Genomic DNA, 288,358 nt, shown 5'->3' on the forward strand with positions numbered 1-288,358 from the left:
GACGTTATGTTTTTAAACATAACTGCTCTGCCATCGACACACACGCCCAGGTAAGAACACACACACACACACCACAGAGACACACTCGCCCAGGTAAAACATTATGTTTTTAAACATAACGGCTCTGCTGTCGATAAACTCGTAGGTAATACGTTCTGAATATAGACTGTGGAAATTGCGATAAATGAAGTGAAGAGACAATTTCTCACCTCGACAAGCAACGGCGGGTCGTTTTGTCGCATAAAAAACTTTAAATTCAAACATCGCACGGACCGGCATATCAACACATAAGTCATGTGATCTTAAAGAGACAGTGTCCCTATAACACAGAAAGAAAACATGTCAATAACACAGTATGGTGAATTATGTCTATAGAGTCCACCTCAAGACTACACTTTGTTGCTCAAATGTAATATTACACTCCTCCTTGAGCCTCCCGAAAGAGAGGTTGAGTGTGCGCAACGCTTGCGCGAAAAATCTAGTATTGCTAATAACAGGAGCGTTTTTAGGAGATTTAAATGACTTTGCCAGTTTGTTGGCAAAGATTCCAGGTAAATAATGACATGGTTTACGTCAAGATGTAAATCAGCCAAGATTTTTGTTCAACTCACCTCCTTTGACATTGGGCAGCTGATCATCAATGACATCCATCATATCCAAAACGAGTGTTTAGCAGCTACCATAGGTAGACACCAAACCAGGTAAGGGCATAGGAACTGCCACGGCTAGGTAGCTTCTTCAAATATTTCCCAAAACAAACAAAGCAACAAGTTTTGGTCCTGTGTGTACACGCCACTGTGCATGCTCACAGACTTAGAGACTGAAGCAAGCAGTTTGAATTATGGGTGAAGATAGTGCCTACGTTATAGGCAGAGATAATACCAGTAGGGTCCCGTGGGGTTTAGGTCAGGGCCTTCAGTAACGAACTCCACCAACGGCCAACCCCCAAACACTCAGACATGCACACAAATTTCATATTAGGTGCCAATACAGCCAGCACAACCACAATATGCGCTACTGCATAACATCCACAACAAGACAGTTGATCTTCAGCAACAACAACAGCGCACACGCACACCACTTTGCATTTCCGCAGAGCTAGAGTAATGCAGCATCACCATCAGATCTTTCCTTATGTCACTCCGCAACCAGATTGCACATCACACACATGACGCAAAAACAAGTGTTCACAGTAATTGTTATTTTCACCGGATGCTTTCGCAACTTCACCTGATTCAATAAAGTAGCCTACAGCGACAATATTACAAGTGCAACGCCAGTTCATTAACAAAAATGAAACATACAAGTAGGCCTTTATGCCACATATTTTACAACAGCAATTCCAGCCAAAATATTAAGCCCACAGGAGTAGTAGGGAATGGGTTAATTAAATATGCTTATTAAGCGGCATCCACACAAAGCATTACCATTAAGCCTACTGCCCAAATTCAAGCAATATACCGGTATTTGTTTTTCAAACCATTAAAAAAAATGCGTTATGAACTAAAGTACCACAACAACATTATCGCTCCTACACAGTGCAACGTAAAACTCACCCATCACCCATTGCCTGATGTTGTAAAGCTGCCTTGGTGAAGCTGTTAAGTCTGCTAAATCCGGCGCTGTTCCATGTCCCCTCACTGATGTTGAACAGCAAGTAGAATAGGTTGTTCTGAACGGTGCTAGCCGTAAGCCAGTCATAGCGGCTGTACAAAACCCTTACCGGCCTGGGTCAGCCCATCAGGCTTCGGTGTAGGTCTTCCTCTTGAAATTAAATCTGTCTTCTCTCCAAACGATCGCCTTGAAAAAGGCAAACGAAGGAGATCAGAAACGGGAACGCTAGGTGCTGTGAAGGCAGTGGCCATAGTAGTTAACTATCAACTCTGTACCGCCAACAATTCAAAATTCGCTGATGACATCACCGGGGGCCAGTTCTGTTACTACACATCAACATTTGATTGGCTGATTACACACGTCAGTCAAATTAATTATCCAATGGGAGGTGGCATCTTCAGCGAAAGGGTAGCAATACTTTTAGTGCTGGCCCCGCCGGTCCATGTAACCTAGCTGTGATGCGTTATTCAGCTGAGCTCAGTCTTACAAAAAACGGTTTTCCTTCTGGAATTATGTTCTAAGTACTTAAAAAAATATGGAATTAAGATGCGATCAGACCCAAATTAATGTCATTTTTAAAAAAATAATATGTATGTATTATTTAGATTTTGAAAGGGCCAGCAGGGGCTTCTCTGCTGGCCCTGTCAAAATCGAAATAATATATATATATTTTTGAGCACATCGTGGAAACAACCCTGAGACCAGACATAGTTCTGTTCTCAGATTCAACCAAACAGGTGGTCCTACTGGAGCTGACAGTTCCCTGGGAGGAGCGCATGGAAGAGGCCAATGAGAGGAAGCGTGCCAAGTATGCCAACTTAGTGGAGGAGTGCCGCAGACGGGGGTGCCCGGTGTGTGCCAATAGAGGTGGGCTGTAGAGGCTTTGCAGCGCGATCTCTCTGCAAAGCATGCAGCATGCTTGTTGGAGTCACAGGTGCACGTCAGAGAAAGGCCATCAAGACCACCACAGAGGCAGCTGAGAAGGCCTCTAGATGGCTGTGGATCAAGAGGGGCGATCCGTGGGTACATGCTACTTGGGACTTGATCAATCCCGGCTGGGTCGCCTGGTTGAGGGTGTATGATGTTGCGAGACCCGAAACACCCAATGACCCCAGGTTCCATCACTGATGATGTGTCTAAGTGCATCAATAGATGTATTTCAAACTATATATATATTTTTTCAAAATTACATAAATTTGTGTCTGAACGCATCTTAATTCCATATTTTTTTAAGTACTTAGAACATAATTCCAGAAGGTAAACCGTTTTTTGTAAGACTGAGCTCAGCTGAATAACGCATCACAGATAGGTTACATGGACCGGCCCACCAATGGATAATTCTGAATACAAACCAAAACAATAAGATGCAAGGGTAAGTGTAGGGTTTGTTTGCTGTAATGATTTGAAAGCTCGGGATTCAGAGTTCAGAATAACCACACTGACTATAACACAGCACTACCGTTGCACAGAATTCTTCATGCCCGATTCAGTCTCTTAGTTCCTGCGCATGGGCAGTGACGTGTAAACACAGAATCTGATCTTTTGGGTCGTTTATGGGCACTATTGGAGGAACCTGGCCAGGGCAGTTCTTATGTGTCTACCTAGGATGAAATAAACAAAGATACAGATATAGGAGCTGCTAAACCTTTGTTTGGAATAATGGCTTCTGCACCGCGAGAGGAGGTGAGTTCAACAAAATCACGGCTGATTAACATTTCACAGGGACATTGTCATGAATCAAACTGCAGATTAAACAAACCGGCCTAATCTTTTACAGTCGTGACACCACATTTTTTTAAATCAACAAACTATCTTGCTTTGATATAAACTCCACATTAAACTCCACAAGCACCACATTACATAGAAAGCCATAATTTTGTCAATCGATTCTCAATCGTTTTTTTGAAGTACACATTTACCCTGCAGATTAATTCGGTTAATGTGATGTCATATCATTTTGTGGTTGTGTGTTATATGTATAAGTATTTAGTAGAAGCAGTCAACTTCACAACTGCTATCGCATGTATTGACGTTCTACAAACTGGACTAGAGGAAAACATTTGCATTAACTTATTTGAATATAAAATTCACTCACTGACACACACACAAAAACAGAATCTACCGATACAGTTCATGCAATCTAGCTCTCTCTCTCTCTCTCTCTCTCTCTCTCTCTCTCTCTCTCTCTCTCTCTCTCTCTCTCTCTCTCACAAATAAGGCGCACATGGCGAGTTGTGTTAAGTAGATCTCATTAGTGGCTGTAGTCTCGGACAGCCAGGCCTAATGACGCCAGTGACTAATATCATTCAGTAGGAGCATCATATAATAGTATCAAAACAAATATGACCATAAAATAATACAATCATTAAACTACAAATTTGATCTACTGACATACAAATGTGTATTTTGTATTATTTCCAATGGTTGCCAACATTTTCAGGCCTTAGAGGAAACCTTTAGAGGGTGGACTTGTGTACATGGCCAAGTATAGCATTGCTATCGTTCAAGTATTTATGACCTGTGCAGTGAAGCAATGACTGAAGTCACTTCTGTGATTTCCGTAAATTATTATCATGTTTTGTAGCTCTTTTGATAGTGGAGAGACAACACAGATACCATATTTGTCCCTATATCTCTCTTTCTAAAGTTTCATTTATAAACACACATACATGTTGGTTTGATGCCCATTTTAACAGATAAACTTTTGAAATGTTTTGAGATGAAATATCTCAGTCTAAACACAATGATCACTGCAGTTAATTTTTCTTCTTTACAGTGAATTGTAAATATTTAAATTATATTATACGAATAGGTGGACAGCCCAACACAGGAATGATATTGACTACACCAGGAAACCTGATGTGTAAAAAGATACTCCACTTGCTTGGACGCAGCAACCCCCAGGATATCAAAGATATGATGAAAGCTGCTCTTGTATTGGTTGAACGAAACCAATACACTTCTATCTCTTTTCCTGCTCTGGGTACAGGTGAGATGGAATGTGTCATTTGATGCTTAGAGGCCAAATTGTAGGTAATAAATAAATATATTGTTGAGGATGTTGAGTCTGATTACTATGTAATAGTATGTTCCACTATTGTAACTAGTCTACTAATAATAATTATTACTCTTACTACTTATGTTATATTTCATTCAAGGATATGTTCCATCATCATTGAATTTTGCCTATTTTTTATGGTTTTGATTTTAAATAACCATGCCAACACCAATCAATTTTAAATGCTTGGGTTATTTCTGATGGCAAAATAACTAATATTCTGTCTCATTTTTAAGGTCAGGGTAAGACCCAGGCAGGGAAGGTAGCCGATGCCATGTTAGATGCAGTGGTGGACATGGTGTCACAGAGTGCTTCGGGTTGCCTGAAGGAGGTCCGCATCGTGATATTCCAACAGGTCATGATGAAGGATTTCCACAGTAGAATGGAGAAGAAAGCAAGCTCAGACAAGCACAATATTACGCTACTTGGAAAATTGAAAGGTAAGCAACTTAATAAGTATGCTTTAAAGCAGGGGTCTGCAACCTATGGCACACGTGTCAAGGCTGGTTTCAAGTATTTTGTGTGAGCAAAATTTCTGATAATCCTTTCGTGCAGTTGCCCATATAAACCCTTTTGGGCAATTTTTCGTGGAGGCCACGAGGGGCAGTTATTTCCTTGAATAGGGGTTCACCATGCCAAAGCAGGGGCACATGGTCATTATTATTACCGTAATGACTCAATTATAATTGATCTTTTCCTGGAAATGCGTTTGAAATAGTGGTTCTATGCTGCTTCCCTTTCATGTGAGAGCCAGTCCTGAACAGTTAAGGTCTTTAGAGTGTTTTTGTTTCCTCTCTACTCTGTTGTTGCGGTACGCGAGCAAGGTTTCAGGAGAATTACACAACTTGTTGTTCTCCCGAGACCTTGCTCGCACACCGCAACAGTAGCATACTTTAGTAGACAGCTAATTGCCCTCACTGTGTATGGCCTAAGTTCCACGTACATCCTATCCTACTAACCCGTAGGATAGGAAGTGCGTGTTTTTGTCTGGTGTATGTGTGCACCCCTCCGCATCTCCCTCCTATTTATGGACAGTAGAGCGTCCTGGATGTTCTTATCATATCATTATTTTCAAATAAAATGATTTTCTTTTTTTAGATCTTTATTTTTAATCTTTTTTTAATGAGTCATGCAAAATGGGGGTTTGTCTTCTAGTCAAGGTTGTCTTTCATTCGGGTCAATACGACATTATGCAGTGCAGAGGTTTGTTGAAATGCCACAGAAACTTGAAAAAAACAATTAACGAAGTGTATCTTTGTGCTCAAACTGAACCCTAACTGTCCATGATGAGCCCAATAAGAGCTCAGATTCAGCGGTGTCATTCATACCGTTTGGAAGGAGTGTTGGAGCTCAACCTAGTGTTGCCACTGCCAACACTAAAAATACTGCCACTATTTACCCAATTCACCCTCGCACAAATTACAATATTTAAAACTTTGACGGTTCTCCTTGGTACCAATTATTCCCATTTCAGTCTTATTTGTGGCCTGAGATAATGTTTAATTCCTCATGTTTAGATAGGTTGTTTATGAATAATTAATTAATAAATTATACAAGCACTGAACTGAAAGAGGGGGAAAGATACAGTTAAATTAGCATAGCCTATATTCAAATGTGTAAAATATGCGATAACAATCAGCGATAACAGTCAGCATTGGAAAACCATGCATTTTTATTTATTATTGGCATAGGACATTAAAATAACTGCTGACCCTTGTTCTAAAGTATATGAAGATGGAGTTTTTCTAGGTGGATTTGTGTTATTTTAGAGTAAGATATTTATAGTGTATCTTACTTTCAATAGAGAATGTTTGAATATTTGCAAGATCATTGTCAACAGCTAAATTTTGTCATAAATCTGCATGAGAATTATTTTCTGGTAAAGTACATTTGCATATACAAAGAAGTGAAATGATGAGGTTGGTGCATGAACAGTTTTCAAGTTAAAGCATTTTGACAGTTTTGTTTTTATTTCATGGTTTAGGCGGCATCTCAGCCTTTTTAGGTGGAGGAAGGGAAGCCAAGCCACAAAAACATTATGACTTTTCCTCTCAAGATCGCAAAATTGAGCCGGCCCACTTCCACATATGTGGTAGTTCACAGGCTGAAGTAAACAAAGCGAAAACATGGATCAAGGATCTGATATCCAAGGAGCATACCAAAAACTCCATTAATGACAGAGCGATTCTCAGTTTATCCCATTCAGATATCAAGCGCATTATGGACATTCAGAATACCATGAACGTTATTGTGCAAATTGAACGTAATGATGCCTGTATCAACATAGAGGGGCTCACAAAATACATGTTTAAGGCCAACACTGAAATACAGGAGATTTTGAAGAAAGTCAGGGATGAAGAAGAGATCAAGAAGATTCTAGAAACCGTTGACTGGCGGTACCAGCTTCCGGATCTTCAATTCCAGAGCTTTGACGACCCCTCCAAATTCCTGCTTGAGCAAGCTCACCACAACCATCAGCCTCATGTAGATGTAGACATCCAGGGCCGAGTGCACAAGGTTGATGTGCCAAATAGAACTGCCACCGACAACCAAGGCAACAGCATTGATATCAGACGCCATGACTTGCTGAAAGGTACGTTTTTCTAACTATTCAATGACCTGTGAGTAATTAATCGTTGGTCAAATGGAGGCTAGAGCAATGATATGAATTAAAAATATATAATTTGGATTCTGAGATTGAATACATATCCAAAGTAATGAATGATTGTATCATTACAGATCAAGATGTTGTAAACTTGCCACAGAACTGGGAAACAATGCCAAGCGGCACTTCATGTCAAAGTTTCACCGTCCTGCCCAAAACCCCGGAATACGATGAAGTACTACAACTCTTCACGGCCACAGTCCAACGAAATGTTATTAAGGTACATTGAATTGGTGAAGGATAGACTTTACCTGAAGGGTCGTGACTTTTCCAAGTTATTAATGTTTAACTCCTTCCTACCGTCAATGAATTAATTTCCACAGAGAGAACAATAAATGAAGCTATTAAATACAATTCAACACAATACATTATATAATGTGTTTTCAACCTTCAGATTGAAAGGATTCAGAATCCCTGTTTGTGGAAGAGCCTTCAGCTAAAAAAGGCTGACATGGAAGCAAGAAACGGTCACCAGAAAAACGAGAGGCGCCTCTTCCATGGAGCCTGCTCAACCTCTATCCAAGCTATCAACCGAGACGGTTTCAACAGGAGTTACGCAGGAAAGAACGGTGAGATAAGGCTTAAGACCATCTTGCAAGCACCCCCCTAGCTTCTTGTTCCTGAGACAATAGTTATGGCATCATGCTATATATGAGGTTATGCTAACACTCCCCACTGTCAAAGGAAAAGCACAGTCTTAAAAAACGTATTTTGGATAAAAAGTGATTTAAGCCGTATAGCCTTGCCCCTACATGTCAAAATGTGTCCACCTTAAGTGTGGCAGAGGATTTTTAATACATTTTGATAATGGGTAGGATTGAACTAAAACAGGGTGTTTTGTTAACCCTTCAATTCAGCTTCATCCAAGCTCATCCAAATAACTCATCCTTATTTCTCACAATTTCAGCTGCCTCCTTTGGCAATGGCACATATTTTGCTGTCAAAGCAAATTATTCTGCCAAGGATACTTATTCTAAGCCGGATGCTCAAGGGCAGAAGTATGTGTATCTGTGTCGTGTTCTGACGGGAGATTACACCACAGGAACTCAGGGCATGGTCGTGCCTCCAACAAAACCCTTCTCCGCTTTGCAGTATGACAGTGTTGTCAATAATATCAAAATAATTGAAATGTTTGTCATTTTCCATGACACTCACGCTTGTCCGGAATATTTAATAACATTCAAGTAGGAGAACACATGAGAGAGGTCGCCAAATTACGCTTCTTTAAACACATTGACTGTTAGTTTTCTTTTTTTCCCACTGTGATACTCTTTAGCACTATGATGTGTGTACAATCAGCCATGTCAATAATTAAATATAATGTTAGTGTTGCCTGAATTTTAAAAAGGTGAAGGTAATACAAAATCATGTCTGGTGATTTATCTGATATTGTAAGCAGGAGGATATAAACTCATGCACGGCTTTATCAATGTGCATGGACCATTCGCAAAAAAGTTATGATTGCAGCAGTGAATTTCATTCTTCTTACCATAAATCACAATGAAAAATATAACATGATTGCTCATTTTCTGTCAACAAAATAATACAAGAGAATAGCCTATGTTCATGGATACGCTGCACAGCAGTATTTACAACTATTTATAAAGAACCTTTTCAAAAGGGGGGGGATAAACAGAATAATTTCATTAAAAGCTCATCTAAAAATGTGGATATTCAGAAAGGATTTGAAATAACTGTGGGGGAATAACCATCTAGAAAGGGCAGCTGCCCTTTCTAGATGGTTCCAGAGAGGCCCGGTTTAGTTTTGGAGCTTTCTTCGAGAGACCAGGAATTGCGGAGTGACCATGAAGTACTTTAAACGTAACAACAACCACCTTTCCACACAAAGCTGCATTGACAGCCAGTGCAAGGCGCATGTCAAAGGTGACGACTTTCTGGCTGAGGGACCTCGCCTGGGTGTATGGAGCCAAGAGAGTGAAGGACCACTACCCTAAGTCTGACATTACATGGATTGGTACCTGCTACGTTGGTGAGAGTGGGGGAGAATTGTGCATCGTGTCAAACTGGCTCCCAGAGGTCACTCAATGGTACTGCACCAGGATGGGATGGCGCCATTCCAGTGGGATCAGAAGCCAACCTTCTCAATGACACCTACCAGAGCGCAGGTAAGGTCACTAAAGAAGCCCGCCAATGCAGCACCCGGATGTTCCTTAAGGAGAAGTGGTGAAACTGCTTGGTGCTATACTGCCAACTAAGGAATGATGAATTGATCATTGATCATTGCTAGGTAGCCAGTGAAATGACACTAGTGAAATTAACATTATAAATAATCATGGTGGGCCGCAATGGCCAAAAATGCCAGGGCCATTTTTTGGTCCCAGGCCAGCCCTGGTGTGGTGCAGCAGCACGCAAAACCTCAGCCCCTCCGCGGTCAACCAGATGCTGATGTTTATGATGTACGCCGGACAGGCGTTGGTGGTCTTCTACCCGGTGTACCTGATGGGGTACCTCGGACTCAGCATCAGCTGGGTGCTACTGGGCATGATGATGGTCACCTGGTGGAAGAAGAATCTCCAGTAGAAAGACGTCCAGATCGGAACTGCAATAGACTTTGGGGATAATGAAGCACTTGAGATCAATAGGGAGTTGAGCATGGCCCCATGGGAACGCAGAGTGTTGTGTTGTTTTATGTTTGGGTGAGAAGAGGAAAGATTGCAGACTGGTGACTTCCCACACTCCTAACCATTGGAAGAGCCCACCAACTCGGGGCCATAATGAATTCATGGTTTGATCCCGAACAACCACAGAAGAACTGTGGGCATCCTTGTGCAAGGTGCTCGTACTTGCTCCTTAATCCTTAAGGCACAACGGCATGTATCTGAAGTCACCGTAGGCACTTCATGTATGTTTGGGGCTTAAGGCGCTTCAGAAAGAAGGGTCTGCTTAATAAATAGCAGTTAATAGCAGTAATAAGCATCTGCATACTGCTGGCATGCATGTACATTTTCTGATTCAGGGGTGGTGCTCCTTAATGAGTTATCTTTGTCACAGCAAATTATTTATCAATTGATTATAACTGGCAGCTCTCGTGTCTCTTTCTCAGTGTTTCACATATCTCCTCCCCCAGAAAAAGACACCATGGATATTTGGTGTAATGGACAGAAGATGGAGACCGCGGTAGGCATGTTCAGTGGCGGACTCAGGGGGGCGACCGCCCCCCCTTGTGCCTCCATGGTTGAAAAAGTGCCCTCAAGAGTGGCAAATATGAGAGAAAGTGCCTTATTGGCTGCCCTTAACATGTGAAAAAAATTATTGGATGCCCTCTGGTGCCTCTTCATACAAAAAATTATGATGATGTGCCCTCTATAGATAAGAAAATTCGATAACGTGCCTCAATGTGTGCCCTCTTACAGTGCCGCCCTCCATGGTTGAAAAAGTGCCCTCTAGAGTGGTGAATACGAGAGAAAGTATCTTATTGGCTGACCTTTAAATGTGAAAATTTTGAACGGGTGACCTCTAGTGCCCCTTCATACAATAAATTATGAGGATGTGCCCTCTAGAGCAAGAATGTGTCCTTTTTTATTTTTTCGCCCCTGCCCTTCAGTCTTGAGTCCGCCAATGGGCATGTTTACATTTCATAGCCATAGATGGCTAGAAAAATACTAGCCACTTTCTTAATGCTATTAATTTGCCTCCAACCTGTTTATATATGATTGCTTTTGATGACAATGAAATAATGATGAAAATAAATAATCAGTAGCGACAAAATATTTGTACCAGCCAAGAAATTTTTAATCGTTGGACCCATAGTATTGATCCAAGAAACTGATATATTGTGTATATAATCAAGTACTGGGTACATATGAAACTGGTGAGCAGGTCTACATTCAAATGTTCATAGCACCTGGCATGCTCAGCATTTGCCTAAAGAATTCTGAACGCAGGCCCATAAAGAGATACCATATATTCCCAAGAGACAGGGATACGATTTGTGGTTTAAGAAATCCTGCGTCTGAACACCACGGAGATCCCAGCGTGCATGGAGTAGCTCCTCCAACCTGTGTGTGCACGCACAGGTTGTGCGTGCACACACAGGTGCGTGCGTGCGTGTGTAACGGGTCCCAGGTGGGATCGCCGTGGACAGATTATAGATAACTGAAACAAAGAGAAAAGAATGCTGACACGGGAGACGTGGCTTGTCTTTTCAGATCCTCATTAGTTATATTTATTCATTTAACTTCTCAATTTACTGAAGGTTACTGTTTATCTTCACATTGTCCATACATTTTAAACTCAGCATCATATTACTGCATATGTTGTCTAATTAGACATATTTTCCATGTTCTCAAAATACACAAAAAATACTCTTAATTCAAAACACACCTTTTCTCACAGTGTTGTTCTCTCATCTCTCTTGTCTCTGATACAATAAACAGTTTGTACAAAGTGCATCTTTAATGCTCTTACAACCCATAAGGTTTTACTGGACTAGTATTTTTAACAGTACCTACCTTGTAAACTATATCAAACATTTTCTTATTACTGAACTTCAAATAACTTTTCTTAACCCGTTTTTAACAGTACCTTTAAAGTACTTTACAACAATCAATAAACGTTTTAACATTTTACAAAACGTCAAGAAGTGAGCCACGTGTGGTGTTATTACAATAAAACAAAAAGGTAGAGACGAGCGTGGTCTGTACTAGCTTAAAGCTACTAGCTTAAAGGTCAGACTTCAAACGGCGCCGCCATTACAAATCTCTCGGCGAGCGTCGGACCTTACTAGCTACACATGTACTAATTTTCACACTCATACTTTACTAAAACATTACACTACACATTCTCCAATCACTCACATCTACTTGTTTTACATTTTAAACACATAACCCACCTGAAACAAAGAGAAAAGAATGCTGACACGGGAGACGTGGCTTTTCTTTTCAGATCCTCATTAGTTATGAGGATCTCACAGGGATTCAGGCAAACCACAATATTACTGTGCCTCCTACTAGAATAGTGCACTTGCATTGTAAAAATGTAAAACTATAAAAGATATTGCTCATACAAAATACACAAATGTGGGCACACATTAGTGGGCATCACACGTGCGTGCGCAAGACATCCAAACGTGGATTCATGTAACTCAATGTATAGGGTGTGAGGGTGAACATTTCTAAGAGACATTGGGAATCAGCCTTTAAGAGATCAAAATAGTCTTTGTCTGTGGTAGCTTACTGGGTATTCTCGCGAAGTGAATACCAAGCATATCATTGATACGGTTGGACACCTTATTTATAAGTCCGCACTCTGGGAAATTAAGGGGGGGGCAGACCGTTTTGCATGAGTTAGGTCTAATCATATTGTTCTCAGTCCATATGAAAATACGGCATACGTACATAACCTATTTCTTTCTGGTCATGCAAGGAGAACTGCTTTATTATCCGGCCAGACGGTCACATTGTACTGTTGTGGTTTTCAAGATGGATGCAGCTGGCTTGTACTGCAATAATGTACCAGTCCATGATTTTGTCTATCCTGCTGTATCTTTGTCACTGCAACTTTGTCAAACATTACAGCATACGCTCTTGAAAAATGTATTTTCAAAGTATCAACCCTCAGATAGATTGAATGTTGACATGAGGACGACAGGATCGTCCTCGTGTTTTTATTAGGAGTCGGTAGACATAGGGGAAATATAATGTCAATAGAGAATACATGTATCCTTCAATTTAAGTCTTATTTATTGAAAAAAAATTCTCATGTTTATATACAATCTGTAAATATTTATCTTTTTGTGTGATGTGGCTACTTATTTGTAAAGCCTATATTGAGTACAATCTTTCAGATGATTTTCTAATAAAATTGACCATCACTTGAGGAGGATTCTCTTGCTTCATTTAGCTAAACCATCGCATGGTCATAGGAAGCCATCTTTAATTTGACGGGGAACTTGGAACTTTAACTCTGCCCAAAATCCTATATTGAACTCTTCTAAGTCTTAGAAGTCTTAGGGGAACTTGGAACTTTAACTTGGCCCAAAATCCTATATTGAACACTTCTAAGTCTTAAAGCAATTTAAGACTAGATAAGATGTGTTTGTGTGGTTGATGGCTGGTATAAGCAGCCTCACCTGGCCAGAGTCAGGTGGTTTGGACTTGGACTGGGCGAGGCTGCACACCTGCAGTCATCTATCAGGGCACAAAGGTTAAACCAGCCATCACCATACACTCAAGGGAGAGCTCTGGCATAGCAGTATTCAACCCCTGATCTGCATGCAACAAACCCTCCAACTATACAATAACCGGTTTTCTACAACCTCTAACTGTGTCAGGGTTTTGGAGGAACCCAGTAAAGCCACCTAGGTTGGGTGTGGCTGCAATAATGAGTAGTCGTACCCCCACCACACATACACACACATACTTGCATTGTAAAGCGCTTTGGGTTCCTTAAAAAGTCCTATATAAATGCAGTCAATCTATATTGTTTTTGCTACAAGTGCATTTATACTGAATATCAAGCACAACCTAGTTGTACAAGCTCCATTTATTGGTTAACATTAATAAGCAATAGATTGAGATTTGTTTGTTTAATCATTTATTTGTTTCCCCCAACACAAATATCTCCACAACTGGGAATGGCCTGGTTATCGAGCGACACATAAACATTAACAGATTACAAATCAAATCATTCTAGATATTTCAAATACTAGGTGATTGAGTTAACAGCTTAGGGTTTTGATTGTAATAATAATAATAATAATTGATCAGTTATTTGTAGCGCTTTTCTAAATACTGAACTCTGTCTTTTCTGTCAACAATACCTATTCATTGTTTCCTGCTATTAAGTTATTGTAAAAGTTAATGAAAACCTACAGGCCTTAAAATATTTTTTATATTAAGACCATTGCCTGTTTAAAGTATATCTAAGACCAATAAAATAAAATTCTTTAAAAGCTCATCCAACGGAAGTCAGCTGGCATTTTTCAAACATTTTTCATGAAGCTTCTGCATGAAAGCAGAGGTTTGGGCGGGACGTAGCTTTTCAAAAAGTGGGAGCATTACATGCTTGTTATATCATAAAGAAATAACAAATATGAAATGGAGAATGTGACATTTATACATAATTCTGTACATAATTAATTGAACATTGGTGTAGCACCTATAGTGTGGTTGCTCCTGACTGTCGAGACAAAAACACAGACTCAAACGACGTCATAACTTTTGCAGATGATGATGCACTCTGGCAGGGCTTGGTGACCGTTAAAAATCACAGAGATATCGGTTCCCCCCGATAAACTGTCGAAGCGAACGAGTGGATCGTCACCAACAGGAGGAGGCATGATAAGGTCACGTTTACCCGGGGTGGACTTTCCTGTCAGCACCTTGGCTTCAACGTAGTACTGATACACATCCTGATGGCTCTGCTCTCTCCACAGGTCCACTGCACCCCTCACGCTGCCGGAAAAATAGATGCCCTCTCCATACTTGGGAGCTATGAGTGAAGGGGGCATTGCAGTCAATCACCACAACCCATACAGATGTTCTTTCAATATTAAAACATTATTGTTATTGTTATTTTAGCACACTTTTATCAAAAGTGTCGAGTGAAGATGAAAGTGAATTCACGATACATGCCATTGAGGAGCAGGGTACATTGTGTTCAAACCCCAGACCTTTCGACTGGGAATCGAACGCACCACACTACACCCCCCCCTGCCCCCACCCCAACTCGTTTATGAACTTCACATTTATTGACTGACATACCAGAAGGTGGTGCGTATTCCCTCTGAAATCCGATGTCCTTGAGCCTGGAACAAAACTGTGCAGGTATGCGTTGGTACATTCTCCGAGGGGGAGACGATGAGCCCAGCTGTTTTTTCTTAAGCTCAAATACCTCCATGAGAGCAGCGTTATCAACTGGCAAGATCTACATTGGAAATATGCCAAAAAAACAAGTTTAAACAAGCTACACGGGGAGTAACAGCATACTCTGCTTCTATATAAATGTCTTAACTTGGAGTATTAATAGTCTTTTCTGGGTATTTTTGTATGTAGATTGTTAGTTCATATTTTGTGAAACCATATGCAAGTTTTCATGTTTTCTGTCACTTCTTTACTTTGTAGTAAAAAGTTTCGTACCCTCTGAATGGATAGCCCCTGTTCTTCGAATTGATCCTCTCTGTCCCCTGGGTCAATTGACGCTGCATCAGACATACTTCCTCTAGTTGGCAGCATGGGCATGTGGGCCTTGACCCCTCTCGCAAACTCCTTCTGGACGTCACAGAGCATGGTCTCTGCCTTCAACACATGGACAATGACATCTTTCGGCGACTCCGCCTGGACTTTTATTTTGGCACAGCCCATCTCGAAGAACTCCTCAATCCAAGTGGCCGGTGCAGCGCCGCTGTTCAGCTGGTGGAGCTCCTCCACGCCGAGGTACTGGATGAAGTTATTGTTGACCGTTGCTGTGCCAGAGCAACGGAGGAGTTCCTCTAGCCAACTCTTGGCCTCCTCGTTTGCTTCCATCGAAGCACTGCTCATCCTGACTTCTGGTGCTGCAGATGTATTCTGCTTATCAAATCCTAATAAGCACAAAAAAACAACCAAAGAGTACAGCAAGCTTTAAGTAACATAACTAAAATATTTGCAATGATGTGAAGGATTTTGGCTTTCGCTCACCCCGTGATAGCCCAGTATCAGAGCCAGGAGAGCTCTGTCCCTGAAGCCCTCTTATTTTAGCTTCAAAGGCCTAATGGGAAGAGATATTTATAGCATACTTTTTTCATAAAGTTATGATGTAAACTATATCATACTAAGTGGTAAGGGTAGAACCCTAAAACAGCCCGGATGTCTTGTTGTTCAACAGTGATACATTCTCATTGTATTTAATCGATCAAAGATTTGACACGATCTATGTGAGTTGGATGGAAGGACGGCACGTCTTTGAAAGAACTAAACTCTTGCACTAGAATACGTTACCATGAATGTGTCATTTTCAGGAGGATATATGACAAAGTAAACCTCCATCTTTGTTTGCATCTTCTTGGCACTGTCTTCCACCGCCATTGTCATAATCTGGGCCACCTCTTGTTTAGTGAAGCCCAGATGGCCAGTGCCGATAGCCGGAAAGGCAATTGACTTGTGTCTCTCAGTGTTTGCCATTTTTAAGCATTCTTGTATAGCATTGTAAAGGATCTGGGAATCGGAATAATTAGACAAATGGTTATGAGAGGACATATTATACTTTTACACACACAGACACACATGCACACATCTACCCCACTGCATATACAAACACAAACAATCACACACATACATACACAGACACACATGCACGCAATGTACGCAACAAGGCACTCTCCCTCACACACACACACACATACAACAAAACATGTAAGAAAATACACACAAAAAAACGTACACATATACACAAAGAAAGACATGCACACACAAATGCACACAGTATAGATTTCCCAAGCATGAGCACTCTCAGGATAGATTTAAATGTATTATCCAACTAGGTGTAAGTGAGTCTTTAAATTACATTGTTTGATTTTTTGGCTTTAACAGAGTAACGGAAATTGTTAAGATACAAATATATTGTTATTATAATTTGCTGTAGTTACCTCTCCGGCCCTGTCCACACCTTTTACAGGAACCAAAGTGTGATAGACCTCTTTACATCCAAGACTGTAGGAGTCTGTCTTCAACACAAGGGGAAGGGATTTCTTTGCTTTTTTATACTTTTTGTCAATTTCTTCTTGCATTTTGCTCCCAGCCTTCTTCAGGATGGCTTTGGAAACTTCTCCATTTGATAGACAAAGATTATCTCCTGTTGTGTTCACAATGACGTCGGTCTGAGAGGGCAGGACAATAAAGGATAGGGAAAGTGATGCATTATGAAAATGATCTTACGTTTCCCTCACAGACCGTAGTGGATGATGAGGTATATCATTAGTGTTCCTTTAGCATTCGTTTTTAAGGAAATTCATTAATTACACTGTAAAAATATAAAATATATAAAAATATATCGTAAGATAAATAAAGATGTACGCTCACCCCCTGTTCCTGAATGTTACCCTGCCTGAGGGTCAGATGGACATTCCCGAAATGAACAGTCAGGGAGGTTTGGGACGTTTTGGCTCCGCTCTTATTGGTTTTACTCCTGACCGCTTGGCTGACTGGTGCATTTGTGCGGCCAAATGCTTGACGGCATGCTCTTTCCATTTCTTTAACAGTAGGCTCGTCATTATTCACCAGTTCAATATTGAGTGGATAAACTCTGTTTCTGTTTTCAATGTTTTTTCTCACCGTGTCCACGATTATGTCGGCACATTTATCAACGGGGAAGTTAAAGAGTCCAGAACTCAAAGCAGGAATGGCCACAGACTTGAACTTGTTCTCTTCGGCCCTAGCGAGGATGGTATTCACTGTTTTCCTCAAATCCGGTTCAGCCTGTTGAACTTCATAGCTATTAGGACGAGGTGATAGACGTGGGCCGACAGCATGAATTATCTTCTGGCATGATGGGAGACACCCTGGATTACCGATAACTGCATCTCCTGTTTTCAAAGCACCATTCGTCTTTATATATTTGTCACTGTCACTCTGTATGTCAGGGCCGCCCGCCACACTGAGTGCCAGCGCAAGACCACCATAATGTTGCAGATTCTCATTTGCAGCATTGACGACAGCCTCTGTGTCGAAACTGGTGAGGTCAGCCTTCCACACAGACACCTCTCTCCCATTGAGCAGGATGGAAAACCTTTTCTCTGTAGCCACAGGTTGATTTCTGGACTGTGCAAAGTATTGGCCCATAGCAGAGTCCATACCAAGGACATCTATGCTGCAGTCATATTTGTATTTTAGGACTTCTTTTATGGCAGGACCGCATTTTCTCAGAATGTTGATCCCATTCCCATCAAGAGGCATTTTCAGTTGGTTTGTCATATTAAAGAAAATACTTGAATGAGGTGTGCGCTAGATAAAAGGAATATTAAAACATTATTTGTGTCAGTAATGGGTTAAGTTTCAAACAAAATCCCTCCATTCTAACTACAGCTGAAAACAAATACACCAGTTGCAAACGTAATACCTCACCCTGCCAATTCTAGAAAATACCCCAAATGAACTTTCATCTTCTGATTGTAGTTTTCTAAATGCAGTTAACAATGCCTCCTGGTGTCTAAATAAAATAATGCAATGTGGTAGATGTGACCAATGGTAGGCCTGGTTGGTTCTTATCGCGATACTGAACCATACCAGAGCATAATACCAGAGCATAATATCCCACTGACTGTATCATTTAGTTATAAAGCATATTAATCCTCACCCAGATAATATGGCGTGTTCAATACATACGCGCAGTTTTTTGAACTTATATCACATCAGCACCCAGGTTTCATATTACAAGCCCAGAAGCCACTGTTGACGATAGAAAGTGAATTCGCAAAACTATGTGCGTTGTTTGTGCACTGAATCGGCGAGTAGCCCTAAAACACAGCTGGTTAAAAGTTGCATTTGACTAAACGTTGAATACATACGTGGTCTACCGCCTGATTAAAGTTATTTTCTAATCGTTTGCATTCATTATAAACACATTTCTGAGAATCATACGTCATGGTACTCACCAGCAACAGTGGTTTCAAGCGCATTGAAAGTGAAACTAAGTGAGGGACTCCACGCCCAGAAAAGGAGACGTTTAAAAAACACTCAGTGAGTTGGCGTTAACGATGGACGACGACGCGTACTCGTACGCTCTGGTCGTGGAGCTCGAAGAAAACGTTCCCAGACTTAAAAACAAACTGGTTAAGTATTTCCAGAGTAAAAAACGGTCCGGCGGTGGTGAATGTAAAATTCAGTATGAGGAAAGAAGCAGGACCGCGGTGCTGCGTTTCAGAAGGGAGGAAGGTAATGATGCGTAATAACACATGCTTTACTTGTAGTCCAATGTTTCGCTGAGGGCCCCCGGTGCTTCACCAGGGAGAGCGCTGACCATTAAGGCAGGCCTGACTGCAGCGACCCGGGTTCGATTCCTGGCCGCGGTCTTTTGCTGCATGTCTTCCCCTCTCCCCCATACCTTCCTGTCTTACTCTACAATAAGAAGGATGAAACCTTCCAAAAAATAAAATAAGAATGTGTGGCTAGCGGAGATCGTTTTCTCATCCAGACAGGGCGAGGGTTGTGGCTCAAGAAACCCATGAGATCGTCCTGGACGAAGGGAGGTTAAATGTGACCGTGCACTTGCCTGAGGAGAGTCCCGGGAGGCCTGTGAGTAGACGACACCACCACAGACCGACTATGGATCAGTTATTACATCAGTCTCTTATCGGTTTACTTTGTAACACTAATGTTTATTGTCGTTTGAGTAAACGAAGCATTTGTGTAATTTGTGTGAACAATGTGAATGGGTAGCCTATCTCGTAAAAAGAAGGAATAGGGGGTGGGGCGTAAAAGAAACCGAAACTTTGATGGTATTTTTATAACATAGACGTCACTTGTTGACTACCCCAAAGAAGTTGACATGCTAACTTTGAATGTTTTTTTTATGTATCGCTGGCTTTAGTGGCCAAACACACGAAAAATAATGGATAAACACAAAACATAACATACAGCCGTTGGCTAAAATCGTAGGCAGGTAGGGACTCCTGGATCATATCGATATTATCTCATTTAAATGTAAAATCCAATTTAATTCACATTTCCTTTGACTGTTGATATTTCCTGGATTGTAGGTTGTTATTATACTGAATAACAAAAATAAGTGTTACGTTGAAGGACCACTAGGGGGTATCCTATTCTAAGTAAATAGGTGATATTTAAGCAACCCCTTTTTCTTTTTCTTGTCTACGAGTATAGTGAGTTAATGATACTGTATAGCATATATATATATATATATATATATATATATATATATATATATATATATATATATATATATATATATATATATATATATATATAGTATATGTAGGGTTCCCTTTGGGAAAATCAACCTTGCATTTTAGGAACCTGGTATGACATTACAACATTTAATTAAATAAACTGAAGTGTAAACAAGCCTTTAGTTTATTGGGTGACATAATTAATACAAAATATTTAATCTTTGAAATGAGGACCATTCAACCCTTAATTTTAAGTTTTGAACTGTTATGGTCATTTTCTTTGAGCTCATGCAATCTCATCTGAAAAGAGAGATGTTTTGATGCAAATGTCACCAAATAAATATTGTTTAGCACATTAGCAGTTCCAAAGCAAAAACATGATACAAAGCACCAATACCTTTGGACAGAAAACATTATTTGTGTTTAAATACGAAGTCTTTTAAGTCTTACTATACTCCATAGCAGTTGACAACCATTTCCAACAAAGAACAAAGCAACCCGGATGGACGTGCAGCGGAGGAGGAGACCCAGGTTGAGGCGGTGAGCAGGGAAGAAAAGACAGAAGAGCCAGCATTGGGTTCCACCTCCGCTGTCTTAGAAAACGTTCCCCAGGACAAGGGCAAGGAGTTCATGGAGATGTTGGTGCTCAACATCTGCAAGAACTTTAAGTCACCGCTGACCACCCAACCTGAATTCAGTTTGGAGATGCTCTCCGACACATGCTCCATTGTGGTTACTTTCTCAAGTGCAAAAGGTTTGCTTTACTCTGTATGATCTAAAAAGGTTTTAGATATTTGCTTACATTTTCTCTGCGCTAATGTGGAGGTCTACTCTCTGGTCTCTATTATTCTCCAACAGAAAATAATGAGTTCATTACAAGCTGCCAGACAAACAGGACCTTCTTGAACAATAAATTAGCTGTCAGAGCTCTGGAAGTCACATCCCAAGTCAAAGTTGAGGATGTGTCAAACATCAAGGAAGATGTCCTCCTGCTGTACTTTGAGAATGGAGGTTGGGAAGTTGAACAGGTCACCCCCGATGAAGAGGAACAGTCTGCTGTCATCTTATTCAAAATGGCTACAGGTATTTATTTTATTACCAAAAGGTAGTTGATGGTATTTAATTCAATTAATTAATTGAATAAACGTCAATGGGTTATGGCATAAAATGTATGCATACATACACACATACATACAGTACATTCGTAGATGCATGTATACCAGGGGTGTAACGATTCCCGTCCAAAAACAATACCGTTCACAATAACGTAGGTTCAGAGAGCAAATATGCACTATTCAGGACGGATTGAAGTGATAGGTCATAGTCATAGTTTAAAGGTGCTGGACTTTGCCATGCTAAACAGCAAGTAACAATGAAGAATATCCAACACATGGGTTAATGTTGATTTCTGGTCAGTAGAGAGCAAAAAGCTAGAGATTTGCGAACAGAGTAAGCGATGAGTCGTTAGATTCCCAAGCACCATTACAGTCTGGGAACATAAGGCAAAGCCAAAAGAGTGGTTGACAAATCAGTGATGTCCTGTTATTATACTAGTGCAAGGACATCCAACATGTTGAGCTGTATTGCGACACGATGCAAATGTTACCTAATCTTTTGGTCCCATCAAAAGATTAGCTTACACCCTAAAGATTAATATGCCGCTGGCATATAAAAGCAGCGCTGCAGACAACACATTCGCTTGTGCACAATATCACGTTTGTTGGAGAGATCTTGGCAACCCAGAAAGCATGATCAAATGTTTAATTTTTATTTTAAATTATGAAAAAGCTTTATTACTTAGCTAGCTAATTGTATTTCCAAAACAGTGACTTGTGTCTAGATTCTGTACATGGCAAAATGAACGGAATCAGAGTTTAAACTTATTTCGTAATTGGATTAGTAGCTCCCAAACACAAAACAATTTGACCTGGTTCTTCTCTCACCATACCCAATACAACAAACTAAAACAAAGATCACGTTGTGTTTGCGTTTTAGACCTGGTAGAAAAGCAGCCTGATTATAGCTCTAGGAAAATGGAGACGTGAACAGATAGCTTCTCCTCCATGTTCGATAGAAACCAGCACTGCAGAAATTAAAATCCAGTTTGTAAGGTCCAAGAATTGGTTGCCACGGCATCAAGTCATTTGCATAGAGTTGAAATGATTCTCCTAGTCACTCCGGAAGTTGGATGTTTGCGCTCCTGAACAGCCACTCAGATACTAGTGGGAGATAAGCGTAGCTTCAGGGCATCCATGGGAGGTCAGAGGCCACTATAATATATCCTATACACTGCACCTTTAATTGGTGTGAATGCGAAAGCATTCACATCTTAGAAATGCTTCGTATTTAATGTTATTATTCCGCCACTTTTTCCGTTTGAGACTCCTTCAACCTACTTCAACGTAGAAACATCATTCAAACATTAAAACGTTCAGCTCCGTTAGTACCAATTATGCAATTATTTTCTGTATTCATATTATTTATAATTCCCGAGATATTCAAGGTTTTTCACCCAAAATTCCCCCAATCATTCCCATTAGAAAATTAAAAAAACGCAGATTCATGCTTACAACAACTTAAGACATCATAACTTGTGCAAATTGCAACCGTTTACCATCGTTCAAGCAATTAAACACATTTGTATCTTCAATAATATTTCAACGGAATTTCGATATCATTCATACTTTTTTCAGATTCACAGTTTTAGCTTCATTCCGGATTAGTTTTTAGTTGGTCTCACTCTAGCCGTTTGCCTCAGCTGTTGCTCGTTGAGCAATCAGTGAACAACACCACTCTGGAGTATGGTTAAAGTCACCTTGGTGGAGGGTAGTGTAGTTTTTGTTACAGTCTCTCCCTCATGGACTACAACAATGGAATACAACAGTGGACTACAACAATGGACTACAATAATGGACGTTAGAGGTGACGTTAGCGTTAACGGTGACGTTAGCGGTGACGTTAGCGTTGACGTCAGCGCTGACGTTAGAGTTAGCGCTGAAGTTAGCATTGACGTTAGCATTATCGCTTACATTATTGTTAGCGCTGACGTTAGCATTAGCACTAACGTTAGCGCTGACGTTAGAGTTAGCGCTGATATTAGCATTAGCGCTGAACTTAGCATTGATGTTAGCATTAGCGCTGACGTTTGCGTCGACGTTAGCTCTCACGTTAGCGTTAGGGCTGACGTTAGCATTAGGGCTGACGCTGAAGTTAGCATTGACGTTACCTTTAGCGCTGACGTTAGCGTTAGCGCTGAAAGTAGCATTAGCGCTCGTTAGCATCTGCGCTGACGTTTGCGTTGACGTTAGCAAACGTCATCGCTGAAGTTAGCATTGACGTTACAATTAGCCCTGACGTTAGCGTTAGCGCTGAAGTTAGCATTAGCGCTGAAGTTAGCATTGACTTTAGCATTTGCGCTGACGTTTGCGTTGACGTTAGCGTTTACGTTAGCGCTGAAATTAGCATTGACGTTAGCGCTGAAGTTAGCGTTAGCGCTGAAATTAGCATTGACGTTACAATTAGCGCTGGCGTTTGCGTTGACGTAAGCCTCAGCGCTGTCATTTGAGTTGACCTTAGCGCAAGCGCTGTCGTTAGCATTAGCGTTGACGTTAGCAGCGACGTTAGCAGCGACGTTAGCTCTGACGTTAGCGCTGACCTTAAGGGTGAGACTTCAAAACCCTTCAAGTCATCCATACTTCATCCTACAGACTTCATTCTACATTCAAAATGTTCAGCGGATTTCCTAGATTCAGTGTAATGATTCTTCAACCTTCAGCAGTATAGCGGAGCATTTCAGCGTCAGCATTCACTCCGCAATACCTACGGGGATTGCAATTCTCATTGTCAAATTTAAATGTAAAATTTGAAAACTTAAAAACAGATTCAAACAAAGGTTCAGATAAAAAGCGTTTCAGTAATTTTATCACTAGTGGATGGGATAAATTTTTTGTTTAAATTATTGTTTCATTTTAAACTGACATCTAAGTGCACAAATCAAACGTATTGAAATTTGTATCTAAAATCCTGTAAATTAAATGGTATTGTATCTAAGTTAAGTATACTTATATCGTTACATCCCTAATACATATATGTATATATATATATATATATATATTAGAGCTGTCAAGCGATTAAAATATTTAATCGTGATTAATCGCATTAATGTCATAGTTAACTCACGATTAATCGCGATTAATCGCAAATTCTTTTTCAATGCTAAATATCCCTTGATTTTTTTGTCCCATAATTCTTCTCATTTTAATTCTCTTATCAACATGGTGAAGTGCATCGGCTTGTCTTGTGCAAATGATTTTTTATTGATAACAACATTGGCATATACTGATCAAAACAGGACGATACAAAAAAAGAGCCTATAGTGCAATTAAACGACTGCTTTGAACAAATGTCATTTGAACATAGCAGTCAGGCTACTGCTATGTTTATTTTTTTGCAAATAAAATATTTGCGTTAATCGCGCGATAAATTTTTTAACGCCGTTAAAATTGGTTTGCGTTAACGCCGTTAATAACGCGTTTAACTGACAGCTCTAATATATATGTATATATTTATATATAAATATAAATATCTATTTATAGATAAATATATTTACATATATAGCGGCAGATACTATACTCATATTTTATAATGGTATTCTATTTAATTATATAATTTGTTGAATCAGTTGAATCTTTATTTCATGTTCGTGTATGTGAAGTTAAAATAATGTCTTTACCTCACTAGCTGTCCAAGGGATAATCAAGAAGGAACATTGCATCGGGAAGAAATGGGTCAAAGTTTTTCCATTTTACGACTCCTTGGGAACGGCTCTTTATGGCAAAGACCGACCCACACCAAAACTACCCGCTGCCTTCTCTCAAAGCATATATTCCCCGCTCTTGAAGTACCTACACCAGAATCAGGAAGCAGCAGAGATGGCTTGCAGTCACTTGTCAGCACTCTTCTGCAAGGTAGACCTCCTACCTTCATCTGTGAGTTTCAGCCCTCTTCCAGCACTGCTCGAGCAGAAAGATGTTAAAGCCAAAGACATCAAACAGTGGAAACAATCAGTGGAGCAGGCCTTCACACAGGTCTTGTCCAGGTTCAAAACTCTGAAGCTTCAGCCTCCATTATCAGCATGGGAAGAGTGTGAAGCGCAGATCAGAGAGATTGTTTTAGACAAGACTGTGGAAATCATCGCTGAGAAAGCTGAAGGTACATTGTCAGTGGTCGGCCTTGTGGACGATGTGACCAGACTGGAGCCCACGTTGAATGACCTCTTGACCAGGATTGAGAAAAGGTTACTGAGGGAGAATTCAAGTATTACACAGAAATTTGAGATATCCAAAGTAATGTTTCACTTACTCTGTCAAGATGGCCTAGCTGACCAATTGAAAGGTTTTTACCCAGAACTGGAAATATCATTTCAAGATAAAATTATCTTAAATGGTTTTCAACAGGAGGTTAACAGTGCAGTTAATCTGGTTTTTAACAGAGTGATTGCGGTAAAACGGCAGAAGCTCGAATTGGACAAAGCCCTTTTCCAGTTTTTGAAGGATAAGGATGAGGAAGAGCTGACAAAAATTGTCTTCACATCTAATGGAATTCATGCAGCAGTTGAGAAAGATGCTACAAGCCTGAGCATCATTGCTGTTTCAGACAACGTTCTGAGAAAGGCTGAAGATCAACTGAAACAAGTGCTGACCTCTAAGTACATTGATACTAGTGATAGTTATGCATTGAAGAAGCCGGAGTGGCAAAACCTCGTCAAATGTTTGGAAGAAGGCAACAATACAACCTCGAAGAAGATTGTTATTACAACATCTAGTGATCATCAATTAGAGAGAGTAACAGTAGTTGGCTACAAGGATAGTGTAATACCAGCTTTCAAAGAAATTAAGGAGCACCTCCACAAGTATTCCCAAGTTTTTGAAACTCATAGGGTCAAGTCTGACACTATTGTCAGTTATATTACAACTCAAAGCAATACCTGGTATGAAAAAGTGAAGGACAAAGTGGAAATTTCTTTTGAGAAGGAGGCTGTTAACTTCAGAGGTCCTAGAGAAGATGTCATGAATTGTAAAAGCATCCTAGTTTCCATGATCTCTAAAGTTTGCTTTGAGGAATATCAACTCCCCCAGCCTGGGGCAAAGGAATTTTTTCAAGAAGAAAAAGATATGTATGTTTCTACCTTAAAGAAGGAAACCGGTTGCTTAGTCCAGTTGGTGGAGGCTAGTGGACAAAATGACCTGCTACGCTCCAGGCCCATACACAATCTTCAAACATCGGACGGCATTGATATAGTTGTTAGTAAAGCTGATCTATGTAGCTACCCAGTAGATGCCGTGGTAATCAATTCGAATAAGAGCTTGAAACTTCATGGAGGTATTGGAGGAGCATTTGTGGCGGCTGCTGGCTCTTGCTTGCAGGAGGAATGTGATAAAATCCAAATCCAGGGAGGGGAGCTGAAGCCAGGAGACAGTGTAATTACTGGTGCAGGGGGTCGGCTCCAATGCAAAAAAGTGATCCACGTGGTGGGGCCCCAGTATGATCCATCTAACCACTTGAAGACAGTGGGGCAGCTGAGAAGAGCTGTTAAAGGAAGTCTAGAACTTGCTGAGATGAGTGGCTGTCAATCTCTGGCCATCTCTGCCATCAGTGCCAACATGGAGTTCCCAATAGACCTGTGTGCCGACACCATCATCAAAGTGTTGAAGGAACATTGTGAGGACCAGTTTGGTCAAAACCCCCTGAAGAAGATCCATTTTGTGAGCTTGGATGACCATGCAGTTCAAGCTTTTGAGAAAGCTGTGAGAGACAAGTTTGGAAACCAAGGAAGAATTGGTTCTCGACAGAGTGTTCCTGACAAACAAAATAACAACTCTTCCAAACCACTGGGGATCGATGTAGGAATGAGGATACAATTAGGGAATATTGAAGATGCTAAGGTAATTATTTATTTCATATATTAATCGAAAAAGCAAATTCATACAAGTATTTATCTATAAGTACAATTGAGACAATGAAGTAAACATACTAGGAAACCTTGAATAGATAACATTCTGTTTTCATATTTTCAGACCCAGGTGGTTGTGAATGTTGTGGGAGAAGAGCTTGATCTGGAAAATGGAGCCGTTTCCAAAGCTATTCTCAGTGCAGCTGGACCAAAACTTCAGTATTTGGTCAATGAACAGAAGAAAACAGGAGACATTGGTGATGTTATCGTTACGGACGGTTGCAAATTGAAAAGCAACTGTGTTTTTCATGCTGTAGTCCCTGCTTGGGACAAGCAGGGCAACGCTCTCAAGGTAACTCATTGAACAGTGGTGATTCATATTTATTTACAGATTTTATAGCGTGAACCCCACTTTCTTTTGGATAATTGATTGAGAAGTGAAAAGTCATATATGGTATATCCTACAGATAATGAGAGGGATTGTTGCAGACTGCTTGAACAAGGCAGAGAAACATGGTCTTACCTCCATATCCTTCCCTGCCATTGGAACTGGAAACCTGGGCTTCCCCAAAGACCGTGCAGCATCTGTAATGATGGAGGAAGTCTCAAAGTTTTACAAACAGCCACGGTGCTTGAAGACGGTGGTCATTGTCCTCTATCCGAAAGACCAAGAGACCATCCAGGTACAAAAATATTTACATTAACACATGTGAATCAGGATTTAAAAAATAGTGGTAAGCCTATGCTACGCAATATATTTGAGTTGATTTGCTTTTGGAATGTCATGATGAGTCATTGATGGCAGAACCTTTTGTGTTAACCTGCAGGTTTTCACAGATGCATTCAACAAACAGCTCCAGACAACAACAAATGTTCCAGCGCCTACCAAGTCTAAGTCAAGTAATGTCATTTTGTATTGTCATCATAATACCAAGACTCAATTCACGTCTCTCGTTTAGTTAATTATTTTACATTATTATTACATCTTCTCATTTCAAGTCTCACTGTGTCTTATTTGTTAGATCGAGGTGTTTTCTCTGCATGTGCATTTTAACCTGCTCAAGATTGTTTATCTCGTTCATAGTGATTGTTTTGTGTCACAAGGTCTCTTCTCCAAAGTCACCTCAGCTTCGGGGCTGCATGAGATTACAATCGGACATGTTAGAGTACAGGTTGTGTTGGGGGACATCACCAAGGAGAAAACTGATGTCATCGTCAACTCTTCCAACGAATCATTCACCCTCAAGTCAGGTAAATAATACGCAGTGTCAGGAGGAATGCTTGAGTAAAATAATATACTTAATCTTAGTACAATGATTAACTATTCCTCATGTATAACATGTAGTTATACAGACATAAAAATGGATGGAGATTGGTATCTTTTAATATCTTGTGTCTTTCTCATCACCCAGGAGTGTCCAAGGCAATTCTGGACGCAGCTGGTCCAACTGTAGAAAATGAATGCAATAAACTAGGTAAGGACCATTCAAATTCACAGGCCAAGCCTTTGAATATATTTTTTTATATGTTTTAGGTTTCACCTTAAAATCGGAGAAGTGGGGCGTGATGATTCACTCAGCTCACGATTCAATACGATACACAATATTGGGTGCACGATTCAATATTATAACGATATTTTGAACAAAACTTGATTGAAGCAAATGTATGACTGAAAAGATATTGCTGTTTATTTTAAAGACGCAAAATATGCAGAACAATGCCATTTGCCCTATATTTCAATTTATTATGAAATTGTAAACAAGATTTGTTATAGTAATATGGTATAGGCAAATCATCTGGCCACAAGTGTCAATAAACAAAAAGTTTTTCTTATGCCGCTTTTCCATCGACAGTTACCATGTCAACCCGCCTCGACTCGCCTCGACCGGGCCACCCTTTTTTTGTGTTTCAATTGCCAAAATCTGATACCTGGTAGTTTTTTAGTCTCACCTCCGTCAAGGTTCCATGAGGGCTGAACCGGTAGTTTTGTGGGACGTAAACAGGCTGCTGCTTGCCTATATCATATCCCCCCAAGATGAGACAGTTGTCACAGAAAGCGATATGTACGATTTCTTCTGACGAAAAGAGGGTTTATCGTTTATAGCAGTGTTTATTATCATATCATCACAAGATGAGCAACTTGTCACGGCAAGCGATGTTACAATTTATAGGCAACCCACAACGTAAGATATCCCATTCATGACAATGAACTACGAAGGGCACTAAAATACGTAATAGTTTACAAGTCATACATGTATGCATGATGTTACCCCAGGGCTCCAGACTGCGACCAAATGGTCGCATTTTGCGACCAAAATGTGAGACTTTGCAACTGAATTTTACGTCTGTTCGCAAATGTGCGACCAGTAAATTTGCCCTTTTTTATTTCTTCATTTGTACACGTTAAACAGGGAAGGGGAGCTTCAACGAATCCTGAATCTGTAGCAGGCCAGTGTGAGAAGGATAGGGAATGGCCACTGTTATTGGGTAATATGTGGAGGGAGAGGATCCTAGAGATTATATATCGAGCGAGCGTTAACGTCCTGAGTCTGAGAAGGAGAAAGATTTCACAACCTGCTACGTGTGTTTGAACAATTTGCAAATTATTGATTCGTTCTTCCGACCTGCGGCTATTGCGCCAGAGTCCTGCACAGGTCTAATTTTGAAAACCCGCACCCGCCCGTACCCGCAATACCGCATCCAACCCGTGTTCTGACAGTATAGCGAATTACATTCCGCACCCGACCCGCTATAAATTGTCTCTCCACTATTAAAAGAGCTACAACACATGATAACAATTTACGGAAATCACCGAAGTGACTTCATTCATTGCTTCACTGCACAGGTCATAAATACTTGAACGATAGCAATGCTATACTTGGCCATGTTCACAAGTCCACCCTCACAAGGTTTTATCTAAGGCCTTAAAATGTTGGCAACCATTGAAAATAATATAAATACACATTTGTATGTCAGTAGATCAAATTGGTAGTTTAATTATTGTATTATTTTATTATCATATTTGTTTGATACTATAATATGCTCCCACTGAATGATATAAGCCACAGGCTTCATTAGGCCTGGCTGTCCGCCTTATTTGTGATTGAGAGAGAGAGAGAGAGAGAGAGAGAGAGAGAGAGAGAGAGAGAGAGAGAGAGAGAGAGAGAGAGCACTTAAACCTACCCTGTCCTTGCGCTAGATTGCATTGAACTGTATCGGTAGATTCTGTTTTTGTGTGTGTGTCAGTGAAAGAACATTTCATATTCAAATAAAGTAATGTCAATGTTTTTCTCTGGTCCAGTATTGTAGAATGTCAATACATGTGATAGCAGTTGTGAAATTGACTGCTTCTACTCAATATTAATACTTTTAACACCCAACCACTAAATTATATGACATTAACCTAATTAATCTGCAGGGTAAATTTGTACTTCAAAAAACAATTGAGAATCGATTGACAAAATTATAACTTTCAATGTAATGTCGTGCCAGAGTTTATATCAAAGCAAGATAGTTTGTAGATTTAAAAAATGGTGGTGTCACGACTGTAAAAGATTAGGCTGGGTTGTTTAATCTGCAGTTTGATTCTTGACAATGTCCCTGTGAGATGTTAATCAGCCGTGATTATTGTTCAACTCACCTCCTCTCGCGGTGCAGAAGCCATTATTCCAAACAAATGTTTAGAAGCTCCCATAGCTGTATCTTTGTTTTATTCATCCTAGGTAAACACATAAGAACTGCCCTGGCCAGGTTCCTCCAATAGTGCCCATAAACGACCCAAAAGATCAGATTCTGTGTTTACACGTCACTGCCCATGCGCAGGAACTAAGAGACTGAAGCGGGCAAGAAGAATTCTGTGCAACTGTAGTGAGTTATAGTCAGTGCGGTTATTCTGAACGCTGAATCCCGAGCTTTCAAATCATTACAGCAAACAAACCCTCCAACACTTATCCTTGCATCTTATTGAAGTTTTGCTTTGCATTCAGAATTATCACTGCCTATAACGTAGGCAATATCTTCACGCATAATTCAAACTGCTCGCTTCGGTCTCTAAGTCTGTGAGCATGCACAGTGGCGTGTACACACAGGACCAAAGCTTGTGTATGTTTGTTTTGGGAAATATTGGCAGAAGCTACCTATGGTTCATATGCACTTACCTGGTTTGGTGAGTAATGACTACCTATGGTAGCTGCTAAACACTCGTTTTGGATATTATGGATGTCATTGATGGTCAGCTGCCCAATGTCAGAGGAGGTGAGTTGAACAAAAATCTTGGCTTATTTACATCTTCACATAAACCTGTCATAATTCACCTTCGGTATTAACAAACTGGCAAAGTCCTTTAAATCTCCTAGAAACGCCCCTGTTATTAGCAATACTAGATTTTTCGCGCATGCGTTGCGCACACTCAACCTCTATTTCGGGAGGCTCAAGGAGGAGTGTAATATTACATTTGCGCAACAAAGTGTAGTCTTGTGGTGGACTCTACAGACATAATTCACCAAACTGTGTTATTGACATGTTTTAGTTCTGTGTTATAGGGTCACTGTCTCTTTAAGATCACGTGACTTATGTGTTGATATGCGTCGGTGCGATGTTTGAATTTAACGTTTTTTTAGATGACAAAATGAACGACCCGCCGTTGCTTGTCGAGGTTAGAATTTGTCTCTTTACTTCTTTTACCGCTATTTCTACAATCTATAGACAGAACATATTACCTGGGAGAGTTTGTCGACGGCGGAGCCGTTATGTTTAAAAACAAAACGTCTTACCTGGGCAAGTGTGTCGCTGCGGTGTGTGCGTATGTGTTCTTACCTGGGCGTGTGTGTCGATGGCGGAGCAGTTTTGTTTAAAAACATAATGTCTTACCTGTGCGAGTGTCGCTGCGGTGTGTGCGCATGCGTGTGTGTTCTAACCTTCGCTTGTGTCGATAGCGAAGCTGTTATGTTTAAAACCTAACATCTTAGCTCGGAGAGTGTGTCGAGTGTGCCTTTGTCACACGTACGGTGTGTGAGCTTGCGTGTGTGTCTGTGTGTGTGCGCTTCTCTGTATCTTTATGCGTGTGTGTGCAGTTTTTGTATGCGGTGTGTGTGCATGCTTGCGGTGCATGTATGCGTTTGCGTGTGCTGTGTCTGTGTGTGAGCTGCAGGCTGCTTGGCACATGCAAACATGATTAACTTGAATAACAGGTGCGACAGTCCTGCTATAATAGCAGTAAGATATATGTCAAAACTTTATTTCAGTAGTATAAAGTTATGGAACTATTGGAAAATGTAGTTGAAACACATTGATCCTGTATTTGATCTGCGTAAGCGACATAACTGCTAACTAGGGTTGTGACGATATTTCGTGCCACGAAATATCGCAATATTAAAACGTGAAGAAATGTGTTGTTGAGACGAAAAAATGGTTTGCGATATTATTATTATTCTTTTCATACTTTATTTATGGACATAAGTTTGCACTTTAATAAATTAATAGACTAATGCCGCTTTTCCGCCGACAGTACCAGGTCAACTCGGCACGCCTTGGTTTGGTTCCAGGCACGTCGTTTTTCCATCGCAAAAAGTACCTCTTAAACATGGGCGGGTCGCATGGGTCGCATATCACGCATGTGCGAAACTGTGCATGCTTATCCACGAGAAACATAGCAGATAGGGCTACACAAAGGAACGCTCTACCTCTGTCACGGTCCACTGCGTATTCTTATGCGCTGATCCTGCAGTGTTCAATAATCAATCACTATTGTTGACTGAACGCTGATGTTAGCATTTAAAGTTGTCGGTGTCACGCCGAAAATGGAATCCCCATCTGAAATCGCACCCCCTCTCTGCATGAACGCGCTTTCCCTCATTTCGTCTGTGCTTTCTAGGGTATAGGGCTCCAGACTAACTTTTTTCACAAGGAGCACTGTGGCCCCTAACTGAAAAATCTAGCGGGACAACCAGAAACTCTAGGGCCACACACCGTAAATCAACATGCCAATGTGATTTTCTCATTTTATCCCTGTATTACTAACAAATATTTTGATAATAGATGCAGAAATTACAATGTGCGGTTTCAAATTCAGTGTCACATTTTATTGTGAGTCTCATCTATACCAACTGTTTCCACGTGTGCGCGCATGCGTTCGATAAGCACAACCCGTGACAGTTTCACGGGTTGTGCCGCTTGACAGGACGCTGCGCCTCATCTCTGTCTGCTCGCCTCTCCATTGAGAATGCAGCATGCACGTCAAACGCCTCCTGTGTGAAAACCCCTTTATGGCACATGAAGTCCTGACCGGGTTCTGGTACCCGACGGGTGACCCGCACAATTTGGATGAAACGGTTGAAGAATAATGTACTGTGTCGGACGCAGATGCGGGTCGGACGCAGGTTTTGTGATTGCGAGCGAGTCTTTGTGGATGTTGTGTTTTTTTTGCACAGCAATCTAAAACACCACGCCAAACACCACATAGTGTAATTCCCCGGCGTCCATCTAATGTGTCTAATTTTCCTTCGGGTGCGGGTCGGGCGTCAATCTTTGTCCCTATATCTTTCTTTCTAAAGTTTCATTAATAAACACACAAATTTTGTTTTCATACCCATTTTAACAGATAAACTTTTGAAATGTTTTGAGGTGAAGTTAAAACACAGTCAAAACACAATGATCACTGCAGATCATTTTTCTTCTGTACATTAATGCTAAATATTTAAATTATATTATATGAATAGGTGGACAGCCCAACACAGGAATGATATTGACTACGCCAGGAAACCTGATGTGTAAAAAGATACTCCACTTGGCCGGACGCAGCAACCCCCAGGATATCAAAGATACAATGAAAGATGCTCTTGTATTGGTCGAACAAAACCAATACACTTCTATCTCTTTTCCTGCTCTGGGTACAGGTGAGATGGAACTTGTCATTTGGTGCTTAGAGACCAGTTGTAGGTAATAAATAAAAATATTGTTGAGGTTGTTGAGTCTGATTACTATGTAATAGTATGTTCCACTCTAAGTAGTCTATTACTAATAATTATTACTACTACTACTTATATCATATCTCATTCCAGGATTTATTCCATGACCATGCCAACACCAATCAATTTTAAATGCTTGGGTTATTTCTGATGGCAAAATAACTAATATTGTGTCTCATTTTTAAGGTAAAGGTAATGCCCAGGCAGGGAAGGTGGCTGATGCCATGTTAGATGCAGTGGTGGACATGGTGTCACAGAGTGCTCCGGGTAGCCTGAAGGAGGTTCGCATCATCATATTCCAACAGGCCATGATGAAGGACTTCATCAGTAGAATGGAGAAGAAAGCAGGCTCGGACAAGCACAACATTTCGCTATTTGGAAAATTGAAAGGTAAGCAACTTAATAAGTATGCTTTGAAGCAGGGGTCTGCAACCTATGGCACACGTGTCAAGGCTGGTACGTACACCAAATACAGGAATATGAATAAGTATTTTGTGTGAGCATAATGTCTGATAATCCTTTAGTGCAGTTGCCCATTTAAACCCTTTTGGGCAATTTTTCGTGGAGGCCAGGGGGGGCAGTTATTTCCTTGAAGAGGGGTTCACCATGCCAAAGCAGTGGAACATGGTCATTATTATTACTGAATTGACTCAATTATAATTAATCTCTTCCTGGAAATGCGTCTGAAATAGTGGGGTCTTCACTTTACCAACTCTCAACTTTAGTAGACAGCTAATTGGCGTCACTGTGTATGGCCTAAATTCCACACACTTCCTATCGTACGAACACGTGGATTCTGTGATCATAGCAGAGGTTATTTTCCTGCAGTGCCGGTCTGGTGTATGTTTGCACCCCTCCACTTCTCCCTCCTATTTATGGACAGTAGAGCGTTCTGGATGTTCTTATCATAACATCATTATTTTCAAATGAAATGATTTTTTATCTTTTTTTAATGAGTCATGAAAAAGGGGGGTTTCTCTTCTAGTCAAGGTTGTCTTTTATGGGGTCAATACGGTATATGCAGTGCAGAGGTTTGTTGAAATGCCAAAGAGACTTAAAAACACAATCTTAAACAGAATTAACAAAGTGTATATTTGTGCTCAAACTGAACCCTAACTGTCCATGATGAGCCCAATAAGAGCTCAGCGTCTGCGGTGTCATTCATTCCCTTTGGAAGGAGTGTTGAGCTCAACCTAGTGTTGCCTAGCCTGGTTCTACCAGACTCTCGTACTTCACTTCATTTAATTTCATTTGTACAGAGAGTCTGGACCTAATCAATTGACAAACGTTAACTCACTTGAAGGCGGGTGTCAGTTGAAGTTTAAAATGATTGGATCTGCCCAGTGCCACTCTGGATCTGCCATAACCAATCGCTAACGTTTGGTTGTGACGTATGTCATGCACCGGGAATCACGCGCAGGTTGTACACAAACCAAACACCTTGCGCGTCTGCACGAAAATGTCCGTCAATGACAGCTGCAGGTTTTATTCGTCAAATTTAATTTATCAGGGAAAAATTGCACATTGTAAATCAATATTTTATAGTATGACCAGAGATGATGTATGCAGTCAACTTTCGAAGCTGGGTCTAATCGTCATTGTTCTCAGACACGCCCTCTGTTCGCTGATTGGGCGCCGCTATGGCGGCCCCAGAAAACCAAATTACATACAGCAGGTCCAGACCTAGTACTGAAGGGAAATTCAAATTGAGCGGAAGTACTTAGGCGGGCGGAGCCAGGCTAAGTGTTGCCGCTGCCAACACTAAAATTACCGCCACTATTTACCCAATTCACCCTCGCACAAAGTACAATATTTAAAACTTTGACGGTTCTTCTTGGTACCAAATACTCCCATTTCAGTCTCATTTGTGGCCTGAGATAATGTGTAATTCCTCATGTTTAGATAGTTTGTTTATGAATAATTCATTAATAAAATATACAACCACTGAACTGAAAGAGGGGGAAAGATACAGTTAAATTAGCATATCCTATATTCAAATGTGTAAAATATGCGATAACAATCAGCATTGGAAACCATACATTTTTATTTATTATTGGCATAGGACATTAAAAGAACTGCTGACCCTTGTTCTAAAGTATTTGAAGATTGGTCCAGGAGGAGTTTTCTAGGTGGATTTGTGTTATTTTAGAGTAAGATATTTATGGTGTATCTTACTTTCAATAGAGAATGTTTGAATATTTGCAAGATCATTGTCAACAGCTACATTTTGTCATAAATCTGCATGAGAATTGTTTCTGGTAAAGTACATTTGCATATACAAAGAAGTGAAATGGTGAGGTTGGTGCATGAACAGTTTTCAAGTTAAAGCATTTTGACAGTTTTGTTTTTATTTCATGGTTTAGGCGGCATCTCAGCATTTTTAGGTGGAGGAAGGGAAGCCAAGCCACAAAAAGATTATGACTTTTCCTCTCAAGATCGCAAAATTGAGCCGGCCCACTTCCACATATGTGGTAGTTCACAGGCTGAAGTAAACAAAGCGAAAACATGGATCAAGGATCTGATATCCAAGGAGCATATCAATAGCTCCATTAAAGACAGAGCGATTCTCAGTTTATCCGATTCAGATATCCGGCGCATTATGGACATTCAGAATACCATGAACGTTAGCGTGCAGATTGAACCTAACAATGCCTGTATCAACATAGAGGGGCTCACAAAATACATGTTTAAGGCCAACAATGAAATACAGGAGATTTTGAAGAAAGTCAGAGATGAAGAAGAGATCAAGAAGATTCTAGAAACCGTTGACTGGCAGTACCAGCTTCAGGGGGTTCAATTCCAGAACTTTGACGACCCCTCCAAATTCCTGCTTGAGCAAGCTCACCACAATAAGCAGCCTTATGTAGATGTTGACATCCAGGGCCGAGTGCACACGGTTGATGTGCAAAATGGAACGGCCACAGACAACCAAGGCAACAGCATTGATATCAGACGCCATGACTTGCTGAAAGGTATGTTTTTCTAACTATTCAATGACCTGTGAGTAATTAATGGTTGGTAAAATGGAGGCTAGAGCAATGATATGAATTAAAAATGTATGATTTTGATTCTGAGATTGAATGCATATCCAAAATAATGAACGATTGTAACATTACAGATCAAGATGTTGTAAACTTGCCAAAGCACTGGGAAACAATGCCAAGCGGCACTTCATGTCAAAGTTACACCGTCCTGCCCAAAACTCCGGAATATGATGAAGTACTACAACTCTTCAAGGCCACAGTCCAACGAAATGTTATTAAGGTACATTGAATTGGTGAAGGATAGACTTTACCTGAAGGGTCGCGATTTTTCCAAGTTAATAATGTTTAACTCCTACCTAGTACCTACCGTCAATTAATTAATTTCCAGAGTGAGAACAATAAAGCTATTAAATACAATACAACACAATACATTATATAATGTGTTTTCAACCATCAGATTGAAAGGATTCAGAATCGCTTTTTGTGGAAGAGTCTTCAACTTAAAAAGGCTGATATGGAAGCAAGAAACGGTCACAAGAACAACGAGAGGCAACTCTTCCATGGAGCCTGCTCAACCTCTATCCAAGATATCAACCGATACGGTTTCAACAGGAGTTACGCAGGAAAGAACGGTGAGATAAGACTTGACCATTTTATTGCAAGCACCACACTAGCTTCTTGTTTCTGAGACAATAGTTATGGCAACATGCTATGTATAAAGTTATGCTAACACTCCCCAATGTCAAAGGAAAAGCACACTCTTAAAAAGATATTTTAGATGAAAAGTGATTTTAGTAGATTACATAGAAGTGACACGGATAGATGGATTGATTTCTATCAATAGTCTAGCATAAGCTTGAACAGCATATATCCTCGCCCCTACACTCTCTCTTGTACATTTTGATAGCGGGCAGGGTCTAACTAAAACAGGGTGTTTCGTTTGCGACCCAAATCACCCAAATCAACAACTCACTTTTTCTCCCATTTTCAGCTGCCCACTTTGGCAATGGCACATATTTTGCTGTCAATGCAAATTATTCTGCCCAGGATACTTATTCTAAGCCGGATGCTCAAGGGCAGAAGTGTGTGTACCTGTGTCGTGTTCTGACGGGAGATTTTACCACGGGAACTCGGGGCATGGTCGTGCCGCCAACAAAACCCTCCTCCTCTTTGCAGTATGACAGTGTTGTCGATCATCTCAACCACATTCAAATGTTTGTCATTTTCCATGACACTCACGCTTGTCCGGAATATTTGATAACATTCAATTAGGAGAAGACATGAGATCGCCAAATTACGATTCTTTACACACAGTCTTTTTTTCTTTCACCGTGAAACTCTTTACCTCTATGATGTGTGTACAGCCATGTCAACACTTAAATATAATGTTAGTGTCGCCTGAATGTTAAAAAGGTGAAGGTTGTTTTACATACTACAAAATCATGTCGGGTGATTAATCAGATATTGTAAGCAGGAGGATATAAACTCATGCAAGGCTTTATCAATGTGCATGAGCCATGCATGCCATTCATTAAAATTTGATTTGATCATTTGGGTCCATTCCTATCTGTTAACATGAGAAACTAGAGAAAAATCCCCAATCCCTACCTTCTCCTTAGCCTGACTAAACCTTGTTGACGATGTCTAACTCTGAAACCTAATTAAAGCTCTCTTGGACTGCCTGGGCTGTACTTTTTGGTGTTCTAGTTTCCGACTAGAAGGTAAATCTTGAGAAAAAGCTATTGAAAGCAGTCTGATCTGGTAGCTATGGTACTGCTGAAAGCCTCACATTGAAGCTTAGAAAGGTTATGATTGCAGCATTGAATTTCATTCTTCTTACCATAATTATTACTTTCACATTGAAAGATATAACATACAATAACTCATGTCTGTCCACAAGTACAAAAGAGTAACCTAAGCGCATGGATACACTGCACAGCAAGTGATGTTAAGTATTTACAACTATTTCTAAAGAACCTTTTCAAAAGGCAATGTTCCAAAGGGCTTGAACAAAATAAATACAGAAAGAAAAATGTAAGGACATTTGGACAGATACACACATATGTCACATACATTATACAATTACTGCATGAAAACAGATACATTTTATTTCTATTTTGGGGAAAAACTGAATAATTTCATTAAAACCCCATCTAAAAATGTGGATATTCCGAAAGATTTTAAAACAACTGTTGATCGGATTGTACAGGGCAGGCGTTTCCAGAGAGGCCCGGTCTAGTTTGTACATTCTTCAAGGGACCGGGAATGGGGGCCTGACCATGAAATACTTTAAACGCAACATTAACCACCTTTCTACACAAAGTTGCATTGACAGGCAGTGCAAGGCGCATGTCAAAGGTGACTACTTTCTGGCTGAGGGACCTTGCCTGAGTGTATGGAGCCAAGACAGTGAAGCACCGCTGCCGTAAGTCTGACAGTACATGGATTGGTACCTGCTACGTTGGTGAGAGTGGGGGAGGTTGTGCATCGCGTCAAACTGGCTCCCAGAGGTCACTCAGTGGTACTGCACCAGGATGGGATGGCGCCGTTCCAGTGGGATCAGAAGCCAACCTTACCAATGACACCTACCAGAGCTGGAATCATGGAATAAGGAGGTCGCAGAGGGAAATGGCGGCCGCCTGGTGGCTTTCAATACTTTTCACTTTCTCAGGGATGAGGAATATATATATGAAGCCACATAGCGACCCTGCAGGACTATATTAATGAGAGAGACTTATGGGGAGTTCCTGGGTGGAAGGAGTGCCCTGATTCAGCTGGATAGGCCAGGTTCAGAATAGGGGAGGGGAAAAGGGAAAAGACACGATAGGGAGTAAGCCAGTTAGTTTGGCTAAATGCTGGTATTCTAGGATAATAACATCTGGTTCCCTGGTTAATTTTCAGCCATCTTGTCCTCATTGTTCAGCGAGCTAGCCAGTCGTGCAGCAGAGCCGTGTAACACCACACTATTATAAAACCCAGATGGTGGGATGGCCACCGTCTGGCTGACCGTCTGGCTGACCTATACAAACTGTATTTGCGCTAAGATGAAGCATGCCTAAATGTGCTGCTCGAGTTATTGCTATTATGGGGTGTGCTTTTTGTTGTTAATGTTGGTTATACAATTCATCCCGGAATGCTTGCACCACATCCCTACTGGAATCACTGATTACAATAAATCCTCTCCACGCCTACGCACATCCCAACATACACCTGAGGATCAGCAGCACTATGTGCAGCTATTTAATTCCACATGTGGCTTGCTCTGCTCTTCACTAAAGGTGCTCTTGCTCACTTTTCATTCTGAGAAAAACTGTGTCATTGTTTATTTTAATTTTTTACACCTTTGAATAACGTTATTCTGTTTTTTATTTAATTTTATATGTAACAGTTTGGTTTGCTCTGTAGATTGCTACTTTCCTTTGTTGTCAGCTTTGTTTTAAATGTAAAATAGTGATGATGCAAGTTGACTGTTCTGAATACAATGCAAACAAAAAGTGTGCTGCTGCTGTGTTATTTAAAGTATCTCACTGAGTAGTTCCTTATTCCCTAGTTATTTTTATCTATCCACAGAGTATTAAATCAATCAAACTTTATTCATAAAACAAGAAACAATAAAATGGCGATACATGAGGGAGATCAACAATATTAAACGCAAGATTTAAAAATAGCTTTAATACGATTTTATAGTATTTTTAAAAAAATATGAAAAGATTTTGAAATGGCAAAGGTTATAGTTTGCTCATGAATATGAATGGATAGATAGTTGGTAATTACCAATGTTTCCATCTGAATGAAGCAACCTTGCTTTATATGGGTCTACCTATGGACTTTATAATATAGGCATTACTGATCGTAAACAATAGGCTATTCAAAGTTACAATATAGACAAATCCCTTTTCAATTAGGTTGTTGGCTTGTTAACCAAAGCTTAAAACACATCATACAGGGCCAACCTTTTAGTACAGTACTAGATTTATCAGAAATCTGTTCACATAATAAGAAAGAGACGGACAACCTGATAACATAATATAACAAGGTTCCACTAAATACTTTCAAATTACTTGAATCAGGAAATGGCTAAAGTGTATTTGTACACATCTCAAAATCGAATGATTAAATAATTGTACTTACAGCTATGTTTCAATAATTGAAATAATAATAATAATTCTACTTTGCCATGCGAGTCCACAATGATGAAATGAAGGAGTACCCAGGGGTGCAGACTGGTGATGGCCAAAAAAAAGAAAATAGGCATGGCGCCAAGACCCCTTCCTATGATTCATGCTACGTTTTTCTATACAAACTCTGTTTAAGTAGGCATTTTTCTGCTGCCAAGCAGAAAATTACGTGGAGAAGAAATCCATTATGTGGAGAAGAAACCATTCAAAAATGTTGTTAGCTTGAAACATGTCATCAGAAGAAGCATTAGACTAAAATAATTTTCATCAAAATGAAGCGGCTTTAACAAATAAGCAAAACAAAGTCTTATCTATTAGAATTTTTTAAGCAAAATAAATGACGTACATTACCCCGCCCCCCCCCCCTCCTAAACTCCAGTCAACCCCACCAAACCACATTACTTGTGCATTTTTACAGATTACTTGTGCATATAAATATATATATATTAGAAATTGTTCATATTTTAAGAGCAGCAAGAGCAATGTTTACGATAGAAAATTAAGTTAACTATATAAACGCCATAATATCTAACAATCTAAGATTGTTAGATCTTAGATTGTTAAAAACAGGGTTCAATTCAGGATTTGATTAAACAGACCAAATTGTACGTTTGTGAAGGTGCCCTTACTTGTATTGGTTAATGAGTAAAAAAAGAGTTAAATGTCCGGTTTCCTCTTTCAGAATAGGCATCACTACATGTTCCTTTCCTTATTGTCTCTGTTAGCAAATCATCTGCAGAAGGGTGGATGGCTTACTTAACTTCCTGTCGAGAGACGTTTCTCTAATTCTTGATTAAAAACCTGCAGGTGAACACATCAACATCCACTGTCAATAACACAAGCCACATTTGGTTTATGTATGTGTGTACTTCTATATGAAATATGCCAGTCTCTACCTGGATTGTCTGTCTGTCTTTTGGATGGAGAACGATGGCAACCTTCTTCAAGCGCATCGACTGCTTCTTAAACGCCAAGACTTCTTCTATCATTACAGATGCTGCAAGGTCTTTGGGAAAGCCCAGTTTTCCAGTGCCGATTGCAGGGAAGGATATGGAGGCAAGACCACGGTTCTCTGCCTTGTTCAAGCAGTCTTCAACAATCTCTCTCATTATCTGTGGAATATAGCACAGATGCCTTTTCATTTCTAGGTAAATAAACATCTGCTGAAAATAAAAATGCACACATAACGAGCGCTGGATCTGGAAATATAATAATAATAAATGTGTTACCTTGCAAGCGTTGCCCTTGTTGTCCCAAGGAGGAACCACTGCATGGAAAAGCATGTTGCTTCTCAGTTGACATGCACTTGTAACAATGACATCACCAAAGTTCCCTGTTTGGCAATGTTCACTGACCAACAGCTGAAGGTTGGGTCCTGCTGCTTCAAGGATAGCCTTGGAAACGGCTCCCCTTCTCAGATCAAGCTCTCTACCGACAACATTCACAATCCCCTCGGTCTGAATATATGAATAACAAATGTTTTTTTATTTTATTCCCAGTATTATTTCTAATTATTATAGTTTATTTCTGACAGGATATTGAACTTTTGATTGAAGATTAAAGAATTCAAGTGTAAATTAGGATAGAAAATAAATTATTACCGTAGCATCTTGAATATTCCCTTCCACCAATTCAATGCTCAATTCCTCATTGGTGTCCAGTAGCTGGAGAGTGTTTTCGTCCTTTTCCAGAATTGGAGATTGCTTGGGAACACGCTGTTGGAAATAAATTATTCCTTGGTTTCCAAATGAATAAACTCTTGTATAAATAGGCTTTTGGGATATATACATAGAAAATAAACAATTACCCTAGCAGCTTGAATAAACCCTCCCATTGATTTTAAGCTCTGTCTGTCAGTAACACTCTGCTGAGAATAAATAATTCCTTGGTTTCCAAACTTGTGTCTCACTGATGTCTCCAAAGCATGAATGGCATGGTCATCTGTGCTAACAAAATGGATCTGCTTCAGGTTGTTTTGACCAAACTGGTCTTCACAATGTTCCTTCATCACTTTGATGATGGTGTCGGCACACAGGTCTATTGGGAACCCCATGTTGGCACTGATGGCAGAGATGGCCAGAGATTGACAGCCATTCATCTCAGCAAGTTCTAGACTTCCTTTAACAGCTCTTCTCAGCTGCCCCACTGTCTTCAAGTGGTTAGATGGATCATACTGGGGTGTGACCGCATGGATCACTTTTTTGCATTGAAGCCGACCCCCTGCACCAGTAATTACACTGTCTCCTGGCTTCAGCTGCCCTCTCCGGAGATGGATTTTATCACATTCTTCCTGCAAGGAAGAACCAGCAGCCGCCACAATTGCTTCTCCAGTACCTCCATCAAGTTTCAAGTCCTTATTCGAATTGATAACCACTGCATCTACTGCGTAGCTACATAGATCAGCTTTAGAAACAGCTAAATCAATGCCATCAGATGTTTGAATCTGATAGATGGGCCTTGGAAGGGGCTGGTCATTTTTTCTGGTATTTCTCATACATTTAGAAACGTTAAGTATTGGTCTTTCTTTGCCATAAAGAGCCGTTCCCAAGGAGTTGTAAAATGGGAAAACTTTGAGATATGTCTTCCCAATTTGATGTTTTCTCTTGATTATCCCTTCAACATCTATTGAGAAAAAAGATAAAATTGGATTAAATAAACAAATTAAATAAGAATTTAGGGTAACTGTATTAGATGTGGCCAGTCTTATTGATACCGCCATTTTGGGCTGTTGCATATATTGTATTATGTGAAAAAAATTATAGAAATACAACATGCTGGTGAGTGTTGTTTTAAATATACGTAAAATATAACTATAAAAACATCCAATGAAGTTATTAGGTCTATGCCTTTATTTCTATTTACTTGATAAATATCCATCATGAACGTTCTCTTTCCACAACGTGGGCACAGCAGTGCATTGCAATCCTCCTGAGTACCTACATAAATAAGGCAACTGCAGTGAGTGTGTGACCTAATAAAGTAGGTAGGCTTTTCATATTCTAATTATTTATCACAACCCTGTGATTTCTTTATATCACCTGCTACAAAAACGATGAAAAACACCCGCCACATCACATTCTGGAAGTCCACAGTAGCTGTAATTTCTTAACTTAAAGATCCTAAGTAGGGAACAACTTTAAATGACCCCAAGAGAAACAAACACCATGCTACCAAACAAGATAATAGGGTAACACTCAATAAGCCCATTAGCATCTCCATGGCGTGTTAAGCAAAACAGATGGTGTACTTCCGAAAGGACGCCAGACCCAATCCATCCGCCAGTCTCTCAAAATGATTATCCACTATCGCCACCTTAAAAAGAACGTTCTCACAAATAAAATACCTGTATCCATTTTGAAGGAGATGACAGCAGACTGTTCCTCTTCATTTGGTGTGAACTGTTCAACCTTCCAACCTTCATTCTCAAAGTACAGCAGGAGGACATCTTCACTGATGTTGGACACATCCTCAACTTTAAGCTGGGATGTGACTTCCAGAGGTCTGACAGTTAATTTCTTGTTCAGGAACATCTTGTTTTTCTCGCAGCTTGTAATGAACTCATTATTTTCTGTTAGAGAAGTATAGAGAATACATTTAAATTCTAGTTTAAACTTGCAGTACAAAGGCAGATCATTAACTGAGTCATAAAGAATATTTAGTAATTTTAAAAACACAAAAACACCTTTTGCACTTGAGAAAGTAACCACAGCGGAGCATGTGTCAGAGATTATCTCCAAACTGAATTCAGGTTGGCTGGTCATCGGTGACTTGTAGTTTTTGTGGATGTTTTCCACCAACATCTCCATGAACTCCTTGCTCATGTCCTGGGGAACGTTCTCTAAGACAGCTGAGGTGGAACCCAAAGCCGGCTGTTCTGTCTGCTCTTCCCTGCTAGCCGCCTCAATCTGGTTATCCTCCTCAGCTGTAGGTCCATCTAAGAGGTTTTTTTGTACTGCAAGCACTTGTGCCATTACCACAATAGCTGCATCTGAAACCACATGACTTAAACCTTTTAAGATCAATTTGTCTTCATATGTCATTTCTAGGTCTGGGTAATTATCTTTGAACCGGTCAGCAAGACCGTCCTGACAAAGCAGGTGAAACATTTCTTCGGATATCTCAAATCCTTGTGTAATACTTGAATTCTCCCTCTGCACCCTTTTCTCAATCCTGGTCATGAGCTCATTCAACGTGGGCTCTAGTCTGGTCACCTCGTCCACAAGGCCGACCACTGACAATGCACCTTCAGCTTTCTCAGGGATGACTTCCATGGTCTTGTCTAAAACAATCTCTTTGATCTGCGCTTCAGACTCTTCCCATGTTGATGGTGGAGGCTGAAGCCTCAGAGTTTTGAACCTGGACAAGACCTGTGTGAAGGCCTGCTCCACTGATTGTTTCCACTGTTTGATGTCTTTGGGTGTAACATCTTTCTGCTCGAGCAGTGCTGGAAGAGGGCTGAAACTCACAGATGAGGGTAGGAGGTCTACCTTGCAGAAGAGTGCTGACAAGTGCCCACAAACCATCTCTGCTGCTTCCTGCTGCTGATGGAGGTACGTCAAGAGTGGGGAATGTATGCTTTTAGAGAAGGTAGCAGGTAGTTTTGGTTTGGGTCGGACTTTGCCATAAAGAACCGTTCCCAAGGAGTCGTAAAATGGAAAAGCCTTGATCGGTGTTATCCCGATCACATGTTCCTTCTTGATTATCCCTTGAACAGCTAATGAGATAAAATCATTATTCACATTTAAATGTACTTGATAAAAAAATAAAGAAGATTAACAATACTAACGATTTATAATACTACAATCGAACAGTGGCGAGCGGTCCATATACGCTTTGAATGTGGCGCATTCTCAGGCCTCTTAAATGACACATTTGTATCGAAAATCATTTCCATGTTTTTTCCTTTACAAACATTGTTTGTGTTAAAACATTATTATTACCACATTTGTTTCTATTCCAATAATTTCATTTTCAAACAACAATGAGTACAGTTGTGGAGCTGGGTTTCAATATAATAGATCGAAATTTTAATTTGTAAAGAAAACTCCCACAGCAGCATAAGAGTTGTTTTTGTGGGTTGCTTAAGTGTGTTGCTTGAGTGCGTTGCATATTTTCAATATTATAAAGCATCTCCCCATGTTTAGCCGATATCGGACACGGCTGATAGCTAGTTTGTGTGTGTTAGAGGGTGTGGGCTAGACACTGCTTGCCACTGCAACCTCCATGCACACATGCAGCACCGCTTTAAAATAACTATGCTCTACTAATGAAGACTTTACCTGTGTCCATTTTGAAGGAGATGACAGCAGACTGTTCCTCTTCATCGGGGGTGACCTGTTCAACCTCCCAACCTTCATTCTCAAAGTACAGCAGGAGGACATCTTCACTGATGTTTGACAAATTCTCAACTCTGACTTGGGATGTGACTTCCAGAGCTCTGACAGTTAATTTCTTGTTCAAGAAGGTCCTGTTTGTCTGGCAGCTTGTAATGAACTCATTGTTTTCTGTTAGAGAAGAGAATGCATCGAATATCAAGTGAGTGATGATAACCGTTAATATATAACATGAATATTTAGTAATTATAAGATCACAAAACAACCTTTTGTACTTGAGAAAGTAATCACAGCGGAGCATATGTCGGAGAGCATCTCCAAACTGAAATCAGGTTGGGTGGTTATCTGTGACTTGAAGTAGATGTTTTCCACCAACATCTCCATGATGTCCTTGCTCATGTCCTGGGGAACGTTCTCTAAGACAGCGGAGGTGGAACCCAAAGCCGACTCTTCTGTCTGCTCTACCCTGCTCACCGCCTCCACCTGGGTCTCCTCCTCAGATGCACGACTATCCGAGTTGCTTTGTTGGTTGTTGGTAGCGGTTGTCAACTGCTGACAGAATATAGTTCACAACAACATAATACCAAAAAATACAAACAAATGTTTATTTTACACATGATTCTACCCATCCCTGTTGCTGTTGAATAACTTCAAAAATAATGTCCGTTCAAATAACCGTCAAGCAAAGTATTTATTTAGACTTTTTGCTAGTTTTCTCCTGCTCCATCACCTTGTTCATCCCACAGACACACTGGTCCCAGTATTGCTAAAGGCAATATCACACACATTTGTTGATGGAATACTTGTTGTTGAAAAATATTTGTGCAGTGCACAAATAACATCAATGTGGTCATGGCTAAGCTTCCAAAATACATTAACGATAGGGAAAGTAACTTTTTTGGGGTATAAGTGTTACAACGGCATATCGGTATTGCTATGTGACGATGTAAAAAAAAAATGGCCTGTAGTGCTGCGTTGGATGAGTCTTTCGTCTACTTACCTCTCTCTCAGAGCTTCTGTCAGCCAAATGAACGGAGACCTTTATCACCCCTTCTTCCAAGACGATCACATGAGTCTCTTGAGCCAGAACCCTCGCCCTATCTGAATGAGAAAACAAACCCCAGGTGACGTCATGTTATGAATGGTTTATTCTCTACTTTGTTGAAGAAACCATTCTTATTATCTTGAAACGTCGTCAAAATTAAGCATAGCCTACGCTAAAATAATTTCAATAATCACTACAGAATAAAAGCTTGAGTTAAGCATGATCACCTTCCTCCCTTCTGAAACGCAGCACCGCGGTCCTGCTTCTGTCTTCATATTGAATTTGACATTCACCACCGCCGGCCCGTCTTTTACTCTGGAAATATTTCACCAGTTTGTTTTTCAGTCTGGGAACGTTGTTTTCTTCGAGCTCTACGATCAGTGTATAAGGATATGCGTCGTCCATCGCTGTCTACAATCCGTCAACTGTACTTCCGACCTTTAAGGCGTAGGCTTATTCTGAATTCACTTTCGCTTTTAGATCGGAAAACAATGTGAACACAAAGCTGAGGCAGTGCTACCAGAAACGAAAGTGATGGAAATTATTTTAGTCAATGCTCCATTCATTTTGACCATATGTTCAAGCTAACACCAGTTATGAATGTTTTCTTCTCCACATTGTGGACAACACCAGTGCCGTGTTCCAATATCCATAGCCTACTATCCTATCCTGTTATGTTGGGTGTGTATTAAAGGTCCCATGACATGAAAATCTCAATTTATGAGGTTTTCTAACATAAATATGAGTTCCCCTAGCCTGCCTATGGTCCCCCAGTGGCTAAAACTTGCGTTTGGTGTAAAACGAGCACTAGCTGTTCTGCTCGCCTTTGAAAAAACGGAGGCTCAAGCGCGCTGATTTGGAAATCTGTGCTCATGACGTCATGAGGAATCTCAGCTCCTCCCCTTACTCTGCCTGGCCCGCCCAGAGACGTTGGCCCGCCAATGAGACTCGACCGTGCGAGCGCCACGTGCGTGTGTGTGTGTGTGTGTGTGTGTGTGTGTGTGTGTGTGTGTGTGTGTGTGTGTGTGTGTGTGTGTGTGTGTGTGTGTGTGTGTGTGTGTGTGTGTGTGAATACACACACTGTAACGCAAGTGTTTCTTGTCGGTTCTTTGACGTGTCTTGTATTTCCACAACGAGACTGTCGTGGGGGTTATCTAAGCCATGGTTGAGAAGGAATTGGGGGAAAGGAACTTTGGTTTGACTCGCTGAAGTAGGCCTACATGAACTGCGACATGCCGCCGGTTGCCGCGAGGCACCATCGCCCGGCAGCGGGCAGCCGGCCGCAGGCAGCGCGCGGTTCAGTCGACTTCAGGTTGATGTGGAAGAACCAGAGACGTCGCAGAACCCGACAAAGTCGTTTGTGATTCATAATATCGTCTGGAGGCGCACACAATATGTTATATGATATAGATATCTATGTATTATATGATATTATTTAGTTATAGAGCTCCAGGACTGTAACGCAAGTGTTGTACACTTCCTTGTTGTTTGGATAACCGTTCTGCTGTTGGTGTGATGGCGCATAACAGACTCTCGTATCTGGTATTTCTACAACGAGACTCGTATTGGGGGTTATCTCAGCCAAGGTTGAGAATGAATTGGGGGGGAAGGAACTTTGGCTTTGACTCCCTCAAGAACATGAACCACGACATGGAGGAGAAAGGGATTGTTGGCGGCGAATGTCTCCTGCTTGAGCCCCGCTGAGGGACCACCGCCGGAGGCGGAGGTGCATAAGCGCTGCCCGGCAAAGATCCCTTTCTCCTCCTTGTCGTGGTTCATGTTCTTGAGGGAGTCAAAGCCAAAGTTCCTTCCCCCAATTCATTCTCAACCTTGGCTGAGATAACCCCCAATACGAGTCTCGTTGTAGAAATACCAGATACGAGAGTCCGACGTCACACCAACAGCAGAACGGTTATCCAAAGAACAAGGAAGTGTACAACACTTGCGTTACAGTCCTGGAGCTCTATATCTAAATAATATCATATACATAGATATCTATATCATATAACATATTGTGTGCGCCTCCAGACGATATTATGAATCACAAACGACTTTGTCGGGTTCTGCGACGTCTCTGGTTCTTCCACTTTCACATCAACCTGAAGTCGACTGAACCGCGCGCTGCCTGCTGCCGGCTGCCCGCTGCCGGGCGATGGTGCCTCGCGGCAACCGGCGGCATGTCGCAGTTCATGTACTTCAGCGAGTCAAATCAAAGTTCCTTTCCCCCAATTCCTTCTCAACCATGGCTCAGATAACCCCCACGACAGTCTCGTTGTGGAAATACAAGACACGTCAAAGAACCGACAAGAAACACTTGCGTTACAGTGTGTGTATTCACATTGATGTGGACGTTGAAGAACCAGGAACGTCGGAGAACCCAACGCGGTCGTTTGAGATTCATAATATCGGCTCACACAGCTTTTGGCCGTGATAATATATATTATATGATATAGATATCTGTGTAGGCTATATGATAATATTTAGATATAGAGCTCCAGGACTCCCGTGTGTTCTAGAATATTTACAGAACACGGCTAAAGGCTGTGTGCGGCTCGCCATTGCGATACATCCACTGTAAACAGAGCGCATGGTGGCTGCAAGCTGCTCAGGGCCACACCCCCACCCTCCTCCTTGACACGCCCACCGAAACAGCGCATTTGGGGGAAGCTCAATGTGCGACTGGCTCGGAGTGGCTGTAACTCTGCACCACGGCTGAATTTAGGGAACGTCTTTGAATACTGTGTTAGTTGCCCACTAATACCAATATTAAAGAATACATAAAATAGCATGTCATGGGACCTTTAATAACCAACAAGAACGCGTTACTTTCCAGCCAACTCTCTCCGTTCCTGTATCAACATACATTATTCTTCTTCCCCTCCTCTAGCCTCTATCCGTCTGCATTACTACGCCACCTAGAGGCTGTACGATTCAACTGACATAACTGTATGAGTAACTCAATGCAGTAGTCAACACAACATCTCCCCCTTTCAATAAAGGCAAATTCCTTCATAACAAAACTTAAAATTACTTTTGCAATGGAATTCAAGTAACACCACGCCTATAACATTTCAAAATAATAAAATAACAACCATTAACCATTACAACAGCATTTAACAGTATGCATACCAAACATTTTCATGCATCATCTCATCTCATTTCATCTTCGTCCGCTTATCCGGGGTTGGGTCGCGGGGGGAGCAGCTCAAGCAGGGGGCCCCAGACTTCCCTTCCCGGGCCACATTGACCAGCTCTGACGGGGGGATCCCGAGGTGTTCCCAGACCAGTGTTGAGATATAATCTCTCCACCTAGTCCTGGGTCTTCCCCAAGGTCTCCTCCCCATTGGACGTGCCTGAAACACCTCCCAAGGGAGGCGCCCAGTGGGCATCCTTACCAGATGCCCAAACCACCTCAGCTGACTCCTTTCTAAGTAAAGGAGCAGCGGCTCTAATCCGAGTTCCTCACGGATGGCTGAGCTTCTCACCCTATCCCTAAGGGAGACGCCAGCCACCCTTCTGAGAAAACTCATCTCGGCCGCTCGCACTCATCTCGTCCTTTCGGTCATCACCCAACCCTCATGACCATAGGTGAGGATAGGAACGAAGATCGACCGGTAGATCGAGAGCTTTTCCTTGCGGCTCAGCTCTCTTTTCGTAAAACAACGGTGCGGTATAGCGAACGCAATACCGCCCCCGCTGCTCCGATTATCCGGCCAATCTCACGCTCTATAGTACCCTCACTCGCGAACAAAACCCCTTTTTTTCCTTCCTACCAGGAGTAAGGAATCCAACGGTTTCCTGCTAAGAGTCATGGCCTCAGATTTAGCGGTGCTGATCATCATCCCAGCCGCTTCACACTCGGCCGCCAGCCGATCCAGTGAGTGCTGAAGGTCACAAGCCGATGATCCAAGGAGGACCACATCATCTGCAAAAAGCAGTGACGAGATCCTCAGACCACCGAACTGCAACCCCTCCCCACCACGACTACGCCTCGATATCCTGTCCATGTATATCACGAACAAGATTGGTGACAAGGCGCAGCCCTGGCGGAGACCAGCACCCACTGAGAACGAACCTGCCGAGGACGCTAACACAGCTCTCGCTTTGGGAGCACAGAGATTGGATGGCCCTGAGGAGAGACCCCCTTACCCCATACTCCCGCAGCACCTCCCACAGTTTCTCCCGGAGCCTTGTCCAGATCCACAAAACACATTTAGACCGGATGGGCATACTCCCAGGCCCCCTCCAGGATCCTTGCGAGAGTGAAGAGCTGGTCCGTAGTTCCACGTCCGGGGCGAAAACCGCATTGTTCCTCTTCAATCTGAGGTTCGACGATCGGCCAAACCCTACTTTCCAGCACCTTGGAATAGACTTTACCAGGGAGGCTGAGAAGTGTGATACCCCGGTAATTGGCACACACTCACTGGTCCCCCTTTTTGAACAGGGGAACCACCACCCCGGTTTGCCACTCCTTTGGCACTGTACCCGACTCCCACGTGATGTTGAATAGGCGTGTCAACCATGACAGCCCCTCAACACCCAGAGCCTTTAGCATGTCTGGCTGGATCTCATCAATCCCTGGGGCTTTGCCACTGCGGAGATGTTTGACTACCTCAGTGACCTCCACCAGGGAAATTGACGACAAAACACCATCAACCTCGAGCTCTGCCTCCAACATAGAGGGCGTGTTATTCGGATTCAGGAGTTCCTCAAAGTGTTCCTAACAAACGTCCGACGACCTCCTCAGTTGAGGTTAACAGAGTCCCATCCTTACTGTACACAGCTTGGAAGGTTCCCTGTTTCCCCCTCCTGAGGTACCGGATAGTCTTCGGGAAACACTTTTGTGCCGACCGAAAGTCCTTCTCCATGGCCTCTCCGAACTTCTCCCACACCCGCTGCTTAGCCTCAGACACAGCAGCAGCTGCAGCCTGCGAGCCTGTCGGTACCCTGCAACCGAGTCAGGAGTCCTCCAGGATATCATATCCCGGAAGGCCTCCTTCTTCAATCGGATGGCTTCCCTGACCACCGGTGTCCACCACGGTGTCTGAGGGTCACCGCCCCTTGAGAAGCCTAAGACCCTGAGGCCACAGCTAGCCACCGCAGCTTCAGCAATGGAGGCTTTGAACACCGCCCACTCCGGCTCAATGCCCCCAACCTCCACAGGAATGCCAGAAAAACTCCGCCGGAGGTGTGAGTTGAAGATACCTAGGACGGGGGTCTCCTCCAGACGTTCCCAATCCACCCGCACTACTCGTTTGGGCTTATCAGGTCTATCCGGAAATTTCCCCCATTCCCTGATCCAACTCACCACAAGATGTTGGTCGGTTGACAGTTCCGCCCCTCTTTTAACCCGAGTGTCCAAAACATGCGGCCTCAGATCAGATGACACGATCACGAAATCGATCATCGATCTTCGGCCTAGGGTACTCTGGTACCAGGTACACTTATGAGCACCCTTATGTTCGAACATGGTGTTCGTTATGGATAATCCATGACTAGCACAGAAGTCCAATAACAAACGACCACTCGGGATTAGTTCAGGGAGGCCGTTCCTCCCCACCACGCCTCTCCAGGTGTCTCCATCGTTGCCCACGTGGGCGTTGAAGTCTCCCAGCAGAACTACGGAGTCCCCTACTGGAGCCCCATACAGGACTCCATTCAGGGTCTCCAAGAAGGCAGAGTACTCGGAACTGCTGTTTGGTGCATGCGCACAAACAACAGTCAGAGTTTTCCCCCCTACAACCCTTAGGCGCAGGGAGGTGACCCTCTCGTCTACCGGGGTAAACTCCAACACCGCGGCGCTCAGCCGGGGATTTATGAGTATCCCCACACCCGCCCGGCGCCTCACGCCCTCGGCAACTCCGGAGAAGAATAGAGTCCAACCCCTATCCAGGAGTACGGTACCAGAGCTGAGACTGTGCGTGGAGGTAAGCCCCACCAGATCTAACTGATAGCGCTCCACCTCCCTCACAAGCTCTGGTTCCTTTCCCCACAGCGAGGTGACGTTCCACGTCCCCAGAGCCAGCTTCTGCCGCCCGGGTCTGGTCCGTCGAGACCCCTGACCTTCGCTGCCACCCATGTGGCTGCGCACCCGACCCCAATGGGTCTTCCCACAGGTGGTGGACCCATGGGATGAAGAGAGGGGGGGTGCCACGTAGTTTGTTCGGGCTGTGCCCGACCGGGCTCCGTGGCAAACCCGGCCACCAGGCGCTCGCCATCGAGCCCTCTGTCTGGGCCCGGCTCCAGGCGGGGGCCCCGGGCTTCCTCCGGGCCGGGTCAAATCTCCTCTTCTTATGTTATTCATAGAGGTTTTTGAACCATTCTTAGTCTGGCCCCTCACCTGAGACCACTCTGCCATGAGAGACCCTACCAGGAGCACAAGGCTCCAGACAACACAGCCCTCAGGTTCACAGGGACACGCAAACCTCTCCACCACGATAAGGTGACGGTTCCAGGAGAGCTTGACATTTTCATGCATGCATTCTTTTATTTTCTTTAACAACCAACCACAGGCATATTTATGCAGCTTCTTTAGTACATGACATAGTCTTTAGCCCAGGTAGGCGGTTGCCTATACCTCTCAGGTCTACTGTCCACATTTGTCTCTCGTTGAGGTTTGGTTTGTTCTGTGTCATTGTCCATGGTGTTCATTTCTGGTAGGACAGAAATATGTGATGTGTTCCAGATTCTACCATCATCCAACAGGTAGGTGTATGGGTTTTTCTTCCGCCCTACAGTTCTTGGCTTTGTGAACTTTTGTTCCCCTTTCTTTACCTTCCATGGCTTCCGAATCCTAACCTGATCAAAGGCTTAAAGGATGTCTTCCTTGCAGTCCTCTTCCTGTCTGTGTACTGTTTTGAGTTTTCCTGTATCTTTCTAACTCTTTCACACACCAGATTCTCGTGTACGTGGACAGGAGTCTTATCCATGATTTGGAGTTTTGTTCTAATTTGTCTTCCATGAAGCAGCTGTGAGGGGCTCACTCCAGTGGTTGAGTGTGGAGTAGCTCTGTAATCCATAAGGAAGGACCTTTTGAATGGCTTCCAGGGTGTCCCTTGGATTGAAGTAGTCTCGAGGCAGTCTTTAAGCACTCTGTTGAACCTTTCAACTATTTGCACAGGGATAATATAGAGATTTCAGGTGCACGATTCCTCTTTGTTTTAGGAAATTTCCGAATTCAGTTGATGTGAACTGAGTACCATTGTCACTAACTAACTATTTTGGATTACCTTCACGTAAAAAGGTTGCTATGAGGAACTGAATGATTGTCCGGCCATTTGCTGAAGTACTCCACAAGCGTTATGGCATATCTGCAGTCTCTTGGTGCAGATTCAAAAGGACCAACTATGTCGATTGACACTTTTTCCCACGCGGCGCCAGGCAAAGGCACAGGTTGGAGTGGGGCATAGTAGGTAGTAACTGACTTGTCATTTTGTCTTCATGTAGTATAGTCTTTGATGAGTGATTCAACTTGTGCGTCCATTTTAGGCCACCAGTAAAGTTCTCTGAGGCGTTGTTTTGTTCTGACGATGACCTGATGAGTCTCATGTGCAATGTCTATGAGCCTTTTCTGCAGTGGCCCTGGAACCCCGAGACGGTGAGTGCCTCTGATCACACAGTCATCCAAAATTGCCAGTTCATCACGTATCAGGTAATATAGCTGTAAGTCATGGTCAAGCACTTTTTTTTGTTTTGGCCAAGGCTTTTGTAGCTTTGCGCGAAGTTTGGTCAGCACAGGGCAGGAGTTACTCTCCGCTTTGAAATGCGCCTGAGTGACTGCTTGAATGTCGTCCAGTATTGTTGCGACTGACTCCACGGTCTAAGTATAATCCATGTCTGTCGCAGGAAGTGGTAGTCTGGATAAACAGTCGGCAATGTTGTGCAGTGCTCCAGCTCTGTACTGGACCTCATAATCAAACTCCATTAGGCGAGCAGACCACCGGGCTACCCGAAGTCCAGCGCCATTATCTCCCTTGTTAGTCAGGAGTGTAGTTAGAGCTTGATGATCGGTGCGTAACAGGAACTTCCCTCCCCAGAGCCACACACACACCACTGTTCAGCAGCCCAGACGCATGCGAGAGCCTCTTTTTCAACTATCGAGTACTTTCTTTCAGCATCTGATAAACTGCGAGAGGCGAAAGTGATTGTGTCTTCCACTCCGGCCTCATTCACCTGTGTCAAAACAGCTCCAAGTCCGTAATCAGAAGCGTCAGTTGAGACCACTGTTGGTTTGTTTGGGTCAAACAGTTTTAGTGCTGGGCTATTGACCACCATGTTTTTGACTTGATCAAAGCTCTCTTGTGCTACATCATTCCACTTGAATGTTGTATTCTTCCGCAACAGAGCTCTCATTGATTCGATCAGGCTGGCGTAGTTAGGTATGAATTTGCTATACCATGCACTTAAGCCCAGGAATGAATGCAGGTTGGCTGCATCAGTAGGAGCAGGCGCACTCAGGGTTGCGGTCACATGGCCATCGCTCGGCTGTAAGCCTTCAGGTGAGAGTCTGTGGCCCAGGAATGTCAGTGTAGTTTGACTGAAGAGGCATTTTTCTTTGTTGAGCTGCAGACCTGCTTCCTGGATACGCTTCATTACAGCTTTCAGGTTAGTGTCATGTTCTTCCTGTGAGGGCCCATAGATTATGACATCATCTAGGTAAGACACCCCCTTTAACCCACTGAGTATTTTTGTCATCATTTTCTGGAATGCTGCAGGGGCTGAACTTAGTCCATAAGGAACTCTGCGGTATCTGTACATCCTTCATGTGTAATGAAAGCAGTCAGACTCTGCTCTCCTCATGCAGTTCCAGTTGATGGTAGGCGCTTTCAGATCCAAGGTAGAGTACATCTTTGACCCACGCAGCTCAGCTAGTACGTCCTCAATCAGTGGTAATGGGTGGCTGTCGGGGACCACTGCCTTGTTAGGTTCTCTCATATCCACATCCATGCAGATTTTTCCGTTCTTCCTCCTAGTGACTTTAAGACGTCCAACTAACATGTCACTTGTATGTGTACTTGTAGGTGATGTAGCCAGAGTGAAGGTTCCAATTAGTTTTCCTTGCACATCAGTTTTCTTGCCAACATTGAGGACTTCAGGCAAACTCACTTCATTGACTGACTTAGCAGAGGATTTGCACACTCTGGAATAGTGGCCTATCTTCCCACATGTTTTGCATTTACCTGCTTTAGCTGGGATTGACTGGTCGTTAGCAAGGTGATCAGCAGAGCCACATGTGTAGTATTGTTGACTGGCATCATTCCGTAGACCCCCTTTTTGCTTATACTTCACTTTTGGGTTTTCTGCCTTCTTATTTCCCTGTCTCTAGACTGCAGAGACTAGTTTTGTTCCACTCTTAGTGAAAAAAAACACTTGGTTCAAATCCTATTTCTTACACATGCAGCCATTTGGACACCATTCTATGATAGCTGATAACCAAGGTACACACTGCAATACTATAATCAAGAGGACATATAGGCAGTTCAAATAAAAAGAGATAGAACTTTATTGATCTGGAAACTTCATAAATATGTAAGATTGCTCCATATAAAACCATAGTAACATAGTAAACGTATGTAGGCCTAGAAAAATACAGTTCAATGTTATTGCTTAAGAAACAGATTCCTTCCAACTAACTATTTACGAAAAATGCAATCAATAATTTATATAAGAGTTAATGTTTACATATCGACCAGCAACGAAGTTGGAGTAGCCTACCCAAATAATGAATTAAATTAGATTCGGAAGTTAATGGAGCCGTGCACTTCGAAATAGGTCCATAGCAAGGAGCCGTTTGTTTCAGTACGACTCCTTTCAGCTGCCCACCCAGCAAAAAATAAATACATAAAACTGCTAATAAAACGCTTGAGGAGGCGTTTTGAAAAGAAAAAACGTACGCCTCCTCAAGCGTTTTACTAGCTGTGTTCGAAATCGTTCCCTATCATGGATGTAGTGCACTAAATAGGGTGCACGCCATTTTGTAGGGTGTTCGAATTCTCAGTGGTCCACTATATAGGGCACTATATAGTGGACTTAAAATAGGGTACATACGATGTTCCCTACATGTTACTCCCGTATACCACAATGCAATGCGGTCGTGTTTTTCCGGAGGAGAAGAAGAAGCTGAATAACCGCGAAAACGAATACATTTAATGATGGAGTCTCCGGCTTTCGTTTAGAAATGTCAACAATTTATTTGGGATTTAACATAGAATATTTAACATTCAAAATTAATAAAAAAAATATTTGAACAAGGAAATGTAACATTCAACATCAATACAACTTCCAGCTTTCCTCGTGAGTGCCTGGTATGTTTACATGATGTGGGCGCATCTGTCTGCGTCACACAAATACCCGGCGCATTTACTGACGCAAATGACGTTTAGAAATGTTCAGCGTAGTGTCCGAATTCTCGTTCCCCATTCCCTATATAGTGCACTAAATCATGTACACTATATAGGGAATAGGGAACGAGTGTATAGGGAACGATTTCGAACACAGCTATTAGCAGTTTATGTTGGGTGGGCAGCTGAAAGGAGTCGTACTGAAACAAACGGCTCCTTGCTATGGACCTATTTTGAAGTGCACGGCTCCATTAACTTCCGAATTAAATTAAATTCCGAATTAACTTCCATTAACTCCATTAACTTCCAAAGTCTGAGATATCCTTTTACTTAACATGAATGGCGTTGAACACGGATATATAACACACATATCATTGAAATAGCTGTAACAGGCACGGACGTATTGATTACCTGAATGATTATGGGAGACCTACGTCATTTTCATAATATTGTTAATTGTCTAATATTAACATTTCAGTTGCGTTGGTAGGTATTTCATTTTCATTTGCTTGTTTAGCTAGGTATGACAGGGTTATGGTTAGCTATGTATGACAGTTGAGAATGTTGGTGTATTACAATTCATTATTTGGACCAGCAACTTCGTTGCTGGTCGATATGTAAACATTTACTTTTATAAAAATGATTGATTTTATTTTTCGTAAATAGTTAGTTGGAAGGAATCTGTTTCTTAAGCAATAACATTTAACTGAATTTTTTAGGCCTACATACGTTTACTATGTTACTATGGTATTATATGGAGCAATCTTACGTTGGTGGTGACAATGTGGTATTGGCATATATATTCCAGAATTTGAAAAAGGATATGGATATAGAGTGGGTGACTTTATCAGTATACTCTATCGAGATGGCCACAATAATACCCGCTCTTAAATGGGTTGTAGATACTAGAGCCCGACCGATATATCGGCAGGCCGATATTATCGGCCGATATTAGTCATTTTTCAAACTATAACGTCTAACTATAGCTCTAACGTCCCAAACCCGCTGAATCAGGCAGAGTGAATGACGGAGATCGACGGAGATCATCGGTGTTGTTCATAGCTGTGTTCGAAATCATTCCCTATCACGGATATAGTGCACTATATAGGGTGCTCGCCATTTTGCATTGGTGTTCGAATTCTCAGTGGTTAATTTCATGCACTAAAATTTGAGTGTACATACGTTGTTCCCTACTTGTTACTCCGTATACCACAATGCAATGCGGTAGTGTTCTTCCGGAGGAGAAGAAGAAGCTGAATAACCGCGAAAACTAATACATTTAATGATGGAGTCTCCGGCTTTCGTTTAGAGATGTCAACAATTTAATTGGGAGTTAACATAGAAAATGTAATATTCAAAATTAATAAAAAAAACTTGATCAAGGAAATGTTGCATACAACATCAATACAAGCTCCAGCTTTCCTCGGGATTGGCCGGTTTGTTTACATGATGTGGGAGCATCTGTCTGCGTCACACAAATACCCGGCGCATTTACTGACGCAAATGACGCTTAGAAATGTTCAGCGTAGTGTCCGAATTCTCGTTTGTTCGTTCCCTATATAGTGCACTATATCATAAACACTATATAGGGAATAGTGAGGGAGTGAATAGGGAATGATTTCCAACACAGCTCATGTGTGCAAGTGTGTTCATGGTAAGTTGGCAACTGTCACAAGACATATATTGCTTGAATAACAATTAAAAGAACATCCCCATAAATTCTCTAAAGTCGATAAGCATGACTTAATTCATGACTACCATGTCCTGTTTTGCTGTTGTTACGTGTTAGTTGAGAGTGAAAAGGATTCAAAGGATAACTACAAATAACCAATGTTAGGGAAATCTGTTTGTTTTGTTGCGCGTTTCTGGATTTTTTTTATTTTTATATATCGGCCGATATATCGGCATATCAGATTTTTTTATCACAAAATATTCGTATCGGTATCGGCCTTAAAAATCCTATATCGGTCGGGCTCTAGTAGATACCAAGTTTTATAACAGATAATTAAATACGTGAAGATTTGGTGATGGAGGTAAAGCATCTTCTTTTAAATATTATAAGCCTTGGTTTAGTTATTCAGTTCTGTTGGATTCCAGCCCACCATGGAATATATGGCAATGAAATTGCTGATAAATTAGCTAAGATACTAACCTAATTAGAAGAATTTAACCTTAAGTATATATTATATATATTTTTTATTATTTATTCATCACTTTTGTTAGTTTGTTTGATTTTGTTTATTTTGTTTTCAAATTTATTTTTATGATTTAAAGTATCATTTGCCAACGTCCTTGTCACAAACTCCTGTGTAGTAGTCCAGTAGGTGGCGGTATATGGGGAAAAACTATGATCCTCCACTAAACTAGAAGAAGAAGAAGATCTCTGCATCCGGTACGTCACGGACTAGGTCACGTGTCTTGGCCCCATAACGCGGAAGCAAATCGCTCCTGTACGTTACCCTGCGCCACTGAGCAGTTTGTATAGGAATGAATGGGCGGCCATTTTCCAGTCTGTGGTCCATCCTTTATTATGTCCATGGCTAGGACGCGTCCTATGGAGAGTGCTAGCTCGAGTGCTTTCTTGCGTTTTGTTAAGGAGCTGCGGGTGCAGGCAGGCAGGTAGGACCCAGACGGTTTCAGGAAAACGGCACTTTATTCACGCCTAAAGGCTAAGGCACAGGAATCTCGGGAGACAACAGGGAACACCGAACACGCAGGACTAACAACCACAATGACAGCACAAGGAACAAAGGAAAGACAAGGGCTTAAATAACAAACACAACGAGGAACAGCTGAGACACATTAGGGGAGGGAGCAGTAATCAACACAGGAGGGAAACACACACACCATGACAGTACCCCCCCCTTAAGGGTCGACTCCCAGGCGACCCACGACAAGCAAAACAACGAAGAAAGTCAAAACGGGTGGGTGGAGGGGCACCAGGAGGGGGGAATCAAAAAAAAAAAAAATGGACTGGGGCAGAGCGGAGGGACGTCAGGCGGGCGGCCAGAAAACTGCCCCAGGGCATGGCAGGGAGCCTCAGGCGGACGGCCTGGGGGGCAAGCAGAGGCAGAGGGAAGGCGGAACCCTTCAGGAGGCCTGCGGCAAGGACGATGAGGGCTCAGTCCCTCAGGAGGAAGGCGAGCTGGAGGGCGGGTCCCCTCTGGAGGAAGGAGAGGTAGAGGGTGGATCCCCTCTAGTAGAGGGCGGGTCCCCTCTGGTGGAAGGCCAGGTAGGGGGCGGGTCCCCTCTGGTGGAAGGCCAGGTAGGGGGCGGGTCCCCTCTGGTGGAAGGCCAGGTAGGGGGCGGGTCCCCTCTGGTGGAAGGCCAGGTAGGGGGCGGGTCCCCTCTGGTGGAAGGCCAGGTAGGGGGCGGGTCCCCTCTGGTGGAAGCCCAGGTAGGGGGCGGGTCCCCTCTGGTGGAAGCCCAGGTAGAGGGCGGGTCCCCTCTGGTGGAAGCCCAGGCGGAGGGCGGGTCCCCTCTGGTGGAAGGCCAGGCGGAGGGCGGGTCCCCTCTGGTGGAAGGCCTTGAAGGGGAACCCCCCTCGGGAAGGAGTGGAGGAGGACCCCCACAGGCAGGAGCGGGGGGCGTGCCTCCCCTGGACGGTCTGGAGGGCGGACCCCCTCCGGCAGGAGCAGAGGCCGGTCCCCCTCTGGAAGGAGCAGGGGGCGGGCCCCCTCAGGCAGGAGCGGAGGGCGGACCACCTCAAGCAGGCGAAGAGGCCGGTCCCCCTCTGGAAGGCTAGGAGTGGGCTCAGGAACCGGACAGGGCTCGGGGACCGGAGTCAGTGCGGGAGCTGGAGTGCCAGGAGGAACCGGGTGGTACCCCAAACCCTCCCAAAAATCCATTGCCTTAATAATAAATAAATCCTCCCACTCACGACTAACTTGATCGTCCGCTGGGTCCATTGTTGGTGCTGTCATTCTGTTAGGTGCTGTCATTCTGTTAAGGAGCTGCGGGTGCAGGCAGGCAGGTAGGACCCAGACGCAGACGGTTTCAGGAAAACGGCACTTTATTCACGCCTAAAGGCTAAGGCACAGGAATCAGGGAACTCGGGAGACAACAGGGAACTCGGGAGACAACAGGGAACTCGGGAGACAACAGGGAACTCCGAACACACAGGACTAACAACCACAATGACAGCACAAGGAACAAAGGAAAGACAAGGCTTAAATAACAAACACAACGAGGACCAGCTGAGACACATTAGGGGAGGGAGCAGTAATCAACACAGGAGGGAAACACAGGGAAACACACACACCATGACAGTTTGTAACGTTCAGACTTTGGAACGAGTTGGTAGTGTGGAAGCGCTTCCGCGTTTTAATACTGCGTGTCCGCTTGTAAACACATGTGCGCTTATGAATAAAACATGGCAGCAATCAAGCTGATCGATATTTATTTGACTTTTGTCTGTTATGAATGCGGCCATGTCTCCTTCGCATGGAGCCTCTTCGGGGAAGTCACAAAAGCTTTGCTGCGGTTGATCGAATCGTCTTTATTAAATGGAAAATCCAGCCAATTTTTATAAAACTGAGTGAAATTGTCTGAGAACTTAATTCATGCATCACATTTACAGTACGGTTGATTACCATTATACAGGGGGAAAAAGACAAAGAAAGATGATAAACATGTATTTATTTGGATATATTATTTAACTGATCTGATTCATTCATTCATATATGCCTACAATCTACCAGTGCTTTGAACACATAGGTATATCATATAACAATTATATACGTTCATTCAAAATTACAAACATTGCAAATAATCGGTTGTGCATTAATTTTTACAACATTGGATAGTGGCACTATCCCGATTCCCTTCCACCGGTAAACAAATGTTTGTGCGCCACCCTAAGGCGCACAAAAGCCTCCGTTTGCTGGGCTGACCCTAAAAAAAAAACGATTCAACACAAACATAAATAGGTATACATAAATAATGTAATCTTGTGAGCGAGTGAATTGACATTGGTGACATGGTGTTTAACACCAGATACGTCCAAGCAAAATTTAGCAACGTATCATTAAGTAGCAAAAACGTTTGAAAAGTGGCACAGGTCGTTAGGCTAGATTATTGGCATTAACATGATGAATCTATAAAAAGCAATACGGCACAAAATATTTCTGAAAACTAATACAACTTCACTTCATTTGAACGTGTGTAGTGCTCTGCCATTTTCAAGAACCCGCCCAGTGAACGCAGAGGATTGTGGGTAGTTTTGGCTCGTCTAGGATGCAGCGATGCATCCTTGAAAAATCTCGGAATTCTCAAAAACAAAGGACGCAAAAATGGCGCGGCTTTCGAGTGTCCTCAACATTGGAACAGTGCTTGTCGGCGTTCTATGACGTAGCGTCCTTAAAAGGGCGGCCATTGAGCATGCTTCCTTGACATTGGGAAACACCCCATATAGCAATTTCTGCCTTTCTGCACCAGAGGGCACACCCATTAATTTTTTGGACACGTAAAGGCAATAAGGCACTGTCTCGTATTCACCACTCTAGAAGGCAGTTCATCAACCATGGAGGCACTGTAAGGGCTCATTAAGAGGGCACTCATTGAGGCACGTTATCGAATTGTCTTATCTAGAGGGCTCATCGTCATAATTTATTGCATGAAGGGGCCCCAGAGGGCATCCGATCATTTTTTTCCACATGTAAAGGGCAGCCAATAAGGCATATTCTCTCGTATTCGCCACTCTTGAGGGCACTTTTTCAACCTTGGAGGCACCCCCCCCTGAGTCCGCCACTGGTAACATGTGCTCTCTTGAAGTTCTGTCCGAATCCCATACCTATCTGAGCCCATGTGGCCTCACGCACTCACTCAACTAGCACCTGAGATCAATTAAGTCCGTGAGTCCTTAGTCCTCAGGGCTCACTTTGGGATTGGGCATATGAGTAGGCCTGCCATGATGGGACCTGTCTTCCTTCTCCCAGTCCACACCCATCATGACGTCACGCTCAGGTGTGGCTGTTTCGGGAGCGTTTATTGTGTCGACACTCAAACACGGAAGTCATTGAATGGCAGAATAAACAAACCATCACAAATCCCGGTGGATCGCGACCCGTCAGCCTATACACCGACAAGCTACGACAACAATATCGACGAGTGGCAAAAAGGTAAAGCCCTCACCTGCAGAATAAAAACCGAAAGAAACAATCTGGAGGACGCAGGGATTATAGTCGATAAGTCTGGAATGCGAGGGCGAGTCAAGGCAACCTAACCGAAAGGCACTTGGACAGAAGAAGCGCTTAGGAGGATATACTGCAAGTGGGGCATGGCCATGAACCCAGGGCGACCCGTGGACGCGCCGGGGGGCAGCAGCACGCGCAACCTGAGCCCCCCCGTGGACGGGCTGGGGGGCAGCATCACGCGCAACCTGAGCCCCTCCGCGGTCAACCAGATGCTGATGGAGTTCATGATGTACGCCGGACGGGCGTTCGTGGTCTTCTATCCGGTGTATCTGACGGGGTACCTCGGATTCAGCATCAGCTGGGTGCTGCTGTGCATGATGATGGTCACCTGGTGGAAGAAGAATCGCCAGTGGAAAGACGTCCGGATCGGAACTGCAATAGACTTCGCGGATAATGAAGCACATGAGATCAATAGGGAGTTGACTAAATCTTTGAGCATGGCCACATGGGTACGTAGAGTGTTGTGTTGTTTTATGTTTGGGTGAGTACAAAGATTGCCGACTGATTACTTCATACACTGCATTACTGCATACCATTAGAAGAGACCCCCGACTTGGGGCAATAATGAATACAACGCTAACACATTGCAATGTTTTTCCAGACTTGACTTATCCATTTGAAAAGCATACATCCAGGCTCTACTCTTTAGGTTTGACCCATGCACATCTGCAGTGACCTCACCGTGACTGTGTTAAACGTGTCTGAACGGGAGGTTACCAGGCCAACCTACTAACTAATAAGGCACATGCACTCTTGGTGACTCACAAGTCGACTCTTTGGAAGGTGTGTGTGTGTGTGTGTGTGTGTGTGTGTGTGTGTGTGTGTGTGTGTGTGTGTGTGTGTGTGTGAAATAAATATACAATTAATTTAATAACCTTAACCTCCACAATAAACCATGCCTCTGTATCCAATAAGCCATGTGTTCAATTAGTAGTATTAGTGTTAACACCCAGACCCCTGTTACAGTTGGCAGACTTCATGAGGCCCCATGGTAAGACTGGAGATTACTATTACTCTCTGAATGAACTCATGATGATTTCATTCATTCATGTCACTTCACCTTAATTTGTGATATGGAGACAAAGCCGTTTTTACAATGTTGGGAACAATGCTATTACTGTGTCAATGTAACATTGCATGATTCCCCTCATGGCATGATTCATTTTGTTTTACGTTTCTGAGGTTACAATTGAAAGTATCAAATTGATAATTCAAATAAACAATATTGAATGTCTGACACTATTGTGCATGTCCAACTAAAACCTGAATGATGATGATTGATTTGCAATAAAGATAGTGTCATGCGTGTGAGTGCATCTAATATAACTCCTAACTTTTTGTCTTCCCCCCAAAGGTAAAATTTCCTGATGTCGAAAAAGTAGACTGGATTAACAAGGTACATTGATAGACTGTTTGTAATGTCTAAAACCTCTTAAACATATGTTAAGGTTTAAAAGATAGAATATACAATAAGAACCAGTTTGAATGTTGCTGTGAAGTTCTCATTTCTCTTCAATGGCCTATTATTTGCTTTTCTTTTTGTCAATAATCTATCGTTACGATATGATGTATATTAGGTTCATCTATTTCTCTGTGTGACCAGGTACTGGAGCAGGCCTGGCCATTCTTCAGCATGTTTATGGAGAAGCTCCTCAAAGAGAAGATCCAGCCTGCTGTCAGGTTGTCTAACTCCGCCCTGAAAGCCTTCACCTTCACCAAGGTCCACTTTGGACACAAGGTGAGTCTGCTCTCATCTCTCACTACTCTTGGAAACTCTCATCATGACATTTTTAAAGGGTACATATTATACCACCATCAGTCTACCGGCCTACCCGATGGACTGAAGTAAACACTTTTCATCTATCAAGCACAGATCTAGGTGGACACGCCCACTAGTGATGTCATATGGGGCAAATTTTCGAAACGGCTTGTAAGGCTAATCACACTCACACCTGGTGGTATAATGTGTCCTCTTTTTTTAATATGTCCCACTATTTTTATTTCCCGGTATTTTGGATCTACTGTCATAATAAGGTACTTGACATGTGTACATCTAAATCTAAGATGAAGGCTGGATAGATAGTATTGAGGTGGCGAACTGAGAACTATCAAAACAACAACTTCTGCGTCAGCTCGTTAAAATAAATTAAAGAAACAGTGCAGAAGTATCGTTTTTGATATTAATTTTGTATTTTTGGTAGTGCAAACACTTACAGCAGAGTAGATGTATCACATTTCAAAATCCTTTGTCAATAGTGAGGAGAAACAATAGTACAGCACACCAAAGTGCATTCTAGACTAAAAAAGCTAAATAACACAGGTAGCAACATTACACAAGTCAGCTTGTGGGATGTTCCAGGAAGAGATGAGTTTTAACGTGTTTCTTGAAGAAGGTGGACGGCTGAATATTGGTCCAGACGGGGGATTTACCTCAGTTCCTTGAATGCTGGACAAAGACGCCACTAGGGCAGAACTTCTCAGCAGCATATGTCGCTTTCTCATCACCTGGTTCTTCTAAATTATTCCAGCCTCTCAAGATCACTGGCATGAGGGCATACACTCACGAAGTTGACCAGAGAGAAGTGGTTCTTGACATGAATATATGGTGAGTCAAAGTCTATGCATCGGTTTCTTCTGGTGAAAAATGCTATACGCTTGTTGGATACGATTTATTTTTTTTTGTTTTGATTTTAGATTTAAACAAATTAATATGTGACCGTTTTGTTTAGTTTCATTGCATTTTAAGTTGTATAATTGCATTAATTTTTTAGCCCCATATTGATTGGCCGTTATTTGTGCTACTTTCTATTTAATTATTGTACATTTAATTCGCAGTTACGATGGTGATGCTGACATTGATGCAGAAATAAAGCCTCCCATAGTAGCTGGTGTCAAAGGACTTCAGGTTCTGTCCTTCGCAAAACTTGAACCACACTATATACATCTGAACACTTTGAATAATATGTCTCATTGTTTTAACAATTCAAAACAATACATACATTCCCTCACAATATACATGTGGAAAATTGTAACGGATATGAAACATTTTTATAAAGCAATAAGTTTGAATTTGTTATTTGTAAAGATGCATTCATTTTATTTGCAAAAGGTACTGGTCTATCAAAATATTTCCGATGAGTAGTCAGTTAAGGTGATGCAATACATTGTTTTTAACATGTCCAGTTCAAAGGAATGATGAGGGTTATTCTGGAGCCTCTGATTGGTCAAGCCCCGTTGGTCGGAGGAGTAACGTTCTTCTTCATCCGCCGGCCTGTAAGTGTTTCTGTACTGGAGTAGCTCTCTCTCCATGATTTCCCTGTACAGGTGATCTCGTTTTAAGCCATCCAACCTGATTTCAGACGCTGCAAATCAACTGGACCGGCATGACCAACCTCCTAGACAGTCCCGCTTTCAGGTGTGTTGCTCATTCCCTCAGAGTTAGAGTGAATGCTTGATTACACAAGGCCATAACATCTAGTGACTAGAGCATTTCATTCCCAGCCATAAGGTTCTTGGTTTGATCCCTAGTGTCCACAGTCTATCTGTAGGATTCGTAGGCACCTGTATTTGGATTGAATGACCCTTCCCTCTCTCTCTCCTGTTCTCTTTCACCAGTTCGCTATCTGAAGAGACCATCATGGACATAATTTCCTCTATGATGGTGCTGCCCAACCGGATGTGCATCCCCCTCATAGATCAAGTCAAGGTGGACACGATGAGGTTCCCCCTACCTCGGGTACGGCACTCAAACACATTCGTTATGGCTGTGTTGCCCTAAGATGGAATGTTGATTGTGTTGATTAACCTTGGAATGGCTGGTTAGTAATTGCTATCAACATCGTACTTTTGTGGTTAGATAGGGGCCCTATAGTATTGTGTTGACTTACTTGTCAACCTACCAGCCTACCTGTAGACTATGCTCACTGCTTGGCTGATGATGGACACACCCACGATTGATCGCTATATTGGAAATAATGTTGTCTTTGCATATCAACATCACCCATCATGGCGCTTTTATAACTTTACTTAATTACTTGCTCTTCCAGAATGGTTGTCACATGTAGAGTTAAACAAAATAAGATAATGGTACAGGAATGCAATGGGGAAAACACCACTATTGTCCGTACAAGCTAATTGGAATGTGGTCCATGCACATTATCATGTTACAGACAGGCCAGATATGTAGCATAACAAATAAGGCTTCAATTGCCATTTGAAAATGATTGACAATCATTGTAATTGGTTGATCATATAAGGTTACCTTTGGTAAACCTCAACATCAGCATGTTCTACATTTTGTGTAAGTAAAGCTACTGTTAAGTCAGTACTTGTTGCCATGACTTCATCCTAATTGCCATCAAACAATATGTTTGAGTTTCTGCTTTTGAACTGAACTTATTATACAGTGCAATATTTGTCAACTCTTTTATGCAAGGAGTTTTTCAAGTTTTATAATGTTATTTTCAGTGGCCCCAGTGGGAATAAACCCATAACCCAGGCAGTGGTGGCATTCCCAGTTGAGCTACAAAGGACGGCATGTACTTGTACTTGTAGTTTATGTGCACTGGCCCATCTAGCAATCAATTAAACTGTATTTGTTAAGCCCTTTCACAACAAGAACATCACAACAAGAGCATAAAATAAAGTGAGTTTAAAATAAGAGTGACTCAAATAACAGTCACAGAGCTAGCTTCGTACAGGAAGCAAGTCTATTTTGGAAATTCCAAAGCATTATCATTATTTTCTGTCCCTGTAATGGCTGTTTGCCTTGGGCTCACCGTGCTAAAGTTCCAGGGAAAAATACCCCAAACTTTGAAAAGGAACAAAGTCGAGGGATCTCTCCTTCCAGGGATGAATAGGAATGAAGGTGATCCCAGTTTCCAAATTGAGTGTGTTTGCTCTTGCAGGGGGTGGTCCGGGTGCACCTAGTGGAGGCCAGGAACCTGGTGCCAAAAGACACCTACATGATGGGTATGGTGAAGGGCAAGTCGGACCCCTACGCAGTGCTCCGGGTGGGCAACTCGCAGTTCAAGACCAAGACCATCAAGGAGAACCTCAACCCACGCTGGACCAACGAGGTGTATGAGGTATGGGGCAGACGGATATACTCTATAATGATAGGTTGTTTTATATGACCTACTTAGGATAACAATATGTTTTGATATACTTATTGCCATTATAATGATCATACATATGTTTATACTGTATTCTTTAGTATGAAAGTCTTGCTCTCCCTGTGTGTTGATGTTGGCATGTGACAGATGTCTGAATTGTCCTTGTTATGACTAGGGTATTTATCATGTGGTTTACACCAAGACAATTTGTAGCAGTATAATAACATTCTCCATGTAAGATAAGCAGAAAAGATGTCTTGTATGATTTGGTATAATTTCATTTTGATCCCGATATGTTTTAGTAAAATTACTCTCTCACCTAATGGTACTCATAGTATGTGGCACTCACATATCCCCGTTGTATGCCGTTTATATGTTTTCGAGTACAAGAAAACCTGGTGTAGGATTGGAAATTGTTCAGTCTTTCTCTCCCGCCTACCTGTAACTTGGTATCATGTATCTGGATATGCTAGTGGCTTTATGTAAACTCTATAAAACAATATGTCATCAAGAAAATATAGTTATCAGAGGGTATGCATACATTTTTCATAGAAATAAAATCTGCTTGGCCAATGCAAACAATGGGTCCCTATACATTCAACATTTATCGGCAACTTTAAATCCCATTGCTGTTTGAAAAAGCCTCCTCTGTGCATGGTCACTGAGGCCCCACCACCAGCAAGACAGTGTTTGTCTGTCCTTCCTCAGTTTGTAGTCCACGAGGCCCCAGGACAGGAGCTTGACCTGGAGCTGTTCGACGAGGACACGGACAAGGACGACTTCCTCGGAAGGTTAACATGACCGTCTATCGATAGATCTGTCTGTCTGTCTCTCTATTGGTCGGTGGGTCAGTCTTTATGTACCCGACTGCCGATCTATCAGTTGGTTGGATGTTCTGTTGGTTAACTGCACCTGCCTGGATGCATAGCTATCTGTCTGTCTATCAGTCAGCCTGTCTGTCCGTTTATCGGTCCACCTGCCTGCCGGGCCTGTTTGGCTGTCTTGTATAGATGTGTATGTGTAAACTTAGAAAATGATAGTCAGCTGAAGTCGTTATGAACATCCTCCGTAGGCATATCCTGGATCTTGGAGACGTGAAGAAGGAGAAAGAGCTGGATAAGGTGAGGGTGCGGGTGACGGTGTGGTTCTGGTTACTAAGGAAATCAACGTCTTTATTGTAAATGAGTGTTAACTTTCAGAATGTTTTCATGTCCGCGGGAATAAAGTGATTGAATAAAGTATTCTGTACCATACCAAATGTTAAATAGTTAATTTCCAATAACTTTCTTATATCCAGAAATGAGTGTAGATCTAAACACTTTTAAGGAAAGAAAGTAATTGTAGAAACTGGACATATATCAGGAACACTGTTATATAATTTTCAACCTTATTTCAGTGTTGGCCACTCAGGAGTCAATGTGTTAAGACCAGGATGTGCTGTTTATTATATATGTACTGTATTGTGTTGGATATAATGAATATTGTTCCCTGTGACAGTGGTTTCCTCTGACTGATACTCAGAGCGGTGAGGTGCAAATGAGACTCCAGTGGCTCTCTCTCCACACCGACCAGAGCCTCTTGAATGAGGTACAGTGCGTTAAACACCTAATGACCTCTCACATACACATAGATACTGCATTATAAACACACACACAGACACACACACACCCCTCTATAAAGACAGTGTTTTTCGACTTGTTTTAGAATTCAAAATAAAAATGTAAAACTTAAAGTTGTATGTCCTTTGGCCTCTGTACAAAATTGTCCCCCTTCAGGACTTGTCTTGTATAGATATGAGTTAATCCATAAACCCTTTACTTACAGACTACTGATGGTTGTGCCTGTGCCATGCTTGCGGTTTATTTAGACAATGCCTCAGACCTTCCAGTAAGTCTAATCAGACATTGCTAGCAACCATTTATTGTGATCTGCAAGGGCTTGGATCCGTTCATATTGCTGTTTCATTTTATATTTTAGAAAGACAACAGTGAGTTCTCTCACAATCAGAAACAGGGTAAACATTCAAAGGAAGCCAAGGTAAGAAAATATATTAAGTGTACATGTATATAACATTGTTGGGAACATACTTTATTGTGATAATAAATGTAATCTTCAAGCCACTAATAAGTTATGATTGGTTGATTAAAAATAGCATTCAATGGTTATATATCAACATATGAATTTCCTTGTAAGTACAGCAACCCACATATGTTCCCTGATCCGCGACACATTGGTACGCAGGAATGTATATCTGGTTTTATATTGAACATTGCATGGTAGTTGGCTCGGGCGTCTGTTGGTATCTGCCCTTCTGTTTGTGTGTGACTGGGTTTTCCTGTTTGTCTGGTCACTGTGCATGTCACTTTATATGGGTGTGGCAGTAACCAAATTGGGTTTCTAAATTTGCTTTTCAACTTGAAGCTTTGTTGTTTTTTCTCAATACCAGAATTGCAATGAGAGTTGTAGGTGTGGCAGAAACTTCACCAGATGGTTCACTAAAATGTGTTTTAATTTACAAAATCGCAAACCACCCTTATCAACAAAAGTTCAATGAATACATAGTTACAAATGTTACTCCTGTTATTACAAACCTATCTCAATTATTATGAAGTCTTCAGAGATAAAATAGCTCTGCTAACCTAGTACACAGTGTGTCCTGATTTGAGTTGCCGGTACTATTAACATTCATCGCCCTCTGTTGGTTTTAATGGAACTGCAATAGGAATCCTCTGTCTTCTGATGAAAGGTCTAGCTTATACCACCAATATTCTCTTGTTGTCTAGTGTTTGGTGCTCAATATCAAACGCATGTCAAAGCTATATTAATTGCCTATACCTCATTGCATTCCTTTCTTACACACACACACACACACACACACACACACACACACACACACACACACACACACACACACACACACACACACACACACACACACACACACACACACACACACACACACACACACACACACACACACACACACACACACACTGGATCCAGTACTGTAACATAAATATTTGTGATTGTGTTTCATTAGCTCACAAAGAGAGTTGCAGAGCCAAACACATTGGTGGAGATGTCTATCCGTGACCACGTTCAAAAGAGCAAGGTACCAGTGTTATTTAAATTTACCACAATTGACAAAACAACAAACATTTACTTCTTAGACAGAATTGTCTTGTAATTGCTATTTTGAAACTAAATTAATTGTGTGTGTGTGTGTGTGTGTGTGTGTGTGTGTGTGTGTGTGTGTGTGTGTGTGTGTGTGTGTGTGTGTGTGTGTGTGTGTGTGTGTGTGTGTGTGTGTGTGTGTGTGTGTGTGTGTTCATAATTCTCTTCACATTGTGCAGGTTGCCTACGCGTCTAACAATCCAGTGTGGGAGGAAGGGTTCACCTTCTTTGTCCACAGCATCAAGAATGAGCAGCTCACCGTGGAGGTCTGCTATGAAACATGTTGCATACGTTGCTATTTAACACAATCTGTTCTACATGGTTGATTTGAAAAGCGTCATCGCTTGGTAGTCGTGATGGGTGTTCAACTAAATTGTATTCGTATAGCCCTAAATCCCGATTAGTCTCAAAGGGCTTAACAGGCCAGTTATTTATGACACCCCCTGACCAAATAATGATTATAATACAGTGAAACAAGGGTTTTCTAATGATTAATGGTCGTAAATTTGTACATGATATTTTTTTTATGCATTACAATGCCATGCTACTTACTATATACTATTCACTATTTGTTACATCATTTTGAATAAAAGACACACACGGTCACGCACAAACTCTTACAAACATGGTCCAAACACGACAAATGTCTTCTGTAAATCACTTGTATCCATCATCCTAAGGCTGGGCTGTGGTTTGTACTCTGTTCCCTGGAGGCAGGTGAAGGAACATGAGAAGAAGAATGTGCTGGGTGTGCTCACCATCCCCCTCAGCCGCCTCTTCAACGTGTCCAACATGACCCTGGAACAGCCCTTCCTGCTGGAGCGCTCAGGGGCCACCAGCCAGATCAAGCTGAAGGCCACCCTCCGGGTAGGGCTGATTCCCACAGACATCACATTGAGTCCCACTGAAGGGGAAATAGTTGCTCACCATGTCATTGAACTTGTACTCGTATGCTTATGAATCAATTGTTTGTATTACCTGTGCTTCTGAAATGAATACATGTAAACTACTTATCTTAAGTTTTCAAGTTTTCAAATCTCCCTCCTGTGTGTTTTTAGGATTTTTTTAATGGGACTCAATGTTCTCAAAGTTAATATTTTTAAGTCGGACACATCTCAAAGTGATATAGGATTATTTAAAGCATCACATTCAAACGATTCCTTCATGCTGCTCATTTCAGTCCCAGAAGTAAAATATAGATAAAATATATGCACGAAATTGTTGTGCACTACAAAATAAATCAAAGTAGCATTCATTTGAATAGTATCTATTCAGAGGATATTTGTGGAGAAGATCAGAAACTGACCGTGGCTAGAAATGGGGCTTCACGGTTGATTTTTTTTGTATTTCTTTGCAGTACACTTTCCACACATCTTCCGCCCCGTGCCCTCACCCATGCTCTCATCCATCCAACCAGGTCCTGACCATTGAAAAACCGGAACCAGAACCCATCCTCAATCCTCCCCCACAGCCCAAACCGGCCCAGTCCGCCCCGGGAGGTAAACCCCCAGCCCCTCCCTCCGGCTCGGGTACACCCTCTGCGGCTGCTGCCACCCCGTCCCGGGCCGCCCTTCCAGTCAGCCCCCTCAACGGCGAGTATGACGGCCAGCGCCGGGGCTCCTTCCTGGGCACCAGCGGCCGGCGGACGGCCCCTGACACGCCGATGATGCGCCGCTACGACTCCCACAGCCTGCTGTCGGACAACTCCATCGCCTCCTCTCGCTTCGACCTCTCCGAGGGAGCGTCTTACCCAAAGTAAGTGCCCGCTTTGTATCTGGAACGTCTCGTCACGGGGGCAGAGTGTGTGACTCTCAGCCCAAAGGTTATGGGTTTGAGCCCCAATGTCAAGAGACCTGAATGTAGGAACGATGTTCATTTCACCCTTGTTTGGCATTTATCTTCTATAATACACTTTGATTAACAGTGTCTGCTAAATTGCTAAATGGTAGTATTGGAGTGAAGGAGTCCGTGCTTAGTCACTTTAGGCAAACACTATTTGCTCTCATTGGTGTTATGTGTGCTTTCTAGCTGTCGTCTGATCCGGCTGAGTTCTGTGGTTCAGGGTGATCTCTGTAGGCAAAGCAGCAAGCTCGGGAATCAATTAGACACAAGGCATAGGCGCGCAAGGCACACAGGCAGCATTCGCAAGGAATTCATGAAAATGTATTCAGATACATTAAGTGTTAATACAGTTTGTGTAAGATCACGCCCCTGCAGTGGGGACTATAGACAGTCAATAACCAAAGCTTTAAACGGGATGAACTTTCGAGACATAGTACATAGTAACCAGCGTACACGGTTAAAATAATATAATAATACATAGTCGATACACGACCAAACTCCCAACGGGGACATCTTTGTCCATTACGAGCTATATACATGCACATTGTCTGTTAGAGAATGTTAGGACAAGGAACTTAATAAGTCCCCTGAGACATGGCACAACTCCCAACAATGGCTTTATGGGTCAAGGGCCGCGGATTAATTTGTTATAGAGAAGCGATGGGATGGATTTGAAGAATAATGAGCGCATGAGCTGTGCTTAAAGGATTTCACTACATTGTGTGTGTGTGTGTGTGTGTGTGTGTGTGTGTGTGTGTGTGTGGGGGGCTATACGTTTGCAGCTTTGAGGCCAGCGTAGCGCTGGGGCGTTTAAAGGCATGGATGCGGTCACTGGACTCACTGGGCATGTCCTCGTTGTCATTGCAGGGAGGTGCTGAACCACCAGGGGACCTTTGGTGAGATCCACCTGACCGTGCGCTACACAACCCTGAGGAAGAGGCTTGTCGTCCTGGTCAACTCCTGCAGGTACGTCTCCCCCATGTGTAGCATAGTAGTGCAGGCCCCCATATTATTATTATTTTTTTTATTATTAGGGGTCCGAGCAGCGTAGCTGCTTGTTTCTGTAAAAAAAAAAAAAATTCTCTCAAATTCTGTAGTTTAATATACATCTATTGATGCACTTAGACACATCATCAGTGATGGAACCTGGGGTCATTGGGTGTTTCGGGTCTCGCAACATCATACACCCTCAACCAGGCGACCCAGCCGGGATTGATCAAGTCCCAACTTGTGTCTAAGTAGCATGTACCCACGGATCGCCCCTCTTGATCCACAGCCATCTAGAGGCCTTCTCAGCTGCCTCTGTGGTGGTCTTGATGGCCTTTCTCTGACGTGCACCTGTGACTCCAAGCATGCTGTATGCTTTGCAGAGAGATCGCGCTGCAAAGCCTCTACAGCCCACCTCTATTGGCACACACCGGGCACGCCACCCCCGTCTGCGGCACTCCTCCACTAAGTTGGCATACTTGGCACGCTTCCTCTCATTGGCCTCTTCCATGCGCTCCTCCCAGGGAACTGTCAGCTCCAGTAGGACCACCTGTTTGGTTGAATCTGAGAACAGAACTATGTCTGGTCTCAGGGTGGTTTCCACGATTTGCTCTGGGAATCTGAGCTGCTTCCCCAGGTCGGCCTTCATCTGCCAGTCCGGTGCGGTTCCAAGGAGTCCTGCTGCCCCCCTTGGCTTGGGCTTAGGCTTCTCCCCTGCTCGAATGAAAGCAATCGCCTGCCTTGCTGGTCGGAGAGGCTTGTTCTGGGTGATGCTGGTGAAGATGGTTTCTGCTATCGCCTTCAGCACCTGGTCGTGGCGCCAAGTGTAGCGTCCTTCTCCCAGGGCTTTGGAGCAACAGCTGAGTATGTGCTCTAGCGTTCCCCTTCTGAGGCACAAAGGACATGATGGTGCGTCAACCTTGCCCCAGCAGAAGAGGTTGGATGGGCTGGGCAAGACGTCATAGACGGACGCAATCAGGAACTTGATCCGGTAAGGCTCAGCTTGCCAAAGCTGAGACCAGGAGATCTTGCGGTCCACTGCCTGTTCCCATCTCGTCCATGCGCCTTGCTGTCGCATCCCCACCATCTGGCTAGCACGCAGTTCCTCCACGCCAGTTCTCACTTCCTCTTGGACCAATCGGCGTCTGTCTTTGCCCAGGGCTTTGTCGTAGCGTGTGGTTGCAACGCTACCAAGCCCTGCTCGTCCAGATGCCACTGGGCCGACCAGCACGCTGTGACGCATGCGTGACTCCGCCTGCTCGACTGCTTCCTGCGCCCTCCACTTCCTTCCAGTCCTGACTTCGATGCCAGCCTGGGAGACCTTTGGATCACTGGATTCCCTGTACTGCAGCACATCTCTTGCACGGGTTACCATGAACTCCTCATTCAGGCTGCTAATGGGGAGCTTCAGTTTGTTGTTGTGCCCGTATAGAGCGATGCTACTCAGGCTTCGTGGCAGGCCCAGCCATCTACGGAGGTAACGGCTGATCCTCCTCTCGAAGCCCTGTACTGTTGTTATTGGGAACTCGTACACAAGCAGGGGCCACAGAATCCTGGGGAGAACACCATGCTGGTAAATCCAGGCCTTGAATTTACCAGGCAGACCCGACTTGTCCACTGCTGTCAGCCACGCCTCCAGCTCCCGATTTGTGGCCTTGATGGATGCAGCGTCCTTCAGGGTGCAATCAAAGGTCTTTCCGAGGCTCTTGATGGGTTTCTCGGTGACTGATGGAATCTGGGTGCCGTCCAGAGAGAAGCGGAACTTGTCAGTCACTTTCCCTCTCTTGAGCACCAGGGACCTAGATTTTGCAGGCTTGAAACACATCCGAGCCCAGGTGATGATCTTCTCCAAGCCCTGAAGGATCCATCGGCACCCCGGCACTGACGTCGTCGTTACTGTCAGGTCGTCCATAAAGGCTCTGATGGGGGGCTGGCGGACTCCAGACTTGGTGAGCGGACCTCTGCACTCGAATAGTGCATCCAGTGATGATCCCTTTCTCCAGCCGATGCCACTCAGAAGTGACTGTCCCAGAGGTGACTCTCAGCTTGAAACTCTTGTAATAGTCCAAGATAAGGTCCCTAATTTTACCTGGGACATGGTGCCGGTCCAGTGCTGTTTCCACCAGCTTATGAGGAATGGATCCATAAGCGTTGGTGAGATCGAGCCACAGCACTGCTAGGTCTCCTTTCCCTTCTCTTGCCTCTCTGATCAACTGTGTGACCACACCTGTAAAAGTCATAGAAGAAATGTTCAGGTATGGTTACCACTAACCCCCTCTACCCATAAACCCTAATGTGTGGTACTGCACCCAAAGGTGGCGCTATTGTAAAAAATCATGAATTAGGTTTGTTTCTTCTCACCAGATTGACCTGGACTCAGAATATTACAGAATATTAATCTCTAGAATCAGACGGATTTATAAAACCCTGAAAAAGATTCACAGGCTACAAAAACCAAAATCGCCACATAAAATGTTTAGACCAAGCCTCTCAAAAATCATCGAACAGAATTTGTTTTACTTACCGGTAGTTCCATTTGAGAAATATTGCCCAATAAAGTTGGAGCAGTTAGCCCATTTTTCTTATATGACCATTTTGTTATTGTACAATAAAAAAATACGACTATTATTAGGTGGATACCAATACCCCCCACTACTAATAAACCCAAATTGTGGTACTGCACCCAAATTATGAACAAGCCTTATTTCTCCTTACGAGATTTACCTTGTCTCAAAATTCTTTCATCATATTAATCTCTTAAATCAGAGGCATCTTTTTCACCCTGGTCTTCTGCTCTAGAAATGTTTACTTTTCCCACAATTTCATATAAAAGCCAAACGTCCACAGTCTCAACCCATTTTGTCTATCTAACCATTTTGTTATTGTATATCTACCATACGGCTATCATTAGGTGGATACCATTAATTTTTCAGATCTGTACTCTTTTAAGAAATCCCTTTATTCTCTTGTGAAATGTGTGATTGGAGTTTTCTTGATGTGTGCTTATCAATAGACATTTGCAGCATGTGAATGAGGCTTCATGCAGTTCAGGAATGTCAGTGGCTCAATGGGATAATGCCTTGTACTGATGATCCTTGGTTTGAGAGTTTGAATCCCGATTATCCTGTCATATTAATACTTCTTCCGTTAGTGTTCTTGACAAAGAATGTTTAATTTCCCCAGAATTTCAAAGATTTTTCATGTATTTGCTTTTAAGAAAGCCCTTAATTCATTTGAGAAATGTTTGCGTTGAGTTTTCTGGATGTTGTGTGCTTATCAGTAGACATTTTTACCATGTCAATGAGGCCATGATGATCCTTAGTTTGGAGAGACATTTATGAACATGCTGAACATGACATTCGGCCATTGCTCTGCAGCCCAGTCACCTGAAGGCCGAGGCACAGTATGGCATTAAGGGGAACATCAACATCTTTCCTTCATAATAAGCTCTAAGTTCTTGACTTTTCATTTTGCTCGGACCCCGTTAATCACCGCTTGCGGTTATATTTATTATTATTATTATCATATATGCTTAAATTGATCAGTCAAAAATCTTAAAATAAGCATTATATATATCAGAGGATTGTATCCACTATGCAGCCATCGCATATTCAATCTAGAAAATGTAATGAAGTATATTGATATACATTGCATCTCGTCTTGCAAAGGCTCAGGATTGCAGGGGCATGGTCTGAATCCCCGCCCCCCCCCTCTCTGTTTTGTCTGCGACCTGAAAGTCTGATATGCCGTTGCGCACGGTTGTCTTACTTTATTCAACACATTAAATGTTCCATATGCACAGCATATCATACAGAATATATTCGTAAGGAATAAACAATGTTTATTAATACATAACTTTTCAACCACGCAACACACCGTTGAGATATATTTTGCTGAGATATATACCACAGCATTATTAAATACTTGATTCTGATAGGTCTGTGACTTTCACAGGGTCTGCATTTTCTTCAACATCAGGACACCTCTGCTTTCTAACAGTTTTGAATCACTACCCTTTAAATCATCCTCAAAAACCATGGTCAATCGACCAGAAGTGTCTTTGACAGCCCAAATAAATATACTCAAAGAATAGTTCAAGAATAATTTAATATTTTTCCGCAATTAGGGATAAGTTGATGGAATAAAAGAAAAGCGGGTTTGGTGTTCGGCCAAGGCAAGGCATTGGCTTCTTACCGCAACCGAAGTAGATTATTTTCCAATAACAGGGGTTGTTGTTTACTCTTTACATACCAAAGTTACCACCAATGATTAGATATCACGCACTTTCATCTATAACGTTGTCGCTTTCATATCGACGTAACCAGCTGAATTTAAAATCTTTGTGTGCTACGCTTTGAGCATATGGTTTTTGCTTTGTCAAGTAAACAACTGGCTGATAGCTCTTAGCATCAATTAACCTGGACAAATCTGTCGTCAATTGACCGATCATGATCAAGTAAATTATGCCTGAATGTATGTCCTTGATTTTTACTGTGAAACTATTCTATACGTTAAAACGTAAATTTTTACGTCATACCCTGTTTGGTGCAGAGAACTGATCCCGTGCAATGAGAACGGCACTGATTCCTACGTCCGCTTGTACCTGCTGCCTGACCAGTCCTGGAGGCACCGCATGCGGACGCAGGTGAAGAAGAGGAACATCAACCCCACGTTCAATGAGAAGTAAGACTGCAAGTGACCACATTCCCTTTGAATGTGGTCCTTCTCATCATCTATATTTGATGTTTATTTTTCTCTTCTTTCTATACTCTTGCCTTCTATTCTCCCCTTCTTCTTCTTCTTCTTTTTATTCTTCTCTTACCTGTTCCATTTTCTCTACTCCCTCTTACCTTCTCTGCTCAGTCTTCTCTTCTTTTCTGCTTCTCCTCCTCTTCCCCCTCTTGTCAATCCTTCTCTCATCTCTTCTCTTCATGTTGAACTATTGATTCATAGTCATCATGATGTTAAAGAATTAGCATGTGCATGTCATTGTCCTGCTGTTCCTCTCTTTTGCAAGGTTTGAATTTAATGTGTCGCAAGAAGAAGCTCTCACAAGAAAGTTGGACATAGCCGTGAAGAACAACAGGATGTTCCACAGCCGAGAGAGAAGGGAGATCGGCATGGTAAACAAACTATGAGAGCCCGTTGGATTACACGGCTTGAGAAAATGTACAATAAAGAATAATAACAATGTCTGAATACTCAGACAGCCATGCAATTATGTCCCTATAAGTTTTGATTGGGTGTAGGAATTGGTTGGCTATGACGAGTTCCTTTAGTGAGAGAAGTAACCGGAGTTCATGTGTTTACTCTGTCCAAAGGTCCTGATTGATCTTGCCAACCTCGACCTGATCAAAGGTGTCACAGATTGGTGAGGAAGCTATCCATTTGCTTTTGAAGGACAATATCCTTGGCTTGTTTGTCAATGTTGTTTATTTATTATTCATCAACCATGATTAAGTAAAAAGCTTGTTCCTTAAAACAACCTAGACATATCTTCAGTCAATCCTGGTAGATTGTGATTTCAATAATGTTATCAATATATTCATATTCAATAACGGATATATTCTACAAATGCTGGCCAGTCCGTACCGCTCCCTTTGTTGATAGGAATTATACTATCGCCAATCCCAGAACCCCTCCCAGACAGTTGAACAGCCAGTTAGAGTGGGCAGAACACTTTGAGGATTTCTTATTTTGAAAGTCTCAAACCTACTAACTGGGAGGGGCTCAATATTAAGCATTGCAACTTTTGAGATTATCACAATGCTCGTTTCTATGTATTAATTATTCATCCACCTTCTCCTGTTTTGCTTTTCAATTCAAGGTTTGAGCTCAGTCTACCTGGGCTGAAGAAATCCAACTAACAAACCAACTTGCCATTCACCAAACGGACTCACCAACAAAACAAAACAACCGTCCACTCGAACAACCGACCAAACAACAATATGTTTGGATCATCTCCCAATAAGACACCAGAATGAAGAAATACTTGAGAAGAGGTTGTCTAGAACAACAGTTGTGGGGGGATGAAACAGCAATTATTCATGCTGTTTCTTCATTTTCATTTGATTATTTTATTCATGTGTCCTTAGCTGGTTACTGTTACATTGCACTCGCTGCCCGGATGTTTAGCATTTGTTTTTATTTTGTTACATTGTGATAGCTGTTCTGTCCTCGCACACATGTCTGGTAGGCAGTTAAACGCCTTCCCAATCGACAAGACATGTCCATCCAATTATGTTTTATTGAGTATAAAGGGTAAAACTAAAGCAAAAACGGACAAAAATCTGGTTACTCATGTGAAATTAATCTCATGACATGAAAACAATGCCACAGCATTACTTAAGGTGGTCGACTATGTTCTTAAATCTAGTTCATGCAAATTAAATATAGAAATGATTCCCGTGAACAAAGGCTGAATGAATGGGCGAATTAAATAAAGTATTGTAGTAGCCTGCGGTCGATGTTATCTACACTACAATAGGCCTATAACATGGACGGCTAGGTGGCACAAAGCTTAACTAACTACATTAACTTTCATATTCAACATTATTTTACCAAGACAAACAGAAGATGCTGTGAAACAGGGTGAATAACACGGTGAAACAGGAGACACTAGAGACAAATCCACGCATTCACTATTTTCGAGTTTTTCAACAATAAGAAACATAAGTCATGCTTTTTTCTTTATGCATTTTATTCCATTTGTTTATAATATTAAAATAAATCCAGGGAACAGAATATATATTGTTTTAATGATTGAGTGCTGCAATACTTTTTATATGGATTTACTTACACATCAATTGAACAACAATGCACAACAAGTGAATGTGGTTAATTTGTATTTCTTTTATGTGGAATTGAATAATTTAAGGGTTGCCTTTTTGAAGGCTTACACACAATTGTTAACATGTATTGAATTGGCAATCGTTTCGTTGTCAAAACATGTGAATACATGAAAAACATTGATTCAATAAACATTTGTTAACTTGAATATCTGTGAGCCAATCATTCTGACAACATGGGCAAACTGCGGTAAGTGGATCACGTCGCTGGCTCGAGACCAAATCGTTGCTGGGATTTCAACCACAACACCCATCGAGCAGCAATTACATATTACATACACTTTAACGGGGTACTTAAATACTATGTCGCTTCATTAAAGCCACTTTGTAAATTAATACAACGTGAGCGCTTTGCGTGCCTCCAAACATTTGGCGCTTCACATTTGTTCGGGCAGAAGATATTGTTCAATGGAATTCCGATGAGAGCGGTTGCATGCCGTTGCTTCATGGACCTATTAGCAACTTCCTGGTTGCTTAGCAACGCCCAGGTTACGTAGCAACTCATTGGATACTAAACAACTTGACGTGCGCGCACACTCCGTCGGCTAGATGCAACGTGAATTAACTGAAATAACTATTGAACGGTGGTTTTTAAAGAAGAGAACCATGGTATCTAGGTGTTCATAAACACGTTGAACATAGGGTTTCTGTGATTGTTGTTGAATCACGCCAACATGGACTCCAAGGTGAGTTGGTAACTCACCGCCTCGGAACACCTGTTTTATAAAAAAAACAGTTGTTAAACTGGATGTATTCACTACTAACCTATCGTTACATTTATAGAACGGGTCTTCACATGATGAGAAGACGCTCCAGAGTCCAACACACACCCGGGACATGGACCAACTCCCACAGGTATGAATGACCCACAGTCAATCAATGCTGTCAGTAGCCTGTGACTTAACGTTACAGACACACAATATTAACTCCTCTGTGTTTGTGTTTGGTAAATGGTAAATTGACTTTATTTATACATCACTTAACCGGCCCCTCAAAGCGCTTTACAATATTGTAAAAAACAATGTACAATGTGTGCCATAAATTATGATTAAATCCTACATTTGTCACATTTAATAAAAATGGCACATTCTTCTTTCACGTACCTACATACGTACATACATAGATATATACATGCATACATATATATATATATATATATATATACTGTATATCCTTAAATTAATAAAACAAACGTATGAACAGAAGCAAAAGTAGCACTGTTGACCAACAGCAAGCCTTGTGTATACAATAGGCTAGCGGTAGAAGTCAATGGCAGAGAAAGACAAGGCCAAACTTCAGCCTCAGCTCTCCGGCCAGATGGGAGTCAGACGACTTCGGAGCCGCAGTAAGAAGTGAGTGTACCTTAACATACACTGTGTACTGTACTGTATAAATGGGCGCAATGCAAAAGCTGTGAAATCATATATTAAGTATACTATATGTGACAAGGGGTATTAGTCGTTTGTATTGTATAAGTAATATTGAAGTAGACTTTATGTTAGGCGGCATCAAGTCAAGTCAAGTCAAGTCAACTTTATTTGTATAGCACGTTTAAAAGAACAACACGGTTGACCCAAAGTGCTCAACAAACAAACAAAAACAATGATAATAGTACAACAAAAATAATTATATATCATGGGAACATCAGGGAGGAGAAAGGAAAAAAATATGGTAGATTGAAAGCTTGGGAGAAAAGAAAAGTCTTTAAATTGGACTTAAAGCGGTCAATGCTGGGAGAGGACTTAATATATAAAGGTAAGGCATTCCAGAGTTTGGGGGCAACAACAGAGAAGGCCCTATCACCCTTGATTTTAAGGCATGTATTGGGGATACAGAGAAGATTCTGTGTTGAAGACCTAAGTGACCTTGGAGCGCTGTACAGAATTTATATGTCACTTATAAACCTGGGTGCCAAACCATTGAGGACTTTGAATACAAAAAATAAAATTTAGAAATTTACCAGTGCAGTTTAGCCAACACAGGAGTTATATGCCCACATTTCTTGGTGCCACTTAATCTAGCTGCTGCATTTTGAACTAGCTAAAGTCTGTTGAGAGTGGAGTGGGTCAGGCCTGCAAATAATGAGTTACAATCATCAAGTCTAGATGTAATGAAAGCATGTATATGAGTTTCAAGACAGAAAGGGCTTCAGTTTTGCGAGGCATTAGTAGTTTAGTATTGTATTTCTAATATTAAAGTATATTATATGTCAGGGGGTATTTGTACTACTAATGCCCCCTTTCATATAGTATCTTAAACATTACTACTACAATACTAGTTTAGTATTGTGTTGGTAATATTAAAGTATACTATCTTTTAGGGGATCTGGCAGTTGGAGTGCCAGGTGGCCGGAGTAGTAAGGCTCTTGGAGGAGGCTTAGGGCGTCCCGGTAAAAGAAAGGCAGGGCATGGCTCAGAGTCCTCGAAACGGCAAGGGAGCTCTTGGAAACGTCGCCTCAAGGACCCTGAGAACTTCCGGCGGGACCTGGTCCACATCATCCTGTGAGCTCCTGGTTTTCACATTAATACAGGCCAATGTTAAGAGTTATTGTCGCTCTCTTCTTCTATCTCTCTTTTCAGTACATGCTGTGGCTCCACATTACCCCCAGTAATGGAGAACATATAGAATAAATGTGGATTCATGTGTGTGAACTATGTAAAAGTTAAGTCTGCTCTCATCCCATAAAAATATGACGTAAATAAAGTATATTTTTACCTTAATTTACTTGTGGCAGTGAAATATTTGAATGTGGTTAAAAGCATGTTTGGTTAAAAGCACACAAAGTAAACTGGCGTGCAATTCACTCTATCTTTCTTTCAGGCAGCAAGACACTGACACTGGGAGGACTGCAGTGGAGAGCAGTGAGCTCCCTAAATATGGCACACTTACAGCATCTGAGAAGGACAATCTGGTGAGCTGTGAACAGTCAATGTTTAATATTACATTTTTATTAGATTTCCTTTCTCAAGGCAGTCTGTTAAGCAGGCATCAGTGTTCTTTTTACTGCCGTTTCCAGGAGTAGCTGTTACAGTATTGGTCTAGGACCATGCTTATGCTTGCTACCGCTAAGTAACAACACAACATGTTTGCATGTCGAATAGATGGATGCCCGCCTAGTTTTGGTCATAAACTGCAAAGAAACACACCCATGTTCACATTTAATGATTAAGCAACCACCTTTATCGAAAGCGAACTCTAGGTAACTGATTGAAAAAGGTATTCAATTAATAATAGAGAAATTACAAAAAAGTTAAATCTTGATAAAGGATTTGGCCAGTTTGCTAAGACCCCAAGATAATTGTTGACATTGTCTATGTCTAGATTTAAATCAGCCATGACTTTGGTTAAACTCAACCCTTCTAGTGGTGTCTCGTGAAGTTTTATTTATACATATACCCTATTTTCCAAACAAATGTTTTGCAGTTCCCATAGGAAACTGACCTGGCTAGGCATTTTTCTCTAATAGTGCTCAAAAACAAACATGTCCACAAGTTTTGATTCTGTGTTTACACACAGACGCCGATGCTCACATACTTTGAGAATGAGGTGCGCAGGTCTGTGCTACATTAGTGGCTGTGTAATAGTCAGTGTGGTTATTCTGAACTCTGAGACCATAGCAACATTTCAGTAAGTCAAAAGGTTAAGGTTAGGAGGGTGTGTTAATCCATATACTTTGCTCAGAATTCTAACTGCACACCTCAGTCTCTAAATCTGTAAGAATGCAGAGTGGCAAGTAAGCACAGCATCTCAATTTGTGGTTTCAACATTTACCAATATTCGAGAAAGCTATCTAGCCAGGGCAGTTTGTAAGGGCAGTTTGTATGGTAGAGCCTAATTGTGGTAGAGCCTAATTGTGTGCTGTGTGGTTCCGTCAGAGATACTACCACTACATCCACTGTGGCATCGACACGGACCATGTGGCTCCCATGGAGGCCTCATGGCTCCAGAACATTCTGGGCCTGGTGCCCACCCACCTGAGGAGCCGGCTGCAGACCATCGAGCAGCTCTCGGAGGAAATGAGAGAAGACTACCTCTTCAGCATGAAGAAAGCCATCGGTATGCCACCCACAACCTCAAGAGTCGCGTGTTTGACTCCATTGCATTTGATTTGGGGTCATGACCTCTGTGCATGTGACTTACCCTTTCCCCCAAGTTCAGATGGTACAGGTTTCGATCATCAAACACCAGTCTTCTTATTCTTTGTTAAGATCATATATGGACTACATCAAATATTTTAAATACAGTATGTTTGGGTGTTACTGATTGCATGTCTTAATGCACACAACTACTGAAAGAGTAAAGTTTTGCTTTTCATCCATCTTTTATAGGTGCAAGGCAAGATTTGTCCGATGTGTTTATTTCCATTTTTAATTTAATCGAAGAAGGACTATACTACTATAAAACCCATTATCTGTCTTTGCAGTGGACTTTGTGCTGCAACACCCAAGAGAGGGAGATGAGGCCGAGGTGAAGGAATGCCCCTCTCATTATGCTGAGTAAGTCTTTCCCATGAAAGAGGATTAGGCCCACATGCGTTTTTTCTTCTGAGATTAAAGTCAGAATTCAGATTTTAATCTCAGTTTTCCGACTTTATTCTGACTTTAAATTTAGAACTCCAAAAAAAACTCCTCCTCCAATATTTATTGTGTGAGGGAACATTTGATATTTGTGCGCTCTTTGGAACACTTAAAGAGACATTTAACCCGAAAATATTTGTATTTTTTTAAACGTGGTAAGGTAATTTGACTTGTATAATTGTTCACTGTAACTGAAATAAATCCCCAATTCAGAGTAGAAATGGGTTAAATTCTATATTATTGCAATTTTCCTCAAAACACTTTGTGAACGTTCCACGCTGCTGCGAAGGTGGTGGCTTTCTTATCATGACATCAGACAACCTTTTCCGAGGTATTCTGACATCACAACCAAGGGCCACTGGCGGAGCAGTTTGTGTTAACGTGTGAAGCTCATTCCGGGCAGCGGTTGACTGCGGTGTCTGCAAGAAAATTGGTCTTTTCGGACACTTATACATAGTATAACGCCAAGGTGTGTGTTGATTGTTTAGCTCCGTCTGAGCAGCGATTTATTTAATGTCCATCTCAAAGTAAGGGTTAGGCTTCCCGGACACCTATAGTATAACGCTACGGTGTTTGGCGAATTTCATATCCAACATTTCTTATTAAAACACTATCTTGAAAAAAAAATATGTTAAAGTTGGTGGGGGGCGTGACCATAGGGATAACACGCCCCCCTCTTACCTAAAACTCATTTATTTCAAATCACAGTGTTCAAATTCCATCTGCTTTTTAAAGTGCATTGCTGTAAATCCTATTAATTTGACATGTCAAGACAAGAGGCAAAATGCTTGATTAGCAAATGTGCTAACAACTTGTCATCTGGTTCAAATGAATACAACTTCACATTTTATTATTATGGTTATTGTACAATGGACTGTAGTAGATGTCTTATATTTCCCATCTCCAGTCTGGAAGTTGGGCCAAAGCCGTGGAGCACGTCATTTATCAAAGCGAGGAAGAAGATGAGTCGACAACTACACGCCATCAACCCTGCAATGCTGCAGGTGCTCCAGCTATGGCATGTATCTTACAGGTAAATATCCCTTACCTGTATTGACAATATCAGGTCAATTCTTTAAGACGGGTTTTGAATGAACTTTACTGTAGCAAGTCTCATGCTACGCGCCATCTAGTTGGCTGCCACACTCTTGGTGACTTTATCACCCCTTGCCCACTGCATCCGTTCGTTGGAGGATCCCATTGACTTTGAATGGGGCAGAGCCGCATTCAAAGTGATTAAACTGTGATGCTGTTGCGTTTTTGATTTGCTGATGTGTTTTCAGCCACGCCTTCCGTCATCCGTTGACGGATGGTGCAGTGGGTAAGAGGTTTAACTCCAGACAAGGATGCTTGGTGGTGGTGTTGGAAGACCAGTTTATTATAAGGTTACAGACACTAATAGATGGTGCTCGATGCAGGGCATGGGCGTGTCCACCTAGATGTGTGCTGGATAGATCAGTCTACCAGCCTACCCAGTGGACTGTAGCAAACGTCGCACATCTATTTGTCACACATCTAGGTGGACATGCCCACTTTTGATGTCATAAGGGGCAGATTTAAAAACGGCTTGTAACGGCTAATCACACTAACACCTGCTGGCATGTCATGGGACCTTCAACCTGTGTACACCGATTTCGCAAAGGAAAACAGGTGTGAAGCCTCTTCCAGGCCCAGTGTCCAATCAGTCTGACTCGGACCCGGTGAGGCTGCCTAAACCAGCCATCACACACCAGCCATCCCACCTTTACGTTCATCAATTTATGAATTTTACACTTTTTGTAAAACAAAAAACAAAGTAAATATTTCATGGTTTCATGAATGCCAAAGACTAGCGGCCTGTACTGAATATTTTGCAACATAACAGTATCTTTCAATGTTTCACTGTTTTCTAAAAAAAAAGGAGTACATCTGTGATGATTACATTATATCCATGATTGATTACATCCCTTGACATGCACACATTCATCCATTTCAAATATAAATGTCTGTTCATACAAAGTTAAACTTTTTTTCTACCCTGCCCAGTGCCCACTCACAAATCCCTCGTTGAGGTTTAGGTTGTTCAGTGTGACTTTGAGGCCCCCGGCCGTGTCCCTTCAGGGATCTGCGTCTGGTGGACTTGGTGGCCTTCCACCAGAGGGTGGATACCTTGCTGTTGTCGGAATTCCATTCCATGGTGGCCTTCCAGGTGGAGAGTGCCAAAGCCACGCTGTTTAAGTAGGTTCTCCCTCTCTCCGGGGGTTCATCCATAACCACCGTGGAAATATACAAACGGATTGTTTGTCAATGGCGAGACATGCGTCTAAAGACTTTGGTCCCTCCCACAGATGGTTGGGTGAGGTACACACCAACTATCACCAGGCGTACACGCGCAAGCTGGTGCCTAGCAACAGCATCACCAACAGGCAGTCCTATTTCAACTGTGCGGCAGCTCTGATGACCTCTCAACTGCAGAGCCTGTTGCTGGACTCCTTGACGGACTATACTTCCTTCATCAGCTGCGACCCGGTGAGAGACTGACCGAGAGACACCCTTAGGTTCAAAACTCCCTGTCCAGTTAGCGTATCTTCTCGTCTTTTTGTCTGACTTTGACATTATGCGTGGTATTTGTGTTTTCTTGCTGGTAAGGGTTAGGGTTATTCTTTTTACTAAAGAAATACCATAAGAGCACAATCTAAGGACTTCGGGCAATTTATATATATTTATTATATTATTATTATATTTATATATATTGTTCTACTGTGTAATGCAGAAACCATACCTCCTTAAAGCCCCTTTCACACATAGTTCCCGGTAAATTAATGGGATAACCTTTTAGGCACCACTAGTTTTTATCTTGCGCCCTACACACATGGCATAGCAATGACGGAATATGGACAAAGGGACTGTCCAGCAGATGGCAGTAATATGCAAGACTTATGAACGCCAGTGGCTCAAAACCCAACAAACTAAGATGACCTTCCTTAATCTGGAACCTGTCCCAGATTAAGGAAGAATGTCAAGAATGTCCCAAACATTCTTGAAAAAACAATTTGTTGGCAGCTAAAATAAGCTGAATTAGTTAGTCTTTCTCTGCAAATAACATGTGCATATTTCTTTCTAGTATCGGTCCATGCTCCCAATTCACACATGAACCAATGCAGGAAATCTTTTGTAACTTTGCAGGGTAAGACTGCAGATGTGAAAGGGGCTTAACATTGAAGGAAAACTATCTGGAAGTACTGCAGTAATACAGTGGGATGTATATTTTAGATCCATAACAGCTCTGCTTGTTGTGAAACTCTGCTTCCTCAGCTGTCGGCCTACAAACACCCAGGCTTCATTGTGCGTCTGATGCTGGCAGACAAGACCATTGAGTTTCAGCCGGAGTTTGCCGACTTTGAGGTGGCCATACTCGGTGTCTACAACAAGATGCTCGGTTCTGTCAGCCTGATACCTCGAGTCGAAACCAAGTTGTTCTCAGAAACGGTGAGAAACACACTCCTCTCATCCCCTCTTACGCTGGCCCTGAAGTGCAAAACACAACAGCAAATCAGAAAACAAAACATCAAATCGCAAAGTGGCCCTTGAAGTGCAAAACACAACAGCACATCACGAAACACAACAGAGGTAGGTATGCATCGGACAATGAAGCCTCGTCCTTATTGGAAGTCAATTTGAAACTTTCGCAGTGTTTGTACCTGGCAAAAGTAGTCTACAAATGAAGTCCGCTGCAGAGGAGGTGGCGTTCTGTGTGTGTGTTGATGGTGAATCTCTGTCTTTGCAGCAATTTATTTAAAATACCAATCCGAGGGTAGGGCTTAATGGAAACATATCATAAAGCGCTACAGTGTATGTGGATAGCGAATCTCCGGGTGAGCAGCGATGTATTTAATGTCTGCGTTGGAGTGAGGGGTAGGCTTCCCAGACACATATAGTATAAAGCTACGGTGTGTGGCGGATTTCACATCCAACATTGCTTATTATTATCAGACTAACTCTGAAAATCTCCTTGTTTCTACTCTCCCCATCTCATTTTCTCTCCCTTCCCTCCCCAGCCGGACCCCCAGTCCGGAAGCGTCCTGAAGCCGGTGGTTCTCCCGATGATCCTAGAGGCTCATCGGGAGGTTGTGCTTAAGTTCTTTCGGACCGAGCGCCTTGCCCCCATGGAGCACTTACGTGTGTACGACAAGTACACGGCGCTGGTGTCCATGCAGGCCCAGGAGGAGGTTAGCCAGTTCCTCCGCGAGCAGCACTCCTTCGAGGAAGTCATGGTAGAGGTGATCCGCTACCAGCAGCTGTCTGACCAGATCCGATACACCTGCTGCAAGGTACTGGTTCAAAGCAAACATACATCGAAGTCACTGTGGTTGTGGACACAAAACCTTACAGTTCTGGGAACAATACTCTTAAAGGTCCACTCTTTTACTATCAGGTTTGATGTTGATTAGCCATGACAAGCCAGCTCTAGGTGACACCATATGTGGGCATGTCCCCCAGATATATAGATAGATAGGCAGGTCTCCGTTTCAATTCCATTCAAAAAGCCTTATGGCACGACCTTTGTTGTAACAGTAATGTATTACTGATGCATTATTGATCTTTATTTTTTACACCTGATGGAAGTATGTTTTCTTTCCCTACGAGAGTTTTCTACTTTGTTAATGCATAATAATTAAAAAATACTTATTAGGGCCCCGCCTTGTAAAACACAGTACTGGGGGAAACACTGGGCTGCATATCAGTTGGTTCACTCCACTGGGTAGGCAGGTAGATTGGTCTATCTATCGTACATCTGGGAGGAAACTAGCATGTGGTACGTAACTAGAGGGAGATTGTCAAATGGCTTGTGATGACTTGTCGAAATCACAGCTGGTGGGGAAATAAGGGACGAAAAAAAAAACACAAAGAACCAACCAAGGATAAACACAAAAAAGCAGAAAGGCAAACTGCCACACCAATTGAGGAATAAGCTGTTACTGTGATAAAGGGCTTTACAAATACAAACTAAACCTCCAATTACTGATCCATCCTTGCAGATACATGTTGTGGTCACTGGGTAATGTGATTCCCTTCTGACCGACTGCTTTGTGCTCCAGGAGGTGCGTCTGGGGATGTACGTGGTGCTCTCCCATGACCTGATCGGGACTCTCACCAGACGCACCGATGACTTGCAGCAGGAGCTTCTGGCTCGACTGCTGGAGGACTGCCGGCAGATGAACAAGGAGTGAGTCGGGTGACTGTGTCAGTGGTAGCGCCCACATAAACGTTGTATTAACGCACTTCATCAGGCCGGATTATCTACCGAGTACATATCTGGCTGCCTAAGATCCCTCAGGATCGTCAGGATCGTCGGGCAAAGCTTTTTTCACAAGCTTTCAGATTCACTGTCGGCCTGGTTCTCAATTCTGCTTCGCTAGAAACGTTCTTCTGACCAAAGGGGCCCTCTTATTGTTTTTGAAAAGAGCAGCAACACTGGTAGTGTCCTAGATCCTCCATGCTGGCTCCCTGGCATGCAGAAATTAGACCCAGTCGAGCTCATTCCCTGTTCCATCTCAGCCTTTTTACTGCGCCCTTAACGGCACTGAACCGGCCTCCTCTTTCCTCTCTTCGCCAGGCTCTGTGTTGACTTTGAGCGGATCACTGAGAAGGCGCTGGCCTCACCCACGGGCACACAGCAGCTGATGGAGCTCAAGGTAAGCAAGGCCACGCATGCACAGTCTGCGATGACACCGCTTTGTCACAGGGTAGAAAACAATCATGTAGACCGTTTTAGGCCGAAAGCGCAGATGCCACTGCCTCACGACTGCTGTTGGGTTGGTGCACTAAGCTGCTGCTGTTGGGTCCCCCACGTCTTTCTGCAAGACCCATGCAACCCGGTCACCAATTCTGTATAACATTCGTTCACCACAAATTACTCTTAAAAGCAGTGCCAACATTTGAATATTTTTAACAATTCAGCAAACAAATGGCAACAGGCTGATTATCATTTATGGGGCCACTCAATGACATGCAGAAGCGTCATCAACACGCCCACTGAAGTGGTGTAAGAAATACCGACTTGCTACTCCTCATTCACATATAAGGTCATTTACATTTCCTACAGAGAAAATACTACCTCAGGGTAGTAATATTCAGGAGATGTTAAGGGTACAAATGTCAGGATATGTTGTTCACACATGGCCCATCAGGAGAATATCAGGACTTGCATGTGTGTCTGAAAACAGCTAGTGTGTGAGCATTTGATTACATTATAAAATTAGTCAATTCATGGTAACAGGGTTGATGTTCAATGGAAAGTGTAGTATATCATGCATACAAATCAATTACAGTGCTTGCCCCAGAAAATGTCTTCATCAAGATGGTCAAGGAGTGCCTTTTTTTTTTATAAATTGGTAGTCAATACGGGGCCCTTTCGTTGTTAAGGCGGCCGCCTTAACCATACTGTGCTGGGGGAAACACTGAATTACTGTTATTCAGGGATGAAAAGTGCATTGACATTTTTAAATGCAATGCAACTACTATTGGTTAGTTGAAAATAATAATCATTGAGATTAAACATCTCTTCCAGTGTCTTGGCCAAGACGGGCAGCAGTAGACTACAGTCACACATAGCATGCACATAAAACATAAGAAAAATAAAACAACTAAAACAGTCCGTAGGAGGGAAGGGGGATATCAATATCGCAAGACATTTCGGGAGGCTCAAGGGGAGAGTAATATTAGATTTGAGCAACAAAGTGTAGTCTTGTTGTGGACTCTATCGACATAATTCACCACACTGTGTTATCGACATGTTTTCGTTGTGTTATAGGGACACTGTCTCTTAAAGATCCCGTGACTTGTGTGTTGAATTGTAGATGTTTGAATTTAACTTGTCTCTAGACAGAACCTTTATAGACGCGTGCTTGTGTGTGTGTGTGTGTGTGTGTGTATGTGTGTGTGTGGGTGTGCGTGTGTGTGTGCGTTTCCGTGTATGTTCATGCGCATGTGCATGTTTGCAGTGTGTGTATGCGTTGTGTATGTGCGTGCTTGCGATGTATGCGTTTGTGCGTGTATGTGTGGTTGAGCTGCAGGCTGCTTGGCACATGCGCACATGACCAACTTGAGTAACTGATGTGACAGGCTTGCTATTCTAGTAGTAAAATCTTGTCTCTTTAAAAAAGGAAATCCCTTTCCGCAGTCAGTGAATGAGGAATGGGGGAGGGATGACTCCTGTGTTTTTCTCTGTTCTTCTTCTTCAGGCCTTTGTGACCAAGGTGGAGACCATTGAGATGCCCCTGCTGGAGCAGAGGCTGGCCGAGTCCAATGCACGCCTCTGCTTCCTGGTGGACTACGTGGAGCTGTCCCCGGCTGACATGGACCTCAACAGGCTGACGGTCCAGTGGTACAGGCGCATGCCTTCAGTCTTCGAAGACCACCGGCTGATCCTCATGGACAAGACCAGGCATTACCAGGCGGACCTTAAAGTCAGTGCTCGAGCCCAGTTAATGTCTGTTGATGTATCTACCTACCTGTCTGTATGTTGATCTTTCTGTCCGTCATGTATCTACCCACCTGTCTGCTGATCTGTCTGTCTGTCATCTATCCAGCTACCACTCTGTCTGTTAATGTGTCTATCTGTCTGTTCATCTGTCTGTCTGTCATCTATCTATCTACCTCTCTGTCTGTTCATCTGTCCGTCTGCTATCTATCTACCTGTGTTTTGCTCTCTCTCTGTCTCTCTCTCTCTCTCCTTCCTTTGACAGATGTAAATATATTAACCTATTATTTAAGTGAGCATTTAAGTGTGTTTGATCTGTCACGCTCAGTTGCGCTGCCAGCGTTTCCTGGAGGAGCTGAAGTCCTACGCCGGCCAGGTGGAAGAGTTCTCCACCTTCGGAGACCTTTCGGAGCTCAGCAAGTACCTGAAAAAGGCCCAAATCCTTAACGGCAAACTGGAGTCAGCCATGATAAAGGTAGAGAGAGAGAGAGTGAGAGAGAGAGAGAGAGAGAGAGAGAGAGAGAGAGAGAGAGAGAGAGAGAGAGAGAGAGAGAGAGAGAGAGAGAGAGAGGGGAAGGGGGAGAGAGAAACTGCCTGTGCCACTGGGCTGGGATAAACAAAGGTAATTTGCTATTCATAGGTATGCATTTTTAATGGGGGAATGAAAGAGTATAGCTGCCAGGGGATATAGTCTACTTGCTTTTGTATTGCTGATTGTTTTATTCATGATGTGTGATGCCTTACCATTAGAGGGCAGTATTGAGCTGTAGTAATCACAAGTGAATATAGGTAGGTTACTTTGGAGAAATGGTTCCTTTTTTTTTGTTTTTTGTGTTTTTTGTTTCCCTAATGTATTTCTTTGTTTCTTTCTCTGTCTGTCTCTATGTGTGTGAAGATTGACGGTTTCAACCAAGAGGAGGAGTCCTACGATTGGCCCGTGTCCCAGTACCCAGAGCGTAAGGAGATCCAGGAGCAGCTGGCTCCTTTCCTCCGCCTCTACGAGACCGCCTCAGAGTTCCGCACCCAGCACCAGCACTGGGTCCACGGCCCACTGTCGGGGGTCAACCCTGACAAGGTGCTCCCCACACCTTAGTGAATCTTCCGGCTTGTTAGTAGTGTTCCATAACACGTGACTCACTGGTGTGCTTTCTGTTAGGCTTACATTTAGACGTTTTTTTTATCTAAAGGGACTAACAAGTTAGCTCGAGATCAATCAAAGCATCCATTCAAAATTGCGCTGTAATCCCCCGTTCATCCAGATTAAGCTAGTCTACTATTGAATTTAGATATGATCTAAAGGGTTAGGGTTCAACAGGGTTACATTTGTTGAAAATATAACTAGTTGCCCTCGGCCTAACCGTAACCCTATATCATATATCAAGTGCTGTCTTAATTTCCCAACAATGGTACAGCTCAACAAAGTGAGTTATGCATAACCACTATCGCTAGAAAATCACATTGCTAGAAGATCAGTCCTCATCTAACCGACCCCTTGATGGGATTGGTGTAGGTGGAGGTAGACGTTGGTAACTACTGGCGGGCACTCTACAAGTTGGAGAAGGGCTTCGTTGACACGCCCAGCGCCCTCAACATAGCAACCAATGTAAAGGCCGAAGTGGACACCTTCAAAGAGCAGATTCCCATCGTGCAGGTAGGAACCAGTCCTGTGTCCTGTGCTAAGGACAACATGTGACTCTACACTTACATCAGAATCAGAAATACAAGGTAAGTATTTAAAAATGTTTGCATTGCTGGTCATGCGATCAGTAGCCAATAGCAGATTTCACTGTCGCATATCCATGCTTTAATTCTACTTCCTCAAAAATCTCAGATTTCCTCAAAAATCTCAAAATTCCACAAACATCTTTCCCGTTTCAATAAGCTTAATGCTATGATCCCACGGTTGTCTGTCTGTCGCCAGGTGCTGTGTAACCCGGGCCTGCGGGACCGCCACTGGGACGCCATGTCAGAGGCGGTGGGCTTCCCCCTGCGGCCCACGCCAGGGAGGCAAGAGGAGGGGGAGGAGGCCTGCGTGGCCCGCTTCCTGCCCATGCGGCTGGAGCAGCACCTGGACTGCTTTGAGGGCATCAGTGAGGCAGCCAGCAAGGAGCACTCCCTGGAGAAGGCCATGGAGAAGATGGAGGGCGAGTGGGGCGAAATGGAGTTCAGCCTACTGCCCTACAGGGAGACGGGCACCTCCATCCTGGCGTCTGTGGACGAGATCCAGACGCTGCTGGACGACCATATCGTCAAGACCCAGACGATGAGGGGCTCTCCCTTCATCAAGCCCTTCGAGGCGCGGATCAAGTGAGCGGGCAGCTGTTGTTATGTGCCTTTTTAAAGGGAGATTTTACCACCAGGTGTGAGGCTGGATTTGGCCGTGTCTGCAAAATCATAATCTCCCGGTCTCGCCCCAATCCAATGATAGAATTATTGTGATGCTTGCTATGAATTCTTCTTTGAAATTGGCTGTCCTTTACACTTACTTTTCACAGGATGTCCCGTACAGATTTCTTATGCTATCACAACTCATACTGGGGTAAAACAACCCATTTCTTTGTCAACGTTGTGTGCTGTGCTTCTCAGGGATTGGGAGGGTAAGTTGCTGCTTCTGCAGGAGATCCTCGACGAGTGGTTGAAGGTGCAGTCCACCTGGCTGTACCTGGAGCCCATCTTCAGCTCCCCAGACATCATGAACCAGATGCCGGAGGAGGGCCGCCGCTTCACCGCTGTGGACAAGACCTGGAGGGACACCATAAAGGAGGTCACACTGGTAGGGAGACGCTTATGGTTTTGAGGGGTTTTATATGTATTTGTTTACTTATGGCCTTTGTTTATTATCAATCTACAGATGCTTTTATTTAATTATTTATCTTTCTATATCCTCCTCTACTCCCCCATCACATTAGAAACATTATACTACGAGGTGTTTTTATTGCACTTTTATTTTATGCTAGACAAATGAAACCAGCGATCTGAGCTTAACCTGGTTTAGTGCTTTGCATATGCTGTTTTTAAAAAAGAAGCTAGTGGAGCAATGTAAAACAGAATCCCCGTACGCATCAGGCCGAATATCTTGATTCTCAGCGGGCACCGTCTGCACCATGTAAGATCATTCCTATCCGTCACTGGCACCAGGGGAAATAAGCCCTGGCTTTGACCAGTGAGCCTTTTAGATTCTCTGCCGCTCCAAACTATTTGAAAATGCTGCTATTTTAATGAATTGGATTTAAATTTGCCGTTCATGCCATCCTCTGAATAACAGAGGATTGTTTGTGTATGCATGTTTGCATGTGTGTGTGTCTGTCAGAAGGGAGAAAGAGAAATAACAGATTAAATATACAACATAGGGCATCATAAAGACAGAGAAAAAGGGACGGATGAGGAGGCAAAAATGTATAATGCTAACAGAAAGATGGGAAGAAAGTGAGAGTACTCTGGAAATAGAGAGAGAGAGAGAGAGAGAGAGAGAGAGAGAGAGAGAGAGAGAGAGAGAGAGAGAGAGAGAGAGAGAGAGAGAGAGAGAGAGAGAGAGAGAGAGAGAGAGAGAGAGAGAGAGAGAGTAACCTCATATCAAACGAGAGGGAACAAGTGCATTTCAACGGCCGCTCAACAAGAGTTTCCAAAGGGTAATTGGCGTCCTCAGTGGACCTGAAATGAGATACAGCAACATCAGCCAGTGTCCTCCAAAAGGCCCGGCCCGGCCGCAGCATCAAATATAAATTATGGATTTTGTCTGGAAGGAACAAGGCCGTTCCCAGCCACAAAAAAATGAGGTCACCAGGGGACAGGAGGGTGAGAGTCTGGGCGTTTGTACCATCTGCTGTGAGGTGTGTGTGTGTGTGTCTGACTCTGCATGTGTGACTCTGTGTTTACATCATTGTTATCCTTGATCTCTTATGGTTAGCGGAAATTGCTGAAGCTGTCCCTGGTGTATCTGTGATCATGTGTGTATGTTGCGGGCCTCTTGTTGTTTTTGTTGGCTTGGTGACCTCGTAAAGCAAAACGGACATTACTCTTTGGCTAATTATCCCTACACGTGCTTGGTCACAGATTAGTTGTGGACTAGCCGTGTTCTCCCTTATGGGTTTGAAACCATCTGTTTGATCAGTTTTGAACAGGCACGATATTAAACATAATCCAGGTTTCTCCCCAAAGAATGAAATAGACCCTAAAACACTTTATTTTTTGAAAACTTACAAAAGCTTAACTACAATTACATGTCAGAGCTACACGTGTCAGTGGCTTCTGGATCCACTTATTGGATCCACACCGGTTTAGTTACGGCAGAGCTTCAATGTAATTTTTATTAAAGACGCACTGCTTAAAACATAAGGAAGTACCTCAAATTATCCTGAAATAAAAATGCTGGTTTGGGCATTATGCAGTTTCAATAGTATTGCATAACAGCACTTCTGCTATTCAAGAGCATTCAAATAAAAAACACAATAACGCTCAATACTGGATGATGGATCGTGACCATGTAGAAGGCTCCTGGGGAGAACTGCATGCATTAGTACACTGTTAACCATTCACAGTGCTCTTGAATCACAACCCTGCTGTAAGACTTAATGTTAAAACACGTATTTATTGTATTTTCATTGCTGTGCGTGTTTGTGTGTGAGTGTGTGTGTGTGTGTGTGTTTGTTTGTTTGTGTGTATGCGCGCCTGCATGTGTGGGACGGGAAAATCCCTTTAATCTAAATCTATTCACACTGGGCTTAATTGCAAATCTTGAAATTATTTATTTATTTATTTAATAAAACAAATTATCCAGATCTTGTGGCACAACTCTGTGATTATAGCAATAATTAAAGCTCTGCGTTAGATTCTGCCAACTTTCGCCAGTAGCAGCTTAAAGACAAATGCACAAAGTTTGATTTACTGCTAATTTCCGAGTTTACCTTCCCTGTTAGCGCAGAACAACCGTTGAATTAAAACCACCAAACATTGTTGTGTATCGTGGATTAATGCTAGACTGGCCTTTGGGGTAAAAGGTGTTGTAATGATGTTTGTTTCTGATTGAGCTCCTTTTCAACGCATGGAAAATGTTGGTTCATGACATACCTTACAGATTTTTACTGGCCTATATACTGTTCCTTAAGGTTTTAATAGAACAGTGTACATCAGAGGTATATTACAACATATGTTAGTAGGCTAGTGATATTTAATGTATATATTGTACTTCTGCACTCTCAGCCCTGTGCGGCAGTTCTATGATAGTTCACGCTTACAAAGATAACAATCAAACGATAGGTGGTAATTTCCAGTCCAAGAGACTGGACGATGTACACTGTTTGTAGGTCATTCCCTGAACACAGAAAGCTGCAACACGAGAAATCCCATTTGTAGAGCATGTGAATCTGCGTTCACCCCAGATACACGACACATGTATCTGGGGTGTCAATCGAATGGATGATCATCGGTGCATGAAATTGAAATCATGTCAATTTAAGGTTGTCGTTGTGTGCGCCAGTGTTGGTGACTCTCCCTCCCTCTATCTCTGTCTCTCTGAAAACCTCATGGAAAGGACTTTGAAAGGCTCTTTCCGGGATGCATTAGTGACAGTGGCCACTAGGGTGTGCTCAAGATCCACAGTTTTTCAGCCGTTCCCCCGCACCTCTCTGAATCCTTTGTTTTCTTCTTGTTAATTTCTGCTCTCTCTCTCTCTACTGAAATGTGTCAATTATCCATTATTTTGTCTGCAGAACAATGGACAATGGCTGGAGGGAAACATAACATTCAGAGGCATTACGTTTGAACAAAACTTAATTTAAAAGACATGGTTAGTTGCATCCGTTGACTCTGTAATTACGCCACAGTACAACCTCCCAATGAATTGCCATGGAGGGGTATGGGACGGCAGTAGGGAGGAGGACATATCGCCTCTAAGTGTGTCCTGATGGGATTCTCAACACAAGGGCGTTGTTGTGTACTAATGGAAAGATGGATTATGAATGGACACATGAAAGCCGTCACCGAGTGGTGCAGCATAAAGACAAACAGAGCAGTGGGAGGGACAAAGATAACTCATGCAGGGGGACAGAGGTTGAGGTTTGCTGTGTGTGTGTGTGTGCAGGAAAGAGAGGGAGGGGGTGGATCCTGTAGTGCGTTGTCTGTACGTATCAGCAACATTGAACATGCATCCTGTCACATCTATATTACGGCCTCAGGTGGACATGGACAAGCAGGAATATTTTGTCTGCCATTTGTGTTGCATTTCTATCATTTTTTACTGGTAACTATTATGCACTTTCTATGCTGCGTATCTCAGCACTGGACCATTCATTTCCTCGTTCATCATAAATATGTCATTATCGGGGATAACGCATGCATTAGCGCATTGTTATCCGCTCACAGAGCTCGCAAATAACTTCCCGCCAGGCAGACGGAGCAAAAAATAGCCCTTTTATTTCATTGTACCCTGAAGAATGGGCCGAAAACCAAGAGTACTGTTCAAATATATGAAAATCTACAATCATGGCAAATCTCCCCAGCCGCAGTGAACAGGTAATGCGATTGTGCGTATTCACCCCGGTGATGCGACAAAGGAGGCTGCGCAGCCCATTCCCATTCATCCGAGGTGTTATTACTGGGAATCTTCTCTTTTGGCTCAGCTAATGAGCTTGATGATTTGATTTGCCCTTTTATCCGGTAATCTGTTACAGTAGCCCCGATGCGCGGACACACACACACACACACACACACACACACACACACACACACACACACACACACACACACACACACACACACACACACACACACACACACGGCCAGACAATAGGGAGGAAACTCATAAAACCCAATCAAAAAGGGAATTCATCTCCCAAAACGTTTTTTTACTATTGTGCGAATGACTCATTTTCATGGTCACAAAGGGTGATTTGCAGAAGGCTTAGCAAAGAGATGCGGCCTATTACCAGTCCTTTATTACTGGCTTTTTAAGTCAGGGCGCGGGAGAAGAAAAACTATTCCAGCCTGACTCATCATTTCAATTACAGCCCATGCCTCTACTTCAGTCACAGTGGGTAATAAGAAATCAATACCAATGAAGACGGGGGAAAAAACAATTATTAGGCCTTTCTAGACGGACTGCTGCCGGGTCCACTGCTAACTTTGTAGCCAAGCAGTGGCAGATGAAAGTGTTTCTTCACAGCCCAGCTTCTCCGTATTGTACCGTAGCCTTTACTGAATACCAAGATAGGTCATAGGTCAAAGCAAAACAACGCATCGTCTGAAATGTATCGATTGATTGTGTCCTTAGAAGAGACATAGACAAAGATGTACCGTGTTGTGTCTCAGAATTCAAGCCAAAAGGTGCCCAATGTGTAGATGCATATACTGTATACTGCTAGTGGCCACATGATTCCTCAGACTTCGAGTTTGGCACCTCAAACGTAGGACTGTGAAAAGGCCTTCTGTGTCTGCCCTGTCATCTATGGCACTGCTTCCCACCTTTGACTTTACGTTTACCACTAAATTGACCCATGCAGTGGATGAGCAAAGAGTACCAGCACGTTATCCACGAATAAAACTAGAGAAAAAGGCATTCGCCGGTTGAAAAAGTGGAAATAAAAAGTCTGAAATGCAGCTTTAGCTAACAAGCGAAAACAAAACATAAAAATAAAAGTATGATGGAATATGCAATGCGACATGATAAGAAGTGACCAATATATGTACTTTTTTATCTAAAATTTTTGTACATTTCTCCATTTCATGAATAAACTTCCACGTACCTCCAGCAGGTTTTGGGACATAACCAGAACTAATTACTTTTGCTTCTTGTTGCACATTTTAGTTACTCTTGCTGCTACTGTGTGTGTGTGTGTGTGTGTGTGCGCGCGTGTGTCGCTCATGTTTGCCGGTGTCAGGACAAACATGTGCTCGCAGTGGTGGCCATAGACATGATGCTGGAGAAGCTGAAGAAAGCCAATGGGCTCCTGGAGCTGATCCTGAAGGGTCTGAACGACTATCTGGAGAAGAAACGCCTCTTCTTCCCCCGCTTCTTCTTCCTCTCCAATGACGAGCTGCTGGAGATCCTCTCTGAGACCAAAGACCCCACCAGGTAAACCTTTTTGACTACTAAGTATCATGATGCCTCTATTCAACTACATGTACCACAATGCATTACTTCAGATGCATATCATCACCCTCTTAAAGTAATGGCCTGAGTAACTTTTTTGCCAAAATGATTTTCTTGGCTAAATCAGCTCTTTGTGATGCTGGCCACCTCTGGTATAATCCCCAACATCCTCAGTTGAACAGATCATGTGATCCTACCCCTTATGTCAAGAGTTTGAATTAGGCCAATTTATTTTGCCTAAGTCACTAGACAGAGTGTCTTAGGCAATTTTATCATCATTATTTGTGTATCAATAGTCATCTATTGCCATAACCTTTTTGTTTGAAATGATTCATAAATACCATATACTCTATGTATGGTTTTCTGAACAACTTGAAAATATGACCTAGGCCATTACTTTAAGAGGGTGACGATATAGAAAAATGCATAATTTTAACTACAAGTACCATAATGCCACTCTTCAGCTACATGTACGCCAATGCATAACTTCAGCTACATGTAGCATAATGAATAATGCAAGACAATTACAATGATGCATTCCTTGGTACAGTCGGTAGTAATAAGCTTGAAGAAAACAAAACCACAATCCTGAAACCCTACAGTATTTGAGGGTTTCAATGAGGACCTAAACAGTGGAGGAGGAAAACTTTCTCCCCGCTGAAACATCCCTGGAGTGAGATTGATCAGGTGTCCGTTGATGACTTGGGGAGGGTTCCCATGGCAAGCGTAGGCGCACTCAGGGTCTGGCTGTCCAAATCAACCAAGGCAGCCAATCACTGGACTGATTGCAATGCTCGCCAAATGGATTGCTCTTAAGAATCCCTCTCCATTATAAGTCATTTGGGGACACTGTGTTCTATTATAGCTTATTGTCTCGCACAACGGATCTGCTAAATTCTTCCTTTAGGAACTCTATCTCGTTATTATCATATAGAGCACATGCTGGGGGTTTGCTTACCCAAAGAAATACCCTCAGCAAGTATTGTGATTGTTGTAAATAACTACATGCAGAGGACTGCATTCAGACAAATTGAATGAAAAAGAAAAAAAAAAATGTAAAAGGAAGCGTAGGGAAGTTTGCAGTTCAGCAAGCATCTGTGCCACAAGTCTAGATTGCATAGCCAATGAAAAGCATCAGGTTAAAGCGACAGTGATTGCATTTTCTGGAACACAATAGAAAGACCATCCCAAAAGAGGAAAATATGAGGTTAATAGAAAGAAACTGAAGGGGGATTTATGAGAGCTGGGGCCTTGGGAAACTAATTTCAAGGATGAAAATCCCATACTGACTGTGAGAATTTAATTATAGCACTTCTGCTGCATGTACATCGCTCCCTGGCCTACTTTAACTGCACCGGGCCTTCTCCAAGAAGCCTCCGATAAGCAACCTTTGTCTAATTGAACAGAAAGTATTTGGTTAATAATGGATGGTGTTAGACAAAGGTGGTGTGCAATTTTTTTACATCTCTCTTTCTCTTTCTCTTTCTCCCTGTCTCTTTTAATCAGTCTCTCTCTCATTCTCCTGCGGATTCGTATTAGAGGCACAGAGCGGTGTGCTCAGCTGTTAAGTTTGGGATTTTAGGGATGAAGTGGACGGCTGTCAAGTGTCTGAGAACACGCTAGGCCAGTTTAGTTAACTGAGGCGACGTGTCCAATCCAATGCTCTGCTTGGGAGGGAGAGGTCTTAGTAGTGGGGCTCTGGGCTGGCAGGAAGGTGGGCTCATCTGTACTGGAAGGCATTTTCATGGAGCAGCTCAAAGGCATTGATAATCCTCCGTATTAAACATGGGAGTACCACTCTATTGTCTATCGTTCAGTGCCCGGCACTCCTCTGTTTGAGTAACAGGCTTATACGTAGAACTCAAGTGTGAAATGGTTTTTAAATGTCTGAAGCAGTGTTTCTCACTTCACTCTGCTCAGTTTTTGTCTCCGGTACTTGTTTAATCTTTAATCCCCTGTGATTAGGAAGTCTGGCTCCGTCATGTTCGTACTCTATGATTGGCTTGTTCAATTTTTTTTTTAAGCATTAATAAATAGATAAAAGTGCAAACGACAGAATATCTTATTTGATATAATCACCAACTAGGACCATGTATTTCAATGTACTTCAGTTCTTATCGGCTGCTTTGGAAACTTGTGAAACTATATTAGAACATAAGGACCGTTTACATAAATATGTTACAGCTCATGCATATTACAGCTCATCTGGATTGCCCACACAGTGTGCAATACAACAGCTGGGGCAAGCAAATTACTGTTGTTGCAACGACACATTAAATATAAGGAATATGTGGGCAACAAGTGACAGCTTCTAGTCTCATGTCTTATTTTATGGAGTCAGTTTCCTGCCATAATTCAAACCTGAAAAAAAAAGTTTCAAAGGCTTGTAAGTCTGGGTATGAAAACTCAACACCTTGTAATAAAGGTTTTGCAACACTGAAAAAAGAGATTATAACCTGAAAAAAACTAAAACTAAAATTCAAACATCTGTAAACATGATTTTGTGTTCTATTTTATCTTCTTCATCATTTTCACCAACACATTTTCAAAGTTCAAACAATTTCACCAGCGCATTTGCAGAATTTCAAATCTGGCACTGTTCTAACAGTGTATTTCATTGTTGCCCGGTTTTGAAACCTTGTAAATGGGATTCTGCAAACAGGTGTTCATACATTGAGAAATACGTTTTGAAAGGTTGAATATTTAGTTTTAAAAACTTGTAAAGGTGTACGTTAACGACATTACAACGTCTTTTTTCAGAACTGACTTTTCAGCACCGACTTTTCAGAGATTTGACCACACAGGCGCAAGCTTTGAGTCACGTGAATATTGGCAGTGTTCTGACGCCACTCGTTTTGAAACTCCTGACAGTCGAATCTGAAAACGTTCCTGGGGGCCGGACCATTTAGCTCTAAACCTATTGGTTGCTCTCGGCTGACGTACATTCCAATCACATGTGCCGTTCACCGGGCTGTGCGTGATTGACAGTGCTCTGCCGATGACACAAATAACAAGCGACTTTCGCGGTTGATTTTGATTTCCATTTTCTGGAACCATGGCTGTTTCCCAAAGTGAAGGCTGCAGCCTTGCTAGGACGCGTCCTTGCTAGTCGCGTCCTATGGAGATGAGACTCTGGTTCCAGAAAATGGAAATCAAAATCAACCGCGAAATCAACCCGTTGTTATTCGTGTCATCGGCAGAGCACTGTCAATCACGAACAGCCCGGTGAACGGCACTGTGATTGGAATGTACGTCAGCCGAGAGCAACCAATAGGTTTAGAGCTAAATGGTCCCGCCCCCAGGAACGTTTTCAGATTCGACTGTCAGGAGTTTCAAAACGAGTGGCGTCAGAACACTGCCAATATTCACGTGACTCAAAGCTTGCGCTCAAATCTCTGAAAAGTCAGTTCTGAAAAAATACGTTGCAATGTCGTAAACGTACACCTTTACAAGTTTTTAAAACTAAATATTCAACCTTTCAAAACGTATTTCTCAATGTATGAACACCTGTTTGCAGAATCCCATTTACAAGGTTTCAAAACCGGGCAACAATGAAATACACCGTTAGAACAGTGCCAGATTTGAAACTCTGCAAATGCGCTGGTGAAATTGTTTGAACTTTGAAAATGTGTTGCTGAAAATGATGAAGAAGATAAAATAGAACACAAAATCATGTTTACAGATTTTTGAATTTTAGTTTTATTTTATTTCAGGTTATAATCTCTTTTTTCAGTGTTGCAAAACCTTTTTTACAAGGTGTTGAGTTTTCAAACCCAGACTTACAAGCCTTTGAAACTTTTTTTTTCAGGTTTGAATTATGGCAGGAAACTGACTCCATATTATTTGTGTGTTTGTAAAGTCACCCATTCCTGATTTTTTGTTTTTCTTGACAATGAAATGCGGAAGTGTTATTCTGCAGAGCCTTACAGGTATCTGTAGAAGCCAGCCTTTTTCAATAGATTTGCCGCTTATAAAAACATTGAATTACACTTGACGTGTACCTTGACATCTTGCTGCCAGGTGAAGTCACGTAGCATAGTTCACATAGCACAATTTTGTCACTAAAAGCGACCAGTGTGTTTTCTCTGGAGTTTGATTTCATTTGATTTAAATGTTTGGGATCCTCTTTAATTTCAACACCAACCCATGAAACAGGAGTGACCTCACATGCAGGATGAAAGAATGATCCAAGGTCCCTCTATCTGATACCTACCTAGTGTAGATATATTGCATGTGCTGTACCCATGATCAGCTCAGACAGCCCTGGCTTTTGCTCTGTCTCTGCTGGTCCCCAGGGTAAAGCCCCACCTGAAGAAGTGCTTTGAGGGCATCGCGAGCGTGGTCTTCACTGACGTGTTGGACATCACCCACATGTCGAGCAGCGAAGGGGAGGTGGTGGAGTTGCTGAACACCATCTCCACCTCTAAAGCCAGGGGCCAGGTGGAGAAGTGGCTGCTGGAGCTGGAGAACAACATGTTTGCTTCGCTACACAAGGTGAGCCCTCTTTCTTCTTATCTTCCTGGCTGTGTCACACTAGAAAAAGGATATTGTAAGCCAGAATTATTGTAAGGCTGCCATATATGCTTTTCACTATAGATACATTCAGCGGATGCTTTCATCCAAAGCGTTTTACATGGTCATTATTGAATACTCAGGGATTAAAGCATCTTGCTTAAGGGTTCCTCGAGGTAGGAGTCTTCAAGAAGTGCATTAATGAAGGGAATGTCATATATGGAAATATTCTTTGAACCATACACGTACACTGCATACGGCCAATGTAAATACATTGTCATACAAATGAGTTTCCCTCTGTGGTCTTCCTCGGGTTCATTGTTTTCACACTTCCTCTCTCGGCTGTGCTCCGGCTCAGGTGATTGGGGAGGCCATCGAAGCGTACCCCAAGGACCTGAGGATCAACTGGGTGCGAGCGTGGCCTGGTCAGACTGTACTTTGTGTGTCTCAGGTCTACTGGACAAAGGATATCCACCAGGCCATCGTCTCAGGACCTAAGGTTTGCCCGCGTATTAATTTTTTCTTCTTTCTTATTTGTGACTTCTTAAACATGGTATTGTGCAATAGGGTTAGGGTTAGGGTATCTCGGTAATATGGTTCAATATAAAATATCTTGAGACACTGGATTGTCCCACAATGTCTTTCATTTGATCTTTCCTTCTGAAGAACATAAAAAATGTTAGACAAGGGGGGGTAAGAGCAGCAAAAACATCTCCACTTTCTCTAGGAGACATCTCCTCTCCTAGTTTAGCCATCGTCTGCCGATCATTCACTCCTAACATCAATCGCCATCCCTCCCTGCCCAGGCTCTAGACGAATACCTTCAGGTTAACAACGGGCAGATCGACGACATTGTGACGCTGGTGCGTGGGAAGCTGTCCAAGCAGAACCGGGTGACTCTAGGTGCCCTGGTGGTGCTGGACGTCCACGCCAGGGACGTGCTGGCCACACTCATCCAAAAGGGTGTCAGCGACGAGAACGACTTCGAGTGGCTCAGCCAACTGCGCTACTACTGGGTGGTACGTTGGTGGTGGAAGCATTGCTACTTATGTTTTTTGACCAGGACTAGCCGATGTTTTCGTCTGATGTTTCAAATGTACAATGCAGTGCCTTTATCAAAAACAAATGGACACAGATGCAGGTCAGGGGTCAGCAGGTAGTCTGTAAGTTGTCTCGCTTACAGGTAGGTTAATGGCATGGATGGAATCATGCCCAGAAGCTTTTGCCGGGGAGTTGAACACAATAGCAACTAGAGTATTCTGCCCACTCATTATTACTTGAATTAAAGCATAGTTTTGCCCTTTACTCTGTTAATTGTCTAACAGATCGCATTCTTCTTAATTTCTATGTAATTTACTCAGAAGTCTATCCATTTTTTTGTACTCATTTACTCTGGCATGCTCCTCCATGATTTACAGCCAGAATGCACTGATTCGTGTCTGACTGTTCTCGGTCTTACAGGAGAATCAGATGCAGACGAAGATGATAAATGCAGGCTTGGCTTATGGTTATGAGTATCTGGGGAACACTCCCCGGCTGGTGATCACCCCACTCACCGACCGCTGCTACCGGTACGCCTGATGGCCCCATCGTCAGGCAACACGCTGTTTGTCGATTACCTCCGCGGTGCATTACTAAAAAGAGTTTGAATGAATGTATAAAGTGTGCTCAGTTTGGCATGTAAGGACAGTAAAGTAATCACCACATTTTAGAATCCATTGATCAAACAAACTTTATATATACTGCACTTCAGCACAAAAAAAATCACCAACATCCCAACGAATAGTAAGTCGACGTATACAATTTGCTTCAAATAACAATAAAAAACACAGAGCCATTTATATGGATCACAGAGACACGTTTGAGAGGTGGGTATTCGAAGAGAGCTAGACTAAAAAGGGTTTCAAGATTGTGTTATGAATAAACTACATTTCAGAATGTAATCGTCCTTCAAGCAACAGTGATTGTGAAGCATGGGGCATGCTCTTGCGCTCACACCTCATCCTCCTTTAGGACATTGTTTGGGGCCCTTGCTCTCTTCCTGGGAGGTGCCCCTGAGGGCCCCGCTGGCACGGGTAAGACGGAGACCACCAAGGACCTGGCCAAGGCCGTGGCCAAGCAGTGTGTGGTGTTCAACTGTTCAGACGGACTGGACTATATTGCTCTTGGCAAGTTCTTCAAAGTGAGTTTTTCACACAAGTCCACACACCCCTTAGCTGGTGGTATTAAGACCTTTTAATATGTAATGCTTATTCAATATGGCAACGCTAGCCTGGCTATTGCCAGACCAAGCTCAATCGTAGATTGCATGTTGGTCTTGGGAAGCTGCCGTCATTTTTTTCAGCACAAGAGGCGTGATCAATGGGCCTAGTTCAAATGACTCTGTACGCAATTGGCTGCTTGCCGTCGCTTCCCTGTTGTCATTGTGTTAAACCAGCCAATAGCGTGCCAGAGTGAAAAGCCAGCTTGGTGATTGGCTCCCGCAAAAATCTGTCGGAGGCAGAAAGAAATGTATTGCTCTTCTCCCGACCCTTCTGCAGGGCAAACTCAAAATCGCCGGCAGAATGGGCGAGGCTACCCAGGCTATGGCAACGCTTGACCTTATCTCAAGATGATTCATGAGGACCTTAAAGGGCTTTTCAGAAAACGATCTTGTGTTTAGACTTGACCCTTGATATTGTAAACTCCTTGGTAGCACAGAGGTCAAGTAAGCCATTCACTGTGTTAATGAAATAAATAAATACAAAAAACATGTCCTTCACAGCAGCAACCTTGCGCCAAACAAAGGCACACTGTTTGCCTAAAGGGCTGATTATGGTCCCACTTTCACACAACGTAAGGAGGTTACGGACCCCTTACATCCTTACGGACCCTCCTTGCGTCCACCACAAGGGCCTGACGGGCACCTCCCAAAACTTGTAACCTTCCGTTGAGGCGACACAGCAGCAAGAGCTGTGATTGGTCCGCTTACTAAAACCCGACGCAGAACCACAACGGTTCACGACTGCGTCGAAGCGTCTGCGTCGAAGCGTCTGCATGGTCATTGCGTTGCGTGAACTTGGGACCATAATCAGCCCTTAACTGTGGCTTAGTAGGTGGGTCACCAGGTGAATAGGGTTCACTGAAGAGTGAGAAGTGGCTGTTTTGAGGAGAGGATGATAGGTTATGACTATTACAAATAAAGGAAAGGTAAAGGGGGTATTCTCTGTGAACTCTGAGCGTGTTTGACTCAGGGCCTGCTGTCCTGTGGAGGCTGGGCCTGCTTTGACGAGTTCAACCGCATCGACCTGGAGGTGCTCTCTGTGGTGGCACAGCAGATCCTCACCATACAGAGAGGTAGCACGCCAGTGTGTGTGTGTGTGTGTGTGTGGGGGGTGGGTGTGTGTTTAGTGGTTACGATTAGTGGCAGAGTCCCAACTGGGTGCTTTACTCCTAGTATAAGGTGATGAATGGAATCAATGTTATGCTTTAATCATTAGTGAGTTTATGGGGAGTGGTTCTATACAGTAACCCCCTGCCAGTGACTGAGCGGGAGGTTCAGCCGGCAGGTGGTAAAAGCGGTATTGTCCTCCAGGCATCAAGGCCAAGGCTGAAATGCTGATGTTCGAGGGCACAGAGCTGAGGCTAGACCCCTCCTGTGCCGTCTTCATCACCATGAACCCCGGCTACGCTGGACGCTCCGAGCTGCCTGACAACCTCAAGGTAAAACGCACACGCTCGTGCACACACACACTCACACATTATAGATGCACGCATGCGTCTGGACACACACGTACACACCTGCATGCACACACCTACATATTTTTTCAGGTATGGTTACCAATAACCCCCACTACTCAGAAACTTAAATGTGTGGTACTGCACCCAAAGGTGGCGCTTTTGTAAAAAATCATGAATTAGGTTTATTTCTCCTCACCAGATTGACCTGGACTCAAAATTCTTTCGCCATATCCATCTTTTTCACACTGGACTTCTGCTCTAAAATTTTTTACTTTTCCCACAATTTCATAGAAAAGCCAAACGTCCACAGTCTCAACCCATTTTGCCTATATGACTATTTTGTTATTGTATAACTAACACACAGCTATCATTAGGTGGATACCATTAACAGGGCAAATTTTCAGACCCTTTTAAGAAAGCCCTTAATTCATTTGAGAAATGTGTGCTTAGATTTTTCTGGATGTTGTGTGCTTATCAATAGACATGTGAATGAGGCTGTAGTTCAGGATTATAAGTGGCTCAATGGGATAATGCCTTGTACAGGTGATCCTTAGGTTGAGAGTTTGAATCCCGATTAGAGCATTATGAACCAGTTGAACATGACATTCGGCCATTGCTCTGCAGCTCAACTGAAAGCCGAGACACAGTATTGCATTGAGTGGAACATCTTCATCAACATCTTTTCTTCATAATTATAAGTCATATTTATATATCTTCCATTAGTGTTTTCTTGACTTTTAATTTTGCTAGGACCCCGTTAATCAACGCTTGCGGTTATATTTATTATTATAATTATTATTGGAACCAGTTAGTTTAAAGTCTGTCTCTGTCTCACACTGGACGGCAGGTGTAACTGATACCGAAGTATTTGAATAGTGTAGTTATGTGTGTGTCATAAAACTAACAAAGTATCGTTTGTTTATTTGAGCATCCCATGCTCATTTGCAAATGCATGCACACGCTCAAACACACACATATTATATCGTTGTAATTAATTTGGTCAATATTGTTGTAAATATTGCTGTAAATTTAGTTGTAAATATAATTTCAGTTTTTTCTTTACAAACCATGGCTGATGCTTGTGGTTGTCCTGACATTCAACGTCTCCTCTCTCAGGCCCTGTTCAGGACGGTGGCCATGATGGTGCCTGACTATGCCATGATCGCCGAGATCGTGCTCTACTCGTGCGGTTTTGTGACGGCGCGCCCTCTGTCAGTGAAGATTGTGGCGACATACCGGCTGTGCTCCGAGCAGCTGTCCTCCCAGCACCACTACGACTACGGCATGCGGGCCGTCAAGTCCGTCCTGACGGCCGCAGGCAACCTCAAGGTACCGCTCGCTGACGCCGCCGTCCCTGTGTCTTAGGGTCGGGTTTTAGTCCGAGGGTCAGGATGAGTTTGTTGGTCAGGTTTGTGTCGGTTGTTCAGGTTTGGTAAGTTGTTCAGGTTTGGTTGGTTGGTCAGGTATTAGTCTGAGGGTCAGGTATTTGTTTGTTGGTCAGGTTTAGTCTGTTCGTCAGGTATTAGTTTGAGGTCAGGTTTGTGTGTGTTGGTCAGGTTTAGTCTGTTGGTTTGTTTCAGTCTGTTGGTCGGGTTTTAGTCTGTTGGTCAGGTTTGGTCTGTTGGTTAGTTTTAAGCTGTTGGTCAGGTTTAGTCTGTTGGTCAGGTCTAATCTGTTGGTCAGGTTTTGTCTATGGGTCAGGTATTAGTCTGAGGGTCAGGTCTAGTCTGGGGGTCAGGTTTAGTCTGTTTTGTTTTAATCATTTGGTCAGGTTTTAGTCTGATGGTCAGCTTTAGTCTGTTGGTTAGCTTTTAGCTGTTGCTCAGGGTTTGCCTGTCAATTTATGGATTGGAGGGAAACAATGCATTTTTGTGTTGCAAACTGCTCTCTCATGTATTTGATTCAAACAAATTACAAAATCAATCCCTTCAGCAAACTTTAATTAACCTAGAATAGCTTCATCATCTAATGACAACCATTATTTTTGCACTGAACCAAACACCTCAATAACCATAGTGGTGAACTTTGTATCTCAGCAGACTTTAATAACAGTGATAATGAAGAGAACTGTATCCATCTGCTCTACAAGCTTACTTTACCCTGCTCAATCGATACAACGATACAACTTCCATTTAGGAGTGAGACGTATACTTCCATTTAAGGAATGCATCTTGAACCTAGCTACGGTGCTAACCTCAGTGTCTTTGTCACTCCTCGAAAACACAACAAATCTTCAAAGCCATTCTATTTCCTTAACCCTCACTAACAAAATGGTGTGCACTGGAGTGTGCGAGGGCGGGAAAAGAGGCATCAGATTGGCTCTCAAAGATGGAGTTGTCGCAGTAAAAGCTGCATGTCTTGTATAAAAAGGGGATAGGCTTCCCCCCCCACATGGGTGTGCTGTTTCCTAGAGTCTTGTGAGGCGTTCGTGTCATTTATACATCAATTCCTGAAGTCCCCCTCTGCTGGGACCCTCATCCCCGTCGTCTCTTTCAAAATTACTTTTAGAAAGGAAATGCGTGCGTTTAACCCCCCCGGCTTAGGCTGCGAACGGTGTTTAGGTCTTCTGTCGTACTGAAGGGGAGAGCCTATCAGTGGCACAGGGGGCCACAAAGAAGACTTTAGAATGATGATTCCCTCCCCACAAGGCCTCTTCATTCATCTGCCTGCCAAAGGCTTTCATTATTCCCCTCTTGCTCGTTTTTCACTGTCTTGACAATTTCTCTTTGTGTGTTACATTTTCTCTTTCTCACTTTTGTTCTCTTGTTCTCCCTCTCTCTCTCCCTCCCTCCCTCCCACCCTCCCTCCCTCCCCCCCCTCCTCTCTGTGTTTATGTTATCCCAGTTGAGTTTTCCTGAGGAGAACGAGGATATTCTGCTGCTGAGGTCGATCATCGACGTCAACCTGCCCAAGTTCCTCGCTCATGATCTGCCGTTGTTTGCGGTGAGATGGGTTGTCAGTCATCCTCCCTCATCTGGAGAGAGGATGAGCTCTTCCCTCTAGAGCCATCAGATCAACTAATGGCAGACTTATAACCAGACATGGATATAGTTATAATAGACAAAATAAGTTGAAGTGACGCATAAGGGCAAATCAAATCAAAGTGTGTGTGTGTGTGTGTGTGTGTGTGTGTGTGTGTGTGTGTGTGTGTGTGTGTGTGTGTGTGTGTGTGTGTGTGTGTGTGTGTGTGTGTGTGTGTGTGTGTGTGTGTGTGTGTGTGTTTCTTTGTCTGTGTCTGCCTGCCTGTATGTGTGACTGTCACTCTTTGTGAAGTTTGTGATTTGTGAATTTGAATTGTGCATGCTCCATTTACATGAAAGTTTGTTTGTGTGCCAGTTTATCCATTGGTTCATGCTGTCTCTCTCTCTCTCTCCCCTGCACCTATCCCAGGGCATCACCTCTGACCTCTTCCCAGGGGTCAAGCTGCCCAAGGCTGACTATGGGGTGTTGATGGACGCCATCAGGGAGAACAGCAAGCGCATGAACCTCCAGGTGACGGAGTTCTTTGCAGAGAAGATCCTGCAGATCTTCGAGATGATGATCGTTAGGCACGGCTTCATGCTGGTGGGCGAGCCGTTTGGCGGGAAGACCTGCGCCTACCGCGTGCTCGCAGCCGCCCTGCACGACATCGCTGAGAAGGTGAGGGGCCAAACACCCACGAATCTAACCCCCGGGGGGATACATGGCCAGAAGGGATGAAGCAATTTTCATTGCAGTGAGTCATAACTTTAAGTGTGTTCAACTTGTACTCGTTCTAATTCAACATGAGAGCTGAATCAACTCTGTCGCCAACAGTGCACAAGTCTGTTTGTGTGAGATGCTCTCGGAAGGGGTATACTGTAGCCGTGTTTCCATCAACAGGTTTTTCTAAAGATTTTGAAGCATTACAATAGAAAGGTTGATGGAAACTGCATAATCTCGAAGAATGTTTAAACACTCACTTGAGGTGTTTTTTGCCTTTTTCAAAAAAGCGAATGCCCTAAATGGGGTTACTTAAGTAACTTTGGGTTACTTAACGTAATCCCTGGTTCTTTGATAACAGAGTGAGGTGTTTCACTATGGGAATCGCCTAGGCGTGACCTACTACTGGAAGCTCCAATTGCACCACGTCTGTCCTTGACAGACAGGTCGGACTGTGCCACAGGGTCCCGCCCCCTGCACTTATACAGTCGACCCGCCCTCCTCAAATCATTCTATACCTGTTTCTTTCCGTGTAAATGCAAGGAGGGACGTGTTGGTGAAACACCTCACGCTGTTATCAAAGAACCAGGGATTACGTTAAGTAACCCAAAGTTATTTTTCTAACTTCGCTCAGTGTTTCACTATGGGAGATATAGACCACTCTCGTATTGCATATGTCTCCCGAAGCTATGCAAATTCAGCCAGGCAGCAAACATCACTTTGAGTCTGGTGAGATCGTCTCCAGCACGGCTTGAGAAACAGAAGGCCCTGAGACATCCAGCCTATAAAACCTAACAAAGGTGTGAGGTGTAGCCCAGCTCGCCGCAGCAAAAATGTCACGCACCGACACACCCCTGAATAAGGCCCATGAAGTAGCCATACCCCTTGTGGAGTGGGCCCTCAAGCCATGGGGGGGCTGCAAGCCCCTACTTTCATAAGCAAGAGATATAGCCTCCACAATCCAGTGGGATAGCCTCTGGCGGGACAAAGGCTTGCCTCTATGGGGAGTTAGCCAAGACACGAACAGCTGATCCCCTTTCCGAAAAGCAGCTGACCGACTCACATATACATGTAGGGCCCGTACCGGGCATAATGTATTGAGTCTCTGCTCCTCCGCAGAGGAGAACGGAGGCGGGTCAAAGGCCGACAGTTCCACCGTGAGACACCTATAGGTCGACTCAACCACCTTAGGCACAAAAGCCGGATTGGGCCGCAGACAGACCTTGGAGATCCCCTGAGCAAACTGCAAGCAGGAAGGACGGATAGACAATGCCTGTAAATCACTCACACGCTTAGCTGTGGTTAAAGCTAAGAGCAACACCACCTTCAGCGACACAAACTTCATCCCCACAGCCTCCAACGGCTCAAAAGGGTGATGAGACATGGCATCCAGCACCACCGATAAATCCCACAAAGGGACCAGGGGCCTGGAAACTGGGAGCTTGCGACGCGCCCCCTTCATGAAGCGACAAACCAAGGGATGCTGCCCTGCAGGCTTATCCCCAAAGCCAACAAGCTAAGATGGCCGCCAAGTACACTTTAATTGTGGAAAAGGCCTTACCCTTTTCCAATAATCCCTTTAGGAAACACAGTAGGTCCACCACGGAACACTGATATGGAATGGCGTGCCTCGAGTCGCACCAGTCCTCAAAAACCCGCCACTTGCCACTGTAGAGCTGGCGAGTGGAAAGGGCCCTTGCAATCTGAATGCAGTCAACAACCTGTGCAGGCAGGCCTGCCGCATTTAAGTTCCACCTCTCACGGGCCAAGCCCAGAGCGCTACGCGGTCCGGGTGAGGATGGTAAATCTCCCCGCCCGCTTGGGAGAGGAGATCCCTGCGCAGGGGAAGGGGCCATGGGCCGCCCACCAGGAGTTGCACTATTTCCGCCACCCAATGTTTGGATGGCCACCGCGGCGCTATCAGGATTAGCGACAGACTCTGTTCTCTCACCCTGGCTAGGGTGGGGGAGATCAGGCTGAGAGGGGGGAAGGCATATAGTAGCACGTTTGGCCACGGATGGGCAAGCGCATCTACCCCTAGGGGAGCCCTTACGTCTTACAGGGAGAAAAACAACGGGCACTGAGTGTTTTCCAGCGAGGCGAAGAGATCTACGGCTGCCAAGCCGTATCTCCGCCATATTTGTCCCACAACCTGTGGATGAAGAGTCCATTCCCCGTACAGGGGGTCTCCTCTGGACATAAGATCTGCTCCTCTGTTCAGGTCACCCGGTACATGTGTCGTCCGAAGGGACAGGAGTCTGGTGCTTCTCCACAAGATAATTTCTTGAGCTAACTCGTGTAGTTTCATTGAGCGAGTGCCGCCCTGCTGGTTGACGTATGCCACTACAGTGGAATTGTCTGTCTTCACCAAGACATGGCGGCCCTGGATAAATTGCAGGAAGTGTCTTAGAGCAAGGAACACTGCCCAAAGTTCTAGGAGGTTTATGTGAGCCTGAGCTAGATCGCGACTCCAGGTGCCGTTTTCTGCTCTGCCCATCATTGTCGCACCCCACCCTGACAAGGACGCTTCCGTTGTCATGGTTACCCTGGACGACACCGCCCCCAGCGGGACGCCCACTGTCAGAACCGTGTGCACCGACCACGGGCGGAGAGCGGTAACACACGCTGGTGTTACTTTCACCTTGCGATTCAGGTGGCGACGGGAGCACAGACGTAGTGCTGCGACCCAGCGCTGAAAATCTCTCATCATCAGAAGACCCAAATGCACTACTGATATCACCGAAGCCATAAGGCCAAGTAGGCGTAGGCATAACCTGAACGATACGGTCTCTCCCCTCCTGAAGAGGGAGAGACACTGCGTGAGAGACGTTAGTCTCCGCTCTGATAGTGTGACGCGATGAGAGAGAGTCTATGTGGAGACCCAAATATTCCGCACATTGTGCGGGGTCCACACGGCTCTTTTCCTAATTGATGCTGAATCCCAGAGTCCTCAGATGATTTACCATCGTAGTAGAATCTCTGAGTGCCTGTTCGCGTGAACTGGAACATATCAGATAATGGTCCAGATAAGAGAATATTCTGATGCCGCTGTTTCTTAGCGGTGAAAGTGCTGCCTCCACACACCTGCTGAACACTCTCGGGGCCAACGATAGCCCGAACGGGACCACTTGGTATTCGTAAGCCCTGTTCTGAAAAGAGAACCAGAGAAATTTCCGGTGCGCGGGATAGATGGCAATGTGAAAATATGCGTCTGACAGATCGATCGTTCCAAACCAATCCCCTGGACGGATTGAACGACAGAGCACTTTGTGTGTTAACATCCTGAACGTGTATTTGCGCAGGTGTCTGTTTAACGCACGGAGATCTAATATGGGGCGAAGGGACGAGCTCCCTCTCTTCGGAATGAGAAAATAACGGGAGTAAAAACCCTGTTGGGCTTGCTCGTTCGGGGCAGCCCTGATCGCTTGTTTTCGCAGGGACGATATTTCGTCCTCTAGGATTCGTGCCGAATCCCACCTGGCCATATAAACCAACACGCCGTTGAATCTGGGTGGTTTCATAGCAAACTGCAGTCTGTAACCCTGGGAAACCGTAGACAGGATCCACGGGTGAACTTGCGCATGCGCGCCACTGTGATCGCGCCCCAACGTCGTCACCCTCGGGACGCAAGCCACACTGACTCGGCCATAGCCCTGAACTGTGCCGCGTGAGGAGCGTAGGACCAGGTCATTGACGATGCAAATTTCATCCCAGAGGGCAGGGTTGGGTGACCCAGAATCTAGCTGGCGACCCATTTCCTCTAGGATTTCAGCCTGATATGCAGACAGTAGTGTCATGGCATTAAGCGAGCATACCGACTGCGCTGCATATTTATACATCCTCTGGTAAGTGGAAGCGGTGAGGCGGTCCATCTTACCAGGCAGGGAGATGCCTGAAGAGGCGGAGAGAGAGCGACGGTTTGGGTGGAGGTGGTAAGCCACTGAAGGCTCCACAGCTGGGGGTTCGGCCAGCCCCAGCTCACCCATCCCGTGGATCTCCAGCTTTGAGCAGCTCTTGGTTGGAAGCTTGCTCTCAAATGGGCTGGACCAGTAGCGGCTCATTTCCTTCATGCAGATGGGAACTGCTGGTAAGAGCTGCTTAGAAGGCGGCTGGGCTGGTGGGAGCCTCTTGCCGTCGTACAGGCCTCTCTCTGCCCCTTCAGCATCTGGGGCTGCAGGCCATTGAATGCCTAGTTTTGCAGCGGACCGTTTGCACACCTCGTACAGGTTACCATCTACTGGTTGTACAGATTCAGAGGTGCTAGGGGGTCTGGACAGTTGGACCGGAAAAGTGGAGTCGTCCTCCTCCTCCTCAATTCCGTCCATTTCGAGGAGGTCAAAGTTGGCGTCGCCGTCGCCCTCTGCGTCCTCAGCGCCCGGTTCCGCTCGAGGATTAAATCATCGAATAGCGGGGGCACGAGCGGGGATGCCGCCTCCATCATGTCCGCCCAGCTCGTTGTCGCGTGGGACTGATGGGTGCTCGTTGAGGCTATAGCGGGGGCACCCGCCAGGCAGGGATCCTGGTTGGTAGCCACCGTCACCCTTAGCCTCCTTTCCAGAATTTTCTCCGGCATCGATGCGCAGTGAGCGCATGAATGTGGGTCCGCTAGCGAAGTTTGAGCGTGTTTAATGCCCATGCACGCTATGCACATGGGGTGGGAGTCCCGGCCTGATATGGAGGCCCCACATGACGCGGGGCACAGGCGGGATACAGCCTCCCTAGCCTTCGTCTCCGACCCTTTGGCGGGGGTGGCGGGCAAAGGCATACCGCAGAGTTCACTCGCCGTGATGCGTTCGTTATACTCCGGGTGTTTTGGCTCAGCCAACAAGCTAATGTGTACTGTGCCGCGGTAAGCTCGCCTTGACGCGTTAGCCGATATGCTACACCGTAAAGCAGTGACACCTGTAAACAAATACAGGGTAACCGGAGAAGCAGTTCTCTTTTATACTGCCCGGCGGGTGTAGTAACAGATAGCTTCTTACAAAGTTATTACTCAGCCAAACCAGGTTAAAAGCCTACGACTGCGTTTGACGACGGAATCCTTGACGGCCCGTCTGTGAACTGTTAAGCAGTTTAAAGCTAACCTAGATGAGCTGAGGGAGCTTGAGTAGCTTTCTCACGGGAAGAAAGCGAGAATGATTTGAGGAGGGCGGGTCGACTGTATAAGTGCAGGGGGCGGGACCCTGTGGCACAGTCCGACCTGTCTGTCAAGGACAGACGTGGTGCAATTGGAGCTTCCAGTAGTAGGTCACGCCTAGGCAATTCCCATAGTGAAACACCGAGCGAAGTTAGAAAAATTGATGTTGTTTCCGCTCTGGCATCTTCCTGGATATCTAACTACTATAATATCAGGCCTGTCGCACCAGTTACTCAAGTTACTCATGTGCGCATGTGCCAAGCAGTGTATGGTGTTGTATGTATGTATGCGAAGGCATACATACACCGCAAGCAGGCACATACACACCGCATACACACACCGCACACACAAACACATGCGCACGAACATACATTGAAACACACACACACACACACACACACACACCGTACGTCAAGACAAAAGCAGCGACACATTCACCGAGCTAAGACATTATGTTTCTAAACGTAACAGCTCCGCCATCGACACACCCGCAGGAAAGAACACACGTGCACGCGTACACACCGCAGCGACACTTGCCCAGGTAAGACGTTATGTTTTTAAACATAACGGCTCCGCCATCGACACACGAGCAGGTAAGAACACACACGCACGCACACATACCGCAGCGACACTCGCCCTTAAACATAACGGCTCTGCCATCGACACACACGCAGGTAAGAACACACACGCAGTGACGGGGACACTGTGCTGTGGGAGGCGCCGTCCTTCGAAGGAGACGTAAAACCGAGGTCCTGACTCACTGAGGTCATAAAAGATCCCAGGGCACTTATCGCAAAGAGTAGGGGTTTCCCCAGTGTCCTGGCCCAACCAGGCTCATTCAATCTGGCCCCCTAATCCCCCTAAAGTTCTGCCGCAAATTGGCTGCCGTGCATCACCAAAGTGGGTGCTACACACTGGTGGTGGTTAGTGAGGTCCCCCCTTCACTGTAAAGCGTCTTTGAGTGTCTAGAAAAGCACTACATAAATTCAATCCATTATTATTATTATTGAACAATTACCGCTGTTTAATTTCCTAATGTAATAAAATGCTGATACACTAGCTGCTTTCAGAAACACATGTAAGTGCTGATATTCTCCTGATGGGCCTTATGTGTGAACAACATATCCTGAAATTTGTTCACTGAAAATCTCCTGAATAATACTACCCCTGAGGTAGTTTTTTCTCCATAGGAAAATTTAAATTACCTTATATGTGAATGAGGAGTAGAAAGTCTGTATTTCTCAAACCACTTCAGTGGGCGTGTTGATGACGCTTCTTCATGTCATTGAGTGACCCACTAAATGATATTCAGCCTGTTGCCTTTTTTTCGCAGAATGGTTAAAAAATGTATAAATGAGTAATTTGTGGTGAACAAATGTTATTCGTTGTAAAATTATAGGCTGAATGTTAACATATTATGCGCTCAGAAAGTTGTTATATTATCGACTAGGGTTTCCACATTATTCCTATGGGTTTAATTACAACTAGAGGGGCGCAGGGCGCGCAATTCTAGATCCCATAATAACAACAACAGCCCAAAAAGTATTCCTTGGTCACATCACTGCCTTTTTAGATGGAAAACTCCAAAAAAAAAAATCCAAAAATCCAAAAATCCACCAGAAATTGAGAAATGAAATGCACTCCAATGGATTTGATTAGCCCATTGTTTTGTTTTCCGGTTCACACTGCCATGCGTAATGTAGCCTATGCAGTTATCCTCTGACAAAACTAAACTTTGCATAGTGTAGTTTATTTGCTCCAAACAAGTTGATGGAAATGCGCCTTATTATCATTTCTGGTTTGTTACTTCAAAGGTTTTCTTAAAATTCCCAGGTCAACTCGATGTAAACACAACTATTGAAAAATAACACCAGTCATTATTGAATGGTATGCTAGTTCTAAACCTGACTTGCTGTTGATAAAAGCACCTGCTAAATGTGTTAATGTAATGCTGTGTCAAAATGACTCATTGAGGTACTTTGTTGTTGGGTTACGGTGAACCCCAGAGTCCGTCCTGCAGCGCATTCAGCCTGCTTCAGGTCATCAATCCCTTTGATGAGTGTTTAAGTGTTTGTTCACCAGCAGGTGTTTCACATTGTCAGTACCTCTCTCTGGTTGAACCTGGGTTGCTGCGACAGAGCCTCCATACACGCCAACAGTAGATAGATGAGGGCACGCCAATGCAGCACCTGGTACAACGCCACATTCATCACTGTCCCCCTCGCCAGACCGACATGTCCGCGCCCTCTCTCTCTCTTCTTCTTCGCTTCTTTTTAAAAATGTTTTTTAGCGGTTTCTCCTGACAACCTTTTTAACACAAGCTGACAGCGTGTCAGCTCGCTGTTTGCTGCGGGTTTGGCTTTTCCTCGCTCAGTGAGGGGAGGCTTTTTATCACCACGCCGACATTGATCTGCCAGTCGATTTATGAGCCTCGACGCAGGAAACAGGAGTCAAATGAGTGAATCCTCGCGCTGACACTGAAGCCATTGTTGTTGTTTTTTTTGTTTGTTTCGGCTGTCAATGCAAACTGCTGTCCTTTTCTGTTGAGCAAATGAATACATGTGTTGGTAGTACATAATTACTGTGTGTGTGTCTAAACAGTATATTAATATTATTTGTGCATTTATACGCCCACTAGGGTCTGATGGAGGAGAACCCGGTCCAGATCAAGGTCATCAACCCCAAGTCCATCACCATGGGTCAGCTGTACGGACAGTTTGACCCTGTCTCCCACGAGTGGGCGGACGGCATCCTCGCCGTCAGCTACAGAGCCTTTGCTGTCTCACAGGTGAGTGGACCATCGGTAGCCCCCCTCTAGCCCCCAGACTATCCCTTCTCGCAGGTGAGTGGACCACTGTTAGCCCCCCTCTAGCCCCCCCACTATTCCGTCTCACAGTTGAGTGGACCACTGGGAGCTGCACCAATAGCCCGTCTCACAGGTGACAAAAATCTGTATTTTTTTTGTACTGTTTTTTTTTTTTTTTTTTTTTTTTCTGGACTGTTTTTTTTTTGTGCGATTAAAATGCAGAAAATTAAAATGAAACAAATCAGATTGCATCCCTTTTTAAAGCCATAGACTAACCAGGTTGATTGACTTAATCTAAATTCAGTCCGTGATTGTATGTATGATTAAACAGGAGATGACAATGGAGGCATGGGAATAGAAACATATTGTGGAGGCTTTATCTGTCTTTGGTTTAAATCAAGACAGCTGACACACATGAATAAATGGCATGGTTATTGTAGCGCACAATGCCCCCTTTTCAGCCGAGTGACAGCTTGAGTGGCACGTATTAACATAGATTGATTTTAAAACTTCGGTTCGCTCCAATGTAAACTGTAATTTCATAGCTCTGTCTCGCCCCACATGTGTAAACCGATGTGGAACCAATCTTCTCTCAGATTAAAGTTGTTGCTCTTAACCCGCACGTTAGTATTGAACAGTAGTAATAATAATATTGATGTCACACAAAACTCCTGTGATACCTCCCATGGTGAGAAACCAGCATACATGCACTGACTCAAGAGTACACTTTAATGATGGCCAGGCCTGTACTCAACAACCTACTGGAACTAAATAGCGGACTGGTGCACAAAAAAAAGCCCAACTATTAAAAATGGATCCATATTGATGTGGAGTTCAAACACAACGACAACCACACTGACACACACACACACACACACACACACACACACACACACACACACACACACACACACACACACACACACACACACACACACACACACACACACACACACACACACACACACACACAAACTGACATACACACTCCTTTAAAGCTTCATGGCAGCAATTACTTTTGTCTACAGAGGTCTGGAGAGACACGGCGATGGGGGCGAGATCTGCATACACAACCTAATTAGCTTGTAGACGCTGGATGTTCCCAGAGCCAGCGCTCTCTCTGTAGATCATTACATTACACCCCCTCTTACCAGTGCGCCTTATGGCCCGCGGCCCAGCCACCGCCACCACCAGCGCCCGCTTGTTAAAATTACAACAAATTAATTTAAAAGCAACCTCAGCTCGCGCCGGAACTGCCACTCGGTGTCGGTGCAGATCCTCCCCTGAGACATTATGACATGTATTAAACACTCTCTGCTGCATTTGAATAGCACTACGCTCATGGATCCTCAAGTCACCCCAAAAGCTGTGCCAAACTTTTTTTTTACAGAAGAATTAATTCATGAAAGGGAAGGGTTTTGAGTGGGCGTTGAGAGTAACCCCAGCTTCGGTCTAAAGTGTTTTGGAGCTTTTCGCGCAAACTTTTAATCGAGAATAAAACCTTCCCGTACCCTCAACTAATACAGTTTCAAGAACCCAGGGCCAACCTGCTGGAAAGATTAGCTGTTATTTTCACTTTAATTAAAATAGCGTTCAGAGTTTGGAATATTGAAGCGTGTCCCATTATCTTTAAAACAGTCTAACTAATTATAAATTGGAATTTAGCAAGTTTGACACAGAGTGATATCAAAATTTCAAATAGTTCACATATATTCTCCAAATAAAAAAATGACTTGACTCTTGATGTCTCAAATAGGTTTTTATATTGAAAGGTACAACATGTTAGTCTGGCTATTGCCAGACCAAGATCAATCGTAGATTGCACGTTGGTCTGGGGAAGCTGCTGTCATTTTCTTCAGCACAAGAGGCACGATCAACGGGCCTAGTTCAAATGACTCTGTACGCTATTGGCTGCTTGCCGTCGCTTCCCTGTCGTCATTGTGTTAAACCAGAAAATAGCGCGCCAGGGGGAAAAGCCAGCTTGGTGATTGGCTCCCGTAAACACGTATCGGAACCAGAAAGCAATGTAATGCTCTTCTCCAGAACCCTATGCAGGACGAACTCAAATCGCCGGCAGAATGGGCTACCCAGTCCAACAATATCTTACATTGATACCGAGTGTTGAGAACATTATTTGAACATGAGAACACTAGAGCGCAATATTACATTTTGACAATGACATTTGCTGATCAACTTAAGAGTCCTACACTGTTAGTTGATCAGCTAATGTATACGTATGCTATTTTATTTATTGTTTTCAAATTATAAACCAGCAAAAATGAGGCTCTAAGCTGTCTCCGTCTTTTCAAAGGCAACTCACCAGATGTACCCATGTTTTAGCATGGCTCCAGTCATAAAGCTTTTCTGCTTTTTAGGGCGGGTAGAATCTACCTCAGTCTCAGTTAAACCAGTTTTAGTCAGTTAATCCACTGGGGAAATATTCAGTCATAACAAATGGATCAAAACAAAATCAAATGTTCTGCCCTGTAATGGAAAGGAGAACATAATAACCAGCATTGCTGTCTGATTATTTGAGTATTTCTAGTATTTCGACTTGAAGTGAAAAGGGTCACTATTATTAAATCAATATGTAAGAATTTAATTTATAAATAATAGATAACTTTATTGGTCTCAGAGCTTGAGACCAATAAAATAAGTTCAAACTGTCTGAAGTGACTTGTTGGACCAACAATGTGTCTTTCTGGCCCCAGAGCCCAGACAGGAAGTGGCTAATCTTTGACGGGCCGGTGGACGCTGTGTGGATCGAGAACATGAACACAGTGCTGGACGACAACAAGAAGCTGTGTCTTATGAGCGGCGAGATCATCCAGATGTCCCCGCAGATGAGCCTCATCTTTGAGCCCATGGACCTCGAGGTGGCTTCCCCTGCCACGGTTGGTCACACACACACACACACACACACACACACACACACACACACACACACACACACACACACACACACACACACACACACACACACACACACACACAAACACAAACGCGCACACACACACACACACACACACACACACACACACACACACACACACACACACACACACACACACACACACACACACACACACACACTAAATTAACTACATGTCTATAGATTTATCGTGTGACTAGATTAAACTACAACATTTAACATTTGACAATATTTTACATCAAATAAGCTTCAGGATATACTAAACATGTAAGAGAAGATCTATATTGAAAAAAAGATGAAACTACTATTATAGTCATACAATTAGCTTTTTTAATAAAGCTGTTAAAAAATCAGATCATAATATAATTTGAACAGTGTGTAGTCCCTGAATGGAAACATTTCCGGAATTTATCTGAGATGCAAAGGTAGCTGGCAACCAGAAGACACCAGGCCACTCTGTGTTGGCAGCTTCTTACTTGATGATGATGTAAACTGAAGTAACCCATGGCATTAATGGCACAAACAAAGACGGCAAATGTCACTGGATGTAAAAAAGCAAAGAAATCGGAAGGTCATTAGCATAAAATGCTGAGACAACTAATGCACAGAGATGTCTGCTTTCATGGAATGTCATAACATTGTCAGTGTGCAGAAAATCCTGAATCTAGGTTCATAATAGCATTACGCTGGGACATTGGAAGCTGGCATAGATGGATGCAGGCCCATGCATTGCCTTCTTCCATTCTTTCCTTTCCCTTTCTCTCTCCATTCTTTAACCATCTCCTCCCGTCTGCTGATTTGTTGTTTTTTGTAATGAACGCAGCCGAAGTCCAGGAATATAGCTGTACGCTTCTCTTTAACTTTAGGATTTTTTTTTTTTTACAAATAACGACAAGATACGGCATGCTCTGAGACAACTCAATAATACTCATACCCAGATGTTCTTGAGACATGCACGTATTTGTGCCATCTTCGAAGGCCAGATGTGGCGCAGGTGTCTCCACGCAAAAACAGCTTTAGTTAGTATTGTTCGATTTCTCTAATCTCCTCGGTATTAAAAAACACAGCTGTTTGTGCAGATGTTCAGAAGAGTTCAACTCAAGAACTGAAAACATGAGAGGGCAGTTCTGCAGAAAAAGTTGTGTGTGATGGTGAGGCAAGATGTTGGTAACACGGTACTTAGAAGGCCTCTGTACTTAGAAGGCCTCTCGCTGCTTTGCTTCACATCACGGCTAACAGCGGCTCTATTTTGGTTCTTCTGTAGCATCTGTGTTCCTTCATCCTCTCAGAGATCGGGGCTTCAAAAAATCCTCATGATCAAGGTGGAGCAGCCACCACACACACACACACAAACACATACACCACACACATACACACCAGTCGTGCCATTGAACACACCACAAACACACACACATACACACACACACACACACACACACACACACACACACACTGCTCTCATGTGCTTGTAGTCAGCGTTTATTGTGCACTGTTCTCCCTTCTTTCTTCCTCTTCTTTTAAAAGTTATCCTTTCTATGCCTCCATACTTCCTCCTACTGGTTTCCTCCTAACTGCCTTACCTGCACGCCACTTACCTGCAATGCAAGAACCCTGCTGCTTATCAGTCTTTTGTGTCTTTTGCAAGACTCCTTCAGACACTACAATAGAAGAAGAACAAACACAAAGACCCCATATTCTGGGGTCTTTATATGTCTTCCTGATTTTTATATTCAGAGGATCTTTGAGTTTCTTCTTCCATGGTGTTCATAATCGTGGAGCCTCATTTTCAAGGCTTCTTTAAAAATCAGGCCACCACCCATCACTAAGTACTGTAGTTGTTATTTTCCATTGTCACCTGGCACTTCCTTTGTCACACCAATTGACTCAGACATGCTGTTTAAATAGTCTTATTCATTGTATAGGTTCTGCATGTCAGAAGCACTTTGCCTAAACAACAACACAAAGAACCACAAATAACAAATAGCAGACACACTCATTGACATACCCACACAACAACACACACATGCAACTGCCACCGTTGCATTGTCGACTGGTAGCAGTGAATCCCTTTCGTCTTTCGACAAAAGCAGGTTTTTTTATATCTGTAGAAATTCACACACACACTTCAGATGAACACATAAAGAAAATATGCTGTGGTTCTATAGTGTCAAATGCGGTACTCGGTTCACGATAGCAGAGGCAGTAAAAGTGAGCACTTACCCTGGCGTGTACTTAGATGGGCGCCAGATGAGGTCTGTTTCAGTGCTTCCGCCACCGGCACCAGATTGAAAATGTACCCAGGCGATCACTCTCCCCTCAACACGCCGGAGCTGTCTTTTAGGACACACAGTACATGGCGGCCTCTGCAGCAATCCCATGAAGAAAACATAACTGCCCTTACGACTGAAGCTACTCATGCATGTGAACATGGGGGCATGCTGAAATGTGTGTACGTGCTCTTGTGTCACAGGTGTCCCGTTGTGGAATGATCTACATGGAGCCCCACATGCTGGGCTGGCAGCCTCTGCTGCTGTCCTGGCTCGCCACGCTGGCCTCCACCGTCAGTGATATGCACCAGGACCTCATCACTGGCCTGTTTCACCGTGTGCTGCCCGCATGCCTGCAGCTCGTACGCAAGGCCACCAAGGTAACACACACTTGGTTACGCTGTGTGTGTGTTGATGGGTGTGTTTGTGTCTCTCTCTGTTATATATTCTAATAATTAGAGGGAATATAAATGTTGAGAATATAACTTCACAGCTGGTTTACTTTTTCTACTCTAATGTAAAAAAAAGTGTACTTTTTTGTGTTGAATGTGTATGAAAAAAAATGAATATTCAGAATATTATTTACCTTTTTGCATGAATTAAAAAATGTTGTAGTAGATGTAAATCCTGCTTGCTTAATATGAAAATCATTGTCAAATAAAGAAAAGAGAATCATAGTGCTGGTAACGGCTGTCATGCAGGGTCATTTACAGTGGCATGCACGGAAAATATTTGGATATGTATTTTTGGATCATTTTAGATATTTTCATATTAATTATAAACATTATGTATTTCTGTTCAATCCATAAATCTACTTGAGTTAATTTACGTTCATAAACCATGTGAGTGGTCATAAACCAGGACATTAAACAAATAAACTTGGGATCAAGTAACCTTGTGCATCTTTCTGCTCAAACTGAACCACATGTGGCAGTGCCATTCATTCTCTATGGAGCGTTGGAGCTCAACCTAGTGTTGGCATTGCTTAGCTCCAATCAGCAAGAAAAGAAAATCCAGTTTTTACGGAACCAATGCATCACAACATTAGTGGCCGTAGAAGATATATTTTTTAAATCGTGGATTTATTCATAATCAATACATACAATATACTGGCACTATTCTGAAGGAAATAAAATCCTTGTCACAACATAGAATACTTACACCGCAGTTTATTTAGTAGCCTGTATTAAAATAAAACAAATATGCATCGAATAAAATATCGGCACACAAGGTATGGTTTTTTATGATTGACACAGGACATTAAAAATGTTGCCCTGCCCTGTTCTATTATCATACTATTTTTAGTTAGAACTTTGTCTTCTCACTAAAAAGTCCTGTATCTGGCTCTGTCCGCATGGACATGTGGTTGTTTAGCGGCTCCTAACATGGCTCTTCCCTGGCCGCCGTTCAGGAGCTGTCCCCCACCTCTGACACCAACCTGGTCAGGTCCCTGATGAACCTAATGGACTGCATGATGGATGAGTTTGACGACGAGGCCAGCATCAAAAGCATGAACGACAGAGATATTTGCTCCTGGTTGGAGGTAAAAGGGATGATATCCTCTTTGCAAGACAACACCTCTGCGCTTTTGGTTTTCATTACCATGTTTATTAAGTTCAAACCTTAACGTGGGTGTTAAATGTCTTGAATGTTTTTATATCGTTACAGTGTACATAGAAATAATGTCGTCGTTTTGAGACAGGCAGATGGATGGATGGACAGATGTTATTATTTATCTGTTTAACTTCCTAATTCTAACTCTTTTCACGCCATCATTAGAATTTTAACTGTCCATCTTTGAACTCCATGATACCCACAGTACCGCCCCCCTCAGACCCACACATGCAACCAGTTCTTCACTGACCTTTTAAAGAAAACCAAAAGAGTGCATTCTGCTTACCCCGCCCCAAGGGGGATGACCCCGCTCTGCAGAGACAAAGCCTCAAATAGCACTGTGTACTTTTGGCTGATGAGCACTATGTAGTACTCTGCGTGAGTTCCCGTTGATTTTCCTCTTTGCTCTTCTCATATCTGTGCAGAGGGGCAGCTATTATCCCTGTGGCACACATCACTGATGAATGCCTCGCATCCCTACCCCCCTGGTTCCCCCAGCTAGTCATTATCAGTGTCTCCAATTAATCAGCTTTGGCACAGCAGGGGTGACGGTGGGACTGCCAAGCCTCATTTCCACCCTTAATTCCACTCATTCAGGTTTCACGATTCACTCTGATGTACACTCATCATACATGCCCATTTATGTACACTTTACATCGCTAACAATCCCCCCCAATGGCTCGGAAAGCTGTCTCATTTGATTTTGTGGGTTGTATAGATGCATCGCTGGGAGGTTACTGTCATAAAGTCTTCTGTGGGCCGTTAAAGATTCGGAGTGGGTCACGGCGCAACACAATGAGCACTTTGCTGGGAACAAAGCAGTGGTAATGGGGTACAGGTAGAGACAGGGTGACATAATGGGGCGTGAAGTTTGTGTTGATTTTCCCTGTTTAACACTCCATAATACATTACCCACAGGGCAGACTAGCAAAACAGTGTCACCCAGTTTTCATGGCAGATTATCAGCGCACCCGCCTGTGGGCATACTTCCCAGTTTTAAGACAATGGGTCTTATTCCCCCTCTAAAACCACAAGAAAACACTAAACCCACTGCTTCTTCGTCATTTGCAAGGGCATCTTTGTGTTCTGCCTGGTGTGGTCGGTGGGGGCCAGCTGTGACGATCTGGGCCGGGTCCGGTTCGACGGCGTGGTGCGAGAGGTGCTGGTCGGCCCTCTGAGCGAAGACACCCGTGTGCTCCACGGCATCCTGGCCTCAGTGGAGCCTCCGGCCAAGCAGTTGACCGTCCCGCTGCCCTCGGAGGGCACGCTCTACCAGTACCGCTTCGTCAAGGAGGTCGGTGGCAGCCACTGATCACAGTATTTGTAACATTTAGCACAGTTCAAAACGAAAAAGAAATTGTGTAGATAATGACGATATTGGACATATTAGAGACTACTGAACAGTTGCAAAGTTGCAATGCTTTGCTTTGTGGCATTTTAAAGTATTCTGATTCTTTCAAAAGGTGAGACGTCATTTAGTCTTATTGATGTTTAGATCTTTGTCACATACAGGGTCGATTTGCATCATATGTTAACATTAAGCAGAAGATTTATCAGAAGCTATCATCCGATGCCACTTATACAATTGAGGCTGAGAACGAGAATTACTATTGTGACCTTAATAGGTTTTGAACATGACGGAAGGACAGGTGTAGGACTGGAATATTTTTTTGGGAGGACCCTCGCCAAATCAAATCACAAGGACTACAGTAGAGGGCCGTGTCTCACCCAGTCCTATGTCCTTGTCGCTCAAAGGGCCCCGGCAGGTGGGAACTGTGGACGGATGAGTTAAAGGCAACACCCGCTATATGCAAGGACATACAGTTCAACGAGATCATCGTGCCCACGGAGAACACGGTGCGCTACACGGCGCTGATGGAGATGCTCGTCACGCACCAAAAGCCCACCATCTTCGTTGGGCCCACCGGTACCGGCAAGAGTGTCTACATCATAGTGAGTGCCTTATCATAGCTCATGCACACCATAACGGGTTTCACTTTCACTTTCACTTTGTTCCCCCCCCCCCCCCCCCTGTTTTAATGGAGAGTCAATGACAAGAAAATCTGAGTCTTGAACTTATTTGATGCTTTGATTCTACTAATAACTGTAACGCTGGCCGGGTGAAAACATAAATTTCCTTTGCATCGCATCATCTCTCTGTGTTCTCCTGTGACCAAACTCCCACTCATGGTAGGATCATATCGTGGTCTAAAACCAATATGTGAAAGAGCGCGGTTGTTTCTTTGCCTCTGATTGGCTGTGGTCCTGTTCACTGCTTGTGTGTGTTTAAAAATTGCGAGCGACCTGAGCGCCAGAGTAACTGAAACGGAGTAAGAATTAAAGACAACAAAAGACGAGGGAAAATCTGGCGAGGTAGAAACATATAAAGTTTCTCATTCAAAAAACTAAGCCTACTGTTCCAACAAGCCCTACTACTGAGAGTCTGGACCCCACGACACACACAAACCTAAAGACGCAATAAACAGCAGGCGTGTTAAACAACCCACTGCGTGTTAAACAACCTAAAGGACTGCACGGATCCGTCTTCCATCTCCTCTCCATATCTTTAAGATTGAACAAGCTTACAAGGGAGTTTGAATTTATTTAAGCCTGCCGTGTATTGCGTATTTAAGTTTGTGCGTTTTGTGGGGTCCATTGTCGTGGGTCATTGCATTGGTTTATAATTTTCTACTTTTGTTGGTAGGACCACATGAGTCTCATGCAGGCCTTTATTATTCTGTACCCTAAATGTTTTAAAACCTTCCCTCTTCCATATCCTCTCCCTCTCCCTCTCCCGCTGTCAACCAAAGAGCGATATCATCTGTACTGTCAATCACCTCGGCCCCATTCATTGTGACCCGCCCCCATTCAGAACATGTAGTCGTGCATGATTTTTGTATGAGTTAGCATATTCAATTGCAGAAAAATCACCTATGAATATAGGATGGAATATAGTGTTGGAGCACAATGTGGTTTTAGGGGGGAATTAACCACAAAAGCCCTTTTATTTGGAAATGTTTTATTTTGCTTAATGTTTGAGTTTGAAACGTTCAATTTCAGCTCAGTGAGGCACTTGAAAAACGTTATTTGTATATTTATATATAATTGTGCTCCTTATAAAGACTACTACTTATAAGGATTTCTCTACACCTTATTTAAAAATCATTCATATTATATGAAAGTTATGGAGCGACCTTATGGCGTTCAAGGCGGCGCAATGGAAAATTTGGGTGCACCTACATTTTGTGCTGGATCACCTAAAAAAGAAAGTTAGGAAGTTGGTCTGGAGCCCTGAATGTCCAGGCAGCTATACCTGGCAGGTGTCCTGGCTGGTCACTGTACTGCCAAATCGGTTCAAGGTTTCGATTTAGTAATTCATTCCTAAATAATCCACAGTCTGAAATCCCATTCGCATTGCAAGGGATGAGTCAAGTACATGGAGATTGCAATTGATTTGGACTAAGGGGAAATCATTCAGGCTGAGTTGTAAACAGAGCTACATCGATAGTTATCCTTTTCAGGATTTTGAAGGGTGAACACTAAACGATACGGCTTGTAGTATGCAAAATCTATGCCGTGCCTTCCAATTAGCATTCACACCACACACAGACTCACAAAAGCAACGCAGATGTAGCCTACAGCAGTGCAGCAAAAAACACACTCCCCAGTGCTCTGAACACACAAATCATCTCCAGACACCAGGTGTGGAATGCCCACCTCCGAAGGCTGGGGGCTATCCCTGGGCAGACGTAAGTATTTATATCCCAGACCCTAGTCCCACAGTCTGCTCTTTAACTATATCACATCACCTGTTCCTGCGTCCCGACTTGTGAATGTGTGTGTGTGTGTTCATGTGTGTGTGTTTGTAGTGGAGCACACAGAGCAGAGTTCTCCCTCCAGTCAGGCGCGCTCTCCACCTTCCTAACCCCCTTTTCCTGGGCCCCAGCTGCCTGCCTGCCTGACAGCCTCGCAGGGTAGAAACAGGTCCAGCACCATGGTCTAATAGGCCAAGGCGGGATATCAGGCCGGACAGCCCTGATAAATGAGCATTGGCCTCCATTGTTGCTCCACTTCCCCCTAAATAGAGTGAACGTGTTGCCAAAGAGAAATGTGCTACAGTTCCTGGCCCGGCTTGGTCTGGACTGGAGCGAGAAAGCCAAGCGGCACCTTCTCTTTCCAGCCAAGTGGGAGGTGGTGGTGATGAAGGTGGGCTGGGTAGGGGGAGGAAAACGACCCCCACCACCTAAACCCTCCAATCAATCACATGAACGGCCCCTATCAATTATTCATCTGCTAACTCACAGGGAGGAATATCCGTTCCAATGCATGATAACACTGACACACACAGACAGAAAATTCACTGATACACATTCTGTACATATCAAACATGAAGGAATAAGGGGGAGGCTGGGAGAGGGGGAGGTATGCATTTATGACTACATACATTTGCAATCAATCTTTTTTACAAATAGACAGATTAACAAACACCAACAGACATTTAATTGTTTTAGTAAATATGACGTGCCCAGACCAACACTGAGACTCAATGATTTAAAGGAGACATATTATGGTGTTTTCCCAACAAATAAACATAGTATATGAGTTCCAGAAAACATGTTTTTGAAGCTGTTCGCCTACCGCTATTCCCCTCTGTTTCAGTCCCTTCAGAATGCGCTGTTTCTGGTGTCTGTAGCTTTAATGCAAATACGCTACTGCCCATTGACCAATGAGCTGTCAGTAGCTCATTGGTCAATAAACCACAGCATGGAGGAGAAGGGATTGTTGCCGTGTGCGGACTCCTGGAGCTCTGACTATATCCATGTAATATAATATAATAATAATATTATGTAATATATAGGTGTCTATATAATATTATATCTAATATCACGGCAAAAAACTATGTGCGGATGATATTGTGAATCATAAAGAATGCGTCTGACGTCTCTGGTACTACAAGTAAAGATTCGTAGTGGGGGTTATCTCGGCCATGGTTGAGAAGAATTGGGGGAAAGGAACTTCGGCCTTGACTCTCTGAAGTCTATATTGAACCGCGACATGGAGGAGAAAGGGATTGCACTCCGGGAGCTTAGCTGCCGGACTGCCGCCGAGCTCCCCCCGCCGGACCTTGAAGCATCGGCGGCAGTTCAGCTCCCGGAGTACACCGCCGGAGCTGCTGGACTGCCGCCGTGGCGACACGGCGCCACGGCGGCGGACTGACGGCTTCGACAGCAGCTTCGAAGCCAAAGCTTCGGCGGCAGTCCGGCGTGGGGAGCTCGGCGGCAGTCCGGCAGAGAAAGGGATTGTACCCCCGGAGCTGAGCTGCCGGGCTGGGTACTTTCAGAAGTGCATATCTCACTGAAAAGTCATGTACAGACTTTTTTCAAAGTTTGTATGAGTTTGGGAGCACCAGAGACCCAAAACAACACCCCAAATCCCAGGAAAAGTGTTGTTTTCATAACATGTCCCTTTTAAGATAATAGCAATTATTTTCATTTTGAGAATACAGGGCTTATGACAGGACATTAGACCGACAGACATTAGTTTAATCTCAAACTCCATCTTATATTTGGGAGATATAGCTTGGTCATATCACTTACGATGAGAACTCTAAGAAGCCTATGAGTATGAGGCCTACACACGTCATAACACAAGTAGGCATCATAGCCTGTGTGTAGGACAGGATAACACATGTAGGCCTCATAGCCTGTGCAAAGAACACAATAACACACGTAGGCCTCATAGCCTGTGTGTAGCACACAATAACAGGCAGGCCTAATAGCCTGTGTGAAGGACACGATTACACACGTCAGCCTAATAGCCTGTGTATAGGACAGGATAACACACGTATGCCTCATAGCCTTTGTGTAGGACACGATAACACAAGTAGGCTTCATAGCCTTTGTGTAGGACACCTTAACACACGTAGGCCTCATAGTCTGTGTGTAGGACACAATAACACACGTAGGCCTCATAGCCTGTGTGTAGGACATATTAACACACTTAGGCCTCCTAGCCTGTGTGTAGGACACATTAACTCACTTAGGCCTCCTAGCCTGTGTGTAGGACACAACAAACAGAGGCCTCATAGCCTGTGTGTAGGACACGATAACACACGTAGGCCTCATAGCCTGTGTGTAGGACACAATAACACACGAAGGCCTCATAGCCGATGAGGCATTGATTAATTTTAGGGACTAGTCAACACTGGTTTTATAATGATCAGGCCTTTAAAGAGCCTTTAATCTGCAGGACCTGGCTATTGTAAATAATATGGTTATAAAAATGTTCCCTTCCCTAATAGTCCTTTGTATGTTAGAGGAAAGTTCAGGTTTGATGGTAATGTTATTTATTTGCATTTGCTTGTTCTTTTACTTCTAAAAGGCTCATTAGAAGGTCTTGAAAATCCACTACTTTCCAATTATGTTACCACAGATTTATGCTTAGCTACCTTTAAACTACCACCATCTAACTTAATGGACTTCAAATCAACCACAGCTATTATTTACAATCCGGAGAGATGAATAGACCGCTGGAGACTGGATGCTTGGGGAATGCAATCGTACTACAAAAGGTTCACTGTGATGTCTTGATCACTTTTGGAAGCATCTTTTATTGTGAACATGAATAGACAATTTGTTGAGAAGGCAACAAAACTCTTTATTTTCCTCAAAGGGCCTGTTGGCTTCGGCCATAAGCACAGCACTACGTGACTCAACCAAATTAAGACCATACAGAATAATTAAATCACACTCTATAAAACAAAATTTATTCACATTCGGATGTCTTAAGTTAGTTCAGGCCTTATTTGATTATGAAAGCAACCCTTCAACTTCTATAATACCAGTCAAGTTTGATATCAACATCTTGCTTATCATCATTTTGCTAATCATCATTTTAATTATTTCGTATACATTGTATAAATGCTTTTGTTTTTCAAGCAAAAACATTATCTGCTGAATGAAATATGTTTCATGTAGTTTTGCGATTGTGCCCACTGCCAGAATGATACTATACTGTTTATAAATGAACACTTATTTTTCTTACCCGTCGTCCAACACCCTCTCTCCAGGACTTCCTGTTGAACAAACTCGAGAAGGACGTGTACAGTCCACTACTCATCAACTTCTCAGCCCAGACCACGGCCGCAGAGACCCAGAACATTATCATGTCCAAGCTGGACAAGAGGCGCAAGGGAGTGTTTGGGCCTCCATTGGGAAAGAAAATGGTACGTGGGTTCCTCTTCGGTTCTTCCCATTATTATTTGCTACAATTGAGTTACTTAGCAGACACATTTATCCACATTGTCTTCTTGAGCTGGTAAGGGGTTATGTCTTTTTTTCGAGCATTCATCCGCGATGAGTAGATTGCTTGACTATCCTGCCAACTATCCGGGTTATTTTCATCTCTGGAGTTGTCTTTTTCTGATTATGCGTTGGACTGTTGATTCCACTCTGCATTCACATTCCAGTGGAACACATTATGCATTCTCCCACCAGCGTACCCCATGAGTGTGTAGCGTGAACCGTTCCACTAAGCCCTGTACCATGACCTGTGTCTCCAGGTGGTGTTTGTGGATGACGTCAATATGCCGGCTAGGGAGACGTATGGTGCCCAGCCCCCTGTAGAGCTTCTACGCCAATGGCTGGACCACTGGAACTGGTACGAAACCAAGGAGTGCACCACGATCAACTTGGTGGACATCCAGATCATGTGCGCCATGGGACCACCTGGTATGTAGTGTCGCAGAGCTGTTTGAAGGTCTAAAACAGGTGTTTGATGTCCTTTCTGTGGATGTTCTTTGGTCCTAGGACCAAGCGGATAATTTCTGTCACAAAATAGTGATACAGTCACATTAGCAAGTGAAAAGTGAGATCGTTACCAATTCTTTATGCATATTGTTCTTCAATATCTTATTCTCCTGAACATGATAATGGTGAACGGATATAGACAAGGCATGTGTGCATATACTGAACAACCCAAGTATGGCTGGTTCCTGATGGTTCCTTGGTGCTGGTTTAGGTCCCTCAAACTGAGAAAGGCAACTGTAGATCGTTGGATTTAAACTTTTGCCTGTATGGCGCCTCGTCGTGTAGTGGGTTTAATGAGTTGTTCACCACACCAGTTCAACTTGAAAACATCTGTTTTTTTTTTGGAAATTACAACCAAGTCAGATAGTATTTGATCTAACCGTTCACATTGTTTTCCTCTTCCTTAGGTGGAGGCAGGAACCCAATCACAGCTCGCTTCATGCGCCATTTCAACACCGTCACCATCAACGACTTTGACGACAAAACGATGTACACTATCTTCTCCCGAATCCTGGACTGGCATCTAGGCATCCGGTAAGCTTTGCATATAGTGTATCAAAGGAGTGTGCCATCCTAACCAGTCATGTAACCGTGACAGGCTTGCAAATGCATGTTTGATTCATGTTTTGTAACTGAACTGTAAAATCCTCACAATGCAAAAAGCATGATGTTTGAACATAGATCTAGAAACACAACTGTCAAAACACACTGCATGAATTTTGATTCTATAGTTGTTACTATGAAAATACAATTAGAGACATGTTGAGCTACTAATGAGCATTCTATTGCTGTGATCCATTGGCTGCAGTTATAACCCACCCATCCCACAGTGCTCTTTAGATAACTTTGAAGCTCTGTGTCTCTAATGAAACTCTCCAGAACACTTCTCAGCTATTGATGATGTTGCAGGACATTAGCTGGACTGTCAGGCTCTCAGTTTCTTTAATGCAGCCTAATTTTTAATTTAGCCTAACTATGTTGGCATAGTTTTGATTATGTATGTATTAATATATGAATCAATTTCCTTCCCACTGGGTGTACCCATGCTAAAAATGTATGCACTTCATTTATTGTAAGATGCTTTGGATAAAAGGAAAAAGCACATTGCCTTCGATAGGGTTTGTTATTTTGTTTATACGAGAAAAAATTAAGAGCTTTAACTATCCAGAACAAATACGATTTTTTTTTTCACCAGGTTTGATTTCCCGAAGCCATTCGCTGGCCTTACCCCTCAGATCGTTCAAGCCACTATGTCGGTGTACCAAGAGGCGACCAAGAACCTCCTGCCCACTCCTGCAAAGTCCCATTATCTGTTCAACCTGCGGGACTTTTCCCGGGTCATCCAGGGTATCTGCCTGTCCCGACCGGAAACCGCCCTGGAACCCTCCCTCATCAAACGTCTGTGGGTGCATGAGGTAATTTTTATAATCTATTGGAAAGCAAACAAAGAAACATGAATAAAAAAGTTTGTAATTAGATGTTCAACATTTTATGATAGCATATGCGTCTTAATAGGCATTTTTGCAGTGCCAGGCAGGTACGGTCGCTGCTTGGCAGATGTTACAATTTCACTGTCTTGCCTGTGTAAAACCGAGGGGACATGTGACCTGACGGGTTAGGCGTTACTACGCATTGGGCGTTACTACGCATGGCTTGATACTACGCATCAAGCCACTCGCATGCAAGAATGAGTAGACTACATCTGAGAGTAGGCTACAAATGTGATTTACTATTTACAAGAGCAAAAACGCCAACATATTCTTTATTTCGCCGAACACATTTTAGTTGTTGTTGATGAAAGCCTCGTAAGGTAAGTTTCTCTGCTACTTTCGGCGATCTCACCACCTCCATCGTCTTTGTTAAATGCGACTGCATCATCTTCTCTCCCATGATGGTCAGCAGATCGCGGATTTCACCGTCTCTCCTGTTAGAACTACTCATGTTTATGTTGCTGCGGACAATGCCAGGAAAAAGTTTCAAATAAGACGGCATATTTGGCAGTGTAAAAACACTTAATGTTAGACACTGGTCAATCTGAACACCTTAGACTCAATAGAGAGTGTGTACGTGAGTGTGTGTTAGTCCAGGTCAAACACAGAGACTTGTGAGTGCGTGTGCTTGTGTTTAGAATATCTATTGTTATAGATATTCTAAACTAGGGCTGCTCGATTATGAGAAAAATTATGATCACGATTATTTTGGTCAATAATGAGATCACGATTATTCAAGGATTATTTTTGAGGTTGGAAAAAAATGTAGTATTTATTCAGCATGTCTCTCCGATTGCTTTTTTGCAACTGAGAACTTTGAAATTTCACTTTAAAATATAAACAAAATGGTCAAAAAGAAAATGTTCCAATCTAAAATGATATACAGATATGTATCCAGCTGATCTGCCCTTTCTATAAAACATAGAAAAAAACAAACAAACCGTAAAACTTGATTATGTTCATTTGTTTATCGTTTGACGCTAGAATCGAAATCGCGATCAAAATTTGATTAATCGCCCGGCCCTAATCTAAACCCACTAATTTCTTGATCACGGTGACCCCAACCCTCAGGTGCAGAGGGTGTACTACGACCGTCTTGTCCATGACTCAGACCGGGCTTGGTTGGTGAGCTACCTGGACACGGTTACCAAGGAACATCTGAAGGAGGACTTCCACCAGCTCTTCCATCACCTGGACCAGGACAGGGACGGAAGGGTGACCGAGGACGACCTGCGGAGCCTGATGTTCTGCGACTTCCACGACCCCAAAGGAGTGGACCGCAATTACCGGGAGGTGGACAGCTTGGACACGCTGCGGCCGGTGGCTGAGGCACATCTGGACGAGTACAACACCGTCAGCAAGGCGCCAATGAACCTGGTGCTGTTCCGCTTCGCCATCCAGCACGTGTGCCGCATCTCCCGCATCCTCCAGCAGCCGCGCGGCCACGCCCTTCTGGTGGGTGTCGGGGGCAGTGGGCGCCAGTCCCTCACCCGCCTGGCCGCCCACATGGCCGAGTCGGAGCTGTTCCAGGTGGAGATGTCCAAGAGCTACGGCATCGCGGAGTGGCGCGACGACCTCAAGCTGATCATGAGGAAGTCGACGCAGGGCGACGCGCATGGCGTCTTCCTATTCACGGACACGCAGATCAAAAAGGAGTCCTTCCTGGAGGACGTCAGCAACCTGCTCAACACCGGAGAGGTGGGGGAGGGAGGGAGGGAGAGAGGGAGAGAGAGAGAGAGAGAGAGAGAGAGAGAGAGAGAGAGAGAGAGAGAGAGAGAGAGAGAGAGAGAGAGATGCGTTGACCTGAGACACCGTGTTCAATGCCACCCCACTTCACTCAAGATCATTGTTTACGTCAAGTTCTTTAATTTGTTTCTTCTTGTTTCGGTACCCAAACAGTCTGTGTTCTTGTTGTTGACGTCCAGGTACCCAACCTGTTTGCGGTGGACGAGAAGCAGGAGATCTGCGAGCGCATGCGCCTGCTGGACAGACAGCGGGATCGTGACAAGCAGACAGACGGCACTCCCCTGGCCCTCTTCAACATGTTCCTGGAGCGCTGCCGCTCCCAGCTGCACGTGGTGCTGGCCATGAGCCCAATCGGAGACACGTTCAGAAGCCGTCTGAGGCGCTTCCCGGCCCTCATCAACTGCTGCACCATAGACTGGTTCCAGGTGCGCTTGTGTTCAGTGTTCAGTGTTCCATTGTAGTTGTCTAACTCAGCTTTCTCTGACAAAGCGCTAGGGTGCCAGAGGTGCTGCCTTCCTGTTTCCTTATGTATTGTACTAAAAGGTCCTTGCGAACAGAATCGTCCACAGTAATGGCACCATAGCGGACAGTGTCTGACAGTGTGTTTAATGGGATTTACTCTGTACACACTTGACTTTATTTCTTCCAGAACATATGAGGTCTTTATCAACACGTACCTTTAAAACCAGGGAACAAAACCGTTCAAATTATTATCGTGTTTGATCTGCCTCTGTCAAAGTGTTTGGGTGCACTTGCAGGCGTGCACCTTCCGGTGACTATGTTAAGTCAACACTCGGATACATCGTGCTACATTAACCAACCTTGTCTTAGAGCTGGCCGGAGGACGCCCTGCAGGCCGTGGCCTCTCGCTTCCTGGAGGACATGGAGATGACAGACGAGTCACGGGCAGGCTGCATCGACATGTGCAAGAGCTTCCACACCTCCACCATCGAGCTGTCGGAGCGCTTCCAGACGGAGCTGCAGCGCCACAACTACGTCACGCCCACCTCCTATCTGGAGCTCATCTCCACCTTCAAGGCCCTGCTCTTAAAGAAGAGAACGTAAGACTGAGGCGTTTTATTTTTTACCCCGTCTGCTCACGTTGGCTCCCATGTGTTGCCTTTGGAGGGACAATACACTGGGGTTGTCAAGCTTGTAGCTTGGCATGTGTTACCATTTCACACCATGCAGAGCAACACCACGTTTGCATAACAAGCCTAGCTCCATGTATGACCTTAGGGCGCACTCACACTAGGCAAGTTTGCCTGTTCCGTGCTGCAGGAAGATTCAGCACGATTCCCCCCCTCCCCACTCCCCCCGCTGGCCCGTGGTCACACTGCTCCCCAAGGCCGTGGCCTAGGCACGATTGCTCCTTCATACATACGTCATCACGTCGTAATATGATAAATATGTCATCACCAAGCGTCCTCGCCTCCATAACAACAATGGAGAACAACAACGTCAATGCTGTCGTCGGACCAAATTTCAAGTAAACACTCAAATTCACTATCGCACCAACGTAAACCCACTCGTGAACCGCTTGCCGCCATTGTTTAAAATGATTGTTGTGAGGAAGAAGGGCATGGACCTATAAAGAAAGAAGGGTCGCGCAAGGACTACGTCATCCAGCTCATGTTGCGTGTGCGCGTGTCATCTCATTAGCGTCTGAACTTTGGCCACGGCACACCTATCCCAAGTGTGCCGTGGCCAAGGGGCTGTTCCCCTGGCCACGGCAGGGGTCACACTAGACAAACGTTCTAGACTTTAGCATGCAAATTAGCTCGGGCACGGGGCCGCGGCCCTAGTGTGAGTGGCCCCTCAGTGACATGGTACAACAGGCATTATCACACAAAAACTTCTATCACATTAGCCCAGCCTAATTTGACACGGTGAAGAAAGGATATAAATATACATCATACAAAAAACAACTGTACATAAATACCTACTATGGTAACGATATACCATATCGAAATCTCAAATATAAATATAGATAAGTTCTGTGAGAGGTGGTAGAGGGTTGATAGCATTTGTAGCCTACCACTACGGGGGTATCACCAGGGTAACCCTTATATCCCCATGGTTCCCCAGGGAGGTGATGAGCCTGAAGCGGCGCTACGAGGTGGGGCTGGACAAGCTGGAGAGCGCGGCGGCCCAGGTGGCGAGCATGCAGGTGGAGCTGGAGGCCCTGCAGCCTCAGCTGCGCGTGGCCAGCAAGGAGGTGGACGAGCTGATGGTGGTGATGGAGCACGAGTCGGCGGAGGTGGCGGAGACGGAGAAGGTGGTGAAGGTGGACGAGGCGGTGGCCAACGAGCAGGCCATGGCGGCCAAGGCCATCAAGGACGAGTGTGACGCCGACCTGGCCATAGCCATGCCCATCCTGGAGTCAGCGCTGGCCGCCCTGAACACGCTCACCAACCAGGTACAGAGCACTGCTCACATTCACACTGATGCATGGACAATCTGCAGTGACACGCGTAGTGGTCAACTGTACATTGAGAGCAGGGCATTTGTCCATTCATCACCATTCAAGTGTAATATTATTTACATTAACTAGTCACTTTTTCTTATTGCTCCTGGTTTGTTTTTACAAATGCATTTACCACTAAAGTGATCACATTTTGCCAGCAAACTGGCACCACAAATCATTGATCAACCCCCCGGCTGTCTGCGTCTCACCTGCAGGACATTACGGTGGTCAAGTCCATGAAGAGCCCACCCCCGGCGGTCAAGCTGGTGATGGAGGCCATCTGCATTCTGAAGGGCATCAAGCCTGACCGGGTGCCTGATCCCTCGGGCTCGGGCAAGAAGGTGGAGGACTTCTGGGGCCCGGCCAAGAAGCTGCTGGGGGACATGAAGTTCCTCCAGAGCCTCCACGAATATGACAAGGACAGCATCCCCGCCGCCTACATAGCCATCATCCGTAACAAGTACATCACCAACCCTGACTTTGTTCCGGAGAAGATCCGCACTGCGTCCACTGCTGCAGAGGGGCTCTGCAAGTGGGTGCTGGCCATGGAGTCCTATGACAAGTAAGCCAGTGCCAGGCACCACTACCAGGGCGGGAGGTCCTCTCCTCAAAACGCCTTGCACTGAATTCACATGCATGTGATTTAGGTGCAGGTAGGGGTTATGGCGTCTTGGTGGATGCCAACAGGTCGACTGCAGATGCAGGGAAATCAATCCCACTAGCCTATCCTACCCAGCCTGACCCTAGTGAGGACAGTAGAATCAATCTATTTAAAAAATGAAGCTTTGGTAATGGCGTTGGATGCTGTGTGTGTCTCTCAGCGTAGCCAAGGTGGTGGCCCCTAAGAAGGAGAAGCTAGGCCAGGCTGAGGGGGAGCTGTCTGTGGCCATGGAGAGCCTGGGCAAGAAGCAGGCCGCCTTGAAGGAGGTCCAGGAGAAACTGGCCAAACTCAAGCAAACCCTGGAAGCCAACAAGAACAAGAAGGCTGATTTAGAGAACCAGGTCTGTGTGTGATGGGGCTGGGAATGTGTGTTGGGGGTGTTTGGCAGGGAGGAAGCAATACTTAAAACATTGCATTGAATATTTATGCATGATGACACCAATTGATAACAAGTTCCCTAGCTCAATGGATGTTTTTATGTTGAAACGGAATATGATACCAAATCTGAATTTCCATGAAAGTGACACATTGGTATATGGATAACTTTGAAGAGATTTCTTATTTCTTTTTCAAGAAGATACCCATCTTATTACATAACAGGACTTCTTTGTTTTTTGTGTAGTGCTTCTAAAGTGTCTACTAATTCACTTTGAGGATCATAAAGTGAGTGTTAAGATATATGTTGTGAAAGATGTGTCACAACATTGAGATGTGCCCCGCAGCTTAGAAATATTTTTAAAATTTCGCTCTAAGGAGAATTTGAGGTATCTTTCATCATTGGCACTGAGACAAACTCGCTATTTTCAATGTGCATATAATGGCCTCAATATCCTTCTCTATTTAAATTCACTAGTAAGACTAGCTACTACCCCATTGATACAATTCTGTAACCACATAAGTGTAAGGGAACCCTGTTTCAGCTAATTCATAATATACACTATAACACTATGAAATAAAAATAAAATACTTTTTGGTTGAGAGTTATAGGAAGGAGGGGGTAGGTGCATTCCCCTTGGTTACCACCCACAGCACCTTTATGATACGTGTTTAAGCTACCACAAGTCATGGAGTGTGAGTGTTATTATTACCGATGTAGTATCTCAAATATGCCTAAGACCATGGCGATATATGACTACAGAGCTCTCTGCCGTGCCATCGTGCCAATACCACAATATTACATTTGAACATAGGGCTGCGTGGCACAGCTATTTAGTTGTAAGTTGTGTATAAGTCGTTGTGAGTCGTAAGTTTCCCCATATCATTTCTGAAATGATAAAGTAAAAAACGACAACTAAAGTATCACCATTAAGTGCTCAATGTAGGTAGCCAGTAGCCTTTGAATCCACTCTTAGTCCAAGTCCGACTTGATTACGGCAGAGCTTCAATGTAAAGTGGGTCGCACACCAGCATGGCAGGAATGGTATCACATGGTAGAAAGTACAAAACACTGATGTGTGATTTTAGGTTTTGTGTTGAATACACTCACTTCACTATAAACATTCTTAGGTCATTCTCATTCTCTCTCTCTCTCTCTCTCTCTCTCTCTCTCTCTCTCTCTCTCTCTCTCTCTCTCTCTCTCTCTCTCTCTCTCTCTCTCTCTCTCTCTCTCTCTCTCTCCCTCCCTCCCTCCCTCCCTCACACTCTCTCTCTCTCTCTCTCTCTCTCTCTCTCTCTCTCTCTCTCTCTCTCTCTCTCTCTCTCTCTCTCTCTCTCTCTCTCTCTCCATCTCTCTCTCAGTCGATCCTCATCCCCCCCCCCCCATTTTATTTTGTGCATTATTCCCTTGTTCCTACTCATCATACGCTAGCCCTCAAGTTGTCTGAATCCCTCCTCCTCTGCACCTCTTCTTATGTTCAGGGAAGCTTTGAAAACGTTCCCCTACTAGGCGCTTTAAGGCCGGAGAGGGTTTCTTGCGGGGGAAGAAACTGCTGACACCGGACTACTCTCTGCTGTTGGACGGGGATGCGAGAGGGGTGGGAGGTGGGTGGGAGGGGGTTGGTAGGGGGTGGTTTGGACTTATTACTGGCCTTTGATCTGCCTCAGATGTGTGAACAGATCGTTTAAGTCCACCGCTTGTGATCCAACACGGCGAGGCCTGGTCGATTCTGAGGCAGGAAGGGTTCTATTGTCAATGGCAAAGAGACACAGTTTAGAGGTGGTGGTTGAGCCAGGTGTATGCTGTGTGTCCTGTAGGTGGATCTGTGCAGTAAGAAGCTGGAGCGGGCCGAGCAGCTGATCGGAGGTCTCGGTGGAGAGAAGAGCCGCTGGAGCGAGACGGCGCTCAACCTGGGGGAGATCTACGACAGCCTGACCGGAGACGTGCTCATATCCTCAGCCATAGTGGCCTACCTGGGAGCCTTCACCTCAAGCTACAGACAGGTAGGCGCTGTAGCTGTTGGCTGGGGGACTGAGTGCACTGACCCACCCCAGGTCAAGGTCCTCCAGCACAGTGGGATGAGTTAGTTTAGCTTCCCTTCTGCACACAACCCCACGCACACACACACACACACACACACACACACACACACACACACACACACACACACACACACACACACACACACACACACACCTAAATTCAGAGCCACAAAAACATACAACTTACACGCACACACACAACTATCTACCCAAAGACAAATCGTACACGTATAACATGGCAGAAACCAGAACGTGTACTCAGAAACGCTTGTGTAATCCATATCTGCATATCTTTGAAACATTCTATTGGGCAAAGCAAGTTCATCAGCTCACCACACGTTCACCACAGGTTAATATTAAACAAAATGTTTAACATAACTTAAAAGACTGTTGCCGTTTGCAGTCGGCAAGAACACACTTAACCTTGAAAATATGCATGCTTACACCATTTTAAAGGTTAGCAAAGGATTTATTTGATCAATTTAAGGAATCTGTGGTGGATGGAAGATAAGGTTCTTCCTGGATTGGGAAGAACCTTAAGTCCACTGAGTGGTTAGTCTCTCCGGACCCCAACTGGGTTTGGCTTCGGTAAGCGGCGTGTAATCTCTCTCCTCTGTGGCAAAGGAGAGATGGTCTGTTTATTGAGTTTTTTTTGGTCAGGGAGTGGTTGCAGGTGTGTCTTTATGTTAATCTAGGGTGAGCTTGATCAGGAAGTTGTTGCAGGTGTCGATGTAGGTTAATATAGGGTGGAGCTTGATAAGGGAGTGGTTGCAGGTGTGGCTGTAGGTTAATATAGAGTGAGCTTGTTAAGGGAGTGGTTGCAGGTGCGGCTGTCTGTTAATGTAGGGTGATCTTGATTAAAGGTCCCATGACATGCTATTTTATGTATTCTTTAATATAGGTATTAGTGGGCAACTAACACAGTATTCAAAGACGTTCCCTAAATTCAGCCGTGGTGCAGAGTTACAGCCACTCCGAGCCAGTCGCACATTGAGCTTCCCCCAAATGTGCTGTTTCGGTGGGCGTGTCAAGGAGGAGGGTGGGGGTGTGGCCCTGAGCAGCTTGCAGCCACCATGCGCTCTGTTTACAGTGGATGTATCGCAATGGCGAGGCGCACACAGCCTTTAGCCGTGTTCTGTAAATATTCTAGAACACACGGGAGTCCTGGAGCTCTATATCTAAATATTATCATATAGCCTAAACAGATATCTATATCATATAATATATATTATCACGGCCAAAAGCTGTGTGAGCCGATATTATGAATCTCAAACGACCGCGTTGGGTTCTCCGACGTTCCTGGTTCTTCAACCTCCACATCAATGTGAATACACACACTGTAACGCAAGTGTTTCTTGTCGGTTCTTTGACGTGTCTTGTATTTCCACAACGAGACTGTCGTGGGGGTTATCTCAGCCAAGGTTGAGAATGAATTGGGGGGAAGGAACTTTGGCTTTGACTCCCTCAAGAACATGAACCACGACATGGAGGAGAAAGGGATTGTTGGCGGCGAATGTCTCCCGCTTGAGCCCCGCTGAGGGACCACCGCCGGAGGCGGAGGTGCATAAGCGCTGCCCGGCAAAGATCCCTTTCTCCTCCTTGTCGTAACCCCCAATACGAGTCTCGTTGTAGAAATACCAGAGACGAGAGTCCGACGTGTTATGCGCCATCACACCAACAGCAGAACGGTTATCCAAATAACAAGAAGAAGGAAGTGTACAACACTTGCGTTACAGTCCTGGAGCTCTATGTCTAAATAATATCATATAATACATAGATATCTATATCATATAACATATTGTGTGCGCCTCCAGACGATATTATGAATCACAAACGACTTTGTCGGGTTCTGCGACGTCTCTGGTTCTTCCACTTTCACATCAACCTGAAGTCGACTGAACCGCGCGCTGCCCGCTGCCGGGCGATGGTGCCTCGCGTCAAACAAGCGGCATGTCGCAGTTCATGTACTTCAGCGAGTCAAACCAAAGTTCCTTTCCCCCAATTCCTTCTCAACCATGGCTTAGATAACCCCCACGACAGTCTCGTTGTGGAAATACAAGACACGTCAAAGAACCGACAAGAAACACTTGCGTTACAGTGTGTGTATTCACACACACACGATGTGGCGCTCGCACGGTCGAGTCTCATTGGCGGGCCAACGTCTCTGGGCGGGCCAGGCAGAGTAAGGGGAGGAGCTGAGATTCCTGATGACGTCATGAGCACAGACATTCCAAATCAGCGCGCTTCAGCCTCCGTTTTTTCAAAGGCGAGCAGAACAGCTAGTGCTAGTTTTACACCAAACGCAAGTTTTAGCCACTGGGGGACCATAGGCAGGCTAGGGGAACTCATATTTATGTTAGAAAACCTCCCAAAGTGAGATTTTCATGTCATGGGACCTTTAAGGAGTGGTTGCAGAGGTGGCTGTAGGTTAATATAGGGTGAGCTTAATAAGGGAGTGGTTGCAGGTCAGGCTGATCATCAAATCGCAGCAGCTGTGTAGAGTAAAATGCATTATTAATGAACTCACCCAAGTTATGTCGCTGTCCTCTGTGCTGAGGTATCTCCCCAGACACTGTGGATGGGCCTGGTAGCCCGGTCACTACACAAGACTTACCAAATGCCTGTAATGTAAGGACACATAAATGACTGTACTCGGAAAAACTGTCAATGTGTCACAAGCTGTTCAACACAACTCGTGCGTTGCCAACCACCGTAAAAATGTGTGTGTGTGGGGGGGTTGTGCTTTCTCAGTCTGTTACCGTGACAACGGCGTGTTTGTTTGTTGCATGCAGTCAGAAAAGCCGCCGACGCCGCTGCTTTGATGTGTTGGCATCAGAGGCGCAGGGTGTGTTAATATTTAACTAGTTGTGTGCTTCTTGGGGACACTCAGAGCCTGCCGCGTTTAAAGTAGCCATCCCTCCGAAAAAACCCATAGGTGAGGCGCAGGGCACCAGGCTCACCAACGGGGTTCTTTACTTACAAGCAGAGAGGGCTCATTAAATATGTTCTGTGATGATGATCCAATGCGGGACACTTTTCTGGGTGTAACAACAGCTCCTCCTCATGCACTGGGAAGAAAGGTGGAACTATTCTTCCGGAGAGGAGTCACACAGTTCTTTTCACCCCCGTGCTCTTCAAATGTACAGCCATTGTGCTGCATAGCACCTGCAGAACGTGGTCGCTATTTAGAAGTATTATTATACTTCTAGTCATTGCGCTTTTTGTGACGATGGGTATGAGAGCGTGTTTCTAAAATAAGCCGATTGGTCTGCGCGGTAAGATGAACAGTGAAGAGGTCAAAGGGGTCAAGGTTTGCTCCTCTACCTGGACGACACATTCCTCCGGCCAGGATGATTTTTATCAACGAGCATAATGTAGCATTTCATAAAGATGTAACCAAACAGACAACAGGAAGAGAAGAGGCAGCTTGGCTATTTCCTGCACGTCCTCACAGAAGTTTTGTGTAGTTTAGGGTTCCTATGTGTTTTTGCCTCTGGAATATTTTGATAACTGCGTGTGCCCACCTCTGTGTGTGTGTGTGTGCGTGTGTGTGTGTGTGTGTGTGTGTGTGTGTGTGTGTGTGTGTGTGTGTGTGTGTGTGTGTGTGTGTGTGTGTGTGTGTGTGTGTGTGTGTGTGTGTGTGTGTGTGTGTGTGTGTGTGTGTGTGTGTGTATGCTTCTTCAGTGTCAGACGGAGGAGTGGATGGCTCTCTGTAAGAGCAGGCAGATCCCCTGCTCCCCGGCCATGTCCCTGATGAAATCCCTGGGAGAGCCTGTGAAGATCAGGGCATGGACCATTGCGGGCCTTCCTTCCGACAACTTCTCCATAGACAACGGCATCATCATCTCGTGAGTTCTGCCCCTTGCTGCGATGGTTGGATTCCGGACACTTGTGGCTCTGGAGGAGTTGCATAGTTTCAATGTGTAGCGATGTCCCTGCTAAATGCCACTGAGTTGGCAGCCATCCTTGGCTTTTATTGTGCTCCTCCAGTCAAAGGGCGCAGGTTGGTGATGTTAAATCCGGTTTATTGTGAAGTTGGTAGCTAATGAACATGGCAATGGTGCTCCACTACCACGCAGGAGATCTCTTCCTGAGTGTGTGTGGAGAGGTTGTTTAACCTGTGCATACTGCTTACTCAATGTGCCCCAGGTGTGAAGCCTCACCCAGCCCCAGGGAGACCCCTCTGAGGCTGCCTATATCAGCCATAATCAGCACACACTCCCAAACCATTTTTTTTGTTTAGTTGGTTTCTTTTCATCATTTTATATGCATATGTCTACCATAAATTGACTGTAACTATTTAGTCATTTCAGCAGATGCTTTTCTCCAAAGCAGCTGACAGGGAGGTTAAGCGACCTGCATCTTTGGATGGGGACGCTAGGGATCCAGAACCTTTCAACTCGGAGTCAAACCCCACTCGCCACTACACTGCCCTGCCCCCTATGTATCCAATAAGAAATAGATTTTCTGCTTGTTGTTGGAAACAACTCAGAATGAGTTGTGCATCTCTATCCTCCCAGGAAATGGTTCTTTAGAGGTTTTCTCGTTCCCGCTTCTCCGTCTCCTGACCCAGGGCATGGGGTTAGGGTTGGCCTCAGAACAGCATATGGGCCTGTGGTATTCTGGGACTGTGGCAATTGGTGAAACAAATCACACTGTGACTTGGCTTGGTTTAAGAGGCCTTTCACTGCCCACATTCAATCGTTTTTTTTCCTGCTCTTCTCATTTCCCTGCCAGGACGTGAGGACGTGAGCTTTCTGACCCTCTTACTCAGTGTCTTTTTAGAGTAGGAGTTGGGATTAATCTGGCTGAGGCATGTTTCTGTGTGTGTCGATGGGTGGGTGAGCGGTTTTGTGCACGTCTGTGTATGGGCACAGGTTGTAGACCTTTGGTTATGTGTCGTCATAAGCGAAATATGTGGTATTGTATGTCAAGTTGAGAATTCAGACTTTCCCTTTTACCATGCACAGAGTTGAGATGCAATCCATACCCCATGTTTAATAAGATAATGGATCAGAAGTTCTAAATAGTGATCAGATATGATAAATAAATGGTGACTTGCATCCAGAGGTAAGCAACGAGTGAGTTGATTGCTCGTGAAGGAAAAGACGGTACCCTGTGTGACTGCGCGGCATTCTGCGAACCCCTGGTTGCCCCGGGGGGGTCGATGCGGGGCCCTTTAATCACAAGACAAGCTCCGCCCCTCCTGCTGTGAGCTGTATAGCCACTCAGAGAAAGAGTTCGCTCGCGAGCTCCCCGCCACCGCCCCTCTCTATCATCTTCCTCTAACAAGGCACTGCTGTTGTAGCTGACTGCATGTCTGTGTGTGTGTCTGTTGTGTCTGTGTGTCTGGCGGGGGGGGGGGGGGGGGGGCTGGTGTGTGATTGGTTGTGTGTTGACTGATCTGGATGTGCCTACATGTGTGAGGTTGTGCTTCTCACTGTGTGTGTGTGTGGTTGTGTCTGTCTTTGTATTTGTTTGCATGTGTGTGTTTCTATATGTGTGTGTCTGCGTGGTTATATGTGTGTGTGTGTACAGTAACGCCCGGCGGTGGCCCCTGATGATCGACCCCCAGGGCCAGGCCAACAAGTGGGTGAAGAACATGGAGAAGAGCAACAGGCTAAACGTCATCAAGCTCAGCGACGCAGACTTTGTTCGCTCGCTGGAGAACTGCATCCAGTTTGGCACACCAGGTACATCTGTCTGTATGTACCTATGTCTGTCCTGATTGACTGCCTGCCTGCCTGGTCGTAGTCTATGTTTATCTGAAGCAGATGTTCAAGATCCAACCAAAATCTCCCGCACTCCTTCCTTCGCTGAAATGCCTCACCCACACTCTCCCCCTGCCCCCTTCCTCTCTATCTGTCTCTCTCTCTCCATCTGTCTGCCTCTCTCTCTCTCTCTCTCTCTCTCTCTCTCTCAGCCAAGTTTATGGAAGTTTGTCTCCGCCCGGGCCACTTTGTAAACCAATGTGTGTCAAAATTGCGAGACAAACTATTTCAAAGCTTTAGATAATTCAGCTGGAGTGTGTGGCGTGTGTGTATGTGTGTTCACCGTGACACACTCTACCAATCTTCATCCAACCATGAAGTACACTGCAAGCTTGACTGGTCTCCGCAGTACTCCTCTCTACCTGTAGGGGTCTCCCTTCACCATGACAACGCCACAGTACACCCCAATCCTTTGTTCTCGTCTGCAGAGGAGGAATTACAACAATTGTGTGAATCCTCTAGCCATAATCTTGCGACAGGCGAGCGTGAAGGCTCTGCCTTAGGAAAGTCACACGAAGACCCAAGAGAGAGAGGGAGAGAGACGGTGTGTTTGGCCAATGGAATATTGACCGCAACTGTGACTGAGAGCTATTACTGCCATCACACTGACCTGCGACTGCGGGCTATCACCACAGTCGACCTACGACGACCTGCCACTGCACCGCGGGACCACACGCAGTTGCTGACGTGTTAACCGTTGGTCTATTATTGCAAATCCAACCTGTTTCTCTGCATTCCAGTACATCTTCCTTCTCCCCCTCACAATGAAACCAAGATTCTAATCTAACACCCAACACCTCTGTGCCAGTGGTAAAGCCCGAAAATATGGACGAATTACATAACAAGCATCCCTAACAAACCCTCACTATCTGGGCCATCGATGGTCAAAGAAATAAACTCAGGGGTTAGGAGGAAGAGGTAGAAAGGGTTTGAACGGCAGAGACAGGTGTGCTTTTACCTCCATCACGAGGCTTAGCGAGAATGACAAAAGCCAGTCCTTGCGAGGTATAAAATATTCCCTGGAGGAATGTTCATGACTTCTTGTCGTCCACAGCTGTCTCTGCCGAGCACAATCTGACACCTACCTCACACGTTCACAACTCCGCCAGTAAGTTTTACCTTATCGCATATATTTAACTTTTTTACGCTCGCAGGATCGTTATCACCATTACTTATTTCAGCCCTGTAATGTGATGCTGTTATGTTGTATCCACATCACATTGAGAGCTGAAAAATCATAGTAGGTACTAGGGGTGACCTCGAATCCACAACGATTTGACTTTGTCTCCATTAGTTGAATTGCCTGTTACACAGGCACAATAACATGCCATTGTGATAATAGGGCTGCTAAAAGAGTGATATCACAGCATTGCTTGTTATCTAGAAGGAAAAGTCAGTAAGTTATGCTTCGGTTTTTTGCTCTGTGTTAGGTTTTGCTGAGGTAGAGTTCTCGGAAGTAGAGAACACTCAAAACCATTCGTCTCGAAGGATACATAATATCAGAAGATATCTTCTAAAGTTTGGCAGCATTTCGAAACTATCAAAGATGATCGAAACAAAGAAAAAATTGTGTCAACAGCCACTGTCATGTCATACTTCTGGCTCTGGTGAGAATGATTATTTTGATACTCTTTTCGGTGTTCTGCTAAATTAAATGTTCTATACCCTGAAACGCATCATTCACATGTATTTTCAATTGTTAATCCCTCAAACTCTTCGATAGTCTCTTTATTGATGGAGGATTCTGTCATAATCGGATGTGTATACCTACATAATCACACAGAACAGAGCTCTCCATCTCCACATAGAACGGCCACTGTTTGAGTTCATAATGTATTATATAAATTATGGTATATTATATTTGTCTAGTATATAAGGCTAATAGTTAACTCAATTTTCTGTCAGATTGAATGCAGATTACATGAGTGCTTGTGCCCACTATGGTTATATGATAAATATGAACTTATTGTATTGGCGGTTTGTGATTTAGTGGAGGCGTTGTACCTTTCCTATGGATTCTTTATAAGCATTTAAACAGCACAAAGTCATTGAGTGGCATATATGAAAAAAAAATATTGTATGTGATTCAACGATCAGTCGAGGGATCTGGGCCTCACCCATCAGATCTGACAATGCAAAAATGTAGTCGAGTACACCCATAGTGAAGTACCATGGCTCCCGTCATGATTTCATAGCATCAGTAGTCATAATCCGTTGAGTCGTCTACATTAACGTTTCTTCTGCATCACCTGATGACACCAAACTCTTAATCAGCAGCCAGCATGCCATATCCACACGACATAATGAACTTCTGTGCTTCTCCGCAATGTCAATTATAGACGAAGGCGGCAACGTTGACACAGAAAACTCATTACCATCTTATATGATTAGGTCGCATGCTATGCGCAGCTCTGCTCCCTGGAAAAATACCTCAGAGAAGCCCCCCCCTCCCGCCCATAGTGCTGCTACATCCTGGGAATAAAAAGGCTAGCTCCTCTCTGAACTGTCAGAGGTACTCCACTGATTGCTGGTAATTGTCTTCCTCCGCTGGCACGTGGGCGAGGACCTTCCTGGAGTGCACTTACGAGAGTTCACCGTCGACACGCTAATCACAGGGAGCTGGAATGGGCCGGGAGGTCAGCTCTCATCTATCTCGCTCTCTCTGGGTCTCCCTGGGTCTCTCTCGTTTGTCTCGCTCTCTTTTTTCTCTCTCTCTCTCTCTCTCTCTCTCTCTCTCTCTCTCTCTCTCTCTCTCCGTGCCTCGCTCTATTTATTTCCCACTCTCTCCCTCTGTCTCGCGCTCTCTATTTCGGTCTCTTGCTCTCTTTCGCACTCTTCCTCTCTTTCACTGTCTTTTCTTCTCTGTCTCTCTTTTTCTCTCACCCTCACTACAATCCCTACCCTAGAATCCAAATGAAGGGCCCCCACCATTCATTTGGATTCCCGGAGAGGGATTTTATTGTAATAACCACGGTGAGTCTTTCATTTTTACTGCAGAGTAGTGGGGCAAAATGGACCGCCGTCTATACAATATTCATGGGACACGACTGGGTTAAAAGACCCGATCGGCTGATAAGGGCCCCTCGCATTCAATTGTGATGATGTTCGCACCTCCAAACCACCATTCCCACAATCAAGCCAGTTCAGTTCTTCAGACGTAATGCTTCTCTGTTCAAGATCCACCAGAAGGAGATTTCAATAAATTTATTCCTGCAGTTGCCAGCCTAGAAAGGGATGATTCATTTACACGCTTACAGATGCCTGCCTCCAGCAACATGACTGGTTGCAACAATTATGAAGCAAAATAAAGTGAATCCTCACGTTGACCATCATTTTAGCTTGTCTGCCATCAGACGTTAGATGTATGTGATCATATTAATATGGAATAATTTTAATAATTAAAAAGGCCTATGAGTTGTGAGACTACAGGCCCAGTGGTTCCTGAAGCAGTCGGGCCGTGAATCGAGATTAGTTGTGCCCTGAATTGTTGTTGGATATAACACTTAATTGGGTACAGTGACACCACTGAGAGAATCACAAAATGTTTAACCCTGCCCCCAACCGGGTTAAAAAGCCACACAATATCATAGCAGCCTTCTGTGTACTAGAACAATATGGTTGTCAATTGAATTTCTGGTTAGGGTGGTTGGTGTTTGCCTCAGCCTTAAAATATAGACTGTTCTCCTGTCCCCCATTGCCCTGACCCTTGCAGTGCTCCTGGAGAACATCGGCGAGGAGCTGGACCCCATCCTGGAGCCTCTGCTGCTGAAACAGACCTTCAAACAGGGAGGCGCCATCTGCATCCGCCTGGGGGACTCCACCATTGAATACTCCCCCGACTTTCGCTTCTACATCACAACCAAGCTACGCAACCCCCACTACCTGCCCGAGACCTCCGTCAAGGTGAGAATGTGGCGTTCTCCAGAGCTGCAAGGCCTTTTTTTTTATTCCAGTATCCTACTGTTGAAAGGACTCCCAACATTAAATGCATGGGAACACAGTGCATGAAATGAGTCATCATCACTCCTTTTCTGTAACTCTCCCTATCTATCTATCTATCTATCTATCTATCTATCTATCTCTCTCTCTCTCTCTCTCTCTCTCTCTCTCTCTCTCTCTCTCTCTCTCTCTCTCTCTCTCTCTCTCTCTCTCTCTCTCTCTCTCTCTCTCTCTCTCTCTCTCTCTCTCTCTCTCTCTCTCTCTCTCTCTCTCTCTCAAAGGGCTTCGATAGCGGCTTTATTTATTTTTTTCCAGGGCAACTTCCCTCTCAATACAGTGTTATTGGAGCGGCTGCCTACTAGAAACAACCAATACCGACCCCTCACCAGAGAACACACTCAGAGTAAAATCTATTCTGAGAAAAGGCACATTAAAGGAAATTGCATCACAGAGGATTGCATTTCAAGCATCTCTTCGCCGGCCCTTGCTTTTTATGGTGGGGTGGGGCGGCATTAGATAGATTCAAGTCATTTTTCACATCTGACTAAGTTCGCGCTTTTCCCCACTTAAGCGTTTTCCTTTTTTGTGTGCCTACAGTATACTTCCATGATAGGATCCCATTATTCCTATTGAGCCCCATTTGAAACGCTCCGACACAGGAAGGGAGGGCCAGGGAGTGTTAGCCAGGCCCGGGGAACTGGAAGCAGGAGGAGAGTGGAATAAAAGCCGGCCTCCTGTGTGAAAACAGAAAATGTTAGATTTATGTGGGCTCAAAGACCTAACAGCCAGCTGAGCATGGCTACAGCATCAATATAAATGGAATTAGACCCCGGAGAAGTCCTTTCATTTATTAGTGTGCAGAGTAGATGCTGGATATAGGCTTTTAACCTGGCGGAAAAATAAGATCACACCCTTTAACTCTCAATGCAGCACTTTACACGGAGAGGAGAAAACCTAATGCATTCTACCTGCAATGGCTCACCATCGTTTGGCATTGATTGGATAGGGATGGAGGGAGAATGGAAACCTTGATGTTGTACCATTAAAGGTCCCATGGCATGCTACTTTATGGATGCTTTAATATAGATATTAGTGGGCACCTAGTATTTAAAGACGTTCCCGAAATTCAGCCGTGGTGCAGACTTACAGCCACTACGAGCCAGTCGCACATTGAGATTTCCCCAAACGCGCCGTTTCGGTGTACGTAGCTTTAATGCAAATGAGGAGGAGAGGGGCAGGGCAAGGAGGAGGGTGGGGGTGTGGCCCTGAGCAGCTTGCTTCCACGGTATCATGCGCTCTGTTTACATTGGATGTATCGCAATGGCGAGGTGCACACATCTTCTGGCGGGAGTCCTGGAGCTCTATATTTAAATAATATCATATTATACATAGATATCAATATCATAATAGGCCAAAAGCTGTGTGCGCCTCCAGACGATATTATGAATCTCAAACGACTGAGTCGGGTTCTCCGACGTCTCTGGTTCTCTCCCACGTCCACATCAATCTGAAGTAGACTGAGCCAAGACATGGAGGAGAAAGGGATTGTTGCTCGTGATTGTTGCCCGCGATTGTTTCCCGCTGGAGCCCCGCTGCCCGCCGCCGCGAGGCCCCACCGCCGCGGGGCACCATCGCCTGCTGTGAGGCAGTGGTGCCTCGCGGTCCATCCTGTTCATGTAGCCTACTTCAGGGAGTCAAAGCTAAAGTCTCTTTCCCATAAATTCCTTCCCAACCATGGCTGAGATAACTCCCGCTACGAGGCTCGTGGAAATACCAGGGACGTCAGAGAACGTGTTATGCGCCATAACACCAACAGCAGAACGGTTATCCAAATAACAAAGAAGTGTACAACACTTGCGTTATGTGCCGCTCGCACGGTCGTAGCTCATTGGGCGAAGCAGCGAAAGGGGAGGTAGCATGTGAGCTTTGTTTTTTCAAAAGCAGAGCAGGATACCTAGTGCTCGTTTTACACTTGACGCCATTTCTAGCTACTGGGGGACCATAGGCAGGCTAGGGGAACTCATATTTATGTTATGTTTCATGCCATGGGACCTTTAACGTTCAGACCCACACATACCTACACCCAATCATACAGACATTCAGACATACACATGCAGGCACTCAGACACGTGCACACGTGCACACACACCCACACACACAGACATGCACACACACATCAAGACACTCAGCAACACACATACAGACAAATAAGTACAGACCATAAAGTTGAGCAATATTACAGACAATACAGTAAAGTGCAGTTATCACAGGACTCGAAAAACAGATGCCCACACACTCAAGGACACACAAACATACACACACACACACACGCATGCACGAACACACACTATTATCCCATAACTAGCAATATGTAAATAGATAATATGACAGTTTCATTTCATTTCAGTTTTCAAGTTATGGGATGTATTTCCTTTAAGAATATACGTCAGCCTCTGCGTAAAATCTGCTTGTCTGTGTATGTATCTATGCATGTGCTTATACGCATGTGCCGGGTTTGCGTTTCCAGGTGACCTTGCTGAACTTCATGATCACCCCAGAGGGCATGCAGGACCAGCTGCTGGGCATCGCGGTGGCCCGCGAGAGGCCCGACCTGGAGGAAGAGAAGCAGGCACTCATCCTGCAGGGGGCCGAGAACAAAAGGTGAGACTCATTACCTTCAACCCCATCGGCACAGCCCATAGATCTCCTAACAATACCGGTCCAAGCTCTGACAAAACTATAAATATACCTCTTGATTCCTGAATGGCACAGTTTGTTCTTAAAGTGGTACGTGGCTGTTTAAAGTGATGTATGTCATGTGTCCCTGGGAGTCTTGGTGAGACACATGAAATGTGTCTGCCTCCAATTGAGTTTTAGTTGGAGGAAGACTTCAGAATTTTTAAAGCGCTAATGCGTTTGACCAATTGTTGACTTCTAATTATGAGGGGAAATGCCAGTGATATGTAATTATTAACTTGAATTATTCTCTCAGTTAATTAAACAACAGGAAGCAGTCTCCTCACAGCATGTGAGGATTTGTAGATGTGAACAACAACTCTATAATCACTCCTCTCGCATGCTCTCTCTTTTCTTTCTCTGCCCTCATCCCTCTGTCTTCTCTCTCCCCTTGATATCTCCTCTCTCCCTCCCTCTGGCACCATATCCCTCTCACCCACAATCTCCTCTCCCACCATACCCCCTCCCACCATACCCCCTTCCACCCTCTATCTTCTCCCGTCCTCTCTTCTCCCTCCTCTCTCTCCTCCACCTCTCTCTCCTACCACCATCTCATCTGCCAACCCCTCACCTCTCTCACCCTCTCCTCTCCCACCCTCTCCCACCCTCTCCCATCCAACCCTTTCTACCTCTCTCCCACAATCTGCCCTGCCTCGCTCTCTGCTCTTCCCACCCTTGCTCTCCAAAATCTCCCCGGCCTCCCTCTCTCTCTTCCACCATCTCCTCTGCCACCTTCTCTCCTCTCCCACCCCCTCTCTCCCGCAATCTCCCCTGCATCCTTCTCTACTCCCACACCCTCTCTCTGCCACATTCTCCCCAGCCTCCCTCTCTCCTTTCCCCCTCTCTCTCACCCACCCGCCATCTCCACTGCCTCCCTCTCTCCTCCTTCACCATCTCTCTCCCACCATCTCCCCGGCCTCCCTCTCTCCTTTCCCACCCTCTCTCCCACAATAACCCCTGCCACCCTCTCTCTCTTCCACCATCTCCCCTGCCCTCCTTCTCTCCTCTCCTACCCTCTCTCCCACCCGCCATCTCCACTGCCTCCCTCTCTCCTCTCCCACCCTCTCTCCCGACCACCAGGCAGCTGAAGGAAATCGAGGACAAGATCCTGGAGGTGCTCTCCTCCTCGGAGGGGAACATCCTGGAAGACGAGACGGCCGTCCAGGTCCTGTCCTCCTCCAAGGTGCTGGCCAACGAGATCTCGGAGAAGCAGGCAGTGGCGGAGGTGACGGAGGTGAAGATCGACGAGACGCGCATGGGCTACACCTCCATCGCCGTGCACTCGTCCATCCTGTTCTTCTCCATCGCCGAACTGGCCAACATTGAGCCCATGTACCAGTACTCCCTCAGCTGGTTCATCAACCTCTTCGTCAGCTCCGTCGACAACTCGGAAAAGAGTGACGTCCTAGAGAAAAGGTACACACTGTGGACAGGTCTATCTCCACTGGATGAACATGACAGGGTCAGGGTGTCAGGGTCACGGTCTGTCACTGCGGCCTGCAGGACAGGGAACGTATGCATCCACAGTGTTTTAAGACCATTTGGATCAAACAAAATCATTCAGGTAATTTCATGAATGCCAATTTAACCAAAGCGTTCAAAAAATGGCATATATGACGTAACCTACATTACCTTAATTAGCTTTGCTCGGTGGCCTCTGTTCATCGTGAAATTCATAACTAATAAACAACAAACATAATTCACATAATAACCGGCCTTTCTCGCTCACAAAGCGACGAGAGAGGGAGGAGAGTCACAGCGGGGAGTAAACTGGAGTTTTGCCTGCGGTATAGGAAGCACATTCTCCCACATTGAGTTACCTGCTGCTGAAAATCCTACTACCAACCCTCTTCCTGCTGTCAGTGTGCGTGTGAGTGTGTGTGTGTATTTGCGTGTGTGTGTGTGTACAGTATGTGTGAGCGTGTTAAAGTGTGTGTGGAGAAAATGTATTCATTAGTATGTTAAGTACGAGAAGTACTATTTATTGTAATGATTGTTGGCCATCAAGGTCGATATATCTCTGGGATTCACTGTTATTATCAATGTTTGAACTCAAGGGTAGGGCTACTCGACTATTGAAAAAATCATAATCACGTTTATTTTGGTCAATATTGAAATCACGATTATTCAAACGATTATTTTTGAGTTTGAAAACATGATTTATTCAGCATGTCTCTCCCAAAAACACTTTCTAACTGAGAACGAAGAAATTTCGCCTTAAAAATATACACAAAATGGTCAAAAAGAAAATTCTCAAATCTAAAATAATGTACAGATATGTATCCAGCTGTTCTAAAAAAAAAGATTATAGAAAACGAGATCGAATTTTGATTAATCGCCCAGACCTTCTCACAGGTTTGTAAAGAATGAGTACTATGTGCTGAGGCAGGACAATAACCACTGAATGATTGTGACTGAAGGATTTAGTTTTCCGTGTGTTTTGGTTTTAACAGTGAAAAGATATGTCGGTGCTACCTCCTCCTGGATTACTGCTGTGCATTCTTATTTTATTCTAACTTTGCAAAACTTGGCAACACTCACCTGCCAAAATAACCTGCCAAGCAGCGGATGAACAGACACCAAAATACTGAGCGTGCAAATTCAAATGTACCTGTAGTTGCGTGTCTGGAGGAGGTGTCCACAACAGTGTTTACAGAACAAAGTGAAAGATTCATCCAACCCGCGGCTCTGTGAGCCACTGTTTGACAGCAGTGGGCGCTCATGTGTTTCTTTCAGAGTTTGTCGTTGATCACATTCCTCATGTGTATTTATAACACACCCACGTCCTCTTGCCATGCTGATCAGCTGTCACATGCTGTGGTTTCAATAAGGTGTTTTTATTCATAGTTTAATTGCTGTTTAACCACCGGCGTACCTGCTGACAAACATCGCAACATCACAAAACTCATTTCCCGTTGTAATCGAGTCATGCCATTGATCTTGATCGGCTATGACGTTTGTTTGTGTGTGTGTGTGTGTGTGTGTGTGTTTTATCAGACTACAGATCTTGAGGGACCACTTTACCTACTCGCTGTACGTCAACGTGTGTCGGTCGCTGTTTGAGAAGGACAAGCTGCTCTTCTCCTTCTGCCTCAACGTCAACCTGCTCATGCACGACAAGATGGTGGATACGCAAACACAAATACACGTACACACAAACTCACACTCAAGCGCACACGCACACGTAACAATGTCACACTCGCAAGCACATAAACATACACTCATACAGACACAAGCACACACACACACACACAAGCACACACACACAAAACAGAGGCACACACACACACACACACACACACACACACACACACACACACATACACACACACATAAACACACATGCACATACACACAGGCACATATAAATAAAGTCATTAATATCCATGAAAAACATAACTTTTCTACCTTTATTGCACAGCATATATATTGGATTCATTAAATTACCGCACTTTAAATTACTTCCTTACTAAAGGTGCATTTGCTAAGTAAATGCATTGATTTGATCAAAGAATACTGTGTGTGGTCAGCACAAATTAACTTATGCCTGTACGACTCACCCTGATTTTGCTTTGTATTTGTGTGTGTGTGTGCGTGTGTGTGTGTGTGTATGGGCGTCAAGGTAGATGAGGGTGAGTGGCGCTTCCTGCTGACGGGGGGCGTGGGCCTGGAGAACCCCCACTCTAACCCCTGCACCTGGCTGCCCAAGAAGGCCTGGGACGAGATGTGCCGACTGCAGGATATGGAGCGCTTCCAGGGCCTTCGCCGCGACATGGCCCGCCTCCGGGACCAGTGGAAGGAGGTCTACGACAGCCCTGTAGGTGGCGGTGTGGACCGGACACTTGATCTAAAGGGCTATAAGGCTGGTTCGCGCTGGCAATGAACGGGGAGTTGTACTTTTGCTTTCTGCGTCAATTGGATTGGTTTACCAACTCTAATGTAGACCACCATACCCATTCTTTGGTGGTCTACTTTGGGGTGATTAGGGCACTGCGGGAACTTAGAGGTGTGCTTTCACTTTCGGTTTGGAGTTAACTTGAAGGCTCTCTTTGGGATGTGTCTTTGTTGTTTAGCGGCTGAGCACGCAGGATAGAAGTGGATAGAAAGTGGATAGAAGTCTGTAAGTGGATAGAAGGTGCAACGGTGTGTGTTTATTTTATGCACTCTGGGGTTTACCATTAGAGAGGTAAACATGTTCCCAGCTTGCACAAACACACACACACACACACACACACACACACACACACACACACACACACACACACACACACACACACACACACACACACACACACACACACACACACACACACACACACGTGCAAAGTCACTAATTTACAAACAAAAGTATCAGACATCAATTTTCTTTATCTAATTAAATCCTGCTTGTTTCAGTTGTGGAAATGAGATCTACTTAATCTCAATGCAAGAGCAGCTCTTTAATCAAGAAGTAAGCATATTTTGTCACACACACACACACACACACACACACACACACACACACACACACACACACACACACACACACACACACACACACACACACACACACACACAAAAACAGAAACACAAACATAGACACAAACACCAACCCGCATGTCAGCATACACACACACATGCACGCACACACTTTATTTGTAAATCATAATCAACGGAATGAGACATAACGCTTTTATCTAATTAAAACTGGTTTGTTCCAGTCGTGAAATTCCCATCTATTAAATTGTGATGCCAGAACAGCTGTTCAGTCAAGCAACCACACTCATAACACACACATATACACAAAAACACACAAGCTTTATATGTGTACCCATCTCAAAGCACCTGCCGACACACACAAAACCCCCAGGAGTGGCCCTCCAAACTTTGCGATCCTATCGCTCCACTACTACATACTTGTTCCAGACATTAACCAAACATATTGCTCTGCCCCTGAACCCAGTGGAGCTTCTCCTGCCCCTCGCGGGCAGGAGAAGCCTCTGTAACTCTCTCTTCTATATCTCTGTGCCTCATCTCCTTTCCTACATTCTCTACATCTCCCCCCCCCCCCCCCACCCTCTTCTATTTCCACCTCCCCTCCCCTTCCTCCTCCTCTCCTCCTAACACCACATCCCTCTCCCTATGCGCCCGGCGCGTCTCTTACAGATTGCCTCTCTTCCCCTCTTAATTACATTGCTTAATCTTGCTACAGGTCAATAAAAAGCGTCCCTTGCCGTCACCGCCAAAAAACAAACGGCGTGGCGCGGCGCCTCCATTACATCACAGGGTAACCTGATTACGCATCCCCCCCCCCCCCCAACGGCGCCCTGCCTGATGAATGGAAACCGGCGTGAATTCCCTCATTACAAACGGCATTAGGAGACACCATTTAGTCAACCCATTCCGCTTTTCATCCAAGCCCCGCTCAGCGGTGATTCTGCAGCGCCTTACCGATTGGCTTCTTCAGCGCTTGCTATCGAGACGTTTTCTTTCCTTGAAATAACATTTGGGGAGAGTTTGGATGCGGCACCACTGATGAACGACATATTAAGCCATCATCATAATTTTCAATCCTTCCTGTTGGAATTATTTCCGCCTGGTGGTTCACAGTGATTTGATTATGTAAATTCCATGTTTGATCGCTTTTTTCTGTGTGTGTGTGTGTGTGTGTGTGTGTGTGTGTGTGTGTGTGTGTGTGTGTAGACACCCCATCATGCACCCTTTCCTGGGGAATGGCAGGAGCGTCTGGGCCCGTTCCAGAAGATGCTTGTGATTCGTTGCCTCCGGCCGGACAAGGTCAGCAATCAACGCTCGTAACACACGCACAAAATTGTTCAATATCTTCACTATAATGCATGCATTACCTTTTTGATATGTGTATCTATATATTTTCCATACAACTACTATTCTTATTTTGCTATTTTATGGGGGTGCTGCTTCGGTTGCTGGGGTTAAGGTCTGTTGGGGAGGGGGGCTTCCGCACACACCCGCAGATGTTACACACGGCGAACACAAAGTCTAAACTGAATCAAGCATGCGCTCGTCTTCTCAACCGCTGATTCTTTGTACAGTTGTATTTAGTTTCCAATTTTATTTTATTTTTATTACCAAGTTCCCGACCTTGATGACCTTGTAGCTGGCCACGAGCATGGTTCTGACCCATGGAAACTTTGTGATACTTTAGTTTGAGCTAGTATCATCGTTGTGTTTGAGAGCTATAAGGAGCTATGTTGTGCATGAAATTGCCACACACAGTGGTGTTCTGAGAGAGGGTTACCTCTCTCAGACACGCACATCAAAAAGTGCCCACCCATAAACCAAACACACTGTGGTGTTATGTTATAAGTGTATGAGAAACGTAACCCTCTTTCGGACGTCCTCATCAACATCCAGCGCTGCCAAGACAGAGAGTCACACACCCACACATACACCCTGGTGTTATACAATTAGTACGAGAAGCTTAACCTCTCTCGGAGGTTCGCTGTCTTCTACTTCAACCGCTGCCCAGACAGAGCTCCAAGACACATTACCACATTTAAAACAAAACTAAAAACAATGTTTGGGTCACTTTGCCGCTTTGAGAGGCAAAGGTGAGCATGGGTTGCTCGCCCATTGATTGACCTGTGGACATGGGGGGGGGAGATGGAGAGAAAAATACCTAGTGACCTCACTCCCCTGTCCCCTCCCTGTGCCCCAGATCGTCCCCATAGTGCAGGAGTTTGTTGCGGACAGCCTGGGACGTCCCTTCATTGAGGCCCCGCCCTTCAACCTTGGTGCGGCCTTCCTGGACAGCCACTGCTGCGCCCCGCTCATCTTCATCCTCTCCCCGGGATCGGACCCCATGGCCGCCTTGCTCAAGTTCGGAGACGAGAAGGTACTCTGCGCACATCTGGTTGGACACTGGGAAGAGTCTGAGCCATGCGGCACTGTATAAAGAAAAAACAAATCAATAAACATTAGAAACTTACTTCAACTTGGGGACCTGAAGATCCTCGCTTTTAACCATGTGTGTGTGTACTTCATGGCTGTGTGTGTGTGTGTTCTGTTTTTTTGTGCCTCATTTTCTCTTGTATGTGCATCTCTGGGCATGATAATGATACTGCCTAGGCTTTCTGTGGCTGTAATTATTTAAACATCCTGTACTATCAACTAGCAAAACTGGTGTGCGTTTGTGTGTGTGTGTGTGTGTGTGTGTGTCTCCCTCCCTCAGGGCTTCAGCGGAAGCAAGCTAACCTCCCTGTCTCTAGGCCAGGGCCAAGGCCCCATCGCCATGAGCATGATAGAGAAGGGTGTCAAGGAGGGGACGTGGGTGGTGCTTCAGAACTGTCACCTAGCAACCTCCTGGATGGCAACGATGGAGAGAGTGTGTGAGGTCAGAGGTCAAGCAATTGTTGTCGTTGCCGTTGTTGTCGTGTGTAATTACACCAATGCAGAGGTAAATGTAGCATTTATAGAGATACTTGTATTGCCATGGGCAGATTAATAGAAAAACAAGCAAAAGCCACTAGTGGCAATTTAATACTTGAGTTTCAGGGCTTCCTTAGCAGTGCTAACAAGCACATAGAATTGAGTTTAATACAATTAAAAAATGTGGTATTGGATCTCATTCGGATGTGCATATCAGTGTCAGAGTGATTGTGATGTTTTCGACACACCAAGTGTATCACACCGTGAGGCTGTATTGTTTATGAGCAGTTAGCAATGGGATAACAATTATCCTGTCCACCCTGTATGTACCTATCCCTACATCCCTATTGGATGAACTCAATCAGTGAATGTGCCTATGTACGTGTGGCTCGGAGCAGGAGCTGAGCCCGGACACCACCCATCCAGACTTCCGGCTGTGGCTCACCAGCTACCCATCGCCAACCTTCCCCGTGGCGGTGCTGCAGAACGGGGTGAAGATGACCAACGAGGCCCCGAAGGGCCTGAGGGCCAACATCGCCCGCTCCTTCCTCATGGACCCCATCTCCGACCCCCTGTTCTTCAACAGCTGCAGCAAACCGGTCTGTGTGTGTGTGTGTGTGTGTGTGTGTGTGTGTGTGTGTGTGTGTGTGTGTGTGTTATTGTGCATGTGTCTGTTTGTGTGTGTGTATGGTAATGAATATGTGCCTGTGTGTGTATGGTAATGTATACGTGTCTCTGTGCACTCCATGTATCTGTGTATTAGCCTCCAGTGTGTGTCTGGCTACCGCGACGATAAGTGTTTGTGTTGTGGGTGTGTGTGTGTTTATATGAGGCGTGTTTACAAGGAGTTCTTGAGCTGTGGGTGTGCTGCTGTTTGTTCTGACAGCCGTACCTCCCTGAACACAGCTGTCGTCCGCCCGCCCTGCCCATGCCGTGGAGACTGTGTCTGTTTTGTTCACTCTGTTTGTTTCTTTTATAACCGTGTTGGTTTGTGCTGTCGGGGCGTGTGTGTGTGTGTGTGTGTGTATGTGTGTGTGGGTGTGTGCTCTGTGTTCATATGCGTGTATGCGTGTGTGCCGTCTCCCCAGGGGGTGTTTAAGAAGCTGCTGTACAGCTTGTGCTTCTTCCACGCCCTGGCCCAAGAGAGGAGGAAGTTCGGCCCCATGGGCTGGAACATCCCCTACGAGTTCAACGAGACTGACCTGCGTATCTCCGTCCAGCAACTGCACATGTTCCTGGAGCAGTACGAGGTAGCCTAACCCTGTTAACACTGGGAATGTACTCATTAGTAACAGGGGCATGCCCCGTCTGAGATAATCCTATGAAGTACTCAGTGGTACACTCCTCATTCACAGTAATACTGTAAAGTACTCGGTGGTACATGCCTAATCTGGTGTAATACTAAGAAGCACTCAGTGTTGCACACCTCATCCGTGGTAATACTGGGGGGTACTCAGTGTTACACGCCTAATCTGGTGTAATACTATGAAGTACTCAGTGGTACACAACTCATCATTGGTAATACTATGAAGTATTCAGTGGTGCACACTGATCTTTGGTAATGCTATGAAGTACTCAGTTGTGCACAACTCATCTTTGGTAATACTATGAAGTACTCAGTGATGCACAACTCATCTTTGGTAATACTATGAAGTACTCAGTGTTCCACGCTGTGGTTATACTATGCAATATCCACAGTAATCAGTAGCAGGTACACACTTCGTTGAAACACTCAGAGAAAACGTGATGTTTATATTTTGACTTTATATCAATAAACGTGCTTCATATCTATCTATCTAGATGTATATCTATATCTCTATCTGTAACTGTCTGTATCTGTCTGTCTCTGTTTGAATGTCTGTCTGTCAATTCACTGTCAAGCATGTATCATGTATTCGGTGAGCATATGGGAAGCAAATGTCTGTCTTCTAGAAACGAGTCTAGTCTAGTTCAAAAACAACGCTTGCCTCGCGCCCCACATATCTCTGCATATCATACATATTTAATCCTGTAACATTCAGTCTGATTTCCACAAGTGGATTCCTCTTCTCTCTCAAGGGTCTCTTTTTTTTTCATCAGTCCCACTCAAAGACCCTCTTGACACTTTCCAGAAAGCACCAGCGTGCATGCCGGTGCTTCACCGCCAGAGCCAAACACAGGGGCCGGGAAGTATAGCATACCAGTAGAATCTGTTTAAATGCCTTGACATTTCCCTTTTAGCCCAATCCGGTCTTCCTGAATTAATTACTATCTATCCATCTGTCTGTCTACCTGTCTGTGTGTCAGCCCACTTGGAAAATGCTACACTTTCTGTTAGAAGCTAGGGATCGTAGATTAAAACCTTGTTTGTGGTTGCGCTTGGCAGGATGTGCCGTTCGACGCCATCCGCTACATGACTGGCGAGTGTAACTACGGAGGCCGAGTGACAGACGACTGGGACCGCCGCACGCTGCGCACCATCCTCTCCATCTTCTACACCCCCGAGTTAATAGAGGACCCCAGCTACGCCTTCGACCCCAGCGGGCTCTACTACGCCCCAGCCGAGGGGGATGTAAGGACATACGTTCTGGGAGTATGAAGGGACTGGTTTCAAATGTCAGAGATTCAGACTTCTGTATTGTCCTTGAGGCGAGGCACAGGAATCTGACTTTGTGAAGGTGCAGACAACTTGCATGACAAAACAACATGCGGCAACAACAAAGGTTTTGGCACCCATTTGCCACATTAAGATTGAAATATCGAGACCTGAAACAATTACAAACATAAAATATAACAAACAGGACAATTATAGAGATATGGCTACATCAGTGAAAACATTAAAAAAGACCCATCCAGCTTAGAGCCACCAATTCATGTGATCTAGTGCTACGTGCGTTTTATTTTAATTGGGTTAAGGCGGTTAGATACTTGGAAATATTAAGGACATGCATAATTTCATCTACGTGCAAGCGACGACCTTCAAACTTTGGCATATAGCTTGCGGTGGTGAGTGCAGATTAGGGGTGTAACGATACAAGTATTTGTACCGAATCGTCACGGTACAGGCACTTCTGGGTGGTTACAGAGTTGGACCGCGGTGCGTATATGTGGTGTACAAAGCGTTAATATGCGTACATAGCGTTAATATGGCGAATGTAAAGGCTTGTTTTGCTATGCAGAATTTAAAACTTGAAGTTGGAGTTGCGCCAAAGTATTACTAGTCTGACTCCATAATCCGACTCCGTAACTACGTAGACCCCTCGAGCTTTCGCAGTTCTCCGTCGGGATGTCGGATACGCAACGCAATTCGCCGCCCGATCGATCTTATATGTTGACTACAAATGATGCAAGTAGTGTTGTGAATAAACTTCCAAAGCTTTTCGAATCTTATTTTTATTGGTCCTTAATGTGCAAAGTAAACAATGTACAAAGTAAATAAGGTGCAAAGTCAAACCGGAGAAGTGATTCGAGAAATGATTTTGTTATAGGACGAATCACAGCCCTTGTCGTCTCCGTTGCGTCGAGGGATAGTTAAAAAAATATTATTATTAATCTTTATTTTTTTATTGTTTTTTTCATTGCTGCTGATCTACGGCCATTCTCCGTTGTTGACAAACAAGCAGTTATTTTAAAATTTCCCCTTAACTATGAACCGTACCGTCCTGTACCATACCGTGACTTCAAAACCGTGGTACGTACCGAACCGGGACTTTTGTGTACCGTTACACCCCTAGTGCAGAAACTGTCTTTTGTAATTCATATAGTAGCAGATTGCAAGAGTAGAGGCTAGGGCATTATCAGGAAGAATGTCTCTGTAGTCCAGTGCAGGCAAAATTGTAGATTGTATTGTTATTGTCCTGTCCACAAAAGAGAAGCAAGCCTTGTTTCTGTAAAGGTAACCAATTTGAGGTTTTAGTTCATGAGATGTTTAATTTTGGTTTGAGAAGACAAACCCATGTGATGCCCACATTTGAGTTGTGAGTTCATGAGTAAGATGCTCAATATATAAGACAAACGATGAAATGAGGACAGGAAGATAAAATATGTGGGGCAAGTTTGTCAATTTAGATTGAGGAGATCTGCGTGAATGGTGTCAGTTAGTTTTAGTTTTTTCCATGGCCTGATTGGCTCTTTGAATTGATTAAAGGCTGGAGTCTATTATAGTCTGGTATATTTCCAGCCTCACTGTTATCCAAGTCCTGCTCATGGCCCTATTTATCGACCTAGTTACTCAATGGTCAGTCACTGGAGCCCCAGAGCCAAGCTCTAATGACCTCCACTAAAGACAAAGGATCACACAGTGGAGGCTTTAAAGGCCCATTTGAGAATCCACTGAAGCTGTTCCATTTCCTTGAATATAGAAGAAACATTCTCATGACTCTTGAAAAGTTAGGCATTCTTTCCTGAAATTACTTAACATCAAAAAATAAAAGAGCATTTTTTGGTTTATTTTAACCCTGCGGCTATGACGATGACAAGCCTGCGTACCTGTGTAGTGATGCACTGTGCACACTGCGTACTCGCTGTGTAGTATTGGAAAATGGAGCGATAAAGGCCGGGCAGACGGTGGCTCCTAGCATAAAGCATCAAAGATCCACTTCCTAGTGTTACAATAACCTTACATCCAAGAGCTACTGCTATGACCTCAGGTGATATCCTGAACCATCAGAAAACTCAGGATGCATCGCTGCCTTAAAGGGAACACAGTTTGATGTGTTTTTAAATGTCTTATCAAATGGGTGCTACGCCAAAAGTCATTAGGAAAAAAACAGCTAAATTGCCTAACAAGTCGCAGTGGGAAACCGCCATTGAAGACGTTTGCTTGATTTGTAAACACAAGTACAATCTACGACACACTCCATTTCATATATCATTTCTGCTCCCCCACCCCCTAGTACGCCCAATGTTTTATTCATAGCCCACATTTACATAGTCATCACTATAAATGTCAGCAGCCTAATAACAATATGACTTGTTTTTCAATGAGCGTTATTATCGTAGATGGTTTATAGTGTTGTGTTAGACCGGCACTCTCCTGCTCCTCCTCTCCTCCTCCTCTAGTATAACACTTACATAGAGTACACAAGGTCTCTCCTTCTCCTCCTCCTCTTCCTCTCCTCTATTAAACAGCTACATAGAGTGTACAAAGTCTTTCCTCCTCCTCTAGTGCAACAGCTACATAGAGTACACCGGGTTTCACCTCCTCCTCCTCTTCTAGTACAACAGCTACATAGAGTACACCGGGTTTCACCTCCTCCTCCTCTTCTAGTACAACAGCTACATAGAGTACACCAGGTTTCACCTCCTCCTCCTCTTCTAGTACAACAGCTACATAGAGTACACCGGGTTTCACCTCCTCCTCCTCTTCTAGTACAACAGCTACATAGAGTACACCAGGTTTCACCTCCTCCTCCTCCTCTAGTACAACAGCTACATAGAGTACACCAGGTTTCACCTCCTCCTCCTCCTCCTCCTCTAGTACAACAGCTACATAGAGTACACCAGGTTTCACCTCCTCCTCCTCCTCCTCCTCTAGTACAACAGCTACATAGAGTACACCAAGGCTCTACCACTCAACCCCTCCCCGGAGATCTTTGGGATGAACGCCAACGCTGACATCACCAAGGACCAGTCCGAGACTCAGCTTCTGTTCGACAGCATCCTGCTAACACAGGTGTGGCACATACACACACAAACACACAACGTCAAGGACACACACACACACACACACACACACACACACACACACACACACACACACACACACACACAAACAAATACACACTTCCAAACACAAATCACACTACCGAAAAGACAGCCACATACACTACCAAAATAGGTCAGACACACAAAAACACACAAACAAACCAACAAGCAAACAAAAAAACTAATTTGCAGTGTTATGTTGGCATTCACAATTATCTAAAGAAACTGAAGTCAGAAATCTATGTGGAATCCCCCTGTGATCAGTAATGAAGGCCCTGAAACACCAAGCAGTACCTCTCTTAGTAGCACTGAGGGTACTCTGCTGGGTGCCAGCACCACATGGGAGGGAGATGGCAACAGCGGTCCAATGCTACAAATAAAGTGTGTGTGTGAACACTGAGATAAGGAGGTGTGGTGGAGGACCAGCTTTCTCTGAGGGGATGCAACGCTGCATCTGGGCAGCTGGATGCCCAGACCAGACACGGTCTCTGTTCCAGGAGTCCTGGGAACTCTCCCAAAGTCAAGTCCAGTTTATTTACACCTCAAAGGGCTTCACAGGCCCAGATCAGTACACTCGCTAACCCTGAGGTGCATTCAATAAGCTGCTCGGCCTCATGGATTCCCTGTGGAAGACTCTCTGAACATTATAGTACTGAAACACAAAATTAATATGAAACTTTTGTGCTGACTCATTGTTATGTCCACACAGACACAAGTGCTCACACACGCAAGCGCGCACACACACATGCGCATGCACGCATACACACACAAACTCTCCCCTCTCTCCAGTAGCCTCGTCGGTTTTAGTCAGTTTTTTGTGATGGCTAACAGGTTGTTCCATGAGAACAATAAGTAGTAAGAAACCATTGATGAGTTGAGTTGAGTTGTTGAGAGATTCAGGCAATGGTTTGGTAGCCTTCACCACAGCTTATTGTTGATTTGTACGCACAGCGTCCACCATAATTAATCATCGCTTTAGTCTTGTGTGGACCTTTTTCGCAGCTAATACAGTAGCATCCGTCTCAGTGGCCGACCAACACAAAGATGCCCCGATGGAAATGGAGCAATTTGTCATTTCCCTTCTGTAAGACAAACAACATTATCCAGTCATTAAGCATCACCAATGCCTTGTCATACAGCCCCCAGTAGCGCTAAGTGCTGCTGGTTGGTAGGGGGTAAACAAGTTTCATTATTTTAAAAAAAATATTTTCAGCGAAACTAATGGTTTCATGAATCTTCACACTTCACACTTTCAAAGCATTCCCCGTTTCTTCTCTTGTGCTCTGGTAATGTTAACGTGGCCATGCTTGTCATCATTAAGTGACAAGTAGACTCCACAAGCAAGAAGTAAAACAGAAAAGAGAGGAAAAATCGCAGTGGGAGCCGATGCCTCCGCTGTAGCTCGGGTAATTCCAAGTGAAGTGAGCAAGCGTGAGATCAGAGCGACGGCGCGATGCAACTAAGACCGAACCATCCGGCGTGAGATTAATCCCCCTGAGATTAACTCACAGATACGCTCCAATCCTGAAGGGCTGCTCTGCTTTTATTAAACAGTAAAGAAATAAAACACGTCAGAAAAGGGTACAAATGAAACTCGAGTTTTCTGGGGATGCAAAGAAACAACGTAATCCTGAATGACAGAAAAAAAACTATTAAAAAACAAAGAAAAAACAAAAACAACAAAGCGACTTGAACCTTCGCCTTCTGTCGTCTCCTTCTCTCCTGCGCGCTGTGCTCTGTCATTCCTCATCTCTCTAACTCACAATTCTGTCTCCCTATCACACGTATTATCTCTCTGTCATATATCTCATATTTCACTCTCTCACACCTACTTCCTCCCTGTGTCGTCGCTATCTCTCCCCCCAGTCCCGGTCTTCGGGCGGCGACGCCAGCTCCTCGGACGACATGGTGTTTGAGGTGGCGGCAGACGTCCTGGCCAAGCTGCCCGCCGACTTCGACCTGGAGGCGGCCATGAGGCGCTACCCCACCGACTACAACCAGAGCATGAACACCGTGCTGGTGCAGGAGATGGGCCGCTTTAACAACCTGCTGCGCACCGTCCGCGACTCCTGCGCCAACATCCAGAAGGCCATCAAGGTACGAGGCCAGTGGGGGCTTGATGGGGAGGAGTTGGTCGCCTGGCAACCGGCCTTGAGCGTTTTTTGTATTTACAGTGTACTATTCTATGCCAGTCATTTAAAAAGCCAAAGAACACACTGTTTCAGCTGGGATATGAACCCTATGAGGTTTTAATAAATGCGTTTGGGTTGAGTTTTAGGAGAGAAGGCTGGGTGTTGTCCCCATGGTACCGACCCATTCCAACTTGCCAACACCTCGGTTGTGATGTCTGAGTGCCTCAGAAAAGGCACTCAGAACGCCAACTGCGTTCACAGCCTTTTCCTTAAATCTGCGTCCTATTTTAGTAACAGTGAAAGAATGGCCAGACAGCCTGACCGCTCCCCTATCCAGGCAGTTCATTCAGTGAACTCCTGATTTTGATCGAAGGATAATCATTGATTTAAAAGTATCCCTTCACCAGCAGTCAAGGGGTTACAATGGAGGCACGCAAATCTTGGGTTCCAATTTCAGCTCTAGCGCATGTATCCTTTAGAAAGAACACAACAACACATTATGACTTCTACTTAAACTAAGCTTCACAGTACGACAAAAATAAAAATTGTTGAAAGGCTAACCGTCAAAGTGATGCCCTTGGTGTTGAAAGCCAATGCATGTGTGCTATTTTCAGCCCGGAGAAAGTATTGTCATCTGACAATGTCTAATACATTTGCAGTAAAACACAGAGAAAGAGAATCAGCGCTTTGCTCCAGAAGGGGGGCTTGTATCTCGCGTTGCGAAGCGTGGGCTCACCTTACAATCACAATACCCTCATTGCCCATACCACGTGAATTTGTTTCTGTTCATGTGCAGACAAGAACGGACAGCGACAAACGACTTGACAAGAACCATCGAAAAACAACACAACACATCCGTCTACAGTTAATAATGAAAACCCAGAAAAGAGAGTGTCTGTAAGGTGCAGCTTTTCCCTGCAAGGACTGTTATTTTCTCTCTCCAGAGTGTCATAAAAAGGTGCCCTCATCGCTCCATGTCCAAGTGGCCCTTCTGACGGAGGTCGGTGACCCCCCCCACACACACACACACACACACACACACAACCGCCACTGGCTGTAGGGCCCTCAGGGGCCCCCTTGATCTGTAAGGCACAGAGAGCAGCCAGAATAGGCAAAGGAGCGCGGGTCTCTCTGGTCCACAGCTGTAATTAGTCCACTCATGGTTCTGTACAATAAGTACTGATGCGGCCAATTAGGTCTGTTCACGAGACGCGCCTGCACTGTTAGTTTTGGGTCATTGGCTTAATACTACCCCCGCTGGAACTACTCTGGGAAAGGATAACTCTGCAAATGTATTGGAAAATTTCCCTCCCACTAAATACAAGCTCATATTCACAAGGACGTGGGCAGAGCCGTCTAGTGTCTGGGGTATTCAACTCCCAAATTGAAGATGACGGATGAATAGTAAATATCTTCTAATTAACTCTCATAATGTTTCAGTCAGGAGTCATCCATACATTGTCTCCTTTATTGGGGAGACCATTTTAGACCATTGTCCCCTGTGTTAGCATCCACACCCAACAAGTATGTAGAGCAGACTTTTACAAACATGAGGTAAGCGTGGCTTTAGCATGTTTACGTCAACACTCTTCCTGTCCCCCCTATAAGGACGTGAAGGAGAACAAGTTCAAGCATCTATCAGTATCTCTCTCTCTCGCTCTCTCTGAAGTGCTAAGAGCTGCCATTTCGCAGCTGTCAGTCAGCTAGCTGGGCGACTGACTCGCATGATGCTCTCTCAGTCCGGTCGCACAAACAGATCATCAACGGACCCAAGAAAGGCAAAAGAAACACAATTTCAATCGCAGTGACAGATCCGCCTGTATGTGAGGGAAGACCTGCTTTTATACCCATCTCTTTAAAAGAGCATTTAGCTAAACTTTCTTTGAGGTTCCCCCTTTTAATAGTTTTTTTTTCTCTGAAGCACAAAATAAAGTGCATTATAAATACAATTTATTATTATTATTATTATTATTATAGTGTTGGTTTTTATTTTACTCACTCTATAGTTAGTGAGTATGACCGCGTCTCTAGGGCAATGCAATCATTGAAAAATTGCAATCCCACTATTCCACTCACTCGTACAGACAAGTTCATCAAAGATTTAAACTTGCTACTTGTGTGTGTGTGTGTGTGTGTGTGTGTGTGTGTGTGTGTGTGTGTGTGTGTGTGTGTGTGTGTGTGTGTGTGTGTGTGTGTGTGTGTGTGTGTGTGTGTGTGTGTGTTTGTGGGCGTGGATGTGTGCATTGATGCATGTTTCGGTCTGCATGCATGTGTGTCTGCAAATGCTTTTGTGTATGTGTGTGTGTGGGTCCGAACGTGTGCGTGTGTTCGTCAGGGTCTGGTGGTGATGTCATCAGACCTGGAGGAGGTGGTGAGCAGTATTCTTAAGGGTCGTATCCCCGCCATGTGGATGAAGAAGTCCTACCCCAGCCTCAAGCCCCTGGGAGGCTACGTCAGCGACTTCCTGGAGCGCCTCAAGTTCCTGCAGGTAACCAGCCCTCCACCACCTACCCCCATCCACCACACCTGACTGGCTGGCACCCTAGTTTACACCACGTCAACATCCCACCATCAGAGACCTGAGTGCTTGGTCGAGTTCACAGTATAGTGTCACCTGGGGGTCAAGTGCAGATTACGAGAAGACTGATAACAAATAAATGAAAATTAACTAGCAACTGTATTTTAGGAATAAATGACATGATGCCAAAGTTAAATAAACAAAAAAAATAAATGTATCTAAAAAAAACCTGCACCATTGAAACAAAATGCATTTTGTTTGCAAAAATTCCAAATAGTCTTTTTTATTTGATTTTCCCTTTTTGCGGGCACTCTTAACCTGTTGAACTCACAGGGAAAAAGACACTCTAACTCGCTAACTAACAGATCACACACAACCTTCGACACCGAGTTGTTGCCCGCTCTGGCATTCATTAAAAGGACCAAGCTTCACATCTTCAGTCTCAGGGGCAAATGAGTGGATTCCCTTTCCCTTCACCTGGGCTGGTTTACTGCAGAAAACGGATTGTGTAGTTTCTGCTCAAGTGGAGTAATTCAGGAGTCAGATTTGGGGGCCCAACCAGTTAATAAGGACAGCACATTTGGTGAAACTGAGAAGTTCAGCCAGGCCTAACCGGGGGCCACAGCCTGCTGCTTTTTAACTTGAGCAAACAAATGGAAGACAGCGTTCAATACGACAATTTAGATACAGCCCAAGGGTTTGTTAGAACGTTATATGCTAAAACAATCATTATAAAGGCACGTTTGCCACAACTTTGCAACAACTTCCCTTCTCTCATACAGTATTTCCTCTTTCACTACAAAAATGTGGCTTATTATGACATTTTCTAGCACGTTAACAAGTTAAGGGAGGTGAGGGGAGTGGGTCTTAATTGTGTGTTTGTGCATGTGTGTGCATGTATGCACTGTTGTGTTTGTGTGCATGTGTTTGTGTGTGTTTGTGTGTATGCGGTTTTGTGTTTGCGTGGGTGTTTGTGTGTCTGTGTGAGTGTCCGTATGCTTGTGTGTGTGCATGTGTGCGCGGTTGTGTGTGTATGTGTGTGTGTGTGTGTGTGTGTGTGTGCACGGTTGTGTCTGTGTGCGTGTGTGCGTGTGCAGGACTGGTACGACGAGGGCACGCCCGCTGTCTTCTGGATGTCGGGGTTCTTCTTCACCCAGGCCTTCCTGACCGGCGGCCAGCAGAACTACGCCAGGAAGCACACTATCCCCATCGACCTGCTGGGCTTTGACTTCCAGGTGCTGGACGACAGGGAGTACACAAGGCCCCCGGAAGACGGTAGGCACGCACACGCAAACTCAGCCACGTCTGCCAGAACGCCTCAGCAGGGGGTTTGTGTACACTGGGGGGCATCGAGCTCTCGGCTTTCAGCGGGGGAGCTGATTCCAACCTAAGGATGCAGTTTAGGGTGTGTCTACCAAGCGGCATCAAGCGCTGGGTTCCCTCTGATGGAACTGGCTTAAATCTTAAACAGTGTGAACCAGATTAAGATAAGGAGGCAGTTTAGGGTGTGTCCACCAAGCGGCATCAAGCGCTGGGTTCCCTCTGATGGAACCGGTTTAAATGTGAACCAGTGTGACGGACGTGCGGAACAGCCTCCCTTGTGCGGTGTTTTTTTCTTTCTGAGGCGCTCCGATGACAGTGTGCTCTCGATTAGTGACAGCAGGCGGAGGACAGGGGGGTGCGGAGGATAGGACACGGCGGAAGGGTTTAGCACCGCAGTCCTAGGGTCTCAAAAACACGTCCTTCAACCAGGGGGTGTCCATGGTGAGTGCTGTGCCTTCAGCTGACGTCTGTGTCGCTGGAGTCTGGGCCTTTTTTCGCACAGCCTCGTCGGCTCGCAGGGTGGCAGGGCAGAAAGTGAGAAGCACTTCTCTCTGAGGGCTAGAACAGGGGGAAACGCGGTGCGGATGGAAGGCACCACGCCGACACATCAGTGGGAGAGCACAGGTAAACAAACACAGCAGGGGGTGGTGGGGTATGGTGGGGAGGGGGCATAGGAGAGTAGCGCTAAGATGCTGAGACCAACCAACATCAATGGGGGAAGGCAAAAAGGAGCTGTCTCTTACCGGGAAGTGACAACCTAACAATTAAGAAGAACTAGTGTAGAGCGCCACACTGCAGTCACACAGGATGATGGGGCTGACGGAGGGATGGGAGGAGGAAAGAAAGGAAGGAGAGGCAGAACGACTCCTCCTCCACCGCGGGCGACCCCCCGCTGAATGCCTGGCCCCTGCCAAGGGTGTGTCAATCAGAGCTTCACAATAAAAGCCCCTGCCGGTTCGCTGCGGGAGACTCCTCATCACAGAGACAGCGACCGCCCGGCCAGGATTACCTCGTCAGCCTGACGGCGTGTATTTAGATGTGTTCAAAGTAATGCCTGCCTCCCTGACTTGCGCCCGCATCCTCAGTAGCAGCGTAACAGTTTAGTTTGTTTATTTATTCGGTCTGCTGCATCTATCACACCACAGGTCTTCTTGGGTTTATGAACACAGACTGGCAGCTTGGACGGGGGGTCTGAGTGAGCTATGGAGGGATATGCACTCCTCTATTAAAGACTGCTTGTGGATTTAACAGGAGCCAGTCCAGGCTGTATGCCTGCTTTTAGAGCAGCTTGATGCTGCGTTTTAATACTTAATGATCTGCAGAAGAGACGGGGGTTTCACACATTGTTCAAATGTTATCTGTAGTACAGAAAAGGCAAAACATAAAGGTTATATTCTGTAACTGTTTGTGTGTGTGTGTGTGTGTGTGTGTGTGTGTGTGTGTGTGTGTGTGTGTGTGTGTGTGTGTGTGTTTTTAGGTGTGTATATCCGAGGGCTCTACCTAGACGGGGCTCGTTGGGAAAGAAAGACCAAACTCCTCGCCGAGTCCTTCCCTAAAGTACTACACGACGTGATGCCTGTGGTATGACACACGTACACACACACACGTACACACACACACACACACACACACACACACACACACACACACACACACACACACACACACACACACACACACACACACACACACACACACACACACAGGGGTAGCAGCGTGACTTGATTTATTGCTCATCTGATGGACAAGCAGACTATTCTTTATATATTCCAAATCCACATAACATTCCTTTTGTGTTTGGTGTTGTTTACCTAAACGCCCTCCATTTCTGGGAACAGCAGGTGTGGCTCAGGCAGGGAGGGAAGCACAGCGGGTTCCTACATCATATGTAGTCTCAATTTGACCATTGACACATCTCTGGCTCGAACCGAGCGCTGCTCTGTGGTTTCTCAGTGCGACCGTCAAAGCAGAGAGCGCGTTACATAAGCAGGTTTGTCGGCGGTCTCCTCCCAGTGTGTTGTTGAGTTCTGGTATGAAGCGGAGATGAAGGGGCGTGCGGTGGGCGATAACATCTTCAGCACCGCGGTAGCGAGCCCCCTCTCCCCTGTTGTAAGGCAGAACAATAGCACGGCTCACCGAGGGAGGGGAACAAACGCGGAGCGAGGGAGTGTGTTGGAGGAACTCCCCCGTCTCCTGGTTCTCCTGAGCAGACACAAAGCAGCACCTTCAGCACTTCTTACCCCCGACCCCTCCTCCCCCATGTCTCCTTCTCATCCTCCCCTCTCGCTGTCTGAGGGGCTTTCTTAATTAACACAACTGGAGGATGATGATGATGATGATGATGATGATGATGATGCTGATGATGCTGCTGCTGCTGTTGCTGCTGCTGTGTATGAAAAGGCGGTCGAAGCAGCAGATTAAAATAGATCGCCGGCGGCTGATTTGGCAGAGAACTCTGACAAACTAGGCCCCTCTGCTTTGTGAGTTTTATGTTGTGTTATTCTGTGGTGCTCCTCTCTGCCCGCAAGGCTGTATTCACAATGCGTTCAGAGTGTGCTTGTTGTGGTACTGCTCTCTGGTTATTCCAACAACACATTCACATTGTGTTTGTTGTGTTACTGCTCTCTGCTCACTCACAAACCCCGTTCACATTGTGTTTGTTGTGTTACTGCTCTCTGCTCAATCACAAACCCTGTTCACATTGTGTTTTTTGTGTTACCACCCTCATTCCCAAAGCACATTGTCTTTGTTGTTACTGCTCTCTGATCACTCACATTGTCTTTGTTGTGTCACTGCTCTCTGCTCACTCCCATTATCTTTGTTGTGTTACTGCTCTCTGCTCACTCACATTGTCTTGGTTTTGTTATTGCTCTCTGCTCACTCACATTGTCTTTGTTGTGTTACTGCTCTCTGCTCACTCACATTGTCTTTGTTGTGTTACTGCTCTCTGCTCACTCACATTGTCTTTGTTGTGTTACTGCTGGGTTATGAGGAGGCAGGCAGGGCTTATGAATAATACGCAGGATGTCTTGTTTTAAATATTCACATTTCAGGCCAACATATTAGAATTTTCTTCTTGACAAGAACATAACGCAATTTAACATATGTTTTATTTATTGTGTTTTCTTCGGTAGGAAGAAAACAACCGAGGCGGCAGTGGATAGCTTTGAAATGCAAATCTTTATCGACATACCCTTTCTAGAACTCTTTCTCTAGCTGCTACTCAATAAAAGACTCAATGTTTTTAGTGGCCCGGTTTATGCCTTTTCTATAACCCATGCCCCTGAACAACCAACAGGGAGCCATCCTCAGTAATGTCTTTATATCAGCTTTAAAGTTTCTGTCTGTTTTATCCTCCAGTAGAGGAAATCCAAACGTTTTTTGAAAGAAACCTCAAAATATTGAGTAACCCCCACAAGTACACCCAACCCCTTGAACCGATAGTACTGAGAGAAGCCCAAACCAGGTTTTTCTCAACCTCTTTGGGCGCAGGACCTGTTTTTCAAGTCTGAAAATCAACACACAAACTTTTAACCCAATCTGCATCCGCTTTTATGTCCCAGTGAATTTATAATACAACCTGCAGAAGCTAGTTTGCATGCGGCTATGATTAATTTACCTGTTTGCATAGAAGGAATCTTTCAAGAAGTTTAAATATTTCACTTTTGTTTTTGCAAAAAATGCTGACATCGGAAGTAGAGTCTCCGGCATACGACTAATGGCTCCCTGACATCAGTTATTCTAGGGTGGGATGTCTGACAATGCCCCATCAAACATTGACAGTGTACTGTTCTAGTAGTTCTGGTATAGTTGACCTGTTGCAGAGCTTTGATCAGGCGATCCCATGGTTGGCGACCCCACCCTCACGCCTGTGTGTCTCCCCTGTGTCAGATGTGGCTGAAACCAGTCAAGCGGCAGGACATTCCCGAGAGGATGTGCTACCTGGCACCGGTCTACAAGACGGGCGAGCGGCGTGGCACGCTGTCTACCACGGGCCACTCCACCAACTATGTCATCGCCATGACGCTGAACTCGGACGTGCCCTCCGAGCACTGGGTGCGCCGCGGCGTGGCGCTGCTCTGCCAGCTAAGTGTCTAGTCTCTAACACGCTCACACATCACTGGGAGCGCTGGAATTAAACAGGAAAGCCTTCGTCCTCCTGTGTCATATGTGGCCATGCCAAACACTAACAGGGAATGTCTAATTTTTTTGTTTTATACCTTGATCTCTGATAAAAGCATTGTTTATAAGGTCTTTATTTTTTTAATTACCAGAGTATACATATTTTATTATCCTCTGAAATGTCAAGACCACATTTATAATTCTATTAATATTTGAAGAACCAAAACTATTTATTGGAGATGGTGATCCATTAACCTCTGTTCAAATATGTTCCGTTATATTAAATATTTAAAATGTTCAATTGAAGAATATATTTAAACACGGGTTATTGCTAGGTTGACCATCATTGATTCAACAGCGAAGGATGTTTTTCATGTTTATTGGACTCATGAGGATAATGTACAAGACAGATAATTGGCAATGACATCACATTGCAATGCAACCATACCCAAGCTCCTTAACAATATATACACAAACCAAAACAATTGGCCTTCTTTGTTTTCCAGACAACGGTGTTGTCTGGGTTCCGAGAAACAAGCACTTCTTGGGGGGGCTTAGCGGCTCCAAAAGTCGTATTCTTCAACAGATAAACTGCAAAAACAGTGCCAGACTTACATGTCATAGGCCACATAAAAAAAATATGTTCCAACAATTAAAACATTTGACTTAACGTTTCATGAAACATAAATAATGAGCTTTAGTGAAAGAGCCCTTATTTTTTTGGATGGAGCAATTTGGTGTTGGACAAGGGTACAAATTATGTTATCATCCATATTGTCTGACACGATCAAATTATTAGATCAACCTCTTTTTCCTTTGACATGACTTTAATTACTTAAAATAAAAATAATTGACAGGCATGTACCCTTAAGGCGTATTTAAAAATGGATCAACATTCTCTGCCAGACACTTACTTAGAAGGCCGTTTGAGAACGTTGGACACCAGCCCAGAAAAACTTTGGGCATTGGTGTCAATCAGTGGAGCTCCAAAATAAAATATATAGTACATAAAGTTCTGATCGCCTGATAAATGATTTACAGTCTACCATCCACTCACGCATCATGCATGATTCACTCAGATCAAATACATTACTTTAATGTGACGACCAGGATTCTTCATACGATGGATGTCACATGGTGACAGGATAAACAAAGTCACAAATATGGGTGTGCTCACGTGAGCACGCTTACGCTAGGCTAGCACACATAACGCATGCTAGCCTAGCTTGGCATCAGGCTACAGGGAGTTAGCCTAGCATGCTATCAGGCTACCCCTAACGTGCTACCAAGCTAAAGCTTTTTAGCCTGGCATGCTAGCCTGGGATGAGCACACCCAATGGAATGTTAGGTGGAATGTGTGATTGTGACGAGCACCAGCCAGTTTTTGACAAACTTAGTACGTGGCTGGAGAACAAAAAATTAATCCAATAACTGCCATTTTTGACACATGTGGCATAAAGGGGGAAATATCACCCCAACAAAATAAAAAAGTGTAAGAGGTAAACGACATGGGGTACCATGTGAATGCACTCAGGACGTACCGTGTGCATGAACCAGAAGGAGGAGACTAGGAGGACAAACCGTAGTGATGCACCATGTGGGCGCTCACTCTGAGGACGTCCTGTCTGCATGTACTATGTGAACGCATCGTGTAATACATTGAGGACACACCATAGAGCACCGATGAGAACGTACCGCGCAAGACGACCGCTGTCCTTACCATTGTCTTGAGATTGTCAGAATCACAAAGTAAACATGAGGAGATAATATAATGTTAAGATGAGCAGTGATTGCAGTGATGGGTTGTTGCTTTTCGATTCATTGCATTAGTATTTCTGTTGTTGCAGCTTGTCAATATCGCGAGGTGTAATCTGTTGCCTGAATTGAACGTAAAAGGTCTGCAGCGGGGCCAAGGATTTTGGCACAGCAGTTTCTGATGCTCAATAACCTAGTAAACTAAAACACTGTTTATGCCGTCAGAGACGTCCCTATTGCTAAATTCACATTTTGACATTGATTATCTCTCTAGAACAGCATCATTCAGACATTTCTGTTAGTCTTCCTAAAACAAACATAAATGTTATGCCTGTAGTCCGAAGAGTCCATCTCTTTTTAAAGGCATTGTCAGCATTGCTGTTTCAATGCTGGCACCGTGCGCAGTAACTGAGAAATAACAAATCAGACATTCAAACAAATACTACACATAAATAAAGACACTAGAGGAACTAACGAGCCAATGAGAGTTTGCTATTCCGAGCCAAGGAGTGCTTGACGCGTTTGCATGTCGATGCGTCAAAAAGGCGGCATGGCTTCCTTCATTTTGATTGGCCGTGGACGTAACCGTGGCGACGAGAGTTTGTGATGCGAGGGCCTGACACAGACGAGACAAGAGATGCTCAGTACGTGACACCGCGGCGACATCGGCATGACAACACAGCTCCATGATGGATTACCAGTGGCGACGCTCCACAGATGTGTGTGTGTGGCGTGGAGGAGGAGGAGGAGGATGAGGGCGACAGCCACCAGCCGGGGTGTGTGGGGGTCCTGTTTGGAGTCCTTCAGGCATCAGGTTTGAATGGACAGCGATGAAGATAGCGGGGGGGCATGCCAACATCAAACTGATGATGATGATGATGATGATGAGGATGATGATGATGATGATGCTGCGATGCATAAGCCACTGCTGTGAGCTTCACAATGCATGCAAGACAGGACCGTCACGTAGCAAGCACAGTATGTTGAGGCTGGGAAGCACAACATCCACACATCTAGCTTTGACCCCCAACACACACACACACACACACACACACACACACACACACACACACACACACACACACACACACACACACACACACACACACACACACACACACACACACACACACACACACACACACACACACACACACAACCCCATCCCACCCTCCCTGCCCTCCCACCCAATCTACACCCAGTCAAAGTTGAAGACGATCTGATCCTCGAAGATGGCGATGAGCAGCATGAGGACGAAGCCGGTCATCAGGCCCAGGTTCTGGAGAAGGAAGTGGCCCAGCTGGCAACGCTTGTGCTCCTCGCTGTCCCCGTGTAGCATCTCAGGCAGCTGCAGCAGAACAACACGCAGGTAAACAGACTGGTGCACCACATACTGTTACCATAGCCTTGCTGTGTGTTAACTCAAGTTGGATTCAAACGTGTGTTTTTTGCGACTTATGTTCAAGAATTGTTGAGGGAGAGACATCCCTGAGTGCAGCAGTATTGGGTCAGTGGTTTTCTATTTGTGGGACTATTTAGTTGTTAGCTCAGGGGGAGAGTGACACGGTTCCATGTCAACATAGATGAGATGAAGGATTAAGTCAGTGCACTAAAGCAAGCTGTAGCCGAGGACAGAGGTTCCCGAACGCTGACATACCCTGACCCATCTTTGAAGGTACTTTAGCCCAGGACCCACCAAATACTTTGCGAAGCAATATATTCCAATTATAGTGAAAACATATTTTTAGATAATCCTCAGTTCTGAAGGTTCATTAAAGCAGTACCCAACCTCTCAGGCTTCAAACACACAAATGATCACATCAAGGCAATTCTTTGGAATGAATAATTATTGTTGCCCTCCTGTTCCGTGACGTTGGGACCCTCAGTGAACAGAGAACCCCTGTGGAACGTACCATGTCCACCAGCGCCACGTAGAGGAACATGCCGGCGGTGACGGCGAAGATCCAGCTGGTGACGTTGTGCGCGTACTGGCCCACGGCCGTGCCGATAACCATGCCCACGTACGCCATGAGCGCCGACAGCAGATTGTACACGATGGCTTGCTTCACGGACATCCCCGCCTTCAGCAGCACCGCAAAGTCCCCTGCAAAGCAGCGACGGACATGGGAGAGCTAAATGAGTGATATCCCATCTGTTTGGAAACTAAAAACCACATTTATGGCATCGTTAGGGAGACAGAAATAGTGCACATTTGTTCGTCATGCTTTTTAGAACTGCGCCTCATCAGCACAAAATACCCTGATCAAATATGCCAGAGAAACAGCAGGGGATAAAAGTTGACGACGTGAGGTAACGGGTACTAAACTACAATCCATTAACCATTATATAATCCACCGTCCCCTAGAGGCCTGGGGATTGACATGTACCGAAATTAATACTTTCAGGGAAGTTTTTGCTTGCGACTGATACCGACACGGTCGGTATTGTAGTCCTCTACCAGACTGAGCATTGAGCCTCATGTAAGGCTACGACTTTACAGGCAGTCTGCAGTCGCTTGAGTCCTCGCCAAGTCCCAGAGACCTAGATCTGGACACAAACGCAAACCCTTGGTCGTCAACAAGAGTGATAACCAAGGCCTACATTCCCCTCACAGTGTCACCAGCGGCCTCTTTCTCTACACTAATCATCCCAGTGAGTATATGACTAGTGTGGACCCAGACATCACTCAAATCCTTAGCATGGGGGGTTGATGTTAAATAGGCCGTAGGAAAAAGAGCAGGGGTGACTTGTTTGAAGCCTTCTAGCGCTCTTGTTTTTTTGTTCCTCCCATCTGTCACTTTTTACTTCCTGTTGCGTTTCCCCGCGCTCATGCTTTCCAGTCAGTCCGCCGCTGAGAGGTGCCAGCAAAAAAAAAAACAGCGCCGACTGCAATTAACACACCCATCACTGACAATTAACTTCACTGTAGGCGGTTAATGAGGCCTCGTAATCTCCATTATCTATTCGGGCTCCCATCTGCACACACGTTTGGGATGTGCCCAGCAATACAGCTCAATTGCTTGGATTGGCTGAGGGAGAACCCTACAGGGCTGTGTGTCTGTGTGGAGGGGGGGGGGGGGCGTGGCTTATCGTCACAAGAACACACACAAAGAAAAGACTACATCAACTCCACGGTCTTCTTGCGATCGCAGGAGACCTTTCGAGTTTTCAAGCTGAACCCAACCGTCTGGAAAGTTCGTTTTTTCCCCCAAGGCTGCGGAGAAGCAAGCAGCAGCGGAATAAAGCCCACACAACAAAGAGCTGATAGAAAAAGAGTTTGGGGTCACTCAGGAGCCATGCAGTTCAACTAAAGACTGGAGATGGCAGCCCAGCTCCCAGCAGTACTTCCAGTACACAGTGAGGCACTTTGTTCTGAGACCATCAACCCTGGAACACGACAAGAAGAAGATTGTGTGTTTATTCAGTGAATGGCGGCGGCGTGTTACTCCCTACAGTAAGCAGTGGGAAGCTGCTCACCAACACGTCAGGGAGCAGACACTGAAACACACACATGCCTGTTAGTTCTGGGCCTGAATATTCAAACGTTCTGATATTTGTTTATTCGATTCAGTCGAGGTAGCAGTAGCTACCATCAAAATGGCCAAACACGGGAAGACCGAATCATCCTTAGTTTTGTATTTGGACATCCTTCAAATACTTCAGTGATGGAATTGGCCAGACCTGCAGAGACCGGCTTTGACTGAACTGGTTATAATAATAATGAATGAATATTTTTTCAATGTTCTAGGGTTCATCACAGGATTTTGTTTTCCATGGTGATGCTGCCATTATATTGTCCATTTAAAAAAGGAAAAATGGTTTTAGAAGGGTTCTACCAATGAACATATTCAGCAACTATTTTGAGTTCAAAAGATACAAAAAAGCTCTACTCACCAATAACAATGGGTTGGTTATTTAATAAAGAAGTTTTATCCTTTCATCCGTCCTCCACAATAGTCTTTGTGAATAACACTAGTCCTGCATTGCCATTTCATCAGAACTTTGCACAATGTTCAAACCCCCTTATGTGTAGGCTCAGACTGTGTGTAGGCTAAGACTGCTCAGACTGTGAAATCATCTTCAAACACTGTAAGGCTACATTGAAGCTTTGCTGTAACTGAGGAATTGGACAAATGCGTGGACCATCAAACTCACCGACTTCCATGCAGCAATCCTATGTGATCTTGTCGTTTTGCTTTTTGCGTTATTAAAATAACATTTCAGAAATTAAAAAGGAAAGGAAAGGAAAACTATCAGTATATTAGCAACAGATGGAATTTCTCGTCTGCAGCAGTTCTCTCCGCAGGCTCAGATTCATGCATTGGATGATATGCAGTGTGAATTCACTTTTCTCTGTTTACTATTTCAGAATATTCATAGCTTTCAATTATGTATTCAAGAAAGACCTTATGCCTATTGGTTGGCAGACTGCCTGGTCTGGACTAACAAGACTGGTTTACTCAGCAAACACACAGAACAGGCCTAAAGGGAGCTGCCTCATTGTGGACGCCATCCACACACACACACACACACACACACACACACACACACACACCTCAAAAGAGACCAAAAAAAGAGAAACTTGAAAGAATAATGCCCTCCATTAGACAGATACACTATGTTAGTGCTACTTTGTGTTTTTTCTCATTCAATTACTTTTGTAAACCACTGAGCAGTGACGTGATCTGCAGTGAACTGGTCTGTCGATGATCAACAATGAAAAGTAGCTTTGTTGTCCTAAGATTTAAACTCAACCAAGAACAAAATGGCATCAAGTCCTCCATTTAATGCAATACTAGTGATGCATAATGTCAGATACTGATCAATCCGATGAATAGTTCCCAAACACAACTGAGTGGTACACACTCGGGAATACTGATTGAGAGTCCTGGTCAATCGTAGCTCAGTCATTGAGCGATTACAGGTGTCTGTGCAAGTCAATATTTTTTGGACAGATTAACTTTTTAGGAGCATCTATTCTCCATGAAGAAATGGAAATCCTTGTATCCCCATTCCAGCCAATGAGAGGCCAGTCATTGATGAATTAAGGATCCCTCTATTTTGGACACATACAGGAAGAATACAGGGTAATAGGCCAGAACGTGTGCCGCAGTGGCTCACTGTAACTACTAATGGAATTAGGGTTGAATGGCTGAATGAGAGTTAATACGGGTTTTCCACAGTGATAGGTGTGTCAATAGCCACCGACGAGCCACTCATCCAACCGCAAACAAAACCCCTGTTTATCGGAGGAAGACATGGCCCTCAACAGATCTAACAACCAGAAACTAAAAAGCATCTGATCTACTCAATACCTTAACATCCAATCAAACCGCTACTCAGGTGAGTGGAGGCTTAAGATAGACTTGTGTTTATCACCTCTGTTGTAGCAGTGATTGATTTGCCGACACGCGGGTGAGGTGGGGAGACCCTGGCGGCGACTAGCGAGGCTAACACGCTGGGTGTTTAGGACGGGATTTTGACCTGGGGGGGGGGGGTTGCTCCACTGTACTTACCCAGTTCGTGGGGCAGCTCGTGGCAAAAGACGGCCACCGACGTGCTGATACCTCCAGTGATGTTTGCACTGAAGGCCGCACCTAGAAAAGGAGAACAGCCACGGGTCAAAGAGACAGCCCTCTCAGGTCTAACTGTGAGATATAAATGCTTTTTTGTTTATTGAAATATTCTATATTTTTATTGATATAATGGAAACATGTGTCCCCCGCTGCTTGGAGAAAGAGGTTACAAGGATTACTTATTACTTTGAATATTTATACAGCTCATAATCTTGTTTGATAGTACAATAAGCACCATCTTGTTGGGCTGTATCATAAGCACTGCGAGAATGAGGGCGCTATTCCTGTTTGCAATAATGTTCACAGCCTGGGGATGTGATGGTGATTTATACTTTTCAATATGCATTTCTGTAAACATAAATATATACATGTATGTATTCTTCCCACAAATTAGCACATTTAAAATGATGTATTAAGAAACAAATTGGGGTACTAACACCACATTTAATTGTAACAAATTGACTGATCCTACTAGAACCACCTTGAGCAGGGTGTGCGTCTGTGTGTCTGTAATGCGTCATTCCAACACTCGTAATACTACAAGCTGAACCCTAGCCCGCCCCCCTCACCGATGGCCAGGCCGTCGCTGAAGTTGTGCATGCCGTCCCCCATGATCACCATCCAGGCGATGCTGGCGATGCCCGCGTCCTTCATCTCCTGGTCCGTGTGGCAGTTGCCGCCGTGGGAGTGGCCGTGGCCGTGGGAGTGGCCGTGCTTCTTGCCCTTGTCCCTGGTGGGGGTGGTGGGCGCCAGCTCTGCGGGGGCCAGCGGGGCCTTAGCGGAGGGGGACTCGGGGGGCTGGAGCTCGCTGAGCTGGGTGTCGTTGTGGCCATTGTCACAGGAGCCCACCGTGCCGCCGTCAGCCCCTGTGGAGACGGAGGGGAGTTGTGTGTTGTAAAAGGTAACGGTGCTGGGGTTGGAAATGCCGTCAGTCTTTGTCAGGAAATCTGATTGTAGATTTGAATTGTAAATGAGAATAAAACCCATTTCCACTCTTCTATTCTCATGGTACATCATAATATAGTCTGCGCTGATGCTAGTAATGATGCTAGTGCGCTGCTGTACAGGTGTGATGCTGCGTAACGCCGGTATGGCGTGAGCCTCTGACCTTTGTCCAGATGCTTGAGGTTCAGCCACTCTGTGTCAGAGCGCCGGTTCAGCTTATGGTCCGACAGCTTTCTGCCGATCTTTCCTTCTTCTCCCCGCTTCTTCCGGGCACAGAAGGTTCCCTGTGAAGAGACAGACTGCATCAACCACCCTGTGCTGTTACTGTAATCAAACAGAAAAACAATTAGCCTACTGCCCTACACCCCCGCCATTCACACTGCCTGCGAGCCAAGCCAGCATAATGTAAGAAAAAAGATCCTCCTCCTTGTCTCGTAGGATAGTACACCAAAGAGATATTTGTTGTTACGAAGATAATTCATATACCGGTAAAGATCATTTATTAATTCAGGCACTGTTATGGTTTTGCCCCAAACCAATAACGACATGGGGTCCTAGGAGCCGAGCGCGCCGCATACCCCTTGGTCTTTGTAGTGCTTGACCATGCCGATACAGTGCTCGATGATGAACAGCAGGTATATTCCCGCCAGCGCCGTCAGGCCCTTCCACACCCCGTCGAAGGCTGTCAGCCAGTCCTCGGGGGCCCCTGCCGCAGCCGGCTCCCCGTGGGTATGCTGCCCCTGAGCCTGGAGGCGGGAGAAGAGAGGGAAAGAGCCATGGATAAATAGAGCAATAGAGTAATGGATGCACAGAACGGTGGACGATTGGAGACGGGATAGGATGGAGAAATAAATAGAGAGGAAAGAGGAGACAAATGGAGAGCGAGAGAGAAATATAAATGGTTATTAGGTCATCACGACCACCAGAGGGGGTGTCATTCTGGAGATGGGGGGGCCACTTGTTGAGCCTCTCCCGGTGGCCAGGCGCTGAGATGGAGACGTTAAATAAGATGGGCAGGCTGGCTGTAGGAGCTCCTTGCCGAGGATGATTGTGGGTTATGGTGAGAGGGTAACAAGGCGACAGATTGGCTGGAGGAGTGGGAGGGAGATCTCTCAGCCCAGAGGAGGGCTGTTCGGTCACAAGAGGTGCAGGGAGAGCCATCCCCCATCACCAAGGAAAGAGGATGTCACTGATGGGGAATGTCACGCTACCGGCAGTTATGGTAATGGTGGTGTTGGAAGCGATAGCTCCTGTTGTTCAATGATTCAATGGTGTTGGAAGCATTTTGTTACTTTTGAGTGTGTCCAGTAGAAAATAGCTCTATCAATGTAGTTTTCTTTTGGACAAACAGCGATTGCTGGGAATGTTTCTTGTGGAAAAAACATTCAGACATTTCTGTGATCTTTTTGGGAGAAAACCCTTTAAAAACCCAGTACACTCCTTAGACTGCCCCATTACATCGTTATGACAAGAAAAAAGCCATTATCAAGCCATTATCAAGAGGCACAGTAATCAACACTGCGTGGATCAGGGCGTAGTACTGGGGTGGAACTTCTTTGAACTGTATTGACAATGAATAAACCCAAAGAGTTTACTGTAATAAAGGGCCGAGGCCGTCTCAGTCAGCAGAGGCCGTCTCAGTCAGCAGAGGCCGTCTCAGTCAGCAGAGGCCAAATCAGTCAGCAGAGGCCAAATCAGTCAGCAGAGGCCAAATCAGTCAGCAGAATCTCAGTTCCCCCCCCCCAAGGGGAACTTAGTATCTTGTGAATAACATGTCATATAGGGATATTTCCATGGCAGTACTCACGTGGGGCAGCAGGTGCAGCAGGGCGTCGCCACTAAGCGTGCCCACGGCCAGCGCCACCAGGAAGGTGAGCAGGAACTTGAAGCAGGACTGGTTGAGGATAGGCACCAGCACCACGCCCAGCAGAGACAGCAGGCTGATGATGGTGATGGACACAAAGCCCCACATCCACACCCACCCTGAGGACCAGACACACAGCGAGAGAGATTGAGAGAGAAATTGTTTAACGTTAAGAAACATACATTTACTGTAGTGAGCTACATAGTCCTTTAGCAGATGCTTTGAGCAGAGGTGACCTCCAGTAATACATGCCTTTCTGGATACTCTGTTGTACAGATAGGGCTCAAGGTTGCTTATACCAAGGCTGCAGACATTGGCGTTCAAAACCCAATCGTACACTGCGCACTCTCACCCCCGTTTGTTAGTGTTTCACCTTAGTTACCTTTTTCTTTTACATATATATTATTGAGTGAAAACTCATTATCCATGTGGCCTCCAGTGAATAGTTAGGTATAGGGTTGGGAATAGGGCTGGATATTGCCAGGTACCTCACAATTCAATTTGATTTTTTCTTTCTTTATTTTTTAATGGAAATAATCGATAAAAAAAAGAAAAGAATTGTAGTGCATTGATGAATCGATATATACCCAGCCCTAGTTAGGAAGCAGGCGAAGGCATCTCAAGTCTCTCATGGCTGCAGAGAGCCCCAGAGTTAACTAAACTGGTTTAAAGCAGCAGGCACAATGTGCAGTTCATATATCAACACCGCAGTCCCTGAGAATCTATTCCACCTGTGAGTCCTTGAGATGACACATCATATATACTTCGTACATATTATGGATGAAGAAAGGAGTGCAGCGCGACACTAGGAGCATCTCTCTCGCATCATTTTTCATTCAGGGCTGAGGACATAAGAGCCAAGAATATAATTTGAAAGACCAAAAAAAGAAAATAAATCATACGAGTCATTTAAATTGTCGGTGTGCTGTTTTGGAAGGACATGCACTTTGCAGTCGGGAGGCATAACCAAAGAAGAAGAGAAAAGTTTATAGCAGCAGTTACAGGGGACAAGACGTTTAATGTAGTATGAAATTCAATGTCACGTAAGAACCGGCGGTCGGCTTGCTAAACAGACACTGGGCCATTCATTGCTGACACTCAGATATGGCAGTAACCATCAGCTGAACGGAGAAGCCAGGCAGAGATACAGTGAGGAAGAGAGAAAGAGCTGGACAAGAGTGTGCTTGCCATGCTCATCTTAGAGGCAATTTAATTCAGCAATGCATTCTGGGTAGCCTCCCTGTTGGCACTTACGCCAATTTAACTGCTGTGTGCTGTGATCATGGTGCAGAGATGATGCTGTCCTTGTTGACATGCTGGTTGTCCCAATAGCACAATATAATTATTTATCCAAGCCTACGTTTAGCGACTTTGCAGTACAATACACAGCAGCTGGGGTCTGGTAAAAATATATATTTACAGTGATGGACTACTGGCTCTTGGAACATAACATACCCTGCTGTATTCTCTACACCCCAACCACATTTCTTGTCAGGGAAATTATAATACCGTTATATTCATCAGCGTAGTTTGTACTTAATCAAAGTCCTAGACACCGGAGCTTTAGAGACCTGAACACCAGAATAAGAGTTTACGTAGATCACCTGCTAGGCTACGTAGGAGGGGGGAAAATCAACTCCACCAATTAAATCAGCTTTAAGGAAAACGATTGACTGAAACAAGATGAATTCACTTTTTGCTAAATAAACAGCAGAATTGAAAGCAAAATCCCCAAACTATGACACGGCGATACAAGAGAACCGTAATGCATAAAGCAGATGACGCCAACTTCTTTCACTGAATAAACTCAAAGAAGGGAGAAAAATACATAAAAACAAAATAGATTAGACATCAATTCAGACAGTCTACATGTGTCCAACAGCGCAGGCTGGCTGAGGAAGCCCTCCCCAACTCATTAAGTGAAGCCCAGGTGCTTGGGGGCGAGCACAGAGTGATGTTTGAATGAGTACTAGTGGAGGGATTTGATCAAGCTGTTGCTGTCCTCCTAAAAACAGCTGGAGGATTAAACATCATCCCCTTGTGGATGTCCGTCGGACAGATAAAAAAGAAGAGCTAGTCCACTTGGAAAACAGAAGGCTTGTCTGGCCTCCTGCAGGGGCTAGGCTAACAAAACAGACAGGGCTCCATGCTGAAGTGGTAATTACACAGCCATTAGCCATTAGCGTTGGTAAGCCTGGGTGCTAACCCTGGTGCTGTGATGGCTTTGCATGGAGCCGTAAGGGACGCAAATACGGGACTGCAGGAGTATTCAATGCAAGCCGTTTTCCCTCAAGATCAAATGAGAATCCTCCAAAAGTTCAGAATTTATGAAGAGCGCCTTGGCAAGAATTCCTTTTCAGATAGGAGTGGATGAGTGAATGATCACACAGCCCAAAACATGTCATTACATTTTATTTAATCTGCCTAGGGGTTCAAACACCCAATCAGAATAAGATTTTTATGTGCAGTTCATGGAGTACTTTATTATTTAGGATGAATTGTGTGTGGTCTCAGAACAGCCATACTAGAAGTATGATACAACAATAACACAGTGCTTATGAGCAAATCCACAGTTCCACTTTCTGCTCCGGTCTGTCACGACTCAAGTAAAGATCCCCAGCTAGGGACCAAGGATTAAATTAATTATCTCATTGCGTCTGGATGTGTCACATCACAGCACTCATGTTGTCATTACGCCTCAGTGGTGCATCCATTCACCCCCCACAACGTGTTCCTCAGTGAACGCCTGAGCAGCTTCTCATTTGGAGGCGCTCAGTGCTTGGGTTTACAGGATGCTGTAAATCACGAGTAGTATTCTCTCAAATCACTGCAATTCATCTACTCCTCGGTGTCATTACCCCAGCAGCACCAACAGTGGGTGGTGGTAAGGGGGGTTTTCGGGGTAGCCAGGGACTGTGCAAAGGGAGAAGAGACGCGTGGTGGCTATATGTGTGTGTGTGTGTGTGTATCCTTTCCAATTAGCAACCACTGGAAGCGCTGGTTCAAAAAACGGGCCATTGTGGTCGCTTAGCTTTCCTAATTGGTAAGAAAAAGAAAGACAGAAAGAAGGAAAGACAGAAAGACAGAGAAAAGAAAGATTGTGATGGGGGGGCGAGATAGTGGGATATAGGCCCGCGAGACACCAACAGGAACGGTTTTATGAGCTCCCCCATGGAAGTCATCAGGGGGTAAATGATAGGTAGCTTCTCGACTCGCAGTACCCCCGTGGTTGTGCTGCGATGCATTGTGGGAACACACGCTGAGCCTCGGCTCCTCTGCTAACGAGAAGGCGCCGCTGCTGCTGCTGCCCTTTCCCAATGTTTTCAAGCCATTCTTCCTCTTTGGCAGAGATTTTATGGGTGCTTAAGTGGAGCAGTGCATGTAATCTGGGTGTGGGTTTGTGTGTGTGCGCGCGCGTGCGTTCGTGTGTGTGTGTGCGTGTGTGATAATTAAAGCTGTTTGAACCCATGGAGTTTGGTAGTTTCTCCATTCTTTCCCTGGAACTTTTCCACCCAGCAGCTGGTGAAAAAGGCTCATTTAGTTGATGGTGCAGAGCACTGGAGTCTAGTCTATTAAAGATGTGGCGATGTGACCCCCACCAAGCGCTGGAGGTTATTCCTATGAATCATACACATTGATGAGACCAATTAACGAGAGCGGGAAAACATGACAGACTTAAAAATGTACAAATAAATCCCCACCGATTTTCAGTGGAAGCCACTGCTTCTCCGCCGCCATTGGCCGATACAGTGGTAGTGGAGAAGAAACATTTGTTGGCGCCAGACTAATCAAAGTCCCTCATTAGAACCACTCAAGGGGAAAATTTGAAAACGTGACCCTACCTTTGGAGGTTCACTTGAAAGTAATCGCAAAAAATAAAGTGATGGTCTACAAATATTATTTTGCGATGCCTAAACGGTTACTCTGAAACTCTAGCCGCCGCTCCGAATAACAATAATTCTAGTTGGGGGTAGCTGCAAACAGGAAGGCTGTGTCCATCCAGTCTTGGCCGTATACATAATACACACACAATGAGCTCTGTTTCGTCACAAACGACATAAACAAGCCATGCACTCCTTAACAAAGATTTGAAGTTTAAGTCCAATTTGCCATTGGATGAAACACCCGTTGTAGGGAGGGGCCGATGGTCGATTCTATCAACAATCGACGATAGATGGATTCCATCGTCGATCGTCTGAAGTTGCCGATGAAATGCATATTTTTTTTGTGATTGTTTTTTTAATTGCCAGAAAAACAGCGCTGCGGTGTGCTGTGTGTGGTGGCTTATTTTACAGCTTAAAAAGCCCCCGCAAATTGTAATTGGTTTGAACAAAGGTAAACGGTTGAACAATTAATTGGTTATGATGTTTTGAATTGTCAGAGGTTGACCAGACGGCTTCAATGAAACCAACTGAAAGTAGTAGAAAGGAGTAGTTGCATCCGGCGTTACATGAAACGGTGATATTGACGACCCCCTTGATAATAGTCTTTAAGAAAAAAAGAGAAAATAAACAGAAAATTTATAATGTAATAAATCAGCTTAAAAATAAGTGAATGAGCGGAGCGGAGTTAGTTGCATCCGGCGTTCCATGAAACGGTGATATTGACAACCACACGACCCCCCCCCCCCCCCCCCCGCCCCAGGTTACACTATTGAGATACAACGACTGTGACATCATGGTCATCAACTACAAGTAGTATAATCTGTCGAGTCGTGTGAAAGTTTATAGTTTTTCAGACATTTCAGGAGCGGTTTGTTGGATACAACACATTCTTATTTCATACAAAACGGTCCCCAGCACCTGCACACAACGGTTCCCTGCGAGCAACGACTACCACACCCATTTTGAAATAATGATGTTTTGAGACGCCTCCAAATGCTCCTCTGTTCCAGTGGTAGGTTTAAATGTCTTGTCAAAAGGGGATACAGGCAAGAATGCACCGCCAGGAGAAAGAGAGAATCCATTTCTTTTCCTACTGGGCCATTGAATGAAAGGAGGAAATCTTGTGAAAGCAAGTGAAACTCACACTCTATATTTAACTACGGCACAAATATCTATGGGGAATTAAAATGCATTTGCTAGTTTCGAAAGCCTTAAAAATCAGGGCTCTCAGAATGAGCACACTGATGTAGACTGTGTTATCGTGTTTACAGTGGCGACTTTATAGGCTACAGGCAGTTGGTAGAGACGGCCTTGGCCCCGAAAGGGCAACAGTTGAAAACACAGAAGGGGACGAAAGACAGAACAGCAAACTAAAGAACAGCACCCAGATCATGAGACCGCCTTGCAGCTCCTGGCAATACACAAAAAAGTAAATCATGACGCTGCATCCCTGACCCCAGATCTAGTAACATAACAACCCCAAGTCATGGGGTTGTGGGCTTGTGGTTGCAAAGCCAGACCAGGCTTGTTTGTAAACATTTATGATGTATTCATGCGCCTGAAGTCAGGCAGAAGGCATGAAAGCATGATCAACAAGCGATTGCCTATTCATTGGATAGTATAATTTTCATCAGTTAAATTTCTATCAAGTTAATTGAATTAAGTATGAAATCAACAGGGATAGTTACGTTGGCAAAATTGTGGGTCTGATGGCCTGATGAAAAAAAAAAGAGCATGCTGCAGACAATAGTGATCAAACACGATTCCTTTCGGTTGAACAACCTGACCTTTAGAAAGTGGCGTCCGAGATATGTAGGCTACTTACCAGAGTTACCGATGTCTTTCTGCTCCACCTCCAGCTGGTGGAAGTGGCGGATGCAGAGCCGGCTGTCTATCTGGTAGAGCAAGGCGGGGCACAGGTAGGTAAACTGGGCCTGGGAGATCTGAGAGTCTGGGTTCAGACCGTAGTACCTCAGCAGCTGGGTCAGGTTCAGACACTACAGGAGGAAATGGAACACAATAAATCACTGCTATGGCTATTGAGCTACTGAGCGGACCCTCTCTGTGTGAGTTCCACTATATTATCATACTCAAAAGAAAGTCCAAGTGGTTCAAATATAATATGTTTTGTTATAATAACCTAAAACCTAGGGAAAAATAATGAATAATGAATAGCCCAGCGTAAACTTGTTTTAAGATAACAAGTCTCTGGATATCGCAATTAACATTAAGAAAAAGTTTCACTTTAATACATTTTTATTAGGCCACTGGGTAGGCATCCAACAATGCCTCGCCAACCCTCATTAACAATAGATACATTCATAGTTCATTGAGACATAGGAAAACATTGGAGAGTCAATTGCGTTAATCATAATAACACATCTGCAATAAATAATCGAGTATTTAGGTTGTGTGAATTGATTCATCAACTAAAACCCACTTAATTTACCCGCTCCTGGCCAAATGCTGGCCAAGCCGTCTCATAAAAAAAAGAATTAGGAGCATCTAAAAATAGAGATTATTCCCCTCAAAATCCAAACTATACACGGCACATGGGCTTACCTCTTCGTGATGGTGAGCCACTCCCCTTAAATTACCAGGACCTGATGGAGCCGAGGGAGTTGGGGGGAGAGGCCCCCCCGGTGCTTCCCTCTTCCGTTTCCTGCCCGGACTGTGGTCGTGGTCGTGGTCGTGGCTGTGGTCGTGGTCGTGACTGTGGTCGTGCTCCTGCTCATGATTGTGTTCAAGGTTGTGTTCTCGGTCGTGGTTGTGTTTCTGTTCATGGTTTCGGTGCTGCTTGCCGCTGCCCTGCTCCCCCGGTAGAGCGGAGGAGGCGGTTCTGTTCCGAGCCCGCTGCCCTCGGTCCCTGGTGGTCTTCCGGGGCCGCTTGGTCCGGCTCTCTGCCGCTGCGGCGGTCGGCGGCTCGGACTCTGGGGACGTAGCCTCCGGGAGATGCTGCTGGGGGGCTACGGGGGGCGCCGTCTGGGCTGTGGGGAGCTGCTCTGGGTGGGTGGATGAAATGTCGGTGGTGGATAGTGTTTGCTGTGGGGGGTCATGATCGTGGTCGTCGAGCTGTCGGGAGACGTCTGCCCTACTGACAGGCATCGCCCCGTGAACGTGCTCCTTGTCGGGGCCGTGAGCGTGGCCATGGCCGTGCTTGTGCGCGTGGCCCTTGGGGTGGCCGGCTGAGTGTTTATGCTGGTCTTGTACCTCGTGGGCGTGGTCTGGGTCCTTGTCCTGGTCGTGCGTGTGGTTATGGTCCTGCAGTGGGCCGCCGTCGGCCGTCGGACTGGCCTCGCTGTCCTGCTTGCTGCACTTTATTGTCGCCCTTTCAGTGTGGGGGTGATGGTGACCGGCCTTTCCATGGTGGTGGCCGTCTGTGGGGAAATGAGAGTGAAGCCCCTCCTGCACGTCCAGCATGTCCAGGTGGGCGACATGATCGTGGCCTAGTTCCTCGTGCTCGGCGCCCACCACCTTCACCTCGCCAAGGCCCAGGCTGACTAGCAGGGTCTGGAAGCCCTGAAAGTCCAGCCGGCCCATTTTGCCGTAGCGCTTGAATAGCTGCTGGACGTAGAAGTGCTGCTCCTCCGCTAGCATGGACGCGGTGACCTGGCTGGACTTGGGGGACGGAGTGGCGGCTCCGCCCACGTACGGGGCCTGGGAGATCTGCAGGTCGTTGTGGACGTGGCCGTGGCCGTGGCCGTGGCCATCGCCTTGTGGATGCTCGCCGTGCTGGCCCTCCTCGTGACAGTGGACGCACTGGAACAGGAACGTGAGGACACACAGGAAGCAGAACTTGGTGTGCACATGGACACGCATTGTTCCTTCACTTCTGGTCCCCTGTGGGCAAGACAAAACAAGTGTTATTTTTCATAAAGGAAGTTTACATTCCTAAAGCATACAGTGAGAGGAGAATTGAATGGGCTTCAGAGAACAAAAAATGTGTGACTTGTGAGTGAGTAGCCCGGGGAGATTGAGTTCTTCTGGTCAGGTGATTCTCAGGAGGGTAGAGAGAGAACCCCGTGGCGAAGTTTGAACAGCAAACTGTACAGTTTGAACAGCTTCATAACAGCACTGTTATGGCAACAAATGTGAACTATATAAAATTCAAGGAGGAATCAAACCTCCCCAAGAATCACAAATTATTTAACAGAAGTGAAGGCTACAGTCAAGCTGTAATAGTTTTGGCTCAAGGGTTAAGAGAAAATATTTATAAATATTATATAAAAAATACACAAAACTAGAATTTAAGTCCTTTTAAACACACGACAAAGTGTCTGTCCAAATTAGCATGAATAGAGTTTAGCAGTTTAGCATGAGCTTAGCTAGCAGGTAACAAGGATCAGACAGTATCCCTGGCATATTGGTGGGAGACTATGATTTGTCAGCCATCTTCACTACGCCCACGCTGCATAGCCACTCATAGTTTGCCTGTCATACCATAAACGACAGACTCTTAAGACTTAACCGTCCAAACCACGCTGACAACTCATTCGACAACCAACTTCTCAGGGGGTTATACTGCAGACACTATTTTTGCTGAGAAAAGGGCTGAAGCCAGGAATATGGTCTAGGGAAGGGAAGTATACGAAGAGGATATTATCCCCAAGGGCAGGGAGAAATCTCCTTCAGTAACCGAAGCATCTTGAATTCAATTTGAATATAATATTCCATGATATCTATTTACTCTTCAGCAAGATTCAGTAAATATAATACTTGTTAATAATAAGACGAATAATACGTCAAATGATATATCGGAATGGGTCTAGGGCAGGGGTCTCAAACTCGCGGCCCGCGGGACGATATTTTGTGGCCCCCTACTTGATATCAAAGTTAAGTTTTAGTGCGGCCCGCACGTTTTAATTTATTTATTTATTTTTGTCGAGTCGCTGCGCTTGCCCATTGGCAAGCGCCCATTGTGTGTGTGTGTGTGTGTGTGTGTGTGTGTGTGTGTGTGTGTGTGTGTGTGTGTGTGTGTGTGTGTGTGTGTGTGTGTGTGTGTGTGTGTGTGTGTCCAGTGGGAGAGGAAATATCGACGTGTGAAAGAGTGTTTTGTATCAAGTTGAGGCCGACACATATCAATCGAAATTTATATATCATAAGTTACACAGGTATTAAAAAAAAATTAGGGTTGAAATCGGGCTCGGGCTCATAATTACAGTTAATGTGTCGGGCCGGGCCGGGCTCGTACTGAACGTGCACGGGCCGGGTCGGGCTTCACACACACACACACACACACACACACACACACACACACACACACACACACACACACACACACACACACACACACACACACACACACACACACACACACACACACACACACACACACACACACCAACGTTTGCGGTGAAAAATGCTTCTGCACATTTCACCCCGTCTTCGCAAGGTTGTTGGGCGCAGCAAGCTTTATAAAAAAAAAAATATATATATATATATATATAAAGCTCTGCATGGGCCCTGCAGAAGCTGTGTGAGAGGAAGCGCTGCCAGGTCTCTGGCAGTAAGGAGTAGGCAAGAAAAGCCATATGTTCAGAAGGACACTTCATGTTCCGAAGAAGGTTCATGTTTTAAAGTCGTTCATGTTCAAAAGAGCCATTCATGTTCAAAAAAACATTCATGTTACAGAACTGTTAATAGTAAAGCTTAAGAAGACTGGATATTTGTGGAAAACTTGATGCAGCCCAGCCTCACCCAGAATCTGCCTCCAGCGGCCCCCAGGTAAATTGAGTTTGAGACCCCTGGTCTAGGGCCTATTTTCTTCTTTGATTGGATTTAGATTACTTGTAAACTTAAAGCATTATCATAACAGTTCGATTTTAGGTAAATACAATGTTGCTGAAAGATTGAAAGTGTACGAACACATTTTCCAAATTGTTTGACTTGCTTAATACTCCGAAACTCTCAGCAGGGAGTCAAACACCCTAACCACTTGACTACCTTGCATAGCAACCTCAGGCATTGATTACATATATATCCTCCTCACAGATGTCAAGAAGAGTAAGAAGATCTGGTTCCATACATTAAGGGGGAGATTCAAAACAACCCCACTCCAACCAACTGATATTGCTTTGATTTACCTGCAATTGAAAGGCAGCTTGACATTTTAGACCATCGTAGGGAGTTAAACGCACAAATAAATAATATCGTAATCAATTACTACCGACTTCCATGAGGAGTATATATGCTAATGAACTCTAAGCGAGGCCCTTGTGTATTTCCAGCGAGCTGACGTTATCACGCAAACAAAATCACAGACAATCAGCAGGAACAATTAGCTCTCTTCGGACGGCTCCATCTCGCACAAAACAATTATCACAAGATTGCATGAACACATTTGAAAACAATCCCAGTACATGATATAATCGGATGGGCTTTTTGATAATCAACCTGAAGGGTATAATCAATCTTAAGTCTATTTGAGCCTCCAACTCATATAATCGAAGAGCAAAAAAACTAAAATAAATACAGCATACAACAGCAGTGGCAAAAAAAATTACCATTCACTTCTGAACAAATCTGAGCCGGTCAGGACTGTATAGAACATCAGCATTCTGGTATGAATCGTCCTTGAGGAACAAGGGACTGGGGTTACTTACCACCGTTTGCTCTTCTCTGGTGAAAGAGTGGTGTTTGAAATTGAGGTAAGTCAAGGAGCGTGAAGTGGTGTCTCTGGGTTGCAGACATTAAGTAGTGTGACAAGCTTGCTGACTTCGTGGCTGCAGAAAACACACTGTGTTTATAAACATGAGCCACAAGTGACCTTTGAACCCCGGAGCAGATAGGGACGGGGCAAGAATGGAACCTTTTTGAAAGCACACACCCTCTTCCCCGACGCCGGGCCAAGGTTTACTGAATAAAGCCTTTGTTTATGCTTATGACATTTGAGGTGAACAGAATAATCATTATATGCCTGTTTTTATTGTGAGAACCTTTCTGGGTAAAACATAATGTTGACTAGCTTTTTAACATTTGTATGTTCTCTTTTTTGCATGTCATATGGTCAGAGTAAATAGGTGAGCTGAATCTATCATAAGTCCCATAGTCACTTTGTTTGTAAGACAAATAAAGTGTTTCTTAAATAGCAACTAAACGATCATTCGTAGCCTGTGCCTTGTTATTAATTTGCCCCACAGGCACGGAAGTAATGACACAGCCATTTACTTGGTGGGATTGCAAGGGTCTATCTGTGCACGGTGGGTTTGAACTAATGTGTTGGGTAATTGAACCAGACAGGCTGACCGGTGCACTGATCCGGACACACTGTCTGACATCAACACCACCACTACCTCTTAATAATCCCTGCTTGTTCTGGTCTCATGACAATGTTGGAAATGTGCAAAACCCTGTGATGTTGACGTTTACTTGGCCGTTCATATCCCACCGCCGATGGGAAAGCTCTGCCATTTTCCAACAGCAGTACCGACTGAAGTTATGAAATATACAGTATATATTTCTTAATTACCTGAAATATTGAATCTTTGACTCACCATAATATTAGGCTCCCTCCTTCTGACTTATCTGTGGATTCAAAATAAATAAATAAAATAGTTTATGTTTACTTTGGTTCAAGGTTTCCCCTTGAGTCACTCATCATAATGGTCACATTGTAATGCTAACCTTCAGCTTAAGATAGATAGATGGATAGATGGCTAGAGGGATAGATGGATAGATGGATCGATGGATATATATAGCGATGCGTTTGTCTTTTGTACACAGTTGCCCCAAAGAGCAAAGGTTCATTGAATTTATCTTTCAAAGGATGATCATTCAATTTAAAATATGATGAAATGAAAAAAAGAACTTGAAAGTGGTCTATACAGTAGATCTCTTTCAAGAGAGGCACCACATTTGTCTACACCAAGTTTTACCACATAAGTTAATCATTTACCATTTGGCACACCATTTTTGAATCCCTGCAGCCCAAAATTAACAAATGATGTGCCAATCCTATCGTCAAGTAAGTGATTCAAGCATGGTGATTTAAAAAGGTCTAATGTGTAGTGTCTGTTAATAATATGCAGTTGGGCATGGGGAAAACCCATAACAGAACGTCACCTAAACTGTTTCCTGCTCATCTGTAGAGATGTTCAGTGGCTGGAGTTGAGACCAGCTAATCCAGTTAAATAAGTATGCTGTTCAACAACACGTATGTGACACGCAGACACACAATTGTAAAGCTAGGGTAGGCAATTTTTTTAGAAGCAATTATGTACGTAACTGTTGAAAGTTACGAACATGGACTCTTGGATTTGTTTTGGTTGGACACTTTCAAAAGCTAGCGTTCTCTTCCTCGTTTATCCAAGTAGCCTACCCTAGCTTTACCTGCAATACACGATTGAATCATAGAAACGCACAAATATTGGGCAAAATGAAAAAAAAATTCTGAGTGTACAATATTAAACCAGGAAATAACAAGGGTGTACATTGTGGTGGTGTCTTACCGTAGCACTGATTTTCCTCACCTCGCCTCAGTCCTTGTGCTCATAGGAGGTCTTCAACTCAATACAAACGGACACACTTGAGCTGCCAAAGAGGAAAGACAGGGGAACTGATTAAATCAATAACAAGTACTTCATGGATAATCCTCATTATTTACCTTTGGACCTTACTGATGCAATAAAAGGCTACAAATGGTAAAATGGAATAAAAGTATCTTGTAGCGCCACTGAAATTCTCCAAAGCATTGACTAAATAATGAACTAAACTAAGTTACATAATATTTTAACCCATTTTTTATTATCAATTAAATTAAAAAAACGTACTCTGATGATTGTAATTTCCCATAATGCATTAGGCATGGCAAGGTTAGGATGCAGGGCCAGGAATACCATCATTGGAAACAATCAGCAAAAAAACGTCCTTAAGAGAAGCACCGCATTGAAATCACTGATGTCCACTCTCATGACCGCTACAAGAACTTCTCTAATCAAAAGGGACCCTGTACTTCCTCCAGTTACTCCTTTAAAGATACAACACAAGAGAAGTAGGGTGGACTCAGACCCTTAAGCCTCCTCATGTGATTCTCACATGGAAATTCCTCTTCCAAGGCCAGAGTCTAATGGAGTAAGGAAGCTAGTGAGGCATCTCAACCGCCTCAGTCAGATAACCGCCATTCAGAAAGAACCTACTCAAAGTAAATGATTAGTGCTAGAAGATAAACAAGCAACAAGAATTCAATCAAAGCATGGGGGGGGTGGGGAGCACAGTCTCCGGATGAACAGCATATTCATCTTAAACTATAGAAGTAGGGGCTGCAACTAATTCTTGAAATTGTTAATCTAGTGGTAATGTTGGTGAGGATGGTCCTTAAAAATGGAAAAGGTGTATGAAGTGAGGTGGATAAAGAGCCCAACAACTTAAAGCTGAGGTAGGCAATTTGTAGAAACAAGCCCGAGGAAGGTAGATTTTGAAAGTATCCAACCGAAAACATTCCACCCCTCTCGGCTGGCCTCCCTCCAAAAGCAACCCCCCAAAATATGACATAGGGATGACCTTTTGAAATAGGGATGGGTACCTTAACATTAGGGCTGAACGAAATCAAATTCAAATCAAAATCGCAATGAAACAGAACACGATATGCAAATCGCAAAGGCTGTGATTAAACCGTTGCAGACTGGAGATCAGTAAGATTTATATTTATTTTACAATTCAATAGTTAAATAAAGATGTTATATCAATTCATCTAAACACATCGGCCTGGCCCAAAGGAAAAAGCAGTTTATATGTTGACTACTTCCAGTGTTGTGTTGGTCATACTAAAGAATGATTTATTGCTATTTTAGTGAATAATACAGAACAAAAGGAAGTTAATACATTAAAAAAATCGCAATCGCAATATTTTTCAAAATAATCGCAATTTGATTATTTCCCCAAATCATTCAGCCCAAATGGGCCCCAGAGCTAAATGATTAAAGACCAAAGTATCGATAAGCTCCAACATACCCAGTGCGGTTCAAGACGAAGAAATTAGGGAAAAATATTTTCTATTGATTTAGGCTAAAACGAAAGGAAGCCTAACATGGAAGCCTTACATACCTACGAAAACTAAAGCAATGGTTGGTTGTTCTTCATTTGTATTCAAAATAACAGATGCCGTTAAAGAACTGGATTGATGAGCATAACTAAATATTTTTGATAAAATTTAGCAAGACCTGTACCTGAAACTCAGGTCATGCTCAATGAACGAATGAAAAGAGTGTGCGTGCAGGTAACCATGTAGGTAGGAAGACAGGCCGGTAGACCGTCCAACCTTTCATTTTGAGTTTTTGTCACTGAATTATTACAAGCCTTCAACGGCTATTTATTTATTTTATCAGAGGTTTTATTTATTTTAGGCTGCTGAGATAATTTCAACAAATATAACAAAAAAAGTTATTCTCTATTATTATTCTGTTATTCTAAATTAAATTGCCTACCCTAGCTTTTAGTAGTCTGTTTTTTTAAATTATGGGAAAATAGGAAAGCAACCAAATAAACACATCTGTATTTCTAAAAGCTATACTATAAGCAGCAAAGAAGGCTAATGGTTTCAGCAGCATTTTCATTATTTAGTATTTAGTACATTACTTTGAACAGACTGGTAGGTCCATAATGAATACGATGGCGTATATGCTCCAGAATGCATTGATTAAAACAGATCAAATAGCGTGGGTAGGAGGTGCTTTAGGTGCGTCGAGAGTACGATTCTTGTAATCAATAGAGTTAAGGGCTTTTGTATTTGTCCACCAAGTTAAATTTATTGAAGTTAGTTATAATAACCACCAAACACAATTTGATTACTCATTAGTAGTTCCAGTCGACGAATGCTGACGTCCAAAGAGAGTGGAGGCACTCATGCCAATCTCTTATATACAGTCTGATGTTAATTGTTCTTTAATAATATTTTTGCTATTTAACAGCTACAACAGGCCCAATTGAAGAAGTCCTGTCCATGATTCCACTTAAGTCATATGCTTGTTATGTTTAAATTTGACTTTTTAACCATTGACATTTTTGTTGATTTTTCTTTACTCTTAATTACTTTTTAAAGTTACTTTGAGTATCCTGGAAGTGCCATTTAAATTAATTAATTATGATACGATTGATTTTTGTCATCTGCACGTATTATTGAATCGATATCGAAGCAATTGGATCAACATCAAATTGATATCGAATCGAATCAACACCTAAAGAATCAAATTGAATTGAATTGTGAGGTACCTGGCCATACCCAGCCCTCGTAAGCTGCATACAACATAGTGAACAGGACATCTGCTCAAAAAGCGACGCGGTCTTGCAGACAACGGTGCACTTCAATCCATGGTTTGCGAGTAACTAGGCTTCTGGTTGCAACCATGACACCCCTACACACAGAGCCAAAACCTCTGCAAGTGTCTTACCCGGTCAAATGAGTCCTTTCACCTCAACGACGGCCGTGCGATGGTCTAGTCCTCTATAGGGCCCTCACCGGGAGGGGTCATTCAGCTACCTGACAGACCACAGATCAGGGGTTGGCTGGACTGAGCACTGCAGCTGGTGCAGAAAAGGACAGTGTGAGAACACTGGGGCAGGCTACAGGTGCCTGGCTGATGCTCAGACTCAGACCACGTTAATCATGGCAAGAAGAAAAAGGCAGCAAGGCTGAGGAAAAGGTAACTGCTATTAAAAGGACATTATAATTCATCCAGAACCCATGAAGCCTCAGTCATACACAACATTGATCAAACAACCACAAAACAAAGGCAGGGTCCTCTGTGTCAATTAGCGTCTTTTAAGGTAATCCAAAGACTAAGGGGTTGGATGTGTTCTTGGGGCAGTCTGGCTGTATTTGAGCGGTAGGGGTGGGCCTAGATGCATGTTTGCGTATGCTTAAGTGAGTCGCTGTGCATTAAAAAGGTGATAATACCGCAAAGACTAGCCTGCAAATAATGTAAAAAGGTTAAAGGTTTGATACCAAAAAACAGATGTACAAACATTGGGGCGAACCCACCGGTAGTCTAACAGCAGGAGAATTAAAGTTAACAGAAGGTAAAGGAGTGGGGTGGAATCCCTAATCTGGGCCAGACTTTAACGCCTGTCCACTCTATGTGTTCACTGCCCGGAGAGTCCTTTGGAAGTCGGGCGTCCAACCGGGTGAGCCTTTCAGACAAATCCGCACAATGGGGCTAATTAAGAAAACACAGACTTTGAAAAAAAATCTAAATTATGATTCCCAGTCTTATCTGATAATTGGCAGGTACACTGTAAAAATTAAGCCACAAGGAGATTTATGAGCCATGAGTGGAATTAAACCTGATAGAAAACGGTTCTTGGTCTTTGGCTCTCTTTGCTGACCGTAGACCATTGTCGTCAAAACCGTAAAACCTATTGTGGTTTCTGTGTCCGGTATGCTCATGTATTCCAACAATAAACAACCAAGGGCGTTTAAATCTGCTGAACATATAGGCGTGGGTTAATGCCCTCAGTAAATACGCTTATTCCGGATTTGAAACGAACAAAACAAACGTTTCACGAAAAGGCTAATCGAGACCATGGGTTTTAATCGAGGAAATGTGGCCCCAAGTCCTGTTATGTCACATACCCCCACGTGAAGCATTCAACAGTGTTATCCCAGTATCCCAGTCTGCCTCTAAAAAAGAAAAACACCAAGTACTGGGCCAGTGAATTCCATTGAATAAGGTGTACTTTACTTTAAGGTTTAAGATTAGAAGCCTTCAAATGTTTAGGTGAGCAAGTTGTTTTGCATATCCTTACAAGGATATATTTGTATCCTGTGAGCATTAAATTAACAGCAGGGTCTGTAACCTTTAAAGAAATGGCCAAAGACAAACAGTGTCAGCATTTGGACCTCAGAATACAAAAACATTGATATGAATATATTGTTCAAAACAAAAGCAACCCGAGCCCTAATACTTGTAGTATTAATGCATTTCAGTGCTACCTCAGAAAATAAGAAAAGAAAAACAGGCTATAGCTAGTTACATTATGTAATGTATTGTATATGTTGGATAATCTTTTCTAGTTCTGTCAAAATAAAAAAGCCAACTCTAGGAAGAATTCAGGTTAAACTTAACAGTTGACTAACCAGCTTTTTAGAAGAGATAAGCCTATATGTACACCTGTGCACGGTTATAATATATTAAATCGGAATTGAATCAGGTCTCAATGTCAAATAGGCGTCAGTCCGTTGGCATAGGCTTCCTAAATCAAGTTGTTTTGGTAGTTTGTTAATAAATAAAATGTAAATCATCTACCTTAACAACCCTCTTAAACCCCACCTCAAATTACTTTGTCAAGCCTTTACTCTTGTCCTTAAACTTTGGAAGCACACTATGTACAAGAACCCACTGTAACTGAAACTTACATGTTGCCTGTACCAGTCATAGCTCCTCTTTTGAGCAGCTGTGTGCCTCAATTTGGCTTGCCTGTCCTCCTGCCCTGCAGTCTTCCTGCTTTGCTCTTAAAGATCAGAAATCATTTATATTTAAATATAACTAAATATTTTTTTATAGAGCAGCAAGAGCAATGTTTACAACAGCATATAAAAGCCATAATATCTCAAATGTGTGTAACAATAAATAAAATATTGAATATTTCTGATACTAAAATAATACTAAAATATCTACAGGCAACAGAGCACGGCTGAAATACTAACTCTTGACGTCATGTACCATGCCGGTCAATGGAGAAGTGCATAGCTGAACAGTTTTCTTGGTCATTTTCTAATCTATTTTGTTTTATCACGGTTACAAAAATAAGTATTTTTCTTTTATTTCACTCTATAGTTGTATACATGTGACAAATAAAATTCTTGAATCTTGAGAAGTCCTCAATTTAGAGAAAAAAGAGCTAAACTATGTATTTGCATTCATTCCAAAACAATGTGAACATTCCACTCCTTCTTTTCGGGGCGTCTGAGGGCCGTTTCTGAGGGACTCCAAGGGGCACTGGCGGCACGGTTTGTGTGGACGTGTGAAGCTGTCTGAGCTGCGGATAACTGCTGCGTCCGAGAGAAAGTTTAGGTTTTCGGACACGTATAACGTTGGGGACGCAATTCATATCCAACATCGCTCATCACAACGACGGTACTAAAAGGGTCTGTGGGGATTCAACAACCCCCTCTTTCCTGAGACTCTCAACCCAAAATGTATTCCAGCTTAAATAGTGGGTTCGCCGGCTCTTTAAATTGACAAGCTAACCTTATCACCCACATTATTACTTCTAAAAAACAGGTTGTCGAAGAATATACTAAAAGGCACTTCTACGTCACACAGAGAACTACCAGCTGGCGGAGCAAGAGTGGAACGTTCACAAACTGGTTGGCAGACACTGAAGTCTTATTTTAGATAGTGATAGATAGTCAAAGTGATTGTCATCACATGGTCATTGTGTGATCCATGATGTCGATGTAAGATATCTGGAAAATTGGCAGCCCTAACTAGAATCAGACTTCAGGTTTAACTTTAGATTTCCATTCTGGAAGGGTTCCCTGGTGTGAATTCCCTCATGAGCAGGGAGTCCACCATTACTAAAAACAAACCATAGGGGTTCTTAAATACACACATGATATCATGTGAATGAGCTTCGAGAATGCTTCCACTGACCCCAGGAATACTGCAGTGTTGGGGGGCGGTCGCACTTCATCAAGCTAGTCATGCTCAGGGGGGTCTGACAGGATGCTTAAAGGTCCCATGACATGCTATTTTATGTATTCTTTAATATAGGTATTAGTGGGCAACTAACACAGTATTCAAAGACGTTCCCTAAATTCAGCCGTGGTGCAGAGTTACAGCCACTCCGAGCTAGTCGCACATTGAGCTTCCCCCAAATGCGCTGTTTCGGTGGGCGTGTCAAGGAGGAGGGTGGGGGTGTGGCCCTGAGCAGCTTGCAGCCACCATGCGCTCTGTTTACAGTGGATGTATCGCAATGGCGAGCAGCACACAGCCTTTAGCCGTGTTCTGTAAATATTCTAGAACACACGGGAGTCCTGGAGCTCTATATCTAAATATTATCATATAGCCTACACAGATATCTATATCATATAATATATATTATCACGGCCAAAAGCTGTGTGAGCCGATATTATGAATCTCAAACGACCGCGTTTGGTTCTCCGACGTTCCTGGTTCTTCAACGTCCACATCAATGTGAATACACACACTGTAACGCAAGTGTTTCTTGTCGGTTCTTTGACGTGTCTTGTATTTCCACAACGAGACTGTCGTGGGGGTTATCTGAGCCATGGTTGAGAAGGAATTGGGGGAAAGGAACTTTGATTTGACTCGCTGAAGTACATGAACTGCGACATGCGACAGGTTGATGTGAAAGTGGAAGAACCAGAGACGTCGCAGAACCCGACAAAGTCGTTTGTGATTCATAATATCGTCTGGAGGCGCACACAATATGTTATATGATATAGATATCTATGTATATGATATTATTTAGATATAGAGCTCCAGGACTGTAACGCAAGTGACTCGAGACACGAGACTCGTATTGGGGGTTATCTCAGCCAAGGTTGAGAATGAATTGGGGGGAAGGAACTTTGGCTTTGACTCCCTCAAGAACATGAACCACGACATGGAGGAGAAAGGGATTGTTGGCGGCGAATGTCTCCCGCTTGAGCCCCGCTGAGGGACCACCGCCGGAGGCGGAGGTGCATAAGCGCTGCCCGGCAAAGATCCCTTTCTCCTCCTTGTCGTGGTTCATGTTCTTGAGGGAGTCAAAGCCAAAGTTCCTTCCCCCCAATTCATTCTCAACCTTGGCTGAGATAACCCCCAATACGAGTCTCGTGTCTCGAGTCACTTGCGTTACAGTCCTGGAGCTCTATATCTAAATAATATCATATAATACATAGATATCTATATCATATTGTGTGCGCCTCCGTCCAGACGATATTATGAATCACAAACGACTTTGTCGGGTTCTGCGACGTCTCTGGTTCTTCCACTTTCACATCAACCTGAAGTCGACTGAACCGCGCGCTGCCTGCGGCCGGCTGCCCGCTGCCGGGCGATGGTGCCTCGCGGCAACCGGCGGCATGTCGCAGTTCATGTACTTCAGCGAGTCAAACCAAAGTTCCTTTCCCCCAATTCCTTCTCAACCATGGCTTAGATAACCCCCACGACAGTCTCGTTGTGGAAATACAAGACACGTCAAAGAACCGACAAGAAACACTTGCGTTACAGTGTGTGCATTCACACACACACACACACATGTGGCGCTCGCACGGTCGAGTCTCATTGGCGGGCCAACGTCTCTGGGCGGGCCAGGCAGAGTAAGGGGAGGAGCTGAGATTCCTCATGACGTCATGAGCACAGATTTCCAAATCAGCGCGCTTGAGCCTCCGTTTTTTCAAAGGCGAGCAGAACAGCTAGTGCTCGTTTTACACCAAACGCAAGTTTTAGCCACTGGGGGACCATAGGCAGGCTAGGGGAACTCATATTTATGTTAGAAAACCTCATAAATTGAGATTTTCATGTCATGGGACCTTTAAAGGTTTTCAGAAGTTTGAAGTTTCAGAAGTTGTATTTTTTTTCCCTGTTTATGTACATAATTTTATGTCACAATGTTCATAGCGATTAAAGGAGTTTATTCAAGTGTGAATTTAAGATTTAAAAACAACTTATTTGCTTGATGTCTTAGAAAGTGGAGTAGAATTACTACTAACCGCTTACCACCAGTAAATACAATATAATAACCTTAACTCCATAAATTCCAAGAGAGTAAAAGAACACGTGTGCATTGGGGAAAACAGAAAGGTCCAACACTGGGTGAATCTAGCCTGGTGGGTAGAGAACCAACGAATAAACAGTCTTTTACCAGCGATACGAGACGCTTTGTAGGGCTGAACCATTTATTCCAAACAGTTGCTCCTCGAGTACATCGCTATGCCATTACTGTTCGTCAACACAACTTGACAGTGTGTGAAATTGGCCTTGAACAGGAGACACCCACTGAGGTTCCCCCAACACCCCGTCTCAGGATCTGGGACAACAGGACTCCCAGAACTATTGAATATAAGCATAGCTATAGTCACGTTGGAAGAGACATAGCATGTGAAGGCTTTATTTCTCTCCCATAATAATAATCGCTATTCCAAAGAACACGCACGGAAGCTTCGACAGTTTCAATATGGTGATATAAACCATCCGTTTTTTTAAATAAGCCTCAGAGTGTGCCATTAAGACAGAACTGACAAAGATAGTTTCCTTCTTGTTCACAATTCTCAAAGTCGTCATCATTTTGTCACACTTGACAACAAATCCAGACTTAATGGTATGGATTTAAAAACAATCCACACATAGAGTGCACATAGCAGACCAACCCACTCCGCCCACTTTAGACTCCCCGTCCTATGGTCGCTCCAGCCAAGGCTCAAACAACCAGAAAACCCTGCTAGTTTCAACCGTGCTCTTTATTTTGTATTAATTAATTGACTTAGTTAGTATCCACGGCATGTGCCACCACTGCTCTTTATGTCTCCGAGGCTCAAGCCGCACTGTAGTACACGTGGTGCTCACGATACCAAGGGGAGCTAAACGGCTAACAGCGAAGTGGGTATTAATGGTCATTCATTTAACCAGGTAGCTCTTCTGGTCAATTGGAGCACCGTAAACAGCGATCAAGCTAATAGTAAAACTAGTAAAGGCACTCCTTCTTGGTGGTGGACTTGAGCCTTTTATGAGGCAAGCCGACGCTAGCGCTGACCAGAGGAACTGTCAGAAACATAGCATAGATAGCTTCAAACTAGCTAGCTAGCTTAGACGACCCGCTGGAAACTAGCTGACAGGCTACAGAGCGACAACATTCAACATGAAGCCCCGTTTATAAACAAACTTAACACCTGAACGCCCGGTTTGGGTGGTCGGTGGTTAACGGTTTCTAACGACATGATGTAGTAAACGGCACCCGGGTCCATGTTGTGGGAGTGAATGAAAACAAATGTTTTTTTATATATATAGTTACCTCACTCGAGTGCCGTGTGCATCTCCTCTCCGCTCGGTACCAAAAAATCACAATCATCAACTCTCTTCATCCGCCCCACATGACTTGAACGTAGCACGTGCTGCGTTAAAGTCATGTGGGACGGCGGGCAAGGCAGGGGTGAGGAATGACTACTCCCATTTTTAAAACTGTTTGGTTGTAAAAATGTGTTTTCGTTTCAGATTAAAATCAGTATGCTTAATTTATTGTTCTGTATGAATGGCTCCGTTCAAGTTAACAGAAAATATAATATATAATGTGACAGCAATACAAATAATAGAAAAATAAAAAGTATATTTAAAAAAAAAAGTAAAAAGTATATTTAGTTTAAAAAATATTTAAAGTAAAAAGCATTTAATAATTAGCATAAAGGACTAACAGAGATATTGGTTGTGTTGTGATCCAAACTCGAGTCAAATCAAGGTCGACTTATTTACACTGAACGCCAGGCTTCAGCTGAGGCGTCTGCTTTTGTGTTTACATACCCATGTCGCATGAACCCGGAAAAAACCCTCCCTGTCGCCCGGTGGGGGTGAATGCTATTCAACAACACCCCTTACGAATTACAGTGCTAAATAGTTTCCAATGGCCATTAAGCCAACGATTCAGCAGTATTTTTCTGCAGGTCTTTTGTCTTTTATCATCTTCATATTAATTTCTTCCTCCTTATCTAACTATAAGTGACTTCAGAGTCTGTGCTGTAAACAGATCGTATGACGTCTATGTATTCTGACAGTCAGTTATATTATAAGTGAACATATATATCGGAGTGAGTTTTTTATTATGTTGACGATTATGATTATGATAAAATCGATACATTGAAAATACTTTGCTCAGACAGAAACAATAGGCCTACAAAGCACTATTCATTTGAAATCCTGAATATGTCCTCCAAAATCATATTTGATTGGTGTCTGAATCGTTTAAAGTTTGTAGTCTTTGATGGATGTGTAATTTATCTATCCCACTCTATTATATCATTATAGTTGTATGCATAAAGGAAAGAGAAGATTAGAAAAACTCCTCTCGGGACAACCCATTACACACCACAGGTGGTAATTCACTGACTAATGAAATTGGCAGAAACGTAAGCATTAGGGAACCGATTAAGATGGAAATCCAAAATAAGTTCAAGAACTAAAAATATAATTAAACGTGACTAATGGGACATTCATCGACTGAAAGTAAATTCTAAATAAGATAAGATCAAAAGGGCTAGACCTGGGGTTCAAAAGCATGTTGACCAAAGAGGAAGAGGATCTACAACTGGTAGTGGTAAATTGATAATGATAGGTTTGTTCTATATTAACTGTTGACTCTATCTACTGCTAATCATAACTTCTCAACTCAGGCAATGTGGGAGTGGGACAAAGGTGTACACCTATCAGCAGCTCAATAGGATACCCTGTGAAAAGTACAAAAAACATATCCAACATCATGCATAGGGTTTTGCTGACGTTGCTGCAATGCCAGGGGTACACTTGTGCAAATGCTCTGGTATTGTGATGAATTAAAGGGGTTTTGGTCTGAGGTAGTCTCACAAATAAGACGTTAGATTTATGCCTAAACTCACATATACAGACAAGCTCAGATATGGGTGAACAGGGTGTTTGCTTTCATATCATATTTGATCGACTAATCATGTTGCTAATGGTGGGGAGGTGTGTGAGCGTAATTGGCACAAATACTTGCTTGAATTGTCATTCATCAAAGGATTCAAATCAACACTGTATGCTGTCTACTGTAAAAAAAAGAAAAAAAAAAGAAGCCCTTATTGAAACTCCAGAATGCTTCGTCCACTTGTGTGATTGAGTGTTCTTCAATTTAATATCTCTGTCTTCTTTAATGTGGGAACTTGGTCGAAAGACTTTCTGGACTTTCTATAATTGGAACATGCTGATAGCTGATGATACACAGGAAATATCAAAAGACAACCTATATCCCTGTACAGTGTAACCAAAATCAGGTTTGCAGAAATATGACAATCCAATTTCCCCCACGTGTTCCTTTGTATGTATGTGATCATATTGATAATTATGGTATTCATATGAAATGAATGTATTTGTGCCTTGCTTTACGAGATACATGTGAGTTCATGTCGTAATCCTCTAAAAAGCTGTGAGACCAACAGCTGTTGCGGTGGGAGCCACATCATCTGTTTAGTTCTGCTTTTGACCTTGGGCAAGGGAGAACACCAGACGTAGTTTCTTCTCGCTATGGGAAATGTGTTACAGTGCTCCCTATCCCCACCACCACTCCCAACTGAAATGCACTGGGTCTGTTCCGCTTTTCCAAAGCCTACCTGTAGGGATCCATGAGTGAGATACCTTAACCCTCCACCTGCTACTTCCCTTAATGATTAATTCAGTTAATACCCTGTAAATCGCTTTGGATTCAAATGTCGGCCAAAGGACTAGTAAAGGGTAAAACAAATGGCTGAATAAAAACATTTGACTCAAACAAATCAGACTTTACAGACAAACACATCAAACACTAATGATTCTATTTGGCATCAAGACAACAAACTGTATACTCTAAATGGAAGTATTGTGAAGTATTGTACATACATTTTAAACACCAGTAACCTTCATGTGTTGTTTTGATTTATATATATAATTCACATCATCTGATTCCTCGCAAATGTCTGGTTAAATGGATTTTGAACTCTAATCAGTGAGTTAGTCACATTCTGGCACTTCAATATTTCCAAAACAAGTAAATACAAATGTGGTTGAAATAAACAAGCAAACTGACCTTAATCTTTATGCTTTTTTAGAGTTAGCTAATGTGAACCGCAAGCTCTGTTGGTCGTAAAGTTGGCGATTTGGTGTGAGTAAAAACTCTAGATTCACATATACGGAAAAGCAAAGGCCATTGGATGTGGTGACGGAATTGCAATAAGCCCTCCGATCTGTGGGCACCCCTCTCCAAGACCAAACATGGAACCTGTTGCGACTTCTCCATTGCCGCCTCCTCCCTCTGGAACACTCTCCGCAAAACCTTCATACTTAATGTCTTCCCTCAAAACCCATCCTTCAAATGTGTTTTTAACTTCTAAATGTCTTCATATGTTCTGGACTTTTTATTATGTGATTTTATTCTTGCCGTAAAGTGTCTTTCCGTATTTCAAAATTATGCAAAATAAATGTATTATTATCTTATAATCATTTTGTTGATTTTATGGTCTTTATGGCCATGGGAAGCCCAGATCGTAATAATTGATTTCTTCGAGATATGTATTTGTCAAATTCATGATTGTACACATCCAACGACAACAATAAAATGAATTGCTCGAACAATCACAATCAACATTTGATCAATCAACCAGCTCCAACACACACTGCCACTCCTTTTATCCCTTCTTTGCTTGTGAGAGTGTGCAAATGTATGTATGTATGTATGTATGTATGTATGTATGTATGTATGTATGTATGTATGTATGTATGTATGTATGTATGTATGTATGTTCGTATGTATGTATGTATGTGTGTGCGTGTGTGTGTGTGTGCGTGTGTGTGTGTGCTTACATGTGTTTCTTACAAACACAAGTAAGGTATCCATACATATATGTGTGGTGCTGACCTCGGTAGAGTAACACAATCTCATTCCCACCGACCCCCTAGCCGCTCACATCATCCTCCCATATCAAAACCCCTCACTCCCCGGCGCTCCATCCAACCTGACCTCAGAGAGATGAATGCCCACACATCACCACCGTCTCTCCATCGCTCACTCCAGCCGCCGGGCCCCGGGGCCTCTTCCAGTCGTAAAAAAAACCCTCTGCTACAAGTGCCTTTGTGGCCCTCGCTGTCGTTGAGGGTATACTGCCAGCCTATATCAGACAAGGGGGCAGGTAAGCGCCACTGGCCACAGCTTGAATTACGGTCTTGACTGACATGTACCCCGGGCATATATAGTATATACAACAGCGTGGGGAGCCGTATCTCTCCTGAAATACCTCTTGTCGCAGGATATCATGGTGATATTTCCCACGATGCTTATTAGAGTGTTGTTATGGTCTGCGAGACATGTGCCTGACACGGCTCTGGTTGGCAGAGTTATGGTTTGTGACAGGGGTGAGTGACCGTACTGGGATTGAGGCTCCTTGGAATGCTCTCTTTCATTATAGATGTTCTTTTATCACGGAAAGAAATACTATATAAATAACATAAAAAAATTGTATCAGCTTTTCAAACCTTGAAAGAAACAACCGTCAGTACGATGTTGTCTGTTTCCAGTTCAAATGTGTTTGGTTGATTCAGAACAATATAAGCGCTCACCGTTGCACAAAGCATGTAACATCACAATCACAATACTCCATCAGGTTGTCTGTCAGTGTAAGAAAGGAGGGGGGGGGGGGGGGGGGGGGGGGGGGGATGTCAGGATGGAAATAACGCAATGAAGAAAGTGACAGGTCCCAACATCAGCTGTGGGCAAAAGCTTACTGTGCAAACCTGGGTGTTTCAGGTACTAACATCAAACAAGAGATGCAAAGCCTTGTGTATTTGTTTGCATTCATATCAATATGATTTGTTTTGGAGAATAGAGTGGCTTTTTGAAATGGGCGACCTCTCCCATCCCATTGCATCCTTCCACCAAATAAGTTGTTTTCGACAGAGCAATTTCTATTTTCTCTCTCGTGTCCCCATGGCATTGGCATTCTATCAAAGACGATGAGGAGCTTGATTTGCGGGGAAAAAAACATATTGGTCCAATTTAGCCATACACACGATCAGTTGTGTACCGAAAGTGTGAGGGGGAGAAGCATACTAGTGAGAAAAGATCATGATGGAACACAGAACAGAAAAATAATTGGATTCATAAATTCACCTCTACAACCTTTTGTTTTGTTTTACTGCTGGATAGCGGTTCAAAATCATTTTACCAGATTCCTTAAAAATGTGCTCAAACAGGTTGTCAACAAAGAGACACACATAAAGTAAAAATAAAGTAAATATTACATCAATTTTGGATCCCTTGTTTGTTATTGTACGTATAAAAGGTCTTTGTTTTATAGCAAACTTTCATTTACACAATATCTGTGTTTCATCATTTAACTTTGCTTGCTGTTTTACAAGTCCACAAGGTTAAGGCTAAATCATCGTTTGGACAAATGAGGAAACATTGTTATTATTCGTTGAATTCCTGACAGACATTCAGGGGCATCTCGTGAGGAATAAAGAGAAGATAATTTGCTCATTAATTCCGTGCTAATTTATTTTTCAGATATGCCTAAGTGAGTCCACAAAGGCTGCCACATCACTTCAGCCTGTTTCTTTTTGGCCTTTGATTCCCCGGGGATACTCCCTGACATCTCCCCACCCAACACAATCTCATGGAAATATTAAGCTTGTCCTGGACCCCCTGTCTTTCTTTAAATGCCACAAAAGATAAAAAGTAATTATGTCGGCAGCTTCACCCTTTGCCTTCACAAGCAAGACATAGAGCTGCAACTTCCCGGCAAAAGGTAAGAGAGGAGCATTTCATTTTTACTGTCCATTTCTCTTTTTTCTGTGCCATGCACAAAGCGGTACGTTCGTTTCCAGACAGGCATGGTATTTAATCCACTCTCTGACTTTGATCACCCCCTGCCAATCCAAGCTATACATTTCTGTATTTCACACATAATGGTATGGTCTTAAATTACATATGATTTGAAAAAGACATAATTTTAAAAAGTTTAAATCAACTAGAGCTATATGCTTTAGTTGAGAGCTATCACAACGGAGAGCTATCACAGTTCTAATAGGTTCTGCAATGGAACAAACGGTGCCTTTTAGAGGCTCCACAGTGATTAGTGGGACCAAATTTGGTGGCAGATAGACAGATAGATTGATTGATAGATGGGTGTATATATAGATATAGCTATATATATAGCTATAGATATAGAGATATAGCTAAATATATAGATAGATAAATATAAACTTTATTCATCCTTGAGGGGAAATTTAGAGTAATAGTTCCTCTGATGTGAATTGTGAAAGGCAAATTTCCTGGAAACTACAATTCTCAACAGGAAAAATCCTCAGACTAACCACATCTACGTCATCAACATTTTAGCCTATGCAAGGGTTTTCATCATCAAGGATATGAGGTCATGATAAGGACCAATAAGTATCTTGCCCATAATTTCCAAAGTAGCAGAGAAATGGGTTACCACAAAACTGACAGAACACTTGAATAATGGCTATGCCACTCTTCATCCAATGCAGTTTGGATTTAGGAAACTTCACTCAACAGAGACTGCTACTTGCTATTTCCTGGAAAACTTAAAAAGCCTGCTGGATCAAGGTGGCTTTGTAGCTGCGGTATTTCTAGATTTAAAGCGTGCTTTCGACACCATTAATCATGACTTGCTTATTGCCAAATTAACCCATTTTAACTTCTCAAACAGCGCCCTCTGTTGGATGAAATCATACCTGTCAGTCAGGAAACAGGCAGTTCAAATTGGTGATTCATTATCATCATATCTAACTTGTTCGGCTGGAGTACCACAGGGCTCAATATTGGGCCCTGTTTTATTCAGCCTGTATGTCAATAACTTACCAGATGTCTGTAGAAATATTAAAGTGCAACTATATGCTGACGATACTGTATTATACCGTCATGCCAGCTCAATCAAAGAAGCTGCTGCAGTACTCTCAGGAGCCATGGTGCCAGTGTCCCATTGGCTCCAAAACTGTTGTCTACATCTGAATACAAAAAAAACTCTGTATGTTGTTCTCCCGACAGCCAACTGTGGGACAGCAACCATCAGTCATGGTGGGTGGTGAGAGACTTGAGGTGGTTGAATATTTTAAGTACCTCGGGGTCATCTTCGATTCTAACCTTAATTTTAAGCAGCATGTTAAGAAAGTTAAAAACACAATTAAATTTTATCTATAAAATTTCAAGCATATAAGACCTTTCCTGACTATGGAGACAGCAAAGACTTATATGCATGCAATGATATTTACTCACATCTCGTACTGTTACACAACATGGTCACATACATCTGAGAGCACTTTAAAACCAATCAAGTCTTTATTCAAGAGAACTCTTAAAACGCTAGACAAAAAACCTATATACTACCATTATTGTAAAATTACAAATAAACACAAAATCATGGACTTCGATAGTTTTCAGCTGTTTTTGGATGTCTGTCTAATCTTTAAGGTTCTGAACGGTCTAGCCCAGGGGTCTCAAACTCAATTTACCTGGGGGCCGCTGGAGGCAGATTCTGGGTGAGGCTGGGCCGCATCAAGTTTTCCACAAAAAAGTACAAATATCCAGTCTTCTTAAGCTTTACTATTAACAGTTCTGTAACATGAATGTTTTTTTGAACATGAATGGCTCTTTTGAACATGAACCTTCTTCGGAACATGAAGTGTCCTTCTGAACATATGGCTTTTCTTGCCTACTCCTTACTGCCAGAGACCTGGCAGCGCTTCCTCTCACACAGCTTCTGCAGGGCCCATGCAGGGCTTTATATATATTTTTTTATAAAGCTTGCTGCGCCCAACAACCTTGCGAAGACGGGGTGAAATGTGCAGAAGCATTTTCCACCGCAAACGTTGGTGTGTGTGTGTGTGTGTGTGTGTGTGTGTGTGTGTGTGTGTGTGTGTGTGTGTGTGTGTGTGTGTGTGTGTGTGTGTGTGTGTGTGTGTCAAGCCCGACCCGGCCCGTGCACGTTCAGACACATTAACTGTAATTATGAGCCCGAGCCCGATTTCAACCCTAATTTTTTTTTAATACCTGTGTAACTTATGATATATAAATTTCGATTAATATGTGTCGGCCTCAACTTGATACAAAACACTCTTTCACACGTCGATATTTCCTCTCCCACTGGACACACACACACACACACACACACACACACACACGCACACACACACACACACACACACACACACACACACACACACACACACACACACACACACACATACACACACAATGGGCGCTTGCCAACGGGCAAGCGCAGCGACTCGACAAAAATAAATAAATAAATAAAATAAAATAATTAAAACGTGCGGGCCGCACTAAAACTTAACTTTGATATCAAGTAGGGGGCCACAAAATATCGTCCCGCGGGCCGCGAGTTTGAGACCCCTGGTCTAGCCCCTCCACCATTACAGAACTTTATAAAGAAGAAATCCTCTACAATAAATACCAGAGCACTAACTAGAGGTGACTGTGAAATACAACGCCGCAAGACCAAATTTGGTCAAATGGTGGTGTCCATCAGAGGAACACAGTCCTGGAATATATTTCCATCTCATGTTAGAGACTGTGCCACTTACACCACCTTTAAAAATACCCTTAAACAGTGGTTAGTAGCAAGCCAGACCTGCTCTCATATGTAACCTTTGGTCATTCTACTTTTTCTACATGGACTCTTGATGTGAATTAGGACCTATTTTGTGTGTAAAAGTTTTTTTTTAATCTATTATGTATACTGGTATGTTGTTTTTATGTTCTTGACTTGCCTTAGGACAACGGATGTAAATTAGCAACTAAGCTAACTCCGGCATATTTATATTGATGCTCTGGCTGACATGTTAATTAATGTGCACTGTCCTAATCAAATAAATAAATAATAATAATAATAATGATGCAGACATATGTTTCATGTTAATATGATTCTCAGTCAAAAAACATAATTTTACTTGTGTAAAATGTTTACTGGAAGCTTGTATAATCATGTACATGTATGTATGATACCGGTTTATGATATTTTGCTGCTCTGACAGACAGGAGGAATCCCAGGAGAAAATGAGAATCGCACATGGAATGGTTCTGGGAGGCAGCAGTGCTCTCCACTGATGGCTAGTGGTCACACAACCACTAGCACCACCTAACCGTCTGTCAAACTAAACAATGGGCTTTTTTAAACCAATGACACATTATTTTTGAGCCATCAGCAAGTCTGCTGTTGGGAAACTTTCCAGTGATAAATATGCATGCATGGGGAAGTTCATGAGGTATTTATAGTTCTACTTCAGTATAGGAAAGAGTACTTTGTTCACACTTTTTTTGTTGTATTTGTTTTTCCTCTCATCTTCTCTCTCCCTTTTAGTGTGCTTATTTTCTTTCTAAAACCTGGCTAGGTTTACCTTCTCATGAGATCACATAGAATTATGTATGAGACCTGGCACTCAGAAGTGGGATTTATTTTAGGTTTGTTCTTTCATTCATTCTTTGTTTAATTCTTTCTTTTTCTTTTTTTTCTTTCTCTCTTAGGTATGTATGTTCTTTCGTTCATTCTTTTCTGAGTATTTGTTCTGTATTTTTTTCTTATTTTCACAGTTCATTCTGTGTCAATCAGATGCGCATCAATTACGATTTGCCTACTGAAGCACCGTGCACAAAACACTGCTTGATGGAAAGGTGTGCTACTATCATTAGCATGCTTGTATTTTGGAAGTGCTCATCATCCATTCCCATAGACTTTGAGCTCAATAACACTCACATTCACAAGGAGAATGGATCTAAATCAAAAAGCTTATCTCATCCAAGCCCATCCAAAACATTGAAGAATAACAAACAGTATTTTATCGCTTTGGAGGAAATTCCTCGCTCCCAATGATCGTTTTGTCTTAGGGAGACGAAATCCGCCTCTGTAGTTACCGCTCACCTGTAAGCGTGGCAATATTAAAGTTGATTTGATAGATACAGATTTTATTATGCCACCCCATCATTACCATAATTTTATGAGTTTTCTGTCACATTTGTTCCTGGTGGCCTGGCGGTGCACGAGTCTAACACCTCGAATCAGTTTCTACCACGCACTGTCATGATCCATCAATTTAATTTGAAAGATCACAGGCGTGCTTAGCCGAGATTACCTAGGGTGTTATTCAATAGTAAAGTAATGTTTCATCCTTTATCGGCCGTCCTCGCTGGGGTGCAGCTATCGGCAGAGAAACGGTGAGGAGGAGGGTATGCATCTTCTTTATCACCCCGAACACGCCCGCCAAAACCTGTGAGATCTGCCAGCGAGATCCCTAGATTCGATCGCAGAGGGTTTCCATTTCCAGGGTTAACGATGATTCTCAAAAAGTTCAAAGGTCAATGCTGCCCCTGCACATGGGTCATTCAGAGTACAATGGTTGCCACAGCTTGTATGAGGGTGTGCGAGATGAGAGGGTAATGAAGAAGTGGTGGGTGGAAATCGGCCTCTGGCTAAAAATCTTTTGCTTGGCAAAAAGGTTGTGGAAAACTTGTTGTTTCAGCTTTTTGATGGGAGTTGAACGATATCTATCTTTCTGTCGTTCTCAAGTTCTCTCCTACTCTCTTTTCCTCCATCCATCCATATATACCTCCATCAATGCACCATAACACCAACCCCTGCAAGAATATAGAATGAATACCCTGACTGTCTCTTGAAGTATTCTTTGCTCAAGTGTATCCAAAACATTGCAAACAAACACTTACACTTGCTTGCCGAAATATATTTATGTGCTGAGGTGGGAAGTAACGAAAATGCAAATACTTTGGTACTTAAGTAAAGTTTTCAGATGCCTTTAACTTGGTACTACAACATTTTAACACAAATATTTGTACTTTGTACCCCTTACTTTTTCAAGACAGGCTTGTTTCTTAAAGGTCCCATGGCATGAAAGTCTCACTTTATGAGGTTTTCTAACATATGATTTCCACTAGCCTGCCTATCGTCACCCAGGCGTGCTGATTTGGAATGTGGCCCCATATGTCATTGTCTCATTGGCCCGCCAACGAGACAATGAGCTATGACGCAAGTGTTATACACTTCTTTGTTATTTGGATAACCGTTCTGCTGTTGGTGTTATGGCCATAACACGTCGGTTCTTTGATGCCTCTGATATTTCCACAAGACTGTAGTTGTGGTTATCTTAGCCATGATTGAGAAGGAATTGGGGGAAAGGAACAGCACCACCGCCCGGCAGCGGGCAGCCGGCAGTGGGCAGCCGGCAGCGGACAACGGGCAGCGGTTCAGTCTACTTCAGATTGATGTGGAAGTGGAAGAACCAGAGACGTCGGAGAACCCGTTTGTGATTCATAATATCGTCTGGAGGCGCACACAGCTTTTGGCCGTGATAATGATACGTATTATATGATATTGATATCTATGTATTATATGATATTATTTAGATATAGAGCTCCAGGACTGTAACGCAAGTGTTGTACACTTCTTTGTTATTTGGATAACCGTTCTGCTGTTGGTGTTATGGCGCATAACACGTAGGACTCTCGTCCCTAGTATTTCCAGGAGACTCGTAGTGGGGGTTATCTCAGCCATGGTTGAGAAGGAATTTGGGAAAAGGAACTTCGGCTTTCTTTGACTCCCTGAAGTACATGAACCACAACATAGAGGAGAAAGGGATTGTTGCCCACGATTGTCTCCCGCTTGAGCCCTGCTTCCCGCTTCCCGCTGCCTGCTGCCGAGGGACCACCGCCTCGGCGCTGCCCGCTGCAGGAGGCAGTTGTGCCTAAGCGCTGACTGCTGCCCACCACAGAGGGGGTGCGGTCCCTCGGCAGCAAGGCTCCGGCGGGAGACAATCGCGGTCAACAATTGCGGGCAACAATCCCTTTCTCCTCCATGTCCTGGTTCAGTCTACATCAGATTGATGTGGACGTGGAAGAACCAGAGACGTCGGAGAACCCAACGCAGTCTTTTGAGATTTATAATATCTTCTGGTGGCCCAAACAGCTTTTGGCCTATTATGATATAGATATCTATGTATAATATGATATTATTTAGATATAGAGCTCCAGGACTCCGCCGGAGCACCAGGAGTGTTCTAGAATATTTACAGAACATGGCCAAAGGCTGTGTGAGCCTCACCAATGCGATACATCCACTTTAAACAGAGTGCATGTTACCATGGCCACAAGCTGCTCAGGGCCACACCCCCACCCTCCTCCTCCTCCTACAGACACCGAAACGATAGTCATGATATTATAACTCTAGTTCTATGATTGTAGGCGTAGCCGTCTAGGCTTCATCTTATGGGCTTGTCCCGTGCGCGTGCTTGCGCGCAATGACAATTTTAACTATGTACCAGTCAACGTGGGCACCGCTCACATTTCCCACGGCACCGTGTATATAAGGCGGCGCATACCGCCGCTCATCCTCCACGCTATTCTTTCAGCATTTGGAGGGTACAGCAGGTGGGAAACTAGACGGCTACGCCTACAATCATAGAACTAGAGTTATAATATCTTATTACACAATGCCGTGGAACGCTCCTTTCCCAATCAATGTACTCCTGCTGGACCTCAGTCAAAAAGTCACCAGGGCACAGTAGACTCAAAAAAGAAGAGGATGTGCAAAACACAACAGCTTAATAAAAAACGAATTCCTCCTAGATCAAGAAAGGCGATGATCAAGAGAAAAAGTGAGTCTGAAAAAACTCTGGCTCAATCCATGCTTCATGGTATCCATGAAAAGGAAAAGAAAAATCGGAGTAAAATGTTTTTTATTAGGTCCGCTAACATCGGGGGTGGAGCTATGGAGTCCAACTCGCCAATAAGGAACTTCTGTCGTCATTTTCTTATTTGAAAAAACGGCGGGAGGGCTATACTGTTAGACGAATCAAACTCGTCAACTGGTGAGCCAATAGGAAACCCCTCTAGTCCATTTCTCATTTGAAAAACAGTGGGAGAGAAATACTGGCAGTCAAATCCAATTCGCCATCCGGCGAGTGGATATTGACAATGTCGCTTAAAAGAACATACTGTGTAGTGCGATAAATTACGAGACAAGAGACGGAGCTGGGTCGAGTCGGCTTTACTCTCCACTTCAATTAAACAAGTGTTACTCCAGCATGAGTTCAATACGTAACTGCCGTAAACCGGAACTGTCTTAAACCGGAACTGTTATCCCAAAACCCTTAAAAAGTACAGTCCCTTGGTGAATGTCTTATCATCGTAGTTGTGGGTCACCACACAGGCCCCCCCAGAATTCACCCAAACTAACAGGTCCAGACCGAACAGGTAGCCTACAGAGAACATCGGACACCCACTAGTGTTAAACAGAACATACTAGCACATAACAGTCCCTAGAAAAATCAACGTCTAGGGGGGTGGACCAGGCGGCAAGAACGGCTGCGCTTAACAGGCGAAAGGCAAAAGGCAGGAGCAGGTGTCGAGGCTGCCGCAGGCGGGCGCCCCCGCCGCGGGGGCTGAGCCAGCTGGAGCGGTTCGCCAATATCCACATGAGCAGGCTTGAGCCGGTCTATAGCCACCCGCTCAGGCCTGCCCCCCATATCCACAACAAAGTTCTTAGGCCCACCCTCCAAGACGCGGAAGGGCCCATCGTAGGGGGGCTGCAGCGGGGTATGGTGTCCATCATGGCGGATGAAAACGTACTTGGCTGACGGTAAATCCCTGGTAACATAGGACCGGGGGAGGCCATGGTGAGATGTCGGAATGGGAACGAAAGCGTCCGCAATGTCCCGGGATGCAGCATGTTGGGAGGCAGCCGACCACGGGGCCGTGGCGTCCGGAAGAAACTCCTCAGGGACGCGCAGGGGCTGGCCGTACACCAGCTCTGCTGACGAGGCCTGAAGATCGTCCTTGGGGGCGGAGCGAAGGCCCAGCATAACCCATGGGAGGCAGTCAGCCCAGTCGCTGCCCGTAAGGCTGGCCCTGAGCACGGCGTTCATGTCCCGATGAAACCGCTCGCAAAGCCAGTTGCTCTGTGGGTTATAGGCTGTGGTACGGTGGACCTTCACTACAGTGGCTTTGGTATGACGAGTCACCTTTGCACGCTGGCATGCCACACAGACAGCGGCCCAGGCCCTAACGTCCTTCCGCAGGCCCGGCCAGACGAACTTGGCCCCCACCAGCTTGGCAGAGGCCTTCACCCCCGGGTGGGAAAGGCTGTGGATCGTGTCAAAGACCTTACGCCTCCAACCAGCAGGCACCATGGGGCGCGGTTGGCCAGTGGAGACGTTGCAGAGGAGCGTAGTGTATACCACATCCTCCATGAGGAGCGCCGTGGGGGCCGTCCTGTAGGCCTGTACCTCAGAGTCCGTAGCCAGATCCCCAGCCATAGCTGCGTAGTCGAGGCCCAAATGGACGGAACCAATAACCACCCGAGAGAGGCAGTCGGCTACAAAATTTTATTTGCCGGCCACATGCTGAATGTCAGTGGTGTACTCAGAGATGGCGGAGAGCTGACGCTGCTGTCGACCAGACCATGGCTCCGAAGACTTGGCCATGGCGAACGTCAGCGGCTTGTGGTCAACGAAAGCGTGAACCGACGGCCCTCAAACAGGAAACGGAAATGACGGGCGGCGAGAAAAAGAGCCAGGAGCTCCCTGTCGAAAAAGGCCAGCGGCTGCCAGGCTCCGCCCGCCCACTGCTCACACAAAGCCCCCACGGCGTAATCAGAGGCGTCCGTAGTAAGAGCAACAGGGGCGGTCGGAGGCGGCTGCGCCAGCAGAGCAGCGTTGGCCAACGCGGTTTTGGCAGCATCGAAGGCAGCTGTCATCTCTGTGGACCAATCCAACACGTCTGCCAGCCTCCTGCCCCACAAGGCGTTGTACTAGGGTCGCATGAGCTGGGCCGCAAGGGGGAGGAAACGGTTGTAGAAGTTCACCATGCCCAGGAACTCCTGCAGAGACTTCACAGTGCGCGGGCGTGGGAAACTGCCGATGGCGTCCACCTTGGCTGGGAGGGGAACCGCCCCCTGCGGGGTGACGTGGTGGCCGAGGAAAGTGATAGACGACCGGCCAAACTCGCACTTGGCTGGGTTGACAATGAGACCATGCTCACTGAGCCGACCGAACAGCTGCCGTAGATGCGTCAGGTGGTCGTCTGCGGACGCACTGGCAACGAGAATGTCGTCCAAGTAGACAAACAGGAACTGCATGTCCCGCAGCACAGAGTCCATGAGGCGCTGAAACGTCTGTGCTGCACCCTTGAGGCCGAAAGGCAAGTCCTGCGGGCGGACGGGCACCTGATGGTAACCGCGTACCAGGTCCACCTTCGAAAAGATGGCGGCGCCGGCCAGGTGGGCGGAGAAGTCCTGAATGTGCGGTACCGGGTACCGGTCGGGGGTGGTGGCGTTCTTCAGGCGACAGAAATCACCACAGGGACGCCAACCACCATGAAGCAAAAGAGGGGCGTCGATCAGGCGGCAGTTCTTAACATCCACCAGCAGCCTGTAGGCGCAGAGGAAATCGGCCCCCAGGAGTGGCATAGACACGGCAGCCATGACGAAATCCCAGCCGAAACGCCGGCCGCCGAAACACAGCTCCACATACCTCGTGCCATAGGTTCGACGGCGGCGTCCATCGGGGGGACATGGCCGCCAGCCATAGTGTCCACAGGCGTCGCCGGCAGGACACTGCGCTGAGCCCCAGAATCGACCAGCAGCCGCCGGCCGGACAAGGTGTCAGTGACGATCAACAGCTTGTAGTCCCGACCAGCGCTCACAGCTGTTAATGTGCGCTGGCCCGGGCTTTTCCCAGGGCCCCAAAACTGCAAGGCTGGCGACACTGCTTGGCCTTGGCCCCAAACCTGGCATGGTAGTAAAAACACCCGTCGTCACGCTGTCGGCGGGCTGTCACAGCGGCTGCGGTGTCCGGGTCGTACCACGGGGGCGGAAGCGGGGCCGACGTGTGCTGGGGGGGCAGCAGCGCATGAACAAATTGCTGCCTGTTGGCGAGGAAAATCCTGTCGGCCTCCACAGCCACCGTCCGGTAGTCCTTGGAGGCAAAGAGGGGGGAGCTGGCCAGTGCGGTGCGCACGGGTGCTGGAAGCTGCCGCAGGAAGATGTGGGCGAAAAGGAAGGAGGGATCCGCCGAGCCCAGCACAGCCAGCAACCTCTCCATCAACTTGGACGGCTTGCTGTCGCCCAGGCCGTTCAGGGAAAGCAGGCAGACCGACTTCTCCAGCTCCGACAGTTCAAAGAGGTCCACGAGGAACGTCTTGAGTGCATCGTACTTGCCGACAGCTGAAGGAGCCTCCTACCGCGCCATAGACCTGGCCGTCGTCGAGGCATCTAAGGCTGCTACCACGTGGAAATGCTTTGTCACGTCCTGCGTTATTCCTCTCAGCTGGAACTGGGCTTCAATGTATTGGAACCACGACCGTGGGTTGTGCTGCCAAAAGTCCGGTAACTTGACGGTGGCAGCATAGACAGCGCCGACGCAGGGCGCCGCAGCGGGCGCGTTGTTATCAGCGTCGATGTGTAACATAATTCAGCCGTATCCAACTCGCGTCGGGGGTCACCAAATGTGGAGTGCGGAAAATGACGAGACAAGAGACGGAGATGGGTAGAGTCGGCTTTACTCTCCACTTCAATTAAACAAGTGTTACTCCAGCATGAGTTCAAAACGTAACTGTCGTAAACCGGAACTGTTATCCCAAAACCCTTTTCCTTAAAAGGTACAGTCTCTTGGTGAATGTCTTATCATTGTAGTTGTGGGACACCACAATACCTATATTCTTAAGCCATAGAAGGGGCCCCGGACTCCAACACAGAGTGGCTGGCTAAGCCCCTGGGCATGTCTAACATGTAAAAACGGACAAAGGGGCCGGGGAAGACCAAGACGCAGCCGCACATATGTCTTCCACCGAAATCGCTCTGAGTAGATCCATTGAAGCGGACACGCCACGTGTCGAGTGAGCTTTAACGCCCAACGGTGGTGCTAAGCCCTGCTGAGAGTAGGCTAAGCAAACACCCTCACATATCCAGCGAGAAAACCGCTGTTTAGAGAGAGCACGGCCCCTGCCAGTGTCGCTATAACACACAAACAACTGTTGTGTGGAGCGGAACGCGGCCAAGCGTTTCACGTACATAGCCAGCGCCCGCACCGGGCACAGGATATGCAACTCCGCCTCCACCTCACTAGAATGAGACTTGGGGTGAAAGCCTTCAGCACAACATCCCTCGACCGGAAGTAACTTTTAATGTTCTTTGGGAGGAACGCAGGATTAGGTCTGAGCAGCGCGAAGGAGCTGTCCTAGTTTAGCAACAAGCAGATCGGGCTGACAGACAGAGCAGTTAACTCACCGGCCCGCTTGGCAGAAACCAAAGCCAATAAGAGCGCCGTCTTAAAAGACAGGGCATCCAAAGGGGCCTGAGACTGAGGCCTCACACGTCTAGCCCCACGCAAGAATCTCTTGACCAGTGGATGGCTGAAGATCGGTCTACCATCACAGCCTGCATAGCCTTAGCCTTGATGGTGGAGAAGGCCAAACCTTTTTCCAATAAGTACTGCAGAAACGCAAGCACGCTTCCCACCTCGCATAGAGATGGGACAGCGTGGTTCCTGTCCCACCAAATAGAGAAAGCGCCCCACTTCCCCGTAGAGAGGGAAGAAGTAGAAGGTGCACGAGCACTCTGGATAGTGTTGATAACCGCTTCAGGCAAACCTTTGCCCAACAGGATCAACCTCTCAGGAGCCAAACAAACAGCCATCCCGATACATCGGGCAGGTGGTGCACTGTCCCGTGGGCCTGCGAAAGCGCGTCCGATCTGAGCGGTACCGGCCACCGAACCGTCCGTGAGAGCGCCGCTAGCTCTGGAAACCACAGAGCTGAGCGGTTCTCCGGAGCCACTATAAAGAGGGACAATCTCTCCTGTCTGACCCATTCCAGAAGAGGAAGGATAAGCTGGAGCTGGAGGGGAAACGCATACAAGAGAGCCCGCGGCCACGGTGTGTGTGCCAACGCATCCACCCCTAACGGGGGAAGATCCCGAGGGTTGAGAGAGAACCACCCCCTGCAATGTGTGTTCTCCCTGGACGCGAACAGGTCCCGAACTGAGCCGTCCGGAACCTCTGCCATATCAGTCTGGCAATGTCGGGATGTAACCGCCACTCGCCTCGGTGGGGACCGCCACAAGACATGAGGTCCGTCGACGTTCTGGGCGCCCGCGATATGCAGGGCTCTTAGGCTGAGGAGATACTGATGAGCACAAAGCCAGAGCTCGACCGCCTTTTGGTGGAGGGCAGAGGAGCGCACTCCCCCCTGTCTGTTTATGTACGCCTCCACCGACACGCTGTCTGTCCTGATCAGAACGTGGCGGCCACGTACCAGGTGAAAGAAATGCAACAGAACTTAACTTACAGTGGCGAGTTCCAACACATTTATGTGTGCTGTGGGGGGCGTAAGCAACTCGCCTCCGACTAAGTGAGAGAGGCACATTCCTCCCCAGGCCGTAAATGAGGCGTCCGTGGAGACCACTACGTAGGACGTCACTCTGCCCAGGGGAACACCCCTGAGAAGGGTGGGGGGGGGGGGGGGTTCCCAATGGTCCAGGTCTGGTGACACCGAACGGGTTACGAGTAGCACCCTGAGCTTGTGTCGCATGGGGTCCAACCGTTGGCGAGCAATCCACCGCTGGAGTCTGCGCATTAAGAGCAGACCTAGGGGAACCACGGGATGCATGGCGGTTGAGCAGGCGCATGATGGACAGTGCGTTCACGTTTCTGCGAACGCGAAAGCAGGAGAGTGCCAACAGGAAAGCGTCTCGTCGAGGTGGAGTCTAGGCAAAGCCCCAAGTAGACGATCTGCCGGCTGGGGAGCCGGCAGATTTTTTATTTTTTTTTTGCCATCAAAATTGATGGCAAAACCCAGGAAAGAGAGATGGTTCTCACCGTCATGGTGTCCCTTCTCGCAGATTCGTCTGAGTTGCTCAGAATAAGTAGGTTGTCCCAACACCGTCTCCACACACTTTGAGAAGGTGCACAGGGTCAGGGAGTAGCCGAATGGCAGGCACTGGTACTCGTACGCCACCCCCATGAAGGCAAAGTGGAGAATCTTCCTGTGCGCCTGCCGAACAGTGACGTGGAAGTAAGCATCCATGAGATCCAGGGATGTGAACCAGTCACCCTTTCTCCCGCATCGGAGCAGCGCTCTGATAGTGAGCATTCTGAATGTTCTCACGGCAACAAATCTGTTGAACACGCGAAGATCCAGAATAGGTCTCTTCTCCTTTGACTTCTTGGAAACCAGGAAGTAGCGGAAGTAAAACCCTAGGGGCCCTACCTTGCATCCGGCACAATTGACTTAATCACTGGCACATGTGTCGTTGCAAGTTTGCAACTTGCGCAGAGCGTTCTTTTCCCTCCTGCTCCACACGTCGGTAAATTAGGGATTGATCTTGCACCCCAAGAGGCAGTTCGGCGAAAGGAGGAGGCATGTTCTGGCGCAAACGTTCCCTGGTGCTATTTTGCAGTTTCAGAAACCCCTTGCACCACAAACCAGGAAATAACTGGTTTAAAGTCAGCGGCGCGTTGTTCAGATGCTATTTTAAGGACGCATGCATAAGGTTGCTTGTGCACCTCGCGCATACACTTTGCTTCTCCCATCTACCAAGCCACACATTCTTGGGAAATTATTTGGGAAAGAACAGCTGATACAGCGGTCATAAGTGTTTGCATCTGCAAACACCGTACAGCAAACACATATTTTCTTGACACAGACATCGTGTACATGCCCATTACTTTTAGGATTGATGAGTATTTGATCGTAAGAGAACATTGTTTTACCTCGATTGAGTGTTAAAAAGAATGAATGAATGCGGGCGTGCGTGTGTGCGTCCATCTGTTTAAACACACGTGAACTAAACACGTAACGCATAATACAATCCATGGTAATGTATATTAATGGAGGGACACATGCATATTAGGAACACAAGTCGATAACGATAATGCATACAATACTGATAAGAAATAATGTTTTGCGTATATCATTAAATAGAACTACAGTTACCGCATATCATGTTAGATCATCTAAGTTTTCTTTGCCGAAATTTATTTGAGGAAGTTGTGTAAGAAAACCTTATTCCATGTGTGAATTAGGCCATATTATTTGGCCATAAACTGAGCCATTTGAAGTTTGAAATTCATGTGCATCTGTCTCATCGGAGAGTGCAGACGCTCTGTCAAAATATCAACTCGTCAGATTAAAATGCGCTCATGGCTCTTAAAGGGGATGGGAGCATGTACTCTCATTGGTTTATTGCACGTTACGCCCAAACCACACCTACAGGTAATTAGGCTACTTCAGACCAACCCTTTTTAGATCTGCGCCGGGCGCAAGAGTAATTCTTTAGTTAAAATAGTCCATCCAGAGCAAATGGGTCCTGGACGAGGCTGGCCAGCTCTCGCTCTGGCACCACAGTGTGGGAGAGCCAAATGGCCCGCTGAATCATGGTGGACAAGGCCATATGCGAAACGGCTATCGGCTGGTGGATGGCGCTGGAAAACCGGGAAACTGCAAGCCATCTTGCGGCTTCCTCCAGGCTGTAAGCCTCCCTGCTAGCCGACAAGGAGACCAGGGCAGAGGAGAGCAGGGCGAGGTTGTTGACCACCGCCGCAGATTGCGAGGCACAAATGAACACTCTGTCCGTCAGGCCAACAATCTGCTTCTGGAGGCAGTCGGGGGGCAGCGGCTTCTCGCTAGGAAGCCACCCGGGCCCCGGACAGAGAAGTGCTGCCAGGGGAGGCTCCAGGCCCCTTGCCTGAGTATTAGCCCACCCCTCCACGTTCGTGAAGTCAGTGAAGGCCCTCACCGGGGCGTTCAGTGTAAAAGGGTGTACAGGTGGGAACAGGGGACACTGGGTAGAACACAGGGAGGAAGGCTGGGTGCGAAAGCACTCGCCCTGCATGTAATCTGACATGGGGGTGGGAGGCTATGCCCTTGATGGCCGCCGCCTCGCAAATGATTTCCCCGAATAAATTGGTCATCCCTTGTGACGACCGAGGCGTTGGAAGCCCTGGACGTCATCAATGGAGGTGTTGTCATCCAACTCAATGAGGTCGTAGTCTTCGACATCCGGAACTTTAAAAACCTTCCATTTATGTCTGCCTTTAATGAGTTTGTTCATAACCTCTTGTTTTCTTCTTACATCAGTTTGTACCTGACCTCTTTGGGGATTTTTTAAGTACATCTTGAACTTTTGTTGTAAAAAAGTGTTGTAGGGGAGGTTTAAAAGTTTGGGAGGTGAACCATTCTCTCTTCAATCCAAATATTTTTTTCCCTTTAATAAAAGCAGTCTCATGCTCGTTCTTGAATATTGTGGCCATCTAAAGTATTTCTCTTTCTCACTCACTCTCTCTCTCTCTCTCTCTCTCTCTCTCTCTCTCTCTCTCTCTCTCTCTCTCTCTCTCTCTTCCCTCCCCCCCGTACCTGCATTATGAGTCACCTGTCATCCAACGCCGATGACCCTCGGCACGCCGTCGAGTTTAGACACCTCGTGCCGCCCATACGGCTGGCAGTTGGAGCTGTGGACGACACCTAGCTGACGTCTAGCCCAAACCCGCCATCTCTTCCTTCCACTACTTGCAAGGCTGTGGGCGAGGTGTTTATTAAAAGCCCGCTCCGCTGTCCCCATGGAGTCAGAAACACAGCTCGCTAGTCGTGGCCGCCGGGAAGGCTTTCTCGTTGGTGACGTTGCCAGAGCAGCAATCTCCTAGCTACTATTTGATTATTGCATTATAATATGGTATAAGGTCATCTCAGTTCAATCCATTCGATCTTATTGTGACGCACAATTACCAATAATACCAAGTTAGTATTTCTCTATATTTTTCTTAATATGAAACATTTGGTCATAAAGCTCCTAATTAATATTTATCAGTACAATTCATTCAAGTAATGTGCTGATATACTGAAATGTCTAATCACTTATGATTCACTTTGGGTCTTATAAATTCCCCCATTGTCATGTACACTCGTAATGCAAACAACCCACTCATACACCCACACACATTTAGTTTCAAACTAACAATTTAATTGCACACCTACCTTTGTGATCTCATTTAAAAATGTCCCGCATGTCCGAAAGCTGAGGACACAGTGTCCGAGACATCTGTCGCCAAGGGACCCATTGAGCATGCATCGCTTTAACAAGTCTGAAGAAAGTCTTTGAAAAGGCCACACTGTGTGTGAGTGACCCTATTACAAAAACTAATTTATATAGCTTAATTTCAATGGCACTAGCACATGCTATATTGAATGCATAGCCAAAATCGCTGACACTTTCATTCAGTCCTCCTTTATTTGATCTTGAAAATAAAATTTGAAGACGCCCCATTTACAATGGTGATGAGCTACGAATACACATTTTGAGGAAAACTGCAGACATACATCATGGTATATATCCATGGTAGCCATAACCTATTATTTTATAAACACAAAGCTCTTGTGTTTCATAAATGCGACATCCCGGTCAAGAGATACCCTGTTCATTATGTAGCAGTCAAGGTTGACCTGGAAGAGATCCAGCATGTCTCTGGCGGATAAAACTGTTTCTAAAACACACAGTGTGTCCGTGCCCGCCGGGAGGCAGCCGTCCTTCTCCGTGCGTGTGTGTTTAAATGTCTGGAACCATTTTGGGCCGGCATGAATAACTAATGGGAGAGTAACGCAGGGACAGGCCAGCTAAATATTTCATCCCTGCAGCCCTGTACTATGACCTACAAATTACGAGAGGAGGGAGTCTAAAATACTGTGAAAATCTTGTAAACTGATCTAAGTGGATTTAGAAAAACATCGACATTTCTTATCTCTGAGAAGTATCATCATCATCAACCTTTATTTAAGCAAGCAAGTTAATTAAGAACAAATTCTTGGTTACAACACAGGCCTGGCAAAAGATCTCCTTTGGAAACGGGGGCTCGGATTAAAAATGAAATATTAAAGGCAGATGATCACAGAGACTAAAGTAGTATCCGTGTGTACTTTGATTTGTTTGGGAGAGACACTCCATGAAGGGTCTGTGTATTTTCTGTGTACCCTCAAAATATTATCGGAACAGGCTTGGTGTACTTATGGTGTAGCCCAGTATTTAACCTTGGGGCACATGACTTTCTGAAAGTTTGACCAGTTACATAACTGGTTCTGCTCTGACCTCTACCTGAGTCCATCCACCACCTCTTACATACCTCTGTGTATATGTTCATTAATCTCTGGGTTACCTAATCCTTTTACCCATTAATTATAGCATTTGTTTGAGGACTTCAATCCCCCCTGGAATGCCCTGACTTGGTCCCCAATGTTCCCTGCTCATACCAGCTTCCTATAGTGCCATTTGAAGGAAAGACCTCAATGATGTCGTAATGCAAAGCAGATCAGCTTTTGGGTCTGTTCTTTACTCCTTCCTAAATTCCCCCCAAAAAACATTAGGATATTTAGAATAAAAATGATACTTGTAGATGCTTTCGAGGAAATGTTTACTTGACGTTTCAGGTCACTTTGCTCAAGGGTCAAAGGCCTACTTCAGCAAACTTGGGCTCTTAATAAAACTCATGACACTAACAACCAGGGTCAGTCGGCTTGTCAGTTTTTCCACCAGCTGTTTCCATTAAGGACATATAAAAAGGTATTTGAGAATAATTATCTTAAATAAGCCGTTGCTAAGCAACTCCCATTTCCCGCAGAACAACGTTAACATGGAAGGCCTACTTGTTTAGCAGATCAGTTAGAGGTCAATCGTTAGGTGCATCAAAGGACATACAACAAATTCATTTTAGGCTAAAACAATATGTTGCCCTTATAATTTTTTTTTCTTTATTAATGCTTTGTAACGTCCATAGCATTATCTGATACATATGAAATGATCTAGCAAAGTAAACCCTCAAATGCTTTCAATTCCCGCACCAGTTAGTGTTTTCAAGAATTGACACACTATGCGTAAGCAGTATCAAACATGTAGTTCTCATACCAGTTCTTCATGTCTCCATACGCACGATAACTATATCATGGGATGTATGTCTTCCATTTTGAAGGAGCCCAGCATAGTCTCTCCATGGCCCTCGCCGTAGAGGCCCTCTGCTGCTGTTGTACTTGGGAAACAACAACCAGGCAATGGAGCGTTGGGCCGTATTGATACAAAACCCTCATTAGCAGTCCAAAGTAGTGGCAGCGTCTAATTAGAAACCTCATCTATCAGCCATAACAAGGGCTGTCAGCGATATTAAGCCAGGCGAAAAATAAATAAATATTAAAAAACGAAAACGCTATTTTGGTTTTGTATGCGCACCGTGTTTCCCCACAAATAATTTGCAAGTTCACAGTCTTGACACTAATGGCCTCTCTTAATCTAATGAATGATGTGTTGGTACTACGAAAAAGGGGAAGAGTTTAGCCAAAGGGCTGGATAGAAGTCACCGCCTCAGATTTACTTAAAGACTAAAGTGAAACTACATTCTTGCCATTGTGGAGAGAACATCCATGGGGTGAGACGTGTTCTAATGGTGAGCTTGTCTCTGGAATAGCCTGCCAAGAGGAACTTAAGGCCTTACAACATATCTAGTTGAGCTTTCTTTTCATCAAGTGGAGTGTGAAATGTGCTGTTTTAATCTACGCTCAAATGTAGCACTATCGTGCCGTATCACATATTTTTCTCCTCTCATATGTATTCACTTCTTTGTTTTGCTGGTGCCTTTGTCTAACTAACACTTTGCATTGCAGTTCTGCACTGAAAGTGCAAAGTTCGATTTATTTCCATCTCAAGGGATATTAGGCTGGGACTAAACATGAAAAGGAGGGATTATCTGTCTTTGAAAGACGCTCTTCATATTTCCTCCTTTGCATCCCTTATCTTTTCAGTCTTTTGGAAGCCTTTTTGGGATTTTGGTAACCACCAGAATAGACCCTGTCTTGAACTTGACTTGTATTGTTACCATGCGAGTAATACAACCTGAACACCTTTACATATTCCTTATGCCAATATAAATGTATTGTAAAAAATCATTATAAAACTAGACAGGTTGATAATAGCTATAATTATTTACAACTGGAATAATAGGGGCACACAAATATTGCAAGTCATTATGCACCAACATATGAGTGTTGAAATACTTGCTTACAGGCAACAATTACTCCCTCTCATGAAGCCATTATTTTTGCCAGTATCAGGTTTGGTAGTGTGAGGTTACGTAATGGTGTCATTAGACGACAAATCACCACCCAGGGCCTTTAAAAACCGCCTCGCCTCTTTTGTTTTTGGCTATAATTCACGGTTTGCCATCTTTGCCGGTGGAAATTATTAAATTACAAGGAAACCGATTAGCTTGGGCTCACACCACAGAGGGCTATTATTGTGGTGCTGTGATTCAGCGGTGCTATTTATGACCAAATTGTATGTATGTGAGTGGGTGTGTCTTTTTGGGTTCTGGTGTTTGTTGGTGTGTATGTGAGTGTGTGTTTGTGTCTCTATGGGTATTGGTGTGTGTGATTGTGTGTGTATGTGTGTGTGTGTGTGTGTGTGTGTGTGTGTGTGTGTGTGTGTGTGTGTGTGTGTGTGTGTGTGTGTGTGTGTGCAAATGATTAAGCGGCCTGTGCGTCTCGAGCTTCTCCATGGTTATGTGTCCGGTGAGGGTCTCTTATCACAGAGATAGGAGAAACAGTGAGACAAGGACAAACTCATTAACCTCCAACTGGGATCCACAGCTCTTCAGTGTATCTGTGGATCTGGCACGAAGTCTGTCCCTCGAGTGGAACGTCCTTCATTGTAAGCCCGTTGATGAGGACATGTCCGGCTGGATGTGTACCTCCAAACGTATCCTATTAATACACTTACGTTTTATGGAACAAATGTGTTCACTGGACATGTCCACTGTCCTAGACAGATACCCGTCCAGTTTGATATTAAGTTTGAAAACTTCACCAAAGGACGAGCAGATGACATATTAGTGTCGCATGTCAAACTCTGAAACCTATTCAAATCGATTATGTATGTACATATTACTTTGAAAATTATTAAAACTAGTTTCTAGGATTAATATATAGATCAATGATTAAACGAAGATGATCAATATCTTTTTAATTTCCCCCTAGGGGGCGGCAAACCCAAATGGTACAACAAATATGGCCACCATCATTTCAAAAACATTTCCCGCCCTTGCCTCTAAGGAGGAGCCCTTTCTGGTTCTTTCCATACTATCTTGGGGCATTCTTTCCCCTTAATAACCCCTGGTTCCAGCGTAAATGGCTCTGCATGCCTTCCTAATGTTTCATTCATGTCTGCCATCGTGTTTGAGTCGCTGCAGTTCAGAAGGGCCTGGGGGGTTGCTACGGCGATAAGAATGAAAATCAAATGGCATAGAGCAGCCACATGGGAGGGCAAATACATTTTAGGCTTCAGGGTGTACCGGAGTGGAAAACATTCTTTCAAGCGTTTAAGTGTACCTTTGCACAAAGTGAACCCACATATATACATATAAACCCATGGTGGAACGGACAAACAGGTGTCATGCAGTGTAAACCTCACCATCGATGCTGGAAGAATGCAATAACCCCCTACGGCTGTGTGCTTTTAGCCTAGTGGTTAAAGTGTTTGTAACCCCTTGCTGTGTGGCAGAGTTTGGCTATGAAGGGTCGGACAACATCCAGCTATCTGCAGTGTGTGAAAGAATGAAATTGGTCTCTGGGCCTTCTCAAAGGAGATTTAGGGTTCTCTATAGTGCTCCTTGGTTTTGATGTTGTAAAGTGTTCAATTAAGTATGTAAATTCAAACAGCTACTGTAGGGGGAGGTTGGGGAAGAATAGTTGTTTGACTCCACGCTGGTTCTGGTTGCAAACCCCCAATGTCCACAGCTGATGCAAGCGTCCCATGGAATTAAAAATTCACATTCTGAGGTTTTCTAACATTAATATGAGTTCCTCTAGCCTACCTATGTTCCCCCAGCAGCTAGAAATTGCATTGGGTGTAAAAAGAGCACTAGGCATTCTGTTCCACCTTTGAAAAAACGAAGCTCAGACGCGCTGTTTTGGAATTTTCCCCATATGTCGTCAAGGGGAGATGCCACCTCCTCTTGCTCTGCCTTGCCAGCCCAGAGAATTTGGCCCGCCAATGTGCTACGACCGTGCAAGCGCCACATCTGTGTGTATGTGTGTGTATGTGTGTGTGATTAATGGTGTTGGTGTTATGGTGCATAACACGTCGGTTCTTTGACATCTCTGGTATTTCCAAAACGAGACTGTAGTTGAGGTTATCTTAGCCATCGTTGAGGGGTGGTCGCCATCGTTGAGCCCACCCGCTGCCCGCCCTGCGGCGGCGGCGGGCGGCGGGCGGCGTGCGGTTCAGTCTACTTCAGATGATGTGGAAGTGGAAGGACCAGAGCGTCGGAGAACCGGACGCAATCGTTTGTGATTCATAATATCGTCTGGAGGCGCACACAGCTTTTGGCTGTGAAAATATATATTATATGATATGTACATATTATATGATATTATTTACATATAGAGCTCCAGGATTGTAACGCAAGTGTTGTACACTTCTTTGTTAGTTCGATAACTATCTGCTGTTGGTCTTATGGCGCATTACACGCATTATGGTTCATTTTCACTTCATTTGACTGCTAATTATCCAACCCGTGTGATCAGAGATCGGAGACTTTCGAGCGCTGTTTTAACATCAGTCTAATACACTGCAAATCATTTGGTAAGTAAACTGCATTTTACTTACCAATGGGTGTGAGCGTGTACGTGTGTATGTGTATGTGTTTGTCAGTTTCTTCTTTGTGTGTGTGCCTGCCTGCGTATCTTTATGTGTCTCTGTGTGTTGATGTGTCTGAAAATATATAAACGGAAGTCTCTGCATTATAATTGACAAAGCTCTACATCATTTTACCTCCACGTATACACACACACTCACTCACACACACACACACACACACACACACACACACACACACACACACACACACACACACACACACACACACACACACACACACACACACACACACACACACACACACACACACACACACACACACACACACACACACACATACACCTCATTAGTCACAGAATATCTCCACGCGATGTTACCGCACACAATGTCCGTCTCTGGCAGCCATTACCGACGGCCTTTGAGGCCACGATGTGACTGCAGACAAAAGATTATAAAGAGAAAGCTGAAATCAATGGATAAAGAATACCAATCCATCACGGGTGGCGAGGGGGGATCCGTGACAGCTCTCCCGGTGCCCGCGTTTCCGTGATTAATTCCTCGTCTCGTTGCACGCACGCGCCGGGACCACGGGGTACGGCGCGGCAGACTGCGTGTCTAGAGACGTGGTTCCCAACCAAACTGCAGAAATCCCAGAATCCTCTCTCTCTCTCTCTCTCTCTCTCTCTCTCTCTCTCTCTCTCTCTCTCTCTCTCTCTCTCTCTCTCTCTCTCTCTCTCTCTCTCTCTCTCTCTCTCTCTCTCTCTCTCTCTCTCTCTCTCTCTCTCTCTCTCTCTCTCTCTCTCTCTCTCTCTCTCTCTCTCTCTCTCTCTCTCTCTCTCTCTCTCTCTCTCTCTCTGCGCCGCGTTGGCTTGGCTGGTGTTGGTGGGAGGGATGGGGTGGGGGGTTGGGGGTTGTATCTCCATGACGATTTAGGCTGCAAAGCATCCTGTAATATGCGCCGGCGAGCTAATAAATCACGCCTTCTGTACGCAGTGCCTTAATTGGCATGGAGCACTCATGGAGGTTATTTTATTTTCTTGGGAGATTAGCTGCGTCGTTTGCTATACCTGAGTCAATGACATTCACACCCTGAATGGGTTTGTTCCATATAGAGCTAGGTTGAATCTGTGTGGAGGAAATTATATGAGGTATGTTAGTATGTTGTAAAAATGTTGAGTTCACCAGTTGCTACTGTATCACTGTGTCCAGGGCCGCCTAGAGCCAAGCCGGGCCCCGCGGCCCAAGACTTGTTGAACTAGTAGGCCTACGACATATCTTGCGAGCGGCAAAAATAATTGTAGCAAAGTAATGCTTGTTGCCCTACGACGAATCGACGATACTAAAGATATAGCTCATAGATATATCACTGGCCAACTGAAAAACGTGTGGGGAAAATCAGTGAGGCTTTATATCAGCTGGTTATTGATATTTTCATCATTGGTGCTGCAGAGCCACGTAAGAAGATATATTGCGGTTGAGGTTTAGTTTTTTTTTATTCATAGGGCCTGCGGTACATAACACATATAATTATGGCTCGCAGCAGGCTTGAAAAGAGAGGCCATGGGCAGGTTGTGTCCGTTCCAGTGCGGCTGGGGCCCCTTGAATTTCTTTTTGTATACAAAATAAAATGACGGGCCCTTTGTCATGCCCCACCCCCCCCCCCCATCTCAAGTCGTCCTTGACTGTGTCTTCTGAATATGAAGTAACTTTCAAATATGTGATACAAACTGTGTTGTCTTTCATTTACAATAACATTACCAAATGCCATACCAGTGTCTTAAGCTCTTAGCTCCAAAAGCCGAACTCTCTGCTTAGGCAAAGTCCTCGTTCATGAAAAATATATAGAGTTTACAAAACCCATGTCCAAACATACATGTCCAAACATATACAAATTGGCTCAATCCCAATGTCCGGACTCATGGACTCACAGACTTTGCTGTGCGTTCTCGCAATATTATTAAGGCTTTAGGGCTGTCCCAATGTCGAATTCCAAAGGGTGTGAGGGTTTGAGTCCACACTTACCGAGCCCTTTCTGTGAGTCTGCATCAGTGCAGACTTCACGTAAGGGAATTACCCACAGTTCAAAGCGTTGTGACATTCACCAAGGAGACCATAGGGAAATCCGCAAATTAGGAAGGTAACAAGACAACCCTAATGTCAATGCGCGACCAAATGGGAATTTCTGCCTTTTTTTAGTGAGCCGGATCATTTGGATCAGCTCACCAACAAGAGCATTCATATTACTAATTATACCTTTTATAATTCAGCCAAATGTAGCCCGTTCTGACTTATGATTAGTATGTGTAGGCCAATAATCACCGAATTCAATACATCCTTAATACTGAAGTATTCAAAAGTAAAAATTATATTTTCTAATATCAATAAATTGCTGTAGCCGATTGTTTATATTGCATTTACAAAAAAACAAAAAAACAAAAAAAATGAGAATTCCCAAACCGGCAAGTGTCAGCAGCATCTTTGTCATTGATCGTTGCCAAGGTAAATGTGCTCTTGTGAAGTTCTGTCCCAATCCCATATATACCTATCTGAGGCCATGTTGCCTCACACACTCGCTCACTTAGCACCTGAGATCAGTTAAGTCCGTGAGTCCTTAGTCCTTAGTCCTCAGGGCTCACTTTGGGATGGGGCCTTTGACTCAGTCAATGTGGACAAAGCTTTTAGGGATATGATGCTGTGTCCTGTACTTTTGTGCCGTTCCGAGATAATCAATGAGCCCTTTTCAGCCTGAACCAGACCAGAGTTTGGGGGTATAGTGTGCCTTACGCAAAAATAAAATGATTGAAATAGTGGGCATATATCTCTAAAGTGGACTTTATTGAGTTCCTTCTCTAATTGGGGACGGGGCCGCATCGAAGGCACATGGATGGAGGCCGGGGTTGCTAGGTAACGGCTGGCATCAATAGGGAAGCGATGTCATTGCGGGGATTTGCACTTGCGGTCGTTATTCGCTCCGGCGAAGAGGTCCTCAGCTCGCCGTGGGGCCCCGATGTCAGGGGAACACAACGAACGGGGTCGCTTTGTGTTATTCAATATTTCTATTTATTTCCAACACAAATGGGAGTGAGAAGTTGTGGTTACAATGTGTTTACTCGGATATAGAGGGACACGCTGTAATTTGAATGAGTTGGAGTTTCACAATGGTACTTGAGATATTTGTCACCTTGCTTGCAAAAGCAGACTTTTAGTAAAAGTAAAAAGGTTACACTCATTTGACTCTGAATGTAATCAGTGTGTATATACCTCTGTGTGTGTGTGTGTGTGTGTGTGTGTGTGTGTGTGTGTGTGTGGGTGGTGTAAATATATATGTGTTTATGTGTGTTCTTGTTCATGCCAAAAAATGCTCTGCTTTTTCAAATATTATTACAAATCCAGTGTGCCAACACCTTACGCCCACATACACACCGACAGGGAAACGTTTGAGCATTAAGTGCAGGTTGTCACGACGATCAGTGCTTTATTTCTATAGCCGTATTCCCTTTCCATTCGCTTTCGGCTCCCAGTTCCGTATAGATCCACCACTAATTAGGGTGGGAAAGTTCAAGAAGAAGATATCAGTAAATACTTCATAATGAGACAACTATAGGGAGGGAGGGGGACGTAACTGAACCTCCATTGGCTGCTGCAGCTGGTCATTATTTTCCATAATTCTCCGTAATTTGGTGCACTACCTGTTATCCTGCGTGTCGGTTGGATTGCCCAAAGGAGGGATCTCCGCCGTGAGGGGAAGTCAGCTGGGAATGCTGACCTTTATACGAATCGAGGCATCTGATTGGCTGCGCAGTCCTCTAATGAGACACCATGGAAGTGGTGTTCACTCCGTAGGCGACGCGTGACTGTGGGGAAGTACATTACTTTATATCCCCACTACAGCATAGTTTGTCACTCGGTTATCATTTCTTCTTCCTATTCTAACATTGGTCTCCCTTTCACCACTTATAAAGGGTTACTATTAGAAAAAGACACCGGGGAGGCAGATTCTAACCGTACCTTTGCTCAAGTCCCTTTGAGAATGTAACTGTGATCATGGAGCGACCTATAGTGCCTTAATGGAGATATTTATGAATGGTGGTTCAGGGTCAGAGGTTATGCTGTGTTAGTTTATTGCTAGGCTAAGTGCATTAATTGATTAGTTAATGCTAAAGTAAAGCTAAAATAAAGCAAGGTTCAGGTGAACTTGTAGATCTCTTTTGTCGAGAGCAGAGCAGCTGTCCTTCACCTTTTGAAATCTGGTAGTTGGACCTAGCTTTTGGACATGTCCCGCAATCCACATGTCAGAAAGGGGGGGGAGAAAAGATGCTTGGCAGCCAGCCTCCCCCATCAGGGGAATAGCACAATGGTGGTTTGGTTTTGGCTTGATTTTATCATTGTTCACATCTGGTGTGTCAGAGGTGAACGGCTTGATTCAGTGTTCGATTCGCAATCTTGCTAAAAGCTGTTGTGATTTGGAGAAATGCTTCCACTTAACAACCGACATTCTCACTGCGACTTAAGTGGTGCACATGTAAGTGGAATGGTAACAAGATCACAAATAGGCTAAGAAAGAAAGAAAGATGGAAACATGAATAGAAGAAAGAAGCAGAGAGACAGCGAATAAGAAAAATAAATAAATAGAAACAGAAAGTATGAAAGAAAAATAATGTCTAATTTGGTCTCTGGAGCAGTTTATTTTGTTCAAGAGTCTGGTTTTACTGCAAATAAACCCCTCATGGTCCGGAATTCTATTCATGATGTTCTAGAATGCACAGAAACTGAGACTCCTGGGTGACACGTTAATACATTGGGTTCAATCTAACTTCTGACACAGCTACCCAACAACTGCTGATATAATCTCGGATCCAGCAGGCCTTCTATGTTATAGCTCCATTTTGTCTCCTACCATTGCAAGATGCAACATGATTATTTATCCGGAACAGGAATCAGACATATTGACGACATAAGAAATACAGAGGCCGATGGTTCCTTTGTCGTCTAGACATCAACTATTAAACCTTTTGGGTCGTTAGCTAATGAACACAGGTTACCATGGAAAGGAGGATGGGCCTTGAAGTGTTTGAAGGAGAGAGCTCTCGCTCTTAGCAACGTGAACGCTAACTAGCCACTGATAGGGTCACAATCTCTCTGTCTCTGTATTTTCCGCTCTCTCATTCTTGATGACTGAAAACAACTTTCTGACTATGGTACGTGGAGGTGGAATTGGGTCGAATTCAACCATCTTCAAGATTTACAGTGCCAGCAAATATCTGAAATCCACCACCTCTCGCCCTTAATAGCCCCTCTTGAGCCGTGCTGGGAGAGGGATGTGGACCTTGCTATGCAAAATGCTAATGTGAACTTTGCACACAGAGAAAGTTGGATGCCCTCGACTCCTCTATAAGTTGTGTAAAAGTTAACAGTTGACGTTTGCTTATAGTTGTTGTAGTCCAAATATCAGCAATTTGTAACAACATTTCTCTGATTAGGATTCTAACTGGAGATGGCAAACAAAGATCAAACTCTACAAGGCAGTGAGCACAGAGCTTGCGTGTCTGTGTGTGCTTGCCTGTTTGTTTGTATACGTGCAGTCTCAAAGGACCACTCATGTTTATCATTATGACAATACAATTATTTGTGTATGTGCTTGTGAATGTTTGTTTTTGTGTGCGTAAAGTCTCAAAGGACCACTCATGATTATCAAGATATGATTATTTGTGTGCATGTGTGTGTCCATTTGTGTCTGCCTGTGTGTGTTTGTGTGTGTGTGCGTGTGCATGTGTGCGTGAAGTGTCAAAGGAGCTGATGGAGTGATTATCATTATGATGACTAGAGTTTACGTTCGCGCATTGCGCTCGCTCAACCTCTAGTAGGTCGGGAGTTTGATTCAGAATCCATTTATTGCCATTGCACATATGCACAGTGTAATCTATAGCAATTCCTCTCAGTGAACCAAAAAGGGTGTAAGGGAAAACACTAAATAAATAAGTAGACCCAACCACACAGTGAAGTGAACTGTTAAAATTATATGGCACAATTTTCACAAGGTAATATGTATCACTTTTTTGTCAGCCACAGTGCGCTTAAAGCAGTTCTGTTTACACACTGTTAGTGTCTGTCAGGCCGTCCTCGTGGTCTCCAGCAAACACCCTCACACCTCAGGCACGTGTGCCTCTGGTAAAGGCAGTCTAGAGCTGGCCATGTGCAAACATACTTTTGGGCAGGAACACTCCAACTCAATCCTTTTCTTGTCCTTGTCCTGCAGAAGACATGGGTTCAGGTTCTTACTATTCAAATGAAATGTGAAAAAATTAAAATGCAATATGGAATGTATCTCACCTTCATTGATGGCTACAGCAAAGGCCAGGCGAAGGGGAAACTGTCTGCTGACCACTGTGAAGGGGAACACCTGGGCCCTCTAATGATGTGGTATCCATGGAAGGAAGTCCTGGAATCCCCTGTTAGGGCTGACTGCGACTTCACACACCACTGCCCTGTCCACCACCTGGACCACTGTGAGTATGGGCCCATTTCTGAGGCTGCATCCAGGGCCAGCCTGAAGGTTCGTCAGCATCATGACAGGACATCCTGGCTTGAGGAAAAGTCTCTGGTCAGAGAGTCAAGAAGGAGTCAGGGAGTTCAGAAATTCTGAAGGAATCGAGTTCTTGTGGTTGTCCTCGAAAATCATGTCTGCAGAAAGGTCCTCTTTTAGGTCACCAGGGAACATGTTCATGCAGTTGGTGTTGACCTGAGCTACGTTTTTGTTCAGTTATGTGTATATTTCCAGCTATGGTTTTCTGGAGGGTCGCCGGCAGAGGCCAGTTTGGGGAATATTTGGTAAATTAGCTCGGGCAAAGACCTAACCAGTAGTTCATTAGGTATCTTTACTTTATTTTCCCACATATCTTTGTGCATTTACTCCTGGACCTTACCGATCTTGAGGAGATGCTGTGACAATTCCATCTCACTTTTGTCAGACCTCAAGGTCTGTTACAATGTGTACGTCTCCATCTTCTCACTGAGTGGCGACATCTGGATGCAGGTAGTGACAATATGAGCTCTGCCGCCTCTCTTCACGATGGGAGGAGTCTGGCGGGCGTAACCGCCAAGACACACAACCTTATCTCCCCATGGCTTTGCACTGGACATCAGATCCCTCAAGAGTCCTCTCCACTGCCTCCAGAACATGCCTGTGCACAGAGAATATTTAGTCTCAGATTTGCAGGTTGGATGAGCTTGGCCAGGTGACTCTGGGCCTTGATGTTGCATACTGAGTCTTCTGGTGTGTGCAGTTTTCTCCCCCTCAAGGTTCTGTGCTGCCAGGCCGGTGCTTGCCACGCACAACACGATGCCTCCATCAGATCAGATTCTTTTTTTTTTAGGACTTTGAAGAGAAAAGTTTGACCATAGCCATCAAGACAGTTCAGGGTGAATATCATTTGTGTGGCTTCTCCTGATGCAGCATTGACTGCAGAGAAGACTGCATTGAACATCGTCTAGTGGGCTGAATTGAGCTGAGGCATCAGCTCTTTTGCAATGTGGCATGTTGTTGTAGGTCTCCTCCCTGAAAAAGCTGTCTCTTCTACAGTAGGTACAGAGGGCTTTGTCTTCCCTGGGATCTGGGACAGACTGCCAGCCATCTGGTTCAGTTCCTTTTCAATGGACCAAAGCATGTTCGTCTTTATTTTTTCCATATTAATGTCAGCCTTGTTGCAGTTCTTCTGAATGGATTCTTGATGTACAAATCTTTGCCCATGTTTTGCAGAAAATGTTCAAACAGTTTCTTAGGGTCAGATTGAGAGCATTACTGGGGAATGATGGCAAATGTTGCTAATATCTGGTAGGGGGTACTGTGGTTGGAGGTCTCCTCCAAACTGAAGATCCATACAGAGTTGTCCTCTATGAGTCCCATCCTCAGGCAGACCTCACGGTATGTTTCACATGCACCTGAGAAAAACATCCAAGGAAATCTTAATGCAATGTAATAGTACATGTAAACTATTATATGGATGGTGAAAGATGTCACTGTTGGTGTTTATTTTGATGTGATAGCAAGTAGTTTGGCATTAATTGTAAAGGCATGAATTGGATAGATCGTGGCATTTCCTACCTGCCATTTTTCTTGAAGACGCGGCCATTAAAGGGTCTGGTGTAAATGGGGTAGCCGTGGCCATCATGAGGAAGAACTGTTTGCTGTACAATGTCTTTGGGGTAGTGCTTGTTGCAGACTCAATTTGCCATGCAGGGAGCAGTAGGGAATGCTATTACATAGGGTCCTTCAAATAAAATGGATGCATTCATTTGGCTGTGAGATGCTGGTATGCAGATATGTTTGTATGCATGTTTCGGTATTATTGAAGGATCCAGAATGAGGGAGGCACCTTTACCAACAAAATAAATATCAATTCTAATTATATTATAGGATTTTGTTAGAGAATATAGGTGTGTTCAGGGAAGCAATGTGCCCATGATACCACACTTTGTCAACCCATTGTAGTCATTAAGTCAGAAATATTCACTCAACATGCAACATCATGGTGGTGACACAGCGGAACAATTCAGGGTCTTTGTCAGGCAGCTGGGTGGAGATTATCTTGTCCACGTCATCCATTTGAATTGTCTCATTCAGGTGGAGAAACATGTGGCAGCTCTTGAGAACCCAGAGCTGGCCCTCAATGGAGTTAACCCTGGCCCTGACTTTTCCAAGTACCCCACCATTGATGTCAGAGATGAGCTTTGTCAACTTGGGTGGAATATTTGGTTCATCACACGTCAGGTCTGTCTGCAGCTTACATCCCATGGAACTGCAGGTTTTTCTCCACGGCTGGTAACTTTAGGTTCATAGCCATAGTGAGGAATAGATCAAACTTTCCCTCCTTCTGTGCGATGGCAAGGGCATCCAAGTAATGTTTGTACATGTAGCGGGGGGAGCCGGTGAAGGTGGATGGGAGGACAATCATCTGACCGTCCTTTAACAGTTCTGCCCTTGTGTTGCTTGTATCTTGCCAGTGTTGGGATAGTTACTCAAAAAAAGTAATTAGTTACTTATTACTAGTAACTTCTGTAAATTGTAATGAGATTACTTTACTAGTTACTGCATTTGAAAAGTAACTTCACTACTTATTACTTTACTTTCCCGGTTCTTAATTGACTGTAGATACATGGACAAACATCATAGCCCTATCATCACTTAGTGTTTATTGTATAAATCTATACAAAATAGCATACAAAACCATATGAAAGGCAAGGCAAGGCAAATTTATTTATATGGCACTTTTCATACACAAGGCAGACTCAAAGTGCTTCACATATAAACATTGTCATACAATAACATTTATTCAGAATAATTAATAGAAAAGATGAAAGAACGATATCCCTGTCTGCACAAAGAAATGCCTCACTGTAAAATCCACAAACAACAGGATAAAGTAGGCTATGGTGAGGTCAATCAGTAGCAACACACAAGAAATCAATGAAAAATATAAAAAGGTCACTTTATCCCATACAATTAAAACAGAAATGCACTTAAGCGGCAGTGACACATGCTGTTACTTGATGTGGTCCAAAGACCGAATGAACCTGATCTATTTCGCAAGCAGGACATCGTAAGTGTGTCTTCCTCTCACCCTCTTGCAGGCAAGAGCATCCTTCTCAAGTTTTAAAGTAATGCTGTCTATCCAGTGCACCGTCATTCCTAAGTAACTTTTGTTGTTGGCGGACCAAATGTCCGCGGTGGTGGACACATGATCCAGTTTTGCGTTACGCCCAACACTGTATCTTGCAACCCGCTGTAATGCTCTGCCCTCAACGTGTCTTGGTTGTGTTTCAGATACTTCAGTCTGGCCCCCTCAATTTTGCAATGCTGGTCGCACATGTTCTCCTGGCCTAGTGATGATGCACACATCAGACACTGCTGGATTGTGAACCCTTTTTCTTGCTGCAGTGAGCCCTTTTCCTTGAAAACCATTTTTAAATCCTTGGCAAGATTTGCTGTGAAAATGTCAGCTCCTGCTTTAAACTACTGGATATAGTAGTTGGACTTTTAAGCTTGCGCTGCAGTGTCTCCAGAGTCTGCACTGAGATCTTGTCCTCCTTTGCTTCTTCTTACCTGTTCTTCTCTGTGTCATGTTGCCAGTTGTCCAATTTGTGTTCCTCATCATAAATGTATATTTGTGCATATTTGGGCTTCTGATTTGCGTCGTGGAAGAGAACACTCGGGGTACGGTGGTACATGTGGCCCGACATTTTGAAGGGGTCCGGGCCTCGCCCCCTGAGGTCAATCATTCTCCCGTCTTTGATGAGCTTGGAGGCCATAGCAACAGTCCCATCCCTGCTGTCCCCCCGTCCCTGCTGTCACTTCTGAAGAGGGCCTGCAAGTCTGGGCTGGGGTCAGAGAAGGGAGTGAGCTTGATTTTTCCATATTTGCAGCACTTGCTGAAGGGGTTCCCAGACTGCATCTTATTGGCCAACTCCCAGGAGAACAACTTGCATTGCAGTCCACACAGATCTCTGTCATATCTTGGATTGGTAAGGCGTCCATGTATTTGAAGAGGTCCGGCTCACTCCATGGCTCACTCCATTTTCCAGTAAATATCTGCTGCCTTTGTCATCTGTGGTCTATTCTGTCTGCGTGGCTGAGGTGTTAGGAGGTGTAGGTCCCGCTCCAGGGTGCCGCAACCATGTCCTATTGGCAGCTTGTGTTCATTTAGGGGTAGTCCACATTTTGGCAGCGTTTAACAGGTTGTTAGTTCTGCCAACTAAAGCTGTCTGATGGGTGATGGGGATGGGCGGGTTATCAATATCTCAATACATTTCGGGAGGCTCAAGGAGAATAATATTACATTTTAGTAACAAAGTGTAGTCTACCGTCTTACCTGGGAGAGTGTGTCAAGGGCGGGGCAGTAATGTTGATCTTGCTGTTGTCTTTCAACTCCTACATCCGTGCACATGTGTTTGCGTGTGCACGTGTGCGCGTGTGTGCGGTGTGTGTGTGTGTGTGTGTGTGTGCGGTGTGTGTGTGTGCGCTGTGTGTGTGCGTGCGGTGTGTGTGTGCGTTGGCGTGTACTGTGTATGTTTGTGTGTGAGCTGCAGGCTGCTTGGCACATGCACACTGGACCAAGTGTGGAGGAGCAACTTGTCTAACAGGCATGCTATTATAGTAATAGTTCTAGTAAGATATGGTTATTTGTGTGCATGTGTGTGTGTATTTGTGTGTGCGTGCGTATGTTTGTGTAACTGTGTATGTGAATGCGTGAATGTGTACGTGAGAATGTGTGCGTGAAGTGTCACAAGACCTGATGGATTGATTATCATTAGGATTATGATGTGTTTTTTCTCTGTGTGTGTGTGTGTGAGAGAGAGTTTTGTGTGTGCGTTTGTGTTTGACAGCCCGTATTTGCTATACTTTCACCTCCTTTCTCCATTAACACCAACTGTTCAAAGGATTCTTGTTTAAATCTCATATCATTTACTGGGTCTTTGGATGCAAAGCTTCTAGGTGGAGGTTAAATCCAAGCTTGCATGAAATATTGGCTTTGCAATCATACAATCACACTGGGTTGCTGAAATCCAATCCAATATCTGTCGTTCTTGGCCTCAACAAAACAGCATATTCCTACCCAGTGATTGAGCAAAGCACATTCAGTGTTACCTGGTTTCAGAGAGAAAAAGCGATAAAAATAAGGATGCCGTGTACAGCGGACCTCACTTGTAAATCTAATTCATTAGACGAGAGCTCCCCGCCATTGTTTGTCACAGCTGTGCAATAAATGACGGGTCATTACCGCTCGACCAATAATGTTTATTGCCTCTTTTAATGATCCACCTCCATCATGGGGAAACTTTGTCATACAATTGCATGATGGCACAATGGAGCCAATTTGAGGGGTGCTAGGTACTTCAGCAGCCCCTCCTGGTGGGGCTTGATGTTAGGATGTAGCGCAACACGGGTTATTGAGATGTGGCAGATGGGATGTGTGGAGAAGGGCTGGTGGGATAGGCTGTGCTTTAACACTTCCGGTATTAATTCAGATTTTCAGGCGGGTTTTACGATGAAGCGGTTTTCAAGAGCGTGACCTGGGAGCTCTACACTGATTGGCGAGTTGGTGATGTCACATGAATTATTATAGGCAGATCCTATGCAGTAATGGACCTTGGGTAGGGATCGGGAAATAATAATAGGGTGTGGCAAAAAGGTCGAACAGTACATCTGCCCCTACACAAACTCTCCGAGAGAATGATGACTGAAGACTACAACTTCGACCAACACAGACTCCACATGTTCAGCAACAAAACCCAACAACATCCACCATCACCAACGAGTATGGTACACTGGCCGGGGGCTGGTGTTTGTGGCTGTGTATCTGGGCAGCGTGTGAGGACCATTCGATGCATGTACAGTGTATATGTTTTCTTTCTAGGGGAAACATATATGCTAAACTAATTCAGGATTGTAAAATTATTATGTTAAAATCTTTAATTCCCTGACCCTCTTGTTCTTCAGTACCTTCTACCATATTCCCAAACACAAAATAGTGTTTAGATTAAATAGAGTAGATACATAGAGTTTTCAATGGGGTTTTGTCTTGGAGGCCTGTACTCAGAACCATATTAGAACTTATCATTTCCATTTTCAGCCAAAGGGTGACTTTAAGAAACGATATCCATGGCTTTAAAAGATTGGAATATGAATGGTCTATTTTAAATGCAATATTTATTCATAACGTCAAAACCAAACACTTTGAATAAGAATAATAAGCCAAAGTTAGATCAAACTAATGGTGCATACAGTATATTTCATTTTAGACCGTTTCAGTTCCGCATTTTATTTTTATTTTTCACACTCGGCCCTGATCACAGACTGCTCTCTGGTTGACAGAGACTAGTGAAAACGACCACACACCTAATGTGAATAAAAATGAATACTACATAAGGACATCCCCTTGCTTATGTGTATGTGTGTGTGTGCAGAGTGCAACATAATCACAAAAATGTATTATCTTGTGAAGATGATGCAGTACAATGGGGCAAAACAAAATCTATCTTTTCAAGATCAATTAGCGCTCCAGATAGCTTACAGATTTTCTTTTCAGTGTGAGGACTCGTCTTCCTGATGAAGCTGAAGAGGAGCTTCGGCCAATCAATGGGTCTCAGATTAATTAACATCAATCCCGAAGATAATTTATAGAAATAGAATTCTACACACACTTTTTTTTTCTATGCTCATAATCCCCTTAAACATTGGAGACTTTATTTTTAGGGCTTCATCTAAAATAAATCAAGAAGCACTGCTGACAATTGGCCCATACTTTGGTTGTATGTTTTCGTCAGCCTGGGGTTTTGAGATATCTAACGTGTTGCCAAACACTGCCAAACACCTCTCTACTGTAGCGGATTATGCAGGAAGGGCCAGGATCCATTTGAATGGTGTGTGTTTGTTTTGGCACAGCGGCTATGACCTTTTCGTTGACTCTCCACGTTTTTAAGCAGCAACTAATGCCGATAGATGCTTGCAGTATCGTCCTTCTTAGTGTTGCTTGGACCACTGAAAGGTCAGCCTTGTCCGTATAGGTGTGATTATATCAAAGGCGATGGAAATAAGATTAAATGTCCACTGTGTTGTGTAATATTTGTATTATTTTCTTTGCTGTGTTATATATGTGTTGCCACTGCTTCTGCCCATTTGCCTGCTCTGTGATTCTTCTAAAGGTTTCCTTCCTTGGATTTGTTTTATATAATGGCCAGTTCTATAATGTAGGCCTGTGAAGCTGTAACTAATTAAGGCCTAAAATCCACTTGTCTTTAGTATTTTATACAGTCTTTCGAGTTGACCTAATCTTTACAGGCTGCCATACATTTATTTATAAGAGAAGAAAGCTACATGAGTATATATTCATTAATATTTACCCATCCAGCAGAGTGAGGAGAAGAGAGAAGAGAAATACCAAATAAAATGAAGACTATGGAAGAGAAAATACTTTTAGCATTTTTGTTGTCCGTATTCGAGTTTGCCTTATGCCTCAAAGCAAAACGTTTTCTTTGAAGAACAATTCAATAATCCTTTGGATCCCCTGCCAATTTTACTTTGTCTTTGATGTTTTGAATTCAATTTTTTGATCTTAAACAGTGACAACTATTAAAAACTAAATAAGACAAATGTTGAACACCTAACACCACTAGCAAGTAGCTTCAAAGAATGAACAATGAACTCGCAAACTATGAACTACTGGCTGAACAACTCACCTGGCTGTTTCTTCAGAACCCCCAAATAAGGGAAACAGTAAAGCTGAAGATTCTCTGATCTTCCCCTCTCCCTTCTATCCTATGCTTCTCTCCTCCTCTCCTCTCGTCTCCTTCTCCCTCATTTCTTGTCATTGTTCTCCCCTCTCCTCTTCTCTCCTCCTCTCCTTTCATCTCTCCTCGTCTTCTTTCTTCTCTCCTCCTCTCTCTATCAGTGAACCATCCTTCTAGGTCAGCAGAAACATCAATCACCTCATTCATCTTTTCTGGGGTCTATTCTCTGCTTGAGCCCTGCACAGACATGCATGGTGGCCATGCCTCTCTCTCTGTGTCCTCTGTAAAGGCACAGGGTCTTGAGCTACACGCACAGACACAGACACACACACACACACACACACACACACACACACACACACACACACACACACACACACACACACACACACACACACACACACACACACACACACACACACACACACACACACACACACACACATATAAATAGAGACTGGGTAATCATATGCACCATCTTCTGCAACCACAATTTCTCCAAATCACCCACTGTGCATGCACACTCTTGCTTGCAGGATCTGCCGATCAAACAACGCACATACCACTGTTTCATAGGAACCAGGGAAGATGGCACAGAGCCACGTTAACGACTTTGCTGGAACCCTTGTATGTGTGTGTGTGTGTGTGTGTGTGTGTGTTTGTGTGTGCGCGCATTGCTATGTCGAATGTTATATGTATATTTTGTCTAATTGCTGTGGTTAACTTTTAATGTATTAGATTGTAATTGTACTCAAAAGTGTTTGTGAATATTCTTCTCCATGCAGCGAACTCTGACTTTTACTTTCATCTGCCAGTTTGCATTAAAACTCACACTTGACGTGGCTGTGTGCAATCAAATGTAATAAAGATGTGCAATGAATCCATCAAACTACTTTGCAGGGTCCACAGTATGTTGGTTACACTGGGAGATGTATTTCACACAGTCTCAATACTACACACGAAAGATTGAGCTTCCAAGTTAGCACTTATAGGTGTCAGCAAAAATAAATAGCATGTCGGTTCAACGCAATCTAGCAAAGAAACACCAGCCAACACAACAGCGTTAATATCAAAATTGTGCTAAAATGAAAACGACTTCTGTACAGATGTAATGTAGTCACGCTGTAAGCAACCAATAAGCCGTTTATGATTATGCGACACAATCACCAGCAACGTTTATTGCAATTCTCCTTTAATAGGGCTGTTAGGACTGTTTATAACATAAGATATATCACAACGCCTATTGCTTGTGCAGCCCACACTTTCTCCTAAATATCCACACACACACACACACACACACACACACACACACACACACACACACACACACACACACACACACACACACACACACACACACACACACACACACACAGACAGACAGATACACACAGATACACAGATACACACATTGCCACATATGCACAAACACAAACTATGCTTCTCAGAAACAACCAAGGAAGCACAACAGTGGTTGTTAGGTTGAGGGAGCATTAGGCGTCAGTGTTTAAATTGCACGTCTCTGCAGAGGAAGCTATAATATAAAGAAATAACAATGATGATCGAGTGGAGAGGAAACAAACGGGGTGATGGAAATCATTAGGTTGGAAGCCACTGCCAGATGATCACATCTCATGCCGCACCCGCTCGTTACCGAGGGAACACAATGTCCCTGCAATCAGCCGTTTACTTGTTAGCACATATTTTCTGTCACAAGAAAAGCGGCATTAGTTTTGTTCTAATTTACATTTACATTTAGGGCATGTAACCAAAGCAACTTAGGCAACAATAAGAAGCCTACATTTGTAACAACTGTACTTCTACTTTGCCTTCCCTTTAATGTTTTTCTCTTGTGCCATTCCTATTTATATGTTCTCTACTTTCCTCTCTTCCCTGGCCTCTACTCTTGTTTCCCGCCCTCTCCCCTCCTCCGCTTTATTCTCCAATGTCCTCATCCCTCCTCCACGCTCCTCGACTAACTGTTCTTCCTGTTGCCTGTAGAGGGCGCCATAGTTCTTTTGGTTTTATTTCCGTTAACCCCGAAGTGCCAAACTGAATTCTGAAAGAAACGTTGATGAATGAGAATAAAGAAGAAGGGCAAGGCTCCACACAGTAAACCACAATAACAACAACGTTTAAGATGCTGATAATATGGAGAAACATGTAGATGTGTTGGAAGAAATGGAAATCCTGCACAGAAGTTTTTTTTAGTGGTATGTTGATTCCAACAATCATTGTACGACTCAGTGCACGCATTGCAAAGTATCCCTTGTGTATTCCACTAAGGTCACGGGGAAGGTACATGAGTGCTATGTACTATTCCTTTCAAAGTCATAGCAAGTGTCTGTGCTAGATGACAGAACACCAAAATACACTTTGGTGGACAGCAGATTCAAACAAAATCTGACTTCATATACAAAAATAAAAAATGACGATGATGATTATTATAAATAATATCTGGTGGATGAAAGTGTTCAAAACAGATATCATTTTGCAGTGCATCATACAGCAATATCATATCTCATAACACAGTATCATGTGTGTGTTAAGAGATGAATCGTTTGTTTCAAACGTCAAACAAAGCTGTCTTAAGTACCCAGTTCTTTCCGCCTCATGTTTGTACACAACACAAGTAACAACTTACACAACTTAAAGATTCAAAGGTGAAAGGCAACACAAGGCTACGATGATGACAACACTACCAAAGCCTAGCAGTTATTATAATAACAAGAAATTCCGTCGAGGATGTCACAGTTTAATCCCTCTCCACAAGCTCTCTGTCGCTAACTGAGACATACCAAGTCGCTCTGTGCTGATCACAACAGGGAGTGTCGGTTCATTCTACAGCATGCTAGCATGATTGTAGCCTCTTGAGACCATCTCAATCTCGTGGGTGAACATTCTGTTTCTCTCCGCAGATCAGTGTGGCTTTGATCCCGTTGAAAGCCTTTCCCAAAATGTTTTAAATGCCGAGACCAATCAGCGCTCTTGGGACAGAGTTTCAGTTCATGAAAACAAAGAATGCCGCAAAAACAATCACTGTGTACAACAAGGGAAGTGTATCAATCTATGGAGCAATCAGAACTGTCATTGACGGAATAAACCTAAATAGACTGAACAGCAACGTTAAAAGATAACAGAGATCTACACAGAAGGCTTTTCTCAGGAGAATTTGCTTCACTTCCAACAGCCTTCAGCAAGAGCGAAGACAGCAAGATTGTGTTGGCTGTTGTGTTTTGCAGCCGTGGCCCGACTGATATCCATTGTCAAACGAAATGTGAACATTTGGATGGTCTAACTAAGCTAGAATGAAAAAAGAAGAACAACGATTAATCTCATGTTCACCCGGGACATCGACATGACACACACGTGAACACAACCGGAGGGTCAGTCGGGTTCAAGTCCTGAGCGCTTTGTCCTGAAACAAACAACCTGTTGACATAATGTGGCAGCAAGCTAGCACATGATTGCAACAACATTAGCGGGGAATTGTACCGAGGGCATCAGGTCCTCAGGGTCCAGGGGAGTTATTATAATGACCTATTTAAAACTCCTCCCCCTCCATAAAACACACACACATGCACATGCACACCTACAGCATCTAGGGCTTGCCTGTGTACAAAGTGTCATAAGTACTAGTCAAGGTGGAATATCTCGGCATTGTGCCTCCACACAAACTGAAAAGACACAGGCGCTGCCTCTAGAGGCTAATGCACATCCATTTGTCTGTGCTAACTTGAGGTGAGCAGGGCAACTGGAACTCAAAGTGCTTTGTTGCACCGAGGGACGGTAGATGTTTCAGTCTCATAGGAACAACACATTTCCCTTTTAGGGACACGACTGACTTGTTGCTCTTTCATTCACGTTCACTCCCGGCCGGCCCTGTCTTTCAGGCTGTCCTTTTCCGAACCTTGGGGGTTTGGAGGGTTTAACAGCAAACAGAAAGCGATGGCAGTAGGGGTCCAGCTGTTTTTTTCCCGAAGTAGGAGCACAATAAAGGAGTGCACGTGGGTATAAAGACCTGCTAAATACCACCCCTGTTCCTATTCATGTTCATTCTGCTAAAGGACACAGCTGTTGAAAGGTGTTTGAAATTACAGGAAAGATTAAGAACATAGCGAGATTTTATGTTTTTGAGTTGTGGGTTCTGAGTTTGTCGTTTATCGCACACATAAAGTGAGACATTTTGCTGTGATGCCCACATTTCCCATCTGGGATTTATAAAGTACAGCCTATATTATAAGTATAAATGGTATGCTGGTGATAAACTGTTGTAAATCAACAAGATCCAAATGTCCATTACTATAACAACTACTATTTAGTCGACTTTCAGCATTCAGCTACTTATTGAGCAGCTAGGGGGGTAGGCATTATTCTCCAGGAAATGAATGGGAGCTCGGGATGTTGGGGATCGAACCCAGTACCTTTCAGCTTATAGATCATGAACAAAATTGCCACTGCCACACTATCCTGCGCATTCAGTGAAATATCCCAAAATGCAAAGCCAGACAGAAGCTTGTGATTGTAAATGTGTAACCTTCAAACTATTCACAATTTATGATATGGTTGCAGGTATATATACAATACTATGCTGTCCTCGTTATTTCCTGTAAGTGTGAGTCAGAAAATGTTGAACCAAAAAATAAAGAACAACCTCTCCTCCCAACGAAGCTAATGAACCGACAAGCCACAAATCTCACAATTTAGAATCCATAAAATCAAACTACATTTTCAACCTGTGAGCTTCACACATTAAACAAAATAGGTACGTCTACAAGTCAAGGCTGAAAACGGGTGAAACAGCTGAAACATTTCAAATATGTCATGCAACAAATACTGTCATCACATGCTAACACATAGCTAGTTAGCAAGTTACGTTAAATCTACTCATCTTATTTATAAATAAGATTGAATAAGTAAACAAATGTATCAAATGAGCAGGGGCTCATTGACAGGGGATCTGCGGTCACACACACACACCCAAATACACACACACTACATCTTCTTCCACATTAGCATCTGAGGACATAGCATTTTTTTATGTGTATCCTTGAGCCACGGAACAAAGGTTACACATTTTTATCCTGAGTCAGAAAGACATTTTCCGGGAAGAAAGTTGCAGAGCATGAACAATGTTCACCTTACCTTCAGTTTTTTTTTATTGAATCAACAGTGACCAGCTGCCGCCACCAACCGGCTTGCCGCCTGTTAACACACCTCTCGCTCTTTCCTTGGCCGCACAGAAGGTCAGGTGAAGGTAATGCTAGGGATTATGGGGGCTCAGCGGCGGTCTCCCCTTGCCTGCCGTGAAAAGGGTGAAGTTAATGACTCGGAGTGGAGTGGGAGGTCTCCAATCTCTCTGCCCTGAGCCGTGAAAACGGATGCTTTTTATTGCGGATTGACCCCCACTCGCTCGCGAGCGGCAGAAGTTCCAGCCCCCCTACGGAGGGGGAGGCACGACGGACGCTGTAGATTTATGGTGAATGTTAGGCTGTTAACGCCGTTAATGAAGACGCCGCGCTCCACTGGTCTCTGACGCTGTAGACTATACTCAGTCCCCAGAGTCAATAGCCGCTACACCCAGCTCTTCAGAGGAGTGGACTGGGACCAGGGTAGTGCCTGATAAAGGGTTTTAGGTGAGGCTATATGTAGGGATGGGCGGGAGGACCAGAACTGGATTCAGCAAGGACATCTTTCAAATGTCATATACTCCGTGATCCCCTCTTCTCTCCTATGTTGTTGTTGAAATTGAGGGCTTACATTTTTACTTGCAACACATTTCAACAGATACATTTTCATAATAAGATCATTGTTTTAATTGTCATGTATGAGTCTAAACAACAATCCTATTTACTTGTATTTAGTCATTTAGTATAGACATTGGAGCCTATGCGGCATGATATTAGTATTTGTCGTTCAGGAGCAGGTAGGTGTGAGTCAGGTTGACCCGGGTCATTGAAGCCAGCATGGGGCTCAGTGTCGAGCACTCTGGAGTCTAGCCACTACACTATCCTGCACTGTTGAACACTGATGCAGATCCAATTTGCATGTATATTCATTTTGGCTCATTTGCATTGTTGCATCTCTCCGATCTCTCCAATCTCTCCGATCACACTCTGACTGCTCCTCCCATCATATTCACCTCTCATCTGCACAGCAATCAATCAAATGGATCACAGCGTTACGCAATGTGACTGAAACACTGTCACCCATGTCCAGAATATTTATAGATCTCTAGTGTCTAGATACAGCATCATTGCTTTATATTTGTCCACATATTACACTAAGACCACACAACAAAGCCTGAAATAGCAAATAACATATAGCCAAAATGTTTGCCTTTTCCCTCAAGCAAACAATGAGAAATCTTAAGAGAGAAAGCATTTTAAAGACAGCGAGAGAGAGAGAGAGAAAGAGAGAGCGGTATAGAGACACAACTTCTGTGCTCTTTGGACGAAGAGATAAAACGGTCCTGTCACAGACGAGTGAGATCAGACCAGCCCAATGAGACACAAGCAAGATGTCCTGAATTCTCAGCGGAACATTAGGGCAATAGCTGTTTGTCTGCTGCAGGGTTGTGTGAATGTGTGTGTGTGTGTGTGTGTGTGTGTGTGTGTGTGTGTGTGTGTGTGTGTGTGTGTGTGTGTGTGTGTGTGTGTGTGTGTGTGTGTGTGTGTGTGTGTGTGTGTGTGTGGAGGGGGGAGGTTTGTGTAGTTTTGGTACATACTTATGATTCTCACATGTATCAGAGTCAAGAACGAAGAATGGTAGCATCCAAAGGTAAGGTCCTATGTTAGCATAGCATTCTTTACTTCTACTACTTGTCACAGTTTGGTCATTTAGCAGATCATTTACAACAGTCAAAGTGATCTTTAGGTCAATCCTGTTTTTAATAATACATGTCAGTAAGGAGCAGGAGGGGTTAGGCAATCTTGCTCAAGGAGGCAGGGTTCGAACCCGGAACCTTTCGGCTGGGAGTCAGCCCTATGCCTGCAACGTTTTGAGAGGCTTGATTCCCAAAGAGAGCTCCTAAAACACACACACGCACACGCACATGAACATGCACTCACTTGCACGTAATTGCACACACACACACACACACACACACACACACACACACACACACACACACACACACACACACACACACACACACACAAAGTCACACTCACTAACTTCTTACCCAACAAGTCCTTCCCTCTGCTGGCCTCAATGTCGTCCTGTGTATGAGGGCTGACAGAGGCAAAGAGCAGCCCTACGCCACTGCTAGAGGAGACGAATGTGTGTGTGCGAGAGTGTGAGAGTGTGTGTGTGTGTGTGTGCGTTTGTGTGTGTGTCATAGGAGATACTGAGGGTAACGGGCAGATTAACGGTCTGACACCTTCTTAAAGATATCAAAAAGGTTTTACTTTTTTTATTGAAGTTTGAAAGACTTGACAGATTCCTGTCATTTCACCAAGTAGGTGTTAAAGATGTATGTAGTTAGTTTAATGCACCCATTTCAGGAAAGTTTTAGAGGTCACCCACATAAAACCATAAGGGAGTTCAGTGCTTGCTTTGCCAACAGATATTTTTAACTACTAATATAGCTCCCCTGAATGTCCCGTTCATAAAATGTTTCTGAATCAAGCCATTAGGATTCTGGGGCAGTGTTGTGCTGTAATTTATTGTTAATAATAATTCATAAATATCACATGTTACGGACAGGGTGCTGTAAAATATTATTTCATTGTTATTTTATTTTAATGTTTTAAGCTAGTGTAAAACACAACACAATGACTAAATGCAATTAATCGTATGTATGAATATAGAATGAGTGCCTACCTTAAAATTCATTGCTTTTATTGCGGCGAGCCGAACATTAAATATTACATTAACATGAGTGATCTCTTGGAAAAACAAAACTCATAATTTTGTTTTCTGGCGGTGTACTATAATCCATGTCAGCAGGGCCTCATTTGGCACACTATGGTACATAATTACCACATCACAGGTTTACGGTTCAGCCTGGCACTGATAGCAATAATCATAGTGATAAAAAATATTTCCCTGCCGCTTGTTGCCATCACATGCGCTCTCTCATTTGTCTTGTCGCTGCTCTGTTTGAAATAAATAAATAAATAAAGTGTAGTCGGGGACAGAGAGAGCGAGAGGGTGAAGACGGCAACGCAACGTCATATGATCTGTCTGCATGGCAGTGATCTGAGACACCGCTCTCAGTCACGCTTTCTGAGCCAACCGACAATCATATCATCTCGTGGAGTGTTCAAGAGCCTCTCTCTCTCTCTCTCTCTCTCTCTCTCTCTCTCTCTCTCTCTCTCTCTACGTGGCCAGAATGTGAATACTGTTGGGGGTAAATTTGATGAATGGGCATAGTGGTAGTAGCCTAATTATTTAAGAGAATATGGTTGAAAATGTGCCTCAAACAAGCAACAGGCCATGTTTTACCCTTTAATTTCTATTGAGGCTTACAGAAAGGGACACAAAAACTCCCAGGTTGCCTTTTAAAATTAAGCTTTCTAGTCAAGAGTCAAGGCAGCCGTTACGGACAGAAATACTGATGGAACTACATGATAAATATAGACCATTGACCATTCACTGTGAATTTCAAGATGCAAGAATCGGGTAATGAAAAAACACAAGGGGCCGCATGATAAACAGCGTTTTTCCGTTGTTGCACTTAACACACTTAACACAGGGAGTTCTTGAGAGTTAAACTCCATTCCGAAACCTCTAGTAACACAACAAGCACAATCCATTACTTGATACAAAGCCTGTGAAGTATACCCATGGATGTAGCCCATACATTTCAAAGTGGCCGTGATCCATACATTCCAACCAATCAATCGTGGTTTTATAACTCAGATAGAGGTTGGCCCACCCAGGGGCCTCTTGCAAAACATGTTTGTTCCACTCCAAGTGCTGTCAGGGGAGATCTCAGCGGCACAATGAAATAAGTGGCACTCTCGCTCCCCTGAACAGCCACCATTTAAATGTCCTGCTAGCACATTCCCCTCCTAACGGGTCCCAGGTAGGTGCTCAGTGCTCTGGAGCAGCAGATTGGAGTGCTGCTGATCCTATGGCTCTGAAAAGAGACAGAGCTGTCGTCTCGTGGCCCAGGGTCCTCCTCTCCTGGAGGAAAAGGTTATTCCAGCTGGGAGAGGAACGTCCACAGTCTAACCTGACGGCATCCTTGAACCAGACGCCCCCTTCCTGCTCGTCATGGCATGAATCTAACAAATTAAAACCAGTGCACTCACTCGGTGTCAAAACAATAACAGGCCTGGTCTAATGATGACAAAATAAACACAAAGATGACCATAAAACATCCAGCCCTGTGACCATATGCGTCCAGCGGAGTCCGCCGGACTGATGAGAGTGTTCACGTCGTGTTTCCGTGCGAGCCATCGCGGCCCCATGTTACTGCTCCTCCTTCCTCTTGAGCAGTCAGGTGGCGGTCACTCAGGCGTGGGGAGGAGTCCGGAGCAAGGTCACCGCTGACCCGTGGCGGAGGCTGGCGCACAGTCATTAGTCTCTCTGTGTGTCCCTGCTGGCTCTCTCCTCCGAGCCTCTTAGCGCATACGATGAGGTACAACGACGTGACAAAGCGCACTGCTGTTACGGAGAGCAGGTCACGTGACGTCCGGTGTAAGAGGCTTTATACTTAATTTAGTGTTGTTTCTATGGTTCTGCTATCATTAATAACGTGACACAACTGGGATGTAGTCCCACCTACTAGCAGCATCTCAAACACACACATATACATACTCTATATATATATATATATACGTGATCTATTATGGGCAACAGATGGCCCCACTGGTGCCAGGTGTGGTGCGATCACTTTGTGCACCTGTCACTTCTGTCTCACACCTGCAACACCTGTCACATGTTTGGACATTAGCCAATCCCACACCTAAACAGAAAATCATTTCTGACCTAAATGTGTGTATGCATGGGTGTGTGTGTGTGTGTGTGTTTGGTGTGCGTCAAAATTGGTGAGATTGATCAAACCCCATGTTAATGCAAGCAGTAAAAGCCGTCAAAAGGCTCTAATTTAATACGTAGTAGGCTACTAGTTTGTACTTGGAACCTTTGTATAATTTTCAAAATTGTTAAAAAAAAAATGTACCTTATGCGTGTCATGAGTGGACGCAGCTATACTTTATTTTAAAGGATGTATCAGCGATTCTAGGCCGAAACATAAATTATCACATTCATCTGATCTTTCCTCGCCCACCCAATAAGCAGGCCATCAAAAAAACGAGTCTCTGTAGGTAGCCTATGCACTGAGATCGTGCACAAAAACAAATGGTACTACCAACCACTGAAATCCAAAATAAATAGTATTCCATCTAGGGCTGACGATAGATTATTTTAATAATCGATTAATCTGTCGATAATTTTTTCGATTAATCGATGAATCTGATAAAAAAAGAAACATTTGTAATTGCTGCATCATTATTCAAAAACTGAAAATTAGTTCAAATTCACAGTGCGGACAAGTGTAAAAACGATAGTTCTGATATCATAACTCTAGTTCTATGATTGTAGGCGTAGCCGTCTAGGCTTCGCCTTATGGGCTTGTCCCGTGCTTGCGCGCACTGAAAAATTTCAACTATGCACCAATCACCGCCCACATTCCCAAGGCATCGTGTATATAAGGCGGCGCAAACCGCCGCCCATCCTCCGCGCTAATCTTTCAGCATTTGGAGGGTACAGCAGGTGGGAAACTAGACGGCTACGCCTACAATCATAGAACTAGAGTTATAATATCATAACTATCGTTCTATTTCATGTAGGCTACGCCGTTTACGCTTCGCCGTCTAGGCTTCGCCTTATGGGCTAAGGTGAAGCTGCGAGCGGAGCCCAATCAATGTACTCCTGCTGGACCCCAGTCAAGAAACTTAAGTCACCAGGGCACATAAGACTCAAAAAAGCCGAGGATGTGCAAAACACAACAGCTTAATAAAATACTAATTCCTCCTAGATCAAGCAAGGCGATGATCAAGAGAAAAAAGTGAGTCTGCAAAGACTCCGGCCCCAATCCGTCCTTCATGGAATCCATGAAAAATGAAGGGAAAAACCAGAGAAATACGGTTTCCATTAGGTCCGCTACCACCGGGGGCGGAGCTACGGAGTTAGACTCCCCAATAAGGAGCTTCTCTCGTTCGTTTCTTATTTAAAAAACGGCGGGAGTGCCATACTGGCAGACAAAACCAACTCATCAATCGGGGAGCCAATAGGAACCCCTCTACTCCGCTTTTCATTAGAAAAACAGCGGGAGAGAAATACTGGCAGTCAAGTTCAACTCGCCATCCGGCGATAGGAATTTAAACTATGCCGCTTAAAGGAACATGCCTTCATTCTTAAGCCGTAGAAGGGGCACCGGACTCCAACACAGAGTTGCCGAGTGAGCCCCTTGACATGTCTAACATGTAGAAACGAGCAAAGGGGCCGGGGGAAGGCCAAGACGCAGCCGCGCAAATGTCTTCCACCGGAACGCCTCTGAGTAGAGCCGTTGAAGCGGCCACGCCCCGTGTCGATTGAGCTTTAACGCCCAATGGTAGCGAGAATGAGTGCACCATCACATATCCAGCGAGAAAACCGCTGTTTAGAGAGAGCGCGGCCCCTGCTAGCATCGCTATAACACACAAACAACTGTTGTGTGGAGCGGAACGCGGCCGAGCGTTTCACGTACATAGCCAGCGCCCGCACAGGGCACAGGAGATGCAACTCCGCCTCCGCCTCACTAGAAGGAGGCGGGGGGTGAAAAGCATTAAGCACAATATCTCTCGACTGGAAAGAACTATTAATGTTCTTAGGGAGGAACGCAGGATTAGGTCTGAGCAGCGCAAAGGAGCTGTCCTCGTTAAGCAACAAGCAGCTCGGGCTGACAGACAGAGCGGTCAGCTCACAGGCCCACTTGGCAGAAACCAAAGCCAATAAGAGCGCCGTTTTAAAGGACAGGGCATCCAAAGGGGCCTGAGACAGAGGCTCGAAAGGGTCCCTGGACAACCCGCGCAACACGGTGGGGAGATCCCAGCGTGGTGTAAGCACGCGCGAAACAGGCCTAACCCGTCTAGCCCCACGCAAGAATCTCTTGACCAGTGGATGGCTGAAGATCGGTCCACCAGCCGAAAGAGCTGCCGCATAGACCTTGATAGTGGAAAAAGCCAAACCCTTCTCCAATAAGTGCTGTAGAAACGCAAGCACGCTTCCCACCTCGCAATGGGATGGGACAGCGTGGTTCCTGTCACACCAATCAGAGAAAGCGCACCACTGGACGTCACTCTGCCCAGGGGAACACCCCTGAGAAGGGCGGGAGGGTTTCCCCAATATTCCAGGTCTGGTGACACTGAACGGGGTAGGAGGAGCACCCTGAGCTTGTGTCGCACGGGGTCCAACCGTTGGCGAGCAAACCATCGCTGGAGTCTTCGCATTAAGAGCAGACCCAGGGGAACCACGGGATGGGCGGCTGCCATAAGCCCTTACAGGCACATGGTGGACAGCGCGGTCACGTTTCTGAGAACACGAAAGCGGGAGAGCGCCAACAGGATGGCGTCTCGCCGAGGAGGCGAGAGCATCGCTGTCATGGCGGCTGAGTCTAGGCAAAGCCCCAAGTAGACTATCTGCCGGCCGGGGGGGCGGGAAGCTCTTCTCCCAGTTGATGGCAAAACCCAGGAAAGAGAGATGGTTTATCACCGTCATGGTGTCATGGTAACCATACTTGAGATCCAGGGAGGTGAACCAGTCGCCCTCTCTCACACATCGGAGCAGCGCTCTGATAGTGAGCATTCTGAATTTCCTCGCGGCCATCAAAAAAGCGAGTCTCTGTAGGAAGCCTATGCACTGAGATCGTGCACAAAAACAAATGGTACTACCAACCACTGAAATCCAAAATAAATAGTATTCCATCTAGGGCTGACCGTTCTTAACTAACGATTATTTGATGGTCGCGAATCTGATGAACACGCGAAGATCCAGAATAGGTCTCATCTCCCCTGACTTCTTGGAAACCAGGAAGTAGCGGGAGTAAAACCCTCGATGTGACTCGTAGGGGGGGGGGGGGGACAGTGATGGCCCCCTTCTCCAAGAGACGGGCTACCTCTGCCGCCAGAACCGTGCTTGCCGCCGGATCCCGTAGCCTGGTCTCCACCAACCCCATAAAGGGTGGGAGACGGCGCTTGAACTGTATGGGATGACCCCATCTCAACGTGTTGTCCAACCACGATGGTAGAACGCACCACTCTAGCCAACACGCATAGCGGTCGGAGAGAGGGCGAGCTGACAACTGAGGAACGCTGTCCAGGAATAACCCGTATTCCTCGGCCCCTACCGCCTCCACACAGTGTGTGGATCAAGGGGGGCATACCATGAAAGGGAGGAAGCTCAGCGAGCATGGAAGACGTCACAGAACTAGTCGCTGTACAAACAGCGAGCTGTCTAGACGCCGCGCTCGTGTCCGCTGAACAGGCAACGAGCCGTCTAGCTGTAGCACTCATGACCGTGCGTTGTCCGCTGGCTGTAACCACAGCGCGCAGACCCGTCTTCTCACCTTCCACAGACTGTAGAAGGGAGGTAGAGGGGATAATGTGGGAAACTAGGAAACTAGTACAAGCGTCCGTATCCACGGGCTTGTTAAATGAGTCTCCAGCCCGCCCGGGAAGCTCAAAGGGACGCCGCTTCTTAGAAGCAGGTGAACCAGAGGTTATGTAAACACGACATCCAGCCGCCACCCTACAGCCATCTGGCTGTGGGGGGGAAAGAGGTAATCTAAAGGAATATCGCTCTTTAGGGAGTATGCACTGCCGTTCGGTCGAACGGCCTTTCTTTTCTTTATTGTTTGCATAAGAAAAGGTGGGAGCAAGTTTGCGGAACTTCTGGCCCCGCGGTGCTGCTCTCCTCGGCTGCGGCGGCGGCTGCTGTCGCTGCTGCGGCTGCTGCTGCTGCGGCATCGGGGTTGGAGGCGGAGGTGACTCCCTGGAGCGCTGGAGCCGGCCTGGACCCCGCTTCCTCCCGGCCTGCTGGTGGGAGAAGCCTGTGAGAATCGCCCCGAACCGGGAACGATTCTCCCGGACGGACTGCTGGTGAGCGAGCACCTCTGAGAACCGGGGCCCAAATATTCCATCCGGAGCTAATGGGCCCTGGACGAGGCTGGCCCGCTCTCGTTCCGGAACCGCGGTGTGAGAGAGCCATATGGCCCTCTGGATCATGGTGGCCCACGCCATATGCCGGCCGGCAGAAACGGCTACCGGCTGGCACAGCTGAAGGATGGCGCTGGAGAAGCTGGAAACGGTCAGCCATCTCGCGGCCTCCTCCGGGCCGTAACCCTCCCTGCCAGCCGACAAGGAGACCAGGGCAGAGGAGAGCAGGGCGATGTTGTTGACCGCCGCCAGGGCCGTTGCTACAATTCCTGGGCCCCTAGACAGGATTTACTGATGGGCCCCCCTGCGCTGAATTGTTGACGGGGGACGGGGGGGGGGGGACGGGGGGGTACTATGGTAGTACTATGGGCTGGTGATAAAATAATAATTTTATTTATATATAAATAAAAAATTTTTTTTTTTTTGTGGGCCCCCTGAATCGTCATCACCTTTCACCCCTTATCGACGGCCCTGACCGCCGCTGCGGACTACGAACACCCTGTCCGCCAGGCCGGCAATCTGCTTCTGGAGGCGGTCGGGGGCAGCGGCCTCTCGTTAGGACGCCATCCGGCGCCCGGACAGAGAAGCGCTGCCAGGGAAGGCTCCAGGCGAGGGATCCCCCTTGCCTGAGTATCAGCACACCCTTCCACGATGGTGAAGTCAGTGAAGGCCCTCACCGGGGCCTTCAGAGTAGAGGGGTTCCCACCCGCAGCAGTGAAAAGGTGCTGAACCGGTGGGAACAGGGGGCACTGGGTAACCCGCCGGGAGGAAGACAGGGTGCAAAAACACCCTGCATGTCATCCGACATGGGGGCGAGTGGCGGGGCTGGCATAGGGATGCCCTTGATGGCCGCCGCCTCACCCATGATCTCGCCGAAGAGATCGGCCATCCAGCGCGGTCTCTCCCCCGGGAAGATAGTGGCTTCGGTGGAAGCCCCGGAGCGGGAGAACTCGGACGCAGAGCTAGGAAAGATGTGACAGGGAAGCGGGACAGGAGGCGCACTGAGGCCCTGAAAAGGGCCAGCATGCTCTTACAGGAGCTCTCTCCAGTGGCCCTGAAAAGGCCCGTTGATCCGTGGCCTCGCCCACACCACTGCCACCGGTCATCTTTTCGTTGGAAGTCATATCTCTTCGTTGATCAGTACAAATTGCTGAAAGAAAAGGGAGGATGTATGATATACACGGTTCCGTGAGAATGTGGGCGGTGCCCATGTTGATTGGTGCATAGTTTACATTTTTTTGGGACAAGCCCATAAGGCAAAGCCTAGACGGCGTACCCTAAATGAAATAGAACACCAGGTTATTGCTCCAACATCCCGGAACTATTATAAGTAATATTAAATGATAAAAAAATAAAAAAAACATAACTGGGATAACACAAAAAAAACATACAATGTGTGAAATACATTTATCTATATACAGTATATAAGGGATGTCCATGGTTAACCGGTTAAGCGATAACATATTTAACCAGTAAATACTTATGGTTAAAAATAAATTAAATCATCTTAATTTCTTTCAGATGACAGGAGAGCGTTAATTTTTATTGATATTGATACCATTTTCGAGACTCCATAACGATCCAAGTCTTTATTGATACCACTATTGATACTTTTCTATTATTTTTAACTTGTATTATAGCTTTAATTGCTGATAAGATGATCATAGCTCTAGATAGGACGTTAAACAGGTCATAATTCCACCTTTACTATCTATTTTATATTACTGGGAAAACAAGTTTTCGTCAAAATCTCAAATTATTAATTTTTTGTGTTGCATTTGAACACATCAATCATATTACTGAGCCAACCTGAACACATCACATTTGATACTGTTTAATACTTTTTTTTAGATAACTAGCTCTATATGCTGCCGAATTTAACATGGATTTAAAAACTGGATTACTATTTTTAACTGATTGGAGTTTCTACACCGTCCTGTTGCGTGATTTTATCGATTTTATCGATTCGTTGTTACAGCCCTAATTCCATCCAATCACCCACAAGGGGTGGGTGCTGTGGGGTTTTGCGCTGCATTCATGATCATTTTTACTGGATGCACGAAACGCGGAAGGGTGGGGCGAACTGGCTGTTTGTTTGGGATGTCACTTCAAATACCAACAGAAGTGACGTCACCCAACATCGCTGATACAACCTTTAAAAAAAAACGAAAAAAACGAAAACCTCTGGGCCCAGTTTCCAGAAAGCCTAAGTGGATCGTGAAGTGCGTCGTACCAGAGCCCGTCTACGAAGAGCCTGGGCACTCCCTATACGCCCCATTGTACCGATTTTGGTTGTAGTTCCATGAGACACCCACTAGGGGTGATCGCGGGCGAGTCCAGATTGAATGAGAGTCTATGGGGCTAAACGGCTAATTATGCCTCTTTCACCTGCTTGTCGTTGAAATATCGCAAATTTTATTGTAGATTCCGCAAGTTCAATATAGATTATGGTTCAAAAGTCAAATGAGTGAGTACTTATGTCCTTTCGATTTCTTACAGTTTGGGCCGTTGTTGGCCATACACGCTAGCATTCTGCTAATGAATGCTGATTGGTCAGGGACGGATTTGCGACTGATTACGACCAGAGAGAGACCCCTCTTACGGCATCTGAAGCTGAAGAGCAATCAGAAACGTGTTAACTCAATTTTTGAGTACTGTATTTATATTTTCCTGCAGGTCCTTTATTTTTTAGATAGTATGGTGAAAGTAGGCTACATGGGCATAAATGGAATTTCTTCCATTTCTTTCGTTCAATGTTCAATGTGTTATATACATGGTAGGTACGGTATGACCACCTTAAATAATACAGTCAATATCCCGCTCAATATCATTTAATCTGTCATTGTCTATTTTTCGAAAATAAAGATAGTTTAAAAAAGAAATGCCTCGTAAATGTGCAATGATAAACTGCACTTACATTGGAAACGGATTGTCCGTCTTTTCGTTTACCAAGGACAGAAAAAGGTAACGTTCTTGCTTGCTCCTGTATGAATGGTCCTAGGCTACCTGAGGCTTCACCTGGTAATGAAAGTTGCGCTGGAGCCCGGGTAATATCGCACATGGCTTATTCAAGTTGCGCGCTAGACATTCTCTAAAGTGTCGAGACTCAAGCACTTAACTTACCTTAACCGATTGTTCCATACAAATGGTTAGTTAACGATTTAACAACTTCAACATCTGCTATTACAGTCGTTATTTTTTTGTAGGACTTGGGCTAATGACCTTGCACAGAGGGAAAACACATCTACACCACTTGTCATTGATTTCTATGCATTCACTGATCTTTACAGATGGGTTTGTTTTAAGCCATTGAATATACCGTAATTGCTCTGCCATGCAACACATTATAAGCTACACATGTTTGTTAAATGAGAAATATGATCTGGATCACATTGAAACAGTAACAGTTGTATAACAGTAATTATACAAACATTATACCAACATTGCAACAGGCAAGTTTATTCAAACATCACACTAACAAGAACACAATAAGAACAGTAACTAATAAAAAAAAAGATAAATGATTTAACAACACTGAACATACTGAACAGAGGTAGGGGAAAAGGACAGAGGAAGAAGACTTGTCCGTTGTCACAGCATCAAGATCCGACTGTAGAGATCAAGAAAGGAAGAGGCATGAGGAGAACAACAGAACACTGCTCTCTAGCAGATTGTTTACTGATGTAAACTAAATTGATGCAGTCTTAAAATTATGATTCTAATCCAGGTTTCTATTTTAGGAGAAAGAAATGGCTCATAATCGTTACAAAAAAAAAAGCTTTATCATCGGCACTAGTGAGGATTAGAAAAAACACTCTCTGTAAGTAACATACATATGTAAAACATTCGCGCATTTCTTTTTTTTACATTAGCTCACTAAAACTCTGTAACTAGGGCAAAAAAAAAGCCTTACCTCCAACAGCTGGTGTTAACGTTGCGGGACAAGGGAAGTGCTTTAGAAACTGCCGTAAAGTAGTACCTCTGACAGTATTACAGTGTGTGACGTCATCGCATGTTTTTAACGCCTTTTTAGAACAGATACGTGACCTTAAAAAATGCAATATTCAGCTGAGTTTATTATCTTAGCCCCACCCTTTGATAGCAACTTTAAAATTACTTGACAAAAAATTACATCGTGAGAAAAGTGGATTCTGAGGATAAAACCCCGTTGGCTCCCATTCATTCTGGACTCGCCTACGAGCGCCCCGCGTGGTCAAAGATTATTACTGCAACCAGTCCAGAAACCCGGAACTAACCCGCGAGTGCCAGTTCTCCTCATATTAGACATTCTCTGGTCGTACGAGCATCGTACAGTTTTCACACCGTTTCCCGAAAGCATCGTTGGTAACGAACGTCGTGAAAACGCTCATAGCTAACGAGTGCTCCAGGGTAATCGTAGGACGCTAAGAGCATCGTTAGCCTACTGTAGAGTGAACTCATTATTGCATGCGGGTGTCTTCATTCATAAAAACTGAAAACAATCGGGAGTATGCAATAATACAAATTATTCTAAAGAGGTCAGAGACTCCGTGCACAGCCCCGCCTTCCCCAGTGAAACCCCGCGCCGTGACGAACGGGGGATTTGACCCCCTCGGTTTTACACAGAAAACTTGAGATAAGAAGGTGAAATCGCCGGGCGTGCCAAGCTGCGACCGAACTGGCTCGGCAGTGTAGAAAGACTTATAGCCAGGGTTCAAGTTAGGTGGGAGCCAGTGGGAGCTGAGCTGCTCCCATTGAGAGAGGTCTGGCTCCCATGAAAGCAGCAAACTCAAATATCTGTGGGGGTCTCTGAAAATACAGCAGCATAATATTGTAATTACAAATAAAGCTTTTTTCCCTTCCATATGCAGAGTTATATTGACGACGTTAAGTGGGATAATAGAACGCCGGTGTGGGTGTCCGATTGACTCGGCTGCCAGATCGACTCGGGGTCCTGCGCTTACAGATAGACCCCGAAGCCATTTGTTTTGAGAATAATGGCTGGCTGATGAAGTTATTGGCTGGCTAGCCGGCTCAGCCAAAACCTAAATGGCTGCTGCAATTTTTCCTGGCTACAAATGGCTGAACATTTTCGTGTGTTTGTCTCTATGTGATAGGGCTTTGACTTTTGCCCAAAAATCATATTCGAAGTTTGTTTGTTTATTAATATTAATATTTGAAATTCAAATATTAATACGGATTACACTGAGTGGAGCGGATGACCACTCCAAGATGGCGGCCCCGCGTCTCGTCAGCGCCAGTAGGCGGTAGCATTCGATGCTCCGTCTATCTATAAGATGTCTATGATCCGCTCCACTCAGTGTAATCCGTTTGGCTGGAGCAATGAACTGTCAGCGCATTTAATTAATCATACCTCACTGAATACCACAGATTTTCATGCGGTTTTTTGTCATACGTGTAGCTATGATAAAGGCCACATGGTTTGGCGTGTTTTATTATTCAATACTAATTATACCAATAGTACGGTAATGTTAAATCTTGCTTGTGAAAAGTAATTCCCCGATTCCTATTATGGATTGTCCGCCGATTTGAGCAGGAATACGCTGAACAACAGCCCGGCATCCTGTTTCTGCTGCTGTTGCTGCTCCCGGTTGACCACTCCAAGATGGCGGCCGTATTTCTCACGTCCCAGCAGCCAATGCTCCGTCTATCTATAAGATGTCTATGAATCTGACACCCACACCGGTCATTATCGGGAAAATAAGCCCAAACAGGGCGAACCGGACACCGATGCGAAACGGAGGTGCTTCGACCTGAAAGGGCTTATTTTCGATAATGAGCGGCTACTTGCCAAACGAAAAAATAACTTCACAAGGTGTTTTTTTTACAATTTATTTGTTACCAATTTACCATACGTAATGTTGATCAGCAGAGAAATAGTTAGCCAAAGACGTTGACGTCGCTTAGCAACCGAAGAAGCTGGCGTTGTTGTGAAGGGCCCATGCAAGTGAACGGAGCGTTCGACGGCATTGAAAAGAGCCCCGTGACATAATAGAACATATTTACGTCCTATATCCCGCCCCCCCCCCCGTCAAAATTCAGCGCAAGGCCGGTACTGTCTCCCCCTACCGTCAACAACTTTAAGAGATCCCCACAGAGATGGAATCATAACTCGAACCCTGCCTATAGCCTACTTCATCCTGCCCAACAATATGGGCAGGATCTAGACCAAGCTCTCCTAATCGGGTCAGCAAAAGCCGCGTTTGAATGATAATGTATGAATGGAACGTTGCATTTTTAGTGTCTACAAATATTCCATACTAGAGAGCCAATCAATGCAACCTTATGCGGAGTCAGATAAAGTCGGCTCTCCTGCTGCGCAAAATATATGTTTAAAAAATCAGCACATTAAGATAAATGTAGTTGTCACACAAGCTATTTTGGATTTTTTTAATATGGAATTATTTCAGGGGTGGAAATGCTGTGAATAAATGGATGCACAGTGCGTTCAGGATTAGGACTGATACATATGTCGGCCTAGGCCTAATCAATTGTGTTTTAATATCTTTAGCATTCATATTATTGCAATCTATTCTTTTCGTAGGCTACTCTGCGGTTGGCCTTGATGGGGAGATATTTTAACCCTTTTTAACCCCATTTTCCTGCGACATTCCTGCGTCATTGCCCGTTTCAACACCATGTCAGTGGACAGGTACAATCCTACGAACGTCGTGAGTGCAGCGAATGCGTGTTCATGTTAAGAGGAGTTTCGGGAAACGCTCCAAAGAAATTAACGATGGTTCGAAAGATCCATCGTGAGAATGATCGTACGAGCGAAGATCCATCGTTATAGGGAAACTGGGCCCTGGACTCCTCGATAATTCAGTTGACCGACCGAGACGCTCAGAAGGAGGTTGCCGTCTGGGTTCCGGTTGGTCAACTTGTCAGCCTGATCCTTGTCAACCGTGGCAGTATCTGGCCCCACCTACTTTGACCTGCAAAGCCACCCGTCCCGCGGCCACAGGCCAGGAAACCATGCTGTCACGCTGGATAAATGCCCACGCTCCAACCTGTCATCCGTTTCTCGTACAGGCTGCAAGTGGTGGTGTGACATAAAGCCACAGAGCATGACAAGGGGGGCGAGAGTGATAGATAAAGTGAGAGAGAGAGAGTGAGAGAGAGAGAGATGTAGAACGAGAGGTACAGTGAGAGAGAGATGGGCATAGAAATGGTAATAATCTGTTCAAATAATTGTCTATTCTGCTTTTAATATTGGCCACCTGGCATCGCTGACAGGTATGAGAAGCACAGTGTTCAAGCTAGCCTCCTCAAGAGCTATCAATGATGAGCGGCCTGGAGTTGTGAAGGGAGCTTTGACAGACAGAAGCTTGCAGGGTTTTGTTTCATATCACATAATTATCCCGCCCCCAGGCCTAACCTATCAAGCAAGCGACACTTGACTGACAGCCCGTGGTCATTTGAAACTGTGCCGTGAATCCGTTTCCGTCTCTCCCGCACAGTTCAGGCTTATTAGCGCAGGCTAATTAGCTGCATGATTAGCCACAGGATTGCGTTGCTATTTCTGAATACATGAATTAGCTCTGTGTGGAGGTCATTTTCGAATAGTTCTGTATGCTGCCACCCTCTTATAGGGATGTGTGAGTATACACAGTAAACATGCTACAAACAGTAACAGTAACACATTTAAGCAAAAGCTGTTGTAGCTAAGATTTCAGAGTTGTAAAGAGAGACCGCAGAAAAGAGCAGAAGGGACAATGACCGAGCCCTCTCGGCTCCCTCGCTACGTTCCTTTCTCATTGAGAATTGCATTTCTCACACCTGTGATGGACAGGCAAGATTGATTCCTCTGACTAATCAGGGAAGAGATGCCCTGATTGGTCAGAGTCAGTCAACTTGAAACAGATATTCTCACAGTGCATTTCACCCGCTAATAGTTGACGGATTGCGATGGCATTTCTAAGAAATAATAGCTTGATTCTGACATACAGCCCCTCTAAAGAAGTTGAAGGATGATTGTGTTTCTATCTGCTGTTGAGGAGCTAATGAGCACAAACTATGTGTACTTATGGAAATCTTACCTGACTAGAACAGTTCCCTACAGTAGGTATAGTTATATAAATATTTGGTACCAGTCAGCAATTAGATAATTTAATGTTTGAAAAATTCTGACCCATGTACCTTTAATGTCTTCCTGATGTTGGCAACAATCAACCTAGTTGGGTATTCTTTAAATCCTGAGGCCGTACCCGTTGGTGGCTGTTGTTTCTTGTTGGCAAACATGTGGAATCGCCGTTGTTTGGAGTTGTATGCTTCGGCGGACACCCTGAGTGTTGGTGTTTGTTTGGCGCAACAAGCCAGCACCTTTTAGGGTGGTAAATCCCAACAATGCCACAGAGTTAAGTGCAGTTGAATAAAGGGTAGCATGATAATACTAACCTTTACTTTGTAATCAAAAAAGCTATTTTCTGAAATACAGTTCACAAGACACTTGACATTGAATGAAGCAGAGGCAACAAAAAATACAAACTACAGAAAAACAACAAAGGCAAACCATATTTTAAGGAATGCCAGTGTCCACTAAAAGCAAGTGTATAAAAGAGGGATTTTAAGAGAAGATATACTAGGGGTGTTACGATACACGTATTTTTACCGAACCGTCACTGTACTGGCACTTCTGGGTGGTTACAGAGGTGGACTGCGGTGCGTAAATGTGGCGTGCATAGCGTTAATATGGCGAATGTAAAGGCTTGTTTTGCAATCCGGAATTTAAAACTTGAAATCGGAGTTCCCCCCGGACCGTTTATCCAAAATATACTACTCTGACTCCGTAACTACGGAGAACCCTCGAGCATTCGCAGTTCTCCGTCGGGATGTCGGATACGCAATGCAATTCGCCGCCCGATTGATCTTATATGTTGACTACAAACCATAAGCAGTGTTGGAAAAAAACTTCTAAAGTTTTTCAAACCTTATTTGGTGTTTTATTGGTCCTTAATGTGCAAAGTAAACAAAGTAAATAAGGTGCAAAGTCAAACCGGAGAAGTGATTCCTGGAAATTATTTTGTTAGCGGACCAATCACAGCCCTTGCCGTCTCCGTTAAAAAAAGATTAGATGCGCACTTAAGCTACGGAGAGGGTATCTGACAGGCTCTCCGGCTATGAAAAGAAAACGAGCTGTGCAAACCCAGCTCATGACACTATTTCAACAATCCCTGTCTGGGAATTCAGAAATGCAAATACTATAACCAAGTTCATTTGTGTTTTCATTGCCCCTAACCCCTTAACTATTGACTGTACCGTCCTGTACCATACCATGACTTCAAAGCCGAGGTACACACCGGACTGTGACTTTTGTGTACCATTACAACCTAGAATATACTGATGTTGTTAGCCTAAGATCCTCAGGCTTGTCATTCCAGAGGTCTATCTGGAATGATGTCGACACCAACAGCTCAACAACTGTTTAGTGGAGCTCTTCTCTGAAGAGGAGTTACCTGAAGTAGTGTGCGATGGGGTGTGGATCTAGAAGGTACAAGGAAGAGAAAAGAGTGGAGTGTGTCGGATTGGGAGCTGACATCCCAATTTCGATGTGAGTTCAATGCAGACGCGCAGCAGGGCCGATGTGCAAGGTGTCCCCTTGCTTCACCGTCTTCCCTAGCTCCTGTCACACGACCAATCTGTAGAAAATAAACCTAGAGCCTTAAACCTTAATTATCCCACTTTGTCAATGTCAAAGCAAACCCTTATTTTTCTTTCCTTTACTTTATGGTCGGACAGCAGAATAGATCTTATTCGTTTCTGGGTGCACAGAGGACTGTGAATTTGGAATTTTGTGTGCATGAGTCTTAACAATGCAAGGTCTCCACACCCACACTATCCTGTCTCCTCCCAGTCCATATACACACACACGCAGTCATGCAACAATGCACGCGTGCACGCCTGCACAGGCATAGGCACACATAGTCACAGACATGCAAACACAAACACACACACACACACAAAAACACACAGATGCACCGATAGACACACAAACACGCACGCACAGAACACACAAACACACACATACACAGATAGCCCTCCCAACAACTACCCTGATTTACGTCTGATTAGGCCTTCATGCTTCCGCAATCTAAATGTTTACCAGGCACCACTTGACAACAGTGACAATTCTCCACCCTTCATTTGCATGCTGATTCCGGGGCCAACAGGGCAATGAGCTTTGGAATAAATACAGAGTGTAATCAGAGCATGCTCACTCAAAGCAGAAATTAGCATGGACCTCTTGGCCGCACTGTGCTCACAAACGGAATGGGCTGTCTTAAATTGGCCATGCCGGGCCACCGTACCCCTGGGAGATTCAAATGGACTCACATTTACGAAGTATAATTGCTTCATAAAGTCTTTCTAGTGTTGTTGTAATTTAAATATACCGGGGGGGGGCGCACAGAACTGCACCCTCGTGCTCTGTCTCTGAAAGACTACGTTTGTGTTGCTTAATACTGCCCATCACTTGGAAGCTGGTGTTTGTGTTGTATCTATTCTGCCATAGAGTTGTAATCATGCATATGATTGTGTATGTCTGTATGTCTGTATGTCTGTGTGTCTGTATGTATGCATGTATGTAACACATTCAGCACCAGGATGAGGGAGAAGGAGTTTGACCAAATCAATCAACGAGTGCAGCCCGCTGGATATGCATGATTGTTTACTTGATTTTTTTCTTTTCTGACTTACCCCACCCAAGACCTTTTTGTCCAATGATTGAACGATCTTTGCACACATGTGGGTTTGTTGACTAATTCTGGGACTGTTGTGAAAATTGCAATGTGAAAAGGAACCGTTTGGTCCGGACCAAACAAAGCGAACGAAAGGACTTTGCTGGTGTGAATACACCCTAACCTCAGGCGCAAAGTCACACAAATTTCATACCGAAAATGGTTAACCGGCAGCACTGATGAGACTTGAAACTGGTATTTGTAGACATTGAAGACACAAAAGTAAAGATATAATGGTATCGTGTCCACTGGTGTAAAAGATAACAGCTTCACAGGTAGGTCAAGAGCATGAGAGAGAAAACGTCCTGGTGTCCTGATGTCACCTAACATTACACTATGAACATCAGTATCTTATGAAACAGATAAACAACAAAAATAGTAATGTGCATCAACATATATGCATAATACTTGACTTAAATTTCTATGTGTATACGCATGTATCTAATTATGCATGTATGTAGATATGAATGTATTGATAGATGAATGTATGTACGTATGTATGTATGCATGTATGGATGGATGGATGGATGGATCTAGATATTAATGTATGTATGCATGTGTGTGTATGCATGTATGAATGTAACGCACCCACATGATGACTTTACTGTTACCCAGAAGTCATAACTGCGTTCAGACTGAAATAACATGTCTTTGCAACATGAAGTCACTGTTCCTTGCAGAGTAGTTGACAAGCAGAACACATTCAAAATAATAAATGGGTAAGCACCGGAACCCCCCAAACCAAGGCTGTATTATTATGTCTGGAAATTACATACACTCCAGTTCCACTGGTTTCTGTACACATGAGTGTGTGTGTGTGTGTGTGTGTGTGTGTGTGTGTGTGTGTGTGTGTGTGTGTGTGTGTGTACGTGTGTACGTGTGTGTGTGTGTGTGTGTGTGTGTGTGTGTGTATGACAAGTGTGTAGGTGCATGTATTGGCTCCATTCGGAAATATTTGTGTGTGTTCCAATTATTTGCCTGTGTGTTTGGTGTGCACGTGGATGAACGTGTGTTCTGTACCCAAGAGTGTGTGTGTGTGTATGTGTGTGTGTATACATGTGGACGTGATGGCTCAATGTATGTGTGTGTTGCGTTCAAGTGGTCCTTCTGTTGATCACATTCTTTTTGTTGTGCTCGTGGGTTTGCTTGTGTGTGTGTGTGTGTGTGTGTGTGTGTGTGTGTGTGTGTGTGTGTGTGTGTGTGTGTGTGTGTGTGTGTGTGTGTGTGTGTGTGCATGCAAGTGTGGGTTTGGGTTTCACACAGCAGGAGAGCTGCAAGTGCCTCTGCATCGTCCGTAAATAACTCAGGGAGAATAAGACACAAAGTGGGTGGAGGGCAGGTGACTCACAATGCCAGTGTCACTCATGAAATATCAAGTGAACAGTCGATGCTGTGACCTGGATGAGCGGCCTTGAGGACCCTTGTCTCTGTGGATAAACTCTTCTCTCCTTGGGACTGCTCCAAAAGAGTTTAGGAGGGAGAGACAGAGAGAGAGCCACGGATTTCTCTGTGGATGAAGGAAGGGGTAGTCGAGTCTAGTGGCTAGGGTGTTCAGCTCTCAGTGGAAGGCTTTGGGTTCGATCGGCCAATGGCCAAACTGTTCAAGTCAAAATCACCCTTTTAGTTAGATGCCTGCCAGATACACTACTACAGATCATAGGGATCGGCTACCAGCTCAAAGGTATACCGGGTCTGATCCCCAATGTCATTAACCTAACCTGGAGGCCTCCTTAAGCAAGACTCCCCAAGCCCAACCTGCTCCTCAATGACATGGATCTGAATTGACTTTTATTCTCTTTGGTATGAGTGTCTCCTAGTTGACTTAACAGTAAATAGTTATGTAGGCATCACTTGTGTTACAGCATCGCGGATTCTGCATCCTTCGTGTAATCTGTGAAGTGGAACAGTTGTGAGCTACAAAAGACCTGTTTTAATTATTGATTTGATGCTCGACGCTATTTAAGTGAATGATTACTGCTGTTTCCTGTACTTTAACACAGAAACTTGATTTGTTTTGGTTTGACAGCTGTTATTGATTTGTCTGGTGTGTTTGCGTGAGTGTGTTTGTGTGTGGGTGGGCGTGGGTGGGTGTTTGTGTGTGTGTGTGTGTGTGTGTGTGTGTGTGTGTGTGTGTGTGTGTGTTTGTGTCTGTGTGCGTGTGTGTGTGTGTGTGTGGGTGTGTGTGTGGGTGTGTGTGTGTGGGGGGGGGATGCTATTGAATTGGTGGGGAGACAGTATTGGTATTTGGATGTTGCCAAATGTCATTGGAAGCGGGATACATTGACTTGGCTGTCGTATTTAAATAATAATAACCCTGGCATCTTGCAGGAATCTGCGTACAGTCAACTCCCCTTAGTCTCAGAACACATTGATAGATACCAGGGCCAATGCTTTTGGCGAACAACACAAACACATGCCAATGGGAGCTGTTCAGACAGTGGGAAATACATCTGACAATGTCAGCTTTGTTCCAAGTTTTGAATGGAAAGTTTAACCTTTGAAGTGTCTCTAATATCATAGAGATGGAAATGATGTGGAAGAGACACCAATAAGCACACACTGGTGAGTATGTGTGCAATGCTGTACAACATGCACGCACACACACATATTCACATGCATGTGCACGTACACACACACAACCACACTCTCTGATACACTGAAACCTACAGATGTATGCACACGCACCCACACCCACACCCACACCCACACCCACACCCACACCCACACCCACACACACACACACCCACACCCACACCCACACACACACACACCCACACCCACACCCACACCCACACCCACACACACACACACCCACACCCACACCCACACACACACACACACACACACACACCCACACACACACACACACACACACACACACACACACACACCCACACCCACACCCACACCCACACCCACACCCACACCCACACACACCCACACCCACACACACACACACACACACACACACACACACACACACCCACACCCACACCCACACCCACACACACACACACACACACACACACCCACACACACACACACACACACACACACACACACACACACACACACACACACACATATTTTGCGAAACACACAAACTCAAACACTTTCTCTCTGTCGACAGGTATAACACTTAAAGACATGCATTACCAAACCTTATGCATCCCAGGATAATCGCCCTCCCTATGGCAACGGGTCCCTCCGGGCTGATCATTCAGATGGCTGTGCGGAGTGTCAGCGTCTTTATTTATTCAATAGCCTTCAGCATGCAGCACAGGTTGGCCTGGAACTGCCACTGATGTTTGAATGCAGGGATTGGATATTCTGTACTGTTCTCCTGCCAGCACCCTGCCGTAGATAACTAGATCTCCCACCTACACGACCCGTCGATCATAGGGAGTGGGAGGGAGAGAGCCAGAGAGCCAGAGGAAGATCAAGAAAGAGGAAGGGATAGAGAGATGAGGAAGGGATAGACAAAGATTTGAGTGTGAGATGGACAGAGAAAGGTAGAGGGAGCGAGGCAGAGAAAAGTGACAATGCATTTTTTTTCCCTGGCCAGAAAAACAAATACATTCTTATCAATGCTTCGTAACAAAAATATGAGCTGCATTCATACATGTGGTTGTTTTCTGTATTGTTTCAATCTTTGAGGAAAGCAATTTCTGACAGCCAGGGGGCCTTACTATTTCGACGTTTAGCGAACCCTTTCATCCAGAACGAGTTCATTTAGATACATGTCTTATAGGTGCAGGTTGGGGGTAAGCGATCCTGCCCAAGGATGCCTGCAGGCAGGCAGGCTTCGGACACTGGGGTTTTAACCAAACCATTCTTACTCCTGAAATTCTTAATGGTCCTAATACAGCTTTGGCCTCAAGGCAGATATATATAGGAAGGTATGCGGAGAGAGGGTCATTAACAGAAGCGCTATCCAGATCTACTGCAAGAGATTTAAATTGTAATCAATTCAATTGAACAAATGTTATTTTCCATTCAGAACATTAGTGCATAGTTCAAGCTACAGTGCAAGAGGACAAGTGAGAAAAAAACATGGGTAAGAGAAGTCTGATCTTAAATATGGTACAAGGCTCACTTAAAAAGATTTACTAAAACATTATTTGAGTAAAGCCGCAACCATTACTAAAATAACTATGAGGAGTTTAATGGTCTGGAGGATGTGGGGACAAAATATGATAGGGCGCGTGTGGTTATGAATGGGATTGACCTGTGTCTGGGTCACGAGGGGAGGTGGTCGTAGTGGTGCTTTAGCGTGTGTCGTGTCTTGAGCTATGTGTGATCCTTTAACCGTTGTCCGTCTGCTGCCAATGTGGCTGAATCTTGGTACAGTCCAACGACTCTTTTGCTCACGCAGGTTAACATGTTGAGGGGGTCGCGATGGAAGTTGCTCATGGAACCAAACCGGGTGGTCATTTTGAATGGACTCGATGTAACAGATGTTAAAGGACGGATTGGTGGACCTGGAGTTTAAAGATTTTCCCCAGGAAGAAGAGGCGTAGCAGATAAAGATTATTTCACTTTTGGGTTTGAAAATGAATTTGAAGTTGACGGCTGTTCACATATATATATAATTTTTTTTTGATACATATATTTCATATATTGTAGCGTCCACAGAACACACAACCAACACAGGGCTTATCCCAACACCCTAAACATCTCGGTGGCTGATTTCCCTCAACTCCAACTTCACTTATTTCCAAACTAATAACACCACCCCACCTAATGTCGCTACTGCAAAGGGCCCGGGAGGGAGATCTATTGCTTTTATACAACGGTTACTGTTATGGCGAAACGAAAGTCATAGACACACTACATTTAAAAAGAAACCAAGAAAGTCAAAGTAGCCGTTTTATTAAAGAATACAAAAAAGTAGTCCCTCCTGGCTGCCGCTATGCATCGACGGTCGCTATGCAACACACTTTAGCGTCCCTCCGAGAGAAGGCTCCGATAGAGCGGTTCGCCGGCAATTTATCCTATGGAGCAGTACACTCGCCGTGTGCCTAAGCTTTCGTTAGTCTCTCCATCGCCTTGCTCACTCCCGGAGTAACAACATTTACACCCTCTCCATCATCCAACATATGTTTTACTTTGTAACTGTTTCTACTTCCAGGCGCGGAGTGATATGCAAACTTTCACAAAATGATCGGGCGTCATAGCAGTTATGTATACGCTCATTATACAACAGTTGGGAACCAATCAGATCGCTGGATTTAGGTCCCCCGTTGTATAAGGTCCAACTAATAATGGTCGGAACCCTCCCTTGATCCTTTGCAGCACTCGGGACCGGCGTCCACGCCCACGGACGCCACAATATGCCTCCATTTTCTCAATGTTTTGGCCTTTGACTTAGGTTCTCCTTCTGCCTATGAGCTGTGTTATCATTCGACAAAAGTCATCCGTTTGACAAACCAATATTCAAAACATCCAACGGAAACCCTCCATCTGAAGTCTCTCCCTCTCTCTCGCCTCTATCTGCTAAACCCATGTCACTTCAACGGATATCGCTCCCTTCGAAGCTTGCTTGGAAGTCCCGCCCTCTCGTCGATAAGGCTCATTCAAACCTCAATAACGCCCACCAATAACGCTGGGGAGATGAGAACTCCGAGGTCGAGGTTAAATGGAAGGTACAGCCGTTTGTTTACTTCCCCTGCCTTGCCCGAGGGATGATGCCAACCAAAGTAACAGGATAGGGTCAATGGGCTAAATTGTATTCAAGTGCGTATACAAAGAAAGAAAGATGTTACAAATAATTTAAATAAGACAATGGACTAAAATCCCATTTAAAGCTTGTTTAACATTGCACATTTCTCAGTAAAACGGGATATAAGGCGGGCGGGACTAAATGAACAAAGGATTGGTATTGATTGTTGCAGCACAACATTTCACAAAAAGCACACACACACACACACACACACACACGCACAAACACACACATACTCCTTATTTTCTTTCTTGGTTTTGTGAGTAGCTACCAAATGCTCCCCAGCTGTGATGCTGTTCCCTGACTCCCTGCAGCCCAGCAGGAAGTAGACAGAAAGAGGCACAGAACCTGCGGCACGGCTGGAACCTCCACCCTCCATATTGGCTCAAACCTACACCCTCCATTTTGGCTCAAACGGCACAATGTTCACTTCTGGAGTTTGGCAGCATTTGTTCATCCTCCCACTGCGAAGGGTTGACACACCTCAAAAGTTTGGCTGGAAAAGAAGGGCTTATTGTGTTGAGTGTCCTTGTTTCCTTCCTGGAGTTGAATAACACACTTTTATCAGATGATTTACATTGTTGTTGCATTGGGACTGTCATGTATATACCGTAGACATACATATTTTTATATTTAGAATTATATTAATCTAAATGTTTTTCTCTCATTTTCTTTCTTTCTTTATTCCATACCAACAGATTCAGTTATATTTATAAAAAAATAGAAATCCCCCCTAGGTCTTTGCCATTGTCTTATACTATGTGGTAGACTTAATTGGAATCCATGCATATAATGAATAAATCTGCATACTAACACCCGCAATTGCATTGCTGACAACCCTGTAAGACCATGGGAATTATTTTTTTTGCCTTTGATAGCACAAGATACTGTAATACAAGATGTTGCTTTATTGTTGACTTTTAAATCCCTAAAATCATTTAATTAGCAGATAAGGTCCATGTCTAAGCACAAAATAAATATATATTTTAGAAGATGTGCTCTTTAATGTTACAACGGGTTGACTTATTTTGGGAAAATGTTGCCAAAACATTAGATCGCACTCAAGCCAACATCGTCTGTACCTGCTGTCTACCACTGAAACCACCATCTGCCACTGGAGCCAGTCAGCATGCAAAAGGGACTGCAGTCGCTAACACTTAAGTGATACACACGGGTTAATGTGTTTTAGGTGCATGCATTTGCAGCCATGCATGTGTGTGTGTGTAAGTGTGTGTGTTTGTGTTCTGCGTGCCAGTCTGTATGTGTGTGTGTGTGTGTGTGTGTGTGTGTGTGTGTGTGTGTGCGTGCATGTGTGTGTGTTTGTTGGGGTCAATGTAACGTGAGCTATTCTATCAGCTAACAGAACTCATCTATCAACTATGCAGCCACGCACACACTCCTGAAGCTCAATTTCGATAAGACTGAGCCGCTCTTCCTTCCAGAAAGGCATCTCCCACCCTCGACTTCACCATCAAGATCAAGACCTCTGTTGGGTCTGACGGCAAGGCAGCTGGGTGTGACCCTGGATGACCGTCTGTCTTTCGCTGCCAACTCGCTGCCACAGCCCGCTCCTGCAGAGTCTTGCTCCAAAACATCAGGAGGATACGTCCATTCCTCACCTAGAAGGCCACGCAGGTTCTGGTTCAGGCTCTTTTCATCTGGCGACTAGACTACTCTAAACCTCTTATGGCCAGAGGTGGAAACAACAAAGTAGGAATTCTTGGTTCATGTACGTAAGTGGAGTTTTCAGGTTTGTGTTCTTTCCTTGTGTGTTTATTTTTCGAACAACTTTTCACCTTTACTCCCTACAGTGAACACAAATATCTCTACTTTCTACTCCTAACATCTTCAAGCAGGCTTTTTACTTTAGTTTAAATGTTTTAAAATTGAATATTTTATTTTATTTTGTTTCATTAAGAGCCTTCCAAACATGAAGACCGATTTCAGCCTAAATGGATGGGACAATAACACATGAAAAATATGATTGCTTGGTTTATCTCTCATCATGCACCACAGACATTACGAAAACAAGACATTTCCCATCCATGGTATTATTTAAGATGGAGGGTGTTTGCTTTAAGAACAATATTTGGCGAATGCTTTGTGTGTTGTGCCAACCTAAAAAGATGTTGCTATTCCTGTAGAGATGAAGGAATTTCACTATGTGGTAGACTTATACTATACTCACCGTGAATTGCGCAATCCCTCACAAACTGGGTTGAGTGCATGCGCTCAAACCAGTTTGCATGCCTTTTGCTTTTTCACTGTTTGTCACCAATGTAATGTTTGTAGACACTTTTATTGTATGTCAACACTTTACTTCAAACAGTCAATGTATTTCATGTATGTGTATAACATATTTAGTCTTGCAGCAAGAAATACGGCATGAGAGCCAAAATAACATTTTAGACATCGCAAGTTTTCTTTGTAATCTGTATTCAAGTCATGTTCTTTTATCCACTGTGTAAAGGAGCCAATCAGTAAAAAAATTATTGATATATATTTATTTTTTATTCATGAATAGGGGTGAATGCTTTATGTGAGTGCATTCAGTGTGCTACCACACACGATTTGCGATATGTTTGCATTTTTTTACAAAATTCAATAAATTGCAATAACAGTGGCACAATTACTGTTTTTGTTGCATTGTTTAACCGCATCTGCGATGTTAGCCGTAAGTTGCTCGCGTTATGTCCTTCATACAGTCTCTTACACTATTGATCAATATTCTAGACAAACCTTTTTTCATTCACTCAGGGCAAGTCTGCATTTCCCTTGCTGTCTTTATGTCCCGGGATCTGTTTTAGGAATCACATTAAAGGGAGAGGGGTACTTTATTGTGTTCTTGAAAGACAGATTACGGGAATGTCTTATAGATCTAGATCAATTTGTAATGTTTTGTTATTATTTTATGATAATGTTATGAGTTGGTTAAGCTTTTATGATAATTTTATG

At 44.3% G+C, this 288,358-nt stretch overlaps 7 protein-coding genes across 10 annotated transcripts in view; 4 read left to right on the forward strand and 3 right to left on the reverse strand.

Annotated features, from left to right (window-relative positions):
* Nucleotides 1–8,736, forward strand: part of LOC132448435 (protein mono-ADP-ribosyltransferase PARP14-like) — a 51,026-nt gene extending 42,290 nt beyond the window's left edge. The window contains exons 13-16 of the mRNA XM_060039745.1: nt 6,657–7,265; nt 7,412–7,557; nt 7,732–7,906; nt 8,245–8,736. Coding sequence (XP_059895728.1) covers nt 6,657–7,265; nt 7,412–7,557; nt 7,732–7,906; nt 8,245–8,525 — 1,211 coding nt within the window. The 3' untranslated portion in view covers nt 8,526–8,736. The remainder of the gene's footprint in view (nt 1–6,656; nt 7,266–7,411; nt 7,558–7,731; nt 7,907–8,244) is intronic.
* A 5,139-nt stretch (nt 8,737–13,875) lies between these two features.
* LOC132448438 (protein mono-ADP-ribosyltransferase PARP9-like) lies at nt 13,876–19,066 on the reverse strand. The gene is made up of 8 exons (XM_060039749.1): nt 18,928–19,066; nt 17,357–18,277; nt 16,924–17,154; nt 16,277–16,492; nt 15,977–16,046; nt 15,437–15,879; nt 15,062–15,224; nt 13,876–14,789 (listed from the first exon to the last, which is right to left on the reverse strand). Exons 1-8 carry the CDS (start codon nt 18,949–18,951, stop codon nt 14,500–14,502), a joined length of 2,358 nt encoding a protein of 785 aa, XP_059895732.1. The 5' UTR covers nt 18,952–19,066; the 3' UTR covers nt 13,876–14,499.
* Nucleotides 19,030–38,764, forward strand: parp14rs1 (poly(ADP-ribose) polymerase family member 14-related sequence 1). Of its 2 annotated transcripts, none has more exons than XM_060039741.1 (16): nt 19,030–19,207; nt 19,467–19,567; nt 20,644–20,935; nt 21,040–21,264; nt 24,922–27,125; nt 27,258–27,485; nt 27,601–27,816; nt 27,961–28,033; nt 28,238–28,384; nt 28,546–28,608; nt 33,850–34,026; nt 34,285–34,488; nt 36,462–37,070; nt 37,217–37,362; nt 37,540–37,714; nt 38,074–38,764. In XM_060039741.1, the coding sequence occupies exons 1-16, from the start codon at nt 19,030–19,032 to the stop codon at nt 38,352–38,354; spliced, it is 5,319 nt and encodes a 1,772-aa protein (XP_059895724.1). In that variant the 3' UTR covers nt 38,355–38,764. The 2 variants fall into 2 exon arrangements, with proteins under 2 accessions (XP_059895724.1, XP_059895725.1); XM_060039742.1 differs by having other exon boundaries at nt 20,647–20,935.
* LOC132448436 (protein mono-ADP-ribosyltransferase PARP14-like) lies at nt 38,114–48,153 on the reverse strand. 3 transcript variants are annotated; one of them, XM_060039747.1, is made up of 11 exons: nt 47,866–48,153; nt 47,594–47,694; nt 46,860–47,142; nt 46,540–46,764; nt 44,943–45,974; nt 44,604–44,828; nt 43,068–43,882; nt 42,862–42,975; nt 42,490–42,717; nt 42,157–42,372; nt 38,114–42,061 (listed from the first exon to the last, which is right to left on the reverse strand). In XM_060039747.1, the coding sequence occupies exons 1-11, from the start codon at nt 48,041–48,043 to the stop codon at nt 42,017–42,019; spliced, it is 3,462 nt and encodes a 1,153-aa protein (XP_059895730.1). In that variant the 5' UTR covers nt 48,044–48,153; the 3' UTR covers nt 38,114–42,016. The 3 variants fall into 3 exon arrangements, with proteins under 3 accessions (XP_059895730.1, XP_059895729.1, XP_059895731.1); XM_060039746.1 differs by having other exon boundaries at nt 46,860–47,145; XM_060039748.1 differs by lacking the exons at nt 38,114–42,061; nt 42,157–42,372; nt 43,068–43,882 and having other exon boundaries at nt 42,577–42,717; nt 46,860–47,145.
* A 15,741-nt stretch (nt 48,154–63,894) lies between these two features.
* esyt3 (extended synaptotagmin-like protein 3) lies at nt 63,895–82,049 on the forward strand. The gene is made up of 23 exons (XM_060039428.1): nt 63,895–64,621; nt 65,527–65,568; nt 65,776–65,910; nt 66,701–66,777; nt 67,008–67,077; nt 67,356–67,445; nt 67,532–67,587; nt 67,788–67,908; nt 69,080–69,259; nt 69,995–70,077; nt 70,359–70,407; nt 70,784–70,873; nt 71,111–71,173; nt 71,264–71,323; nt 72,327–72,398; nt 72,640–72,726; nt 73,178–73,327; nt 73,878–74,215; nt 75,170–75,268; nt 79,841–79,972; nt 80,307–80,412; nt 80,611–80,660; nt 81,117–82,049. Exons 1-23 carry the CDS (start codon nt 64,256–64,258, stop codon nt 81,154–81,156), a joined length of 2,556 nt encoding a protein of 851 aa, XP_059895411.1. The 5' UTR covers nt 63,895–64,255; the 3' UTR covers nt 81,157–82,049.
* A 146-nt stretch (nt 82,050–82,195) lies between these two features.
* On the forward strand, nt 82,196–183,417 carry dnah7 (dynein, axonemal, heavy chain 7). Its single transcript, XM_060039404.1, has 67 exons — nt 82,196–82,823; nt 82,921–82,992; nt 83,390–83,489; nt 84,458–84,638; nt 84,958–85,048; nt 86,013–86,193; nt 86,561–86,633; nt 87,622–87,747; nt 88,815–88,931; nt 89,042–89,222; nt 90,009–90,182; nt 90,752–91,024; nt 91,793–91,920; nt 92,311–92,389; nt 93,938–94,162; nt 94,505–94,651; nt 95,072–95,251; nt 95,687–95,827; nt 96,098–96,483; nt 96,763–96,949; nt 102,051–102,244; nt 106,558–106,756; nt 107,133–107,273; nt 107,581–107,793; nt 108,236–108,345; nt 108,788–108,956; nt 110,008–110,110; nt 110,349–110,476; nt 111,611–111,823; nt 113,339–113,437; nt 113,885–114,133; nt 121,951–122,100; nt 124,830–125,012; nt 127,521–127,697; nt 128,729–128,860; nt 130,004–130,225; nt 130,687–130,884; nt 136,001–136,156; nt 136,493–136,661; nt 137,147–137,273; nt 137,935–138,154; nt 139,301–139,927; nt 140,155–140,400; nt 140,807–141,036; nt 142,064–142,394; nt 142,658–143,004; nt 143,264–143,444; nt 145,297–145,482; nt 149,206–149,369; nt 151,060–151,214; nt 155,005–155,195; nt 157,759–157,892; nt 159,048–159,383; nt 160,965–161,091; nt 161,590–161,784; nt 163,650–163,742; nt 164,644–164,820; nt 165,157–165,318; nt 165,752–165,952; nt 166,442–166,603; nt 167,719–167,904; nt 170,869–171,006; nt 172,905–173,135; nt 175,506–175,658; nt 176,786–176,963; nt 178,489–178,592; nt 180,903–183,417. Exons 1-67 carry the CDS (start codon nt 82,812–82,814, stop codon nt 181,107–181,109), a joined length of 12,048 nt encoding a protein of 4,015 aa, XP_059895387.1. The 5' UTR covers nt 82,196–82,811; the 3' UTR covers nt 181,110–183,417.
* Nucleotides 181,497–213,229, reverse strand: slc39a10 (solute carrier family 39 member 10). The gene is made up of 12 exons (XM_060039429.1): nt 213,110–213,229; nt 203,605–203,686; nt 202,651–202,681; nt 197,720–198,997; nt 196,983–197,154; nt 191,217–191,392; nt 189,988–190,155; nt 189,573–189,693; nt 189,034–189,330; nt 188,405–188,485; nt 184,802–184,992; nt 181,497–184,236 (listed from the first exon to the last, which is right to left on the reverse strand). Exons 3-12 carry the CDS (start codon nt 202,651–202,653, stop codon nt 184,081–184,083), a joined length of 2,643 nt encoding a protein of 880 aa, XP_059895412.1. The 5' UTR covers nt 202,654–202,681; nt 203,605–203,686; nt 213,110–213,229; the 3' UTR covers nt 181,497–184,080.
* Nucleotides 213,230–288,358: the final 75,129 nt, after the last annotated feature.

Source organism: Gadus macrocephalus, chromosome 20 (genome assembly GCF_031168955.1).
Source record: "Gadus macrocephalus chromosome 20, ASM3116895v1".
Lineage (NCBI taxonomy): Eukaryota > Metazoa > Chordata > Actinopteri > Gadiformes > Gadidae > Gadus > Gadus macrocephalus.

Coding starts and splice junctions, on each gene's coding strand:
- LOC132448438 (XM_060039749.1), bottom strand. CDS start 18,951: ATGCGCTTGAAACCACTGTTGCTG. Junction 18,278..18,927: donor GCTTGAAACCACTGTTGCTG/GTGAGTACCATG, acceptor CCTTTTATCTAG/CGCACACCTCATTCAAGTAT. Junction 17,155..17,356: donor GTAACATTCAGGAACAGGGG/GTGAGCGTACAT, acceptor CTGCCCTCTCAG/ACCGACGTCATTGTGAACAC.
- dnah7 (XM_060039404.1), top strand. Junction 94,163..94,504: donor ATTACCAGGCGGACCTTAAA/GTCAGTGCTCGA, acceptor TGTCACGCTCAG/TTGCGCTGCCAGCGTTTCCT. Junction 171,007..172,904: donor ACAGCATCCTGCTAACACAG/GTGTGGCACATA, acceptor CTCTCCCCCCAG/TCCCGGTCTTCGGGCGGCGA.
- parp14rs1 (XM_060039741.1), top strand. CDS start 19,030: ATGGACGACGACGCGTACTCGTACGCTCTGGTCGTGGAGCTCGAAGAA. Junction 27,126..27,257: donor GGAATATTGAAGATGCTAAG/GTAATTATTTAT, acceptor TCATATTTTCAG/ACCCAGGTGGTTGTGAATGT. Junction 34,027..34,284: donor TTTTCCTGCTCTGGGTACAG/GTGAGATGGAAC, acceptor CTCATTTTTAAG/GTAAAGGTAATGCCCAGGCA.
- slc39a10 (XM_060039429.1), bottom strand. Junction 190,156..191,216: donor TGCTGCACCTGCTGCCCCAC/GTGAGTACTGCC, acceptor TCCCGCCTCCAG/GCTCAGGGGCAGCATACCCA. Junction 184,237..184,801: donor ACGTGGCGCTGGTGGACATG/GTACGTTCCACA, acceptor GTTCTGCTGCAG/CTGCCTGAGATGCTACACGG.
- LOC132448436 (XM_060039746.1), bottom strand. CDS start 48,043: ATGGACGACGCATATCCTTATACACTGATCGTAGAGCTCGAAGAAAAC. Junction 43,883..44,603: donor CTCCTTCAAAATGGATACAG/GTATTTTATTTG, acceptor TTTTCTCAATAG/ATGTTGAAGGGATAATCAAG. Junction 42,718..42,861: donor GGAATATTCAAGATGCTACG/GTAATAATTTAT, acceptor TCATATATTCAG/ACCGAGGGGATTGTGAATGT.
- esyt3 (XM_060039428.1), top strand. CDS start 64,256: ATGGCCATGAACCCAGGGCGACCCGTGGACGCGCCGGGGGGCAGCAGC. Junction 65,569..65,775: donor AAGTAGACTGGATTAACAAG/GTACATTGATAG, acceptor CTGTGTGACCAG/GTACTGGAGCAGGCCTGGCC. Junction 72,399..72,639: donor ACCACGTTCAAAAGAGCAAG/GTACCAGTGTTA, acceptor CACATTGTGCAG/GTTGCCTACGCGTCTAACAA.